Genomic DNA, 288,358 nt, shown 5'->3' with positions numbered 1-288,358 from the left:
CCAGCCCCAGCTCTGCCCACAGCCCAGGTGACCTTGGACAAGTTTCCAGCTTCTCTAAGACCCACCTATTTAAAACATGAGGATAATCCTTCCTGCCCTGCATTTTTCCTGGACTAGTTTCTGCGAAAACTGCCTAATGGCCACTATAAATGAAAGCACTCTGAATATCCCGTTGTACTCTCTGTCTGTGATGAGACAGTGTTGGGATCCAATGACTCTTATTTAGGCAATGGAGGTGGATTGCTTTTATTTACTTATCTTCTGTATCTAATAAAAAGGAGCAAGAAAGAAAGCCTCCTTTCTAAGAGAGAGAGACAGAGACAGAAAAAGAGAATAAGAGACAGAAAGGAGAAAGGGAACACAGAGAGGCAATGAGACAGGGAGGGAGAAACATAGCCTGAGACAGAATCACAGCCAAAGAGACAGAGGGCTGAAGATAGAGACAGAGAGAGGACTCAAAGCTAAGACAAAGTTTCATGTCTATTTCTTTAGACGCTACAAGCAAATTGCCTCCAAGATTGGGCACAAACCTAATTTTAATAACTTAAATTCTTTCTTTCCCCAACTGGTTAACATTGAATTTCCTCCTCTTTATTGTCCCTCTCCTGCACGTCAGTACTCAACCCACATCAACTAATCATGTAAGCATGTATCAGGTCGGAGTAGGGTCCTGTTTGGAAAAGCCATATTGCCAAGTGAAGAAGCATTTCAGTTGCCCCTGACTTGTGACTCGGCATTTTCCCACCCGGGCCTCTCGGAACATTCCCTGCTCAGCATCTTACTCTCACTGCTCTTACCAGCCTCTGGGCAAAAATGTGCTGGCCAGCTTGGGGTTCACTAAATGCGGCTGGACTGCACCAGGACTGCACCTGACCTCTGGCCAGGTCTTCACATGAAGACCTTGAAGACTATCAACCTGTCACAGTCTCAAGAATGATAAGCCTACTTCTCAAGGAGGACAGTAATGTTCCCTTATGCTTTAAAGGTAAAAGGTAGAAAAAATAATAATAAAGGTAAAAGGTAGGACCCACATTTGTGGTGGGAACATTAGTCCTTGAACCCAAGTCCTAAGAGCCTGATGACCGACTCTTCCAGAGATCTAGCTCCCGGTTATCGTACAGATAACCTCAAAGACTGCTCATTTAGGCACCCTCTCCACGTCCTTTACTGATACCCTTCTTGCTTCCTAGGTGGAAGTGAAGAGCTACATGCCTTATATTTGTCTCTTGCATCACAGTTTCTCTTTCACACACATCTGATCCTCTCAGCCTCCTGAAGTGACAACAAAGATAAGAAAGGTAAGTCTCAGAGTATGTAGTTTGCTAATTAATACTCATGGAGCATCTCCTATATGCCAGGTACTATCGGAGGCCATTACACAAGCTACCTCATGTAAACCTCCAATCCCAGCAGCAAGAAAGTCATTACTTGCCCCTGACTCAGATTCAAGAGGCTGAGTGGCTCAAGTATAGGCATGTTGCATTCAGAGGGCTGTGGCTGGGACAGACATCTTTGACTCCACATTTAGGCATTACAGCAGATTCCCTACATTTACCCCTTCAAGGTTTCAGAGGTAGATTTATTTTTGAAGGGGAAAAAAAATCTCACAGTGGGTAGATCAGGTTTGTCCTGGCCAATAACAGCTTGAAAAACAAAGTTCTGAAACCCACCATTTGTGTACCGTGAACAATTCTTCTGACTTGTCACTTCCCCTCCCTGTGCACTCAATAAAATGGAAGTGCTTGCTACTTAAAGAAGAGGTTTCTAAGAAATCCAAAACCTCACTTGTAGTGGTATCCTTACTACAAGTGTCTTGAACAATGAAAATTGCTTTCCTAAGTGAAACTAGACTCGAGTGGTTTGTTCTGCCCTGTTATAGTCGTCCAGTCAGTAGAAGTGTTTATGTGATTTTTTTCAAAGTTCTGAAAACAACCCGAGGAGATAATAAAATACTATCCTCTTTATTGAAGTCTGAGATTCCCTAAAGCTGAAGACTGCAAATTGTGGTGTTTGACTGCCCTAAATGAAAATGTTGGAAGATAAAGAATCCCCTTGGCTCTAACCTTCAAGGAGCAAACCACGCCCAGAGGCAAGGAAATACAGCCAGTCTAATACATGCTCCCTCTGCTAAATTCCATATTCTGCAAAAATTCGCTCTTCTACCTAACTACATTAGTGCAGAAGGCAGTCAATACAAAAATGCCAGGTTCATCCTAAGGGATCCCGATGGCTGAACAAAAACTCGAAGCAGTTTCAGTACCAAAATTTAAATGGCTGACCCCTTATTCTCTGTGTGGCACCCTTTGTGTGGCATGAGATACGCATTCTTGGTTTTCAAAGTGAAAGCTTTTCCTAATGAACCATGGATTATGTTGTTACAGTCTGATGTGAGACAAGGCCTTTGTAACCAATTGGAGGACCATCCAACCAGAAAGCCTTTGTTTTAGGAACCTTCGAGGAGGACTGGTTTTGTTCTATGGCACTCTCTAAATAAGACCATCACTTCTCTACAACAACTATATATACCAGTGACTCTAGATGTACTCTTCCTCCTATTAAGTGATTCACTGTTTATGTTTCAGGTTGATTATAAGAAAGTGCTCCATACTTTCTCAGAGCACATTGAAGGAAAGCCACTACCTAAAAATCGTAACAAATCGAATGCCTCATTACTCCCATTGCCCTTCCTGTCACTCCTACAGAACACCCTGAGAAAAATTGGCAAATGAGAAAAGACTGCTTGACACTTAATGTAGACACCAAATTTGAGGAATAAGTCATGGTGAGCAGGGAGGGTTTGACTGGGACTTTATTTAGAAAATGGAAGTATGAATTGAAAGAATATGTATATTATATTTATATTTAACAGAATATAGGTTCTAAACACCTTTAAACACTAAGTCTTAATGTGGAGGAGTTTTTTCATGTATGTTCCCCCAAAAAAGAACTGAATGACAACACAATTTAAGATCCATCACTTCCCCTTTGACTTTTACAGAATGATCATAGAGGGTTATTTTTATAAAAATATTCAAAGCTTTCTTCAGTTTTCTCAGGGGCCTCTATTTTCCTTTTATATTCATATCATTCTTTTGAGGCATTTTTCTAGTTATTATGGCTATGTAACAGATCACCCAAAAAAATTAGTGGCTTAAAATAACAACACCTACCTTGTTAATACATTCTCCCTCCGCTAAATTCCACATGCGGCAAAAATTCTCTCTTCTATCTAGAAGCAGCTCAGTACCAAAACTTAAATGGTTGACTTCTTAATAAGCAATCTGAGCAAAGCACAGTGGGGACAGCTTGTCACTGCTCCACTTGTCATCAGCTGGAGCAGTCAAAGACTGGGGGCTAGGATCAGCTGCCAGCCTGCCAGTCATATGTCTGGCACCTGGTCTGGGAAGACTCAGCTGAAAGCCAAAACAGCAAGGACTCCTCGGGCTTCTTCCTCTCTCTCACTGGTCTCACCACATGGTCTATCCGACATAATGGCTTCAGGAGGCTGGATTTTACACAAGGCACCTCAGGGCCCCTGAGAGAGAAGGCTGAAGCCCTATCAGTCTTTATGACCTAAGCTGGGAAGTCACACAGAATCACTGTTCTGTCATATTCTTCTATTCCTTAGAAGCAAACCTCTAAAGCCAGCCTATTTTCAAGAAGAGAGGAATTAAGGTCTGCCTTTCATGAAGGGGGTGTCAAAGAATTTGTGGACATGTCTTAAAATTACCCACAGTGTCTATCATGTCATTATCTTTGTTGATTTCCTCTTCTGGTTGTTGACTGATTCAACTCTGCCAGATCTATTTGTCATTGGCTCTGTGTAAATTTGGTGTCAGGTCCATGAGGACTAGAGTTTCAATCTCTTTTATTCAGGGCTAGGGTCCGATACCTAGTACCTGCTACATGGAAGGTGTCCAAAAAATATTTGTTGAATTAATGACTGACTCAACAGTTACCCAATATTAATTTAGTCACCTCATGAAATCCTGCATCCTTTGTTTGATGTGCAACTTTACTTTGCAACTAGTCTTCCTTGTCATTTTATTGTATTGTCTGAAGTTAAGAACTTGAGGCAATCAGCAAGAGACTGTTTCAAAAAATGTTGATGAGCAGAGATAAAAGCTAATACTACCCAAAGATACTGAAATGGGGATTAATATTGTAAGTGGTCACTTCAGTTTACAGGGGAACATAAGGAGCTCTGTTCCCCACATGAAAGCTCATAATTGCAAGAGCCCAGATAATGGAAGACTTAAATAATAAGGACTCTCAGAATACCTTTTAGCAAACCAAAATCTCTCATCTCTTCAGGCTTTGCAGTTGTAGAAGGGCAATACCTCCCAAGTTTTAGCTTCTTGATGATTTTAGAACGTAGAATTTTAGACCAGGGTCAAAGATATAGATGGGCAGATATTTATTATCTATAATAAATATTAATTTCTTAATATTTAATAATAATTTAATAATAATATATAAATATTAATTAAATAAACACTAGTCAGCATCAAGTTTCCTGATTTCAAACTACATTTCAATGTTACAGCAATCATAATAGGATGCTGTTAGCATAAAAACAGACACATAGCTCAATGGAACAGAAAAAAGAGCTCAGAAATTAACCCACACATATACGGCCAATTAATTTACAATAAAAAAGCCAAGAATATACAATGGGAAAGGACAGCCTCTTTACAAAATGGTATTGGGAAAATTGGAGAGACAAATGCAATAGGAAGCAACTAGACCAATATCTAAACCATAAATAAAAATCAACTCAAAATAGATGAAAGATTGGAATGTAAGACTTGAAACCATAAAACTTCTAGTAGAAAACATTGGTAGTAAGCTCTTTGACACTGGTCTTGGTGATGATTTTTTGGTTCTGACACCAAAAGTAATGGCAACAAACACAAAAATTTGTTGGACTACTTCAAACTAAAAAGCTTCTGCACAGCAAAGGAAACCATCCTCAAAGTGAAAAGGCAATCTACCAAATTAGAGAAAATATTCACAAATCATATATCTAATAAGGGGTGATTTTCCAAAATATAAAAAGAACTCATATAACTCAATAGCAAAAAAAAAAAAAAAAAAAAAAAAAGAACAAATAATCCAATTAAAAAATGGGCAGAGGATCTGAATAGACATTTTTCCCAAAGACATACAGATAAACCAGCAGGCACATGAAAATATGCTAAACATCACTAATCATAAGGGAAATGCAAATCAAAACCATAATAAGGTATCACTTCCTACCACTCAGAATGGTTACTATCAAAAAGACAAGAAATAGCAAGTGTTGGTCAGGATGTGGAGAAGAGGGAACCTTTGTGCTCTATAGGAACGTAAATTGATGCAGCCACTATGGAAAGCAGTATGGAGGTTCCTCAAAAAAATAAAAATAGAATTACCCCATTACCCAGCAATTCCACCTCTGGGATTTTACCCAAAGAAAATGAAAACACAAATTCAAAAAGATCCCCCACATACACTGCAGGGATCAAAAAGATCTCCCACATTCACAATAGCCCAGACATGGAAACAACCTACATGTCCATCTATGGATGAATGAACAAAGAAGATGTAGTGTGTGTGTATGTGTGTGGTACTATTCTTTTAAAAAGAATGAAATCTTGCCATTTGAGACAACATGGATGGACTTGGAAGGCAGTATGCTAAGTGAAATAAGTCAAGCAGAGAAACATAAGTACCATATGACCTCACTTACATGTGGAACCAAGTTCATGGATACAGAGAAGAGATTATGGTTACCTGGAGTAGGGTGAAGGGGAGAAATGGGGTGAAGAGGGTTAAAAGGTACACATTTCCAATTATAAAATGAGTAGCCATGGGGATGTAATGTATAGCACAGCGACTACAGTTAATAATACTAAACTGCATACTTGCAATATGGATCGAAAATGAAATATGGATAGCAGATCCTGAAAATCTTCATTATGAGAAAAAAAAATTTTAACTATGCATGGAAATGGATGTTAACTTGACTTACATTTTAGATGTAAAATGGATCATTTGCAATATATACAAATATCAAGTTATTACATTGTACACATAAAACTAATAAAGTGTTGTCAGTTATACCTCAACAAAAAAAAGGCTTAAAAATAATAAAAAATTCAGATGATGTTTAAAATAGCTCTCTAATTATCATTTACTATGCATCAGGAATTGTGCTTTCCATGTATTATCTCATGTAATCTTTATGGCAAACCTTTGAAATAGGTGTTATTATTTCCTTTCTTGCAATGCTTAAATTACACTTTCCTCTGGTAGTATGATGGAAACAGGACCAAACTCAAGACTAACAGCAGAGCCCATGCTGCTAACAGCCATACCTTCTCACCTCCCATTATTGCAGCGCAGAATGACTACATTAGGCCTGGCTATGAAACTAGTCCTACTGGGAAAGGAACCCTAGTAAGGACCTGTCTCAGGTCTCGGCAAAGGACATTAAAATACCAGAAGGACTAGAATGACCCAGTTATAACCCAGCTGCATAAATAGCCTTCTACAGATGCTGCCACATATCCTTCTCTCTGGTTTCTGGGCACTTTCTGAATAACTCTAATTCAAAACTCCCTCTTTTCAATTAAACAGAGCACATTTTTTTCCCTGATAACTAAGTCATTGCTTCCACCCTATCTTAAGATTACACGGAATAAGGGTCTGACCCATTTTTAAGTAGTATGTTCAGAAAACCATATTTTTAAAAGCAACCTAAAAATTAGAGATAGCAAGGACCTTTGTCCCTAAAGTTGATCTACAAAGACTCAAAATAGTTTACAGACACTATCAAATTCACGGCCACAACAAAGGTAGCCTTATCCTCTCCATTTTGCTTAATGGAGAAACTGAAGTAAGGAAATTATGTGACTTAGGCACTGTACAGAGATGATTCTGTTGACCCCGTTATAGGAGCTGGCTGGAAGGAGCCTGGGGGAGAGGGAGACTAGCGGTGGTGTAGACCAGTTTTCAAACGACTTCGTGAAACATGGCTCCATACCCTGGCGATAAAAGGGTAGCAGATGGTACCTGCTTTACTGATTAGGATTTTGTGAAAGATTTCCTTTTCACAAAGGTATTGACCTTTAAAAATGTGATAAAACCACTGACCTGGAGATATTTAGGGTATACCACCTTTCACAAATAAACATTTAGTATTATTCGATGGCTATTCTGCAAGTCCAAAAGCAATTGCTCACGACAAACCCTGAGCTTCTCTGAGCTATGCCCAACACATTACAGGTATTAACATTTCATCATTTTGCCGATGAAGACATTGAAGCTTAGAAAAGTAACTTGCCTATGATCATCAAGCCGGCAAGTGGCGGAGCCAGGATGAAGCCAAGCAGTTTAAGCTCCTTTACTTCAGGGGCTCCGAGCGCGGGCTCCTGTGGTGCCAATCTGATGTCTGCCAAGGTACGAGGCTGCAGCAAAACGCTCCGTTCCAGCACCCTAGGGGCACCCGGCCCTCCCGGCAGGGCGTGTGCAGCAGCTGGAGGTACGAAAGATGCCCCCGGAGCCTTTTCACCAAGTACAGTCTCCGGGCATTGTGCTCGCTCGCGCTCTCTCTCTCTTTCTCTCTCTCTCTCTCTGACTCAGTCCGAGTGCCAGCACTCTGCAGCGGGGCAGCTGGCCTCCTCACCCAAGCCCCTCAGCCAGGGAATGTTCTTTTGTGAACACCGTTGGTGATGCTCCCGGGCCTGGTCTGGTAGGTAGAATGAAAGGTTTCCCAGGAAGGGAAGCAGGACATGGCTGAGGCCTTTGGGGTGTTCACCTGGCTTAGGCTAGGTGCAGAGCCGAGAAGTAAGGCCAAGTGCAAACACTGGGGCGGGGAGAGGATGGGCTCGGACACGGTGACCGAGAGGGGCGTTAGGAAGGCCTGCAGAAAGCAGACCCCGGCGGGGCCACCTCCTACAGGTGGGCCGATCTCGCGAGATCTCGGGAGTTGTCCGGGGCTGCCGGGAGAATCCCAGGATGAGAGTCACACCAATTGCCAGAGGCTCGTTCCTTCCTTCCTTTAGACGGTCAGTGTGGATTGGGGGTCCTGCCGCTTTTCAGGTAAACCCCAGTCCTGACGGACACCTCCCCACTCAGCGCACCCCCACCCCAATCTCTGTCAGAGCCGCAGGGCTGCCCCGGCTCACCCCAGGGGCTCGTTTGGGTGTGTGGGTTGTGGTGTGGGTTGTGCTGCGGCCCAGGGGAGTTGCAGGGGCGGGACCGCCAGGGGTGTGGCGTGTCCGTGACCTGGGCTCCAGCGGCCGAGGCCAAGGGTGTCTGGAACGCGGGAGGCAGGGAAGCAGGGCCTAGGGGCGCGGGCTCCCAGGGCACCAAAGCAGCCTCTGCTACTGTCCAAGGACGCAGCAACTCCAAAAGGCCCGGGCTGCGTAGCAGTCTGCTACTCAGTCTGTAACCCAGTTAATGACCTCACCCACCCCTTAAGCTCCTGTCAGAGAAAGAACTAGAAGCTTATACTCCGAACGAAGACTACAGAACAAAAGCAAGGTGTTCTAGAGCAAAAAATCTGAATGGCCTTTGTCCTGAGTTTCTGGGAGGGAGCCTGAGTTCTGGGAATTTCGAGAGTGATAGAAGTGTCATTCGTGCCTGGGTAATGAAACCCCAGTAAAAACTCAACACAGGAATGAATCCCACCTGGTCATGGTGGATAATCTTTTTAATGTGCTGTTGGATCCTGTTTGCTAGGATCTTGTTGAGAATCTTAGCATCCGTATTCATCAGTGATATTGGTCTGAAATTCTCCTTTTTGGTAGGGTCTTTGCCTCGTTTGGGGATCAGGGTAATGCTGGCTTCATAGAAAGAGTCTGGAAGTTTTCCTTCTGCTTCAATTTTTTGAAACAGCTTCAGGAGAATAGGTGTTATTTCTTCTTTGAAAGTTTGGTAGAATTCCCCAGGGAATCCGTCAGGTCCTGGGCTCTTGTTTTTTGGGAGGTTTTTGTTCACTGCTTCAATCTCGTTACTAGATATCGGTCTATTTAGGTTGTCGATTTCTTCCTGGTTCAATTTTGGGAGTTTATAGTTTTCCAGGAATGCATCCATTTCATCTAGGTTGCTTAGCTTATTGGCATGTAACTGGTGATAATAACTTCTGATGATTGTTTCTGCTTCCTCGGTGTTAGCTGTGATCTCTTCCTTTTCATTCATAATTTTATGAATTTGGGCTTTCTCTCTTTTCTTTTGGATTAGTGTGGCCAATGGTTTATCGATCTTATTGATTCTTTCAAAAAACCAGCTTCTAGTTTCATTGATAGGTTCTACTGTATCTCTGGTTTCTACCTCATTGATCTCAGCTCTAATCTTGATTATTTCCCTTCTTATGTGTGGAGTTGGTTTCATTTGTTGTTGATTCTCCAGTTCTTTAAGGTGTAGAGATAGCTGCTGTGTTCTGGATTTTTCACTATGACCCTGCAATTGCACTACTGGGTATTTACTCCAAAGATACAGATGTAGTGAAAAGAAGGGCCATCTGTACCCCAATGTTTATAGCAGCAATGGCCACGGTCTCCAAACTGTGGAAAGAACCAAGATGCCCTTCAACGGACGAATGGATAAGGAAGATGTGGTCCATATACACTATGGAGTATTATGCCTCCATCAGAAAGGATGAATACCCAACTCTTGTAGCAACATGGACGGGACTGGAAGAAACTATGCTGAGTGAAATAAGTCAAGCAGAGAGAGTCAATTATCATATGGTTTCACTTATTTGTGGAGCATAACAAATAGCATGGAGGACTTGGGGAGTTAGGAGAAGGGAGTTGAGGGAAATTGGAAGGGGAGGTGAACCATGAGAGACTATGGACTCTGAAAAACAATCTGAAGGGTTTGAAGAGGTGGGGGGGTGGGAGGTTGGGGGAACCAGGTGGTGGGTATTAGAGAGGGCACGGATTGCATGGAGCACCGGGTGTGGTACAAAAACAATGACTACTGTTATGCTGAAAATAAATTTTAAAAAATGATTAAAAAAATTTTTTTCCCAACACCATTTATTGAAGAGGCTGTCTTTTTTCCATTGGACATTCTTTCCTGCTTTGTCGAAGATTAGTTGACCATAGAGTTGAGGGTCTATTTCTGGGCTCTCTATTCTGTTCCATTGATCTATGTGTCTGTTTTTGTGCCAGTACCATGCTGTCTTGATGATGACAGCTTTGTAATAGAGCTTGAAGTCCGGAATTGTGATGCCACCAACTTTGGCTTTCTTTTTCAATATTCCTTTGGCTATTCGAGGTCTTTTCTGGTTCCATATAAATTTTAGGATTATTTGTTCCATTTCTTTAGAAAAAATGGATGGTACTTTGATAGGAATTGCATTAAATGTGTAGATTGCTTTAGGTAGCATAGACATTTTCACAATATTTATTCTTCCAATCCAGGAGCATGGAACATTTTTCCATTTCTTTGTGTCTTCCTCAATTTCTTTCATGAGTACTTTATAGTTTTCTGTGTATAGATTCTTAGTCTCTTTGGTTAGGTTTATTCCTAGGTATCTTATAGTTTTGGGTGCAATTGTAAATGGGATGGACTCCTTAATTTCTCTTTCTTCTGTCTTGTTGTTGGTGTAGAGAAATGCAACTGATTTCTGTGCATTGATTTTATATCCTGACACTTTACTGAATTCCTGGACAAGTTCTAGCAGTTTTGGAGTGGAGTCTTTTGGGTTTTCCACATATAGTATCATATCATCTGCGAAGTGATAGTTTGACTTCTTCTTTGCCGATTTGGATGCCTTTAATTTCCTTTTGTTGTCTGATTGCTGAGGCTAGGACTTCTAGTACTATGTTGAATAGCAGTGGTGATAACGGACATCCCTGCCGTGTTCCTGACCTTAGCGGAAAAGCTTTCAGTTTTTCTCCATTGAGAATGATATTTGCGATGGGTTTTTCATAGATGGCTTTGATAATATTGAGGTATGTGCCCTCCATCCCTACACTTTGAAGAGTTTTGATCAGGAAGGGATGCTGTACTTTGTCAAATGCTTTTTCAGCATCTATGGAGAGTATCATATGGTTCTTGTTCTTTCTTTTATTAATGTGTTGTATCACATTGATTGATTTACGGATGTTGAACCAGCCTTGCAGCCCTGGAATAAATCCCACTTGGTCGTGGTGAATAATCCTTTTAATGTACTGTTGAATCCTATTGGCTAGTATTTTGGCGAGAATTTTTGCATCTGTGTTCATCAAGGATATTGGTCTGTAGTTCTCTTTTTTGATGGGATCCTTGTCTGGTTTTGGGATCAAGGTGATGCTGGCCTCATAAAATGAGTTTGGAAGTTTTCCTTCCATTTCTATTTTTTGGAACAATTTCAGGAGAATAGGAATTAGTTCTTCTTTAAATGTTTGGTAGAATTCCCCCGGGGAAGCCATCTGGCCCTGGGCTTTTGTTTGTTTGGAGATTTTTGATGACTGTTTCAATCTCCTTACTGCTTATGGGTCTGTTGAGGCTTTCTATTTCTTCCTGGTTCAGTTGTGGTAGTTTATATGTCTCTAGGAATGCATCCATAAAATGAAATTGGATCATTTCCTTACACCACACACAAAAATAGACTCAAAATGGATGAAGGATCTCAATGTGAGAAAGGAATCCATCAAAATCCTTGAGGAGAACACAGGCAACAACCTCTTCGACCTCAGCCGCAGCAACATCTTCCTAGGAACATCGCCAAAAGCAAGGGAAGCAAGGGCAAAAATGAACTATTGGGATTTTATCAAGATCAAAAGCTTTTGCACAGCAAAGGAAACAGTTAACAAAACCAAAAGACAACTGACAGAATGGGAGAAGATATTTGCAAATGACATAGCAGATAAAGGGCTAGTGTCCAAAATCTACAAAGAACTTAGCAAACTCAACACCCAAAGAACAAATAATCCAATCAAGAAATGGGCAGAGGACATGAACAGACATTTCTGCAAAGAAGACATCCAGATGGCCAACAGACACATGAAAAAGTGCTCCACATCACTCGGCATCAGGGAAATACAAATCAAAACCACAATGAGATATCACCTCACACCAGTCAGAATGGCTAAAATTAACAAGTCAGGAAATGACAGATGCTGGCGAGGATGCGGAGAAAGGGGAACCCTCCTACACTGTTGGTGGGAATGCAAGCTGGTGCAACCACTCTGGAAAACAGCATGGAGGTTCCTCAAAATGTTGAAAATAGAACTACCCTATGACCCAGCAATTGCACTGCTGGGTATTTACCCTAAAGATACAAACGTAGTGATCCGAAGGGGCACGTGCACCCGAATGTTTATAGCAGCAATGTCTACAATAGCCAAACTATGGAAAGAACCTAGATGTCCATCAACAGCTGAATGGATAAAGAAGATGTGGTATATATACACAATGGAATACTATGCAGCCATCAAAAGAAATGAAATCTTGCCATTTGCGACGACGTGGATGGAACTAGAGGGTATCATGCTTAGCGAAATAAGTCAATCGGAGAAAGACAACTATCATATGATCTCCCTGATATGAGGGAGAGGAGATGCAACATGGGGGGTTAAGGGGGTAGGAGAAGAGTAAATGAACAAGATGGAATTGGGAGGGAGACAAACCATAAGTGACTCTTAATCTCACAAAACAAACTGAGGGTTGATGGGGGGAGGGGGTTTGGGAGGGGGGTGGGATTATGGACACTGGGGAGGGTATGTGCTATGGTGAGTGCTGTGAAGTGTGTAAACCTGGCGATTCGCAGACCTGTACCCCTGGGGATAAAAATATATGTTTATAAAAAATAAAATTAATTTAAAAAAAATTTTTTAATAAATAAATAAAATATTTTTTAAAAACTCGACACAGACTAGATCTTGGGTGAGCTTTCCTGGCTGGCAGTACTCTGTGTGTATTGTTACACATCTAATTGCTGAGAGATTGATGCATCCTGACTTCACCAGGAAAGGACACCTCATGCTTTGAGTCTCTTCTTTTGTCTGGTTCTGATTGGGCTGACCTCTTTACTGTAATATAATGCTAATTGTAAGTATGCCACTTTCCTGTGTTCTGTGAGTCATTCTAGCAGATTATCCCAAATTAGAGGGAACCCCGAAATTTGTAGCCAATTGGGCATAGGTCAGCATGGCCTGGGACACCCACCCCTAGACTGGGTGGTGTGTACTGTCTGGTGGAGGACTGTGTCCTTAACCTGTGACGTTTGGCCTAAGTCTGGGTGGTTAGCATCAGGAGTCATTGCTCAAAGGTACGTGGAATATCCTGTATTCATGTTACTTGCCTAAAATTGATCTTCAGGGTTCAGAGCTGACCATCATGTGGTTGTCACGAGCAACGGTTCTCTAAAGGCTGTAGGTTCCATGCCCATCTTTCATTATCCCACTTAACTAGGTGATCTTAACTTTAACACACCAGATCCAGGGTTTATTCATGGCAATGATGAACCACAACGGCTGTAAGACTTTTACCAGAGGGGAATTTCTGCTCATTGGCTCTTACATTTTTACTCTTTTTGACCTTCGCAGTGTCAGAATCTAAGATTTTGTGGTGCCTGGGTAGATCAGTTGGTTAAGCCTCTGACTCAATTTCCATTCAGGTCATCATCTCAGGGTCAAGATCAAGTCCCACATGGGGCTCCATGGTAGGCATGAAGCCAACTTCAGATTCTCTCTCCTTCCATCTTCCCCTCCCCATCTCATGCACACGCACTCAAGTCTCTCTCTCTCTCTCTCTCAAAAAAAAAAAAAATCTAAGATTTTTTTCCTCATTAAAAGATAAAAGAAGAACAGTATCTGAGTGCACCTAAAATTCTTCTGCACTGTGCTTCAGACCTCCAACTAGCTATAAGTCTGGACACGGACTTTAAAAACACTAAATAAGTGGGGCGCCTGGGTGGCTTAGTCAGTTAGGCAGCTGCCTTTGGATCAGGTCATGATCTCAGGGTCCTGGGATGGAGCCCCACATTAGGCTCTCCTCTCAGTCAGTGGTGAGTCTGCTTCTCCCTCTGTGATCTCTATCTTTCTGTCTCTCAAAGAAATGGGAAAAATCTTTAAAAAAAAAAAAAAACACTAAATAAGTATATTTATAAGATTAGATATAAAGCAAATATAGTTTGATCAGCGATTTAATGTGGATTTGAATTAAGCAAAGGAAAGGGAATAGAATCTTAGAATCATAGGATTTATATTACTCTTACAAAGAACTAAGTAGCAAATTTGGGAGCTATAAAAAGTCTTTGAGATAATCTAGTGAAAAACCTTCATTTTGGGTGTTAAATAGACTTACTGTGGTGATCACTTCACAATATATACAAATATCAAATCATTATGTAGTACATCCAAAACTAATATAATGTTATATATCAAATATATCTCAATTTTTAAATTTTTTTTTTGTTGGTGAGGAAACTAAGGCCCAGAAAGGTTACAGTGAAATGTCTTTCCCTAAGTTACAAACTGTTATATCTGAAGACAGTATTTCCTTGGAATGTATTTTATTTTTAGAAATCATACTTGTTAAAATTCTCTTTTTAAAATTCTCTTTTCCAAAGCAGAAAATCTGAACCATCAATGTGGTATCTTATTCACAACACAGTTTGAAAATGTCACCATTACTAGTAGAATGACCTTACCTTTATGTCATGACTTAATGCAGGAATGTTCCAGGTTTTTGGAAAGAAAGGTCCCAGTTTTTCTTTTCATGGAAACTATCATCTTTCTAGGAGAGTAAGAAAATGAGAATCAGGTATCCTAGATCCTCTCTAGAGCTACACAAAGTTTCCATTGTTTTTCTTTTTTTCTGGATTATTCCCAACTCTTCAGTTATAAAATTGGAGGACATAAAATGTGGCTTGTTTTCAAAATAGATGTATTCCTGAAAGAGAGTCTGGGCCACAATCTTAATCCAATAAGGGACTATGGTATTTAAAGAAATCCTAATGTGAATCCTTTTGTAAAACCAAAAGGAAAATTATTTTCTAATGTGAATAAGCTCACCACAATTTTTCTGTTTTGTAAATTCAGATTTCTATACATAGACGTTTCCTTTAAATGAGATTCCCCTGTATTACATATTCTCCATTATTTATTCTGGGATATGTGAAAAAGGCAGATAAATGTGGCAGAGTGTTTGGATAGTCTCAGAAAGAGTCACCTGATTCAGGTAGAGCAGACAAAAATACAAAGACTTTATTTCCTTTATCCTGAACTAGCAAGGCTGTTTTTCAAGATCCAGTCAGTATGTAGTGCAGCAAATAGCTCACAAATGTTTAATACATGATCAAGTGCACCTCACAATTTCACCCAAACACCCAATGTATTATTCCAGTAGGCTGTGAGAGACAAGCATCAATCAACATTCAGGCTACCTCATCCTTTCTCAAGGTGAAAGAACTAAAACAACTGTATTATCTGTATGACAATCTCTCCTGTTTTATTTGGAGCTGCGTTCCACTCTGACCATCAGAGAAGCAATGACATAGTTTTAGTGCTGCTCTTATTAAATATTATTACTGTGGTGCAAGCTTGACGGTCGAGAGAGGAGAAAAAGGAGGCAGCTTCATTGCCCAGAGGAGATCCAGTAATCAGATGGTCTGCAGCCTGAAGAGGACATCAATCTTCTGAATCCAATTCTGACTATACACTTTAGCAGTGATTGTATAGTCTCAATATAAAATGTTGACGATATTAAGGCAATTGCTAACCTAAAAAGTGTATGTTTAGGAAAGAGAACAAAAGGGAGGGCTCTAGAGATTCAGAACACTGTTAAGAATACTAATTGATATTTTTAAAAAACAGTGCTGAGGCAATACACTACACTGGTCACTGGACTTTTTTTTCCATTGTAGTCCTTTGTCTTCTTTATCTTTTTTATGTTTTTTGTGGGATTTTTTTAAGATTTATTTATTTGAGAGAGAGGGAGAGAGAAAAAAGGAGCATGTGCACAAGAGTGGGGGAGGCACAGAGGGAGAGAGAATCTCAAGCACGCTTGACTCCCCACTGGGTGTAGAGCTTGATCCCACAACCCAGAGATCATGACCTGAGTTGAAACCAAGAGTCAGTCGCTTAACTGACTGAGCCACCTAGGTGCCCCCAGTAGGGTTTTTTTTAATGCCACTCTAACATCCAACTTGTCCCTTTCCTGGTTTTAAGGAATACCTATGTCCCTGAGCATGGTCTTAAAGGGTTCCCACAAGCTGCCACAGAGGAAGCTACAGAGACTGAATCCTTCCTTTCCCCAATCCCTAATAGGCAATGCTAGCGCATAATCAAGGCTCAGTCTGTCAGATGCTCTCACTCACCTGAATTTTGAGCAAGTGAAGCAAAGATAAAGGGATGGTTAAAGGTACTCACAGCAGCAGCATGACCACACAGAGGCATGACCAGATTCTCTTGTTTCTTGACTCTCTGATTCTTGTTCATTTTCCAAACATGATCTCCCAACCCCCAGTGTGCCCCTTTTTTGTGTTAGAGTCAGAATTGTTCTCAGTTACTTGGCAACCCAAAGCATCATAACTGATACAGATCATTATGAGACTTCCATAAATGTGAGACTGAGGCCCAGAATGGGGGACATCCTGTGGGGGGAAAAATATATATGTTTTCCAAAAAACTCATTATAATGTAATGTTCCTATCTTATGTCTCATATCTCTAATATGAGAAAGACATACAGAAAATGAATACTCCTTCTCTTGTATTTTTATTATTGCCACTGTATTTGTGAGACATTTTTCTTTTGTTACCTCTTCTTCTGGTTGGGTGAATCCCCAAGAGTAACTAGGGAAATGGAGTGATTGGTAACATGGCAGAGTTCTTTCAATAATCCCAGCTCTGTATATGAGCATAAGAGATACACCTTAGGACTGAAGTAGGAACATAGTAAGAAATACAGCAGGGGATGCAAAGTTTTGAAGACAGAAGAAAAGTAGGCTTGGCTTACACTGGCAGGAAGCTGAACTGGGGTGAAGAGCATCTCAGGATGGATCCTTCCACCATGGGAGCTCCAGAGCCTTAAGAGAAAGCAAGCCCAGCCACTGCTCTAGCTCAGTGAGTAAAGAAGTTAAGTGTCACTGCAAATGGAGAGTATGTAAACCAGGAGAAGTGAGATCAGAGCACCAGATAACCTGTATTCCAGGCAGGAATCGTGGAACTACTGAGAGAAAGCCTTGCACCTTCAAGCAAGACTTACTTGCCTGGGAAGCAGAGAGACTGTACAGATGAAGAAGAGCTTAGCCAGAGCCAGACAGAATGACCTTGAGGCTCATATGCATAATTAAAAGCTCAGAAGTAAGTCTGAGCAATGCCAACAAGGAACTGTCAGTCTGCCTTGCTTCAGATGATCTGTGCTCTGAAAAAAGCATCTCCATCTATGTTGTATATATTCTTTGGGTGCATGTGTATAGGTGTTTGGAGATTAGTACTGATAGTTTTTCCCATTGTTTTCTAAATTATTTCCCTCATCTTTGCTGAATCAAGAGCAAAAGATCCCTGGGAGAACTACCATACTCAATTTGACCTTCAAATAAAAGAATACTAAGAAGTCTCTAAAAAGAAGATGAGGGGGGCACCTGGGTGGCTCAGTCAGTTAGGCAACTGTCTTTGTCTCAGGTCATGATTCTGGAGTCCCAGGATCAAGTCCTGCATCGGGCTCCCTGCTCAATGGGGAGTCTGCTTCTGCTTCTGACCCTCCCCCATCTTGCACTCGCTTTCTCTCTCTCTCACACACTCTTTCAAATAAATAAAATCTTTTTAAAAATTAAAAAATTTAAAAAACAAAACAAAAAGGTAAGGTAAACTCTGATCATCAATAATTGCTGACTCTCCAAGCCAGAGAACACACACATGCACACACACATAAGTACACACACACGCATACGTGAACCAGGAAGTCTGGCTAGATCAGTCCTCACTGAAGCCAAATTATGCACATGAAAATTGAGCCCACAGAAAGCCTAAGTCATTGCCACCTGTCCATAGGAAGTATACAAAAACTGTAAGTGCCAATGGTCCTTTAAGAACTCATCTTCAGGGCGATTCATCTGCAAAGACCACTGAAGGGGTTCACCTCTGCAAGAGTATAGACTATTAAGTAAAGTCCCCTGCTGGGGGCATGGAGCATCCTGACTAGAAACATAGGACCTAGAGTCAGCCAGACCTGAGGATGCCACCCAGCTGGATAACCTCTGCAAGTCACTTAAACCTAGTATTGTCATCTGCAGGTAATAACAGCCACTTTGTAGGGCTATTGAAGATTACATGTTCCATGTGTTGTGGACTGCATGTTTGTGTCTCAAAAAAAAATCCATATGTTGAAATCCTAATTCCTAGTTTGATGACATAAAGACGTGGGCCTTTTAGAATGTAATGAGATTTACATGAGGTCATGACAGTGGAGCACCCATCACGAGATTACCTTATAAGGTCATCTTAAGAGGACACCTTATGAAAAGATAAAGAGACTAGGGCTCACTGTTTCTATGATGTGAGGATGCAATGAGGAGGCAACTGTCTGCAAACCAGAAAGAAGATCCTCACCAGACGTTGAGTCGGCTGACACTGATCTTAAACCTCCCAACTTCCAGTATGTGAAAAATAAACTTCAGTTTAAGCCACCCAGTATATGGTATCTCGTTACAGCAATCTGAATTGGCTAAGACAGTATATGGAGCTTTTTGCATACTCCTTAGTATACAGTTGATGTTCAGAAAAATATGTGAATAAGAATATAGATAAATAAAAATAAATAGGTGAAGCCACTGACTAGGCAAATCTGGATTTCAGTGAAGTTCAGAAAAGATCTAACTTACACCACTAACCTCTTTCCAACAGGAAAATAGCTGCGAAGATGAAGGAGGGTGGACATACTTTTTAAATATACTTATTTGCAGTTTTTATTTTGAAGAAGTGGAAGCAACAGCTGCCACCATCCCCATGACAAGCCAGGCAGTTGACAAGTATTGGTGGAACCTGCAGAAGGCTCTGTTAGGGGAACGGTGACTCTCCAGCCGGCTTCATGTGGGAAATCAGGAGGACAGATTTTCTTAGGCAATGTTCTCATTCATTCCAGTTTCTGGTTGGCTAGAAAGAGTACATAAGCTGTTTGTCTCAAATGAACGCTCCAGTAGATAAAATACCAAAAGGGGTTTTGGGAAACATAACAAAATAAGAATTGCCACACTGGTTTAGACCAACTGTCTGACAATAGTACCAGGAGACATTTTGTAGGAAAGAGTTGCAACTTCCTCCATATTCGTGGCTTTGCAAGCTTAGAAACCACTCCTAAAAGACCTTAAATTCCTACCAATGCGCTATCACCCACAACTTTATTTACACTCTCCTTGAGTTATTAGCATTGCCAACTAATACTGTGTATGTGGCAATGAGTTTGTTTATTTAACCAACTCTCATTCCTATGTTTTGCTCCCCTTGAATGCAGCCTTGATTCACTGCGCAACCTGAAACATGTCCCCAAGATGATTCTGTCTTAATATCTCCATCTATAAAATGGAAAAATAATAGTGGCTCCTTATTGAGGTCACAAATAAAAGGAAGAGATTCCTGGAGCTACATTTTTCTCTGCTGTGAGCTCTACAAAGGAAGAAAGGGACTTCAAACCAGACACTTGAGTTCCATTTTCTGAGCTAATTCCTATTAATCCCACAAGAATCAAACAGTACAATAATGGAAGAAAGAAATATTAGAAAGGAAACAGACAAAATCTTGGAATCAGGTTAAACTATAACCCACTGAACCAACAAAAATGTGTGTGCCCATCCACAATTCAGGTATCAGAATTATAATACTGGATTATAATACTACAGAATCTATATGGCTCTACAAAATGGTCACTTATAAATAAAAATGTTTGGTGACAGAATAGAAACAGCATTTTTTTTCCATTCAAGCCAGAGAAAACCCAAAGACTGAATTATCAAAGTAGGAAAAAATCAGTAACAGACTATGTATATACTTAAATCATGCAGGTCACATTGGAATTTGACAAGAAATTTTTATTGTCATACATCAGATTGGCTCCAGACATGAGTTACCTTAATCACATTTCATATCATATAGGAGTAATAATTAGAGTGAAGATTTGGAGAGACGATTTGATATTTTCTATTCAGGAGGAGGAACTGTGATAAAGTACAATTATGAAGAAGTTAACATGGCAGGCAGGACAGAGTGAGTGATTAAATGACACAGTGGTCTCTCCCTTTCTTCCTTATTAAAAGCAAAAGAAATTTTTAATAAAGTAATATAGTCAGTTAGAAAGCCCAAATGAGTCCAGTGTGAAACATTTGTATGTAACTAAGTCATCTTACTTTCTTTGGAATTGAATTTAGAATTTATTGAGAAAATAATAATTAAAAGTAAATACCCTCTAAATAATTTATTACAATCTTATGATATGCACATTTGTTAACTATGTAAAGAGGCAAAATTTTGCTGCTAGAACAACATATATTATAGCTAAGGTAGTTTTATTTGTTAAAATGCTGAAAAATGTTTTTAATTAAGTGATATTAATATAAGTGCAAATAGAATTCTTTGGGGCTGCTGCTTCTTATAAAGAGGTTTTAAATATTAAATGAAGGAAAATGCAAACTACCTTAGTTTGTCCATCTTAAAAATGAAAGTTGTATGACCTTGTATCAAGGGAATGCAGTGTAGATTAATTAGCTAATTAGATCTTTGTTATATCCAGTGTTATGAGAGGCAAAATGTGCCTGTGGCCCTGGTTCAAGCCAACCTTTTTATCTAAAACACCAAGTCATTTAAGTCAACAAGGGACTGTCACCAGATCAGAGCAAACAAACAAACCATAATTAAAGGTGTGGTTTAGTGCCTAGAGAATCAGGGCAATTTGCCCCTTTCTAGTTCCGTGGCCTTGTCAAGTTACTTGACCCCTCGGGACTCACTTTCCTAATCAGTAAAATAAATGGGGTTGACCTTTAAGGAGTTTTTCAGCGTTAAAATTCTCTGACACTCTATTTTTATATATAAGGGAAGCAAACAAATCACTCTCCACATCAGAGAAAGGGGCTGATTTGTTGTAGAGGATGGAACCACATCATGCGTCATTCCACACAAGTTGGAACCACATCATGCGTCATCCCACACAGGCCCAAGGACAGGTCAGGTATCCAGAAGTCCTCCCACCTCCCACTACTCAAGTGCCTTCCTCTTGCCCAGCCACTACTAATAGACCCAGGGAGCACAGGAAGATCCTTAGAGTGTGAAAACCTGGTGACAAATTCGCTCAATCTCTAGCAAAGCAAGTATCTACACATCCCTTCTCATCAGTTTCTTCTTGACCTCTGTAACTCCCTTGTGAGTCTGTTTTACCAATAACTGAGTTGCCCCTTTGGTTTAGACTATGCAAAATGCTTCCTCCTTTCTTCACTCACACAAAAAAACATTTTAGGTTATTCTCATTCTTCCCACTCGTCGTTTATTCATTTATTCACTGGTCTAGCATTTACTGAGCAACTACTATGGGCAGCAGTCTTCACTAAGCCTTGATCTCCTTGTATAGTAAAGCCAGTGTGTTGCTTTATGGTGGGTTTCCCCCCACCACATGGAGTCTAACTCCATGGAGTTAGACTGTCTGAGTTCAGATCTCAGCTCTCCCACTTTCTATGTTATCATGAACAAGTGTCTTAACTTCTCTGTGCCTCAGTGTTCTCATTTGGAAAGCATTGTTAATAATAGGAGCCACTTAATAAAGTTCAGTGAAGAAGTAAGTCAATCTGTGGTTAGTGCCTCAAAAAGGTCATGTTAAGACCTGACAAGCACTAGATAAATGTTAGTTTTTACTATTATCCTGGAACTATCTGAATTAGGCAGAAATCAGCAGCCCCATGACTGAGCTCCTGATGACATTTGACACAGTGCCTTCTATATAAAACATGATATTTCATGGCTGTGGAGTTGTTTGTCCACTTCAAAGGGCCACAGGGAATGGATTTGAGGAGGATTTGTCACTGACAAGGATTAGTGAAGCAAGCAGAGTTGCTACCTCAGAGAGCTCAGGGCAATGACAGCCACTTTGTCCAAGACTGAGCAGTAGCAAAAGGATGGCAGTAGCCCAAAGAAAAGATCCCAATAAGGAAGTATTGCCAGGCAAATGCAGGATGACCTGAAGATTTGCTCTAGCTACCCCTTTTTAAAGATACTTAAGTGCATGTTGCATATTTATTATAAAGGAAGCATTTGCCATGCCTGGACATTAATAGTAGTGGTAGTGATTGTAATTGTTGTTGTAATAGTGGTAGTAATAGCAATAATGGTAGTATTTGAAATAAGAGTGATGGTAGCAGAGGTAGTCAATAGTAATAGTAGTAAGAATAACTGTGATAATAGAAATAATCATAGCACGAGTAGAGTAGTAATCATAGCGGTGTCCACAACAATGATATGGTAGTAATCATGGCAGTGGTAATGGCAGTGATAGAGCACAGGGAAGAGCAGAGATGTACTCTGGATGGCAGCAGTGGTGGGTGTAAGAACAGAGCAGTAGTAGGAGCGATGGTGTAATAGTCATGGAAGCAGTGGTGACCATCGCAGCACTTGTAGCAGCAGGGGTAGTTGCAGGGGTGGGTGCAGCAAAGTCCCAGCTACACTGTTTTTATAGCACTGTTCAGAGCACTTTATACTTATCAACTCAATTCGCACAAACACCCTGTGAAGTAGGGCTCATTAGAAATGTTGGTTTTACAATAGTGCCTATAACATTTTGAATATTTCAGTTCCAACTGATACCAAACTTGGTTATGCTAGTTCCAGTGACATCTCACTAAGACTGTGGTCCTCCCATCTCCAATCCTCCAGATCCCACTCACTGAAGCCCCCCACTCCCACTGACGTAAGCTGAAGCCCCAGAGCCTCTGTGCATATGTTGTTGCTTCCAGTAGGAAAGACATCTGTGATGCTTGCTTGCTTTCAATAAAGGTGACACTCTTGGCTTAAAAAAAGTGGGAGGAAACTGTTGCCCTCTGATGGTGGGTATGTTATAAAGTGGTTGCCTAGAGTATTAGAAGGAAAAGAGGGAAAGGAGAAGTCCCTCACCTCCCTCTTGGTAGAGGCAGACTCATCACACCTCCTCAATGCCAGAAAGAGGCCTGTCCTTGGCTTTCTGTCACAACCTGCCTTCACGCAACTCATTCTTTCTCTTTGATGAATTAAAGTGTCTCTAAAATGGCCGTTTCAAGTAGTGATTAGGAGTCAGATGAACTGGTGTGCAAATGTCAGATCTCTCCCTAACTGTGTGGCTTTCTTAGACCCGGTTTCCTCCTCTGTAAAATGAGGATAATTATTACCTCCTAGAACTGTTAGAAGAAACAAAAGAGAAGACCCATCAAAAGCCTGATCCAGCACTTGGCACATGTTAAGCCTTCATGACTATTACCCACTACTATCACTGAGGTTATTGCCATTATTCTTCCTTCAAACCATAAAACCTATTATTGTTGTGAGTAAATATCCAAGTAATTCCTGCCCTCCCCCACCCCCGCAGATCTTCTTTCACTGTGTTACCCAAAATAACTCAGAAAATGAAATTTCAGGTCTGTAGTGTCAGAGAATCATCCAGACCTCCATTCTTCAAAGACCCTGTATTAGCCTCCCATTGCTGCTGTAACAAATGGTCACAAACTTAATGGCTTTAAAACAATACAAAGTTATTATATTCTTACAGTTCTGAAAGTTAGAAGTCTAAAGTGGGTTGTCAGGAAGATGTAGGGGAAAAAACACTTCTTGCTCTTTATAGCTTCCAGAAGTCTCCCACAGTCCTTGGTTCATGACCTCCCATCACTTCAGTCTCTGCTTCCATCATCACATCTCCTATGACTCTTCCATCTTCCTCTTTCCCTTACAGAGACCTTTGTGATTATATTGGGTCCATCCAGATAATAGGGGTAATGTTATCATCTCAAGATCCTTAATCATCTGCAAAGTCTCTTTTGCCAAATAAGGTAACTTACAGTTTCCAGAGGTTAGAACATGGATACTTAGGGTGACCATTATTCTGCCCAACACAGATGCCCTGAAGAACTAGCTATAGAAAACACAGATGTCTGAGTTGCCCATTCAGTGTTTAAATATTCATTTCTGATCTTCTGTCCTCCCCTGATCTTCAGCACACTATCCAACTTCTTTGAGGGTCAGTTTCCACATGGGTCAAACAAGAATGGCTGCATTGCATGTATCAAAGTATTTGGGGAATAACCAATGTACTTGGGTTGTAAAATGCTTAGCAAATTTTAGAACAAAATGCCACATAAAAATGAAGAAGTAATAATTTAACTATCTCGCAAGTCGATGAATAGATTCAAACTGCTTTGAGATCTTCGGTAAAAGACACTCTTCCAATGCCATGTATATGTTGGTTTTTTGCCTTTGTCCTCGCTGTCAGCCATATATCAAAAGCAAACTTTCATTTATTTTTCCTGTTTCAGATAAACAAATCTTCTGTGCCGGTGGTTTTGCTGAATGTCTCCTCCCCTCAAGCCTTGCAGGGGTAGAAATGTAGCTCGTTTTCTTCCCTGGGTGTACTGTGGGTGGGTGGACATGGACTCGTTAGGCTTTTTGTCTCCGTTTGTTCTCAAGCTACAGCTTTTGCTGCCTCTGACTTCATTTTTGCTGTGTAGTTATGAGTTTGCCACCTCTCTTTTGAGCCTCATCAAGAGCCGCTCTGGCCTGATATGTAAGTTTCTTTCTAGTTTTACTGTTTCCAAGGGAAATGGAGTCAATATGGCTGTTTACCTGCTGAGTTAGAAGTTTGCCCTCGTACACACCATGTTATTTTATTCTAGTTCCAGAGACCATGCCTCAATAGCACTTCCAAGGACTTTTACATGAAAATGAAGTAGCCACTGTGTGTCCTTCACACAATCCCTTATGCATTGCCTTTGCTTCCTGTAGGGCAGGGATATATACCAACTACACCCCGGAAGGAGGTACAGATGACTCTACTTTTTGAAGTTGACCTTCCCCAGAAGCTAGGACTTACAGAGAAGCAAACCTCTATTTGCTTTTAAAAAGAAGAAGAAGAGGGGCGCCTGGGTGGCTCAGTAGGTTAAAACCTCTGCCTTCGGCTCAGGTCATGATCCCAGGGTCTTGGGATCAAGCCCTGCATCGGGCTCTCTGCTCAGCGAGGAGCCTGCTTCCTCCTCTCTCTCTGCCTGCCTCTCTGCCTACTTGTGATCTGTCTGTCAAATAAATAAATAAATTTAAAAAAAAAAAAGGAAGAAGAAAGAAAGAAATCAAAACTTGCATCACATTTTTTAACATCTAAAAAGACAAGACTGTGTTTAGAAAATGTGATGCTCCTGTGTATCTCCTCAGGAAAAAATAGTTTATGGATGTATCAGCCCCATTCAGATATTTAAGAGAGAAGAAATTTAATATAGGGAAAGAGTGACAGAGGTGTTAAAAATGCTGGCTAAGGGAAAGGAGGCATTATCTAGAGGTCAGTAACTGCAGGAAGTTGCTGTTGCCCCTATAGCTAGAGGAACAAAGCGGTGAATATGGTGCTACCTGAAGTCTACCAGTACACACTGGCTGTCCCTGTTGGAAATGGTGGATCTGCCCTTGTATTAGTTATCTATTGCTATTATATAACAAATTACCTCAAAATGTAATGAAACAACAAACATTGACTACTTCCTACCCCAATTGCTCTTTCAGAACCCCTCCTGGGCCTCCTCATTGATTCAGCTGATGCCCCCATGGTGTCTGCTCTACATATAAAGCCCCACTCACCACTCCTCACTGGAACCTCCCATCTAGACTTGCTTTCTCAGACTGTATTCCAAGTTCCCATCTCTCCTGCCTTTTTGCCTTTTCCCTTCCTTCGAAGCTTAGCTATCCTATATTCCCTGACCTTGCCTCTTCAGAGCTCTTTTATTGCTGGTCAGCACTGGATGATAATGGGAAGTTTTGAGATTTATTCAATTCAACAAAATCTATTATGCAGATACTGTGTTTCAGGCATTATGCTAGGGCGAGGGATGCAAAGACGAAAAAGAAATAGTTCCTGCCCTTGAAGAGTATGCAGTTATGCCAGGGACACCGATGTCTATAAAACAAAGTGATAAGTGCTACAATACAGGTACATTCTGGCAGATTGATTGACAAACCATACAGATCTGTCCTCAGTTGACTTCAGGTTATCTGCATCCTTGATTCTTGCTGGGGAAAAAAATGCAACCTTGAATTCTCAGTCATATAATCCTTATCAAATAAACTTACAATAAATAATTTATGGAGGTTTGCCTAAAAGACAAACAGCCCATCTATTACTTTAGATATCCTAAATTTTACTGTTCATGTACACAGAAGCATAATTCAGTTTTTTTTAATCTATAAAAAAATAAAATAACATGATCCATGGCCTTGTTTTCCTACCTCAGGAGAACTGCTTTTACTCAGTTGTATGTTGATGTCTCCTCATCTGCCTAGATCAAGCAACATTTAAACACTGCTGAATGAAATTAAATATGTACCCAATGAGGATACATACTCCTCTCCATCCCTATTTTTTTTTAAGATTTTTTTTTTTAAGATTTGAGAGAGAAAGTGAGAGAGCATGACTTGGGGGTGGGGGGTCAGAGGGAGAAGCAGACCCCTGCCCAATGTGGGGCTCGATCCCAGGACTCTGGAATCATGACCTGAGCTGAAGGCAGATGCTTAACCAACTGAGCCACCAGGTGCCCCCGTTTCCATTTTCTAAGGACCCCACAGAGAAGTTTTTCTCAGATCTCAGATTCAGGAAGAGTGTCCTGAGAACACCTCATTTGTTTTTGTCTTATGGATATAGCAATATCTTACAAGTCACTGGGTCTCCATTCTTGCTGTAGCTGCTGGAAGCTAAGATCAAATTATAGTGCTCCTCTAACAACTGTATGAGAGTGGGTGATGGGCATTTGTTTTGCTGCGCTTATCTCCCCTTGACCCCAAATCCTCCTTTATCCTTTTTGTAGGGATGTCAGTAAGATAGCTCAGATTCTCTATAAAATGGAGAGGTTTATGTTGATTACAAAGAATCATGCAGGTGTGTATATATGGTGTTCTACTTGGGAGGAAGCATTAAGAAAATCATAGAAATTATATTTGATCTGAGTCTTGGAAAATTATGACCCTTCTCCAGTCTGAGAATATCTTCCCAAGTCAGGAGAATAGCAGAAGCAGAGACTTGTAAGCATAAAAATCCACATGGGCTTATGAGACCAGATCCAGAGGAAGGGAGGATCTAACACTGATATGTTTGTTTTCCTAATCCTACACTATCCCCCCCAGTTAAAAGAATAGTTAACCTATTAAAATGTAACTTTACATTGATGAGCCCTTAAGAAGTGACTCTAATAATAGCAGTTTCTTTTTTTTTTTTTAAGATTTTTATTTATTTATTTGACAGACAGAGATCACAAGTAGGCAGAGAAGCAGGCAGAGAAAGAGGAAGGGAAGCAGGCTTCCTGCTGAGCAGAGAGCCCGATACAGGGCTCCTGGGATCATGACCTGACCTGAAGGCAGAGGCTTTAACCCACTGAGCCACCCAGGTGCCCCATAATAGCAGTTTCTGTCAGGAGAAATAAGTAGTGTTTTATCAAGTAAGCATTTTTCTGTTTATCCGATTTACAAGGCCTTCCCACTCTGTCTGCGGGTTGGCTGAGCTAGATGCTAGGCCACCAAGAGCAATAGCTGTCACAGGCCTCTGCCAGTGTGGGTATGGCCAGGGTAAAACCGGAGTACTCATCCCTCAAAGCCCGGCTCATCGTCCTCTACTCCTGCAAAGCCATCTCCTGGCCTGGCTAAGCCTGCAGTAAGGGGGAAAAGGGCAATGTGTGGGTATGAGCAAACCTCACATATAAGGGGAGATGCTTATATGGTACCCACAAGAAATGAGCAATATACCTCCCCCTGGCTGGTCCTCATTTTCCTCTTCTGATTTGGACATCTGAAATCTGATCTTTTTACCTGATCTCATTATTCTAAAATCACACTGCCTATCTTGACAATCTGTGATATTCATTGATTTTTCCAATCTGCAAACCATCTATATACATCACCAAAGACTCCCAGTAGCTAGAGATAACTTTAAAAATGAGTCATTCACCAGGCTCTAGGCAGGAAATTAAGATTTGTAATGTTGAGATATGAATAATTTTAGGTACCTTTCATTACTTTGATTTCTTTTTTCTGGTAAATATTACAATTATTTAAGCAGCTGAAAACATCATGCTAAAATGTCAGTAAGTACAGTAACAAATCTAGCTCCTAAGTGAGTCCCTACCAAGGCATCATGCAAACAATAATTTGCTGGAATCACACATGAAAAACATAAGGCTATTTGAGGATTTGGGGTGATTTCTAGTCTGGAAATTGGCCTATTTGAAAAGAAAGAACCATCTCCAGGACGAAATTAACAGATCAATGGCTTTTGTTATTGGTTAAGTAAATTTCCAAGGTTTTTAAGTGTTGCTTTTTATAAATACCAAAGGAGAAAAATTGGGTAACCTTGATTGTAGTTTTACTATTTAGCTTTAATGAAGACCTTAGGCCAGCCTGGAGCCCAAAATGAGGGAAAGTCTCATGTGGGGGACCACACAGTGTAGTCAAATGCAAACCTGCCTCTTATGCCTAAAGAGTAGTATCAACCTGAACTAACATCCTTCTGAATGCAAGCACTCCGCTAGCCTGGAAAGGCATCAGTAGCAAAAGGGATATATAGGAAACTAAATGTCCTCGATGCACCAGCAAGAAACCGTGAAACGGGTCTCCTTGAATACAAATGAAAAGAAACCCTGCCATGAGAGTTCTAGCCCCCAGATGCCCACATACACATCACTCTTACTAATCCCACCTCAGACCTAGCCCTGACTTCCCCACCCACCACACATTTACCCAGCCATCACCTGTGTCATGACATGTGCTAAGCACTCAGTAAATTGTCTCCAGATGGCCTTTAGACTTTGTCTTCCTTTACACATTTGCATGTGCAAGTTAGATCTTTGTAGATTATCCCATGTGCCTGAGATCCATGCAGTTTTCACCAAATAGCTGTATATAGCCATTGTCTAGACTTGCCCCAGGTGCCTTAGGCTGAGACTATGAATACTAGAACATTTATTTTTATAAACTAACCCTCATGTGACAAAAGGCTAAATTACCTAACATATAAAGAACTTTTACAATTAAGGGCGCCTGGGTGGCTCAGTGGGTTAAGCCGCTGCCTTCGGCTCAGGTCATGATCCCAGGTCCTGGGTTCGAGCCCCACATCGGGCTTTCTGCTCGGCAGGGAGCCTGCTTCCTCCTCTCTCTCTGCCTGCCTCTCTGCTTACTTGTGATTTCTCTCTGTCAAATAAATAAATAAAATCTTAAAAAAAAAAAAAAGAACTTTTACAATTAAAATTAAAAGGGGCCAATAATCTTTAGGAAAGCAAAATATATGAAGAGACATTTCACTAAAAAAGAAATGCAACAGTCTTTATAACATGAAAGAAAAATGCAACTCTCTTTCAAACTCTCTTACAATGAAAGAAAAATTAGAGGAGTGAAACACTTTTTTCCATAACAGATTGAAAGAGATCAGAAATTTTAAAATATATAGTAAAGTATCAGGGAAACCAGGTTCATAAACTATTGATGGAAGTATAAATTATTATAATCTCATAGGGCAATTAGTTAATAAGTATCAAAATTTTAAATACATATATACTTTGACCATTTTCCTGTGCAAGAATTTATCCGTCAAAAATACAATATTGCACATAAATAAAAATGAGTTGTGAGGAGATTTATGGCAATATTAACATAATAAAAACAATAGACCAAAATGAAAACTGATATTTGGATACCTCCAAATGTCCAAGAGTCTACGCAGTTACTAAAATGAATGAGGTGGATCCAAAACCGTCTACATGACAAAGAGGTTTGACTGCCACACAACACATCACAAAGTAAGCAAGGTCACCCCCATAGCCCTGAGCTCTTTATACAAAGAAACCCACCTTGGGGCAGCATGCCAAGGCAGTAGAGGTAATATCTGGTTATTTGATAAGGATTAAAGGTAAAATAGAACTCTTCAGGCAAGTATCTGTCTCTGGGTGTTTTAAAATTTCCATCCCACTGTGCTGAAAATATACCAAAGAGTGATCTTGCCCAGAAAGAAGAGAATGCCTAAGATTGACAGGCCCTGGAACAAGGTCTTCTTGTCATAGTTCAAAAAAAAAAAAAAAAAAGAAAAAGTTAAGCTTCAATTCAATGAGAAAGAATATAAAGACCTTTCTTACTAATTTGTTAAAATATACAACAAAACACCAGTTGCCCAGAGTTTGCCAATACATTTAAGTAAATAAAAATTTAAGACGACCAACTCTCTTTCATAAAACTTCAATTTTCTTCTCTCATTGCTTCATGTAATCTCTCTCTTCCCCGTGCTTTAAGAAAAAGCCTTAACTTTCCTTCACTGAGGTTCAGGTATCAAATAGCTTGTCCACAGTTCCCAGAATGCTAGCTTAGGGCAGCAGCTATCAGATTTCATTGATTTGCTGCTAGCAAATTGGAAGATTTAATGGTGTGACTTCCATATGTTGCTGGTTGGTGATCAGGTCTCACTGGGGTCTCTCCAAATGGGAAAAGAATTGCTTCCTGCGAATCTCAGGCAGCCGCATTGCATCCACATCCATTTGCTCACTGATCTTAAACAGAATGAATACAGAGAAAGATTATGTTTCATTCTCCCACTGCGTCTACATAAAACCCAATTGCCATCCCTTTCTGATGAGCAAGATGTTACCTTGGCAACTACTTTGTAGAGCTCTTATTCCTCCCTCCCCTGAAGCTCGTCATTTATGTAAAAGTTATTTTGCATGGAGCCCTGGGTGTGGTGCAAAAACAAGGAATACTGTTATGCTGAAAATTTAAAAAAAAAAAAAAAGTTATTTTGCCTCCTGATGGCTAAGATAAGACATCAGCCAGCCTGACTGGTTCCCTGGCTCTTCCAGGCAAAGTTTTAAAACTGGTAGCCACGGGGCAAAATGGTGTGTTTGACCACATAAAGTTTTTCAGTTTTTGTGTTTTTGTGTTGAAAAACACTTGGGCCTGAAAACACTGGGTCCACATTCTCAACAATCAGTTGTGGCTTAGTACTGGTTGCTTCCCTACACTCAGAGCTCTTCCTTTGATTAGATTACCTGGTAGGCATTTAGGTTGGGACCCCTGTTTGAAGATATATACCCTTTTAAAAATGAAAATATTCAGAACAGAACAAAAGTTGTTCCTAAACAAATATGTTTCTCTTTCTCAAAATTCAAAGGAATCTCAAACTCACCCAATGTCTTCCCAAGTGCATCAAGTTTTCCAACACTATCCTTAACTTCTTGCCACCATTCCTAATTACAGCTAGCAATATAAGATACCTGAAGGGTTTCAACAAGAAAAAGCAAAGCTGAGGAGAGAAATAACTCATGTCCCCTGAGCAGTTAGAGTGACAGTGAGTTGGTAAAGAAGGCAGTAGTCTTCAAACTGAAACAGGCATCAGAATCACCTGAAGAGCTTCTTAAAACACAGACTTCTGGGGGCACTAAGTGTCTGATTCTTGATTTCAGCTCAGGTCATGAACTCAGGGTCTTGAGATAGAGCCCCGCATCAGGCTCTGTGCTCAGCATGGAATCTGCTTGAGATTCTCTCCCACACCCCCGTAAGTAAGTAAGTAAGTAAGTAAGTAAGTAAGTAAGTAAGTAAATAAATAAATAAATAAATAAATAAAATGAATCTTTTTAAAAAACTAACAGATTTCTGGATCCGAGTTTCTGATTCAGTAGGTCTAGGGACTTTGCATTCCTAACAAGCCCCAGTAATGGTCATGCTCCTTGTCTGGCAACCATACTTTGAGCATCACCAACTTCTGGCTATATCAAATATATCTCTAAGTGCATAGTGGCCAAACGCAATAGAAGTTTATTTCTCTTTCACAAAACAATCCATAGCAAGTTTTCATTCATTCATTGAATGAGGGACCCAAGCTGCTTTGAGCTTACACCTCTACTAACAATTAGAAGCATATACAGTTGGGAAGAGAGGAAAGATATCAGGAAATCAAACCACCTTTTTTTAAATTCAAGCATATTTAACATACCATGTTATATTACTTTCAGGCGTATAATATAATAATGATTATAATCATAATAATGATTCAATAATTCTATAAATTACTCAGTGCTCATCATAATAGATGTACTCTTAATCCCCTTCACCTATTTCACCCATCCCCCTACCCACTTCCCCTCTGGCAACCACCAGTTTGTTCTCTATATTTAAGAGTCTGGTTTTTTGGTTTGTCTCTTTTTCCCTTTGTTCATTTTTTCTTTTTTTTTTTGTTCATTTTTTTGTTATTCATTTTTTTCTTAAAATTCCATGTATGAGTGAAATCATGTGGTATTTATCTTTTCCTTACTGACTTATTTCATTTAGCATTATACAGTCTAGATCCATCCATGTTGTTGTAAATGGCAAAATTCCATTCATTTTTATGACTCAGTAATATTCCATTATATATATATATATATATATGTATATTCTTCTTTATCCATTTCTCTGTGGATGGACATTTAGGTTGCTTCCTTATCTTGGCTACTGTAAATAATGCTGCAGTGAACACAGGAATGCTTATATCTTTCCAAAGTCATATTTTCATTTTCTTTGGGTAAATACCCAGTAATGTGATTACTGGGTCATATGGTAATTCTATTTTTAATATTTTTAGGAATCTCTATACAGTTTTACACCAATTTGTATTCCCACCAACAGTGCACAAGGGTCCCTTTTTCTCCACAGACTCTCCAACACTTCTTATTTCTTCTGTCCTGTTTTTAGCCATTCTGAAATGGCTTTGTGGTTTTGATTTGCATTTCCCTGATGATTAGTGATGTTGAGCATCTTTTCATGTGTCTGCTGGCCATCTGTATGTCTTCTTTGGGAAAATATCTATTCATGTCTTCTATCCATTTTAATCAGATTATTTGTTTTTTGGTGTTAAGCTGTACAATTTCCTTATATATTTTGGATATTAACTCCTTATTGAATATATCATTTGCAAATATCTTCTCCCATTCAGTGTGTTGTCTTTTTGTTTTGTTGATGATTTCCTTTGCTGTGCAAAAGCTTTTTATTTTGGTGTAGTCCCAATAGTTCATCTTTCCTTTTGTTGCCCTGCCAAAGGAGATGTAGCTAGAAAAATGTTTGTGTAGCTGATCAGTGTACTTTTTAAAAGCCTTGTCACAGAAGTGTCACATATCACTTCCATTCAATGTTTTATTGGTAAAAACTAGCCACGATGATAATCTCTAGATGCAAAGAATGCTGGGAAACATAGTCCCTGACAGTGCATCCACTTCCCAATAAAAATTCTACAAAATGGGTGGGAGAACACCTATTTTTTGTGTGTATCTGCATCTCAGCAGCTATGAATGTGGCTCACTCTTCCTCTACTAACTTCCTTCCCCATTACCAGAAGGCTCATCTCCCTTTTTCTTGCTCATCCAAATCTCAACACCCTTCTGGCTATATTTAACCTTCACCAGAATTCCCAGTTAAAAAAAAAAAAAAAAATTCTAGTCTTTTATTTTGGTAAGTAGGTAAAGTGACTTCCCCCAAAGAGTTTGTTGCTTCTTTGGGGATATTTATTTTGATAATTATAACTTGAAAACAAGATTAATTCTTCTCCAGTTAATCAGAAGGAAAATATAAGCTGTTTGCTTTGTAAGTTTTAGATTAAAGACTTACTAGAGTCAAATACCACATCAAATTATGTTTCAAAAAAATAGACAATAGAAATAAGTAATGAAAAGTGCCTAAAGTAATTAATATTGTGACATTATAACCTAACTACTCTCCCTGTAGTGAATTAATACTTTCTAAAGTCATCTCTAGCTCCTGGGATCTAAAGTGAATTATAGAGGTGATCTGTGGGCTTCTAAAAATCAATTAAAACTAACAATGTGATAATAAAATGAAGTGTGGCTCATTCGCCATTGCAAGTGAAACAACCCAAACTAGCTTAAGCAAAAAGAGAATTTATTGTTTCACTTAAAATGAAAAGTCTAAAGGCATACTTAGCTTCATTCATGGCTGAATTCTGAATTCAACAAATGTCATCAGGACTGTTTTTCTCTGTCTCTCAGCTTCATGGTGGAACAGAATGGCAATGACGGTTCTAACCCCTGTATCCTCTTTAGGTCCCAGCAGGTAAGATCAAGACTACCTCAAAGAGGAAAACATCACTGTGGCTCACTGGAACTGATTAAGGGGTCATATACTCATCCTTAATCTAATCATTGTAGCCAGGGGAAACTAATTTTGGTGTCTTGTGTGGAATCAGTTTCACTTAATCCAAACTAAATTAAAGAAGGTAGTTCTTTAGAGGGGAAATGTAATTTTTGGGGTTTGTGGGGGATCAGTGCCCCCTTGGAACCAGTTGAAGGACCCAGGAGCCAGAAAGGCATCACAAGATTACCTTTATTACATGAGTTTAGGTCTGTTAACCCAGTGGGCTTGCTCATTCCTGAGCTAGATGAATCTTCCCATCAGAGACATGCAGTCTCCCACAGGGGCCTGTCCCTATCAGATTTATGAGAAGGAGAAGCACGGAATCTTCTCTGCATACTGAGAGGTGACATCAGAAAGGAAATAGGGCTCGGCCACTGCACCAAAACTCACCTCTCCAGTAAGTCACTCTTCCCTCACTTGGGGTAAAGAGAGAGGAACCAGGGGGTGAAAGAGCTAAGATTGTTACACTGAAAAATTTCATACACATAATATAGGAATAGAGAATAAATGTCTCCTGAAATTTAACAAGAGAATAAATGAATGCTGATAGCAACAACAGATGTCCACTACCAGTAAAAAGTAAGACTTAGTTTTAAATACATAGATTCATAGAGCAAAATATATGTATCCAAATGGTTAGATTCCTTAACTGTTTTAGTTATAAGAGGATATTGATTCCACCTGTTATGAAAACACCATAACACCTTTTAGATACTGTACTCCACAACGATTGTCTCTTATCTAATTTAGTATTTCTCTTTTTTTTAAAGATTTTATATATTTATTTGACAGAGAGAGGGAGATCACAAGTAGGCAGAGAGGCAGGCAGTGGGGGGGGGGGGGGCACTGGGGAAGCAGGCTCCCTGCTGAGCAGAGAGCCCAATGCAGCCTCTATCCCAGGACCCTGAGACCATGACCTGAGCCGAAAGCAGAAGCTTAACCCATTGGGCCACCCAGGCACCCTAATTTAGTGTTTTTCTACAGATGAAAGGTAACCAGGTATAAAAGTGGACTTTATGTTCATGTGCTGGTATGAAATGAGAATGAGTAGCCAGAAGAATCTGGTTGAAAGCTTAGGAAAAAGAATCAAGACAAAGAGGAGATTCATATTGATCTGGACCTGATTCTTAAATATAAGTTTTTTTTTTTTAAGATTTTATTTATTTGACAGACAGATCACAAGTAGGCAGAGAGGCAGGCAGAGAGAGAGAGGAGGAAGCAGGCTCCCCACTGAGCAGAGAGCCCGTTGCGGGGCTCGATCCCAGGATCCTGGGATCATGACCTGAGCTGAAGGCAGGGCCTTTAACCCACTGAACCACCCAGGTGCCCCTTGAATATAAGTTTTATGAGAGTAGGCTCCTTATCTTCCCTGCTCACCCTTGTATCTTTCCCCAGTGTCTAGAATGTGGCCTCTGGCATATAGTAGGTGCTCAATAAATATTTGTAGATTGGCTAGATTGGGTAGAGGGGGAGGGGAGAAATCAGAGGAAATTAAAATCTTGTTTGGAGTTACACTGGCCACAAAAAAGTAGTGTTGATTTGTATCTAATATTGTATTTCGACCCTAACTAAAAGGATCCAATTTCATGCCATCTAGGAAGTATTTTGCTGACCTGGAAGAGTTCAAGGTTTAGAGAACCAAAAATATTGGAAATGACAGGAGTCTTACAGGTAATTTAATATAATTCCCAATGTTTAAAACACTTGGGAAGCTCTTTAGAAAATGAGATACCCAGACCCCACTTCCAAAGATTCGGACCCAAGCAACCATAATTTGCTATAGTTCCCAAATGATTCTGACATGCAGCCTGGGCTGAGATCCACTGTTCTACTACAACCACTCATCCTTTAGAAGAGGCTGCGCTTAAAAAGATAAAAAGATGTAACTTGATTATCAATGAAAGAAATAGCCAGTTCTTAAAGTCAGCCCTAGTCAATTCCCAAAATGAATAGGCCTGAATCTCTCAAAATATTACCAGAACCAACTATTTTTATAGGCAGAAAAGGATGTGTATTCCACCCCAGTACTCTGTCTTGAAAGCCATGGGGAGCCATTGAAAATTTTTGCACAAGTGTCATGATGAACAGGTAGTTTCCAGAGATGGACCTGGCTATCGTGGAAGGATAGGTTTAAAGAAACAAGTAGAAAGACAGGGAGGCCATGCAATGGCTATCATCCTGAAATGAGCCCTTGATCATCCAACATAAGATGCGATGGTGAACATGAGCAGTATTGTGTAAAGCTATCGACAGGCCTTCTGGAATGTTGGCCTCTGAGCATTAGTGGTGAGCCAGTGCCCAAAATGACAATGTTCCCAATGACAATGACAAGTTCCCAACTATGTACTTAGTCCAGCTTTGCATTCTAAACAGCTACCTGGCCTGGAGCCACAGAAGCCCTTCTGAAGAAGGGGAAGGAAGGGTATAAAGGAAGAGAGTGTGAAGCATTGTCCTGGGGGCAGGGGCAATCAACCTAGGGTGCTTAACACACTGCTGTGTTTTGTGACTAGAACCAAGTAAAAAAAGAGAGCAGTGATGGTTTTGTCAGGAAAAGCCACTTCTTGGTCACTTAGATGATCTCCAAAGTCCTCCAGGACACTGGGGCCATCAGGGAGAAGAGGTAGAGGAGTCACACCTTCTCCTTGGTAGACACAGAGCTGTTTCATCATTATGATTTAAAGAGTAAGTGTGCTAGATGAGTAAACCTATCTGCCTCAAACAAGACTCCTTCAAAAATATTTTGCAAACCATCACCCAACCAGTGAAACTTTGTTTTCAAAATTTCTCCAGTTGGACCAAGCAGTCCCTCCCACACCCTGGGGGTGGTGGGTGCTGCACATATTTGCAGACAGGCCTGCCCAGCACCCTCCTTTCGCAGAGGCTAAAATCACTCCAAGGTGAAATGATCCTCTGAAAGAGCCCGTGTTAAGTGGCTCTTCCAACAGGACTGAAGGCGTGGAGGTCGGAGAATTCGCTTCAGGCCAGCCCTGGTAGGGTGCCAGCCCTGAGAAGGAGCAATGCCATTCCCAGCAGCCCCCTTCCCTCTGCCCGGGGGGTTACCAGGGCCCCCTCAAATGCCTCCAGCAATGGGTTTTTTGCAACTTCCCTTAAGAGAGGATGCCATGGGCTAACAGACATCACTGTCAGGAAGGTTTTCATGCTGCGCCGCTTACATTTTCTTTTCCGCAGTTTCAGCTCATTGCTCCTAATTACCTCCCCTTGGACCCCCCAGCGCACAGGATCAACAGTTTGGCCTGTCTCAGCACCTCTCTGCCAGAGGGTCTGCATTCAGAATGGCCCACTTAAAATGCAGCCCCATGCCGGCCGGCTCCGACTCAATGACAGGTCCCTGGAGTTGCCCACCTTCCTGCTACCCCGGCCTTGCTTGGGGCCTCCTACTGGCTAAGCCAGGGAGCCCCAGCTGGCCAACGTCTCCTTCCTCTCTGTCTGCCCACCTCGGCTTTCTCACAGGGTACGTGTTCCTCCAGGACTGGGGGCACCGCTGACGGAAGCTGAGCTCTGGGTACCAAGCCAAGGAGACGCAGCGTGAATCTCTCTCCTACAAGCATAGGTGTGAGAGCTGTGGCCTGCGATGAGCACGGACTTGGAGTACAGTCAGCACTCCGTCTGCAGGCTGAAAACCACAGAGGTTCATTCAATTCCCTCGCTCCTCCGGCGCCTTTTAACCAACTTTGAAATTCCTCTTGCTGCCGCAGGTGCCTCCGTGCTTTGTCCAAGGGCCAGAGCCCGTGGCAGATTTATTTGGTAAGCATCGCAGGAATTTCAAAAAATGAGAACCGGAGGAAGAAGCCAGTCCTGAAGTAATTAAGATGATTTGTTTCACATGGTTCAGGTAGACGCAAAGGGGAACCTGAACACAGAGAATAGAAGATCAAAGGGATAGCGAGGAGGAAGGGGAAGCTCAGCTCTGCCAAATGAAAACCGCGCTCCGTATGTTTAGCTTCTCCCAGAGATGAAACAGAGGGGAGATTTAAAAAAAAAATTTTTAACTTTTGCTTTCAGCAGTTGGCTTCCAGAATAAAATATTCAAATGCCTGGTGCCACATTTACAAGGTCATAAGAGCTCCCCCACCAGAATCATTTGTCAGTAGAAAACACTGTTGTACTTAAGCCCCAGGAACTGAGTAGCAAGAAGGAATATTCCTGAGGAAGTACTGGTGGCTCTTGAAAAATCCTCTCTGTGATGGGACCTCTCCTGTGCTTGGTACCCTGCCAGCCATGGGAGGTAAAGGCAGGGTCGAGCAGCAGCGGGGCAGCGCACGGGGGCACATGAGACAATCTGAGTGAGCCACCTTTCCAAGCCACAACATGGTATGTGTGATACACGCCATGGCACATGGTATTTGGCTGTGTGGCTCTCCTTCCCAACAATATTGCTCATCAGCAATCAACCGTCATTATTACTTCCCACAGTGTTGATTCTCAGCTCTTCTGCTACTTTGCCGCAATAAGTGTACACATCTCTCCCCTCCGTTAACTCTGGTTTCTACCTGATCTGCACCATCACACGCCTGCTCCTTGTTCACATTTTATCCAGAGTTCCTCAGAGGCTCTGGGACATTACACTTGTCCAGGACCACAGTGACAGACCTAGAGCTAGATTCCGTGCTCTCGCAAAATGAAAGGAGGCTTTTCTCTTTGTGGTCCTTTGTTCCTCATCCCCTTCCCATACAGTGACTTCGAGATTCCTTCTGCTCCTGAAATAGAATTTTTTTTAATTTTTTTAAAATTTAATTTACTTATTTGACAGAGAGAGATAACAAGTAGGCAGAGAGGCAGGCAGAGAGAGAGGAAGGGAAGCTGGCTCCCTGCTGAACAGAGAGCACAATGCCGGGCTTGATCCCAGGACCCTGAGATCATGACCTGAGCCGAAGGCAGAGGTTTAACCCACTGAGCCACCCAGGAGCCCCTAGAATTTTTTTTTTTTTTTTAGGATTTTATTTATTTGTCAGATTGAGAGAGTAAAAGAGCACAGGCAGGGGAAGAAGCAGGCTCCCCACTGAGCAGAGAGCCCAATGCAGGACTTGATCCCAGGACCCTGGGATTGTGACCTGAGCCAAAGCCAGATGATTGTGACCTGACCCGAAAGCAGATGCTTATCTGACTGAACCACCCAGGCCCTGAGATAGAATCCTTACCTCCTGTGAACAGCGTGAATACTCAGCTTAGTATTTACAACACACCCATAAGATCAGTACCACCCTGACAATCAATTTTAAAATCCAGAAACTAAGGTTGGGGAAGTGAAATCCCTTGCCTCCAGTCAGAGCTAGCAAGTGGAGGACATGAGGATCTGTACTACCTCCGTGGAAAAACACCTGAATTCCGTTAGCACCCAAGACTCCATGCACCAGTGGCCTCTGAGCAGCTGTGGAGACTAAACTAAGCGATCAAACATCCACGAGGTACTGTTTGCAGCGAACAGACTTTTGACAGAATTGATTGATCTAAGTAAGTGTTGCCTGGTGTGGGAGACTTCCCTGTACTTCACTAGAGCTTTGTCCTAGGAGGCTGCTGCCTCCATGGTGGTCTTGCTCCAGGCCCCCTGGATGCCTACACACCATTGGAAGGATAATGTTAGAGGTACCGACCATGATTATGGAAAGGAGCAAATTAATTTCTGTGGTGATCTCCAACCCATGACATGGTCTCGTTTATCCCTTTGTTCTGTCTGAGCAGAAGGTCCCAGTCATTCTGCCCAGAATCCAAAAAAACCCTGCAGAGGCCACGTTCACTCCTCAGCTCCAGTGGACCGGGATGTCAGGAGACTTTCTTCCCTGAGCCAGGCTTCAACGGAGTTGTTTCCTGTGGTGGAGATTGCTGTGTGGACAGAAGGATGGTGTGGATAAAAAGAGATGGCCTTTTTTGTGTGTACCAGTGCTTCTCAGGCTTGGGCATACACACGAATCACTGGGGAGCTTGTTAAAAATGCCAATTCTGAGGGCACCTGGGTGGCTCAGAGGGGTAAAGCCTCTGCCTTCGGCTCAGGTCATGATCCCAGGGTCCTGGGATCGAGCCCCACATTGGGCTCTTTCCTTGGTGGGGAGCCTGCTTCCTCCTCTCTCTCTCTCTGCCTGCCTCTCTGCCTACTTGTGATCTCTCTCTGTCCAATAAATAAATAAAATCTAAAAAAAAAAAAAAAATGCTGGGGCGCCTGGGTGGCTCAGTGGGTTGGGCCGCTGCCTTCGGCTCAGGTCATGATCCCAGGTCCTGGGTTCGAGCCCCACATCGGGCTTTCTGCTCAGCAGGGAGCCTGCTTCCTCCTCTCTCTCTCTGCCTGCCTCTCTGCTTACTTGTGATTTCTCTCTGTCAAATAAATAAAATCTTAAGAAAAAAAAAATAAAAAAAAAAATAAAATTAAAAAAAAAAATGCCAATTCTGTTTTAGCTGTTCAGGGGTCCTGAGATGCTACATTTCTAGTTTGCTCCGAGGTGATCCCCACACCGCTGCTTCTGACACTTGAGAGGGGCCAGGTTTCCTTCGCACACATCCCATTTTCGCAGCGAAGCCTTTGATGTGGCATTTTGCCTAAGAAGTCCTGTAAAGACTAGAGGCCATGGCTTGTATCATTGCTATGAGTAAAGGAGGGCTTTCCTCTGAAGCAGAGAACATTCCTCAAGTCAGTCACCTGGGAAAAAACCCTTCAGGCCATCCAGAAAGGAAACTCCTACATTTTGCTGGACGTGCACATCCAAAGCTGAGTCTTAAACAATTTTGAAGGGATCAGGGACAGGCCCACACACGAGGCCATCACTGAGACGAGTAAGTAAATTCTGCCATGTAGCCCTACCTGCATGCAGTTCCTTTGTTGGCCAGCCTGACTCAGCGGTGATTCATCTGGTGGGTTCGCCATAACCTGCGGTGGACTGATGTCATGTGTCTGCCAGAACCCACCAATTTGCATATACGCTGGCAGGTGCTCACCACTCACTGGGCAGAATACATACGGGGGCCCAAGGTTGGGCTGGCCTCACACGGGGCTTCCTCCCCTGGCATCCCTCGCACACCTACTCACACCTGGTCATGTGTTTAGAACCTAGCATCTGTGCCCCCCATCTGGGGCCTCAGGGCCATGCTCGATTATGTTTGTGTTGACTCAGAATCAGATGATTCCCATGGCTGTGAGCTGGGCTGGACCATGTTCTTCCCATCATACACATGCCTATGTACCTGTTCCTTAGAACCTGAAATAAAGTATAATTTTAGAAGAAATTTCCAGTACATGTAGATAGCATGAAGCTTAAAAATAAAAACAAATACAATTTAAGTCTCAGAGCCTTGGTTCCGCAATCCTGCTGGTAGTGGTGAGGTTCCCCATGCTGTGGCTAAAGATGAGAACACAGCTCAAGAGAGGGAGACTGGGGGCGCCTGGGTGGCTCAGTGGGTTAAAGCCTCTGTCTTCCACTCAGGACATGATCCCAGGGTCCTGGGATCGAGCCCCCCATGGGGTTCTCTGCTCAGCAGGGAGCCTGCTTCCTCCTCTCTCTCTCTGCCTGTCTCTCTGCCTACTTGTGATCTCTGTCTGTCAAATAAATAAAAAATCTTTAAAAAATTCCTATAAGAGAGGGAGACTGGGTGAAGCCAAGCAGCCTGACTTAGCGCCCCCTACTAGAGGAGGCGATAGCATTCATGGCCTTTGCTTCTGATGAGCTAAGGGTCTTGAGCATTGGGATTCCTTGAAAGGTCATTTCTCCAAGCAGAAATCAATCGAAGTTTTGATCTTCCCTAATAGCATAACTACTTGGTGTACACTTAGGCAACTATAAAATAATGCCGGTTCCAAAGGCAAAGAAGCTGGGGCCAGACCAGCCTTTAATGAGCAGCCCAGGGCCTGGCCAGGCTTGGAAGGAACAAGCATATTGAGGTATTAGTTGAACCTCAAAAACAATAGGTGCGTGCGCCCTCTAAGTAGCTCATGTGTTACAGATCTGACAAGTCTCATTGATTTAAATGGCTGGAGCATTGCTTGGATTTTAATCTCCTTCACCCTTACACCAAGGAGGTCGCTGTTTAAATGCCTTTACTTAATAATGTAAACACCTGTCACACGCCAGGGGCAAAGCCATTAAGGAGAAGGATTATTTAAAGCAATGTTCCTGAATACAACATTGCTATTATTGTCTTATCCTCAGTTGCCAAGGCTTCTTTCTTAGGACCAGAGCCAATGGCCAAGTCACCTAGTGCTCTGTCCCCCAGAGAGATCTGCAAAGGTTTATATTAACCCACTCCGAGAATGAGCATCTATTCACATGCAGTCGTCTGAAGGCCTCAGACTTCTGACCTGCAAAGAGTCTTGCAGTCAAAGCATGTGTCTACCAAAGTCCGTCATGAAAATGGAAAGCTATTTTCCTAAAGGAGATTGGGCCATTATCCTATAGCTACAAGGCACAGGGACTAGAGTCTTTACAAGTATCATCTCTTTTATACCGGCAACAACCCTGTGATTTAGTGCTATTGTTATCCCCATCATTTGAAGTACAGAATGGTTAAGTGACTTTGTCAAGGACACACAGTACTTAGCAGGAATAAGATTAGAATCTAGGGCTGTCTTCAAAGCACATACTTTCAAGGACTAAGCACTATGATATATTGTGTCTCTCACTCTCAAGGGTGCATGAGTTTACCAGATAACCTAGTGAGATGAAAGCCTACAGGAATGAGAGAGAGTAGAAAAGAATGAGCCAGAACCTGCAAGACACTGAGGAAGAAGAGCCTAAGGCTGGGCTCTAAGGCTTGGACTGGGAGCTTTAGAACAAAATAGTGGCATTAGGAGGCCCTAGGAGTTAGGACCAGAAAAGCAAAGGACCCTAAGACGTTTAAGAAGATACCAAGATGAAAGATATAAGAGCACTTCCTATAGCCCAGCTTAGAAGAGGGATGGCCCTGCTCCCTAGTCTCTGTTATTCTTCCCAAGCTGCTTCAATGGGGAGACACACCGGGGGCCAATGCACAAGGCCCTCCCTACCTTACCTGATCACATCTTCTGAATGCTCACCATAGTGCTGGTCTTAGCAAAACCCAGGTCAGCCTGAACCCTGCCAACAGGAACCAAGACCCTGATGTCATCTAACCAACTGTGGGTTAATGACATTGGCCCTAGAGAGAAGGGCAAGCTCATGTGACAGCACAGGTCCCAACAGATACTGGTCTTTATCCAAGTTACTGATCAGATACTGGTATGGTTTATCAAGACCATTCCACCACAGACTTATCTTAGTGATGAAAGCCAATCCCTTTGGCTTAGTCTCAGCACCTGAATTCAGCAACTCTTTGGTGAGCAAACATTTTATGATACAGAACAAGAAGAGAGAAAATGATTCATTCAACAAATATTTATCAAACATCTTTTATAAACCAGGCACTTCCCCTGATACCAGGGATAAAGCAGAGAACAGCGTCATCAATGTGCCCTCTGCATGTGGAGCTTTCAGTTGTGGAGGAGACAGAAAGCAAATTAGTAAAGGGGGGGGAATAATATTATGTTTTGAAAGAAAATGATCACAGCATTATTTCTCCAGGAATGGTGCTCAAAGCGCAGCATCAGCATCACCCGAGAACTTATTAAAACACGGGTCCTCATGCCTCTCCCCAGACCTGCTGAATTAAAAACTCTGGGCATGGACCCTAGCAATCTGTGTTTTTACAAGCCTATGAGGGGATTCTGATCTGTGCTAAAGTTCCACTGAGACAGAAAGTAAGGGTGGGGAGGGAAGCATCTTTAGATAAGATGATAAGGATAGACCTTTGTGGTATTCAGACTGAGACCTGAGCAATGAAAAAGAAACATGCCATGCAAAAGCCAAGAGAAAAAAAAATTCCAGGCACAGAGAACAGCAAGTGCAAAGTCCCTGTGGCAGGGAAGAATTTGTTATGGTCAAGTAACAGAAAGGAGAAAGGTACAACCAGAGCATAATTATTAAAGAGGAAGCTGATGAGAACAGAGGCTAGCTCCTGCAAAGAATTATAGAATTCAGTAAAAAGCATAAATTCTTTTTCAACATTTCCTTAACAATTCAGGGTCTCTTTTGATTCTATACAAATTTTAGGATTGTTTGCTCCAGCTCTTTGAAAAATGCCAGTGGAATTTTGATCGGAATGCCATCGAAAGTATAGATTGCTCTAGGCAGTATAGACATTTAACGAAGTTTATTCTTCTGATCCACGAGCATGGAATGGTCTTCCATCTTTTTGTGTCTTCTTCAATTTCTTTCATGAGTGTTCTGTAGTTCCTTGAGTACAGATCCTTTATCTCTTTGGTTAGGTTTATTCCCAGGTGTCTTATGGTTGGTGCTATAGTAAACAGAATCAATTCTCTAATTTCCCCTTCTGTATTTTCATTGTTAGTGTGTAAGAAAGCAACTGATTTCTGTACATTGATTTTGTATCCTGCCATGTTACTGAATTGCTGTATGAGTTCTAGTAGTTTGGTGGTAGAGTCATATGGATTTTCCATATAAAGTATCATGTCATCTGCGAAGAGAGTTTGACTTCTTTACTGCCAATTCGAATACCTTTTATTTCTCTTTATTGTCTGATTGCTGTTGCTAGGACTTCTAATATGATGTTGAACAAGAGTGGTGAGAGTGGGCACCCTTGTCATGTTCCTGATCTCATAGGGAAGGCTGTCAGCTTTTCCCCATTGAGGATGATATTCACTGTGGGTTTTTCATAGATAGATTTTATGAAGTTGAGGAATGTTCCCTCTCTCCCTATACTTTGAAACGCTTTAATCAGGAACGAATGCTGGGGAGCGGGAGTGGGAGGTTGGGTGAGCCTGGTGGTGGGTATTACGGAGGGCATGTATTGCATGGAGTACTGGGTGTGGTGCATAAACAATGAATTCTGGAACACTGAAAAGAAATTTTAAAAATAAATAAATATTTTTTAAAAATAAAATAAAATATCAGACCAAACAAAAAGCATAAACTCAAAACTGACGTAAATGTTCTAATGAAAGAATCATGTTCCTATGTTGTAAAGCATGAATCTAACCCAGATTGAGGGTCAGAGAGGGATTCCCAGAGATAATAATTTTTGAGATAATCAATGACAAATACAAGATTACTAAGGAAACATCATGTACAAAGGCCCTGAGACAGGAAAGATCATGACACTGTCAGGAGAAATTGTAAAAGACTTTAAAATAGGCAAAAGTAAGTACTGGATATTCTAATGCACCCTTCCTAGTTATCTGTGCCTTCATTAACTGGGACCTACTTATAGCTACTGCAAGTTATAGAAAACTGAGTAATACCCATGACTCTTGTCCAGAGAAATGCAAATTAACTTTGCCCGGTATGCAATTGATTATTGCCCTATGAATATGACTAGCTATGCCTCTATTAACTAATTCATTTCAGCATTTCCTGATTGTCTGTATACATGTGTGTGTCCGTGTGGATGCTGAGTTCTCTTATGAACCAATTATGACAGCTTACTGGTTCTCTCATTAATCAATGATTTTAAAAGAATCTTTGACAGGGGCATCTGGGTGGCTCCGTCAGTTAAGTGTCCAACTTTTTTTTTTTAAGATTTATTTATTTATTTATTTTTAAAGATTTTATTTATTTATTTGACAGAGATTACAAGTAGAGAGGCAGGCAGAGAGAGAGGAAGGGAAGCAGGCTCCCCACTGAGCAGAGAGCCCGATGCAGGGCTCGATCCCAGGAGCCTGGGATCATGACCTGAGCCGAAGGCAAAGGCTTTAACCCACTGAGCCACCCAGGCGCCCCTGATTTTATCTCTTTTAGAAACTATCTTTTAACAAGAGGCTAGTGTGGTAGTGGGTTGCCAAATGATGTGCAGGACACCCAGTTAAATCTGCATTCATATAAACTAGAATTTTCTTGCATAAATATGTCCCAAATATCACATGGGACATACACATGCTAAAAAAAGAAAAAGGTATTCATTGTTTATTGGACATGCACACTTGGATGGGTGCCTTGTGCTTTTATGTGCTAACCCTGAACACACAGTAGTAGGGTCCCTGCTGACAGTGCTCCCACAGCAGCCCCGTTTGCTCCCAGGGTTGGGAATAGAAACCCGTTTCATTCAGTCTTTGACTTCTGCTCAGAGGCCGCATCAATGCATCTTAGAACATACACAGTAAGATTTGATCCTGATCCTGTTTCAGATCTCATACACGCTCACCCCACCCAAAATTGCCTGTCTCTTCCCCAGTGAGGATTCACTGCTTTAGTCTGAAGCTCTTCCATATTCAAGCTACCTATTAAGATGCAAATATCCCCCCATGAGGCTCTCCTAACATGGGCTAACATTTTAACAGGAATCAGCTGACAGGACATGATACAAACCAAGCCCTTGACGGGAAACAGAACAGTAGCTCCGGAAAGGTGGAGGGGACAGGCAGGAAGGAGACCCCAAGAGAGGAGGAAGATCTGCGGTAGACCTGGGGTCATGCTTTAGTCCTCAGATCAACCTTGCAGGCAAAGTCTATAGTATAAGCTCTGGGAAAGGATCATTTCAAATTTGAGGCTAAGTGCTCTTGCTATTTTCCCCTGCTTTTCCCAAAATGTGCTATAAGACACCTCCAAAAGGCCTATCTTCACGGTAATATATTTTGGGCCCAGTGGGCATCTCCACAGGCTGGCAATAGGAAACACCTGTGAAATGGATAACCCCACACAGACGCATAAAAGGCAGTTCCAATCACCAGCAGGACTTCAATCACATTCTCCTGAGCCCCGTTAGGTCTCAGAGGAATTATCACTTTCTGCATGCGGAGGACAATGAATGGGCCCAGCTCTTCCCGGACTGGAGGAGTGGGAGCCTGGCAGACAGATTTTCTCCAGACTGAATAAATGCTGGGTGGTCTGGGGGAAGGATCACTCTCCCCAAGAAGCATCCATCCCTTTTAAAGCAATGGCTACACACACCAACTTCAGTTCCCAACTTCTGTAATATTTCTCTGTTATAAATCGGGCAGCACAGCATGTGGTCAAGGAGCCATTACAAACCCTCTCAAACGAGATTTTTTTTTCCCAGGGACTTAATTTCTTACAATGTTAGAGCAATTGTTCTCTTAGAAAGTAGGACAGGCTCTCTTTCAGCCTGCCAGACAAAAACAAAACTGCACCAAACATAAAAGCAAAGTCTCTGAAAGGATCATGCACGAGCAGGCTTCCTTCTGAGCACCTGGAGGCCCCTCCCTCCCCAGCTGAAGCTGCTAGATCACTCTAATGAGAACAGATGGCACCTGTCGGGAGATGGGCTCCACGTTCCATGCTTCCCATGTCCTCCTCCTGAAACCCGATTTTAGCAGATTTGGAGCCGGTTGTTGAAGTGGTAGCCTAGTTGTGTGCCAGGAAAGTAGGATGTTAATATGCACTAATACATTTGCTGCTGACTTTTTGAGAGCTCAAGGCACTTCATAACAGAAGGGGTGAAGACTTCAGGAGGCCCAGCTTCAAGGATGGAGGAAAAAGTGCCACAAACAGCCACAGGAGGTGACTCATCTCGTCATTGGCAGAGGAGAAATTACAGCCCGGAAGCCCCACTCCAGGATTGCAGCGACCTAATGCCACCATGTGACTGGAGCAGGACCGGTCCAGGTGCAGGATGTGGAGTGTGGGAGGGCAAAGATTCCACAGCTCGTTTTAGGTAGAAGAGGCTAGGCTGAACCTGAACCTGGTACCTCTGGTTGACCCCACCCCCACCCCCCGCAAGTGGAGAAGTCATCATTTCTTCACCTGTTCAGGTTCCCGAGGCAGGTCAGGAGTGACCTTAGAAGCACCCCCACAGGGGTATCCACGGAATGAAGGCAGAGAGAGAGTGAGGTTTCCAGAGCAGCAAACTCCTGCATTTTAAACTCTACTTTTCACAAAAGGTGTTTCATTGTCGTCATAATTGCCAAATTTAAATTACTTCTATTTTCAGGTCTCAGGAAGCCATAAAGAGAGAGAGGAGAGATTTTCGCGGTGAGAAATGAGAAATGATGAGGGGAAGAGGGCGGCCTGTGGAGCAGAGACTTAGGAAAAATGTTTCTGGAATCAGCTGCAGCGGAGGCATCTGGAGAGCAAAGAGAAGCGGCAGCGGGTGAGTGGACAGGGGAGGGGGCAAAGGAGAGAATCCAGACATCAGGCTCTGAGTCAGGTCAGAGGTAAGGCCCAAATGAAGTTGTAGGAAGGAATTTTTCAATCAGGATCATTGAAAATGAGTGTAGAAACTGAAATCAGGTCGCTTTGTGTGCTCGTGAGCAGTGGTCGCCAGGGATGGGGACGAACGCTCGGAGTTCTAGATTTCTTCTGTGTCTTTAAAAAAATACTAAAGCAAAAAACAGGAGTCACTGGAGAAATAACGATGATAATCAACCATTGGACCCTCACTATGCCCCAGAGTACAGGTGATATTGTGATTTATAATAAGAAATACTGATTTGGTCTTGCTTCTAAAACCCTAGGAATGTCTTAAGTGATAAGAGTGATCAAGGTTTCTTTTGTTGCATTAATGTGGTGGCTTCTGGAATGCCCCTAGGCCACCTAAGGATGGGACCCAATTGTCAGAAGAACCAACGTGGTGAGGAGAGGGTTGGAATCTTTAGTCCAACCCCCCTGACCTCAGGGTAGAAGAATGGTAGTGGAGCTTGGCTCAATCCCCAATGGCCAATGAGTTCAGCAGCCATGCCTGTGGAATGAAGCCTCCAGAAAACCCCAAAAGGATAGGGTTTGGAGAGCCTGCAGGCTGGTGAGCCTGTGGAGATTCAGGAAGAGGAAAGCTCCACACCTCTTCCCCATACCTTGCCCTGGGCATCTCTTCCATCCAGCAGTTCCTTTTATAATAAAATGGTCATCTAAGAAGTAAAATGTTTTTCTGAGTCCTGTGAGCCCCTCTACCAAATTAATCAAATGCAAAGAGGAGATCATGGGAATCTCTGATTTATAGCCAGGCAGCCAGAAGTACAGGTGACAACTGATACATGCATCTGTCATCTGACCATCCCCCCACACCCGGGGCGCGGAGGGCGGGGAGCCTGTCTTACAGGACTGACCCCTTAACCTGTGGAATCTGATGCTACCTCCAGGTAGATAGCGTCAAGATTAAGCTGAATTCTTGGACACCCTCTCCAACAGGGAGAGGTTCCCACCCCTTACACACACACACACACTCGAGCGCACGCACACACACACATGCACACACACACATCCAGGAACCTAAAACAGGACACCTGTTGTCAACAAAGGCTGAAATCCCTTCCCCTTTGATTGTTCTTATATCAGCTAAGTGTGTGCGTGTGCATTTCTCAATCATTTTTAAAGGCTTCGTGCAGGACTAGACTCCACTTTTCTTTTCTAAATAGATGATCCTTCTAATATTCAGAAACAAAAAGTGCTATTACCTATTGGTGACTAGGGCTGATACTGATGAAGTTTTAGAATATAAGTGAGGTCCAGAGCTGACAACCAAGAAAGAATTCTTAACACGTCTCTGATGCAAAAAGGTGATTTTATTAAAGCTAGGGGACAGGACCTGTGGGCAGAAAGAGCTCTGCCCTGGGGTCTTGAGGAGTGGCTGATTATATACTCAGGAGTTGGGGAGTCCTGAGTTGGGGAGTCCAGAAGGACTGTCATATGCTAATGAAGATTCTCAGGATACTGGAGGCCTGGTTACTGTCAAGCCAAGCTGGTTTTTTTTTCTCTACTGAGGTACCAACATGAAGACAGTTGGGAGTTTTCTGGTGGACTGTCACACCCCTCCTATCAGACACCTTGTCAGTAAGCTTTAGGTTTAGAAGAAATTCAACTTCATTTACATTTCCTTCGCCTCAGCCTCCCTCAATGTTATGGCAGGGAGGGAGATGTTAGGGCTTCAGGAACTGAGTCACGGGTCTCTGGAAGTTAGGCTATTGATAGGAAAGCCCTTGCTTGTAAATCACTAGGACAGTTGTAAACTGAGGCAGACTCCTGTCCTGCAGGACTGTGATCTCTATCACTTAACCATTTGTTCTCCCTGTAGACAGTCGGGAATGCCTGAGGAATGTCACACATGTCACAAGGTGGGGGGTTGGGGAGGAGTAGCTGCCAACTCTGCTTTGTCCTCAGCGAGCCTTTTACTCCCTCGTCAGTAACTCTGAGTACCTATTACATGTATACACATTATATAATGTAATGTTTACAAAAATCCTCTGGGTGTGCATTATTCTCCCAGCTTGCAAAGGAAGGAAGTGAGCCTCTGGGTGTTAAATAAATTGCCCAAGTTTACCAGTATGGATTAAATGTTTGTGTCCCCCCAAAATTCATGTGTGGAAGCCCCTAACCCCCAATGTAATAACAGTAGGAGGTGAGACCTTCAGAAGGGAATTCGGCGTGAGGGTGGAGCCTTCAGGAATGGGACTGATGCCCTCACAAGACTAGACAGGAGACCGCCGTGTGAGGGCTCAGCAAGAAGGCAGCCCCCCACAAAATAAGAAAAAAGCTCTCATGAGGAATGGATCTGCCTAAGACCTCGGATCTCCCAGCCTCTAGAACTATAAGAAACAAATGCCTATTGTTGAGGCCACCTAGTCTTTAATAACATCTCAAGCTGACTTACATAGTCACACACCTCGTAAGTATTGGAGCGAAGACTTGGCATGAAATCAGACTCTTTCCCCTACATGAGGCTGCATCTTTGCCTGACCCAGCTCAGCTGCGCATGACAACCACAGTCCTATACTTGTATTTGGGTGTCTCGTAGAGTTAACAAAGCCCTTTCGCATCTAGCGGTTAATTCAGAATGTGTTGGAAAAAGCAGGACCTGGAATCTTTAGACCTCAGATCCTAGCTCCTAATACCCAGTGCACAGACCCACCATTGCACGTTATTTCTAACAGAAACAAACCAGTGAAACAAACTTTAAACTAATAACAACACGTCGTGTTGCTGAGGATTCTCTTACCCCTGGCTGAACATGCCATGTGGCATGAACTTTCTGGACAAGAATTTAGTAATAAAAGTCTTTTAAAAAAACCACATTCTTTGATCAAGTAACTCTGCTTCTAGGACTGTCTTAAGAAAAGGCTGAGGCATGTGTACCAAGATTAAGAAAAAGGATATTCATCACAAGATAATAAATAAGAGTCCAAATTTGGAAATAGCCTGGGGTGCCTGGGTGGCTCAGTGGGTGAAAGCCTCTGCCTTCAGTTCAGGTCATGATCTCAGGGTCCTGCAATAGAGCCCCAAATCAGGCTCTCTGCTCAGGAGGGAGCTTCTCTGCCTGCCTTTCTGCCTACTTGTGATCTCTGTCAAATAAATCTTTTTTTAAAATTTTGGAAGCAGCCTGAAAGTCTATTATTATCTAAAGTCTAACGTCATTAATTGACTGGATAGATTATAGAGAGAATACCATACATCCACTACATATCAGGTCATCAGAGAATACATGAAGGTATGTGGAATGTTTCTAATACATTTTAGATGAAAAAGCAAGTCAGAAAACTGTACATAAAGTATATGGTTCCCAATTTTGCTTTTTAAAACACATACTTTATATTTTTCTAAATCAGCTATACTGAACATGTATCTTTTCTAATCAGAGAGAAAGAAAATAGAATGTAATTTTTTATTTATTAACATTTGTACAGTAAAGCCTCCCCACTAATCATTTCCTTTCCAAGAGGCTCCAAAGTCACTTTCACACCCACCCTTGGCCTCAGGTCTAGGTTGGAATTTGGGCCCATCTGCATTATTAACACCATCCTTCCCATTATTCCTGCCTTCCCGTAAGAGACTTGCTCCTAGGATTCCTCCAGCATATTTCCTTCTATTTCTATACAGAGGTATAGAAATGGTAATTTTCTTTCTTAAAAACTGAATTTTTGGTTGAGAATTTGGAAGCTCAGCAAATACCAGGTCACAGCCCCTGTGATAACCAGCCTCACAGGTGATGTTTTCCCCAACCTGACTTGGAGCAAGCAAAGAGGTCATCACTTCCTTTCTAAATAGCTTCCAACCAAGCAAACTAAAAAAGGTTGCTTAAGGTTTTATGGGCTTTTTTTTTTTTTTTTAATTGCTTTTACACACACACATGCCTGCCATGGCTTTTTTTTTTTTTTTAAGATTTTATTTATTTATTTGACAAACAGAGACATACAGCGAGAGAGGGAACACAAGCAGCGGGGGAGAGGGAGAGGGAAAAGCAGGCTTCTCACCGAGCAGGGAGCCCAATTCGGGGCTCAATCCCAGGACCCTGATCTGAGCCGAAGGCACACACTTAACGACTCAGCCACCCAGGCACCCCCTGCCATGTCTTTTGGGGAAAGGAGTGCAGGGGAAAATAACTAGGAGGCAATGTAATCAAGAATTTCATTTCTCCTGTCTCATTTCTGACCCTACCATCTCGTACTCTCTGACCAGCCCAATCTAAAATAAGATCCGGAGGCACCCAGGTGGCTCAGTTGCTTAAGGGTCTGACTCTCATTTTCACCTCAGGTCATGATCTCAGGGTCATGGGATCGAGCCCCACGTCAGGCAGCTCATTCAGCAGGGAGTCTTCTTAAGATTCTCATATTCTCTCTCTCTCTCTCATGTAAATAAATAACTCTTTAAAACAATAAAGATAAAATAAGTTTCCAACCTGACATGTTGTCCCCACCGTGGGACTTGCACACTTTACCGTTCCCTCAAATTGCCCTATTGACTCCTATACGCACATCCTCAGGGTCTCAGTTTCAACACCTGTGCTCCGACAAGCCTTCTCTGACCCTCCAAGACTGGGTCAAACAGCCTGTGTCCCTCCAGCTGCCCTTTATTAGAATTGCCTCTTTCACTCATCAGCATCTCCACCTGGACTCTAAGCCTCTCTAAGGCAGGGACTGTCTCTTATCCACCTGTGTTTCTCTGGCAGGTGACGTGGTGTCTGCCACAAAGTAGACCCTCAATACATACTGGCTGAATGAATAAAGGTCTGAAGCCCCCCCACCCCCACCCAAAGTCCCCAGCAGTTAGTTCTTGCTCCACACAGAGCAGCCATGGAAAGGACCACCCAGAGTCTCCCACTGTGTCCACAAATGATGTATTTTAGTTACTCCGGAAGGTCTGGCTCCAGACACGAAATCTTTGGAAACTGCTAGTCTTGCACAACTGGAGTGAATGATCCTATACCCACATCTGTCTGTGAGAATATTTAAAAAGGAATTCATCCCTTTAAAGCAAAGTTCATCCCACCTACTACTCCAGCAGGGTAGTGGCCCCATTAGAGAGCAACTCTGACACGTTGAACTAGCACTCTGTTGCCCTTGCTGGCTGCATTACCACTGAAGGCTGGTCGTTAGTTAGGCATTTTTAACAAGAACTGATTCAGTGGGTGTGAGTTTGCAAATGTGCTACTTTAATGGCCATTCATATTAACTCTGTGTAAAAAGGTCCCAGGTTATGTCTCCATCTAGTCTGCTGTTTATTTAGTGTTTGGTGTTAGAATGAGTAATAACCCCCTTAGCTTTGTGACAGATTGTTCTTTAAACACCAGACCCATCAGCACGCTGCCCTTGAGTTCCTGCTAAGCAGAGAAGATGCCTAGGGAGTAACTCCTCAGCCCCATGGGAGTTTGTGAATTGTGAAATTGGAGGTCGGTGACAGCATAAACAAATCTGAAAATAGCTCTCAAGAAAAATCTGCTGTGCAGTGGAGAACCCACTTCTGCTAGAGCCGGTTGAGACCGTCCATGGGCCTCAGAGCCCTCCCACTGAGACTAGTGCGGAGGTAGGAAGAAATGTGGATTTAGCCCTTGCAACTGACTTGGAAATACTAAGTTTGGATACAAGTCATTCTTTATAGGGTTTGTTTTGTTGTTTTTTTTTTAAATCCCAGGGTGTTTTTCTTTACCTCTGAGGAGACAGAAGTAGATAAGATACTCTTACCTTTATTTTTTTGGTTGCAAAAGCAAAGCATGGACAAATTGATGGTTTGACCCATGCGGAAGGTGTTACTTGATAAGTCAGTAACAGCACTTGGGATTCTGGAGCCTAGAACATGTCCTGACTACTTCTTCATGTTCCTGACACGGTGCCTGGCACATAACACATAGGCATACAATGAATGTTATTGGATGAATGAATGAATGAAATCAACTAAACCAATGTCTCTCAAACTTGAGTAACAGAAGGACTTCTTTAGGAGAAACAATAGTCTCTTGACCCCAGAGGTTATCTACCAAACCTCAATTTAAGCTTCATGCTTATCCTTTGAAATATCTATCAGCAGCAAATTATCATTGCAAAATATAATTTCAGTCCTTATAGTTGATAAGAATACTTTATTATTATTGAAAGAAAAACGCAATTTTTTTTAAGTTCTCATAGAATTCATAGACCTCAGTTAACACCAACCACTCTCATTTGGAGAGAAACGGTACTAGATTAGATTATAAGCCCTTGAAGGAGGGCAAGTCTGAATGTTGTCCTTTCTGATACCCTCAGCACCTTCACCTGGTAGTTTTTCTCCCACTATCTGAGAGTGATGGAGGTGACATGATCATGGCCAGCCTCCACCCTAAATAGTAAAGGACAGCTCCCACTGCTAGGCAGGGACTACCAAGCACAATAGGAGAGCTTTGGAATGCACTGCAGCTAAGCAGAGCTCAAGTCCAGCTGGGTGTTCAGAGATGGTGTCACAGGAAATGTGGAATGTGACCTGAGCCTGGGAACATTAAAAGGACTTGATGATGCAGAGAAGGAGGAGAAGGGCTTTAGCCATGAAGAAAGGGAGTCCTTTCCTTTCCCGCTGATGTGCTGTCTTCTGTTTAACTGGATATGCCAAGAAAGGCAGGCCGTAAGGACATCAGAAGTCCTGCCCAAACCTCAAAGGACTGCATGGGTTTTGAGTAATGCCCAATCAGACTGGACATAATAGAAAGATCATTAAAAATTTAGGGGCGCCTGGTGTCACAGCCAGTTAAGACTCTGACTCTTGGTTTTTGCTCAGGTCATGATATCAGGGTTCTAAGATCGAGCCCCATGACAGTTCCACACCCAGTGGGGAGTTTGCTTGCAATTCTCCCTCTCCCCACTGTCCTCACTCTTGCTCTCCAGCTCGCTCGCTCTGTCTTTCAAATAAGTAAATCTTTTAAAAAAATCTAAAGAGGGAGTACCTGGGTGGCTCAGTCAGTTAAGCATCTGCCTTCTGCTCAAGTCAGTATTCCAGGGACCTAGAATTGAGCCCTACTTCTGGCTCCCTGCTCAGCAAGGAGCCTACTTCTTCCTCTCCCACTGCTGCTCTCCCTGCTTGCACATTCTCCCCAACCCCCTTTCTCTGTGTGTGTGTCAAATAAATAAATAAATAAAATATTTTTAAAACATTTCAAGAAACTGTTAGTCCTCAGTGAAAAAATTCATCCAAGAGAGGTGGAAGAGAATTATTCTTTTCTGCCACTTTGTCTTCATTCTACCCACTTCTGAGTCTAAAAACGACTTTGGGCCACCCAGATCCTGTTCTTCTCCAAATCTGAAGTCTGTCTTCTAGGCTCTGAAACTTGCCTGTCTATGTTTTCCCATGTGTCTTAATGCACAGCCCCACACCTCTGCCCAGGGGGTCCTTGAAGTCTTTTTGGTGTGTATTTCCATGTCCTACTGCCACATCACACCCAGGCATTCCATAAATGTTTGCTAAAAGAATACTGTTTGGCCACATAAGTGCCCAGAGTTATCCTATTGCACTATCTCTTCTCCCACAGTAAAATGTACTCCTAGCAAAGGAGCTGATCACTTCAGCCACCTTAAGATCTAACTAACACCACTTTGTATGTTGCCCTGCCCAGGGGCATTTTAAATCCCATGTAAATCAAATTTTTTCCCAAACAGATTTGGAGATAGTAAATCAGAGTGTTCTTTGTTTCTAAGCAAATAGGTATAATCTTCTTAAGGCTGACTTTGAAGCCAGCTCTTATCCAAAAGATCAAGTAAAATTTTGGCATACTTACAGAGAGATGGTAAAGTTGGTCCTGTGGTAACAGATTTGAGCTGCAAAGAGCTGCCTTTAAAAAAAAAAAAAAAAAAGCTACAGTCTAGCCTAGCAACACTTATTAAGATGAGATTTAACCAAAGACTATAAAATCTTAAATGGTAGATAATAAGGTCAAGCCAAGTTACTATTTTCAGCTCAGAACAGATGACAAGACAGGAGGACATAAATGGAAATTAAAAGAAAAGGGATTCAGAACAGATCAGAAGGTCACCAAAAATAATCAATGGCTGAAATGACTTTCTGGACTCATTCACTTGTACAGAAAATATTGGGTCATTGAAAAAGTAATGAGATGATATTCTTGGGAAATGGAATAGTTAAAATGAATGAGTCCAGATAGGCCCAGAGACTTTAATCATTCTGAAAAGAAACACTTGCTGGGACACTCTCTCCTAAACCAAGTTGAAATTTCATTCTAGGGAGACAACTAGGTATACGATAGGAAGACTTCACTTTTCACATTTCATGAGTATTTGCAATTCCTTCAAAGTTATAATGGTAATAATATCAAGGGGCCTTAAGAGTGGTTTCTCCTACAGGATTGTAACAAGAAAAAATGAGCAAGACAACCACTAAAGACATGGAGCCTTGGAGTTCATTCTCAGCCAGGCTCCCATCCAAAGTGGAAAATCTCTGTGTACGCACGCACATCACACAGCTGCCAATGCATAATTCCAGGGCCAGGACAATGCTGAGGCAGCCTACTCTGCTACTGGGTAGCATTAATTGTTAGACAGCCAAAAGTGTTTCTTGCAGAATCTAGCCTTCCTAGAGTTTACCCGTTGGGCAGCTCCATTGGATCTCTACACATATGTGTGTAGAGATATCTACATATGTGGCTACTTCTGCTTCTAAATGGTAACTAGCAAATATTTAAAGGGAGCGCAACCTAAGCTTTCTTTTTCCAAGCTAAATATCCCCATTTCTTTTGTAGGACATGTGTTCCAGACTCTATGCCCTCCTGACCACCATCTGTGGAAATGTTCAGTGATGCACACTCACATGAACACATACAAACACAAACACACACACACACACACACACACACAACTTAGAATCTTAGAGGGGAATGCTCCAAATTGAACATGTGTTCCCAGATGCAACTATCTTCTTTGATCTAATAATGCCTACTTTGTTATCATAGCCAATTAATAGTAGTAGTAGCTACTATTCATTGCAGCCTACCATATACCAGATACAGGACTAGCCACTTTGCATATGTTAAGGAGAAGAAACCAGTGCATCAGACCAAGAAAATGAGCCCTAGTTAGGTCTGAAAGACCAACAGGTTCTAGATGTAAAGAACTACGTATATCTTTTTTCAAAGAGCACTGAGACTTCAAAGTTCACTTGGCAGAAAAAGGGATGGAGCGCAGCTCATATAGGACAAGGATGACCCACCTGCAATGCTTTTTGCTACAACTAATGCAGTGATTGCTGGGCTAATAGCATTAGAGGGATTAAAGATTTTATCAGGAAAAATAGACCAGTGTAGAACAATTTGTCTGAATAAACAACCAAACCCAAGAAAGAAGTTTCTTGTGCCTTTTGCACCAGACCCTCCTAACCCTAATGGCTACATTATGTGCCAGCAAGGCAGAGGTGACTACTCTCACATTACAGGAAAAGACAGTGAAAGAAAATTTTGCTATGGTAGCACCAGATGTCCAAATTGAAGATGGGAGAGGAACAATCCTCGTGTCTTCAGAAGAGGGAGAGACAGAAGCTAATAATCACAAAAGGCTGTCGGAATTTGGAATTGGAAATGGGAGCCCACTTCAAGCAGATGACTTCCTTCAGGACTAGGCTTCATTGATCAACATCCTTCAGAGTGAAGACCCAGGGAAGGATGTTGAGTTTGAGGCTGTTGGTGATGCCCCAGAAAACGTGGGGGACAAACAAGCCGAAGATGCTGCCAAAAGCATATGGCAGTGACGATGGGGTTCAGCCTTCCACATCCACTGCACAAGAGCAAGATGATGTGCTCACGCGCTCATCTTCTCGGATGAAGAGGGTCCTTCAGATAATGCTGACATCAGTGAAGAAGAGAGAAGTCATGAAGGCAGTTAGATGAGAAAGAGACTATCAGTGCAGAGAGGCCATGTATAGAACAGACAGAAGAGTCTGATGATGTTATAGCTTCAGATTGAACAGAAACACCTCTGAACAGAACCCTCTCACTACAGTAGACCATCTGGGCAGAACCAAGTTATTTGTCATGTCCTTTGTTCCAAAGGGAAGAAATTGACACCAGGGACTTGAAGATGAGTCTGCTCCCTTTGAAGAAGCATTCATTTTGCTACAACAATTAGAAACATCATGATAGGGGCGCCTGGGTGGCTCAGTGGGTTAAAGCCTCTGCCTTCAGCTCAGGTCATGATCTCAGGGTCCTGGGATCGAGCCCCGCATCAGGCTCTCTGCTCAGCAGGGAGCCTGCTTCCCCCTCTCTCTCTGCCTGCCTCTCTGCCTACTTGTGATCTTTCTCTCTGTCAAATAAATAAATAAAATCTTAAAAAAAAAAAAAGAAAAAGAAACATCATGATACACTGTATTGAAAGAAGGACTATAGTTTTAAAACCCTTTGAACAAAACATGTGCATAACCAGTCATGAGATGAAACAACGTTGCCTTTTTAATGTCAATACTCTTAGGTATCATTTAACAGTTTTAAAATATTGTCGTTTAGCAAAGGTGACACCCAGTTATAAATAGTAGACCTCTATTTTTGGTTAGAAGAATTCTTTTCAGCCTAGATCTAACCATTTTCACACTCTTAACTGACTAAAGCAGATTCAAAGAATTATCAAGTGCTATGCACTGAAACTTATTTTTTTTTTAAGATTTTATTTATTTATTTGACAGAGAGAAATCACAAGTAGGCAGAGAGGCAAGCAGAGAGAGAGGAGGAAGCAGGCTCCCCGCCGAGCGGAAAGCCCAATGTGGGGCTTGAACCCAGGACCTGGGATCATGACCTGAGCCGAAGGCAGCGGCTTAACCCACTGAGCCACCCAGGCGCCCCTCACTGAAACTTATTTTTAAATGGTAACTGGCACAATGTATATTCATGTAAAACAATGTTAATTTACTCAAGTTTTCAGCTTGTACTGCCTGGTGTGTCTGTGTAGGAAGCCATTTTTTGTTATGGTCTTATTGTTATGGTTTGGGGTTATTTATATTTGATGTTTCATAAAACTCAATTATGACTATAATGTACTTATGAAACAAATAAATGGCATCTGCATACTTGTTAAAAAAAAAAAAAAAGAAACGTCCGATCAACCCGACACATCTGCACTTTCATATATGTTAAAGATGTGCACCCAGCAGGGAGTAAGTTACTATACAAAGCAGTGGCATTCATCACAAGGCATGCTGGGAGAAAGGAACTGGGCCCAGGTTGGGAGGGACACAGGGTTGTGTGGGCAGAGCTGTGGCACCAGTATAGGCCATCACTTGTCCAAACCCTTATCCAATCAGACATGTAGCCAATGCAGCCCATCTCCAGGGATCTCACAGAGACTTGTGGGAAGACAAGAGCAGGGACGCAGCTTCCAACATATAAAATATGAACCATGAGAATGTCAAGCTAACCCAAGGTCCTACACAGAATTCTGCCTCCACCAAGGCCTCAGAGAACAGTATATAAAGTCATGAGGAGAACAAAACAGAACTTTGCCCCATGATCTAGAAAATCATGAAAAATCCTGAAAAATAGGAAAACTCTAAGTATCTTAGAGATTCAGACAAAAGGAACCTAGGCCCAAGCTTGTAAAGCTTGATCTCCCGTGCAGTAAAAGATTAACTGAGCAGGCTTGGGGTGCTCAAACTCTGCACACTTCAAAGAAAAGACTCCCTCTTCCTGGGGTGGAGCCCCACATCGAGCTCCTGCTCAGCGGGGAGTCTGCTTCTCCCTCTCTTTCCACCCCTCCCCCTACTCATGCTCACTCTCACTCTCTCTCAAATAAATAAAACCTTAAAATAAATAAATAAAGGAAAGAAAAGAAAGGATTCATCCTTAACCAGTTATGGAAAGATAACCTATATGCCCTTGGGATATCCTAAGAAGAGTATCTCTGCATACCTGGTGGGGAGGAAACATGACTGTCTATGTTAACAACGTGATGCATGGTAAATGCCTATTTTTGTTCACCTGGGATCCTGGACCGTACTCTGGGGAGGCTGGAGACTGAGTAGCTAAGGTTACTTACATGAGCACTCTATGCCTATGTGACAGATCCCTCAAACCCTAGACACCAAGGCTCAAGTTGGCAAAACTTCATGTGTGTTGTCATGTATCACTGTGGGGGATTGAGTGGTATCCATGAAACTCCACTGGATGAGAACAAGTGGAAACTCACACCTGGTTTCTCCTGAACTCTACCCTATATACCTTTTTTACTTTGCTGATGTCCTTTGCAGTATCCTTTCACTATAAGAAACTGGACCTCTGAGTATAAGAGCTTTTCTGAGTTCTGTGAGTCCTTCAAGCAAATCATCAAACCTGAGGGTAGTCTTGGGGGATCCCATACATACCTCTCAATGGCGGAATATGGAGAGGAGTGGTTGAAGGGCTTGGAACTCAGACGTAGAGCCCAACACAAAGGCTAATTCGAAAACTCCCTTTTTGTTGCCTATGCGGTTCTTATATAACAGACCCACTGACCTCTTGGTGGTAGTAGGGGAGAGCCAGGTCTGCATGCAGAAAATGGGGTTGTCATTTGGAATGGGTTGGATCTAGGGGTAAAAATTCACACAGATGTCCCCATCTGGTATCCATTCAAATGACTTTTTCTTTTTTAAATAAATGCATTGGCAGAATCTATGACTCTAATTGTGAAAGTAATACATATTCATTGTCAAAAATCTGGAAAACATAACAAAATATATTAAAAAGAAAACAGCCCATTGGAATCCCACCACCCAGAGGTAAGCATGGTTAAAACTGTGGTATAGCTCTTTCCAGTCAATTTCTTTTTCATGAATATGCAGCAGTGTCCCTGATGAGACAGAATTTAAAATTTTTCGTTAGCAAGAAAATCTGCAAGTTAAAAGTTGCCAGCCACTTCCATGTCTAACAAGTCATCTTGGGACACATTTTTGTTCTGGAAACAATCACATGGGCAGTTTCTTTTAGTTTTGCAAATGTAAGGCAGAGGCACCCATCGTAAGGCAACAATGTTCTTTGTCACAGAACATGTTTCTTGACAAAGGCTGCCCATTTCACCCTGCTGGCACTAAAGCCAAATGTTACTGGGAAGTAGGTGAGCCAATCTGAGAGGGAGCCTAGAAGCTTCTAGGAGAAAAGAAATCAAGACCTCACCTACATCTTTTTGGCTTTGCTAGCTTTCAAACATCTCTGATGAGTTAGTTAGTCTTATAGAGGAGCCCAGATTACAAAACAAGTGACGTTCTAGTTTAGACATAACACATGGCCCAGACAGGAACCCTCTACTGCTGTGGCCACCCGGGCACTATGGGTGTGAGAATACTGGGTATGAGGGCACACTAAGAAACTGAAACACTGGGAGCCGAGGCCACTACTGGTCCAGAACAGTGAGAAGAAATCTCTTTCTAGCACAGTGAGAACTATCCTCTGGCTGGCTATGATAGCACAGCCAGGGATGGCCCCAGGGAGTGGCAGCCAAGTCACTAGACACCAGTGTTAGGAGCAGCAAATGCAGCCTACAGGGGACTAATAAGATTCTCCAGGGCCCTCTCCACAAGGCACTTATTCTTTAGTCTGAATAAAGTGGGACAGAGGAGGGTTAAGTACATCACAAGAAGGGGATCACTGAGAAAGAGAAGAACATTTTCATGCTCAGTGAGACAGAGCCTTTATTCCATTCACTAGAGACAAGACCATATTTCATGCCCCAAGCTGACAAAGCAGAAGATACACACTTTACAAAAATATAAACCCACACGGTGTGTAACAAAAGGGGATTAAACTTCATAATGTAGATTTTGTTCCCACTTAACATTATATAGTTGACCCTTGAATAACACAGGTTTGAACTGCATAGGCCCACTTACATATGGATTTTTTTCAATAAATATAGTCCAACACCATAAATGTATTTTATCTTTCTTATAATTAATAATATTTTGCTTACTTTTTATTAGAATACAGGATATAATGCAGAATATGTGTTAGCTGATTATGTTAACATTTGGGCTTCTGGTCAACCATAGGCTCTACTAGTAGTTAGGTTTGGGGAGCCAAAAGTGATATGTGGATCTTCAGTTGCACGGGGAAGTCAGCATCCCTAACACCCATGTTGTGCAAGAGCCAACCATATACTGAGCATTTTCTGACATTACACATATTTGGAAACACAGTATTAATAGGTAATAATAACTAAGACTCATGTAGTACTAATGTAATACTTAAACTGTGTGAGGTAGTATCAGTAGCCTTATCTATAGATAAGGAAACTGAGGCACAAACAGGTTGTATAACTTGTTAACAACATGGCTAGTAAATGGAGAAGCTAGATTTGAACCCAATTTTGTATACATAGGATATATAATCATTTTCCTATAGTTAGAGAGTTCATTTTCTACCTATTTTTGCTATTACAGATATGCAGTAATAAATATCCTTATACATAAATCTTTGAAAGTCAATAAAAATTTTTACCTAAATGTAGAACTTCACATGCATTGAACTCTATCACTTTAAAAAAAAATGTTATTATTTGAGTACAGTTGACCCACAATGTTATATTCATTTCAGATGTGCAACATAGTGTCTCAACTTCTCTATGTGCTCTGGTCACCACAAGTTGTCTACCACCTGCCACCAAACTATTATAATATCATTGGCTATATTCCCTCTACTGTGCCTTTTATTCCCCCTTTCTTATACATTCCATAACTGCAAGTCTGTGTCTCCCATTCCCCTTCACTCATTTTGCCCATCCCTGAACCCCCTGGAAGCCATCAGTTTGTTCTCTGTACTTAAAGGTCTGATTCCGCTTTTTGTTTGTTTATTCATTTGTTTTGTTTTTTAGATTCCACATATGAGTGAAATCATATAGTATTTGTCTTTCTCAGCCTAACTTATTTCACTTGGCCCAATACCCTCTAGGTTTATTAATGTTGTCACAACTGGCAAAAATCTCATCCTTCTTTATGGCTATGTAATATTCCCACGTGTGTGTTATACACACCACATCTTCTTTATCTGTTCATCTATGAATGGACACTTAGAAGCAACCCAAGTAAATAATGCCTCAATAAACATAAGGGTACACAGATCTTTTCAAATTAGGGTTTTTGTTTGGGTTAATACCCAATAGTGGAATTATTGGATCATATAGTTTTTCAATTTTTTTTAGGAACCTCCATACTATTTTCCACAGTGACTATATCAATTTATAGTTCCACCAATAGTGCACGAGGGTTTCTTTTTATCCACATCCTTGCCAACACTTATTATTTCTTTAAATTCCAGCACTTTTAATTTAGACCTGTGATATTTCTTGTATCTTGATTCTGCAATTCAGATTTTCCACTTTCTCCCCAACTTTTGTGTCATTCTGAGTTACCTGACCTGTTCTCCTCAAACAAATACTTATTCCTTTTTTATTTATTTATTTATTTTTAGAAATCATTATTTTAGGTAGGCTCCGCTCCCAATATAGGGCTCGAAAAACCTTGCAATCAAGAGTTGCATGCTCTACCAACTAAGCCAGCCAGGCACTGACAAATACTTTAACTTAAGCTTGACCCAGATCAGACAAGTTCCTATGGCTTGGTCTCTGTCTCTCCCAGCAGTTCATCTCACACCTGGGCTCCCACTTTGTCAACCATACCATGCTCTCTTGGGCCACAGGGCCTTGCCACCTTCTGCTCCCTTTCCTGAAACCTCTCGCCTTCCCCTGGTGAACTCCCAACAGTCCACGCTTCAGCTCAAGCTGAGGCCGGGGTGTGTTCTTTGTTATGTACTCACAGAACCATGTTCTTTTCCTTCCAAGTGGGAAATTCTTGCGCTTGGTCATGAAATTATCTGATTAACAGTTGTCTTCCTTTTCACGGAAAGATTCCATGATAGCAAGGGCCACACCTGCTTTCTTATCATGGTACCCAGTGCTGCCCTTAGTCTGGAGTGATGTTCAATGCATGTTTGCTAAATGAATGAATGAATGAACGAATGAATGAATGAATGAATGAATACAGCATCCCATGGCACAGCAATGGAACCACTGACCTTCTGGAGTGATAAAAGCATGTTTGGATTCATCAGCTTTCTTTCAGGATGATACTCTAATCAGTTATAATTTACGACCTATGCACATTCTTAACCCCATGATATCACTAGAGGGTGTCAGACACAGCTGAGATCAAGCCATCCTGTGATCAACTCCCTCCAGACAACCTCTTTACAGCCTCCAGTTATCCTTCCTAAGGCAGCTCTGATTACACAACTCCCTGATTAAGAAACTTTAGGGTCCACAGTGCCCTCAGGATGAAGTCCAAGCTTCTAATCTTGACATTCAAGACCCATCACATTTTGGCCCTCACCTGTTTTTTTCCTCTTGTCTACTGGCCCTAGCATGGCCACTGTCCCACATAGTGCAACACCACCAGTCTTCCCATACACCATGTGTTTGTATATCTCTGAGCCTTTTCTGTCTGTCTCCAGAATGCAAACCCTTCACGTCTGACAAATTCCTACTCATCCTTCAAGGTCCAAGGTCCAAGATCCAAGAACTAATGATTTCTTCTCTCAAATTCTTGTAGCATTTTGTACATCATTCTACTTTAGTATTTTCACCCTGGGTTACATGTAGATTTTTGTGTTCTCTGAGGGATTCTGAGCTTCTTGAGGCCAGGGACCATACCATTCACCTCCATCTCCCCAGAAGCCACCTCTGCTCCTGACACAAAACAGGCATTCAATAAATGTCCATGCGGCTGTGCCTTTGGGTGTCACCCCATTCCACAAGCCTTGTGATACTTTTGAAAAACATAAGAATCTTAGAGCCATTGCTCACCAACCTGCCTAAGATCCAGGAGTAGGTAGGATGACGAGATTCTCAGCAACAGAACTGGTAAGTTCCCCGTGGGGGCCTTGAGTCTCCGCTTCCTCCACCATCACCACCAGCTGCCAGCCTCCCTAGCTTCCGGCAGTCCGGTGGGATGCCTGCTTCATCCTGCTAGTCCTCTCTGCTGCCTGTTCTGTTCTTTTTATGCTTTTCCACCCTCTACTTCTTCACCACTTAGCCACGGTTCTGGACAGCTCAAGGTGAAGCAACTATTGAAAGAATATAGGAAAACCTACATTCAGAAATCAAGCACAGAGAAGACTGCTGGTTTTCTTGAAAAACTGAAATGGAGACATTCTGGGGCTCTAACCCTCACCTCTTTCTTCCTCCTTCTACTCATCTCGCTGCCTGTTTGCCCATCTCCACATGCTCCCTCTTCTAATTTACATGACTTTTTGGCTCAGATCTCCATATTTAACTAGACCATTTCTTTCAGTATTCCAGTCCCCAAAATCTCAGAATAAGGTTCAGATCATCCCTCTGCCCCTCCCCCAGTTTTATAGCTTTAGATCAGGTGTCCTGTCCCAGGCCAACGAGACAGGGCTAAGATAGGGGTTCAGGTCATGTGGCTGGGTTTCCTGGACAGGAAGGGTGGAAGGAGAAGGCATGGTTAGATTTAGTGACTGCATCTTTAGTTAAGCACAAGGTGAGGACAGTTTTCAGTCTCAGACAAGCCTTGAAAGAGAAGCACCAGCTGTTTGGAGGTCAAGCATTGCCCACTATCCTCAATGGAATAGCCCGGAGACTGCTTTCTCCACATTGTGCCAAGCAGACCCTGTTAGTCTGGCCAAATGAAGACATGGGTCTGTAGCTCAAAAGAGAAATTTTGACTGGAGATAAAAATGTGGATATCATCAGGATTAATGGGCAATAAACGGTGGTGGTGGAGAGGAGGAGGTGGGCGTCCGCTCTATGCACATAAATGGCTTCTCAGGGAGGTTGAGGAAAGTGGGAAGGAGGCTTAAAGACAGAATGGGGGGACCAGGGACATGGAAAGAGTGGGCAAAGGAAGAAAATTCCTGAAGAATAGAAAGGAACGGCCAGAACAGTGGAAGTCTTAAAACCAAGATCTCGCCAAGGTGGGATACAGTTTGGAGGAAGGGCGAGCGTCAAAACTAAAGAGATCAACTATGACAAGGATGAGCTTCTGAGGAGTGGAGAGGGGGTAGTGGAAGGGGATTGAGGAAGTCAGCAAATCACGGGGGTGGGGGTACCCTGAGATAAAGGTGAACAGAGAGGAACTTGGAGTTACAGAGTTTTATTCCTTTGAGATAGTTTCCTTGAAGATGTTTAAAAGCTGATGGGAGAGGGCCGATCTCTTCAGAGCGGTTGAGAAACAATGGAGAAGGAGGAGTATAAGTGGAATGAGATTTCTGAGGGTGTGAGATCCGAAGCACGCTGTGAAGGATCCCACTTGGTTAGGGAGAGGGAGCGCCCCACCACAGGGCTTTGCGGGTCCCAAGGTCAAGTCTAGGACATGGACCGCACCGGACCCAGCCCCGCCGCCTTCCCAGCACTGCTCCAGCGCAGCGCGTGACGATGGTGCCCTCTAGTGGCTAGAGTCGGCATCGCAGGGCACACGGAGCCTGTGTTGGCCGAAGACCCTAAACGAGAGGCGCGACCCCGGCCAGTGAGTGGCGGCGGCGGGGGAGGCGGGAAACCGAGGGAGATGGAAGGGTGGTGAGGGCACGGTGATCCCTAAGCATAAAGTTCACAACACAAGAGGATAGAGGGAGGAAACCATTTAGATAAGGGACATTGATCAGCCTTCCCTACGTTTCTCCTAGAGAGGAGGGGGGAGAAAACGATCTGGGCCAATTAGCCAAGCAACGGTTACGCCCGGAGCCACAAAAACACCTAAGTCTGAGTAAGCCCCGTGCCGTGCATTCAGACCTGTTGTGACCTGCCAGGCGCAGACCATCTGTAAATAGTGCAGCACAGCAGCATCAGGGGAGTCGGGAGGTGCTGCTACCTGCGCCTCGAAGCCAAGCACCGGGTAGTGGGGGAGGGAAGCAGAGGGGCTCGAGCGCGTTAGAGGACGCATCGGCTGCATAATGCTGCCATCTACCGGACAGGTCCGGGAATGAGCGGCCCGCCGGGCGCTCCCAAGATTGCCTGGGCACTCTGATGCAGAGGGAAAGGGGTCCCGCTCTACAGTAGCATTGGGGGGCGGGGGGGGGGGGTGTTCAGGCTGGACAACACTGAGACTCACCTGACTCACATAGCGACTCAGGAAAATATGCAGGCGTTTTGTATTTTCCATCTTAAACTAACAAAGAAAAACCATACACCTGAAACAAATATAACAATGTTAACGAACTGGAACTACATTTTTGAAAAATAACAACAACAAAGAAGCTGCTAGAAACAGAACCACTCCCCAAATAAAAATCTCCAATGAAATGTATACATCAAAGAGTGGATCAGTCTCTGGAGTTTGGAATGGTGCGGGTGGCAGTCTTAGGGTCCAAGGGCATTCTCAGCCTTACAGATCTATGCAGTGCATGGAAAGAAGGTTTGGGTCTCGAGTCTGTGAGTTTCTCTGAGGTCAGTTTCTTCATTCTAACATGGCAGTAACGTTGGCCTCAAAGGAATGTTCTTGGGATCAGATATGCTGATCCTTGGAAAGAGTGTGGCAAGTATCCAGCTACATGTCATCACAAATGTGATCAAATGTGAACTCTGGTTCCCTATCAGAGGTGACTGAACGAAACGTCCCACAATCAGGAGTTGTTGGTGTTGAGGGGAGACTTTAAGATTCTCCATTCCGTTTTCCCAGATACTATTTTTAGTAAAACCTGTCTTTCCTAAATGGTTCTCCCACTCCAGCACTAGGGAGGTTTAAGGAAGAAATTAAATCACTTTAGTAAAAAGCATAGCTCTCCCTGAGGAGAGAAGGATGGGGGCATTTGCTTTTTGGAGTTGTATCTGTCAAGTCAAAATGTATGTCAGTCTTATTTTTGGCAGCTAGACCACATGCTAGAGATCTTTGCAGTAAGCATGATTTTCCCAATATTACTTAAGAGAATACTGAGGTTCATAGAGGTTAATTCTCCAAGGTCACCAAGCAAGGAAGCAGTAGGTATAAAACTCCCCATGGGGGAGATAAAGCCGGATAAACTTTGAGATAAAGTTTGAGATAAAGCTTGAGATAAAAAAGAGATAAACTTTGGATAAAGCCGGCCTTGAGCACAGGCAATATACCTAGGCTCGGTATCATATGAGCCCATACCGCCCATCCATAATGTCATTTCAGATGCAGTATGAGGGCTTCCCTGCCTGATAAAAAGCCCTTTCTCTGCCTGCTTATAAAGAATATGTTATCATTAGAGAATGATTCTTCAGGTTTAAGACATTTTTGTTCCCCCCTTTTGAAAAGCAAATTCTCCTGAGAATGCTAATAACTTTAAGCTTTTTTAATCATTTATACCTACCTAAGAAAAAGTTTATTGTAGTCTTCCCCGGAGAGAAGCTTTTGATGGAGAGATGGATGAAAAACGCGTGGACGGTCTGCATACTCACAGGAAATGAAAAGGAAAGGAATACAGAAAGGGAGGCAGGTTGCCCAAAATTGCTGATTTCATTATTTTACCTAGAATTTTGGCTTTGATGACAGGAGATGTTTTTGGTGCCGGAACATCACAGACTGAAAAAACAAAGTTTGTTGGAGGACTCACATTTCCTCATTTCAACACTTAGTGGAAAACTACAGTAATCAGGGACGCCCGGGTGGCTCAGTTGCTTAAGCAGCTGCCTTCGGCTCAGGTCATGATTCCAGCGTCCTGGGATCGAGTCCCGCATCGGGCTCCTTGCTCATCGGGGAGCCTGCTTCTCCCTCTGCCTCTGCCTGCCTCTCTGTCTGCCTGTGCTTGCTCTCTCTCCCTCTCTCTCTGACAAATAAATAAAATCTTAAAAAAAAAAAAAACTACAGTAATCATGGTGTAAGTGTGGTACTGGCACAAGGATTGACATAGAGAGAAATAGAATAAACTTAAGAGTTGAAAATAAACCTTAACATTTATGGCCAGTTGATGTTTGACCAGGATGCCAAGACAATTCATTGGGAGGGAAAATGGTCTTTTCAACAAACAGTGCTGGGAAAACTGGGTATCCACATGTAAAAGAATGAAGTTGGACCCTTTAGTCACACTATATGAAAAACTTAACCCCCTGTGGATTACAGACTTAAACATCACAGCCAAAACTATAAAACTCTTAGAAGAAAAGATAGGAGTCAATCTTCATGAACTCAAGTTAGGCAAAGACTTCTTAGCTATGACATAAAAGCACAAGGAACAAAAGTAAAAATAGATAAATTGGACTTAAATTTTTAAACTTTACTTCAGGGGCGCCTGGGTTAGGCATCCGACTCTTGATTTCAGCTTAGGTCATGATCTTGGGGTTGTGAGATTGAGCTCTGTGCTGGGCGTGCTGGGCTTGGAATCTGTTTAAGATTTTCTCTCCCTCTCTCTCTGCCCCTCCCCTAAGTTTGCATGTGCACGTGTGTGTGTGTGTGCGCGCGCGCTCTCTCTCTCTCTCTCTCAATAAATTTTTTAAAAATTACATAAATATTTGTTGAATGAACGAAGCATGACCCCAGGAGACTTTTTCATTAACATTAAGCTGCTAAGTCCCCTATGAGCACTCAGTTATGACCGTGCTTACCTGAGTATGAAATATCACCCATGCTGTGAACTACCTGTTAAATGTCAAGGTCCAGAGGCACCTGGCTGGCTCAGTCAGAAGAGCACGCAAATCTCGATTTCGGGGTTGTGCGTTTGAGACCCACATTGGATATAGAGGTGACTTACATAAATAAAACTTAAAAATAAATAAATAAATAAATGTCAAGGTCCAAAGCAGATAACCTGCCCCATCACCACCAGCAACAGTGATATCAAATAAAGAAGCAGAAGCTAAAAATAGAGTAAAGGCATTTAAAGATGCAGGTGAATATGGAGTGATCCAATAGAACTGTAATGTGAACCATGTGGGGATGTTGAATGTTCCAGTAGCAGCGATTTTAAAAATTAAGAAAGAGGGGCACACAACTGGGTGGCTCAGTCAGTTAAGCAGCTGCCTTCGGCTTGGGTCATGATCCCAGGTTCCTGGGATCGAGTCCTGCATTAACTCCCTACTCAGTGCGAAGTCTGCTTCTCCCTCCTCCTCTGCCTGCTACTCCCCCTGTTTGTGCTCTCTCTTTTTCTCTCTCTCTCTGTCAAATAAATAAATTGAAATCTTTTTTTAAAATGAAGAAACAGCAGGTCAATATAATTTTAATAAAATATTTTCTAAATTGTGATTTTTAAATATAATTATTTTACCCAACATATCAAAATATGTTATCCATATATATATATATCCATATAGAAACTGTGAGTGAGGTAATTTACCTTCTTTCATACTAAGCCTTTGAAATTCACACTCACCGCTCATCTGGGTGTGGACTAGCCACATTTCCAGTGCTCCGTAGCCACACGTGGCTTATGCCAGCGCCATCTAGAGGCAGCAGCATGATGTCCGACCACTTCCGAGTAAGGATGGTTGGCGTCTCAAAGCCTTGCTTATTCAGTGAGCCTGAACAAGTCTCCATGGGATTAAATGTCCCTGTGTCTTCTCTGATTTGAGAAAAATCAGAACCAGGGTCACTATGTACCCCAAGTAATGGAGCCAGATGGGGCCAAGACTCAGGACCTGCTATTCACAACTGGTAAGACTTGGGGCAAACCACTCAGTCTCTCAGGGGGCTGATATCCTCCCAAATGAAATGTAGATCCTGTGCAAGGACCTTCAGAACGCCAGCCTGAACTCCCAGAACATGGAACTAGTTTGGGGTCCTACTACTGGCTGCTTTGGCAGAATGGCTGAGGCTTAACTTTAAAAAAGAAGGAAATTGGGGCGCTGGGGTAGCTCATTCAGTTAAGTGACTGACTCTTGATTTCAGCTCAGGTCATGAGATGGAGCCCCGTGTTGGGCTTCACACTCAGTGAGGAATCTGCTGAGAGTCTCTCTTTCCCTCTCCTCCCACCCCTCCCTGCTCACTCACACATGTGTGTGCACACACTCTCTTGCTCTCTAAAAAGAAAAATAAATAAAATGGTTATTTAAAAAAAAAAAAGAAGGAAGAGGAAATTCTACAATATATGACAATATGGATGGCTCTTGAGGACATTATGCTAAGTGACATAAGCCAGACACAGAAAGACAATTACTGCACGAATCCACTTACATAAGGAATCTAAAACTGTCAGATTTCTAAAACGCCAAGACTGGAATGGTGGTTGCCAGGAGCTAGAGGAAGGGGGAAGTGGATCATTATTAATCAACAGGCATAAAATTTCAGCTAATGAGTAAGTTTAACTTTTTACCAAAATTAGATTTTTCTTTCAACGGCTGAGCTGAGGCTTGAAAGGGGAGCTCCCACTTTCCTGGGGCTTCATGAGACCCAGGAGGGAGGCCAGCCCAGGAGAGGCCACTATGCAGTGGATTTCAGGTGACAGTCCATGGAGGGAGCTGGTGCTCCTTTCCAGCCCAGACACAAGAGATTTCACAAAGAACCAATCAACCGCCAGAACACAGAATGGGGGGCATTCTCTACAATGTGGCCGAGCAACACACATGCTCGCACTCTCTCTGCCTTTTGTACCATCCCAGAGGCTCAGAGACATGTGGGCCGGACACTTACAGATGCCAGCATCTCCAGAGAATGATGCCAAGATCAGTCATAGGAGGAGGACAATCCCAAACTCAACAGGAGCCCTCATAGCTGCTTCCCATCCTCTGCCCATCGTCTGGTTTCCCATCGCGTGCACCCCTTCAAATTTCCATCAGAGCAGCTGCTGCATGTCATAGCCATAAAGAAAGCCAAATGTTCTCCTATTGTCTAATTTATGCATTGGGTTCCTAGAACACTTGACATTAACCTTCTCCCAAATATTACCAAATTCATATCCCCATTCATGATGTCAGCCTCTTTATCTCTTAGAAAGGTAACAGGGAAAATAAACAAGCTTGAATGGCCTTTCTTTTTTTTCTTTTTTTTTTTTTGGCTGTCCATAGCATTCTTGGAAATCTGTTAGCGAGGCAGCCAACGCCTTCTCCCCTATTGTTAGCACCAGCTGGCCGGCCATGGGCTGACGGCACACTTGCCAGTTTCTGTGTGGCTCTCTATTGCAGAATCCAACCTGGCGGCTTTCTGCTTTCTGCTCTCTGCTAAAGTAAAAGAGGGGTCATGGGTAACTGGGAAATTTAAAAAAAATGTTTAAGATAGTTCCTGTTTAAATGGAACCATACAGGAGGGCCGCTGAAGCAGGTACCCTTTCTAAGCCCCCCTCCTAGGCAGCTACACACCCTCCGGACAGCTGGGCAGGGTGGATTTGGAGGAAGCAGGTACAAGACAAGCAGACAGATGGAGGATGGAAAGAAGGTGGTGAAAAGGTGAAAAAGAGGATGGTTCTGATGCAGGGAGTTGTGTTTGTTAAATGCCTACGTGGGAGATGTGTAGGTGAGCCACTCAGCCTTCGAGAAGATGCTTGCTGCTTCCCTGCAGGAATGCAGCCAGCAGCCAGCCTCCAGATGCCATCGCAAGAGGGGGGGTGGTAGGGGGGTCCTGCCTCATACAGGAGGGACCCCTTCCCAGGGCAGGCACATCTGATGGCTAAGTGAGGCAGAGACCCACCACCATGGCCCTTTGTAGGATCACGCGTCTGGACGGCACTCACTGCAGGACTCCTGGGTCCCCTGAGGCTTTGCAGGGCTTGCACTGTGTCTCAGCCTCTCTTTCTTCCTCCTCCTGTCCCGCTTGGGAGCTGATCCCAGTAAATGCCTGGACCCCAAACTCCATTTCAGCCTCCGCTTCTGAAAACCCAAACTGCAGTGGCCTGGATTTGATCATACTAGATGTTTGACATATGTTGCCCCTCTTAATGTGCACTGTTGTGTATAAGATACTGTGTTGGTATATAGAAATACATAATATATAGTATACAGTATATGTAACATTGTGTATGGTATAATATTGTATAGTGCACGTATCTGTAATATATGGACACATATTATCAGTCCCCTTTTACAACTGAGGACACCAACGCTCTGAGAGGTTGAGTCACTTGCCCTTGGCTCACACGTTGGCAGGAGCAGGGTTTCAGAAGGCCAAGCCCTCCGAGGGAACTGCTGGTGACCTAAAGTGTACCAGAAAGGCAGGGAATGGGCGAGATGGGAGAGAAATTATAGACATCTTTCGGTGACCTTTGGAACATACCCTGCACCCAAAATACTTCTTTTACCTGGCCAACTGCTGACTACACTCCCTTTCTCTCCAAAATTGGTGAGAAAATTTAACATATAAATCCTGAGAAGAGAATTGCTTCCCCTTACTATAGTCACATGGTTGAGTCAGCCAGCCCCCAGCCCCCCTCCCCACCCTACTCCCCCCACCCCCCACCACTGTCATCCCCGCTTCGCCTCCCTGCTCCCTTGTTGCCCTAGATCCCCGCTATCATGAGAGAAGTGATCTGACAAACTACCTCCTTCAGAGTGACACGCAAATGACAACGTGTGTACACTCGGCGAGATAATTCAGGACGCAGCTAATGTTTAACCTGAGCTCTGGGGTTCCCGATTGGAAAGCTATTTAAGGCAGGAGGAGCATAACATTTGCTGTCACTTTGCAGATTTGTGTTTGGAAGTCCAATACTCCCAAAGCTGTTTATCTCTCTCTGGTTCTGTTGCCCATAATTGAGATAAGGTAGACAATGGTCCTTTAGAAATCGTCTAGTGGTAAAAGTAGCTATTCTTTACATGGATATGGTTAACATAGGTATTTTCTAAAAGCCAAAGCAGGGTTCTTCATTAAGCAACATCATGAAACCCTAGTCTCTAAATATAACAATTAAGGGAGGTCTTTTTAATACAAATAAATAAAATCACTTGAAATCCAATTTTACTAGTCCTTTCAGTAAGCACTTAATCAAAACAATGTGCCACTTTGGAACAGGGTTATTTTGAGTGGGAGTCGAGAGATGTAAAAAGTTCTCTGCCTTCCCCTTACCTGCCTAAAAACAGGGCGTAAATTCCCCTTTGTGTGTCTTTCCCTCCCCTCCAACTGTCACCCCCACCAGCCAGAGAATTCTGTTTTTTTATTGAACTATAGTTGACATAGAATTTTTGAGAAGAGCTGAGAAAAGCATTATCACGCTGAGATGAGTTTGCGTAAACAGATCTTACTAAAATAAGCTTGATGTTCCATTAGTTCCCCCATATATTTCCTAGTCACTCCCCCACCATTTGTCATGCTTTGAAGCCTGTTGGGGACGGTTATTGAAAAGATGTGACCGCCAAATGACCCATGAGCTGGACCCAAGCAGTTGGAGGCTCTGCCTCCCCTTCCCCGTCCTTAGAAGGTAGGTTCTGATTGCCTTCCCGGTTCCCAGAGGCCACTCCAAGGACACAGCCTTGAGATAGTGATGTAGTATTGTGGACACCTGCAGAGTAGGCGTGACTAAGCCCGGTAAGGCCTCTTTGTAACGTTAAAGATCTAGTGGGCAGGTGCGGGGAGCTATCCTTCCATTCTTTCATTCTTTTCGAGCACAAGATAAGCTTATTAAAACCTGCCACCTACCAACCTGGAGTGGCCTGCCTCTTTCTTCACTCTCTATGGGGCCCAGGGAAACGGGCTCTTTTCTCTTGTCAGTCTTTTATTACTTTATTTTTATAAGATTTATTTTTTTTCTTTTTCTAAGATTATATTTATTTGAGAGAGAGTGAGAGAACACAAGCAGAGGGGAATAGCGGGAAGAGGGAGAAGCAGATGTCCTGCGGAGCAGGGAGCCCAACACAGGGCCGAATCCCAGGATTCCAGTCTCAATCCCAGGACTCCAGGATCATGACCTGAGCTGAAGGCAGATGCTTAACCAACTGAGCCACCCAGGCACCCCATACAGGCATCTTTTTATTCAAGCCAGAGAGCCCTTTGGATTACTATTAAGTTTCCCTCTGCCTGGGCTCAAGATTTATTCTGCCTAACAACGCAGGCTCTTGTTCTCTACTTCAAAGAAAAACACTTTCTGAATCATCCGTCTACTGAAAGGGAAAAGCCATCATCTCCTGGGCTTTCTCTAGGAGTGGAAACCCTTGAGACACATGGACAAACTACCAGCCTGGAAGTAAAGAGGTTTGGGTCCTTTTCTAACTCTGTTCCTTGACTTTCGCAATAACCAGTCTGGAGCCCAGTATCCTTACAGAGGGAAGGGAACGGAAAGGAAGGGAAGCAGAAAAGTTGACTCCAACTCCAAATCCTTCTCACTCTCAGAGTCACTCCAGCCCCTTGGTCTCTAAGTTTCAATTTCCCCATCTATAAGCTGAGGGGAAGGGAAGTTGACTAGACCAGCACTTCCCAAGGTGTGGTCCTCCTCTCCCATCACCCACCCCAGCAGCAGCAGCAATGTTTGGGAATTTATTAGAAATGCAAAGGTATGGGCTTGCGGAGACCTAAGTACTAAATCAGAATCTCTGGGATGCAGCCCAGAAACCTGTTTTAGTAAACTCTTCAGGTGATTCTCACTCAAATTCAAGAACCACTGGAGAAAGGATTTCACAGGTCTCTTCCCCATTAGAAACCCTAAAACTCTTTTCCCCCAACTTTAAGATCTCACTCCCTCCCTCCCTCTTTCTTTCTCTTAAGAACAAAACAAAAAACCTGCTCCAAACTTCTCTCTCCACAGACTACTAACTTCAAGGGACTTAAAATAAAATTTGCATTCAGTCATTTCCATAGCAACCTTAACAAAACCACAGAGATGCTTTTGTTCTTTAATATACCTGCTACTTCTTTTAAAGGGACTGTGTTCCTTTTTCACTTATAAATCCAATCTTATGTAAGGATATCTCTTAAAAACATCTCAGTAGCAAATAATTTTACTCCCAACCAGCAGAACAAAGAATGTCATTTAAATCATACCGCTTAATTGATCCTATATTCCAGCTCTTCTAAAGGCCAACCCTCAAGATGGAACACAATCTAAGATCCTAAATCTGCAGGAAAGAATCTGTCTCCGTAACAGTCGTCCACACACCATTATTGATTTCACACTCTCTCCACTGACCGTACTTCCAGAAATTGCTTCCAGCTCTCACTGGTGAGCCGCCCTCCCGCACTCTCAGACCATGAATTTCTGGTGCAGCTGATTGTGCACCCAGCTCCAGGTTTGGCCCACAAAAACCTTCCTGGCCCTGGACACATGACCCATGTCATTCAGAGGTAGGAACATGACCTATAGAAAACAATGAGATATTGACGGAAACTTCTGGGATATACACATGTGACATTTCTTCCTGGACTAGAGTGTGAAATGATGACCCCTAGAACTCCATAGCCATTTTAATCCCATGGCGGGAGACTTGTCTGAGATGGAGCCACTGAACAGGTGGAACTGTGAGGCCAGGAGAGTGGAAGTGGGGCCAGATATCATTTCTGAGCCTGTCTCCGACAATGCCTGGAACCAGCTCCCCTCTCTGGACCTTTTGGTCAAAAGCCCATTAAATTTTCTTTACTCACTTTGGGTTGATTTTCCTATCACCTCTGACCAGAAACATTTTAATGGATACAGAGTATAAATTAATGCATCTTTGGGTAGGCAACTTGTCAGTGTCTCTAAAAAAATCTCTCTGTGCATAGCGCTTGTCCTAGAAATTCTACTTCCAGAAATGTACTCTTCAGAAATACACTCATAGTTTTGGGAATACACACACACACACACACACACACACACACACACACATATTCATGAAGTTCATTGAAGTATTGTTTTCACAGCAAAGAGTTGGAAGCAGCCTAGTGTCATTTGATAGTCGAATGGACCAATAAATCATGTTGCATCTGTACCACGGGACACTGTGGTGTCATTAAAATAAATGAGGTAGGGACACTTGGGTGGCTCAGTCGGTTAAGTGGCTGCCTTAGGCTTGGGTCATGATCCCAGGATCCTGGAATGAAGCCCCATATCAGGCTCCCTGCTCAGCAGGGGAGTCTGCTTCTCCCTCTCCCTCTGCCCCTCCCCCTGCTCATGCTCTCTCTCTCTCTCTGTGTCAAATAAATAAATAAAATATTTTTTAAATAAATAAAATGAAAGAGGTACATCAATATAGTGATGTAAAAAAAATTCAGATATCAGGGCGCCTGGGTGGCTCAGTGGGTTAAAGCCTCTGCCTTCAGCTCAGGTCATGATCCCAGAGTCCTGGGATGGAGCCCTACATTAGGCTCTCTGCGAAGCAGGGGGCCTGCTTCCCCACCTCTCTCTCTGCCTACTTGTGATCTCTGTCTGTCAAAAAATTAAAAATTCAGATATCTATTGATAAGTAACAATTAGCAGTTGCAAAGAATATTTTTGTACTCTATTGGAAGCAAGAAGTATGAATATACGAAATGAAAAGTTCTGGAAGGATCAAATGGTCAATTCCATGGAGTGAGATAAGGGGACATTTATTTTAAAGCATTTTCTATTGTTAAATTTTTATCTCTTATATAAACTACTTTGGTAAATAATAGAACAAAAAAAAGAAAGAAAAGAAAAACACTAAAAATACACTGAGTTGTACTTTCTTCAGCAAACACTTAATCAGTGCCTACTGTATGCCTGGCTCTAGGCCAGGCTCTGCATATCCAGAGGTGGGCCTCAGTGTGAAGATAACACTAAGTGGTCTATCTGTGCCATCAGGTAACTGTGCCTCACCTACTATTTTGAAGATTTGGCAATAATGAATCAGAGACTAACTCCATCTCATGAAAGTAAACATATGGGTTTTAGTATGTCTAGTAAAGTTATTACCACTAAGTTACCATTCAGTGCTATCAGGAAATTTCTTAGTTGCATTTTACAATTAACTAGTCTTTCAAGGACTCCCAAAAACCCCAGAGCTCCTGGTAATGGTTATGAGACTGGTGGGAAAGCCAATAGTTGGCATAGCCTTGAACTCTACTGGCCCCATAAACAACACTTGCGTTTACTCTGTGAAATAGGCAAATGAGTTTTTGATTAAAAGAACATCTCAAAAACCAAGATCAATGGGTTCCTATGTGCTGGGCTATGCACCTCCTGAAAACTGACCCAAGACCATCAATTCATGTCCCAGAGACCACCAAACACCCTCTGTGGAGGGTGAGTGTGCCGTGGTTTCTAGAAAGCACCGATTCCTTCTAGCAACAGGAAGATTTTAGCACACCTGTTTTATCCCCACCCCTGGGCAACCCAGTTTCCATGAAGCAATGAACTATTCACCACTCTCTTAACGATTAATCAGATCATTTATTTACTTATGCCCTTGCCACTGCACTGTTAACTCCATGGACCATGTCGGGGTACCTGGGTGGATCAGTCAGTTAAGCATCCGCCTTTGGCTCAGAGCTTGATCTCAGGATCCTGGGATTTAGCCCCTCATCGGGCTCCCTGCTTCTCTCTCTCCCTCTGCTGCTCCTTCTGCTTGTGTGCGCTCACGCTCTCGCTCTCTCTCTCTTTCTCTCTGTCAAATAAATAAGTAAAATAAATAAGTAAAATCTTTAATAAGGAGAGAGAGAGAAAGAGAAGGACCATGTCTATCCTTACATCCCCATCTCTAGTACAGGGTCTGACACCTAATAGGGGCTCAATGAACATTGTTGAATTAACAACCTATTCTGTAGTCAAACCATTTTTATAGATTTTTTAAGTGAAGTATAGCATTTTCACTTCCCTTCTCTGAGCTATGCTACAAGACTAAGAACTATAAATTAAGAAGAAGCAAATGAGATGGTGCATACGGAACCTTCTGTAAATTTCAGAGTCCTACACAAATCTTGGTGAGTAGTACTCAGGAAACTGGGTAATGTCTAAGGAATGGCTCCATCATTTTCCTAACTTAATAGCCGATTTCAAAAATGAAGATCGTGGAGCAGTAAACACTTCAATACATGGGTTAAAGTATGTTTTTGTTTATGTATTTTTTAGAAACCTGCCTCATTTGTGCATTCATGATGTTAACAAAGAGAAAACATCATGGGGAGGGAGGTGGTGATCAACCCCAATCCTAGAGTCAAAGACTTTTAGAGGTAGATAAGACATGGGTCAAGTATTGCACTTCTATCCCCCGAGAGATGCAAAATCTAAGTCTATAGCAGTAAAGTGACTTGGCTGGTGTCACCCAGCTAATTTTTCAAAGAACCAGGAGAAGATCCGTTATCTCCTGGCTGACATTCCTCCTCTAAATCGTGCCAAGTCTGAAATTCTGATTGTGCTAGTTATTGTCAGACAATGGCTGGCATCTGGCTTTTCACTCTAAAATCAATACCTTAACGCAAAAGTTAAATCAACATTACACTGAGTGTCAGTGATAACAAATTAAGCTGCTTTAAGCTCATCAAAAATAGCTTTTCCTTTGCATACAACTTTTTCTTTCCCTCTCTCCTCCTTCTCTTCCATGCACCAAACTCGCACCTATCCTGGACACACCAGTGCAACTGGCAATTCAGAAAGATTCAGCAGTGAAATGCCAGTCAGAGCAAAGCCCTGTTCTCAGCCACAGGAAGAAAGCAGTTGAAAATGCTGGGCATTCAAGTCACAAAAGATATGATTTCTGCCTGGGATTGTCCGATAACAGAAATGAATGATGGTTCTTTGCCTGAAAATACATATTGATTGTTGGCTGTGGGTTTCAACCATGTTTAATGCGGAAGTCACCATCCTTCAAATGTGTGTGAATTGAAGTTGCTGTTGCCTCTTCCTTACAGGATGATTTGTAGCAAGAGACAAGACAAAGCAGGAGAAATGTCTACATCTGGGTCAGGCTGGACGTTCTCCAGCCAATTTTCCCTCCTGGATTATTTGATCTTCACTTCTACGGTGCCAGTTGATTGCACACAAAGGGCAGATGGATTGCCTGCATTTCACTAAAATGGAGGGGCCCTGGTATTCTTTAAAAGCTTTGGCAGAACTGAACTCCGTAAAGATCACCCCATATTCCCAGGCCAAGCCACCATTTAACAACTTAAATCTCTAGCGGCCTGACCTCGCCTGCTTTCTGCTCTGCTGGCCTGTGAATGGGACCAAATAGAAACCAGCACAGAAGCCGGGGGTCATCACCTCTCCCCGAGCCAGACCAAACTTCATCCTAGCTGCTAGAATGCAGCCGTAGTTCCTTGCCTCGATTTCTATGTTTAAAAAGCATTAGGCTTTGCGGACTAATGTGGCTACCAAAATTCTTGCGGAAGATAGTTGACTGGTCATTCTTGGTCAACTGAGGAAGAGATCTGTCTTCCCAAGCATCAGTTTCATGCCACTCACAACTTGAAGACCTCAGAGTCCAGTGAGCTCAGAGATTCTAAGTAGGAAGTTTCTTATAGTATAGAATTCAAGGGCTCCTAAAAGTTTCCCCTAACCCAAAATCCTTCCCCAACAGCCTATTATGATATCAAAAATCTCACCATTATAAGTCTGTTTCATCAGAGTTCTATCAAATTAGGGCCTCTAAGTGGCCTTTGTAAAAATTCTAGAACCACTAAGAACACTAAATATTATCTCCACCTTAGCAGAAATGTCTTCTAAGTTGACAGGCACTGAGCAAAAGGCTTTGTGAGGGTACGAAACATCCAGATTGGGGAGACATCTGGGGGACAGTAAGAGAGTCACAGACTGGAAATGCAGAATGGCGCCAGAGATTTCCAGTTTAGCCCAGGATCAGCTCAAGGAACACACCAATCTGGTTTATAAGAGAAATCAGTCCCAGTGAACTGTTCTGAAGATAGCAGTAGTAAAATTCCAGAGGACATTCCCGGGAAGAGGTTTTTCATGTCTTTCCAGCCCTGTAACTCACTTCATTGCTTTCTCCTAGGTGCCTAATGAGGGAAATAGGACTAGTGCCTAGACACATGGAGGATTTGAAGAGGAGAAACATACTTTTCAGTATAACTGAGTGTCATTAAAAAGGTTTTTAATGCCTTATATAGTCAGCAAGACAAATTAGTTGACTTCACCTTGTTTTTTTAAAAGTATAAGATATTGCCATTAGAGCAGCACCAAAAAGAGTCCCGTTAGATATACCAATGCTTTATCATTGTTGTCAGTTCTTGTGTTGTCTAACTAATGACTTAATCATCTTTCTCCTTCCCCAAGTTAGAACGGAGTTGGTTACCCCCTACTCAGTTGAGACTTAGGCTATGCATGTGGTCATGGCCTCCTTATCATCTCTTCCCAGGAAAGTCTCTACTGACTGAAATTCTTCTAGTCTTTATGGATCCTGTATTGCCAGAGATGGCACATTCACTAACTTTCTTTTATGGCTTGTTTTATGTGACCTTTACAGAGGGTCATACTGTATAAGGCCACACAGTATAGAGGTCATACTAAACATATACATGTGCCCACCTACTTCATGTGTATCTATTTTACTCTGATTTCTAATACTAACTGAAACAATTTACTTCTTGCCTTTTAGGACCACCAAATTCATCTGAGATTATCCAATGTAACTATCTCAGTACTCACTGGTCTCTGAGGAGACCTGCCTAGGAATAAATCCTCCCAACTCTCTCCTCTCAAGCTTTGGATGTGCTTACCTCATTATCCATCATCTTCCTTCAGATCATCTCCGGATAAATGCTATACCACTTCCCTTTTGAGAAAACCACCTCAACTTTCTCTTGGTTTTGTCCATTTTGCCTCTCACTATATCTTGAAATATTAACTTTCTACCCCACCCTCATTGTAACACTCCCTTTCCTCCACCTACTTTTATACTCTAAATGTGCACCTGGCTCCCCCAAATTAAAAGAACATCTCAATTCTCTCTCCATGTAGAAAGAGAAAGACTAACTTAATGACTAAACTTTATGTCCCTTAAACCATCTTACGAAAGTGCTGGTCACATGGTGGACACTCACATGAGATCATTCTTTCCACCAGCTACTCCTCAGCGTTCCAGCCGAGCTGGATGGTGCAGCATAGTGGGAAGGGCAAAGGCAGACCTTCAGAGTCAGGCAGATCTTGGTGTGCCTCTCAGCTCTCCCACTTACCATGGGATCTAAATAATGGTGTGGGGCGTTGACAATGTGGTGGGATTGTGCATAAAGAATCAATGTGGGGTTTTTCCCTCTCCCACCATCAGGGGTAGGGACCATGATCTCAATGATCATTGCATCTATCTCCAGTCCCAAGAGACACACCTGGCATATAGAAGCCACTTACTACGTATTTGTTGCGTGAACATGCAACAGAGAACAAACATGACGATATCAGACCCCATGGACATATTGGGGGGCAGAAAAGGGTAAGGCAGAGAGTATCATGATCACTACAGAAAAAATGATAAGAAACTAAAGATTGCCAGAACAAAGGACTCTGACACTTGATTCCCTAGTCCTTTTTTATTTTAAAGTTTTTAAATATTTTATCTATTTATTTGACGGAGTGAGAGAGCACAAGCAAGGGGAGCAGCAGAGGGAGAAGCACTCTCTCCACTGAGCAGAGAACGGAATGCAGGATGTGATCCCAGGACCCTGGGATCATGACCCAAACTGAAAGCAGACTCTTAACCAACTGAGCCATCCAGGAGCCCCCCCACCCCACCCCAGTCCTTTTTTAAGGAGATTCCTATTAAAAACTTTTTTAAATGAAAAAAAAAAAACTTTTTAAATGACTCTACAATTTTGATATGGGCATTTTTTTTAATTTTATTATTTTTTTTATGATATGGGCATTTTTAGTAATAAAATGTTTTTCGGTTTTGTGTTGTTTTTTTTTTTTTAGTCTTAAAGTCCTTCCTTTTGCCAGAAATGAGCAAGAATTTTAAACTTACTTGGTTGGGTAGAGAGAGAAGAGATGGAAGAAACTAAAGGAGGATAAATTATCTGAAAGAATACTGAAGAAACATATTCAAGCATGGAATTCCAGAAACTAAAAGGCATCTCATCTTCTGTCCAGATTGAAGATGGATGTAAGTTCCCCTAGGGAAGGTTCCTTCTAACCCTTCTGAAAAAGTGTTCTTGAGTGAGTCTCTGCCCCTTTGCCTTGGATGTTTTGAAATTATGTAGCATTTTATACTCCCTAATTTTAGCATTTATTTGTTTTGGTGAAAGAGTGTATAGAGAGTTCAGAAGAGAGTCCATATATTATTAGAAACTAGAAGCTCCACATGATTATTAAGCAAAAGATGGCTGACCAACACTCTCCCTGTGGAAGAGAATTTGCTGTCACAGAAAGAAGGAACACTTTAGTAACCCAGAGCCTCTGAGGTTGCACCTAAGGCATCCGTCCCAAGTTCCAACAGCCAGAAGGAAGGCCTTGATCAGAAAGAATCATCATCACAGAGACAAAGCTAATGATGACACCGAGGGCCATTACCAGGAGAAGCCAGGGGCTAGCAAGTTTCCACCTGCGTGAAAGAACATGACATTTTCTGAAGTGCTTGCTTGCTCTCCTTGGAGGAGCAAAAGAGAGTAAATCTGAAATACTATCAGTTACCATTTTTTAAAAACAACACAATCTGCCGGGAGCGGCGGGGGGGGGGGGGGGGATAAAACAACATTCTGAAGAAAAGAATATGAATTTTTAAAATCCTCTTCTTGGCTTTTTCTCTTTGTGATCCAAATAAAATGGAGTATTTTGTGGTCAGTCGCAATACAGCTTTGCATGCAAAAGAATCCAAAAGAAAATATTGAGAAGCAATTTAAATCTTTCTAGAAGTCTCCTGAAGAGAAAATAAAGGGTGTTAGGTGGCAGGACGCTAGGAAAAGCTCCTTTAAGTCTTTTTTTTTTTTTTTTCCATATTTCTCCTCAGCAGCTCCACACAAAAACTCAGTCTTTCTTCCTCTCCCTCCCATCCGGACCACTGGCTCAGAGATCTGTTCTGTTCTTCCCATAACTCCGGGCTCTTTCCGCTGCAGGTCAGACCTGTCTCTCTTCCTTTCCACTCTTTGGGCCTCACATTTCCACAATTAGCACAACAAACACTAGTTCAAGCCTCCTTAGAAAAGGAGAGCAGGGAAAGCTGTGGTTATTTATACATTAATACTTTTCAATGTCACCGACTCTATCATACCTGTACTTTCTAAAAATTTTTAATGAACATGTGTAACTTTGCAATCAGAAAAAAAGGCCATGTTTCCTTTTTCAGTAAACATAGAGTATCCTTAAAATAGAATATCTTAGGGGCACCTGGGTGGCTCAGTCAGTTAAGTATCTACCTTGGGCTCAGGTCATGATCCCAGGGTCCTGGGATGGAGCCCCACGTCATCGCATGGGGCTCCCTGCTGGGGGGTGGAGGCTGCTTCTCCCTCTCCCTCTGCTTCTCCCCCTGCTCATGCACGCTCTCTCTCTCTCTCAAATAAATAAGTAAAATCTTTAAAAATAAATTAGAGTATTCTAGGGGCGCCTGGGTGGCTCAGTGGGTTAAGCCGCTGCCTTCGGCTCAGGTCATGATCTCAGGGTCCTGGGATCGAGTCCCGCATCGGGCTCTCTGCTCGGCGGGAGGCCTGCTTCCCTCTCTCTCTCTCTCTCTGCCTTCCTCTCCGTCTACTTGTGATCTCTCTCTGTCAAATAAATAAATAAAATCTTTAAAAAAAATAAAATAAAATAAATTAGAGTATTCTAAAAGAGTGATGCCCAGATTTTAGAATTTTATAATCAAGTGCAATTTTAATAAAAAATTCTGGGGATTAACACAGGGCTAATAATTTTATATTTTGCTCCCCAAAAGGATTATTTTTTAAATCTGCTATCCTCATCATTTCATAAAAGAGAGAGTATTTTAACAACCTAAACAGCAGAGTAGGCACGGATTCTCCCAGCTGGCTCATGGCTTGGACCAGTTCTTTAAGTACTGGCTGAGAGTATTTAGAGAAAATAGAAAGAAATTGACTTTGGTTGATAAAAATTGGATACCCTTTTATGTTCAGAACAAGAGACAATTACATACACTTATCATTAACATAATATTTGAACTTATTTGCCATTGTTTTTCATTGCACTCATTTCCCAGTATCCCTAACTACAAAGCACTACACATTCACACTAAGCCCCTCGGACTCACTGGATAGAAAGAAGCAGCTTACGTAGCTTTTTCAAAGGGCTTTTATACTGTTTTTGCTTTGTCTTTCTTGTTAACAAAACATTCCCTTTCCTGAAACGTGTGTTCTTATTGAGGATGTAAATCTGGATGTTTCCAAACCAGATACATTTTAGGAGACATTACAGGTCTAAGCTGTATGCGATAAAATAAATCACTTGTTCTCAGTAAGCGGGACTAAGGAATGCATTGTTGGGTTTCAGAATTTTAGCTGATCGCAGCTGCCAACTTCAGACCGCTGCCGGCTGGCTGACTGGGGCTGGTTGGGGCTGACTGTGCGTCACACACGCTGGAATCAGAAACACGCGGACAAAACTAGCCCCGGCCACCACGGGGTGCTTTCTGTTGCTTTTGTTCTTTATGCTTCCACCGGAGGGCCTCTTTAGTTCATTAGATTAGGAACAATATACTTTTTTTTTTAAGATTTTATTTATTTATCTGACAGAGAGAGATCACAAGTAGGCAGAGAGGCAGGCAGAGAGAGAGGAGGAAGCAGGCTCCCTGCTGAGCAGAGAGCCCGATGCGGGGCTCGATCCCAGGATCCTGAGATCATGACCTGAGCCGAAGGCAGCGGCTTAACCCACTGAGCCACCCAGGTGCCCCAGGAACAATATACTTTTTAATGCTTTTCAAAATTATGGCAGGTGAAAACCCGAGTTAAAAAGAAGTATATTGCTGGGGTGCCTGGGTGGCTCAGTAGGTTGAGCCTCTGCCTTCTGCTCAGGTCATGATCCCCGGGGTCCTGGGATCCAGCCCTATATCGGACTCTCTGCTTAGCAAGGAGCCTGCTTCCCCGTCTCTCTCTCTCTCTCTGCCTGCCTCTCTGCTTACTTGTCATCTCTGTCAAATAAGTAAATAAAATCTTAAAGAAAAAAAAAAAGAGTGTCTCTCTCTCCCTCTGCCCCTCCGGAGTCCCTCTCCACCCCCAAATGTGTGCTCCCGCACACTCTCCCTCTCAAAAGCAAAACAAACAAACAGAGACGTATTTCTGATTTACACCAGCATCCCTTCTAGTTGCCTCCCCAGGAAGTAACTCAGCTGACTTGCTTCTTAATCCGGCCCCACAAAATGCACTTGAATCATGGGTTTGACTTTTAAGTACAGTTTAAAAACCACAAAAGAACAAGCACACACATCAGGGTACCCCAGAGAGTTACAATATGTGGTTGTAAAATGAAGAGTATTTTGAAAGTCTCACACGGTTATTGACCTGTTTCCCTGACGCGCATCTCCTCCAAGCCCAGACTGATAACAATGACTTTACCTTTGAAGTAATTAGCTATGACTGCTACCAGATGTGGGAAGAAAAGGGGAAATGAAGAGAAGAACACCCCAGGTGATGGCTGACAGGGTATCCTCTCTTTCCCAGGCAGGTGAAGAGAGGTGAGTCTGTTCCGAATATGTCCATCTTTCCCCCCCTCCGACTGGCCAGCGTCCCCTGCGGAAAATCAGCTCAACGGCAGAAGTCTCTTCCCCTTCCCCTTGCAAATCTGCACCCACTGTTTTGTGCTGATGTAGACAATTCATCTGATGTGCAGAGAGGACCCCACCCAGAGTGAGAGACTCAAGCCCGGATTCCTCTCCAACATCCTGGGGAGCTCCAACACCCCACCGGTGAGCATGCCCACATGGATGGGAAATCGGGGGCTGTAGGACTTGGCACTTGCCGGGGCTGCCCTCTGAAGCTCATCCAATAATCCCCCCCTGGATGCAGGAGGTATGGAGATAATGACTATTTCCCGAATATCATGCTGTTTAAACAGCCCTGCTGTGGTGTTTGGAGAGATTCCGGATGTTTTTGTATCCCAGGTGCTGCTGGAGCTGCCGAGCTCAGCTAAACACAATGCACAGGCTTTGAGAACAGGTGGTGGCCCACCAGATTGCTGGCAGTCGCGGTGGTGGCGGGTGTTTTTCTTGTTCCAGAAGTTGGCAGAGGAATGCATGCTTCAGTACAATCAGTAGCTTTCCATCCTCGAAAAAGGAATGTTTTCCCTGACACCAGAGTGTGAAGACACACTCTACACTGCTCAAAAGCCCTTTCTGAGACAGAACAAAGTCCAAAACTGCAGACTGCTATGCAGAATCACCCTCATTTTATCCCCTATTTGAGCTGAAGCATTTTGGCTTGTAAATGAGCGACCCACTCAAGCTAGCTCAAGAGGGTATGTGTATGTGTAGAGGTGGTATTGGAGGAACGCCAGGGAAGAAAGAGTTCTGGGGCTCAAAGGAGCTAGGAATCCAGCAGGAATCAAATCTCTCAGACACCAGGTAGACCCTCCCATCTCTAGTTCCCTCACAACTGTCAACTATTTTCCCGTTGGCCATAGCCACCGAGCCCCCTAGTCTCTGTCACCCTCCTGGAAAGGCCTTCTCTGACCCCCTATTTGCTGCTGTCTCTCCCAATTCTCCATCGGATATCCCAGTTTTATCATTTCATTGCCTTTACCACTGCAGTGGGTTGAATGTCATTGTTCTCCAAATTCACAGGTTGACATCTGATCCCCAATGTGGTATTATTTGGAGGTGAGGCTTTTGGGAGGTATTTAGGTCATGACCAAGTCATAATTGCATGGAACCTTTGTGAATGGCATTAGTGCCCTCTAGAAGAGGCCAAAGAGCTACCCTACCTAGCCCTCTTTCTGTCATGTGAGAATCTATAACAAAAAGCTGGCCGTCTGCAAACCAGGAAGCAGGACCTCACCAGGATGCGACCGTGCTGGTGCTCTGATCTTGGACTTCTGGCCTCTAGAACTGTGAGAAATACATTTCTGTGGTGTATTTACTGAGCACCCGGTTTATGGCATTTTGTTATACAAGCCAGAACTAAGACAATTACCACCTGAATTTTTTTTTATTTATCTGCTATTCATTTCCCCACTTTAACATGTGCATGGTGACAGCAGGACTTTGTTCCGGACATCACCGTAGCCCTAGACCCTCAAATAGCACAAGGCAGGTGGCCCTCAGGAAATGCATGACCTTTCACACCCAGCGCCCTCTGCTATGGAATTTCTGTGATAACAGGTTTAAATTCCCAAGAGAGGACATCTGATGGGTTCCCTGACCAGCAAAGGGACTTGTGCCATTTGTCCAATGAGCCAGGGCCAGGGGGAGGGGTCAGAGTCACCCTTTCCAAGGGATGGAAAGATGTGAGGTCTCTAAGGGGTCTAGGAGTGAAGAAGAGACTGAAACTTGTCTCAGAGGGACTGGCCACCTTTGCAGAGTTACCTCCCACTACCCATGAACATACACAAGCATGTGGGCAACCCACTTCCTTTCCCCATGCACGTGGGTCACCCTCCAAGAAGATGCCTAGCTCAGACTAGACCCTCAGACTTGATGTTAGGCCACCCTGTATTTCCTGCTCCCAGATCTTGCCTCAAGCTAATCTGTCTTTGCCAGAAAGGCTCACCCCAGCTGGTCCAAGCTCCATCAGTCTACAGATGTTATAACCTTATTTCAGAAATCAACTTGGATTCCATCCCTCGCCCAGATTCTGCCATTTGGAAGTAGCCACTCCTTTCCCCAAACTCAGGAACCACCTTGTTGCAACCTCTATTAGGGACTTATTCCAGGCTGCTTTCCAAGAGAAAGGTAAGAATCAGCTAATAAAATGCCACACAAAGACCCCTAGGAGTGATAACCCAAAGACTTACTCACAGTAAGACAGGAGTAAAGCATGATATCCATGCCAGGTACAAGAGGCCACGATGAGTGTGCCCACACAGAGGACACCCGTCCTTGAGGAAGGCCATTGGGAAGAGGCTTCAAGGGTGATGAGGTTACATTTTGCCTACTTAACCATAAAGACAAGCCCAGTCTTGTCTTTGCCCCGATGCAGGTTATCTCTAGATTTTTACCCCTGAGACCAATGGTCATCAACTTTGGATGCATATTAAGGTCATCTGGGATCCTTTTGAAAACTATCCCTGTCCAGACCCTACTCTAGAGACTGTGACTTAATTGCTTTGAGGCAGGGCGTGGTCACTGAGAATGACTTAAACTATATCAAACCACATGTCAGAAGAGAAAGAAAAGGGCTCTGAGTCCCGAGTGGACTGAGCATGAACCCCAGCTCTACCCTTTACCGGCTTCATCATCTTCGGCAAGTCACCGACAACATCTGAGCCTCCCTTTTCATACACACAAATAAAGTGATGCTAGTAGTGTTTATCTCAAATGGTTATTGTAAGGATTAGAGAAAACAGGTTTAAAATTCCTAGAACATAATAGATGCCTCGATGAAATGCTGGGTATATGTATTATTATTTTTTTTAAGATTTTATTTATTTATTTGACAAAGAGAAAGGGATCACAAGTAGGCAGAGCAGGGGTGCCTGGGTGGCTCAGTGGGTTAAGCCTCTGCCTTCGGCTCAGGTCGTGATCTCAGGGTCCTGGGATCGAGCCCCCCATCGGGCTCTCTGTTCAGGGGGGAGCTTGCTTCCTCCTCTCTCTCTCTGCCTGCCTCTCTGCCTACTTGTGATTTCTGTCAAATAAATAAACAACAACAACAAAAACCAAGTAGGCAGAGCAGCAGGCAGCGAGGGAGGGGAAAGCAGGCCCCCTGCTGAACAGAGAGCCCGATGGGGGGCTCAATCCCAGGACCCTGAGATCATGACCTGAGCCGAAGGCAGAGGCTTAACCCACTGAGCCACCCAGGCACCCCAGGTATGCATATTATTAAAGCCTCTCCCAACAACCTGCTGTAGAATGGTATTGAACACTCTATGGTTTAAACATGTAAGGTAGTGTTGTCTCCACAAGAAAATATTAGTGCTTTAAGGAAGAGGGTTGCTTTGTCTTTAGATAGGCCACCTCAGCCCAGTTATGGAGGAAAGCTGACTGTCAGGCCAGATGTACTCTACTCCAAAAAGTAACATGGTCCAGACTGACTTTTCAGGGAGTCAATATGCCCTCCATGAGTGACATTTGTGTCAGCAACTCCAGCCCAGGAAGCAGCTATCTCGCCATAAAGCAACTGGACAGAAGTCAGTAACTGCCCTTGAATAAGAATGCTGTGCCTACAGAAAGCAATGGGTAGCAAAGTTCCTATGGGAACACCACATGAATGTGGGCCGACATCTGTTATATTTTTCAGGCACGTTTGTATATGGGGGGAAAAAATGTCACTGTGTACAAAAGACAAGGAGAAATACATTTCCTGTTTTTATCAGCAAAATAATAGTATCCAGTATCCCAAATTCCATGAGAGAAATACTTCCTGGCTTTTTTGCTGTACTTGACCCTCTTCCCACCCAAAACTGGAACTCAGTCTGTAATGCAATGGTATGAAGCTGAGAGCTTGCAAAGTCTGGCTTAACTTAAATGAAGTTTGTGGGTAAGATACGTGTGTTGTCATTACAGTCTGGACTGCTAGAGAAGAGAAAATGGCACATTGTAATCAGGATAATTATTTGCTGACTTAATTTAGACTGTGGAAATGTTGATGAGCCTAGGTCACTCCTTTAAAACATAAGATGTGGGAGGAAATTCCAGCGTGGGAATGTACAGGTTAAATTAAGCCAGACAAGGAAGCAGGCTCCCCGCTGAGCAGAGAGCCCGATTCGGGGCTCGATCCCAGGATCCTGGGATCGTGACCTGAGCCGAAGGCAGAGGCTTAACCCACTGAGCCACCCAGGCACCCCTAGCCTGAAAATTTTAAAATACTTCCTATGTGACCCCTTACTGGGAAAGTCTGCCAAGCCCTGCTCTGTTAAAACACGGCAAACGATCATCTCCCCACCAAAGATACTTAGGCTAACCATGATAGCTTCAGTAAAAACATATTTAAATATATATGCTTGAAGATTTACTTTTTGTATGGAATACACAGAATAGCAATAATGTGTTTATTATTTGTTACATACCATTTGGGAAAAATTACTAAGTAAAATTGTCTTATACCACTAAATATCTATTTTTATATAGATGAGAGTTATACTAGCAGTAAAGATTTCATTTCAGTCTTTATTCGTAATTACTAGATGGTTAGTTATTTTCACCTATCAGGGCAACTTGGAAAAGAAATACGATTCATATTATTTCTGTCTTAGTTTTTCCATGGATTAAATGTAAAAGGAAATGGAGCTGGTGTGTTTAATTCAACTCAGCACTTTCTAACAAGGATGAAATAGTGTCAATTATATGCACTGCAGTTGTTTTAAAGCAAACTGAAACATAAAATATACTCAATTTAATTAAAGCGTAAAAATAAAATGAGGTATCAATAGTAAAGGAGTGAGAACAGCAGTATTGGTATGGTAATCTTATTTATGCATCTAGATTTACGGCATCCAAAATTGTGTGGGTTTTAAACAGTCATTAATGGGAATCTGGTTAAAATAGAGCAACAAAGGATGAAAAAAACAATTTAAATAAGTAACATTTTTCTTTTTTGCATTTAGCCATCATCTAAAGAAAGGGCTATTAAAATTTTAAATCAGTTTTTAATCAAAGTTTAGTAGTATAATATTTAATTGAAAACACCACCAGATGTTCTTTATCAAGACATCTTTTATAATGGCTAAATCAAGGTCTAAGAAGTTATTTAATGAGATAATTGTTGGTCTGTGAATACAGCTGCAATTTCTTATTTACTTATAACACTAAAACACACAGGTTTGGAGGCAAGCCGAGGTTCTGTTAACTGCTGTCTGTTTCTCGTCTCTCTCCCTGTGTGGTCCAAGCAAAGATGGGTGCTTTGCAACACCGAAACTCAAAGTCCAAGCCAACAGATGAGCCCCGAGTATCAGTGCCCTGGGAGATGGACACCCTCTTTGAACCCCAGGAAAAATTCCATTGATAAGATATAGGGCACAGGTAACACACTCCAGGGTTCACAGGCACACAAAGCAAGGAAGGGAAATCACAGAGCTTGGCTTGGGGGAAGAGTTCATTTCAGAAAACAGTATTTAACAATTTTGGTAGGCAGAATTCTCAACTGACCACCCAAGATTTCCCACTCTAATCTCCAGGACCATAAATATGATGATATAGAATGCCCACAATTATGTTACTTACATGGCAGAAGAGATGTTGCTGATAGAATGAAATTATGACTGATCAGTTGACTTGTAGCTAGTCAGAAGGGAGATTATCCAGGTGACCCTAGTCTAATCACACGAACCTTCTAGAGACCGAGAGCCGTCACAGCTGGTGGCAAAAGAGGAAGTCCGAGGCATCTGAAGCTCTAGAAAGATTCAACAATGCTGTGACTGCTCTGAAGACAGAGGGGGCTGCATGCCAGGATCCGAAAGCTGTCCAGCAGACAGCCAGCAAGCAAACAAGGACCTCCATCCTACAACCCCTGGAACTAAGCTTTGCCAACAATCAAAATGGTCTTGGAAGTGAAGTCTTCCCCCAGAGCCTCCAGATAAGAACCCAATCCTGCCCACACTCTCCTTTCAGCCTCAGTAAAGAACCCAGTCAACCTGCCAGCTGCCCAGCTTGTGTTAATTTGTTAAGCAGTGATAGAAAATGAACACCACCATCCCCTCCATTATGAAGACCAGAAGGAACCCGTGTTTCCAAAGCATCTATTGGCTTTTCTTACTCAGACTCTGCTTGATCAAATACCTGAGATCCCCTTGACACTCACCGTGACATTAATAAAACTCCCTCTCTCTGGAAGAAAAGATGAAACTGAGAATCTACAAATGTTAAGCAAGTTATACCAAGATCTGCAAGCACCTTTCCCCAAGACAAACACTTTACCAGATGGAGCCTGGTAACCTCCCTGAGATTCCTGGGCGACACCTATCTTTCTCCAGAAAAGTTGTGCCGGGTTGGCCATTCAATGTTGCTACTATCCGGCAGAGACAGACTTAGCTATGAACTTGCTTCAAACGCGGTGACTGAATTCAGGTTAGACATTAACATCTCTGCTACATGGGAGGTAATAAAAAGGGTCCTTCCCCAAGCCCTCCGAATCAGCCCCTGTTTGTGAGCAGAACCCTCTGTGTCCACTTTGCCCTTAAAAAAGAAGGACTAGGGCACCTGGGTGGCTCAGTGGGTTAAAGCCTCTGCCTGCGGCTCAGGTCATCATCCCCGGGTCCTGGGATCGAGCCCCACATCGGGCTTCCTGCTCCACGGGGAGCCTGCTTCCCTTCCTCTCTCTCTCTCTGCCTGCCTCTCTGCCTACTTGTGATCTCTGTGTCAAATAAATAAATAAATAAATAAATAAATAGAGAAGAACTAGAACAGCTTAGCCTTTTGAAAAAATGTGTCTCACCAACAGAGGCTGCAACTAGCATGGGGAATATTCAAATGTCATTTACTATTCTTTGAGACAGAGAATTAAAGAGCGACAGGAAACCCCTCTGATGCCTTGGAACCCCTGCCTTATTGCTTATTTTAAAAGAATGAGAGTCCCCAAACCGCCATAGGTCCTAAAGCAGTCACTGGAAACTGAAGAACTCTACGGGTTTGGAGGACGCTGTGTTTGTCAAGACTAAGGACTGTTCTCCTAGAGACCTTCTCATCAGCAGATGGCTCAGAGAGCCAGCTTGAAAATCGTGCCGGTTTGGCTAGAAAGACCAGCGCTACATAAACTGGTTTCCATCTTGTCCCACTCACCATTTTAACTTCATCAGTATTCACACAAGGTTGCTTAAAAGGCGGGGTTGGGGGGCTGGGGGAGGCGGCTTGTAAAACTACTGAAAGATTTTCAAACTTAAGACAAACATTAGGCGTCTCTAACATTCTAAGTGTGGTCTGCAAAGTCGTTTTAGCCCTAAGTTATACCAACAGAGCTACCCACCCAACCCCCTCACACCCCAGTCCCTCCCCCCCACAAAAATTATGAGAGGAATCAAGTGGGGGGTAAAGAAAAAGAAAAATAAAGCTGTGTTTACATAATTCCTCCAACTCAGTGAGAAGGGAAGTTCAAACAGTGGTCTATTTTAGTCTATTCATGAATTTTGACAAACTCATTGGCTTAGTAATCCTATGAAAACACTGAGGAATGTGTAGGAAATAATTGAATAATTGAATATTTATAATTGAAAATTTATTGAGGGTTAGTTATGCCCAAAGCTCTGTTCCAAGTGGTCTATGAGTATTAGTTCATTTAATGTCCCTACAACTTTGTGAGGTAGGTACAATTCTCATCCTCCTGTTACAGATGAGAAAACTGCGGCACAGAGAAGTTAAATTACTTACTCAAGCTCATAAACCTAGAAAGTGCTGGAAACTGGAATAAGAGAAGAAAGGGAGCCCCCAAAATTTTATATATTTATATTTAAATAGATATATACACATAATGTATGGTGCTGTGTTGTCTTAGATAACAGAAAGCTAACCAGTGGAAGATGTACAGAGAAATTCATTCATTCAGTCAGTCATTCATTCTTTCAATCACGTATTGGCCTGAGTGCTAGAGATGCAGAAATAGTAAATCAGTTTTAAAGGCACCCATTATCCTTGCAATTGTACAGTCTGGTGGTTGGATTCAGGGCAGTAAAGCAAAGACCGAAAATGTGCCCAGGAGGGACCCCTGGGTTAGAGAAGGCTCTTCCCACAGACAGCGATGTATGAGCAAGGATGCTCTGGGAGTCAGAGCAGATCGCCTCAGCCCTTTGAGAAGGGTTTTCCCCCACCCCAACCCTTCCAGCGCTAAATGTTTTAAAAATAGACCCCCACAAAGAGAGGAAGAGACTGTGGCAGCCAAATTCCAAAAGAGCCCAGTCATGTCCCCCTACCCTGAAACCCCTGGGGAGAGAGAAAGGGCTTGGCAAAGGAGAGCAGGACAGGGTGGATGGACGGGGCAAGGCTGGAGGCTGGAATGCAATGTCCTTACAGAAGGGAAGGACGCTCTCAAGGTCAAATCCATCCACAGATGCTGTGGGGAGCACGCCTGCGGTGTGGACATGAGCGTGAAGAACACACGGAAGAGTGAGAGTAGTCGCCGCGAGCAGCCTACCCAAGAAGACAGCCCGGGGGGGAAAAAGGAACTGAGACTCAGGCGGCTCAGGACCCCCGAGGGCCGCGGAGGTCTACACCCGCAGGCGAGCATCAGACAGATCCGGCAACAGCCGGCCCGAGTCAGGGCTTGGCTGGGGTTCGGAAGCACGATCCTCAGAAGAGAATAGGGGCAAAGGAGGCAGGCAGGGTTCCGTCTCAGAGAGAGAGAGAGAATAGGATTTGGGAATGAGATAAATGTTAGCTTCTCTAGGGAATTTGAGAAGAATGTGCACGCGAGGATGGCACGTTCAGGGAACTGGAAGTCATTTGGTTTGGCAGGTCAGCGAGGTCAGAGGGGAAGGGTCCAGTGATGCTGCTGGAGGACACGTTTTAAAATAATTTATTAAGGGGCGCCTGGGTGGCTCAGTGGGTTAAGGCTCTGCCTTTGTCTCAGGTCATGATGTCAGGGTCCTGGGATTGAGCCCCGCATCAGGCCCTCTGCTCTGCAGGAAGCCTGCTTCCCCCCCCCCCCCCCCCCCCCCCCGGCCTGCCTCTCTGCCTACTTGAGATCTCTCTCTCTCTCTTTCTCTGTCAAATAAATACATAAAGCCTTAAAATAAAATAAAATAAAATAAATAAAATAAAATAAAATAAATTTATTAAAAATTTTCTATGAAGCCTGCCATTTTTCTTATCAACAGGGGGTGGTTAATCAACAGTACTTATTTAGGTCTAAACCTTCAATTGACCAGAGCTGCCTCAAGAGGCCCAGATTAAAAATTTTATATGTTCTAATTGGTTTGAGGCAGTTATACCAGAGAATAGCTTTAATTGGGTCCCCAGTGAACCTCTTCTTGCAAATGCCTGTGGTATAGAATTACATTAAGAATGTAACCAAAAAAGATTCATCGGGCTGTCTTCTGAGAGGTACATGAAGCTGGAAAGTATTGCTTTCCCACAGTAAGCCAGTTTCCTGAACTTGGAAATGTCCATCACCACACGGACATGTCATGGCTGAAAAGGTGCAAGGTTTCCCTCACAGGAACCTTTGCCACATTGTCAAAGCCCCTCCTAATGCTCCCACTGTGTACTGACCGGACACCTCAGTTGGGTCTGCTTCCCACCCTGGGGGCTGCTCACGCCTCCGGGAACCCCACCCCCACCAGCTGTCAGTTATCCTGTCCCACAAAGGCCTGAGACATGGGATCACACACAGGACATGAGGGATTTCACCAAAAGCTAAAGAGACACGAGTTCCCTTCTTTTAAAGTTCTATCCTCTCTCCCCTCTCTTGACTATCTCATCCCCAAATCACATTTTCTTCAGTAAGAATATCCCTGGGGCACCTCCCCTGCTCCTGAAGGCCTTGACTATGAAGCCAACCACCAGTACACCTCATGGGCTTCCAGAACCCGAGGATAAAAAGGCCACCTCTGAAGCTTGAAAAAAAACTAAACATGTTACTTCTCAATTAGGCATAGGAATAGACTCAAATGACCCAAGAGAATTCCACTCAACAAGAATCAAAAGAAGAGGGATTTTTTCCAGCATTCCCTCTGTTCTGGCACATCAATATTTCTCTTAAAAAGCAACCATTGCGGCGCCTGGGTGGCTCAATGGGTTAAAGCCTCTGCCTTTGGCTCGGGTCATGATCCTGGGGTCCTGGGATCGAGACCCACATCGGGCTCTCTGCTCGACAGGGAGCCTGCTTCTCCATCTCTCTCTGCCTGCCTCTGCCTACTTGTGATCTCTCTCTCTGTCAAATAAATAAATAAAATCTTAAAAAAAAAAAGCAACCATTTTTATAAAGCATTAATGCGAGGAGAAGGCAGTAATGAGGGAGGTGCCTTGGTGTTAGGGATTTGGATCTGACACTTGATGGCTATGGTTGGTGACAATCCCGGAATTAGCTTGTTACTCACCCAGGAGGCTGACACACCAGCCAGGTAGCTACAGTGTAGTCACCAATAAAGTAACAATCCTGTCTTTTGGTTATCAGCTTTTAAAAAAGTGAATCTTTAGCATCGGTGAAAGGAATGTTGTTATTCTACTCCCTTAACAAGCTTTGAAAAAAAAAGGAAAAAAGCAGTTATCAGTGAAAGAAAATTTGTTACTCAACATCTTTACGCCCTCGCTGACGATCTGTTCTGAAGGGAAGGGATCAAAGCTCTCAGGATAAATATCCTTACAGACTTTCTGACACCCATATAACGCCCCCATAAGCACAAAGTTTTCCTCACAGTTGAGTCTGTGCCTGAACCACTTATTCCCTGAAAATATTTTATTCATCCGGCTTGATATTCTCCCAGGCCTCTAGCAACAATGAGGAGACATTCTTTATTTTTTATTTTTCTACTTTGCTACGGTGAGTTATGGAATCGGGCAACTAGAAGATTAATATGGGGGCACTGCCTCATTTACCACCAAATGATCATATCATTTCCCCCATAACAAAAAAGGATGGGGCCTAATTATGGAATAACCCAAGGAGATTTCTCTCTACTTGTTGTCACAAGAAGCAATGCTGCTCTCATTTATTTTATAGAAGGATGCAAATGTAGAATTCTATGTTAATTCAAAGTTAAAGTGAAAAATAATGAATTTTTAGCCAGGAAATGAAGCTCCCAGAGATTTAACAACCTCGTGTGGTATGTCTGGTACAGTGAGGATTAGAGCGTAAAACCTAAATTTTCTTTGCAATTGTGTATGTTTGGAAGTCAGCTTGTGATTCAGTGACCTTCTGAAATCTTGAAAGGTTGTCAAATAATAGAGCAGAGAGAGAGAGAGACTGTCTGCCTTGATGATCTCTAAAAGTCCTTCAGGGATCTCTGTGCCCCTGATGACTTACGACTGGGGCTAATGGCACGCTCTGGCATCACCTCGCTTTCCGTGACTTCTAGAGAGTCCTTCAAGTTCTGTGTCTCTAATATTGAATTTTATAGGCTTTTAATGCCTTCTCAATTATATCATTAGCTATTTCCCTGCATAGCTATAGCTCTTTTAAGAGATCAGATGTAGAATGCTGATAAGAAATCGGTTTCTGTCCTTTATTAAACAATGAGATTTTATCATTGAGGGACTTCACATAGAGAGAACCAACATCAAGGGCTCTGACTCTAAGTCAAATTTCCTGCAATGTCTCTATGACAATGTGGTATGATCACTAGGGAGCCTCCCCTTACCTTTCTAAAACTGTCCGAAAAGGATAGACCTGGTTTTGTAAAGAATCAGCACGGCCAAAATCAAACTCATCCTCTCCTCCCAATACAAAACTGCCTCAGCAGCAGCTTTACCAAGTCTCCCAGGCCAGAAATTTTGAGGTTTTCTCTTGACTTCTCTCACAGTTACCTACAAAGACCTGTATGTTCTACATCTTAAAAAAAAAAAAACTCTCATCCATCCCTTTCCCTCCATTTAGGGTGACTGCATGTCCCTGTTGTCCAGGGCAATCTTGATTTATGCCTGTTGTCCCGACAGAAATATGAGCAGTACTTCCGGCTGCTCACGGAAGTCTCTGGGATGGGCAACAGATGATGTGGTCCATTCCATGACTTCCCATCGCCACAGCTCACGTCAAGCCCTCCTTGATTCTTGCCTGGATGGGAGTTGTAGTGGACAGTGGTAGTTGCCCAGCTGTCTTGTCTCTCGTCTACTGACTTTTAAAAAATTTTAACTCAGGGGGCGTCTGGGTGGCTCAGTAGGTTAAGCCTCTGCCTTCCGCTCAGGTCATGATCTCCGGGTCCTGGGATTGAGCCCTGCATCAGGCTCTCTGCTCAGCAGGGAGCCTGCTTCCCTCTCTCTCTCTCTCTCTGAGTGCTGCTCTGCCTACTTGCCTCTCTCTGTGTCAAATAAATAAATAAATAAAATCTTTTATATAAAAAAAATTTAACTCTGTGCCCATTCTGTAACAGACCCAAGGTTGGCACCGGGTTGGGCTTCCCTGTAAGGCTGTGCACTGTGCACACAGGAAGTGAGTGAAGCTGAAATTCAGCCCTCCCTTCACTTGCCACGCCGCGTATTTTGGTGTGGGCTTAGTTCTCCTCCCAGGAGGAAGAGGCGGATTCTTCTTGGCACAAAGACACCATCTACTTGCCAAGTCTTGTACCCCCTGTGCTGTATCTGCCCAGGAATGGGGGGAGGGCTTTCTTCTGGTTTATATAAAGACACTCCAAAGGCTAAAGGTAGCCCCTACTTTGTAGAAATGACACTCCTTCAAGTCTGTCCCTATTCGAATTCATTCATCTCTTCTGTACTGACCTTCCTATGCTGTAAACCTGATGCTGCCTCTCCCCTGCATCCTTCAACAGCTCACTGACATCTATGAGCTCAGGTCCAGAGTCGTGGGCATGGTGTGCAAAAACCTTTGATCATCTCGTATCTGCCTTCTCTCCAGTCATTTCTCCCCAAGTCTCCCCATGCACACCTCGCTTCAGCTGTGCTGGAGTTTTTCCCGTTGTTGGGATGTGCCAAAATCCTTCCCACTGGCTTCATCCTCTTCGTGTGCTGTTTGTCTAGGCTGGGGACATCATTCACACGCCATCCCACCACCTGACAATCTACTTACTGGTGATGATGAAGGAGGGGGAGAGAGAGGAGGAGAAAATGAAATGATGATAAAAATGATGAGTATCTATCGTAACAGACTGTTAGATAGAACAACTTTTCCTGTGCCTGGAAATGGAACTAGGATCCACAACCCATAACTACAGATGCTTTGTGTCCCCACATTCTTCAAAAGAGCCACCAGAAAGCTCCCCAGTGCTAAATGGCCTATAACAATCACCCCCAGCAGACACACTCACCCCTGCTCTATATAGCAGGTTGGCAGCAGGGGGGGGCAGTGAGAGCCTCGTGGAGGACACAGAAGGGTTTTCCTCCCCTTCCATGCCTGCCCCTTCCCACCCAAAGAAGCCAAGTGTGTGTAGGGGGGGAGCCAATATACTTATGGTGTTTGCAAAAATGGGAGAAAAGTAGTCCATTTTCCAGGTAGATGTCTACTGGGAAGGCAGGGCACAGAGGGACACAGCAGAGCAGGCCACATGGCCCCCTCAGCCTCTCACAGGTGCCATAGAAGTTTGCTGGACTGGGAAGTCTTGGAGATGCCCCCCACCCCAGAAATGTGCTTGCTAGGTACATGGCCCATTGGCAAAGGGTTTGGGAGTGTGCTATGGGTTGGGGTGGAGGAATGTTGAGCTGAAATAGAAGAGAAAATAAGGAGCTGGGAAACAAATCTCTCATGTGCCATTGACCTTCATCCAAAGGTCACCAGGAACACACCTGTAGTCGAATACATTGGCTTTCTTACTCAACGTAGCAAGAGCGAATGGGCTGCAGAGTTCCCACAGTTAAGAATGTTAGAAAGAACCGATTATAGGATTTGGACTTCAGCTGAATAATTTTAGGGATGGTCTAAGGAGGCAGGAGTTCACTCTGGATGGAACAATTCTATGATTATCTCAATCATTCTTATCCATAGGGAAGGCAAACTTGAGTAATAGAAATAATTGGTAAAGCAGCAGTCTTTTTTTTTCTTTCAAGTTTTTTATTTAGGTCAAGTAGTAGTCTTGCTTAGTGAGGGAGGGGCTGCTTAGTACTTTGTGGCCGGCACCTTGTCTGGAGTAGGGAGAAGAGCTTGCCCTTATAGCCCTCGAGGAAACCAACCCTCCCAGCACCTTGATCTGGGGCTTCGAGACTCTGGAGCTGTAAGAAAATAAATTTCTGGGGGCGCCTGGGTGGCTCAGTGGGTTAAAACCTCTGCCTTCGGCTCAGGTCATGATCCCAGGGTCCTGGGATCGAGCCCCACATCAGGCTCTCTTCTCAGCAGGGAGCCTGCTTCCCCCCCCTCTCTCTGCCTCTTTCTCTGGCTACTTGTGATCTGTCAAATAAATAAATAAAATCTAAAAAAAAAAAAAGGGCGCCTGGGTGGCTCAGTGGGTTAAGGCCTCTGCCTTCGGCTCAGGTCATGGTCCCAGAGTCCTGGGATTGAGCCCCGCATGGGGCTCTCTGCTCAGCGGGGAGCCTGCTTCCTCCTCTCTCTCTGACTGCCTCTCTGCCTACTTGTGATCTATCTCTCTGTCAAATAAATAAATAAAATCTTTAAAAAAAATTTCTGTTGTTTATACCACCTTATCTCTAGTATTTGATTATGGCAGCCCCGCAAACTAATACACATGTATAACAAGTAAAGAGATTGAGTTAGTAACAATATATGGTCCATGAAGAAAAGCCGGGACCCAGATGACTTCACTGGTGAAGTCTGCTAAACATCTGAGGAAAAATTAATACCAGCTCTTCAGAAACTCTTCAAAAACAAACAAACAAAAACAGAAGATGAGAGAATGCTTCCTAACTCACTCTGAGGCCACTGTCACCCTGGCACCAAAACCAAAAACAAAGCAAGCTGTGGTCCAATATTGCCAATGAATGCAGATGCCAAAACTCCGCAACAGCATATTAGCAGACCAAACCCAGAAACGCATAAAAAAGGGCGATAACCATGACTAACTGGGATTTTATCCCAAGCAGGCAAGTTTGATTTAACAGTCAAAAATCAATTAATTTGCCATGCCATATCAATGGAATGAAACCCATCTTTAGTTGATCCTCTCAATAGATCCAAAAAAGGCATTTGGCAATTTGAAAGTTAAAATTCCAACTCTTGGTGATAAAAGCACTCAACAAAATGGGGGACAGAAAAGAATTTCCTCAGGGCGCCTGGGTGGTTCCGTGGGTTAAGCCTCTGCCTTCCACTCAGGTCATGATCTCAGGGTCATGATCGAGCCTCACATAGGGCTCTCTGCTCAGCGGGGAGCCTGCTTCCCCCCACCCCCTACCTGCCTCTCTGCCTCCTTGCGATCTCTCTCTGTCAAATAAATAAATAAAATCTTAAAAAAAAAAAGAAAAGAAAAGAATTTCCTCAACCTAATATGACCATCTATGAAACACTCACAGGCAACATTATCCTTAGTTGTGAAAGAAAGCATTCCTTCTAAGGTTAAGGTCAGGACCAAGACAAGGATGCCCACTCTTACCAATTCTTATCACATTATACTGGAGGTTCTACCCAGGACAGTTAGACAAGGGGGGAAAAGAAAAGGCATCAAGATTAAACAGGAAGAAGTATAAAGTTCCCTCTATTTGCAAATGACATAATCCTTTCTCCACACCCAGGCCTTTCAACGGACTAGAACGAAAGTTGAATTGGTGACATCTTCTTTCTTGCAGGCAAGGAGTTGTCGTATTGCTTTGTCCTCAGGCTCCATTTTCCTGCCATTTCTCCTTCTGAATAACCACATCTGTGCCTATTTTCAGGTCTCCTCATTGGCGCTATCACACAGCCCAGGCGCCCCCTTCAGTGACAAGAACGCCACTGCTCTTCTGCTTCCTGGGCAGGGAGAACCCACAAAGGAATTCGACTGTCCCACACGCTTGCATTCTTACTGCTGGCTTTGATGCAGGGTTTCAGGACACCATACAACTGCTGTCAGTGTCCCTATGCCCCCCCCCCCCAACACGCACACAACGTGTAGAGCCTCAGGGCTTCATTCAGCTGCACACCCACCTGGGAGCTAACTTGATAAGCACCTCTGCTGCCTGTCTTCCCTTTCTGTCCATGTCCATCCGCCTCCCCAAACCCCACTGCAACTGGTGTGTCCTTATGTGGCCTCTCAAGTAAACTACTTGACCTGGACTCCTTATTCTCTGGTCAGGTTGCAGGGAAGGTAAAACAGGATAGTCACAGTGGGTCGTCATCAACTTAGCGGAACTTGACCAAAGAGCTCACAACGTTGGAACAGAACAGGAAATACCAGAGTGCCCTCTGGATTTGTTTCAATTTGGGACCGTATACTGGGTCATGTAAACTGTATCTCACAGTGGGACGAAGGCAAGAATATTTAGGAAAACTCTGCTCCAAAGACTTCTCATCGTTCCTAAACAATGGCCATGTCAACATATGACCTTGTAAAGAAAAGTGTCACTTTCCCAGAATATCTAGGGAGACGCCAAAAAGGAGTGCTAGGTTTTCTAGAGAGAAGGATGCTTCGTTTTTTATTACCTGAATAAATTTTGTGATTGTATAATTTTCAAAAAAGTTTACAAAGGAATCCTAGGAAAGCCTATGAGAGTGACATCACATATTGCCGGTGGCATCGTGAACCGCACACTTGGAGTTAGCAATCCCATAAATCCTCAGATTTATACTAAGAAAAAAGAACTCTAAAGAACTAAAAGACATGTAGAATGACACACGTTGCAGTGTTGTATGTTCAATAAAAAGGGACAGAATTTAAAGGTCTGGATAGGAGGGATTTATAAGCGCATACTCTCAGAAAAAGAGCCTTCAAGGGTAAGTCTGCAGAGCACTTTACAGGGAGATGGAGGAGGAAATGTCAGTCGTTTGTATCAAACACCTCATGGGATTACAGGCGAAATTGCTTCAGGTGCCTCAGCGGCACACCCAGCCGGTGCCCTGCTCTCTGGAGAGGTGTGATGGAGATCCACCACAATTTAGAATGAACCCAAGGCGATGAAGCAGCTCACTCATGAATTCCAGAACTCACACTTGAACTTGACTCGGCATAAGTGAGCACAGGGGGAAGGGTCAATTATGAAGTTCCAAAAAAGAGGAGTGGTTGGCAATGGTTTGTCCTCAGCCCGGCACCCGAGACCACACCCGGTCTGTGGCCGACGGGGACACAAATCCCCCCGTGGCGTCTTAAACACGATTTGTTCGTAAAAGAGTCATCAGTAGTCAGGTGTCCCAGGCCCAAGGAGAATTTAATCGATTAAAAACACAGGGTCGTCACGAAGTCGTTGTTGTCGTCAAGAAGTACACACATCGGGGCTGGGACAGGCGCCGTCCCCGCGGGCGACCCCGAGGGTCTGGGGAGCAGGGCGCGGGCCTGAGCGCGGGTGCGGCGCGCTGGGAGGCAGAAGGCGAGCGAAGCGGACGCGAGGTCGAGCGCCCCGGGCCCGCGCGCAAGCCCGTCCCGCCGGCAGGGGCGCGCTGGAGCCGGGCGGTCCCGGGAGGCGCGGCGCGGGCGGGGCGGCCGAGCTCTCACCGCCCCGGGGTGTGGTTCCCAAGGCCGGGCCGGGCGGGGCGCCGGATTTAAAGCGCGGGGCTGCGGGACCAGACTTACTCGCGCTCCTGCCGCCTCCGCACCTAACCATGGAGCGGCCGCCGCTGAGCGTCCTACTCGTCGGCGCCGCCGGCCTGCTGCTCCTGCTCCTGCCCCTCTCCTCTTCCTCCTCTTCGGACGCCTGCGGCCCCTGCGAGCCGGCCGCCTGCCCGCCCCTGCCCCCGCGGGGCTGTCCGCTGGGCGAGACCCGAGACGCGTGCGGCTGCTGCCCGGTGTGCGCCCGCGGCGAGGGCGAGCCGTGCGGGGGCGGCGGCGCCGGCAGGGGGCACTGCGCGCCGGGCATGGAGTGCGTGAAGAGCCGCAAGAGGCGGAAGGGTAAAGCCGGGGCAGCAGCCGGCGGCCCGGAGGTGAGCGGCGTGTGCGTGTGCAAGAGCCGCTACCCGGTGTGCGGCAGCGACGGCGTCACCTACCCCAGCGGGTGCCAGCTGCGCGCCGCCAGCCTGAGGGCCGAGAGCCGAGGGGAGAAGGCCGTCACCCAGGTCAGCAAGGGCACCTGCGAGCAAGGTGGGCACGAGCGCTTTCCCTTCCGACCCCGCCCCGGCGGCCGCGCGCCCCCTGGCGGATCAGACCCGACAGGGCGTCCGCCGTCGCGGTGCCCCGCGACGACTCCAGTGGGCATCCCGGGGGGAGACGGAGGCGAGGGGAGGAGTTGGCGCCTCCGGGAAGCAAGGGCGACGCCCCCTCTTCTCTCTCTCTCTCTCTCTCTCTCTCTCTCTCTCTCTCTCTCGTTTTATTTGATAGCTTGTTGCGTGCGCCCAGAAGTGAGGACTGGCGAGTGTATATACATTCAGATGGCAAGTGGATTCGCAAAAGCTGCCCCTACTCTTTCGGAAAGCCAGGGATGTCCTCTTTCTCGTCCTTTCTTGGCTTGGGTGGATAGGTAGAAGTGAAGTCAGAGAGGGGGAAAGAGTTTGACGATGAAGTGCAAAGTAAGGACTTTCAAAGAAGTTATTTATCCTGCGTTTAATTGGCTAGGCTGTAAGAATTTTGAAAATTGGATTTTATGGTTCTTAATATTAGAGTAATTCACTTACTGGAAATTAAAGATTCTCAAACAGTAATCTAGCTAACTATTTGTGGGCAAGAAGTACAAACTCTTGGAAGAATGTTTTTATGTAGTTTATATTATGAACCTTATGACCCTATTGTTTTCTTTCTTGTCCCATTTTTGTGTAACTCGTCCCCAGGATGCCCTGTTCAGCAGGAATGCCTTTGAGGTTATGTTAGATCGTTTATTTTAATTCCAGACAGGTCCAAACTTGCCATAAATGAAAGAGGAAAATAAATAAGTGTCTGGACTTGTAAGGGGAAAGAAACCTCAGAGATTTTAACTCTGTCTGAAATAACATTTTCCGTAGGCAGTAATTTCAAGGGAAAGCTAGAGATCCAACCTTGGCAGTCCCTCTCCTGGCCCCAGCCAATGTAGAAAAAGGGAAGGAGACAGTTCTCTTAAAATGACAGAAGCAGTTGCTTCCTTAAGCACAGCCCAGACTTTTCCCCACACTTTCCAAATAATTCTTTTTTTAGAGCTTTTCCCAGAAGTCCATACTCTGATAGGTCGTATGTCACTAATTTCAGAGTTCACTACTGAAAGCCTTAAGTGGTGTTAACTTACTGTTGACTCCTTAGATTACTGTCACCTTAAGCTTAGAAAATCACAACCCAAAATAATTCACAGACTTTTCCAACAGAAACACAGTCATTTTTTCTTTTGGATCTAATTTATCAGTCATTTCCTGAAAAGAGAAATGTGTGCAGTTTAAAAATTCATTCCAAATACTGCGATTTTTCTTATAAACCTTCCAAGGGGAATTTTTCCCCATAGTCTTTCCAAATGATTTGTACTTGCTTATCAGAGCGGAAGGTTTGCTGGGTGATTGTTTAAGCATTGTTGCCGATTCTGGCTGGTTTTATCCCTTTTTCTCTCCTACTATGTGCATCTCTAAACACACAGTGGGATTATAAAATCTTGAGACTGAATAGTCGCATAGAAGAGTCCTATCACCTGATTGCCGGGTATACCCAGTTTCTCAGCATCTTTTCAGACTGCAAACCCCATGAAGATATGGACCTGGTTTTTCTTTTTTTCTGGGAAAATGTTAAGGGAAATAGCATCGAAAACTGGCAACTTTGACATAAATTAGCCTTTTCTTCCCAAACTAAATTTAGAGATATGGGTCTAGTGCCTGGGACCATTTATTATTACGCCAGAGAAAGCAGAAAAGACTGTGAGGTCTACCAGTATACTTTTCTACAACAGAGATGAATGGGGCCAAAATCAGATCTCCTGATAATATTTATCCTGATGTGGAGATGTGTTGACAGTGACAGGCAAACCTGACAGTGCTGTTTCTTTCTGTGCCATTTAGTACTAAGGCTCTGCAAAGACTAGGAAATGCATTTTCTAGGTTCCTCCAGCCATTTCTACCCCGAGAAGAAACTTGAGTTAGGCTTCCTCGAGTACTGAGAGGAAGGGGGCGTTGCTGTTCATCTCGTTTACCAGCATTTATTGAGCATCTAGTACATGTCAGCAATGTGCTGACACAAGTGTTCTCCAGCCACGGATGCACAAACAGATCTGGTCTTGATGAGTAAGAAACTATCCCTACAAGTTGCAGTCTCACTTCCTTGAGTGCTTTCCTTGGAGCCCTGGAGACCCTCCCAATTGTCCCCTTCTTTTCTGAGATCACCACGTACCTACAGTCTGGGGAAAGATCTTGGTCTGCTTGTTTTCTTTGCCTGTGATGAGAGGCAAAGCCGTCATCTCGAAATATGTCCAAATGGTAATGAGCTAATCATCTCAAACCTTGGAACTGCCATCATGAATTTAGAACCACTAGATCTGATTGAGGTCCCTGATGTCATGAGCAAGTGGAAGAGGGGATTTGACAATTCAGTTTGATAAAAAGTTCTGGAGGTGCTGAGGTCTACAACGAAATCACTCCGTTGGAAGAGAACAGGGCGATCCTTTATTCCGATTCTTGGTTGACGCCTTTTGTTCGTGGTGTGTTCGTGGTGCTTTAAATCCGAGCATCTTGATGATTGCGTTGCAGCCACTTCGGGTCTCTGTTTAGTACTTTTGGGACCCAAGTTCAAACTACCTAGCAGGGCATACAAGGCTCTTGACCATAATGGTATTATTTTGGCCTCTTCTCCCCAAGCCCCTTATGGTCCAGGCACAGAATGTTGCAGCTTGCTGTTTGCAATCACACCCTCACTATTTCCCACCCTTTGAATTCCAGGCCTTCGAGGATCAGCCCCTGTCCCTTTCTCCATGAAGCAACTTACCCTCCCCTCCCCACCCTTACCCCGCACCCCCATGATGATGTCCTTGTCCTCCTTCGGTTCTCTGGAAGCATCCAGCCATTTTCCAACCATATTTATTGCACAGATACTCTGTATATATAAGCAAGAGGCGTTCTACCAGAATAGTAAGACACTGAGCTCTAGAGCCGGACTCCCGGGTGCGCATCTTAACCCTGTCACTTACCCTGGGGCAAATCACTTGACCTCTTGGGACTGGGTTTCCTCAACTGTAATAAAAGAATTATCATCATACCTGTCTCAGAGTCACCAATGACATTCAGGGTTGTGGCGATTATCCTCAGAAAGTGCTCAATAGATATGCGTTGTCACTATGGAACTAGAAAGTAAGCTCCGTGAGGAAAGGGAATTTTCGCTTCCTGATCTGTGCCTACATCCGTGCCTGGCACTAGTAGGTGCTTTAAACATACGCTGAATGAATTTTGAGTGTGCCAGGTGTTCTAGTCTCCGGGCGAGCAGCCTTGAATAAAATAAACAAGATCCCTCTCTCATGGTTTTTACTGAAAGCTTTAGACAGAAACAGCACATTTAACAGTGTGTGCCCTGAGAATGTACAACAGAGAAATGGGATGGAGGCTGGGGATGGAGCCCTGTGAAGTGAGGCTGGGCCAAGCCACGCAGAGGATCCGTGGGACGATTTCGGCCAAAGGACCAGAATTCCTGAGGGAAAAACCAACTCTGCGGGTTCCCAGAGCACTCCCCGCTGTCTCCACAGGGCTCTGGGAATGTCTGTCCTCCCCACTAGACCAGGAGCATCCTGAAAGAGGGACTCCATCTTATAATTATTTATAAACACAGTGGCTGGCGATTAGTTGGACACTTGATAATTACGTATTGGTTAAACAAAGGAATCCATGTAAGAAAGAGCCTTCCCATTTGGAAATGCAGGCTATGGACCCTGCTGCCTGTCTCTTTTCTCCTTGTATGCTCTGCCTTCCTGAAGTCTAGGCCAAGGAATACATCTGACCCTTGACTTGTCTTCCCTTTTGATGCTGTCCTGAACTCTAACATTAGGTGGTCAGTTTCCCCCCGAAATCCCAACATTTCTCCGTCCCTTTTATGCTAAGAATTAGGTTCAGAGCTGCAGAAACTGTTGTGTAAATGGAAAAAGCTTCAGCAAAAAGATTTTTGTTTTCAGAAACTCATTTCATTTGATGGATTTTAAACATTGGCTCTTTGAGAAGCTCATTTAGTTAGCAACCTAAAAATGAACCTATCATTTAGCTGTCCCTGTTGTATTACTATCCACCAATGAGGTATGAACTTGTGATATTGTGATTTATAATAAATACATACGTGATCTTACTCCTCCGTTTCTACCCTGAAGCTCCCAAAGCATTTGGAATTTCCTAAGTGTGGAGGGTGGTCAAGTATCTTTTGCTGTGTTAATGAGTGCCTTTGGGGCTGAGGAGGGGCAGGCTGCCTGCTTGTGGAACCAACCACTTGATGATTCCATGGGAACTTTCAAGCCCACTCCCCTACCTCCCGGGAGGGGAGACGGCTGATGATTGTCATCGAATCCTTAAATCATGCTTATGTAGAGAAGACTCCACAAATACCCAGAAGGACTGGTTCAGAGAGCTTCTGGGTTAGTCAACGTTGGAGATGTTGGGAGAGTGGTGCTCCCAGACAGGGCATGGAGGCTCCAGCCATACCCCTTTCCCCATACCTTGCCCTACACAGTTCTTCTGTCTGGCTCTTCCTGAGTTGTATCCTTTTATAATAAATTGGTAATTTTGTGAGTAAAATGTTTCTCTGAGTTCTGTGAGCCACTCCCTCTAGCAAATTAATTGAACCAGAGGGAGTGGTTGGAACCTCCCATCTGTGGCCAGTCAGAAACACAGGTGACAAACGACTTGTGAACTTGTGATGGGCATCTGAAAGGTGTGGGTGTAGTCTGGTGGGACTGAACGGTGCGAGCTAACACTGTCTCTGGGCAGACAGTGTCAGAAAAGGATTGTAGGACACCCAACGAGTGTCAAAGACTTGCTTGGTGGCATGGAAAAAACACGTCACGACTGGCGTCAGAACTGTAGAACTCTATGGAAAGTTGAAACGGGGATTCAAAAATTAAATTATTAAGTGTCTGGTTTATCTCCAGGGATGGGGAGAATGGAAGTCCGTGCAATACTTTGTTAAGCTAACACAGTTACATCATAAGACGGCTCACAGGACCCAGAGGTAGAAGGAGCCTTCATCTGGATTTGTAGGAAAAGAGCCGGGAATGACTTCCTTGTAGATAGAATAAGGCCCTGAGACAGGGATGTGAAGGAATTGGCTAGTGCAGAGCTGGCCTGGGAGTTGGAATGGACTTAAAAGGGAGATGTGATGGGTATTATTAGCTGCGGAAGGACTGGCACGTGGTTCCATGGGGCTTCCTTGCAGAACGAGAGAGCAGAGGTGGCTACACACTTGACAGAGCCCAGTGATAGAGGGAAACGTTTAGATGCATCGAGGTTTAGGGGTGATCACAAGAGCGGTGGGACCTAGTGAGTGATACGATTGATGTACGCTTTTTAAAAATCTGTGTTGGCCACCCTTAGAATGGATTGGAAAGGGGCAAAATGGGGTCAGAGACTCCCATTAAGAAGCAGTTACAATAATCCCAGCGAGAGATGCCTAGACTTGTTCACACCTTAAGCTTCCCAGATCTTAGCAGCATTGTCAAATCTGGGTCCCTAACCTACCTACCGGGGCAAGCTCTGTGTTACTTGGGAGAGATGAGCCCATGGTGCTGCACTTTTTTCTTATAAATGACCCCTCACATGGCTTGCTGGTTAGCCAGCCCTGCTCCCGAATTACAGACACTTTCTCATTTCAGGAGACTCTTCCTTTCTCTCCCACAATCCCCATTCCTCTATCCACGTTCAGATCAGACACAGAAGAAGTCAGACCCCCAAAAAGTCTACCCCAGCTTTTAAAATTTTTCTCGCCTCATTTGCCCTTCTTGAGCTCTCAGGACCTTGGCTCATTCTTATTTTACCCAGTTTTAATCCCCGCATTTCAGGGGAGATTTGAAAGCCAGAAGAAACTTTCGACAAGATAATCATCAGCTTTGGAAAAGGATCCTAAAGGACTTCAGATTCTTTTCAAAGAAAGTCATCCAAGAAACAAGTTAATGTTTCTTCATGGTTAGGAATGAGTTATTAAGTGGAAGGTGCCTGACCTTCTGTTCTAAAATTCCTCAGGAGATGGAATTAAAGGGCCTGGAATTCATAGCCATGATGCACATTTAGATTACACAGTAGGAAGAACTTGCTGGTTTAAAAAACAACAACAACAACAAAAAAAAAAAAAAAAAAAAAAAAAAAAAACGTGGAATACCATCCCATGCTCCTGTAGGAGTCCAGAGAATTCTGTCTGAAAGTTTCTCTTCCGGAGAGCTGAGAGAGAACCTAAGTGAGGAGGGGAAGCATACGGAAGAAGCTGTTAAAAGTTTCAAAATCTTTGTTGCTCTAGACCTATGCGATGGAATGATTGAGCTAAGCCAGCATCTGCTCACACCGCTAAATAGGATTTCCATCCTTCCCTTAGAGCCTGCCCTCCGGGTTTACTGCAGATTTGCCTTCTACGAGAAGCTGCCTTATAAGGCCCTCTTTGGGTAGTTGAGTGACAACACTGTCTTGGATGGAGCCCAAGGGCAGCCAGCCTTCCTGCATTCTAAATTCCTCCCCACGAGGGGATAAGATTATGGTGCTTCCTTCACCTCAATTTACCCCACAAATGATCTCACCTCATCTGTGTTTTTAATTGTAAGGCTCTTGTTTTTAGCAACGATTAAGAAGGAACCCTGAATTGTCAAAAGGACTTTTAAACCAGGGAGCATATGAGTGTAACCTTTTTTTTTTTTGTAATTTAGATCCAGGAGTGGCATTGTTAGAAAGATTTGAGGTGGGAGAAGACTTATGAGTGTGTAAAGGAATGTCAGCTTCTTTTAGGCAGTTCTAAAGATTTCCCCGTGAGATCTTTACTGTTGAGGAAGGTGGGTGAGAGGGACTAGAAATGTCTAAGGAGAGCTTTCCCAAGACTGCGCTGGGTGGGTGTTTCAGGTCAATAAGACCCACCAGCCCACCACCCCCACAAAGCCTACAAAGGAAAGTGAAGAGGTGAGGAGAAGAAAGCCTCGGTTGATTGGGGGGAGGGAGGAATTTGTTTTGTTTTACTTCAGATTGATGCGTTAAATTGCTCAACCCTTTTATCTCAATTGGGTTAATGGCAAAATGATCTGGGGTCTTTGAAAAAGCTGATGTGTTCAACTGACTTTACTATTCTACAAAGGAGGGCGGGCTTGCGGCTGATTAGGACCCGAGGGGCAAGAACGAGCCCCACCTCCCACTTCCGATGGTGCCTCCGTGGGTGGGTTCCCCAGGAGAGGAGCAGAGGAGCCAGCTGTAGCCTGGGCTGGTCCCCAAAGCAGGCTGAGGTTGTGGAGAAGTTCTGGGTCCGCAAAGTAAAACTGAGCCACGTTCATAAGGTAGGAAGTTACTTACAGTGAGAGAGCCAAGAACAAGCCCACATATTCGGAGTAGGGTTGACTATGAAAAAGCAACACCCTCAGAACTTCAGGATTAATGAGTGAAGGAACAGTTACCTGCTTCACAGGATGTATGCCATCCCCGTACCGTGTGTAGCACCAAATCAGTGTAGAGTCACTCTTGACTCTAACTGGGGAAGAACTGTACATGGTAGCCTGTAGGTAATGAGAATAACTGATGTTTTTGCGTCATTTATGGTTAACGGTGGATGTTTGCCACTTTGCTCCTCATGGAAGCCTTGGAAGGTAAGGGGAGTTACTTATCCCAGTTTCCAAACAGGAAAACTGCTCGTCAGCCATCCACAGAGCCAGAAGACAGCATTTCTGGTGTGTAAATCTAGGTATTCTCCAGGCTTGCTGTTCAAAGTGTGGCTCCTTGACCCGCAGCCTCGACCCTCAGCAGTCTTTCTCCTCCGTTAACCTAAAATTATTTCAAAATAAACAGTTTAAAACAAGAGTCAGGGGGCGCTGACTGGCTCAGCTGGTGGAATGTGCAACTCTTGATCTCTAGATTGTAAATTCGAGCCCCATGTTGGGTGTAGAGATTACTTAAAAATAAAATTAAAAAAAAAAACCTCTTCAGTGTGGAAAAAGTTTTAAGAATACTCTAGTGGATATATCTTGCTTATATTTTCTCTTTGATGGATTGACGGGGGTTAGATGATACATTCCTGTGTAAATAGTTCTAAAAGAGCTTTATGAGCATAAAATAGAAATTCATTTTGATAACAAAGGTAATGTCTTAGTTTACTTGGCTTTTGGGGTAATGGGATGCACCTTATAGTAAGTGTCATATTACATTCAGTGAAGGATGGTATTTCTTAAATGAATGTATCTTACCCGCCCCCATACCTGAGCTCCGTCTAGTGTCAGTCCCTCCAGGGCCAGATGGGGACGTCTCCTCAGTTGCAACCAAGGGCTTTTGAAGGGACAATGTGCTGGGAGCAGCTGGCCTGAATATTTTCCCAAGGAGGACCTTTTGGGGCATAACGTTTGCATGTGGTGTTTGATCATTTGCTAGGCTTTCTGGTAGCTCCAAGTAGGGTGAAGAAGGAGAAAAATTACTAAGAAAACTGTCAGCACACTCCAGTGTTGTCTTTCACCTGAAATTTTAGCTCTGAGCACTGACTGATCCCTGTCCCCTCCACCCCACCTCCCACCCCCGCACGCTCTGGCGTCAGTTTTCCCAGCTGGGATAATAATATTTACTCCAGGGGTGCCTGGGTGGCTCAGTGGGTTAAACCCTCTGCCTTCGGCTTGCCAGGGTCCTGGGATCGAGCCCCACATCAGGCTCTCTGCCTGGCGGGGAGCCTGCTTCCTCCTCTCTCTCTGCCTGCCTCTCTGCCTACTTGTGATCTCTGTCAAATAAATAAAATCTTTTAAAAAAATAGTATTTACTCCATATCTAAGCTGTGATTCATTGTAGGGCTACTCTCTTTCAGGATTGAAGCATATTTTTTGTCAGGTGATGACTTGCAAAAGAAGGAAAATCCTTGTCGGGGTTTGAAAACTCAAGCATAATCCATTTTGACTTTCTGAGAGGAAAAGAGAGAGCACTTTAATATTCTAACAGGCAGAAATGCAGCTGACTTCAATCACCCTGTCCCTTCATGTTGTTTTTCTTGAAGAAGGGACGGCTCTAGCTTTTTGGGAGGCTTGTCTTTTCCCCGAGTGAGAGGGGCTCAAAGACATTTCCTTTACATCACGGCGGATTAGCAGGCCAGCGGTCAAGTGGTTGAATGGGGAAAGCTTTAGATCTAACATCTGTTCTGCTCTCTTCTGGCCTGACCCCAAGCGAGGGAGAAAATTTTATCAAGAAACAGATCTCCTGGAACATTGAGAAGGTTCTGAAAGAGACCACACAGAAGCGAGGCTTTAGGAGTTTGTCTGGGTAGCCCGCGCCTGCAGGATGCGAAGCCGGCTCCTTCTCCACGGGAGCTCTCAGAAGTCTGTGCTCCGGGAACAGAAACCTGATCGTGAATTTCGGTAGCAGCAGCAGCAGTTACCCTGCAGGCCTGGCTTCTGAAGGACCCCCCCCCCCACCCCCGCATCGGAAAGCTGTGCAGCATGTGACCGAGAATGAAATGCTTAGGCGGCAGCGGCTCTCCGTTAGAGGCGGCGAGGGGAAGGGATTCGTGCGGAGAGGCTGCTTGTTAGAGCTGCGCAGCCCAGCTGGAGAGGGCCGGCTGCGGTGGAGAGCGAGAGGCTGCCCGGGTTTTGACCGGCCAGAGCCTCAGAACCAGAGGCCCCTCTCTGCTCGGGCAGGTCTCAGATCAGAGCTGCTGACGCAGCCTGGCTCCTTCTGCACCACCAAGCCTTTGGATCGCTGGAAGATAACTGTCAGGGCCCGGGCAGGCCTGTTGGGACCGAGTTGAGATGTGGGAACATGAGCAGCCCCTCCCTCATTGCTGCCTCCGTGGAGGCCTCTTTCTTTTCACTCACTCTGCCTGGCCTGTCCTTGCATGCTGCCCTTTTCTCCTGCCCGAGCAAAAAGAAATCTGGTTTTCTCTCTGCAACCCCAACCCTTTGTTAGTCACAGAGCTTGGCCAGCAACTTTATAAATGGTGAACTCTGCTCAGTCTGCACCACCCGCCCCCCATTGCATCCCTAGACTCCTGAGCCACATCTGGCACTCCGCCACAGAGCACGAATAAGCAAGAAGTTGGCTTGCCACCTCTGAAACGTCCCTGTCATCCAGGAGATGGTCGTCCTTTTCTTGAGGCTTCTTTGAGATGAAGCTTTTTTTTAGATGCTTTAGGACCCTGGTTTATTCCGTGCATCAGCCCAAACCCAGTGGCCCCTCCCAGGTCCAGTCCAGGAGGTAGGGGAGACAGCCATAGCCTCCTGGTGACCATGGGCTCGATAGGTCTCCAAGGCAGACCCCAGGCCTGACCCTACCAATCGTCTTCAGTTCTTAGGACTTCTGGGTCACCCAGCAGCCGAAATCTGACCGATACAAGTGAGGAAATACAGCAAAGATTGGCTAAGGGTATGAACTTTGGAGTCAGACCACATGAATCAGATCCCCCTTTACCACTTAACTACTGGGGTGACCTTAACCTCCTTGATTCAGTTTTCTTGCTTGCAAAGCAGGTATAATAGTAAAGTCTGCCATTTAGGATCGTTGGGATGTTAAGTGAGCTAATACATGAAAACCCTGGTACCTGCCACATAGGAAAGTTTCAGTAAATGCTGTTTCATTTCAGTTTTTACTGTTCTTAGGATTATAAACCCTGATGCAAGTTAGTTTATAAGTACCTTGACTGTGACATGTTGATGTCTTTGCCAGGGAGGTTGGGGGAGGCGGGGAAGAGAAAGAATCTTGAGCAGGCCTCCCATCCAGTGCAGGTCCGAACCTGGGTTCCATCTCACAACCCCAAGTTCATGACCTGAGCCCAAATCAAGAGTCAGATGCTCAACCGACTGAGCCACCAGCCGCCCCCACTTGATGTTTTACTTGGACCAATCCGGATGTAATTCTGCCCTGTGTATCTTCAGGCTAGATCTGAAACCTGTGTTTAAATCTGTGCCAACAAAACGGCAGGGTGATGTTCTTACAAACAAATCCCTGAAAACTTTCCATCTCATTCTTGTTCTTCAAGGATTTCAGGACAGGGAGTCCTCCATCTCTGAGAGATCCCACGGCCAGATGCAAAGAGTTGCATGGGAAAGCCCCAGGATTCTGTCCAGAGGGATCACTTTGCTTTATAGCATGGAATATTTCTGTCTTCCCTGTCCCACACTTTCTTCTCTAACAGCACCTTTCAGGTATAGGGGACATTTTAGATTCAAAGGATACTCAAATTATTTTTTTAAGTTTTCATTTATTATTTATTTATTTATTTATTTGAGAGAGAGCATGAGCCGAAAGAGGGAGAATCAGGTTTCCACTGAGCAGGGAGCCTGATGTGGGGCTCCATCCCAGGACTCTGAGATCATGACCTCAGCCGAAGGCAGATGCTTAACTGAGCCACATAGGCACCCAAAGGACACTCAAATTAAGTAATTATTGGTCTGTTTCTTCCCTGCATATAATAGGAAATGTTTTGGGGGTTCGTTGGTTGGTTCATTTAAAAACAAAAATAAAGATATTGCTCCAAAGAAGAATATGAACCCAAATCAGAGATTGGCAAAGACTATGATTAGTATTTATTAGGTACATATTGGGTATTATCCTTGACTCCTAGAGACTTATTGGTGTAAATAATAAAGCCCTTTGCATGCAATTCATGAATCTCCTCTTTGGCTTTCATATGAGCCTCAGCTTAGCAGGAACTCATTTAAAAATCAATACATTTAACTATAAACAGCCCTATTAGACTCAGGAAGGTACCCACTTAGGTTGGTTCTTTGCATCTACTTGAAAAGTGGTGCCATCAACATCCCAGCATAGGGTGGAGAGCAGAAGAAAGGAGGGAATGGTAGCTTCTCAGCTCCACCAGCTTCTGAGGGTTTAAGTAAAATTGACAGGACACTGGAACCACCAACTCTCCCTGCACGCAGTGTGCTCTGTCCCATTCCAAGGCAGTGGTTCTTGACCTTGGCTGGACATCGGAATCCCCTGGGGAGTTTTATAAAATTCTGATGCCCGAATTGTCCCGCAGGATTCTGATGTAATTGGTTTTCTCGTAACCTAGGCAGCAGGACTTTAAAAAGCTCCTGGATGATTTAACGTGCAGGCCAGGTTCAGAACCATCGTCCCAGAAAGCCTTCAACGGACTTGGGGGTACATCGTTTCCTTAGGATAATAATGATGGGCCCGTTTTTGCTCTGTTTATCCAGCGGGTAATGTCTTGCAGCAGGACGACTTCTCAGGATATCTGGTTCACTGTGGGAAAGAGGGAGCCCTAGAAAACTAAGCACCCCGTCCCAGTGCAAGCAGCCGGGTGGTTTGGCTGCTGCTTATCTCCTTGGCAGTTTTGGTGCTGTTATCGGAGTCAGACAGAATGGAACTGTTTTCTACATCAGCATTTGTTGGTATTCAGGGAAGCTGGAACACCACAATACTTGAGGAAAAGCACTGCCCTAAAGCCACACAACTCGGTCTTTCAGTCCTGTCACTAGACCCTAAGTTCCACAAGCCCACTGCTTTGTGTCGGTTTTGTTCACTGTTGAATCCCCGGTGTCTCTACTTGGGATAGGATAGTAGGGATCCATTACATTGAGCAAATGAATGAATAATTAAGAGTAGATTATGGTGTGCCCTGTGGGGCAGGGGAGCCTTCATACTGGTGGATGCCCACCCTCTTCGTGTCACCCGCACCCTCGGCTCTCCAACAGGGAGAGGTGTCTGTCAAGCTTATAGGTCCCCCAACCTAGAGGAGGATCTTTCATCACTCAGCCTAGATTGTCCTAATTGTCATCTTCTCAGATTGCCCCTTAAACTCTCATTCTACCATCACAACAACTGAGACTGCTGTCTGTCTCAGTTCTGTTCAGTTTTTTTTTAAGATTTTATTTATTCATGATAGAGACAGCAAGAGAGGAAACAGAAGCACAGAAGAGCTAGAGAGGGAGAAGCAGGCTCCCTGCTGAGCAGGGAGCCCGATGTGGGGCTCCATCCCAGGACCCTGGGATCATGACCTGAGCCAAAGGCAGATGCCCAGTGACTGAGCCACCCAGGTACCTCTGTTCTCAATTTTATCATTTCCCCCAGTCATCTACTGGGCAGTAGTAGGGCACAGTATTCTACCACTGGCTGTGTGACCTTGGGAAATATACATAACCTCTCTGAGCATCCATTTTCTCATCCATAAAATGAAGCTGCTCTCTCCCTCACAGGCTGGTTGTGAGAGTTACATGATGAATGCATTTTAAATGTTTAGCACTATGTTTGGCCCACATTTGGCCCTTAATAAAGATGACTTCTGGTGATCTTTCTCCTTCAGTTAAACTGCAATAGAGGAAGGCACAGATTCGCTTCATTCTCCTTATTTGTGGTACTGCAAGCCCTGAGTTAGCACTGAGCCATTGCTCTGAGGGGCAACGCAGTTGAGTTCCTGATCACGTGTTTGTTAACCGACTAGTTAGTACATAACTGTGTTTCATGTGTGTTTTTGCTTAAAGACAACTTACTTAATTTATATTGTTGATTTGTTCCCATTGAACTCCTAACCAACAGCCTGAAAGTCCCGCTTGGATGAAGCTGATCAAACACACCCTGTCCCCGTGTGTGTGTTTGCACTTCAGCACTACACTTGGGGACCATTTTAAACAGTGAAATCACCAGCAGGAAAAGAAAAATATAGTAAAAAAAAAAAAAAAAGTGTCAATAAGTGAAGGGGATTCTTGTTTACAGTAGGAGAGCTGAAACAAGGCAGGTTGGCTGTGTTTGACCTGGGCTGGGAGACCTCAATTGATTTTATTTAAAAAAAATTTTTTTTTTTTTTTTTTTTTTGCCATTCTCCCTGTACAAGAACATTTGATTTGGGGGGTTACAAATTTTAGTAAGTGAATGACTCCACAAATACAGAATCCATGAATAACGGGAGTCAACTGTTGGACACAGGTCATGACCAGCATTAGGGAACTAATTAGGGTTGATGAGGGCAGAGCCCACTGTGGCCTGTGTTTCCTTGGTATGCCCCCAAGCTGGAAGTTAAGGGCACAGAGCAGGTACTTAGTAGATAATTATTGGACTCCTTTTTTTTTAAATTATTTTCATTAACATATAATGCATTATTTGCCCCAGGGGTACAGGTCTGTGGTACCTGTACATTTTTTTTAATTTTTTTTATTTTTTTATAAACATATAATGTATTATTAGCCCCACAGTTACAGGTCTGTGAATTGCCACGTTTACACACTTCACAGCACTCACCATAGCACATACCCTCCCCAATGTCCATAACACAACCACCTTCTCCCTACATCCCTCCCCCCAACCCCTCAGTTTGTTTTGTGACATTAAGAGTCTCTTTTGATTTGTCTCCCTCCTGATCCCAATTATTGGACTCTTAATCCAATTTAATAAACACGTGTCCTGTCCCTATGTCACCTGTCCCTTTAACAAGCTTCTGTTTTTCCCCTGCACTCATCTGCAAGCAGCATTCCCATTCCCCAGGTGTTAGAAGGATAGATTTTACTGAATTTCTATAGACACAGGAGGAGGGTCCCTCCCTTTTCTCTCTCCAGACTTCCCACCAGCTAGAGTCTCCTGTGCGGGTCCTCCCCTACGCAGAGCCCGGCTAGCAGGCACCGCTCCTGACCTTGCCCAAAACCAGCCCTCTCCTCTCTCTCTTCAGCAATCAGGGTCTGTCTGGGCTCCTCCAGATTCACCCATCACTTCTCTCAGGAGACAAGGTTACCTGGGTCATCACTGTCATTAGAAGCAGAAAATCGTAATGATTCCCTAGGAATCATGTCAAGCACCTTCTTTTTTCTTTTTTTTTTTAAGATTTTATTTATTTGACAGAGATCACAAGTAGGCAGAGAGGAAGGCAGAGAGAGAGGAGGAAGCAGGCTCCCCGCTGAGCAGAGAGCCCGATGCGGGACTCGATCCCAGGACACTGGGATCATGACCTGAGCTGAAGGCAGAGGCTTTAACCCGCTGAGCCACCCAGGCGCCCCAAGCACCTTCTTGTAAATGCTGTGCTAGGTGCCGTAATAAGGAAATTTGCAGGGATGAGAAGGATCGTGCCCCTTCTCTGAGGAGCCTGCAAACCTGAGGTCTGATGGTTTGCAAAGTATAGGAAGGCAGAGAAGAGGCAGTTAGACTAACATGAAGGAGGCCCTTGTGAGTCAGGTCAATAAAAATGTGTAGCAGCAAAGAACATACATACAGCCCACCCCTCACCTCTTTATTTTTAATAATTAGAAGCCTATATTTTCAATGCAATTTCTACTAAAAGGAAAAAAAGGGAACAAAAGTATGTTCACATTTGTAGGCTATGACTACATTATAATTTAATTACAGACTTCATGAGCTTATAAATAATGTAACTGTGGCTCGATGTGTAGTATACAAATGACCAGTTATTACTTTGCCCCAAGTGACATTCTGGAGTGGAGACAAATGCATTTTATTTCTGTTTGCCCAGAATTGAGCTAAGGATAGATTGTTAATCCAAAAGAACCTCAAAGATTGTGTTTATCTGGGGGCGCCTGGGTAGCTCAGTGGGTTAAAGCCTCTGCCTTCAGCTCAGGTCATGATCCCGGGGCCCTGGGATCCAGCCCTGCATCGGGCTCTCTGCTCAGCAGGGCGCCTACTTCCTCCTCTCTCTCTATGCCTGCCTCTCTGCCTGCTTGTGATCTCCGTCTGTCAAATAAATAAATAAAATCTTAAAAAAAAAAAAGAATTTCTTAAATATTAAAAAAAAAAAAAGATTGTGTTTACCTTGGTAAACACTAAGGGAAAAATGTAGTAAATTCACTTTGTTCTACCCATTTCCCTGAGAAATGTATAAAAGCAAGATATTGAATAGGCGCAAATGACTTCTCGAGATCACGAGGATACTATTTTGACGTTAGTGATCCATTGTCAGATGTTTAACTTTTGGGACAAACTACAGTGGGTTTTAAAGTCTAGACTTTACTTATCCTTGTTAATTCATTTCAGCTGGTGTGCAGTTTATGTGTGTTCTGGGAATGTGAACTCATTTAATTTTGTTTTCAATTAAGATCTTTTTCATTACTGAAGAAAAACAAATGTTACGGAAACTTGTAGAATTCATTGAATTAAGTGTTCATCATTGTTAATTTTTTTATTGTACCCATTCCATATTTTATTGTATTTCATGCTAGTGTTTTTCTAGGCATTTATTATAGAATTATTTAAATAGTGTTATTTGCATTTTTTATATCTTTTTCATTAATAACTATTCTCCAGGTGTTTCATTCTTATAAATTTCATAATGCTACATAATCATTTGAGTGAATCCTAATTTACTCCAGTTTTCTTCTGTCATAAATAACCTTAAAATTCACATCTTTGGACAAAAAGTTCTTCTTTATGGTTTTTAGAATAGACCTTTGCATTGGAGTTACTGATTCAAAGGTATGGACATTTCAAAAACACTTTTAATATATATTGATATTGGTGATTCCATTCTTTATTTTTTTAAAGATTTTATTTGTCATAGAGGGAGAGTGAGAGAGAGCACAAGTAGGGGAAACAGCAGGCAGAGGGAGAGGCAGTCTCCCCGCTGAGCAGGGAGCCTGATGTGAGACTCAATCCCAAGATACTGGGATCATGACCTGAGCTGAAAGCAGACGCTTAACTGACTGAGCCACCCAGGCGTCCCTGGTGATTCCATTTTAAAAATATTTACCCTAAAGATACAAACGTAGTGGTCCGAAGGGGCACGTGCACCCGAATGTTTATAGCAGCAATGTCTACAATAGCCAAACTATGGAAAGAACCTAGATGTCCATCAACAGACGAATGGATAAAGAAGATGTGGTATATATACACAATGGAATACTATGCAGCCATCAAAAGAAATGAAATCTTGCCATTTGCGATGACGTGGATGGAACTAGAGGGTATCATGCTTAGCGAAATAAGTCAATCGGAGAAAGACAACTATCATATGATCTCCCTGATATGAGGGAGAGGAGTTGCAACATGGGGGGTTAAGGGGGTATGAGAAGAGTAAATGAAACAAGATGGGATTGGGAGGGAGACAAACCATAAGTGACTCTTAATCTCACAAAACAAACTGAGGGTTGATGGGGGGAGGGGGGTTGGGAGGGGGGGGTTATGGACACTGGGGAGGGTATGTGCTATGGTGAGTGCTATGAAGTGTGTAAACCGGGCGTTTCACAGACCTGTACCCCTGGGGATAAAAATATATGTTTATAAAAAAAAAAAAGAAAAAAAATTAGCTTCTTCGGGCACCTGGGTGGCTCAATAGGTTAAAGCCTCTGCCTTCGGCTTGGGTCATGATCCCAGGGTCCTGGGATTGAGTCCCGCATCAGGCTCTCTGCTCCGCGGGAAGCCTGCTTCCTTCTCTCTCTCTGCCTACTTGTGATCTCTGTCTGTCAAATAAATAAATAAAATCTTTTAAAAAAATAAATAAAATAAAAATTAGCTTCTTCTTGGGGTGCCAAGTGGCTAAACAGGTTAAGCGTCTGCCTTCACTCAGGTCATGATCCCAGGGCCCTGGGAGTGAGACCCGCATCAGGTTCCCTGCTCAGTGAGGATCTGGCTTCTCCCTCTCCCTCTGCGGGCAGCTCATGCTTGCTCGCTTGCTCTCAAATAAACAGAACCTTAAAAAAAAAAAAAAGGCAGTCTAGTCTCAATTAGACATATTTTCTCCAAAAAAACAAAAGGCCAAAAGCAAAGCATTCCAATGTGTAGTCGAAATTACTTTCGAATTATCTTCAGACTTGGATTATACTGATTGTCCCCTCCAGTGTCTACAGACCGCTGAGAGTGACTCAGCCCCTCTGATAACATGTGCAGTGACTGGCCAGCACCCAGGAGCTCTGCCCATCATCCAGTTTGCTCCCAGGCTTGCCAGGCACTGGGAAGAGATAGATAGTTCGGGCTCAGCTGGAACTCCTCCATCAGGAGTCTGCTGCAGTGCCTTGCATTTGTTAAAGTCCGGTTTGGTCAGTCATACATTTCAAAATAATAGGGAGCTGGAGAGAATATGCCTTTTTGTACATCACTGAATTAGGATTCATTGAAAGCCTATGCCTCTCTGCTAGAGTAGCTTGAAAACGTCTGTTGTAATGGCAGCCACCTCCATGCGATCTGAATGGTCAACACTTTGCGAACTTTGGAAGGCTTTGTCTTTAACGTTTTTTCACAGAAGAAAAATAAGACCCCTTCTAACTGTTTGACCGCAGTCAAACACATTATTGATTCTCAGCATCTCGTTCAACTATCGATTCTCGACATCTCATTAAATATGAGTTTGGTGCATAGTAGTGAGCTTGGCCACCTCTTTCATCCGCTTTTGTGAGGTGGACTGTTATACTCCAGCTCTCAAGGACAGCCTGTGGCCTGTTCCTCTTACTACAGCTGGAAAAGAATCTGCTTACAACATTCTACTGCACAGGTCCTTGCGGCTCTCCTCGCACCCTTAGAGACTGGCCAAGCCTTGCTTCCTTTTCCTCAAACCCTTCATCTCCAGCAGTTAAGGGACAGTCGTCCTCTCCATACAGCGGTTGTTCCTTTGAGTACAGCAGTAACTACAGAGAGCTGAGGATAGATTTATAAAACAGAAAAGCTGCACGTGATATTTCCAGCAGAGTTTTTCCCGTATTTGACCAGGAGTTAGGAATAGGGACGATAGCCTCCATCAACAGGGAATAGCACAGTTTATAAGCATTTTTACACATACACAGATGTATGTCACCTTCTTAATCTTCCTAGGACCGCTGTGGGATATTATCCTTAGGTTATAAATGAGGCAGCCGACGCTCAGTGTGTTTGTGCCCAAGCAGAGCCCTGACTAACGGGAATCGCTTGACGCGGGAGCAAGGATTCTGTGTAGGCAGGTGTGTACATGGGCGTACATGTGTACCCCCATTGAAAGCCCCGGAAGCTAAAATGGAGCCCCAGGACCAGTTACACACAAGAGATGCTTCATTCTGGCTCCTGTTCTGTGGATCTTGGTTTCCATTCCTCAGATGCAGTTCCCTGTTTTAATGCCACGTGTCCATACCCTCCGGTGACTCTGATTATCACCTGTGTGCGGAAGGACGTGTGCTTGTGCTGTGCTTTGTTTGGTTAAACCATGCATGTCTTTTGGAAGGAAAATATCCAGAAAAAATCTAACACTGTTCTTTGAGTAAGCTAAAATAACTCAAAGTCAAGGTTTTGGCAGTGGCATTGCCGAGTACAGCAGGATAAAACGATTCCCCACGTGCCATGATTAACTTGGTTAATTACAAGTGGTCCAACTCCCAGTTGTGCACACTGCCTGCCTGGTCGGTTTTGCTCAGTAACTGGTGTGTCCTTCAAATTTCTGAGGAAAATGCAAAATAAGTTTGAAGAGGTAATCACAAATCACTGCTTTCACATGTACTTTCTAAAAATTGTCACTAAAAAGCAGAAGAACTTGGGGCGCCTGGGCGGCTCAGTTGGTTGAACGTCTGACTCTCGATTGCAGCTCAGGTCATGATCCTCAGGGTCCTGAGATCAAACCCTGCCTTGGGCTCTGTAGTAGGAAGTCTGCTTCTCTCCCTCTCCCTCTGTCCCTCCTCCCGCCCCTCCGTGGGCTCACATGCGCTTGCTTTCTCAAATAATCACAAGTTTTTTAATTTTTAAAAAATCAGAAGAATTTTGTGAAGAACAAATTAAGTTTTCAGTCAATATGAATAAAACTGAGTCCTGGGAAGTTTATCGTGTGCGTGTGTGCCTGTGTGTGTGATCTCTAAGGAATGGGAATGTGACCCACTCAGAAGTCCTTGAAACCAGCAGGGTGTATAATAACAACAGAAAGGCCTGACTTTGAACACTGCCAAAGAAAGCAGGAAATAGGTTTCTCATGAGGTATGACATTTATCTCAAGACTCAAGAAGTTTTTAGGCAAGGAGGTGAAGGAACATTTCTCAGCAGTTTTCTGAATCAGTCATGTAATTTAGATTATAGTTTGTATTACTTTTTAGTTTGTAAGTACTTTTCTATAAGTCTGTGCCTGATGAGAAGGTGCTAGTCTGTACCAGTTCCTTCAACACATAAGGGGATGGTTGGATTTGGGGAAGGGGAAGAGACCAGAATGATTACCGAAAGAGAGCAGCAGCTAGCGTCTCAGTAAGGAGTGTGTTCAGCTGCAAATGACAGAAAATCTGGCTACAGTGTCTCATCCAACACGCAGTTCGTTTGCTTGCACAACAAGGAGTCCAGGTGTAGACGACTGCCAGTGTGGGTTTAACTGCGTAGCAGTTCCTCCCAAGGACCCAGGTTCTTTCTGTTCTGTCATCCTTTGCCTTCTGTTGGCTTTCATCTTCACGTTTAATAGCTCCAAGAAGGCTGCTGTGCCTCCAGCCATTAACTCTTAATTCAGGGTGGTAAGCAGGAACAGGAGAAAGAGCAATGCTGGTTGTGTGTCGTTTTATGAGGGAGGCAAAAGTTTCCCAGAAGCTCTCCTCTCAGCGAGTGTCTGCCTAATCTTATTGGCCAAAAATGGGTCAGTTGGCTACCCTAGCAGCAGGAATGACTGAGAATAAGGAGGGTGGTGGTTGGGGCAGAGACAGCCCTTCCATGTCTGTCAGAGCCGGACAGCAGTTTCTCTGCAGAAACAGGTGTTAAGGCGAATGCAAAGGATGACTGGAAGTTTGGTGTTTTGTTGAAATCCACAGACCACCCCCCATCAGACTTCACTCAGCAGTAACCACTTTCGAAAAACAGATGACAAAATAGATCATGTCTGGAAAAAAAACGAGACAAGCTTATTTATAGCAAAATATGTCATTCCCAAAATTCAGTGGGAAGAGAGTCTATAGAAAAGGTGCCATACATCTTCACAGAGACCTTTATGAAAGAAAGGACATTTCACTCCTTAATGGTTTCCGTTCCAGAAGGGGTGGCTAGCAGATTTGAGGACTCCTGCCGAGCTTGCTTTTATTATGTAGAGAGGGACACTTTGAAGGTAAATAGGAAGAAAGTCTTTATTGTTTGTATGCAGGTACATGCTATGAAGATGCTTAGAAAACAAGCATATTTTATGCAGTTTATGAAAATCAAACTTCAAATCATCCACAGGTTTAGGTATGATGAATTGTTATGTTTTCATGCTTATTTAAGTTCCACATAGGGGCACCTGGGTGGCTCAGTCAGTTAAATGTCTGCCTTTGACTCAGGTCATGATCCCAGGATCCTGGGATTGAGTCCCACATCAGGCTCCCTGCTCAGTGGGGACCCTGCTTCCCCTCTGCCTGCTGCTCCCCCTGCTTGTGCTCTCTTTCTCTGACAAATAAAATCTTCAAAAATAAATTCCAGGGACGCCTGGGTGGCTCAGTTGGTTAAGCAGCTGCCTTCGGCTCAGGTCATGATCCCAGCGTCCTGGGATCGAGTCCCACATCGGGCTCCTTGCTTGGCGGGGAGCCTGCTTCTCCCTCTGCCTCTGCCTGCCATTCTGTCTGCCTGTGCTCGCTCTCTCTCCCTCTCTCTCTGACAAAAAAAAAATAAATAAAATAAAATAAAATAAAATAAAATAAAATAAATTCCACATACTACAGAGGTGTTTGTTTAAAGAGCATGGAGTTCAAATCCCTGCTCCTCTAGTTACTAAATACATGATTTGGGCAACTTACTTGACACAACTGAGGTTCAGAGAAGTTCTCTGTAAGGTGGGGACCGAACAGCCTACCCCGCCGGGCTGGTGAGAGGAGGTGCCTGGCGCACAGTAGGGACGAGCCGTCTGGTCGCTGTCCTCGTCATTAGTGCTAGTGCTGATGCTTCTGGAACACATCCAAAATACCATACCTTCTTCCCTCTTTTTCTTTTTCTAGAGATGTGTTGATTGAAGATGGAGGCAGAGACGGAGTGGTAGGAGTGGTTTTAGGGATCGCGGGGAGAAAATTAGGGTTATTCTTGCAGAAACTAGTCCAGATCCTCTTTGTTTTTATGTATGTGTAATTAATACCCTGCCTTCTTCCGACATGGGATGTGAGCAGTGCGTGTCCCCACACTCTTCAGGTGTAATGATAGTGTTGTAAGAAAACCCTGAGCTTGGACGAGAGTCCAGATTGTACATTGACTAAGTGTGTTGGATGGGCACGCTACTTAGTCTCTCAGGCCCCTCCATTCCCTTACCTGTAAAGTGGAGCTAGCAAGGTCTGTATTAAAAGGGTAGGGTTGGGGCGCCTGGGTGGCGTGGTCAGTTAAGCAGCCACTCTTGGTTCCAGCTCAGGTTGTGATGTCAGCGTTGTGAGATCGAGCCCCCCTCAGGCTCCATGCTGAGCATGGAGTCTGCTTGAGGGTCTCACTCCCTCTTTCTCTGCCCCCCCATTCATGCTCTCTCTCAAATAAATAAATCTTGAAAAAAAATAAAAATAAAGGGGTAGGTTTGTGGGAAATAAGTGAGTAATGGATTTGAAAGCCCTTTGTAATGGTAAAGCTTGACACGAATGTAAGATTTTATTCCTTTTTTTTTTTTTTAAAGATTTTATTTATTTTTTTGACAGAGAGAAATCACAAGTAGGCAGAGAGGCAGGCAGAGAGAGAGGAGGAAGCAGGCTCCCCGCTGAGCAGAAAGCCCGATGTGGGGCTCGAACCCAGGACCTGGGATCATGACCTGAGCCGAAGGCAGCGGCCCAACCCACTGAGCCACCCAGGCGCCCCGGTTTTTTTTTTTTTTTTAAAGATTTTATTTATTTATTTGACAGAGAGAGATCACAAGCAGGCAGAGAGGCAGGCAGAGAGAGAGGAGGAAGCAGGCTCCCTGCTGAGCAGAAAGCCCAATGCGGGGCTCGATCCCAGGACCCTGAGATCATGACCTGAGCCGAAGGCAGCGGCCCAACCCACCGAGCCACCCAGGCGCCCCATGAGATTTTATTCCTTTTGGTTTTACCAATTCTTACCGCAGCAGCTCTCCAGTATGCCCACTTAGTGAACTGTCTTGTGTACCTCTGTGTCAGGTGTTTCCTTTTTACTAGAATGTCCCATGTATGCCTGTACCACCTCCTTCCCTTCAAATCAACACCAGCAAGTAGTGCCCAGGGACCACTGCTGTTACAGTGTTAGCCTGAACCAAGCGTAATTAGTAAGGAAATCCACCACCACAAATTCATACATGAGAAAATAAAAAGTACTTTGAAATCAGCATGGAATTGAGATAGTCTGTTCCTCTCCTGCCCTTCATTAGTTGGGTAATCAAGAGTTGGCAGTGTTCTTTCCAGAGGCTCATGTTTCATATTGATCTGGAAAGGTATTAGTCCAGGTAACGATGGCAACTTTTATGTGAACCATCAGTCACTTTAATGAGTACAAGAATGCATCCTATCACGCTGCCAAAAGATGCGGGAATTAAGAGTGACTTGTTCACTGGTTAAATATGTGTTTTCTCTGTGTTGGGTGCTATGTTGGTCCTGTGGGCATGAAACAGACTCCGGTCTCCAGGAGGATCTAGTTCAGTAATGGGCCTGTGGCAGCAGACTTTGTTGGTCCCCTGAATTTAATCTCCTCATAAAAACAGAGCCATACAAGGGTGGTTAGCAGAGGTTGGGGAAGGGAGGAATGGGAATTGTTAAATGGGTAGTGAGTTTTAGTTTTGAAAGATGGAGGAAGTTCTGGAGATTGGACTGCAACGTGAATGTACCCCCACGCTATTGAACTCCACTTAAAAATAGTTAAGATGGGGGGCATCTAGGTGGCTCAGTCGTTAAGCATCTGCCTTTGCTCAAGTAATAATCCCAGGGTCCTGGGATCGAGCCCCATGTTGGGCTCTCTGCTCAGCAGGAAGCCTGCTTCTCCCTCACCCACTCCCCCTGCTTGTGTTCCCTCTCTCGCTGTGTTGTGTCTCTCTCTGTCAAATAAAAAATAAAATCTAAAAAAAAAAATAGTTAAGATGGTAAATTTTAGTTTTTTAATATTAAAATAAAGCCACTAGACACCAAAACCAAAACCTCATGGACAATATTTACCACACAGAGGTGACAAGCTATCCCCTAAAAAGAATCCCAAAATACAAGTGTGTTAAACTACTTATGCCACAAGGTCTGCATGATGTCGATGGCTTTGGGTGAGGAAGCAGAGGAAAGTCATGAGGTGATGGACCCTATTATGGGTCAATCCCAACACAACCGGGGTCACTCAGTGGAAAAGTATGGTGCACCGAGTCCATTCATGGTTGAGGCCAAGGGACCTACAGAAGGGTCCAAAGAGCTGGGGCAGTGTGGACCCCATGAGCTCTCGGAACTGACCAGCCCAGACTCTCTTCCAAGACAGGGTCCCTCACTAAGGAGAAACTGCTAGGAGTAGGATCAGAATTGGGCAGCAAAGAGACAACACAAATGAAGGAAAGAGGAAGCCAGGTAAAAGTGCAGAGGGAGTTAGCTCCTTGTGATTGCAGGACCGCTCAGCAACAAACAGCCAGAGACAAAGAAAGGGTCGTGTCTTCTCCTGCATTCCACATCATTCTTATGAGAGAAAACTTTTTTTCTAAGAAGTGCTCCAGTGGATTTATGTGTAGGTCTCATCAGCCAGAATTGGGTCACACGGCCAGGCCTGAACCATTGACTGTCAAGGGGAATGAGACACCGTGATGGGCTCATGCCCAGTCATCATCCGCCCCTGAACCTTGAACCTTCCCTTAGCTCATGAGAGCCTGAAGACCCAAACGCAGTCTGGTTTGCCATTAAGGAAGAAGGGGCCTGCCCTTTGGGTATATGATCAACAATATTTGGAACACTTTGCTCTCATGCCCAGTTATGTGATGGCTTCAGATACTGTGCTCACAGTCTATGGGAATCCTCCTGTTAATTGCATTCGGTAGACCTGTTATCACATATCCAAGATGAGTTCTCAGGGGTGACCTATGCACTTGTGTGTGAGCCTCTTTTCAAAATATCCTTAATTCTCTTGGATAAAATAGGGAAATGTTCTGCTGCCCTTGTATTAATTTAAATAAGTATTATTGACTACCTAATAGATCAGAGCCATCTGTGAATTATGGTGGGATAGAAATGAATAAGGTACGATTTCTGTCTTTAAGGTTCTTATACTGTAATTAGTATAAAGATCATTTAAGCCTACAGCATAATTTTATTGTCGAAGTAGAATAAGTCTTAAGAAGCACCTGGATCTCTTGTCAAGCAATTCACCTATGAAGTAACTCAGCACCAATTACATAAAAATACAGTTCTTCCAGTTAAAAAAAGCCAAAAATTGGTGGGGAGGGAAACGGCAAGGAAATCACACAAAGCCTGTCATCATATTTTTAATACTAAGTGAAAATAGCTCAAAATGGAGTTCTTGAGAGGTTAGTAAAAGGTGCCTTGGAATACCTCCTTCTAAAAGTTCAGGAAAACCAACAATTTTGCATGAAAAAAACCTCAGAAGAGGATTAAGGTTGCGGCCATACTAAAAAGAAATCTTCTATTAGGGCAAAAGAGAGAATAGCATCCCTGAAGCTAATGAAACCATCCCCAAAGGCATGTGCTCCGAACAGATAAAACTGTAACCGGCTATTCAAAATGAGCTCAGACACCTCTTTCAAAGAAATAAAAGGTAAGAAATAACAAAATCAGGCTTAGAAGAACTCAAAAATGAGGTGAATAGTTCTAATTACAAATAAACAATTACTTCAGAATTAGTGGCAAAACCAAAAGAAACCCAATAGCAAATAAACACAACAAATAATTCCTTGAAAGAAGTAGAAAGGTCAAAAGAAGGAATTTTTTTGAGGGGGAGAGGGAGAGGCCAAGGCAGAAAATCTTAAGCAGGCTTCACTGACGTGGGATTCTGATCTCACGACCCTGAGATCACGACCTGATCCGAAGTCAGCAATCTGATGCTTAACGGACTGAGCCACCCAAGTGCCCCCAAAGAAGGAATTTAAAAACAGAAAAAGAAATGAAGAGATAAAAGTAACTACTGAGGGGCGCCTGGGTGGCTCAGTGGGTTAAGCCGCTGCCTTCGGCTCAGGTCATGATCTCAGGGTCCTGGGATCGAGCCCCGCATCGGGCTCTCTGCTCAGCAGGGAGCTTGCTTCCTCCTCTCTCTCTGCCTGCCTCTCTGCCTGCTTGTGATCTCTGTCTGTCAAATAAATAAATAAGTAAAATCTTTAAAAAAAAAAAAAAGTAACTACTGAAAATATGTAAAACAGATCTAGCATACTGATAATAGAGGTCGTTGAAGAAGGAAACTGATGCAGAATAATAAATACTTAAGGCTATATTCTAGGAGACTGAAATACAAAAACTGAAATACAAAAAAAAATTAAAACCACATTTTGGAAGAGCAGACAGCCTACCTGAGAATATTGTTGTAGAATGGTAGACAACAAATCATTCTAGAAATGTTACTAGACTTTAAAAGAAAGAAATCCTTGAGAGATCTCAATAAAAAGGGAAATGACTTATAAGGGGAAAAAAAAATTTGTCAGACCTTTGACAGCAGCTCTTTATAACCCCAGGAAAATAGTGTGACCACTGAGCAAGGGAGGCAAGTTAGGTTTACTGAGATCTGTTTTGTGAGCAGTGCCCTAGGAGTGGTATAAACAAGAATCACTAGAGGAGTCCAGGGAAAAAAGCTATCACTTTCAACTAGGAAGGCTTCATGGAAGAGGCAGAAGTGTTTGTACCTTAAAGAAATCTTGGAAAATTTTTAAACTAACATATTTCAGAATTACATTATACATAAATGTGATTTCTCCTCAATGTTCAACTATGTATAATATTGGATTCATTGCATTCCCCCGTGTCCATATTTTCCTTAATCGTTTTTACAAAAAATACATAATTTCTGGCTAAAAGAGTTTTTCTTAATTTGAAAATTTGGAATTTGAGTAATTTAGTCTGTGAGTCCAGAATAAGCAACTATTTTAAAAATTATGTACAATTCAGTGATTTTTTTTAAGAGTAGATGTGATAAACAGCATATTAAATTATTTTTTAAGTGGAAACCTTGGTCATCCAGCTTTTGAATTTGTTGATAATTAAGACAAAAGTAGTTATATATAAATGAACAGAATTCTGAGCAAAATTAACTGTCAAAGTATTCTCCATCATTACTTTTTTATTAATAGCATGTAAAATGGATGGCAGGGTATATTTATATTTTAATGTATAGAATACCTAAAAATCTAAAGGGAATTTTCATTTTTTAAAAAAGTATTTTTAAGTAATTTCTACACCAAACGTGGGGCTCAAACTCATAACCCCATGATCAAGAGTTGCAAGCTCTACCAACTGAGCCAGCCAGGTGCCTGGAATTTTCATTTTTATGTAATACTTTTTATACAAAGTAGTGGCCAATGTTAAGACTCCATTTAGCCTGCTTCATACCACATTAAAAATAAATTCAAGAGGGATTAACTGCAAAAAAAAAAAGTTAAGACTAATAGAGCTATTCTAATGGCCCAGAAACCATAAAGGAGAATATTGACTGACTTGGCTGCGTAAAAATTCTAGGCTTTTATAGTTACTCATTCATTATTTTTATTGAGAACATGCTATTTACCAGGCACTGTTCTTGGTGCTAAAGATACGGCGGTGTCCTAAACAGCCAGTGTCACTGCTCACAAAGACCTTCTATTGCGTGCTGCATGGCAACTGATACCATAAATGGCTGGGGGTGGGTTGGGGGGAGACCATGACCTGAAGAGATATTTGCAAAATACATGATAAATATTATAATACACAAGATATCATATAAAATAATAAACAAGTAACCTAATAGACAAATACACAAAAGTTAAAGGTAATGAACTAAAAGAAGCAGCTGGAAATGGTCAACAAATATGGGAAGACTTGCTCTGCCTGCAAGTAGTTCTGAAAATGCAGTGAGAACAACCACGGCAGTGTTTCTCCCTTCAGCTTGGCCTAATTTCTGAAAATTCCTAACTCCCACTGCTGGGAAATGTGTGCGGAAATGAGCACAAGTCCAAGAATTTCTAGCCTTTTTGAAAGTAATCTAGGAGTGTCTATTAAAATGAAATATTCTCATACCCTTTGACCGGGAAAGCATATTTCCTGGGACCTATCCTATAGATACAAAAGCACTAAGACATGAGGACATGTATAAGTATTTACTGTATCATAGTTTGTTTTGTATATAGAAAAAAATGGAAACATCCCGAATATTCTCAAAGAAGTTTACCCATGTTATGGAACATTTTGCAGCTGTTGAAAAGCATGAATTTGATTTATGTATATTGTATTGACCTGACAAGAACATGTATGATATATTGATTGTTCAGTGACAAAAAGCAATTTGTTGGGTAATAGATATGAAATTTTTAATTAAAAAATGAAAAATATATGGATGCTAAAGAGGTTATTAGAGGCTTAGCATTGCTGTGAGATTAGAGAGTTTACTGCCTCTTTATGCATTGTACTTGATAATGTTTGAATTCTTACAATGATCTTATACTTTTTTTGTTTTTTAACATCATGTGGGAAAACCTTTTAACTTACTCCATGATGTTTTGGAGGGTGGAACTGTAATCAATGGTGGAAGTTTCAGGAAGGCTGATTTTAGCTCATCTAAGGAAGAACTTTGCCACAACAGTAATTCAACAGTGGATTCAAGAACCTTGGGTGAGGGTCTCTGAAAATATTCAGGCAGAGAGCCATAAGCTGTTGGAGAGAGACATTTGTATCTGGTTTTGAGGGTTGGACTAGATGTCTCTAAGATTCCTTCCAACCCTGATAGTTTTTATAATAGGTTTTTTTTTATTTATTTATTTTCAGCATAACAGAATTCATTGTTTTTGCACCACACCCAGTGCTCCATGCAATACGTGCCCTCCTTAATACCCATCAGCTGGCTCCCCCAACCACCCACGCCCCCCACCCCTTTAAAATCCTCAGATTGTTTTTCAGAGTCCATAGTCTCTCATGGTTCACCTCCCCTTCCAATTTCCCTCAACTCCCTTCTCCTCTCCATCTCCCCTTGTCCTCCATGTTATTTGTTATGCTCCACAAATAAGTGAAACCATATGATAATTGACTCTCTCTGCTTGACTTATTTCACTCAGCATCATCTCTTCCAGTCCCGTCCATGTTGCTACAAAAGTTGGGGATTCATCCTTTCTGATGGAGGCGTCATACTCCATAGTGTATATGGACCACATCTTCCTTATCCATTCGTCCGTTGAAGGGCATCTTGGTTCTTTCCACAGTTTGGCGACCGTGGCCATTGCTGCTATAAACGTTGGAGTACAGATGGCCCTTCTTTTCACTCCATCTGTATCTTTGGGGTAAATACCCAGTCGTGCAATTGCAGGGTCATAGGGAAGCTCTATTTTTAATTTCTTGAGGAATCTCCACACTGTTCTCCAAAGTGGCTGCACCAACTTGCATTCCCACCAACAGTGGAAGAGGGTTCCCCTTTCTCCACATCCTCTCCAACACATGTTGTTTCCTGTCTTGCTAATTTTGGCCATTCTAAGTGGTGTAAGGTGGTATCTCAATGTGGTTTTAATTTGAATCTCCCTAATGGCTAGTGATGATAGTTTTTATAATAGTTTAATTATATTACGTAGTGAAACTTTTTTTCTTGTTACTCTTTCTTGTTGTTTAATTGAGACATAATTGACATTATGATGTATTAGTTTCAGGTGTGCAAAATGATTTTTTTATATATATATTGTGAAACAGACTGCAGTAAGTCTACTTAACATCCATCACCGTACATAGTTACAGTGTTTTTTCTCATGATGAGAACTTTTAATGATCTACCCTCAACTATTTTCAGATACACAGTGTGGTGTTATTAACTGTAGTTGTAGTGCTGTACGTTACATCACTCTTACTTATTTTCTAACCGGAAATTTATACTTTTTGACCTTCTTCACCCATTTCACCCACCACCTACCCCCACCTCTGGCAACCACCAATCTGTTCTCTCTTGCATTTTTTGTTGTAGATTCACAAATAAATGAGATATTTGCCTTTCTTTGTCTGACTTATTTCACTTTGCAGAATGCCCCCAAGGTCCATCTATGTTGTAGCAAATGGCAAGATTTCCTCCTTTTCTATGGCTGAGTAATATTCCATTGTTCTGTGCCACACCTTTATCCATCCATCCATCAAGCGCACACTAAGGTTGCTTCCATGCCGTGACTAGTGTATATAATGCTGTAGTGAACCTGGAGGCGCATATATCTTTTTGAGTTAGTGTTTTAGTTTCCTTCACATAACTACCCAGAAGTGGAATTGCTGGATCCTAGGACATTTCTGTTTTTAATTTTTTGAGGAAACTCCATACTGTTTTCCATAGTGGCTGCAACAATTTAAATTCCCACCAGGAGTGCAGAAGAGTTCCCTTTTCTCCATGTCTTCACCAGCTCTTAAATGTCTTGCCTTTTGTTTTTTCATTTGCTTTTGTTTTGTTTTAAGGAGGTGGAGAGGGGCAGAGGGGGAGAGAGAGTATCCCAAGTAGGCTCCCCACTGAGCAAAGAGTCTGACATGGAGTTTGATCTCACAACCCTGAGATTATGACCTGAGCCAAAATCAGGAGTTGGATTTGTTCAGCCAAGTGAGCCACCCAAGGTACCCCTTGTCTTTTAGGTAATAACCTTTCTGACTTGTCAGATGTGATACCTCGTTATAATTTTGATTTGCATTTCCCTGTTGATTAATGATGTTGAGCATCTTTTCATGTACCTGTTGGCCATCTGTGTGTCATTTTTGCGAAAATGTCTCTACAGATCCTCTGACCATTTTTTAATTAGATCGGTTTTTTGCTATTGAGTTGCAAGAGTTCTTTATATATTTTGAATATTAACCTGTTATCAGATATGATTTGCAAATATTTTCTACCATTTGGGAGGTTTCCTTTTCATTTTGTTGATGATTTCCTTTGCTGGGCAGAGGCTTCTTAGTTTGATAGAGTCCCATTTGTTTATTTTTGCTTTTACTTCCTTCACTTTGGGTATCCAAAAAATCATCGCCAAGACCAGTGTCAAGGAGCTTATCATCTGTGTTTTATTCTAGGAGTTTTATGGTTTCAGGATCTTACATTTGAGTCTTTAATCCATTTTAAGTTGAGTTTTCTGGGTGTTATAAGATAGTGGTCCAGTTTTCCCAGATCCATTTACTGAAGAGACTATCCTTTTTCCATTGTGTATTCTTGGTACCTTTGTTATAAACATTTGTATGGGTTTATTTCTGGGCTCAGTATTTTGTTCTGCTGATCTATGTGCCTGACATTTTTATGCCAGTACCATACTGTTTTGTAATATAGTTTGAAATCAGGGAGGATGTTGCCTCCAGCTTTGTTCTTTCTTTCAAGATTGTTTTGACCATTTGGGTCTTTTATGTTTCCATACACATTTTTAGGTTTTTGTTTTCTGTGAAAAATGCCATTGCAGTAGGGATTGCATTGAATCTGTAGATTGCTTTGGGTAGTTACAGACATTTTAACAATATTAATTCTTCCAATCCATGAGCATGGACTGTCTTTCCATTTGTGTGTGTGTGTGTGTGTGTGTGTGTGTCTTCCTCAGTGTCTTTCATCAATATCTTACAGTTTTCCTTGCACAGGTTTTCCACCTCCTTGATTAAGTTTATTCGTAGGTATTTTATTCTTTTTGATGCGATTATAAATGGGATTGTTTTCTCAATTTCTCTTTCTGATCGTTTGTTATTAGTACATAGAAACATAACATTTTTATGTACTGGTCTTGTGTCCTACAGATTTACCGAATTTGTTGATTAGCTCTAACAGTTTTTGACTGAGTTGTTACAGTTTTCAATATATAATTTCAAGTCATCTGCACATAATGGCAGTTTTACTTCTTCTTTTTCAATTTGGATGCCTTTTATTTCTTTTTCTTTCTTAACTGCTCTACTAGGACTTCCAATATTATGTTGAATAAAAGTGGCAAGACTGGGTATTCTTGTCTTGTTCCTGTCTTAGAGGAAAAACTTACAGCTTTTCACAGTTGAACACAATCTTAGCTGTGGGTTTATTGTGTGTGGCCCTTATTATGTTGAAGTACCTTCTCTGTATACCCACTTTGTTGAGAGTTTTTATCATGTATGGGTGTTGATGATTATGTACTTGTGTGTTTTTCTAAACACCAACTAAATTTTTTTTTAAGATTTTATTTATTTGTCGGAGAGAGAGCCACAGACGGCAAAGTGGCAGACAGAGGCAAAGAGAGAAGCAGGCTCCCCGCTGAGCAAGGAGCCCGATGTGGGACTTGATCCTAGGACCCTGGGATCATGACCTGAGCCGAAGGCAGCGGCTTAACGGACTGAGCCACCCAGGCATCCCACAAAATATTCTTTTAAAACACTGTATCATGGGGCACCTGGGTGGCTCAGTGGGTTAAGCCTCTGCCTTCGGCTCAGGTCATGATCCTAGGGTCCTGGGATCGAGCCCCGCATCGGGCTGTCTGCTCAGCAGGGAGCCTGCTTACCCCTATCTCTCTGTCTGCCTCTCTGCCTACTTGTGATCTCTCTCTGTCAAATAAATAAATAAAATATTTTTAAAAAACTGTATCATTACAACATTGGTATTCTCCATGTAACATAATAAAAGTCACTAAAATTGTATTTTCCCTCCCTTCTTTTAGTTACACACACACACACACACAAAATAGTTTTAAAGTGGAGACTCAAAGATCTAGAGTGATTATCAAGTAACATTTCAGTTCACCATTAACCATCCCCTGCCCTCTTCCCCATATCATCCCGGTCTAGATTTCAAACATAACCACTTCAAAGACACCGGTAATAGGAGAGTTCTCTCAGTTTGCTATCTATCCACACTGGTCTAGAATGGAACATTTCACAGTATCCTTTGCAAACTCAGGTTCTCTCTCTGGAAGATCTTTCTTATTGTGAGTACTATCTTTTGGACTGAAGCTTATGCCTGTTTTCTCCACCTCAGTGATTAGAAACAGAGAATCAGAAATAACTCTGGGCTTCTATGGGACCTCCTGGAGGATTGCTTCAACCTTCCCATCTCAGAGGTAAAAAAAAAAATCTGAGGACCAAGTAGCACATGGAACCTCCCTGTGGTAAGAACTGGTACCAAAACCCACACACCCTCCCTGCCTGCCCAGTGTACCTTCTGTTGCTCTCGTCCTGCCTTTCTCTCACACACCAGCATCACCTGCTTGGTTCTACGCTCCGTGCCTTTCGCCCACTGATACAAGGTCGCTTAGGTTCACACTACTTACAGAACTTGTGAAGTAGAAACTGATCTCTCAGTGTTGGGATTTGCCATCCCACACCAAAGTAGGAGTGTTTCAGAGCAAGAATGAAACTCGGAAACACACTCATTTTGGGCTGAGGACCTAGAACCTCCGTTTTTCCCTCTCTGGTGCAGGCCCCATGCTGAGGTTTTATTTTAAAGTCAAAGCCTCACAGGATAAGGAACCAAGAGGATTTTTTTTTTTTCTATCTTTTCAAAACTGAAGCCTTACTGCCATTAGGAAGCTGGGGTTCTTTCCTTAGCATCTGCTTGTGTTCGGGCTAAGTGAAAACCCCTGGGGGGTAGTGGAGGCCTCCAGCACCAAATGGTCTCCGCACAAGGTCCAAGCATTCCTGCTGGCCTAACAGGACGGTCACACCAAGGAGGATATGACTAAGAAAGAATGTGACTTCAGAGACTCTGCAAGTCCAGACAACTTCTGATAAACATTAAACAGAGGTTAAGAATGTTTTCTGTTCTGAAGGGAAACTATGTGGTCTATGGTGTGAGTGGGTGGGGGTCGAGGGGAATACATCTAAACATCACCTTCCTCTTTTCATAATTCTTAAGCATTTTAGCGGCAGCCATTTTTAATGCCCTGACAGGCTTTCATGCTTAGAATCCATAGCTGGGTGTTGGCCAAGAGAAAAGGGGGATGGGATCTAGGAAGACCAGCCAATTCCAAAGTGATTAGCAAGCAAGTTTAAAAATAAGCTGGACATGGAGGCCGGTTTCTCTGCTTCCCACCCTGAGTCTGGGAATGCTCCAAGAGGTGTCCACTCAAGGCGCACTCGAGGTTCCCTGGTTGGGATCCTCACTTCCTCTGCTGACAAAAGGGGGAAGCTCTGTGGAGGAAAAGGGTGTTGACTTCAGGGAAAGGTGAGGTGGACCAGATGGCACCTCTCAGCATCCTCAGCCCACCCCGGGAACTCGGGGGGCACCGGTCCAGGCCAGGGAGGAGAGAGCCAACACAGTTATCTGGCTGTCCAGGGAAAGGAAAACAGCCTAGTTCTGGTGACGCAAAGCACTTTTGTCGGTGGTACTGAGCCAACTAATGTCTTCGAGCACTTTCTCCTCATGGGCTCTTTGCTTTATCCCCTCACATTTCCTGCATGGTGTGTGCTGGGGAAGGGAGTGTGGATAAGAATGACACTTTCTCTGCTTGATTCTAAATAAAAAGTAAGAAAAATAATGTCATTCAGCAGACTCCCTCTAAATGGCGGGGGGAGTTCAAGACAGGAAGAACAGGCTTTGATGTGGACATTAGTAAAACCCTGCCCGTATCTGAAGTTAATATTCTGATGAATCTCTCCACCTCCGTGATTTTAGCCATTATCCCCACAGCCAGGAGCGCTCAGGACCCACGGAGGTAGCGCGCAAGGCTGTCACTTCCTCTCCTTTGAATTTTAAGTGTGTGAAGAAACTGTTTCATTTGGAAATCCCAAGTATTCCCATACTCAATTTCAGACCGTTCTTGCTTTTCTGAGAATACTTTTTTAGAAAGTACATTCACTTGTTTGTTGGTTTATTCATTTATGTAGTCATTAATTCATTCAGTCATTCGTTTGTTCGTTCATTCATTCACACGTCCTCCAAAACCAACAATGGGCTCTATCAGGTTGGAAGCAGCCATCAGGCTAGTAGGCCATGACTCAGAAGACAGGGAGTCATGATTAGGATGAAACTTGTGGAGTTAAACCTACCCTGAAATCTTGACCCTGCTACTGATAAGCTCTATGACCTGGTGCAGGTCACTTAATCTCTCAGAGCCTCTGATTTCTCATCTGTAAAAGGGGCTAAAGAGCATAAGCCCCTCAATGGCTTCTTAGGAGAATTACCCGAAGCAAGAGGAAGAGGCTGCACGTTACCTGGCCTGTAAGCTCAGCAAATGGTGGCAGGGACAGGATTCATGGTAGCCTTCAGGCTGGTGGCAGTTATCATCATCATCATCATCATTATTATTATTAATGAGATCAACAGCACAAGAGTAACAGGGTAAAGCATTGTCAGATGTCAAGGTTGGGGAGAGATTGCTGGGCAGGCATGCCTGCAAAGATTCCCTGTAGAACTTGACTTGCTAACTTGCTTTCCCTTGAGCTCTCTCATTTTTTTTTCACTCATATCTTCATGGAGAAATTGGGAAATTCCTTTCCCTTTGCATTTCACTTTCTCTTACATTCCCGAAGACTGAGGCTTTATTACCGTATTCAGCTGAAGGCCACATCCCAGCATTTGCATTGACCTTGGAGTGCCAGGGTAATTATTTTGTCAATTATTTGACTTTTTAGAGTGTGCTTACCTTGAAGAACCTCTGCAAAGGAGGGTCGTGTTAATGTGTAACACAGAGATAAGCGAGGCGCTGCTCTCTCTCGCGCGCGCTCTCTCTCTCTCTCTCTCTCTCTCTCTCGCTTTTCATGGCTGTTCAACTGGAAAACTGAAATGGTTCTATTTGCATCTCGTCAAGCAGCGTTGAAAGGTGGGGGAGAAAAAGGGCTTTTACTAATGTACTACACCGGGACGTAAATTTTAGCAACACAGGATGCAGTGAGTCATCTGCACTTTGTTTTCTGTTTTAAGAAAAAAAGACATTACAAGACAGTGTAACACCTTGCTTGAAGAAGTGGTGGTGTTTGGCGGAAAGAGAGCAAATGGGATACTCTGAGTCGAGCCCGGAGGCTATGCGCCCCCTGGTAGGTGGGTTGAATGAGTGAGTCTCACTTGCGTGGACAGCAAGGTCATTTTTCTTACCCTAAATAGAAGATATTGATCCTCAGGACTGGAGAACAACATGAGGGACAAGAAGAAATGACCCAACTGCAGCAGGAGGCACGGAGGCCCGCAGGGAGGTGGGCGACCCTGCGGCTGGGAGTCAGAGCTGCCCAGGTGGCACCCCTCAGGCCGGCGGGGGCGGGTGTTGGAGCTGGTGCGCTTGAGCCTGAACAGTTCTGTTGGGAACTTTCCATTATCAGAGAAACCTCCCAGTCATCATCCAAGTGCATTTCTGAAATGCCTGACTGTTCTCGGGGCTTGGTAAGCTCAGGATTAGCCAGCCTTCCACGCACCCAGTCCCTATTACAAGCAGAGATCAAGGGGAGGTGGCCAAGCCAAAAAAATTTTTTTAAACCCCAAACCTGAAGGTAAATGGGCAGCACGTATTTATTTCACTGACCCATCAAGGGTAAGGGTGTGTTGTGGAAAGAGAGGGAAAGAAATTGATTATCACGAATGAAGCTCTGGAATTTAGAGCTAGAGGAATTGTTGAAGACTGAGAAAAGGAGATTGAAAGAAAACCCTGGACTTCTAACCACTTTTCCATCCACCGCAAAAAGTCGTTTGCTTGTTGTCTGTTCATTGATTAGTTGAGGCCGACTTTTAGGTCACCTGTAAGATAATATGGGATAGTGGCTGGGAGCCTGGGTTCTCGAACCAAATTCCTTCATTTTGCATCCCAGCACATCTACTTATGAGCCTTGTGACTTTGGGCAAACTATTCAACCTTTCTTTGCCTCAGTTTTCCCTTCTATAAAATGGGAGACAGCCCCAACCTCAGGGTTGTTCAGAGGGTTAAATTAGTTACATTTCTGTCCATAGTGAGCAGTCAGTGAACAGGGCTTGTTGTTGTTTTGTTATGACGGTTGGTGGGGAGGTGGGGGCAGGAGTGAGTGGAAGGGCAGGGAAAGTCATGTGGAATTAGGGTAACAGGGTACGGGGGATGCAAGGAACTATAAAAGTCATATAGTCCAGCCTCCTCCTTAACCAGGAAAACAAATCTGATTACATTTTTTTTTAAGACTTTATTTATTTATTTATTTATTTGAGAGAGTGTGAACAGGGGGAAGGAGATGGAGGGGTAAAGAATCTAGAGCAGACTCTGGGCAGAGCATGGAGCCCACGCTGGGCTTGATCCTATCACCCTGAGATCATGACCTAAGTCAAAACACATGCATACTCTCTGCGTCTCTGTCTTACTGTCTCTCTCTCTCAAATAAATCTTATAAATAAATAAAATGATAAGTAATTAAAAGGTTTCCTTTGGAATCAGTCTATCATTTGACTGGATTTGGTTGAAACTATGAATAACACAAAGGCTCCATCCCTCAAACTCTCAGGCTTCGCTTGTATCGCTAGGACTGCATTTTATGCAAGTCTGTTTCTTGTTGGACATCTTTAACTGCTGGCGCTTCATTACCTTGACATTAAACCTGTGATGTGACTTTGATCTTAGTGTTTCCTTCTGGGGTCACTAAAATCAAGACTTCTATTTCCTGACATGGCGTTCCTTCAGATGGTAGAAGATAAGTAACAGGAGCTTCCTCACCCCAGGCTTCTCTTCTTTTAAACAGCCACATCACCTTCTGTGTTGGCTTTCAGACCCCACACCATTCTTGGACAGGTCTGGCCCCGGGCTGCAGGACTGCAAGGATTAGTGCAGAACACACGAGAACCCTAGGCTCCCACGGATGCAGACCAAGGAGGCCTGTAGCCCCGTAGCCTCATCGATGTCATGGTGGGCTCCATGGTTAAATAAGGCAGAGCCGCAAGTGGGAACCGAGCAAGGCGCTTTCCCAGATTCTTCTGGGGTAAGCCACAGCAGTCTTGGTATCATTGCTGTTGTTTGTATTTTAGATGAGAATTCCTCATTACTTTGCTCCTAACAAAGAGATCTTTGGCATTCAAGATGTTTTCTTAACACTGATTTATTTTAGAGAGCACACAAGCAGGGGGAGGGGCAGAGGAAGAGGGAAAAGAGAGAGAAGCAGACTCCCCGCTGAGCGCAGTCTCAGGACCCTGAGATCATGACCTGAGCCAAAACCACTAGCCAGATGCTCGAGGCACTGAGCCACCAGGCACTCCAGCATATTCACCATTTTTATAAACTATGACTAAATTCTCAGGCACAAGTTCCAACAACTTTTTCATTGTTGAATTTTTTCGCGTGATGCTAGAGGACATCTCTAGCTGTGTTTATCAGAGATCTGTATTACAAATGGGCCAGGCTGCAGGAGAGATTGAAAGGTCTGGATATGGAGATTCCCTCGTGGCTCCTTTAGGGTCTGACGATGACACTTGATGGCTTTATGCCCCCCCTTTCAGTTTGAAAATTATTGGACTTTATTTTTCCGGAAATATGTCAATTCTCTGTAGCTTTTCAGTTGCTGCTTTGGACTCTTTCTCTTAAAGCATTTGTTGTTAGGTTGGTTGGGGTTTTTTGTTTTTGTTTTTGTTTTTTAATGTTTTTGCTTCACTGAAATTTAGTGTGCTTTTTATGGTTTTAGAGTTCCCTTGCAGAAATCTGATTAGAAAGGCACTTTAATATATTACTTGGCAACCAGACATCTGACAGTGTTGTAGTTCATTAGTTAGGAAACCTTCCCAAGCTTGTAGGAATGGACATTCCTCTGTGAACAGGGAAGCTTTGATCACTCCTGCAGGGAACAGGGTTTATCTTAATGCGTTTTGGGGAGCGAGGGGAAGAGGTGCTCTAAATTTGGCAAAAGGAAAATACCCGAGATTAAGAAAAACAATGAAACATTATTGAAGAAGAAATGTACTTAAGTTAATATTATTCCGCGGTAGCTCCGGAGCCTACGGAAGACAGAGTTTGTTTCGGGAAAATGGTTCTCCTGTCTCGAGCAAGAAGCTAGTTAAGCAGCCTCACACCAGATTACAGATTACACTGAACTGATCCTAATGAGGATAGACTTTTCAAAGCTATATTCATTCTACCATGAATAAATGGATTCAAAGTCTTATTCGTGGGTTTTTAATTTTCAGCTTTGAATTTGCAAACTATCAAATTCCTTCAAGGCTATGGTGTGCGGAGATGGCTCTGAGTAATAGGGTTGCTTATTCTTAAAGTCAGATGCCCCTTAGCAAAGCATTAGGCTTTGAAATGTGATCAGTCAAGGGTCCAGTAGGCACGGATTGCCCCACATGAGGCTGCTTCTTGTTGGGCTCTAGCCAGATTTAATATCTCTCACAAAAAACACAACTCTACCCTGAGGGCTCCTAGGGCATTCAAAGTAGGTAACGCTCTATTGTTTTAACACAGATGATACCAAGTGAAGTACAATTTAAATTTCTGAAGCATAACAGTACTTGGGCGCTAGTAACTTTTTTTATTTGGGAGTTCTTTTTTTTTTTTTTTTTAATTTTATTTTATCTCTTTTCAGTGTTCCAAAATTCCTTGTTTCTGCACCACACCCAGTGCTCCATGCAATACATGTCCTCCTTAATACCCACCACCAGGCTCACCCAACCCCTACCCCCCTTCCCCTCCAAAACTGTCAGTTTGTTTCTCAGAGTCCACAGTCTCTCATGGTTTGTCTCCCCCTCCGATTTCTCCCAACTCACTTTTCTCCATCTCCCCATGTCCTCCGTGTTATTCCTTATGCTCCAGAAGTAAGTGAAACCGATAATTGACTCTCTCTGCTTGACTTATTTTACTCAGCATAATCTCCTCCAGTCCCATCCATGTTGATACAAAAGTTGGGTATTCATCCTTTCTGATGGAGGCATCATACTCCATAGTGTATATGGACCACATCTTCCTTATCCATTCATCCGTTGAAGGGCATCTTGGTTCTTTCCACAGGTTGGCGACTGTGGCCATTGTTGCTATGAACATTGGGGTACAGATGGCCCTTTTTTACACTATATCTATATCTTTGGGGTAAATACCCAGTAATTCAATTGCAGGGCCATGGGGAAGCTCTATTTTTAATTTCTTGAGTAATCTCCACACTGTTCTCCCAAGTGGCTGCACCAACTTGCATTCCCACCAACAGTGGAAGAGGGTTCCCCTTTCTCCACATCCTCTCCAACACACGTTGTTTCCTGTCTTGTTAATTTTGGCCATTCTAACTGGTGTAAGGTGGTACCTCAACATGGTTTTGATTTTAATTGGGAGCTCTATCTTTTTTTCTTTTAACTGAAAGCCTTGAAAGAAGCAAGATGTCTATCAAGGTGTTTTTTAAAAAAGAGGACTCGGTTATTAGAATGATCAGTATCGGGCAGAAAGCAAATGGGGTATTATGAAAGAAATTCAAGAGATAAAAGAGAAAGAAGGGAGAGTTCTGGCAAGAATGACGTAGGCCCCTGAAGTAAGGCTGGAGAGTAAACTCGAGGGTCCCATGTGGTGCGAGAAAGAAACGAGTGAAGCCTGTGGTACTTTTCGTACTTGCTGAGGGAGAAGCAGATCCCAGATGCCACTTCCTGCTCATGTTCACCTTGGAACCCATTCAGAGGTGGGTCGGAGGAAGCATGCGGGAGTCAAACCATAAAAGGGTATTGTTCTGGGTCAGAGATGTGGTTTCCTAAAAGGAGAGCAGTTTGGAGCTGGCAGGGGAGCAGTCGTGGGAGCTCTGGCCTCAGGAGTGTTACTCACCTCTGTACCGGTCCTCACTGCAGTTCCCAGTCAACACCGCAGGACTGCGCTGAAGGTCAGCTAAGATAATGGACACTTGGAAGGTTCTCCACAGATGGGCAGTGATGGTGGGCGAAGTTGGAGGTGTGGTGGTGATGACTGGTGTTGGATCTGGCTGGCTTACAGCCTGGCCAAGGACTGCGTACTCATGGGAGTTGACGGGACTACCCCTCTCCCCCAAAAAAGCCCATGCCCGTCCTACCCTGATCCTCATGCTCTAGAGACCCTAGTCATCTTGGGGGGGTCCTAGGACATTCTTAAAACCACCTCCCTCCAGCCAGTGTTGGCAATCCACCTACAACAGCCGTTCAAGGCAAGACCTCCTAAGCAAACCCAAAGTTTTGGCAGGCCTTATGGACCTGCCTTCCTGGTGACCCAGATATCCACCCTGCCACATAGGCCACCATGCTGGCATGGCTCCCTTGGGGCTGACCTGTTAGGATACTAGCCCCCTCTGCTGGGCTGGGCACTGGGTCTGTGGGCTGGGGCCCCATGTGGGCCCTGTGTGGACTCCCACCCCCTCAGTGACCAACGAGGGAAAAGAAAGGGTGGCTTTCCTGCCCTGTGTGTTGGGGAGCTGGGGTTGCTGCATCTGAGCCTGAGTGATCAGTGCCAGACCTTTAAGTGTACAGAAGCGAATGTTTGTCAGCAGATGGAGGAAGGAGATGCTAGATGCGAGAGTCCCAGGTAGGCTTCCTACTGACAACTCTCCTCTCCCCACCGTGCACAACTCTCCTGGTGTGATGAGACACATGTGCGCTCTGTGAGCAGTGTGGCATGTACCGTGTGACTAGGGGAGGCTTTCCAAAGGCCAGAATAGGAGGAGCGTTCTTTGTACATTCTAGCTGGTGTTTCCACTCCAGATGTACCAAAAATATGCGCCTTCCATAGGACTTGGCGTTGCGCCCTGTTGGGCATCACTTGTGGCCATTGTCTACTCAAGCTGCAGCCTGAACAGATACACGTACTTCCTTCAGCCTGACTTGGCCACCGCCATAGGCACACGGGCCACCAAGGGACTTGGTTAACCTGGTGAGCCAGCATGTGCAGAGCAGAAGAAACAGGAGCTACTGTAAAATGAACACGTGCAAGCTGGCCTTTGTAATTAGCAGTCTGATTTCAGTAGATTACTTAATAAATTGAAATGTGTGTGTTGTACCACTCGACATTGATCCACAAGATTGATCACGTTCATTTTTCAGGATTTATCCATCTTAATCAAATAGGAAAATGCCCCAAGGCTCCCCCCACTCCAGGGTTCATGGCTTATTAACCCTCCCCACAAACTGTCAGCTGCGTTGAGATGTCTCCAGCATCTGTAAGAGAAAATAAAGGTGTTCTTATTTAAGCTTTTGGTTTTATATCCACACATTTTGCTTTGAGAACAGTGATAGTCTCAGAGGTTTTGGCCTGCGGGAAGAGACTGAGAACTTTCCATCATTATAAATGTGTCCTGGGGCACCCACCTCCTTTAACTAGAGCATAATGCAGAGGAGTGATTTGGGACTGACTTCTTCCCACAAATTAATCTTTTTAAATGGCTTGCACTTTTTTTCTGTCCCCAAAGGGATTTGTTAAATGTGATTGTCCGCAGGAAATGTGCTTTTTTGGTGTTAGCCATAATGGAACTGTGTAGATAAACAGAATCTCGGCTAATATCATAAGACAATCAGACATTTTTGGGTGGGGGGTTGGAGAGGAGGGCAGGATAGAGGAAACGAAGATAGGAAAACTTCTGTCAAATGCAAAAGGAGTATTTCTGGAAGAAAGAGAGACTCACCTAAGATTCCTGTAGGAAATCTAAGGAGAACTCTGGGGCTGAGGTCTCCTGATGGAGGAACTCCCATTTGTGTTTTGTTGGAGGGGCCATGGGCAACCTCGAGGGACAGAAATCTCAGCATTTGGAAGTTCCCACAGTAGCCCAACCTATGGTTCCTGTCCAACTTCTCTCTGCTTGTTTGCTTTCTATATTTTTCTCTTGGGCTCTCTCCAGCCTGAAATAGCCCAAGAGACAAAAAAGTCATTTGGGTTTCCACACCAGTTTGAGTTTCCTCCCCAGGCAAGCCACTGTGTCTTGATGGCAAAGTTCTGTCTTGAAGCAGCGCAATAGGAGGGTGTCATGGTGTCCTTCGTCCTGAGTCATGGAAGCACACCAGGAGGAAGGCCTCTCGGGGGATCCAGCCCATCATCCAGGCACCCACCCCGAAGCCCCCCCTAATGTCTGGCCAAGGGGCTCAGAACATTTCTCTAGTCTTGGCCAAAGAGTCTTTCTTCCATGGCTTTTTTTTTTTTTCCTCTAGTGTGCTTAAGAAGGGTTCTACACCCAAAAGTAACAATTGATAAGCTTCAGGGAATTCGCTTTTCATGTAAAAAGAAGTAACATGGGGCGCCTGGGTGGCTCAGTGGGTTAAAGCCTCTGCCTTCATGATCCCAGGGTCCTGGGATCGAGGCCCGCATCGGGCTGTCTGCTCAGCAGAAAGCCTGCTTCCCCCCTCTCTCTGCCTGTCTCTCTGTCTATTTGTGATCTCTCTCTCTGTCAAATAAATAATAAAATAAATAAAATCTTAAAAAAAAAAAAAAGAAGTAACATGTTGAGAAATGACCGAAGAGAGAGCATACAGCGCTGTCAACTTTAAGAGCATTACCGGATGTTCTCAATGTAGACATACTTGCCCCTTTCACCTTGTCCTTGGAATACATGAAGTTTCCCTTCACTTCCCTCCATGCCTTCCGCTAATCCCATTCCTGGTTTACGGCAGTGGTAATTTTGAGTTTGAACTGTGAGAATTCAACCCTTAATATGCTATTTCCACCCTTTTAATATTTTCTTTCCTTCTTCCTGGGGAAGATGTGGTAAAAGAATCTACGTGTTCGGGGCGCCTGGGTGGCTCCGTGGGTTAAGCCGCTGCCTTCGGCTCAGGTCATGATCCCAGGGTCCTGGGATCGAGCCCCGCATCGGGCTCTCTGCTCAGCAGGGAGCCTGCTTCCTCCTCTCTCTCTCTGCCTGCCTCTCTGCCTGCTTGTGATCTCTGTCTGTCAAATAAATAAATAAAATCTTTAAAAAAAAAAAAAAGAATCTACGTGTTCTTCTTTTCTTACCCCAGTCGTGTGAATGAACAGGAAGCATTTCTGTCTTTATTTTCTTTATTTTTCTCTGCCATTACTGCTGTATTCCCAGGCTCCTCTTATTATGCCTTTGCTTGTTGCTTATCCCGTCTTACTAGCTTCTGTTTTTCCCTGTTCTCTTGGGTATCGTGTCTATAGGCCTTTGATGTAGGGAGAATGAGATCATGCACTGGTGACATCAGGCCTTTGACTGGAGTTTAGCTTTTCAAATGCTCAGGTGTTTTTTTAGGCCCACTTAATTTGAAACCTCAACACATCTCCAGAGCAGTATTTCCCAAACTTGTTGAAATTGCAACGTCCTTTCCTTATATTTGGTTTATAGGACATCGTTCCTCCTTCGCCACCCTGCCAATCCTCCGAGAAGAGAGTAACATTTGTGTCTGTTAATGTGAAAACAAGTAAAACTTTTGTTTAATTTTAAGGGGTTCTTAAGACAGTATGACACATACTGGAAAAATTCTGGAGTGTTGCAAAAAAAGAATCACTGCCGTAAATCTTGGAATAAGGTCATTTTAATCTCATGATTCCTTTTTTTTTAAATTTTTATTTTGGTAGAAAATACATAAGGTGAAATCTACCCTCTTAACAGTGTTTTAAGTGTACGGTATGATGTAGTTAACTATGTGCACATTGTTGTACAGCAACTCTTTAGAAATTTCATGTTGCATGACTGAAATTCTGTACTCCCTAATTCCCCTTTCCTACAGCCCCTTGGCAAGCGCCATTCTACTTTCTGCCTCTGTGAGTCTGGCTCCTCATGTACATAAAATCATGCCGTATATGTCCTGTGACTGACTTATTTCACTTAGCATAGTGTCCTCGAGGCCCATCGATGCTGTTGTATATGGCAGATTAATTTCCCTCACTAATAAAGTGTAAATACAAGACTCTTGAGGGGGGAAAACGTCCCTTATATCTCCTATGGGCTGTTTAAGTTTACAAATGCTCACAGTTAGAGCTTCTATTTTAAAGATCCTGGGGTGATAGAAACTCTGATTCTTTGTTATATAATGAGGAGGTAACATAAAAGATTCTAAGGTAGAAGTTACAAAGAGCATGTTGGGGGGCACCTGGGTGGCTCAGTGGGTTAAGCCTCTGCCTTCGGCTCAGGTCATGATCTCAGGGTCCTGGGATCGAGCCCCGAATCGGGTTCTCTGCTCAGCGGGGAGCCTGCTTCTGCCTCTCTCTCTGCGCCTACCTGTGATCTCTGTCTGTCAAATAAATAAATAAAATCTTGAGGGGAAAAAAAAGAATCGTCGTTGGGGGCGCCTGGGTGGCTCAGGCATTAAGAGTCTGCCTTTGGCTCAGGTCATGATCCCAGGGTCCTGAGATCGAGTCCCACATCGGGCTCCTGCTCAACAGGAAGCCTGCTTCTCCCTCTCCCACTCCCCATGCTTGTGCTCCCTCCCTCTCCCTCTTTCTCTGTTTCTCTCTCTCTCTCTCTGTTTCTCTCTCTCTCTCTCTCTCTCTCTCTCTGTCAAATAAATAAATAAATAATCTTCTAAAAAAAAAAGAATAGTCGTCGGAAATACATATTATCATCACTGTAGTCATCTTCTTGGGATTGAGCAATCATGGCCCCAAATCAGTAAATATCTGTCCATGAGGACTCTGTATATGTGGACATGTTTTACCCTAACCCTTGGGGAAAGGACTTTATGACAAAAACAAAACAAACAACTCATTCTCCAAAAAGTACTATGATTTTCTTTTTAAGATTTTTATTTATTTATTTGGCAGAGAGAGAGCACAAGCAAGGGGAGCAGCAGAGGGAAAGGGAGAAACAGGCTCTCTGTTGAGCAGGGAGCCTAACATGCTGGGATCATGACCTGAGCCGAAGGCAGGCACTTGTCAGGTGCCCAAGGATTAATTAATTCAAGAACAACTCTAGTGAATGGTAGAGAAGTTTCAAAGATGTTGTATTGGTTGTTTATTGCTATGTAATAAATCAGTCCAAAACTTAGCAGCCTAAAACAACAATGAATATTTATTAACTTAACTCACACATTTTCTGGGGGTCAGAAATTTGGGACCAGCTTCTCCAGGAGTTCTGGCTTGGGACCTCTCAGGAGGTTCCAGTCAAGATGTCAGTGGGCACTGCAGTCATCTGAAGGTTTGACTGGGGTTGTAGGGTGTGTTTCCCTACTGGCTCCCTCACATGACTGTAGTCAGGAGGGTGTAGTTCCTCTTCACCTGGACTTCTCCACGCACTGCTCGTGCATCCTGACAACATGGTGGCTGGCTTCTCCCAGAGCAAGTAACCCAAGATAAAGCACGACAGAAGCTGCTATGCCTTTAATGATCTAGTCTCAGAAGTCCTATTTTGTCACTTGTACTGCACTGTATTTGTTAGAAGCCCACCCCACAGTCAAGGGAAGGAAAATTAGGCCCTGCCTAGAAAGGGAGGATTTGGAAAGGGGATGGGGAGACTCATGCAGCGGGAGATACACATCGGACCTGGACTGACTATTCTAGTGATGATGCAAGACAGGCAGAATTGGACACCAGTTCACATCTGTGGTTGACAATCGGCTGGCATGGGGCAGAGAGATCCAGGGGAACGACTGGCTAGCCAGACCAGAGCAGTGAACAAGGTTGGGGCAGTGGCTTTGACCAGGGAACAAAGATAGATGCCCTGGGTCAGCCCAGGAGCTTGGTGCTCTGGGAGGGAAGAAGCAGTTTTCCCAATCAGACTCTTGTTTGCTGTTGCCGAAATTGAACAGTGCACTAAAGATCCTTCCTCGGCTCAGCAAGAAGCTGGCTCAGAACCCAGACCCCATGGTTCTGTGAAGAAGGAGGAGGGCTGACATCTTGATGCCATTTGCCTCTGGACTTGCCCCTTTGTACATGTCCGTCTGTTGGCATTTTCGAAGCTTAGAGTGAGCCCTTCTCTGTTTTCTCTGTAAAGTTAAGATTCTGGGGTGGCCTCAGTCTTTTCTCCAAAGTCCCTTTCCAAAACTTAACTTTTGTTTACTGAGAAGAAAGTTGCCTACATTGCCTCTGTAGACTGAGTTCACTTGTCTTGAGGGACGAATCAGAGTTTCGAACTCATCTCTTTGGCTCCAGCTGTCTTGGCAGAGGACAGGGGAAGATAGTTTTTGCTTATGTGTGTGCTTGGGGAGGATTTCTTTCTTTGTTATTCTGGCTCAGCCATAGCTGGTGGGTGAGCCAGCACCTGGGACCTTGACAAGCCTCCATGCGTGGGCTGAAGTCACATGGGGAGTTCTGCCCAGTAGTAGTACGTCTGTGATGTTCCCGAATTCCAGAGTCAGCTGTGGTTTTCAAAATTCAAGACTCTGTGGACTTGGGGGAATTACTTTCCTGGAGCCATCCTTATCTTGTTTGTTCATGTTCTACTCATGCAAATTAGAAGTCTTCCCACAACAAAACTCTGTGCTGCCCATTTGCTTAAGAAATGGAGCTGTGGATGCTGAATGGCTTTGCTCAACAGCTTTCTAATCTCTCAGCTTCATACTGTTTGATGGTGGCTGGTGGATTGAGAACAGACATACTGTTTTTCCCAGTTAATAGTAAAGCGCAAGGAGATAAATTTGGTTCTAGTTTTCATGGCTGCCAGCATCCAGTAATGAGTTAAGGCAAATGGCTAACACCCCACCCCCCAGCCTCACCTGTAAAATATCTTAGGGTCTAAAGACTAAAGTCTAAAGTTAGTGCCTATATGATAGTTTAAGAGTATGAAAGCATTAACAGAAAAGGATTTTCTTTTGTACTAGAAGAGGCAAATCTCAGTACTGCTTCCCGTCCCACTAAAACGGTCCCATCCCTCCACTGGAAGTTTCCTCTCCATGTGGAATCCACAATTCTTCTTTCATGTTTGGGAACAGATTTTTAAGTTGATCTTTTCACTTAAAATCTAGTATAAATGTTTTTATTTTTTTTAAGATTTTATTTATTTATTTGACAGAGAGAAATCACAAATAGGCAGAGAGAGAGCGGCGGAAGCAGGTTCTCCCCACCCCCAAGCAGAGACCCCGATGCGGGGCTCCATCCCAGGACCCTGAGACCATGACCTGAGCCGAAGGCAGAGGCGTAACCCAATAAGCCACCCAGGCACCCCTGTTATAAATTTTTTAACATCTTTGGGTAACCGTGGCTTATGCTTTGCTGTTTTATTTTTTTTTTAATCCATCATTTCTAATATAATAATATTGCTGGTCAGTGTGGACTTGCTTTTGCACTTGGGAGTGTTTGCCCAACCTCCACTCTGGTCTCTCCCACCCAAAGTCTGACCAGCGACCCTGGATTTTTAAATCTTCTAAATTGACTAATAAGCCAGCGTTTTGCTATATAGCCAGTCTTTATCTCTTGTCTCCTGGGGTTTTATATAAGTTTTTAAATGAGATTGCTACTTTTTATAGATTTTTAAACATATGATCTATGTTAGTATAAGGGAAAAATACAGAATCAGCCCTTTTTTCTGGCCCTTTGATTGCTCTCCTGAGTAGCTGAGTCAGGAACATAAGAATGGCGCCCCTAAGCGTTGACCTGTCTATACTTATGGATGGTTGAGGACCGACGTTTCAAGGCCATGGTTAACAGAATCGTCACTTTAACCCTTCCCAAGTGCTAAAACGTGCCTTGTACAAACTCTGGAATAGGAGCAGTTATATACAGCTGCCTGCCCCCCCCCAAAGCGTTTTTAATAACAAAGTAAACCACCTTCTTGGAATGGTTCCTAAACTCATGCTATTTAAACCTTCGCGTAAAAAGACTAAAAATATGCAACCTGGTGTGTTATTTGATAGAGGCATTGCTTCGCTCAACTACTCAGTTGTGTACTGAGTCCGTGCTGGGCGGTGGGACAAAGGAAAGGACTAGAGGAAATTGACAGGTCCTTACCAGGCACTGAGCTCACCATCTGATGGGCTATGCAGACACAATCAGAATGCCTTGTGAAAATACTAGGATAAGGTAAATATAGAGAGCCCTGGAGAAATCAGAAAGGAGGCCCCCATTCTAAATTGGGTGGGGGGAGGTGTGTGATAAGGAGTGGAGGGAGATGAGGAAGGAAGATCTGTTAAAAAGACAGCTGAGGATGCCTGGGTGGCTCAGTGGGTTAAAGCCTCTGCCTTTGGCTCAGGTCATGATCCCAGCATCCTGGGATTGAGCTCCACATCGGGCTCTCTGCTCAGCGGGGAACCTGCTTCCCCCCGCCTCTCTCTGCCTGCCTCTCTGCCTACTTGTGATCTCTGTCTGTCAAATAAATAAAATCTTAAAAAAAAAAAAAAAGATAGCTGAGACCAAAGGATATCTAGTAGGAGTTAACCAAGTAAAAGTGGGGAGGAGTGAGAAATTAAGGGGGTGGGAATGGGGGATTGTTCCAGAAAAAGGAATGATATGTGTAAAGCTTAGGGGAGAACAGGACATTCAAGGAAAACAAAAAGCTCTTTATGGGTGGCGTTTAGAGTTCAGGTGGGATGTGGCAAAAAAAAAAAAAAAATAGGCTGGGATGATACTCAGGGCCTGATATTATTTATTCTGGATTTTATGGTTTAGTAAATGTTTTCACGTAGGGCACTTATCCTCTTTCTAGCAACTAAAAAGTTTTTCTCAAGATGAAGATGTAAATCTAAAACATAATCTATCCCATTTTCACTATGATAAGGATTGCTTGGCTCTACCCAGGAATGTTTACTAAGTGTTAACGTTGAACTTTAAAGTTCTCATAGGATTCCTGCACATACAAGGTACTTTCCAAGAATATGGCATCTTCTTAATGATTTGTTGCCAGGAATGGCCAGCAATCCCTGTACCCAGAGATGAACGGTTACTGTAAACTTTGCTGTGAGAGGAGAAGGATGGGGGTCAACACCGAGACACAAGACTTTCTGCTCTTTTTTGCTCCCACTTTTATTGGTCCTTTAGGATAATCGTAAGTCCTTGTCACTGTTTCTCAAGCATGTAATGTGTGACAGGGGGTCTTACTGAAACTAGGAGGATCTGTTTATAGGAAAGATATGACATGCTAATCTGCGTGTTCTATGAGTTCTGCGAAACATAGCCTAGGGACAATGCAGACATGTCTTAGATCACAGGGCGGCTGTTCAGGTTAAGAAAGCTTCAGGGAACGCAGCTCCATAGGGCCTTCCTACGGCAGAGTGGTCACGCAGGCCTCACCATTCCAAAAGCCTATGCCCTTCTCTGAAACCTTCCCTGGCCCCCAGCGGCCTCCGTGTAACCTTTTAGCAAGCCAGGTGTTATGGTTGATTTCATGCTCTACATTAACCCCAACAATTTGTAAGACAAAACATGAAGTGTATTTTCTAATACTGATTGTCACATTAAACATTTATTGAAACCATTAAAATCCAATAAAAATGGGCTGCAGTTTCCAGATTGTTTTACTCCAAGAACTGGGTAGGACTCTAACCATATGGTTGCAGTGGGGTGAGTGTCCGCCCAGCACACAGTATAAGGGGGATAATTTTCACTTATCTGGAGCTGTAGGTCTAAACTACCCAGAACCACTCAGATAATCACCTCTGAAGCATTTCAGGCCAGAGTGTGAATGGTGAGCCATGATCTCTCGTTAGGATTCTGTGTGACTCTTCTCCAAAATAGATTAATGTTTTTGTTCTCTGTTGCCTTTTCCTCGGTATAACTTGTAGACATCGCTTATCTCACTGGTTGGCGTTGAAAACCTCTGCAGTCTAGTTTAACCTCCAGTTCTCAAGATTTCTTTTCCTTTTCTTGCAACAAAACAAAGCAAGACGGAACATTTCGGCCATCGTGGATCATGTCGAGAGGCGACATGGAGGCTTAGGGTTTGCACTCAGAAAAACTAGATTCCCGTCCTAGCTACACTACTCTCGTTTGGGTGACCTTGCACAAGCCACTGAACCTCAACTTTTGTATCTGTAGAATGACTAGCTTATCTCACAAGATTATTGGGAAATCAAAATAAAGTAAGAGATAGAAAAGCTCTTTGTGGGGTAGAAAGCCCAATACCAGTCTAACTTAGTTTTCCTGCAAGTGACACCTCCTTTCTTTGCACACTAGTCCCTTTGCCTGCAGTCTCCTCACCTGCCCCATCCACCACCTTGAACTTCTGCAAGCCCCTTTCTCTTCTATGAATTCAGTTCCTTATATCGTGGGACCAGTCACATTCCATCCATATCATTATTGCTCATCTACCTGTGTACTCGGCCACACTCTCTGTATTGGGAGCCCGTATTAGGCCAGAGTCCAACCCAGCCATCCTTCTGTCCCTTGTGTCCACAATACCCAGTTCGAGGAGGGCCTGAGTGAATTAATCCACGCCCTGTTTTTACCTGCTTTGTGCCAATGCGATGCCGAAATTCGGTTTAGTTAACATTCACTGTGGACCGTTCTTGCCTTTTGTGCCATTTTTCATAGGGATTTTCCCTTACAGAATCAATTCAACTGGGCAACAGTAGAACTTAGTGTTCTAATTACAGGGATGGATATTAAAGTTAATGATGATTAGATGACATTTTTTCTTTTGATATCACCTGATTATTAGGAATGAAATCTCTGGCCAGCCCACTTTTACATCTGGTGATCAGCGTATTCTAGTAAGATCTGTTCTTTAAACATCTTCTGAGTGTTATTGACACGACATTGGGAAAGCTATGTAGTGCTGAGCTACAGAATATTTGTGGAATTGTTATTCCTCAGTATTACTGTGTAGGTTAAGAGACTGCTTGCTCATTTAAAAAAGAAAAATTAGAACTGTCTGAATGGGATTAATCTCCGCTCCCGAGATCATGACCCTCACAGGCCAAGTTTGCATGGATGTGTGGGTGGAAATATGGAGAGAGGTTCGTGATTAGCCAACATACTTGTTCTTACTTACTTGAGTCTCCTTTGAGTTTTCTTCTCTTCAAACGTCTGACGGGTTCAAAACCATAATCTTGGGGTGCCTGGGTGGCTCAGTGGGTTAAAGCCTCTGCCTTTGGCTCTGGTCATGGTACCAGGGTCCTGGGATCGAGCCCCGCATCGGGCTCTCTGCTCAGCAGGGAGCCTGCTTCTTCCTCTCTCTCTCTCTGCCTGCCTCCCTGCCTGTTTGTGATCTTTGTCTGTCAAATAAATAAATAAAATCTAAAAGAAAAAAAAAAAAACATAATCTTTCCCCTGGACTAGAAGAGCCTTGGGTTACTTTTCCGTCTCCTCCCCATTGTTCACAAGCAGAACAAGCACGAACCCCCTTTGTGAACAGGCCTCGTCTTTGAAGATTCCAGCTTCCTAAAGAGGTCACACGTTTTGCTGGAGGTTTTTCCCAAGAATGTATTCAAAAGACAAGGACTAAGGGAGCGCAAACTGCAGGTTTTACGTCAATTTCAGGAAGATTGAGGACATTTTCTTCCCCAGGTTTATAAAGAATGAGTTTTCTTACTTTTATGTGTGGTCGCTCTGAAGAGGTGCCAAATCTGAGGGCTCAGCTGCTCGATGAGGAAATTATTTTTCTTCACGCAAACAAAAGAGTAAGCTCTCGAAGCCCGGGCCGGACGGTGGCTCTAGCAGGAATGCCTGTGGTGGAGGAAAAGGCTGGTTCCGTCCGGGCGAGGCTTTCCCTGCCGTGTCACCTCACCTGTAGGATTCTTGGCATGCCCTTGTTCCCACTCCTCACAAGACACACTGTCCTCTCGTTTAAAACCTAATCTGCTCTTGAAACCGTGAGAACTTACCGTTTTTTTTCCTGCACTGTAAATAGAATTAACAACTTAAGGAAAAGAAAATAAGAAAAACCAACAAAACAAACAAACAACATATAGCACTGCTGCCTGCAAATAATCAACGTGCCAAAGCAGAGAGTCTGGTCCTAGAACTACTGGTAAGGGCAGCAAAGGGCATTCCCATGTCCCCACGTCCCTTCTAGTAATGACTCCCCTGTGCACTGGCAGAGCTTTGCTTTCCCTGCCTCCCCCATGTCACGGCTCACACCCACCCAGATGGGCTCCACCCGGTAAGAGCCAGCAGGATTTGCCTCCCTAATGAAATCTGTGAAATCCTTATTCAGAGTTCTCCAGCTCCTACCAGAAAGTTCCTCCTGAGCTGAGATCAGCCAGACATAACCCATTTCTCTGAATCTTCAGAGCAGTGTTGTTTGGCACTTGTGAGCCCCATCGAACAGTCTGGCTAATCCAAGTCCAGACGGTCCACTGCATTCACATCTAGCACCTTCCATGACGTGAATCTCCTCCCAGCACTCAGGAAGAACGGCTTGCGCTCGTGCCAGAACACAGAGCACGTTTAGAAAGCAAATACCCGGTGGCGCCCGTAACAAGGGCCCAAGACACACAGACGAGAATTAGCCCAGAAGGTAGGAGAGGTGTCCTTCTCTGGCTTGAGCCTCAGGGACAGCCCTGGAAATGCAAAACATGGGAGAAGAAACTGGAAATTCTGTCAGGAAGCTGGGAGGCAATCTGAGAACACTCAGCAGAGCAGCTGCAGACAAAGGCTGAGTCTTGGGGCAAATAGCTGAGAGCTTTCGAGACTGCAGACACAGCGGAGAACAGAAGATAACCAGAGGGCACAGTGCAAGGCAGGAGCACTGAGAAAGAACAGGGGAGCTGTTGTGGGCTGCTGATTAATGTCCGGGGCTGTCTGCCAAGGAGGCAACTGTAACCGTGAGCTCTAAGACAGAACGAGACTGGGGCCTGAAGGGGAAAACCTCACCAAGTAAAAATGCCAGGCGCCCGGGGCTCCGTTCCTCTGCAGCCCTCCCCCCACACCCCAGCCCCGAGGGGACTGTTTCCTCACACAGAGGGTCCTGGGACCCTGCTCCTGGCCCTCTTCGACCAAGACCAATATGTCTTAACGGAGGCGAGCAAAGGGCAAGGGCCTTGCTCTCATGGGATTTTCAGTAGGACCCGCCGCTAAGGGTGCTGCCTGCCAGGAAGGGGGGCAGTTAGGAGGCAGCAGAGGGGTAGGGGCAGGGCTGAGAACCAGCTGCTTTATTTCAGGAAAATGACCCAGAAAGAGAACTGCTAGGAGCCAGGGCAGCTGGGAGCTTCTGACAAAGCTTCAGACACAGCCTGACTGTGGCTAGAGCAGGAGGAAGCCAGCCGGATCATGTCGCTACTCTCTGGTGTCCGTGCCCGTCACCAGAGCCGGCTCCCGGAGTCTTCTCTCTCCTCCCCCAACATTTGCACCTCCCAGGGGCCCTCGGCCTCTCCCTGCAGACACTTGGAAGCGTTCTGTCTTCCAGCCTGGGCTCCTGGCCTCTTGGCTCCCCGCCGGCCTTCTGTCTGTCTGTCTTCCTCATCATCTGCGTGTCCCCGGCTCAGAAGCGGTGGTGTGACCAAGTGCTTCTGCCTGGGGAGTCCACAAGCCCCAGTGCCAGACTGACCCCACGGCCAGACCAGTGAGCCACTCTGGGCGCGCGGCCTGAGTGTGGGCACTGACTGCCCGGGGGTCCAGGTGGATCGGCAGCCTCCAGGGAAGGTGCCACCGCTGGAAGGCCAGGTCCCAGCGCCGGCGCATACCCTGTGTCGGCCCCGTGTGTCTGGCTGCTGCTGGACGCTCCTATGAGATGACCTGTGCAGATGGAACATGTCTCCTCTTTCTGATTAACTCCTGCTCTGAAAGAATGACTCTCTACTGGCCTGTCCGCTCCCGAAGACTTCCAGAATGGCCGGACCACCTGAAGCGATTTTCTGGGACCCCTACAGGGTCAGCCTCTTCTGGACAGAGTGGAGCTAGCGGCAGAGTTCGAGAACATCTGTTTCTTTGGGGCGGACCAAAGGGTAGCCCTTGTTAAGGGTACAGGACCTGTGGGCAAAGACGAAGCTTTGAGGGTGGGTCACCTCCAAGCTCCGGAAGCCTTTTTCTTACACCGTGGGCCAGGAAACATTTCCTGATGCCTGACCGTGCCGGGTGCTGGGTGTGTGTGGAGGGGAGAAAGGGAATGGGCAGGGACTCATCCTGGGGGAGCTCACGGTCTAGGTTTTTAGGAATCCCAGAATCAGGTGGCAGAAAAGAGCCCCGCTGTGGAAACTTGCCCACCCGTTTCTGTGTTCACGGAATAGAAACGAGCAACCAACATTTTGCATTTAAGGTGAGTCATAGTCCAGACAGGACAGGCCCATGAACTGTAGAGAAAAGGAATTTCCAAGACCATGTTAACAAGTTACGCCCACATAACTAGGGAGTTGCCCTTCAGAGTAGTACTGCATATAAAGTCAGTTCTTCCGTAGGCTCCAACCAAGTAAAACTCTAGCCCTCTGATTTAACTTGTATGGACGTCAGTCCGTCTGGTAGGTGATGGTAGGAGGTATTCCAGCTTCTGTGCGAGCTCTGCCAAATCAGTGACCTCACCCCCTGGCATTGTTGCTGACGCAGCCTGGGTCCGCTCACCCACCACGTGGCTACCACAGTGGTCACCCCACCTTACACATCTGAACCCTCCGTGCAGGGTCCCTCCAAGGGTCACCCCATCCCGTGTGTTCCAGAATCACCTGTGGGTGGTGGTCACCCCCTGGGGTCACACCCTTGGTCAGTACCCAACTCCTTCTTGTGAGAGACCCAAGTTAGGGGAAAGAATAAGAAAACGTCAAAATAAGATTTGTTTGTAAGCAGCAGATTGTTAAGAAGGAATTTTCTGTTCATATTCCATGGTCAGACTTAGAGTAAAAATTTTGAGACACTGCAAGGTTCACAATCCTCATAGAATGACTTGTGAATACTAGGATATCTGCGACAGTAAAAAAAAAGGGGGGGGCCTAATACAATTTAGAAAGATTTTCAATATGGAAGGTTCGAGCCATAATGGGGTGTCTTGTTAAAACCCAGCGGTAAGTAGGAGTCAGGAAGTGTGATTCACAACGTCACCAGGGTTCCATGTGCCGTCACCAGGGTTCTGTCACTGGACGGTCTGCTTTCAGAGCAGCTGGCTCACGGCTAAGCTATGCCTTAGCTGTCTCCTTCTCTGCCGTGGATGGGATGGGGTGGTCACGTGGTCAGCAGCCCACTAATTCTCGCAGACAAGCTGCCCATGGGGGTGTGGGGGGGAGCGCCAAAGCTGCCTGCCTTCTTCAGGAAGGAACCTACTATCTTGCCTTCCCAGGGCCAAAATGTCAACTAGACGGTATTGACCTTGGTACTGCTGGTCCCCACAGACTGTAGCCTTTCTTCTCTTTCCAAAGGGTCTCACACCAGTGCCCAGATGGTACTTCAGCTTCAGCAGATTTAACCCCAGATCTGTCCTTTCCCCTTTCTCCCATGCGGTGCCTTCCCCAGACTGGCATCCCACTCCCGCTCGTGGGTAGGAGCCTTTTCTTAGCCCGGCCCACAGCTTTGGACTCAGTCCCCACTTCCCCCCATCCAGTCAGTTACTGGATGGATGGCATTTGTTCCTCCTGAGTACTCCCTCCAGGCTGCTGCTCTCCTGTCTGTTTCCATGGCTACAACCTTGACTTTGCTCCCTAACCCCCACCCTGTCCTACTCCTCCTGCAAAGGCCTTCAAAAGCATCTCCTGAAATGCCGCAGGAATCCTGCCTCTCCGACACTGAGGCATGCGACACTGTAAAGCCCATGGCCTCCATCTTCCATGGTGCCCCACACCGGATCTTCGCGGCTGTCCTGTTTCGCAGTGTGCTCTCCCAGAGCCAGACCGCTGTGCTCACTCTTGCCGTTTCCCTGCCACCACACCTCTGCTCAGGCTGGTCCCTCAAGGTGGGAGCTGCAACTTCAGGGTTTACTCAGTTGCTATTTCCTTTCCCCAGCCATTCCATGTCCAAGTGATGTTCTGTCTTCATTCTGAATAGAGGATTTTTACTGGCTCCAGTCAGTAAGGAATCTATGTTGAAACAGAAGCAAGAACTAGTACTTACTGTTTTTTTTTCTCTGCCCAGGTACCAGGTCCATTGCTGTATCTTTGATCTTTCCACTAATCTAATGATTTCGATCTTTTACCCCATTTCAAGATGAACAATCTGAGAGCTTAAATAACTTGACAGTGTCACATTATTTGAAATGCTAGAACAGGATCCTTGATTCCAAGGTCCGTGCTCCAAACTCACTATATAGTCTGTTACCTCCCCAGCATTTTGTTCTTAATCTAAACTGTTCAGCATCCCCCATCTATCCCAGTAGATTATATTTGGAGGAGAGGAAGCAATTCTTACATACTTTTGCCCCCAGCAGTGTTTGACAGGGCCCCATCATGACAAACTACTGGGTCTTTGTTCACACTAAAGTGTAAATGACTAACAGTAACTACCATAAGCAGATGACTTTGCCTTAAACTAAAGCCCTGATATGAAACCTGGCCTATGCTGCTTAGGATTTAGTACTTCTTCCTCCTGCCCTTGCTGTCCTCCACTGACACCCGTGAGACTGTGTGCTGGATTCCCATAGCCAGGCTCGGCTGCTCTGTCACCCCACCTCTGGAAGTTTCCAGAATGACTTGCCTTGGCAGATGGCTCTGCTCTTTAATTAGCCATCGAGCTACTGCTTCCCCTTATTTAATATCAGGAAGTTTTTGCGTGTTTCATCCCCTTCCCCCTCTTGGCCATCGTGCCTTCCTACTATTCTTTTCCTAGTTTGTACTTTTGTACTTTTGTTTAGTGTTTTTCCCTTCGATGTGTTATCAGAACTCAATCTGGGGATTTTTGCCAAGGTGTCTGAATTCTTCATCTCCATATGTGGTATCACCGTTCTTTCTCAAACCCTCCTTTTTTGGTATGAATGCACATACTGTGTATGAACTGTTCCAAGATTCAGCATCTTTCAAGAGTTTAGATAAGTATGGCTGGAGAATCCACTATAATGTAGAGAAGTCTTTATACTCAGCTGTCTTAGCCATGTGGATAAGTACTCAGAGCTATAGTGCCCATCACATAACCCAACATGATGCAGAAACCCTTTTTTTCATGAGAGGATGATTGATGATCCTCCCCCCCCCCCCACTCCCGGCAGACCTACCCTCCTTGGGGGGGACTCCATGACTAATATACACAAATTAATTTGCATCCCCTGGTCATAGATAGGTTAGTGAGTGGGCAGTAGCCAAGAAACATCGCTTATGGCAAGAGAAAGTCAAGTGGAGGGTTGAAGAAAATGATGATAAATAACCTGCCAGCTGGTTAAGAAGTGGTTCTAGCATCACTTTGGTTAGGTGTCTCGGAAGCACGTACATGGGTGCGTTTTCAAGACAGTGGCTATCTACTCTGTTCCAAATGGCTAATCATGTTTGTGGCGAATTTACTGCTGCCCTTGACCCACTGCATATAATCTGGGCTGTCCCTCCTTCTAGTGAACATGAGGAACATCTGATTCCAGAGTTTTCCGGCTCAGTTCTGACTCCAGGAGGGCACTGGCGTCTTTGGTTAGCCCTGCTGGGGCAAGCGTGGGAGAACAATGATTTGTTAAGCTGTATGGCACTAACTGTGAATGCAATAGGATTTCAGAGAAGAAGGAAGTAGGAATCTTAGCTATATAGAAATGCCAAAGGAGGGTGTCGCTTCAGCTGTAGAGCTTCAAATAAAGGATAGGGCATAGATAATAGATGAGAGGAAGGACATCCCAAGTGGGCCATGCATTATCATAAGTGAAACTTCAAAGTAGTAATGAGCCATGTAATGGTGGGTGAGCATGGGAGTGAGTTTGGGTAGAAGTTAGAAAAGCAGATTTGTAGCGAAAATGGAAGAGAAGATGAGGGAAATGGAAGCGATGAAGAAAAAAAAATACATGATTGAATGTAGTATCAATAAAATGGGACAAAAATAGACAATTGGGGAAAATTTGACTTTTGACTATTTTCCAGTGGAATATATTCAGCTTCAGAATGTGACCTCTCCTAATACCGTCTACGCAACTCTTTCAGATTAAAAAATTTGGCTCACTAGGTAACAGTTGAAACCTTTATAAGCTCTATTTTATTCATTCCTGGGAGAATGAACTTTGTCATGAGTCATGTACATTTGCTGGGAATGGCCAGCAATCCCTGTAAGGAGGGATGAACAATTACTCCAGACTTTACCGTGAAAGAGAGGAGAAGGCAAGGGGTCAACCTTAGAGACAAAGAGCCTTTGCTCTTCTTTGCTCCCACTTTTATTGGTCCTTCAGGATAATGATAAGGTCCTTCAGGTCCTTATCACTATTTCTCAAGCTCCTGATGTGTGACAAGGGGTCCTACCAAAACTAGGAGGATCTGTTTATGGGAAAGATACGATATGATAATCTGCTTGATCTACTAAACATAGACTAAGGGACAATGCAGACATGTCTTAGAGCACAGGGTGGCTGTTTGGGTTAAGAAAGCTTCAGGGAAGGGCACCTGGGTGGCTCAGTGGGTTAATCCTCTGCCTTCGGCTCAGGTCATGATCTCGGGGTCCTGGGATCGAGCCCCGCTTCGGGCTCTCTGCTGGGCAGGGAGCCTGCTTCCGCCTGTCTCTCTGCCTGCCTCTCTGCCTACTTGTAATCTCTCTCTCTGTGTCAAATAAGTAAAATCTTAAAAAAAAAAAAAAAAGAAAGAAAGAAAGAAAGAAAGCTTCAGGGAAGGCAGGTCCCGGCGGCCTTCCTACAGCAGAGTGGTCACGCAGGCCTTGGCATTCCGAAGGCCAGTGCCCTTCTCGGAAACTTCTCTGGCCCCCAGCAGCCTGTATGTAAGCCAGCTGTTATGGCTGGTTTCACGCTCTACATTAACCCCAACACAGACTGCATTTACATAGGAGGTCACTGGGCTGAGTTGTGGGCCACCAGAGCTCCAGAGCCAGGCCCTGGAACTGCAGAACCTCACGGATGTCGAAGATTCCATAGGAGTGAGCTCTAGGACACACTCCTGGTAAGTTTGTTCATTTCTAAGCCCAAAGAGAAGATTCTCAGGCTCGTCCTGGTTTCTTCTGTTAACAGTGGGTAAGTGGCTTGTCCGGGGTCTCTTGGCTTTCAGCAGTAGACATGGATCGAGAGCCAAGTGTCCTGTCTCCCAGAGGGCTTTGTTTTTTGTTGTGTGTTTTTTTAATGATGACATGGTGAGGACCTCTCAGATCAAGTCGAGGAGTGTTTTATGCTCTATAAGAGACTAGGAAATTGTTCCCATATTTAAATACATTATCATCATGCTTTTTATAGGATAACAAATTTTAACTATGTTCTACTACAAGTTCATGTAAATCAGCTTGAGCAAAATGTAGGTCAAATTAAAGATTCCACTTCAGGATCTTCTCCTATGTCATTTGTGTGTGGTTTTGTTTTGTTTATTTGTTCGTTTGTTCATTTATGTTTTTTTTAAAGATTTTATTCATTTATTTGACAGACAGAGATCACAAGTAGGCAGAGAGGCAGGCAGAGAGAGGAGGAAGCAGGCTCCATGCTGAGCAAAGAGCCCGATGCGGGGCTTGATCCCAAGACCCTGGGATCATGACCTGAGCAGAAGGCAGAGGCTTTAACCCACTGAGCCACCCAGGTGCCCCTCATTTGTGTGTTTTGTGAGAACTACTCTTCTTAGCCTCTTCAGAATCAAATTGAAATATTCCAGATTCAAATCCATCCATCCACAATTTTTCCTTTTCTACATTTTTCATGGTTTCTCAGGACATAGCACTTTCTAGGTTATAATTGAATATTCCTAAAATAATCTGGTAATCTGTGGGTCATTTGTCTAGAACTTAATTCAAAGGAGCTGAGGAGAAGGGATGTACCTCTAGGCAGAAATTCCATGGGAGACTTCTAACCCCTCCGAGGTAATTTTAAGGTGACACTAACACATTAAATTGAATTTTAGTTTTCTTCCAAACTTAGGACTTCTTGCTATAATTTCATTTAGGATCTGGCTGTCTTCTGCTCCTCTGCCTCCTCCCTCCCTTCTTCTTCCTCCTTCCCCTTCAGAAAACCATTAAAGAGAAGAGGCCATGTAAGGTCACCAGGTAAGAGTTATTAAAAGGGTGGGGGCAGGCAAGAAAATGAACTTAAAGAGCTAAGATGAAGAGAGATTGGATAAGAATGGGGTTGTGAAAAGTAGGAAAGGAAAATGGAGTAGGCTTATTTGGGTCCAGTCATCTGAGAAAGATAAGTGTGTCTGAGGTGGGGAAGCATTGGGGTAGATGCCTCATGCCGGCCACCGGGCAGTGCCATGGGCAGCTTGGTTGCCCAGGGTGGGAAAGGGGAGGAGACAGGTGGTGGGCAAGTCAGATATTCTCTGTACAGGATGTTTGCTAGACAGATGTCTGAGCAGCCTGAAGTGCTTACTGGAACAAAGACAAGGATAAATAAATAACCAAACCTATCTGGTGTTTGTCCCCATACATTTAAATAGTCTGCAACTTGTTTCAAATGGGATCCAAACACGGAGTATGATCTAGACAATATCATTGGTACCCTTGGCCCGGCCTCAAGAACTGATTTTCAGCTTTTTGCCTGAAAACAAGCTCAAAGGGAACCAAAACTTCCTTTACCCTTAAAAACAAACAAATTCTGGATCTGTTTAGGACTTCTTGGGAAAAAGGCAGAGTAGAAAGAGAAGCTATTTGGTCAGGAGTTGTTTTGCCAAGCTCTCTCCTGAGGGTAGGACAGAACCTTCGGGAACTGGACTGCGTGACAGACATGCAATTCAAGATGACCGTTGGCAGTGAAATTGCTTATCAGTGGAGTATATGAGATGATGGTGCTTTAGATTGGGGGGAGGGGAGTACAGTGTTGCTGGGTCTGCCACCATATTGCCCCCAAATATTTTCACCATCCCTTTGCTTCCGTACAAAACCTGTCCACTTGGTGTCCCTGTGGGTCCCATGAAGTCCCTCTCTTACTCTGTGTCACAGTGGATGCTCACTCATCTTTCTATACAACTGCTATCTTGTGCCTTCATCACAAGCTTGTCCGTTCCCTCTTCACACTCTGAGGAAATTTCCAGACCAGTGAGTGGCAAAGAACCAGGCAGAGTTTAGTAAGTAGGTGACCCAGTGGGTATCAGCACTGAGCAGCGTAAACAGGATGAGTCTGAAACCATGGATCCTTCCAACACAGGAAATCCGATCGAAGCCATCCTGCCTCCACTGGTTCTGGGAGGTTGGTTGGTGTCTTGAATATTAGTCTAATCATTCACTGATCTGACTCGGCTTTGCAAGAGACTACATAGCAAAACCTAAAGGGCATTCTGTAGGTCAGCACTTTCTAGTGTAGATACTGTTTACTCAAGTTTTCTTTATGTTCTTGAATCTGACATTTGTTCAAGGACATACGCAATAGCCAAGGGATTTTGTGAATGTTGTGCAGCAGACGGGTCCTCATAGCCCCTCTGCCCCTCTACCCCCATCAACTCAACGGATTCAGTGAGTAATGCACAATTTATGGTATGGAATCTTGTAGAATTCTTGGGATGGGCTGGTAAGCAGAATTGATGAGAATTATGTCCTTAGAGTGTCTAAATATTGACTGAGCCCATTCACCTCAAGTTTAATATGTATTCCAAGGGTTGGGACAGAGAAAGAGGAACCCACAGACTGATTTGTCCTGATCTTGAACCTCCTGGTGATGGCTCTCATTCAGAAAACTTCTGGCTTCAGAAAGAGTTTTGAAAGAACTCTTGTGCTTCCTGAAATGTAATGCTTCTTGGAATAAGGAGAGGGTTGGAGAGGGGTGGATGTAATGGATCTGCTCTCTCTTCAGTGCTATGCTCTGAATACATTTCTAAATTATACCACAGTCATTATTGGTGCAAGGACAGACACACAGAGCAACGGAACACAAGAAAGAATCCAGAAGTAGACTCACTCATATATGCTCAATGGTTTTACCGTCATGATTCGGCAAGAAAAGGGTGGCCTTTTCACCAGATGATGCCAAAGTGGTTGAAGTCCTTTGCGGGAGGTGGAGGGATGAACTTTGACCTCTACTTCCCAGGATACACAAAAATCATTTCAAGATGGGCCACAAACCTAAATGTGAAAGGTAAAACTATAGAGTTTATAGAAGAAAACAGGAGGTCTTTATGATCTCAGGCTAGGCAAAGGTTTCTTTAAACAGTCCTTTTTAAAGGACTAATCATAAAAGAAAAATATGTGATAAATTGGACCATATGTGTGCCAGAATGTGCCCCCTGACTAAGACCGAGGGCTCCGCGACTGGTTCTGACGACGTTAGGGAGACAGATGCAAGTTAAAATAAGTGGTTTGTTATAAGGCTCAGGCATCAGGACCTCATGGGAAAAGAAAAGTCTTGTGTGGTTTTAATACATGAGAGAGAGCTTTGTTCCCGAGCCCCTCCACAAGGGAACACTAGAATATTCTCTGAACAATCTCTTGAGGTCCCCTGAGCTTTGAGGTCATCCTAGAGAGTCTGTGTGTGGGAGGGAGGACAGAGCCACAGGGACGCCCACAGGGAGGTGAGGGAAAGTAGTTCAGATTCCAGCCAGATCTGGTTCTCCTATAGGCCCACCCTGGGGTCCTGGGACCCTGGGGGAAGCCAGGGATGCAGTCAGGCCTGGTCCAGACCTTTGCGGGGTCCTGTGTGGGTTCGGTCAGACTAGGAAGCACTGGAGACCGAGCCAGAAACACACACAAATGCAGCACGACCACGCTCACCCCATCCACATTTGTGACTGAAAAGCCAAGACCCCTGGCCAAGATAGAGGCTTCCTCTTCAGACCTACGGTTTAGAGGAAAGGAAGCACGAAATCTATTTAGAGCTTTCAGAACTTTGATTGTTTTGCACATTCTTACAAAGGGGAAAAAAATAAAAATACCCCGAGGGATTAGAAAAAAAAAAATCAACATCTAATACTTCAGATGAGTGGGAAAAAATCTTAAATGCTGGAGTCATTTCCTTTCTATTTCAAAAAATTATTAGTGTGCTGGAAATAGCCTGTTGAAAAAGGGGAGATTTTGTGTCCTTTGAATCCTAATTGTGCCAGAAAAATTTTCCAGGCCTAAAGGGGAAGTTGTCCCTTTCCCAGGACACTGATGCAAGATGACCCCACAGTCGGACCTTTTATTTGGCAGCGGAGAGCCAGGATTCGGAGGGAATGATTAACTCATTCATTCAAGAACTGGCACTGAGCATTGAGGACAGGCCAGGTTTGGTTTGGGAGTAGGGTGCTGTGTAGCTACAGCATGGGGGTGGGGGCAGGGAGGCCCAGCACAGAAGGTCAGGCTCCCAGCCCTGCCCCCACCTCTTCTGTGGACTGTCCCTCATGCCCTAAAGGCCCCTGTGCTTGAAACCGGGCATTCAGAATGAGCAGAAGTGAAATCCTAAACACAAGACACTAAGAAGACAGTGTGTGCGCCTCCCTACAGCAGATGCTGGGGAGCTCCTCTCCCAAACCCCCCAGGAGCACTGAGCAAGCACTGTTCTCTGTGTCTGTTGGCTTCAAAAATGCTGCATTTCAGGAGCGCCTGAGTGGCTCTGGCACTAATCGTCTGCCTTCGGCTCAGGTCATGATCCCAGGGTCCTGGGATGGAGCCCCACATCAGGCTCCCTGCTCTGCCTGCCGCTCTGCCTACTTGTGACCCCTTTCTCTTTCTCTCTCTTCCCTCTGTGTCAAATAGATAAATGCAATCTTTAAAAAAATAAAATTTTTAAAAAGTGCTACATTTCAGAGCTGGGTTACTTGCTTGAGCTCCAGGTAACGTGTGAAGGATTGAATGGGTTTCCGTGCCATTGTATTTAGCCATTGGCTGGCTGCTGAGAGCAGGCTTACAGCACTTCCTCCATAAAGGTCTCCACTGTAAATGCTGTAAATGTTTTAGGCCATTCGGCTTCAGTCACAGTGGCCAGACTCGAGGCATGACTGTGTTCCAATAAAACTTAATTTATGGACACTGAAACGTGACTCTCCCATAATTTTCACATCATGAAATATCCATTCCCCGCTCCCCAACCATTTAAAAACACAAAAGACCTCTTAGGCACCAGGCAAAAACGAGTGGCAGGCCCGATTTGGTGCATGGGCCATAGTTTTGGCCGACCCAGGGACCTCTTTAGTAACAAAAAAGATGCGTCCCATTGATGATGACTTTTCTTTTCCTATGAGGTCCCGGTGCCTGAGCCTTACAACAAACCACTTATTTTAACTCGTGTCTGTCTCCCTATCATTGTCAGAACCAGTCTCGGAGCCCTCGGTCTTAGGGGGCACATTCTGGAGAGCACCTGTGTAAGGACCGTCTTACCAGACAGGATAGATCAGACCAAGAAGGCCTGGAGAGGTGTTCCAGAATTGGGAGGATGGGCAGGTACCACTCTGGGCTCTCGCTGGGTGGTCTCATGCCCGCCAAAGCTTTGTGGGCAGTGTCTTGACACGTTCCCCCACTTGCCGGAGCTCCCTGCCAGGGACCTAGACACTTAGAGCCCAGGAAAGAGCTGTGTCCTTGGGCATCCTGGTCACACCTGGTGCACCTATCACTGTTGCTGTTTTACCCAGTGCCTCCCCCAGCTGAGAAGAAAGCCCTTTCCCCTTCCTCCGGGAGACCTAGGCCACTTCTCAAAGGTCTCTCTCTCCTTGCTGTCTCCCAGGTCACACGGCCAAGTCACCATTACTTCCTGATCACCTTGACTTGTCGATCTTCAATCCTAAACCTTCTTAAAACAGGGACTGCCATCTTTCTAAGTGCACAGCACATTTTCAAATATCTTTAGATTTTTTTTCTTTCACTACCTAAGTCAGTTATTCCCTCCCTGCCAAAAGTAGAAATTCTGGTAAATGGGCACCTGGGTGGTTCAGTCAGTTAAGTGACCAACTCTTGATCTCAGCTCAGGTCTTGATCTCAGGGTCATGAGTTCAAACCCTGTGGGGGGCTCCACACTGGGTGTGGAGCCTACTTTAAAAGAAATTCTAGTGGGCGCCTGGGTGGCTCAGTGGGTTAAGCCGCTGCCTTCAGCTCAGGTCATGATCCCAGAGTCCTGGGATCGAGTCCCGCATCGGGCTCGCTGCTCAGCAGGAAGCCTGCTTCCCTTCCTCTCTCTCTGCCTGCCTCTCTGCCTACTTGTGATCTCTCTCTGTCAAATAAATAAATAAAAATCTTTATAAAAAAAAAAAAAAGAAATTCTAGTAAGCAAAAAGGAAAAACAAACATTTTGGAACTAAATCTCATTATATTAATTGGAATAGCCCAGATAATGCAAAACAGCTGGTAAATTTAAACCATTAAATGTGATTTAAGGGAGCAGAAAATTTTGTGAACAACACATTTTTCTTCCTACTGCTTTTTGTTTGTTTGTTTAGATGTATGCATTTCCAAAGCAGAGCTTAAAAGTCACGCTGGTGACGGGGATGCCAGTGTGGCCTTCGCAGTTTGCTTTAGATCATGCACAGAAGGGACAGCCTCCTAAACAGAATCAAGTATTGACTTCCTAGTACGCTGACTGATGTTACAGACTGTTTAAAAAGACGTGTTTGGCTTTGTGTTCTCTCCTGTAGGGCCTTCCATCGTGACACCCCCCAAGGACATCCGGAATGTCACTGGTGCCCAGGTGTACTTGAGCTGTGAGGTCATTGGAATCCCAACCCCAGTGCTCATCTGGAACAAGGTCAGTGGCACAGCCTCTAGGAAGGTCTCCTAGGCTGATGATCTCTCTCAGGCACAGGGACGACCACGATCTAAAACACTCTGGCCTCTTCTATTCCCTGCTGCTTCTCAAAGGTGAGGCCTGTGGCCATCTTCCAGACACCGCCCCTGAGCCTGACCTCCAGAACGGTCTCCGCTCTGCTTTCCGTATCGCTGCCTGAGCATGGAGGTGTAGGAACTCGGAAACTGTAATGCGAACGCCTGAACCCACCCAGAGAGTGTGTGCACGTGTGAGTGTGAGCACGTGTGTGCAGGAGTGTGTGCCCGTCGGAGACGGTACAGCATGGTGGTTAACGATGTGAGTTCCTTAACCAGGTTGCTAGAGTTCCAAGCCCGGGGTTTCTGACCCTGAGCACTACGAACGTTTGGAACTGGATAATGCTTTGTTGTGGGCGCTGCCCTGTGCCTTGCAAGAGCTTCAGCAGTGGCCCTGGTCCCTGGCCTCTCGTGGCTGGCTCTACGCCAATGCACCACCCCGACTCGTGTCAAAAATGTGTCAAGGCACTGCCAGGTGTCTCCAAGGGGGAAAATCGCCTAGAATGAGAACGAATGCTCCCAACCTCAGTGTCTTTCTCTGTATGATGAAGGCAGCATGTAATTTTTGTAAAGATTGCATAAAGCGATGTAGGTAAAATCCCTTGGCCTGTTCTCAGACCCACAGTTAATATTCCATTGATGTTAGCTGCTTTTCCCGGAAATACTTGCCTTCAAGTATTTGAAGAGATTGTCTTGTGTTAACTGTCTTCACGTTTGAAGGGTAACCTATCCCCAGCGTGTCTGTAGAAGGGAAAAGAAAACACTTATTTGCCAGATCGAATAATACGTCACCGTTATACTGTGCATTATTTTCCATGATTTCCCTCTTCGCGCATTTTGACTCAGTTAAGCCTCACAGCAATGTGAGCGAGTAAATGTCATCAAACTGGTGCTGTCAAAAAGGAAATAGAGTTTAAGTGAGAAGGCATCACCAGATACCCCTTTTTAGCTGGTTCTCCGCTCCAGCAAGCTCTCAGGTGCTCTCTCTTGATTATTTCCTTTGCTGGTATCTGACCAGAGGATCAGCTTCTGGAATTCCACAGGGTATCTTGGCTCCCATGGTCAGAATCTTTATGTTGCAAGTTGTAGAAACTCCCTTCAGGCTACCTTGAGCAAGAGAAAGGGAGGGTGAGAAGTGATTCCAGCCTCCAGGGCTCCCACATCCAGGAACCCACTATGGTCAGGACTCTGTTCTTGACTCTCGACTCTCCATGTGTTGTTGGTCTCATTTTTGTCCTTCTACCTCCAGACGCTGCTTCCACACTGTAGGCGGCGTTGTCATTGGCCGCCCCAGGCTCCCATTATTACCGCCCCGTTGAAGACTCCAGGGGAAAGAAAGGGCTTCCCCTCTCCCTGCTGCACTGTGAATCCCAGAGGACTGGGACTCAGGTGGGATCACCTGCTGCACTCTGGCTCCCCCATGTGGCCAGAGGGTGCATCACCGTGTGCGGCCCGCTGGTGGCAGTGAAATCAGGGTGATTCCAGAAAATGCCTGGCTGTGGGGATGGGCAGAGACACCACCAGCTATATTACAGCTGACATTTACAGCCGTAATTCCTGTTAATGAGGACAGGGAAGGGGCGCCTGGGTGGCCCAGTCGGTTAAGCTTCTGCCTACAGCTCAATCATGATCCCTGGGTCCTGGGATCGAGCCCCTCATGGGGCTCCCTGCTCAGTGGGGAGCCTGCTTCTCCCTCTGCCACTCCCCCTGCCTGTGCTCTCTCACTCTCTCTGTCAGATAAATAAATGAAATCTTTAAAAAAAAAAAAAAAAAGAGAGAGAGAGAGAGAAAGGGGACGCCTGGGTGGCTCAGTTGGTTGGACGACTGCCTTCGGCTCAGGTCATGATCCTGGAGTCCAAGGATCGAGTCCCGCATCGGGCTCCCAGCTCCATGGGGAGTCTGCTTCTCTCTCTGACCTTCTCCTCGCTCATGCTCTCTCTCACTGTCTCTCTCTCAAATAAATAAATAAAATCTTTAAAAAAAAATAAAAATAAAATAAAATAATTTAAAAAAGGAGAAAAAAGGACAGTGAAATTTCACCTCGATTTGTTTTTGAAAGGGGAGAGAAGAGCAGCCCTCCAGGCCCAGATGTGCGCCTTCTGGCATAGGCTGCTGCCGCTCCCCAATGCTTATGTGGAGGCTCCCAGTTTGTTCAGAGGGTGGAGACGCGGAGGAACAACTTTTCCAGAGAATTCCACAGAAAGCCCTGTTGCAGTTCTCTAGGGAGGACGCGGTGGGGGGCCAGGGTGACCCCAAGTGTGTGGAGCATGTGACCTTATTGCCCAATCTTGGCAGAGAGTAATTTCCTCTGTCCTGGCTCTGCCGCACCCCAGCTAACCTACATACATCCCAGGACAGTAAATCCGCCTCGGGAATCTTTCCCTTGGAAGCTTCCCAGAGGATCTGTGGCCGGAGGGAGGGGTATGGGGAGGACTTGCCAGAACCTAGCAAAACCTCGCTGCCGGGCTCTGCTGAATTTCGTCTGCCTTTGTAGTAATTTGCCGCACACGTAACCTAAAGTGGTGGGGTTTTTTTAGGCAGACTGTGACCCACCAGCATGTCCTCAATTCAGTGTAGAGATCGCAACCAGCACTCTCTTTACAAAGTAGAACAGAAACTATCCTGAGGCATGGATCACATTTAGTAAGGGTATCGTTTCCCACAACTCTCCTTTCCCATGTACCAGATCCCAGTGTAAAACGCATTTCTTGCTGTGGGCCATGTCCACAATTGAATAGGCCGTTTGTTTCTCACCACTCTCCCTGGAACCAAACTGTTGAGAATTCAAAGGAAAAAAACGTCACATTCAGATTCAGTTTAAGCACAGCATTGTTTTTTATTATGAATGGATATTAGGATCTCAATTGTTAAGCCAGAGTTCCAAGAAGGTCGCAGGTCTTTCTTACTCAAGGATTCTTAGCCACGGCAGAGCGAGCTTACAGAGCGATGCTGGTCTCGGAGACACGGAAGGCTGCAGTAGCGCCCCCTTGTGGCCGCCACAGCTGGTGCGTGATCTGCACTTGACCTGTAGTTAACTAAGTGATGTTAAGTCCCATACTTTCCCCGCAAGCCTCTAGCCTTAAAGGAAAGCAGCAATATTTTCAGATGGGGAAATGAACTGAAATAGCCGTATTTTAGGCTGAAATAGCCCTAAATCAGGCAAGTCAGAAATGCTCACGGAGAAGATAAAACACCTAGAATACCTTCCAAACACTTGGAGTTTCTGAGACTGAGACTCTCTCTTCAGTTCTTTACCTGCCTGAACATTTCCGCAGATTTGAGCTTTCATGACTTCTAAGAATTTTTTTTAATTAAAAACAGTAAGTGATAATGGTAATATTAGGAGAAACTCTCCAAAGATATAAAAGAGTTCAGAATCTCCCACCTTCTTCCACTCCCTGAAATTACTAGCGAGGACTGTCCTGGTTTTCATCTTTCTGAACCCTTACTTGTGCCCGTAAACCAGCACATATCCCCAGTGTGTGGGGTGAGGTGGGAATAGACTGAGAACATTACTGTGAAATTTGCTTTTCTCGATAAATACTTCAGGGCAGCCCTCCAGGTCTGCTTCTCAGTAACTACATGATAGTCCGAGTATGGGTTTACCATAATTATTGAGCCATTCCTGTATTGTTTGTTTTTCCCAGGTTTTGACCACCTTAAATAACATGCAAGTATATGTGTATCCTATATCCAAGTGCTCTTATTCCCCGCCCTCCCTGTAGAGGATAGTTTCCCCCAGAAGATACATGACTAGGCAGAAGATTTGTTTCATGCTAGTTTTAATAGACATTCTCAGATTCCGTTCTAAACAGATTGTAGCAGTTCACACTCTCCCCAGTAGTGTGTGGGAACCATTTTCCCGCATCCTCACCAGCACTGAATATTGCCCAACTTTTTAATTTTTGTTAATGATAGGTAAAAATACCCTTTACTTCTTAATTTCCTTGACTACACTGAGAATTTTTTTTTCACATTGTAGTATTCCCATTTCTTTGTAGTTTGGTAATCTTTTTAAAATTTTAATTGTTTTAAGGATTTCACTTATTTGAGAGCAGCGGGGTGGGCAGGAGGGTGCAGAGGGAGAAGGAGCAGACTCTCCGCCAAGCAGGGAGCCCAAACTGGGCTCCATCCCAGGACCCTGAAGTCATGACCTGAGCCTGAGCCAAAGGCAGAGGCTTAACCTACTGAATCACCCAGGTGCCTCTAATTTTTTAATTTTATTTTAGTTCCAGTATAGTTAACATACAGTGTAATTAGTTTCAGGTGTGCAGTAGTGTGATTCATCAGTCCCACACATCACACGGTGTTCCTCACACGTACATTCCTTAATCCCTATCACCTGGTCACCTGGTCTACCCACTCCCCCAGCCCAGCCTTCCCACCGGTAACCATCAATTTGTTCTTTGTAGTTAAGGGTCTGTAAGGGTGCCTTGGTGGTGCGGTCAGTTAAGTGTCCGACACTTGATAGCAGCTTAGTCCTTGATGTCAGGGTTGTGAGTTCAAGCCCTGTGTTGGGCTCCATGCTGGGCATGGGACCTACTTTAAAAAAAATCATCTGTTTCAGTTTGTCTTTTTTCCCCTTTGTTCCTTTGGTTTCTAAATTCCATGTACAAGTGAAATCATGTGGTATTTGTCTTTCTCTGACTTATTTTGCTTAACGTGATACCCTCTAGCTCCATCCATCTTACAGATGGCAAGATTTCATTCTTTTTATGGCTGAATAATATTTCATTTGTGCGCGTGTGCGTATATACACACACCACATGTTTATCCATCTTTCAACACTTGGGCTGCCTCTGTAATTTGGCTGTTAAAGATAATGCTGCTATAAAGATGGGGGCGTGCATCCCCTTAAACTAGTGTTTCTGTATTTGGGGGGTAAATATCCTGTAGTGCAATAACTGAACCGTAGGGTGGTTCTATTTTTCACTTTTTGAGGAGCCTCCACTGGCTGCACTGCCCGCAGTGCATGAGGGACCCATTTCCTCCACATCCTCCCCAGTGCTGGTTTGTTACGGGTTTGACTTCAGCCATTCTGACATGTCAGCTGGCATCTCGCTGTGGTTCTGATTTGTATTTCCCTGATGATGAGTGACGCTGAGCACCCTTCGTGTGTCTCTTGGCCGTCCATATGTCTGTTTTACAGAAACATTTGTTCACGTCTTTTGCTCATTTTTAATTGGATTACTTTTTTGGGTGTTGAGCTGTAGAAGTTCTTGATGTATTTTGAAGAGAATATTTTCCTATTCATGTGTTATAGGAATTGCCTCTCCAGATATCATTTACCTATTTTTCTCTTGGATTGTCTCTAATTATTAGTCTGTGGCTTTTTGTATATGAGAGATCTTGACCCTTTCCCGCGTATTACAAATATTTTTTTCTTTGACAATCATTTTGTCTTTAATGGGTTACAGTGGCTGGGCATCTGAAAACTTCAACAGATAGGTATTTATTTAATCATAAACCTCTTCTGAAACTTCACCAGAAAGGCCCAGCAAATATGTCCAACACTGCATAAATGTCCTTTAATGGTTTCCTGAAACTCAGTGAACACCTTGAAATGCATTAACCTGTAAGAGTCAGACTGTTTAATCCTGCTTCTGTAACCACTGGCACTTTTCATTATTAATTGCTTATCTGCAGTAGCAGGCTTCAGGAAGACACTGTTGTAGCTAAAATACAAGCAGAGAGAGCTGAAATGACTTCCTGGGGCTCCCTCTGATCCTCCCCGTCGTTGACCCTTCACGGCAAGCGGTGACTGCTAGCCAGTTTTTTCTGCCTAGATTTCTAAGGTTCAAACTCAGGAGCACTTCCAGCCCATTGCACATCTGTCAGATTGTCTTAGAAGCCACTTTTCTCAGCCTGCATCCTTTTTTTTTTCCCCCTCAAACCATAAAGCACATTTATCAACAAACTCCCCCTCCGAAAAGGGAGCAAGGGAATGTGCCATATAAAAATTTACCATGTAGGGGCGCCTGGGTGGCTCAGTGGGTTAAGCCGCTGCCTTCGGCTCAGGTCATGATCCCAGGTCCTGGGTTCGAGCCCCGCATCGGGCTTTCTGCTCAGCAGGGAGCCTGCTTCCTCCTCTCTCTCTGCCTGCCTCTCTGCTTACTTGTGATTTCTCTCTGTCAAATAAATAAATAAAATCTTTTAAAAAAAAAAATTTACCATGTAGCAATACTTGACATTTCTGCGTGTTTTCTACGTGGTGTGTAGCTTTTTACAATATATTAAAATAGGAGCTCTGTTAAATGTAAGTATTCACTTTCCAAACAAATGCTTGACGAGTACAGTTTCTCCGTACACAGTGGATCAGGCTAACGGGCACAGAATGCCCCTTACCAAGAGCGACACAATCGGGGGACCAGCAGCTCCGTTGCTGAGGTGCCGTATTTCATGCAGGAGTGTTTTTCTGCTCTGGTCACACTCAAAGGTCTTAGAGAATTCTGAAATGCACTGAAGACCAGAGATACATTACTTTGGCCATTGAATCAATCCTTACACCATTGTTGAAACCATTTTCAACTATTTTCAAAATCTGCACTAGCATGAACTGGTTTTGCCAGCTACTGGGGAGACAGAAGGAAAAAAATGCCTCCCAAATTTATGTTTTGTCTTGATAGCACTCCTGTGTGAAAAATATTAAGATACTTGGTTTTCTCTAATAATTGCAATAGGGAAAAATCCCAGGGGAAAAGAGCAAGGAAGCAAAATCCAGGCATCCCAAATCAGTAATAATGCAAGGATTTTTTTTTTTAAAGAGTTTATTTATTTATTTGACAGACAGAGATCACAAGTAGGCAGAGAAGCAGGCAGAGAGAGACGAGGAAGCAGGCTCCCTGCTGAGCAGAGAGCCCGATGCGGGGCTTGATCCCAGGACCCTGGGATCATGACCTGAGCCGAAAGCAGAGGCTTTAACCCACTGAGCCACCCAGGTGCCCCAATGCAAGGATTTTTTAATTTAATAATGCAAGGAGTAAGAGTCGGCCTAGTTGGCTCAGTGGGTTAAGCCTCTGCCTTCGGCTCGGGTCATGGTCCCAGGGTCCTGGCATCGAGCCCTACATTGGGCTCTCTGCTCAGCAGGGAGCCTGCTTCCCCCTCTCTCTCTGCCTGCCTCTCTGCCTACTTGTGATCTCTGTCAAATAAATAAAATCTTTGAAAAAAAGAAAAGAAAAAAAGTGTTGGCCTAGGTCACCTCATGGTTTTCAGAGCCCCAGCCCTGGTGTCATGCCGCAGGGAAAACAGAGTAGGTTTGAAGTTGAGACAAGAAGCTTAAGAGCCTGCGGTAGGAGTAGGATCAGGAAGGGAGAAGCAACATACATGGAGAGCATCCGCACTGGCAGCTGGGCTCCTGGGTCTCAGAATTTGCTTAGTTAAGAAAATGAGAACTGGGGCGCCTGGGTGGCTCAGTGGGTTAAGCCGCTGCCTTCGGCTCAGGTCATGATCCCAGGTCCTGGGTTCGAGCCCCACGTCGGGCTTTCTGCTCAGCGGGGAGACTGCTTCCTCCTCTCTCTCTGCCTGCCTCTCTGCTTACTTGTGATTTCTCTCTGTCAAATAAATAAATAAAATCTTTAAAAAAAAAAGAAAAGAAAATGAGAACTACCTGTGAGATTGCAAATCCTTTTTTTTAATTACAAGTAGCATCAGTAAACATCAACCTAGCTCTTTTTTTTTTAAACATTTTATTTATTTGAGAGAAGAGAGAGACAGTGAGAGAGAGCATGAGCGAGGAGAAGGTCAGAGGGAGAGGCAGACTCCCCGTGGAGCTGGGAGCCCGATGCGGGACTCGATCCCGGGACTCCAGGATCATGACCTGAGCTGAAGGCAGTCGCTTAACCAACTGAGCCACCCAGGCGCCCTCAACGTAGCTCTTAAAGGTGGCCCGGGATGGAATGAACACTGCTTTGTGTATCCCTTTGGTCTTTTTTAAACCCATCCTCATTACAAGCCTTAAAATATTTATTTGTACTCTGTGACTCAGCAGTTCCACTTCTAGAAATTTATGCTAAATGTGCATGTACAAAAAGGCTGCAAGTAAATTTTATTTTTCCATGTATTTTTCTGTATTTTCCAGAGTTTATTTTATGAACACAGTTCACAGGAGGAAAATTAGGAAAGTGTTCACTATTATCCTGAAACCAAGGAGACTGAATGTCTTCCTAACCCATCCCTGTTCTCATCATGATGCACAGGGGTGGGCAGCAAGCAGCTTTTGTCGTAAGAGAACGGTGACAGCATGTACATGACAGGCATTTTTGCTCTCAGGTCTTTCATAAGTCATTAGAATGAACGCTTAGCCCTCAGAACAAAAGGAACAATATTGGTTTTGGACTCAACCTCCTGTTTTCTGTCATAGAGGTGGTTGCAGGACTTGGGCTTCCCACACGAGGTCCCAAGAATCAAACCTAACACTTGGTGACAGTTTGTCAAACACCGTGTGGCAAGCAAGAAAAGCTCAGCAAAGAGAAGCAGTATTTACAAGGGCACGAGTGAATAATAGTGGCAGCAAAGTGTGACGGTGTGTATTCCCCAAGCATACGGAAATATACATTAGTTTAAAATACATAGATTTCAGAGGGAAACTGACAGGAAGAAATAAAAGATCTATAAGTATTCAGGAAAGAATAATGTGGAAATTGCTGGGTTCAATCCAGTTAGGAAGTCTGACCTATGCCCTGTACAGTTCCAAGAACGTGGCTACTTCCAAGTTGATAATTCAGTGCAGAAAACTCAAGACTGTTTCCTTTTTTGTAGGTAAAAAGGGGTAACCACGGAGTTCAAAGGACAGAACTCTTGCCTGGTGACCGGGATAACCTGGCCATACAGACTCGGGGTGGCCCAGAAAAGCATGAAGTCACTGGCTGGGTGCTGGTGAGTACTGAGAATTGGCAAGGATTTCATTCTTAGGATTAGACACAGCAAACCTGGCAAAGGTGCGGGACGTCCTGCCAGGCTGAAAGGATGTGCCTTGCTAGCCACACCTCTTTGGGACAGGCCTCCCAGAAAACTTGCTGCTCTTTTCGGGGTTAACTTAACAAAGAGCTAAGATTGGTTGAATGTTTTAGAACCAACAAATACATGGGAACTAATTTTTTAAGAATTCAAAGCAGGTGAGGGGGGAGAGAGAGGATGGTGGGGTTATGGACATTGGGGAGGGTATGTGTTATGGTGAGTGCTGTGAAGTGTGTAAACCTGGCGATTTACAGACCTGTACCCCAAGGCTAATAATACATTATATGTTTATAAAAAAATTTAAAATTTTTTTTAAAAATTCAAAGCAGGGGGCACCTGTGTGGCTCAGCGGGCTAAGCGTCTGCCTTTGGCTCAGGTCATGATCCCGGAGTCCTAGAATTGAGCCCCACATCCAGCTCCTTGCTCAGCAGGGAGCCTGCTTCTTCTTCTCCCTCTGGCTCCCCCTGCTTGTGCTCTGTCAAAATTTTAAATAAGTTTTTTAAAAATTCAAGCAGAGGCGCATGGCTGACCCAGTCAGTAGCGCGTGTGACTCTTAATCTCAAGAGTTGTGAGTCCAAGCGCCATGTTGGGCCTAGAATTTACTTTAAAAAAAAAAGAATTCAAAGCAAAATACACGGAACTAAATGGCCTGAGCATTAATTATTTTTATTTGGCCTTTGATACTCCCAAATTGTACTAACAACCCTATCAACGTCTTCCTCGAACTGGTATGTGCACCTGTTCACAGTTCTTGAGCCTCGCGGCGTGACGAGGAGCTGTCCGTGCGGTGTCCTCAGTGTGAATCCTCCCGCAGAGCACACGGGGCAGCGGTCTGTCCTGCAGCCCGGTGCTCGCGCTATTTCTGTATCTCGCTGTGAATCCCCTATTCATCCTAAGAAATAATGACCTCACTGAAGCCACGGGGAAAAGAGAGGTGCCCCAGAGGAGCTGAAGATCCTTTTTTCCCCCGCAGGTATCTCCTCTCAGTAAGGATGATGCTGGAGAGTACGAATGCCACGCATCCAACTCGCAAGGAGAGGCTTCCGCATCGGCAAAAATTACAGTGTTGGATGCCATATATTAAATACCAGTGATAAAAGGTAGGTAATAAATCTCACATTTAAGGACTAGTGCTTTTGTTTAAGAATGAACAGAGCCAGGGATGAAAGCATCCGACATCGCTCTTAACTGACGTTGTTATCAAAATGAAGAGCGCGGGGCTCTACAAGCACATCCGGGTGGTTAATGGAAAGCTACTGTAAGGACGCCACTGCTTTCACCCTGTCTCACGTCTCAAACTGGAACGGAACGGCTTATATTTCCCGTAAATTTTCTATCCACATGGCAGTCTTCCCTGGTGTTGCAACTATTATATTAAATTTCCATTTTAAAGTAAGTGATTGTGAGCAATTCAGGTCCTTCACTTTGAGCTTTTATAAGAAAAAGCCAGAAGGGAGAGTATCCTGGCAGGAACCCAAACTCTCTTCTGTTGTACCATCAAAAGCTTCCTCTCAAGCACCTACCCCAGGAGCATCAGAGTAATGCTACTTTACGTTTCTGTACTTCGCTTAGACTCATGTTTGAACTGGCTTCTTGTGAATCAAAAATAAGAAAATTTACTATCAGCATCTGCGGACCCATCCCCCTGTGCAGATCTCAGGCCTGCAGTAGGGCAGGAGGAAGTCCCAAGTAAACAGGCTTGGTCAGGCTCTCCTCGGCCGGGCTGTGCAAAGCCAGGTGACGAGACGGCAGAGCTCAGCCTGACGTCATGTTTGCATCTCAGCTCTGCCCCTAATTATCCTCCGCTTGGAATGCTGAGTGAAAGCTTCATGACCGAGAAAGTTCTTCAGCCTCTCTGCATCTCAACTAGCTCGTCTGTGAAACGAGCTCTTCTACTTCTGTAACGAGGTCCATGTCTTACGCATAAAAACCCAGAGCTCACATTCCAAAGAGCATTTTGTACAGCTCTTTTGTATCGCTCATTCACATCCCCTTCACATCTTTATTTGGAAACAGTAAAAAGTACCTGGAAATTAGAAAGTCAGCCACATCCGTATCTGTAACTAATTTTCATCTTTTTCTAACTAGGTGAAGGTGCTGACCTGTAAACCTGCAGAAATGTATCCGTCTGCCTCACTAGTAGTAGTCCTGGATCGCTGCAGCCCTGTTCTTGCCTAGTAACAGTTTCTTTTCCTCCGATCCACTAATGCTTAGTTACATTCACTGGTTTTGCACAGAGGAAATCCACAATAAAGATAACATCAAGACTCCTACAAAAATTTATTGTCTATTTACAGAAGAAGAGCATGCATGTCATTGAAATCAGTAAAATGCTTTCTCTCACAATGCAGTACACTGGTTTTTTTTAAATTGAAGAAACAAATATTTACAGGTATCTTGAGACTCTCTTGGAAGAGCTAAACACTCATCATTCGAGGGGCAATACTCATAGACATGAGTTCCTGAAAGAGCAGTTTGCACGCGTAAGGCATTCGCACCAAAGAAATCTGTGGGGGAGAGAAAAAGGTAATTAGCAAAACCGTATTTGAAGTGATCCTACTTCCCTCGCCCAGAGAACGGTATAAGGTCTTGGTACTGAGCTGGTAGCGCTCGTCCTGCTACTGGGGCTTGTGGTGGTTCTTTGTCCCGAGAGGCTTTGGGATTTCAGCCTTCCTGCCAGACATAATTTATGTTCACCCTTCTCAAAAGATTTCTTTTAAACTCCCTAAAGTGTTTAAAATTTCTTGTACACACCCTTATTTTCAAAGGATGACCAGGAAAAAAAAAAAAGCTTAGAGAAATTACCCCACTAAAACTGGTTTTCACAAAAATCTAATTTTTCATCATTTAAAACTAACCAAACTCGAAAATGCCTGTCTGTCCCACCACACTGAACCTGCCTGGATGATTAGACCAACATGGTTATAACCTAAACAAGTATCAACTGCCAGCAGGTCTACACACCTGGGTTTTATTGCGGCAACCGCGGCATTCATACGTATGGGTCCTCGTGTTAGCAATCGCCATTATTCCGCAAAGATTGCAAACATGAACCTGATACGGATCTGATGCCTCAAACAATCTTTCCCTTAAAAACTGGGCTGCTCCATGGGCAATCTGACAATCTCGTTCCATTTCTCCAAAACGCAGGCCACCATCACTGTTAAGGAACAAAGAACAGATTATTTTGTACTTATAAAGCAGCTTCGGGGAGCCTAGGTGGCTCAGTGGGTTAAGCCTTTGCCTTCGGCTCAGGTCATGATCTCAGGGTCCTGGGATCGAGCCCCGCATCCGGCTCTCTGCTCAGCGGGGAGCCTGTTTCCTCCTCTCTCTCTGCCTACTTGTGATCTCTGTCAAATAAATAAATAAAATCTTTAAAAAAATAATAATAAAAAAAAGCAGCTTCTCCACGAATGAGTCTCCCAGGCAGTCAAGCCTGAAATGATAAATGTTCACTGGCAAAAGTAATTGAAAGAACATGTGAATGGGAACAGGTTTCCCCAGTATGGAAGTGAAAAGAAATGCACTGTTTAAATGGCCAAAAAGTGGATGGCAATGGCTTCCTTAACGGTCTCACATACAAATACATAAAACCAATGATTTCACCAAAAAAAGAGAAATCATCGGTCAACTCTGGAGGATCCCAGACAACTAACTGATTCTTTTTCTTTACCGGTTTTCAAAACAAACATTTATCCTGCCTACATGAACTATGTCACGAGGTAACCAGTTGAGGAAACAAAGTTTCTCACTACAGAAGTCTTCCAGCTATTAAGAGAAGTAATAAAATTAGAATCTCATCAATTTGCAGTCCCTATTTAATTAAGGGTTTCAAATAATGATCACACATAGCTACTAAAATTGTAAGACACAACCAGATACTGGAAATAGACAACACTGTAAGCATTCCTGCAAAAGAATGCAATCTTTCCATTTCATCAAAGCTCAAGATCTAATTAGCTGTTTATAAGAAAAATAGGAATGTACAGCCCAGGAATGCAAACCGCAAGATCCAGAGTGTGAGAAACCCTCCAGGGCAAACAATCCAGTTTCTTCAACAAATAAACTACAAGGAAATCAGGTCGAAGTGCAAGCTATAGTTAAAAAAGGTAAGAAACAAAACCCTTCAACTGCAAAACAGATGTATTTGTATCCTGACTGAAATCAACCAACCTATTTAAAAATTATCCAATCAGGATGTGCTATGGTGAGTGCTGCGAAGTGTGTAAACCTGACGATTCACAGACCTGTACCCCTGGGGCTAATAATACACTATATGTTCATTTAAAATAAATACATAATCCAATCAGGAAATTTTAACATCAGATAATAATATCAAGGTTACAGGTGACCCCTGAAAAATGTGTAAGGAGTGCTGATAAATAAAAATGATTCACTGAGGGCGCCTGGGTGGCTCAGTGGGTCAAGCCTCTGCCTTCAGCTCAGGTCATGATCTCAAGGTCCTGGGATCGAGCCCCACATCGGGCTCTCTGCTCAGCAGGGAGCCTGCTTCCTCCTCTCTCTCTGCCTGCCTCTCTGCCTGCTTGTGATCTCTCTCTGTCAACTAAATAAATAAAATCTTTAAAAAAAAAAAAATGATTCACTGAGATTGTTTCAGATTCTACATCACAGCTAATCTTTAAGAAACTACAACTGGTTTTGGCACAGCATCAAAAAATAATATCCACAGTCACCTAAAAAGGTTACTAAAATATTCCTCCCTTTTCCAACCACATATCTATGTGAGGTAGGATTTTTCCTCATATACTTAAATATAAAAAATACTGCAATGGAATGAATGCAGAAGCAGATAAAAGAATCCTGTCGTCCTCTAGTAAACCAGCTCACTAAAGGATTTGCAGGGGCACCTGGATGGTTCAGTTGGTTAAGCGTCTGCCTTTGGCCCAGGTCATGACCTCAGTGTCCCGGGATCCAGCCCCAGTCAGGCACCCTGCTCAGTGGGCAGTCTGCCTTTTAAGGGCATAAGGATATGATCAGCACTGACTTACGTGCAACTGATGAATTACTGAACTCTATATCCGAAATCAATGATGTACTGTGTATTGGATAACTGAATTTAAATTAAAATATTTTTTAAAGATTTGCAAAAAGGTAAACGAATGTCACTCATCACTAAATTTGGTAAATATATTTTCCATTAAAAATGTTATTTATGGTGGGGCGCCTGGGTGGCTCAGTGGGTTGGGCCGCTGCCCTCGGCTCGGGTCATGATCTCAGGGTCCTGGGATCGGGTCCCGCATCGGGCTCTCTGCTCAGCAAGAAGCCTGCTTCCCTCTCTCTCTCTCTCTGCCTGCCTCTCCGTCTACTTGTGATCTCTGTCAAATAAATAAATAAAATCTTTAAAAAAAAAAAAATGTTATTTATGGGGGCGCCTGGGTGGCTCAATGGGTTGGGCCTCTGCCTTCAGCTCGGGTCATGATCCCAGGGTCCTGGGATCGAGCCCCACATCAGGCTCTCTGCTTGGTGGGGAGCCTGCTTCCTCCTCTCTCTCTGCCTGTCTCTCTGCCTACTTGTGATTTGTCTGTCAAATAAATAAATAAAGTCTTTAAAAAAAAAGTTATGTTAATGTGTAATGGGTTTGTTTTTTAAGATTTGTTTGAGGGAGAGAGGGAGAGCACACACACAAAATGGGCAGCGCAGAGGGAGAGAGAATCCTCAAGCAGACTCTCTGAGCTCAGAGCCTAATGGGGGGCTCGATCCCAGGACCCTCAGATCATGACCTGAACTAAAAATCAAGAGTCAGATGCTCAACCAAGCCACGCAGGTGCCCCCTTATTATTTTTTAATAAATTAATAAGAATAAATTAAGTCTTAATTTTAATTAGTTACTATTTTAAGTCTCTAGCATGATTAACATCAATAGATACAATTCTAACAAAAGCTCTGAGGGGTCCTGGAACCAAGAAATTTGAGAACCACTTTCATAAATAAATGCTGAAATATATTTATAAAAGAAACTGATGTCTACGTTTTGCTTAAAAATAATCAGGAGTTGGGGTGCCTGGGTGGCTCAGCTGGCTGTGCCTTTGGCTCGGGTCATGATCCTGGAGTCCCAGGATTGAGTCCCGCATCAGGCTCCCTGCTCGGCAGGGGGTCTGCTTCTCCCACTGACCAACCTCTCTCATTCTCTCTCTAATAAATAAATTTTTTTTTAAGATTTTATTTATTTATTTGACAGATAGAGATCACAAGTAGGCAGAGAGGCAGGCAGACAGGGAGAGAGAGGAGGAAGCAGGCTCCCCATGGAGCAGAGAGCCAAATGTGGGGCTCGATCCCAGAACCCTGGGATCATGACCTGAGCTGAAGGCAGAGGCTTTAACCCACTAAGCCACCCAGGCGCCCCATCTAATAAATAAAATCTTTAAAAAAAAAAAAAAAAATCAGGAGTTGGTAGGAGTGGGGAGATAAATGTAGTAAGACTGGCCACTAATAATTACTGATGGGGAGGGACAGGCCCAGGGGGCTTTCATTATACCATTATCTCTATTTTTGTACGTTTAACATTTTTCACTTAAAAAGGCTAATTAATAATAACAATGATGTGACGCAGCTCTCTTACCGAGATCTACCCTCCATGGGCTGTCTATTAAGGATCTGAATAGGTCCCCTGGCACGAGAATGAATCTTATCATCCACCATATGCTTCAAACGCTGATAATATGTGGGACCAATAAAAATCTGTGATGTGATTTTTCGACCAGTGAACCCATTGTACAGGACCTGAAACAGATTTTAAAGTACAGACTTAAAAATATTAAATATACATGCGTAGATTATATTATTTCATTTGTATGAAAACAAAGCAGACAGAATATAAAATCAAGAGACTGTTTACCTTGGTGTTGGGGTGGGAGTAATAAATGGAAGGAGACATGAGGGGGCATCTAGGCCCAAAAGTGTTCTGGCAATTTTTGAGATCTGGGTGCCAGTCACACACGTGTGTTCACTTTGTGTGAAATAAATTCATCAAGCCGTACATATATGATTTGTGCACATATTTAAAGCATGCATATTTCAAAATGAGAATTGACTTTTTTAAAATTGAAACTACATACATACAGAAACAGAGCTACTAATTTAAGAGCAAACATACCTCATTTCCTCTAAGATGGTAGCCATAATCAGATAATAGATTAGAAATCTTCTGCACATTAACAGCATCATTAAATGGAGTGGCATCACCAATTTCGCCCTTGTTGGCTGATACCTTTTTTAAAAAAAGTAGTCTTTAAAAGCTGAATTCTTCTGTCGCCCCTTATAAGTCTTTATCAATAAAAATACATTCAATTTTAAAAAGCCCTTCTATATAGGGAAGATTTTGAACTTCAAAATCTGTTACAGAAAGATGTAATATTTAAATTTTATTTTATTAGTATCTTAAATATTTATAACAAACTAATATGAAAAAATTAAAACTCAATTACAAACCTTTAAAAAGGAAGCTATCCATGAGAACAGATACAAAAAGAGTGAAACTCCCTACTATTTCCCATGGCTCAAAGAAAATAACATTTTAATGCCATAAAACCAAGTCACCCATGTGTTAGGCTATAGCCATTCTATATGTTCATTCTCTATGTACATTCTCTATGAACAAGATAACTTAAAAACAGCAAACCCCCACTGAACGATACATGAATATAGCTAATAATATAGCTATACAACTATTAAGTTCACAGTGAACTAACCACCAATGAATTAACTCCTCATCTACAGGAAAGAACCAGTCAAAAGGATAACCATATATGTATGCAGAGACCGGATGTAGTAATAAATTTTACAAAATTTCTGACTTAGCCAAAACTTCACAGATTTTTGCTGGGGTAAAAAAAAACCCACAATTAAAACCAACTTAAAAGCAGGAAAATAAGTATACTAGCTTTTTTCCAACAAAGAACTCAAATATGAGAAGTCACCCCATCATCATTTTGGAAGAAACATCGGTTTGGAATATTTTATTTATATATATAAATTTGGAACATATATTTTTAAAGAAAATATCTTACCTTCCCTTGAAGACATTCAATCAAGTGACCAATAGTCATTCGAGAGGGAATGGCATGGGGATTTATGATGATATCAGGGGTGATACCCTCACAGGTGAAAGGCATATCCTAGAAGGAAAGTTTTTTTAATTTATTTATTAAAGATTTTATTTCATTTATTTATTTAAAAGATCACAAGTAGACAGAGAGGCAGGCAGAGAGAGAGGGAAGCAGGCTCCCCGCTGAGCAGAGAGCCCGATATGGGGCTTGACCCCAGGACCCTGTGATCATGACCAGAGCCAAGCAGAGTCAGAGGCTTAATCCACTAAGCCACCCAGGCGCCCCAAAGGAAATTTTTAAAAGGAGACAACTCTCAACTACAAAACTGGAACTGATTCCCCCCACCCTGAAGTTTTCTATGTCCACAGTTCTGTTCAACATGCTCCATTCATATTCTTACTCAACACTAAAAAGTCAAGCCTCTATCATCACCTTTGCAGTTTTAAGATAAAGCAGATTTTGATTCAATAAAATGTTAAGCAGAATTTTGGGTTCAGGTCAGGGAATTACAAGATACCTACCTCTTGTCTGTACTGAATACCACAAGTACCCTTTTGACCATGTCGACTAGCAAATTTGTCTCCAATCTGTGGAATTCTAACAGAGCGGACCTGAATTCATATAAAAATAGATTAACTTAAGCCAAACTGGTTAATTTTTATAAACAGCAATATGAAAAAGCTATACTCACCCTTATCTTACAAAATTTATATCCTTCCTGGTTGAGAGTTACCATAACTTGATCCACAATGCCTGTCTCACTGGTTCTCAGGAATGTGCTACAATCTCTCTTGGTGTAGCGTCTATTAGTGCCCTCCAATTCATCTTCATTTTCAGGCAAGGTGACTGTTTTGCCTATAATAACATCATCTCCTGATACACGGACTCCAGGAGCTATCAAACCATCATCATCCAGCTTGTCATAAATGGCATGCCTCATACCTTGGAGGAAACAGACATGGAATTTTCCAAAATGGTACTACTCTATAAAGTATTTAAAATGTCACATAATCTGGGCCATCTGGATGGTTCAGTCGGTTAAGCACTGGCCTTCAGCCGGAGTCAGATCGAGCCCTGCATCAGGTTCCCTGCTCAGTGGGGAGTCTGCCTCTTCCATGCCCTCCACCTCCCACACCCACTTGTGTGTACACATGCTCTCAAATAAAAGTCACATAATCCCTCCAAAAGATTAAAACCAAATACATATCAGTTCCAAGTCAGAGAGAAATTCATAGGAATCTTTAACACCATGAACCATGTGTAGTAATAATACAATGCTCTCAATTCTAAATACTACAAACTATTCTGAATTCTTTAAAAAAAAAAAAAAACAAAAAACACTGGACTGAGCACTGGAAAATCAGATTATTTATATGCTGGCTGATTTTGGATACGGGTGTTGCCATCTTCTGATCTTTTACGTGAAAAAGAATATGCCCTCGGAGGGCCAGGGTGGCACAGTTAGTTAAGCATCTGACTCCTGGTTTCACCTCAGCTGTGATCTCAGGGTCATGAGATGAAGCCCTGAGTCCTGCTCTGTGGGAGTCTGCTTGGGTTTCTTTCTCCCTCTTCTATCCCTCCCTCCTGCGCTCACTCCCTCTCAGTGAAATAAATAAATAAATCTTAAAAAGAAAAAGAAAAACAGTATGCCCTCTACACATATCCTCTCACAGAAATTTTGAATTTCATCATATGTAAACTTAACTGCACTGGACATCAATTCACTACTACACAGAACCACTCACAGAAAATGGAATAATAGAAAGATGACTTAAAAACAAAACACATTTTACTTCACACAATACCATCAGTAGTCCAAACTGTAGCAGATACAGTTTCCCTGGGACGTCCCATCCATCCCACTACATACGGTTTTTAAGTGTCTGTGAAAATCGTAACTAGATAGTAAGTTTGAGTTTTCTAGAAGAAACGAAAGTGCCAGGTATGACCTCTGTTTACCTGTTAAGTGTATACGAATATTGTATCTAGACAAATATGGTCACAGTACAATGTGGAGAGGGAGGGAATTCCCATGCAAACACATAAACTGAGGCAGAGTTCAGAGTACACGTAGTAAAAAGGGCTGCAGTGTAACCCACGAAATTACAAGACTTCTGTGACCTCCTCTTCAATGCAGGATCTACCAGGGTGGACCTTAACAAGCCAACTCCTATCTGCGAAGACATTATCTTATATATGAACTCTGCATAACATGAAACACACTCCCATGTGATGGGGGCAGGGAGAGGTATTAATTAGGAAAACCATGCTATGTTGACTTTAAATTCCATAATTTAAATGTATCACTTACCCTGGCATGTTTCACGAGTTGGCTTCTCAAAAACTTCTTCTTGATCAAATCCTTTTTTAGATTCCTGTTCTTTGTACGATCGATAGAAGACAGACCTAAAAACACATGGTTGTAAAGGTAACTTATATTTTACTTTCATGAAAGAGCTTAGAACATACTGACAATTTTCATTTTATTGGTATTTGGGAGACAATTTAAACCATGAATCTAGGACAAGAGTTTACTGTATTAAGAGTCAAAGTTAAGTCTTAAATGCTGTTACATGGGCCACACATATAAGCATTTGACCTGTAATCTTAACACTGCTAGATTATATGAGAACGGCAAAGACCTGAGGTCACTAACCTCCTACCTAAAATAAGAACCCCTTCCATAATACTGCTCAGAGATGGTCACTCAGGATCTGCTCCAATATTTCTAGTGAAAAGTTTATGGTATTAAGCTATCATGCCCACCCTCTGGTCCTAGTGCTATCCTAACACTATACAAAAAAAACCCATCTTCTAATTTCCTTTTTTTCCTTTTAATTTCCAGTTTTTAACCAATCTTCACATGCTATGCATTTGAGATTGTCAATAAAACTGAGCATAATTTAAAAAGTTTGGAAAAAAAAAGCTACTGTAATTGTAATAGTTATTTATGGGTCCTAAGATTAATAGGTTTATTTTTAGACATTTCCATATTATCTAAATGCAAACATGTATCTGCTTAGCAAAAAAGAGTGGGGGGTGAGGACCTCAAAATAGTAGCATCTGAAAATCCTGAGACACAAGACCTGTGTCTTCAGTCATTCATGACCATCAACCGGGCCTCCTGTTTTCTGGAGTAAGGCATTGATTTCACCACACTAAACTCTACACAGATATCTACAGAACAGTATGTGCCTGTCAGATATCCATAAAGCGTCATGAATGGAGGCAAAAGAGTAAATATCTTAACAGAAAAATTTCTCTGTTGTCAGATCAAAACTTCCTCCAGCCTGACCTTCAAAACCACCAAAAAAGTTTGGATACATACAAGCCAAATCTATTTTTTTTTTTTTTTTTTTTTTTTTTTTTTTTTTAAAGATTTTATTTATTTATTTGACTGACAGAGATCACAAGTAGGCAGAGAGGCAGGCAGAGAGAGAGAGAGAGAGAGAGAGAGGAGGAAGCAGGCTCCCTGTGGAGCAGAGAGCCCGAAGTGGGGCTCGATCCCAGGACCCTGGGATCATGACCTGAGCTGAAGGCAGAGGCTTTAACCCACTGAGCCACCGAGGTGCCCCGAGCCAAATCTATTTTTAAAGAACTTTTTTTTCTTTTTCTTTTTTTTTAAAGAACTTTTTTCATTATTACTGCTTGCACTGTATCTGTGTTTCAACAACTACTGTAAACAGCTCACCTGAAAAAGCCTCTGTCTACAGCTGAACGATTCATGATAACAGAGTCTTCTTGGTTATATCCCGTGTACGATGCAATGGCCACAATGGAGTTGATACCTGTAGTGCACGTAAGAGCATATATTAAAGCCTCATCTGGGAAAAAATAAAATTGTTCCTTTCTTTTGTTTATTTATTTCTGAAAACTTAAAGATTCCTTAAGTTTTTTATTCCTGGTACCACTTCCACCATTTACAGAGCAATGTACCTGATATAACGAAAAGAAAAAGGCAAAGCTACAAGACATAAGACCCCAGGAATGTACATCTAGGGGCACCTGGGTGGCTCAATCAGTAGAGCAAGCGACTTGATTTCAGGGTCATGAGTCCGAGCCCCGTGTTGGGTGTAGAGATTACTTAAAATCTTAAAAAAAAAAAAAAAAAAGAGGAACGTACATCTAATTTACACTACCTTACTTTAAGCAATAGCTGCACGTTTTGCAAACTGTGGCTGTGACGGTCCTGAACAAGAAAGGTTTCCTATCTAAGCTGCAGTAACTTTTCTGACCATGGATCATCATTCCTTCTGCGACAGATTTTTACAATTCCTTTAATGCATTTGGGATGACTCGCAAAGTAACCTGCAGTTTTTCCGACAACTCGCTCTCTCCCCTGCTAAGCACTGTAGCCCTGTTCTTCTGAGTTATTTCAGAACCTTCTGCTACCATATCCACCACTTCCACCACCAGATCCATAACCACTACCGAGGGGCTACCAGAGCTTCTTCCAACAAAAATGCCCCCCTTCATGGGTCCACAATTTGACTGCTGCTGTCCAATGTAAATTCCAAAATCATCATAGTTCCTACCACCACCATAGTTAACTCTTCCAAATTCCCCCCTTCGGGGCACCTGGCTGGCTCAGTCAGTTAAGCATCTGCCTTTGGCTCAGGTCATGATCTCAGGGTCCTGCGATCAAGTTCTGCATCGGGTTCCCTGCTCAGTGGAGAGTCTGCTTCTCCCTCTCCATCTGCTTCACGCTCTTTCTCTCTGATAAATAAAATCTTTAAAAAAAAAAAAATTTTCCACCTTCACCGTAACCACCATTTCCTCCTCCACCACCACATCCACGTCCCTGGTGTCCATATCCTGGGTCCACCACAACCTCCTCTACTGCTATAACCACGACCGCCACCATCGTCATCACCACCCTCTATAACCATCTCTGCTGGCACACCACAGCCTCCTCTCCCACTGAAGTTTCCTCCATCACCCATGAAGTAGCCACATCCACCTCTACGACCTCTTTGTGATCCAGCACACTACATTTCTTGCTTAGAAAATGCCTTTTCCACTTCAAAATCATGCATGTTAATAGTGTGGCATTTCTAAACAACAATTATGTCAACTGTATCATGATCATCAAAAGTTACAAAAGTCCTCTCCTTTTCCACCTCTTCCTGTCTTCCATAACTTCCATGGTTTCAATCTTGCCACTCCTTTTTTTTGTTTGTTTAAATATTTAAGTAATATCTCCACCCAACAGGGGACTCAAACTCACAACCCTGGGATCAAGAGTTGCATTTTCCTCCAACTGAGCCAACCAGGTGCCCCCAGAGTTTTGTTATTAACTTGAATTCATTTCTTACACTTTAAAAATAAATTTACAAAGCTTAGAATTCAAACTTTTCTTGAAAAATCAGATCTGGCATCACTGGGCTCACTTACACACATCACAACCACAGCTGAAGCTGAATAGAGCTAACCCCAGTGGAAAGGCAAACCTCTTTCTAACCTGCCTAATGCTACAGGAGTCTAAGGCTGCAAGCCCTAATTAAGAGATAACACTAAATACTTTGTGCTAAATATAACCTTGACTGCTCTCTACAAAAGAAGAATCATACTAACAAGAGGGCATTTGTTCTTCTGAGGACCTTGATGGGTTTGTGTATTTAAAGTTGGAGCTAAAGTGCTCTGCTTGGAGTGTGAAATTCTACAAGGATTAAAACCCTAGTAGCAAGGAAGGCCTTCAGAGAATCAGAAAAGTCTAATAAATAGTCACTCTTCGGGTGTGCAACAAAAACTCCTCCTGAAATCTAAATTATTTCCTCCATGAAATCTTAGTAGCACCCACACTGGTCACCATCATTTCGTGTGGATTCTTTGAGAGAACTACAAGAATTTTAAGTTTCACAAATGATCAAGCAGCATAATACAAGGAAAATACATAAAGATGCAGGTTCCTGAAGGCAGGGGAGGCTCTGAAAGGTGGAGAATTTGCAGAAATCTTGGGGTCCTGGGTGATGTGATATGCTCCTACTAAGGAAACCAGGAGTAGGGCATATATCACATCTGTGATACACGGAACAGGCAAGACCTCCCCAGCATGTCCTCACATTTTGGTGGAGCACCACCTATGCCCCGCACCTCTATCCAGGTGATGCAGCCTATAGGTGCTCAACTGTCTTGGCCTTGTGAGGCTTTCCTGTCTCTTGTGTGACAATTCCTGGATCACCCACATCTGTATGCTACATCAACTACAGCCCAGGAGGCAGCCCCTTCCTTCCCAGAACCTTTACCCAAGGTATCTGGGCAAGTCTGAGATCAGCCAAATTTATCAAAAAACAGGAACTTCTTAATTATGCTTCTTATATTTTTTTCTTAAAAGCCCCAAATCAAGATGCAATGTAACGAAGAGGAAAAGGAACAAGAAAGAGAGAGAGGAGGAAAAGGTCAACATGTGGTCAAAAAGGAAAAACATAGGCCAGAGTCTTGAATTCCAGACTTATATTTCTTAAGTTGTATAACTTTGGGCAATAACTTTTCGGCTCCTGTCTCCACAGCTGTAAATCAGAGATGATACCACCACCAATATTTATAATCAGTTAACATTTATTCCTCCCATACTATCTGCCAGGCACTAAGCCATGAGTTTTAAATAGATTTAGTCATTTAGTCATCACAAAAACTTTATGAGGTAGGTACTATTATCATTCTCATTTTGCAGGTGAAAAAATATCAAAATGTTTTTATGATGCTTAAAAGTAACATGTGTAAAGCACCTTGGATGGTGTTTCACATAAACTCAATGCCCAATAGATATAAGTAACTTCAATAAAAGTATCTGTGGGGCGCCTGGGTGGCTCAGTGGGTTAGGCCGCTGCCTTCGGCTCAGGTCATGATCTCGGAGTCCTGGGATCGAGTCCCGCATCGGGCTCTCTGCTCAGCAAGGAGCCTGCTTCCTCCTGTCTCTCTGCCTGCCTCTCTGCCTGCTTGTGATCTCTCTCTGTCAAATAAATAAATAAAATCTTTAAAAAAAAAAATAAATAAATAAAAGTATCTGTGAGCTCTGGAGCGCCTGGGTAGCTCGGTTGGCTGAGCAGCCGACTCCCGATTTCAGCTCAGGTCATGATCTCAGAGTCCTGGGATGGACCCTCAAATCTGGCTCCAAACTCAGCAGGGAGTCTGCTTCAGGATTCTCTCTCCCTCTGTCCCCCCAACTCACTCTCTAAAATAAATAAATAAATCTTTAAAAGAAAGAAAAGAAAAAAGAAAGTATCTGTAAGCTAAAGGACTATAAAAATCTGAAATCTAGGACTACAACCCACCTGTTAGCCAGGTTCACACCCTTCCTGCCACTTTGCTCTCACGCACATCAAACCGCAGCTCAGCACTGAGGACGCGCTAAGTCCCTAGACACACTTTAAGATGAAATTCTGTCACAAGGATTTTTGCTCCCAGAAGATGTCAAATCACGGTAATAGTACACTACAGAAACAGGAATGATACTCATCAAAAAAGTCATTCCTTAACGTAACATGATTAGCTCCAACCCCTCAGTCAGGGCTCAGAATGTGGCCGCTGAAGATGGCATGTAAGACAAGGCCAGGGGCAATAATTCAGCCAGGAGGTCGGGAGATTGGTTACATCGACAGAGTGAACCAATAAGTAAAAAAAAATGAGGTCAGTGGGAGCCAGATTTCTCATCAGAAAATGGAGTTCTAAAATAAACACTCCAGTGTTGGACTGCAATGGGCGATACTAGTGTGAACTCACGTTTCCTTTGACATATAGTCACAAAAATAGGCAAAATGGCGGGGGGACAGTATGCGCATACATATTTTCCTAGGTCATCCGCTGAGAGGACCTAGACATGATGATATCCTAATAGAAAGAAGCACACTTAGCACCCACACTTTGGTTTCCACATACTATCCTTCGCTGAAAGGAGCAATGGCTGAGTCCACGCTTAAGGAAAGCACAAAATAAAAGTATGTAAAGAAAGACGATGGACCTATCAGGAGTCATCTTGAAGGTGATCCCACTGGAAAATCTGGGGCAATTTTAGCATCAAAATGGAATGAATGATGGAATTAGAAAATTGCCATTTGGCAAAAATCATCCTGCTAAACTAATGGCTGAAAGTTTGTCAAGGAACAGAATATTCACATCGTCTCAAAGTATCTCTTCACAAAAGATTTACTATGACTTAGTACGAAATACTTATAATTAACAAAAAAATGGAGAAATCTGATAAGATACCATCTTAATCACATGATAAAAGTTAAAAGTCACCACTAATGGGACATATAGACAGCATGTGCCTCCTGACAGGATGCCAAGAGAATACAGCATTACTTCTACGCTCGTCCTGCCAAAAATTCATACCCTGAATACAATCACGGGGAAACAGTCAAAGCCAAACTGAGAGACAAGGTCCAAAGTATAACTTGCCTGAATGCTTCAAAATGAGAGACAAGGAAAAACAAAAGAACTACTCCACCCTGAGAAGACTAAAGAGACATACAACTAAATGCATTGCACAATCCTAGATTAGATCCTAGACCCATGAAGGACATTATCAGGACAACTGGCAATATTTAAACTAGGGATTGTTCACTAGATGGAGATCAATGCCAAGCTCCTGATTTTGACTTAGGTATTGCAGAGAATGGCCTTGTTTTTAGGAAAAATTCACTGAAGAATTAAAAAGTGATGTGGCTTCATGTCTACAACTTACTCTCTACTAGTTCAGGAAGAGAAAGGGAAAGAATAAGGCAAATGTGGTAAAACGTGAACTGGGAAATCTGGATGAAGAGTATACAGAAGTTCTTTGTACAAGTCTCACAACTTTTCTATCAGTTTGAAATTACCTCAAAATACAGTTTTTAGAATAGATACTGTGATTAAGGCATGAAGCCATAACAGAACCAAAAGGCATGTGTAGTCTCTACCAGCCATGACTTCACCACTTCATACCAGTATCAAAAGATTTTACCTCAAATCTAATCCTTTACCTTATTTCTTTTTTTCTCTAGCCATAAAGAAATCATTATCTAAATGTTGAAGAAAACACAGCAGTGCAAGCATCCCCCAAAGATAGGAGCATATTGTAGGCAATCTAACAGACTCTGTTTTCCTAGACAAGAGTAACCCCTTGTGGAGGACTCTGAAAATAAGTCATTCTAACCTATGAGAATTTGCTATCAAAATGTTAGATCCCTTAGTATAATTAATAATTTAAGGCCACTATTTACTAAGCAAGTTCTAAATAAATAACATTACCCACAGTTAAAGCCAAAATCCTATTAATAATAAGGTAAGAAAACAGTTATACCAAAGAACTATGCTGCCTCCTTTAACATTCAGCGCTTCTCTACCCTTTAGACTTTTTTACCTGTTGTCCGATCTCCTTAACAATCTCCTCCTGAAAATTCCTGATTCTCCTCATCAGCTACATCTCTAATCTCTTCTCATTTCTTTTCCTGGTGGCTAAAATTCTGTCTCTGGCTCTATGCTCACTTTGAATTTCCTCAGCCATTTCACGGTATCCTATACTTACCACTAATAAACTTCACAGCTCTAGATTTGACCTTCTTCCAAACCACATTTATAACTATTAGAAAATCTTTTCTGGGGGCACCTGGGTGGCTCAGTAGGTTAAGCATCTACCTTTGGCTCAGGTCATGATTCCAGGATCCTGGGATCAAGTCCTGCATTAGGTTCCCTGCTCAGTGGGGAGTCTGCTTCTCTCTCTCTCTCCCTCTGCTCCTCTCCCAGCTCATTCCTCTGACAATAAAATCTTTAAAAAACAAAAACAAAAAAAAAACCTAAAAACTAAACATACTTAAAAAAAAAAGAAAGAAAATCTTTTCTGGGGCACCAGGGTGAGTCAGTCGGTTGTGTCTGCCTTCAGCTCAGGTCATGATTTCGGGGTCCTGGGATCCAGCAACCCCCCACCACGCCCCGCAGGGAATCTGCTTCTTCCTCTCCCTCTGCTTCTGCCCCTCCCTCCTGCTCATGAGTGCATGCTCTCACTCTCTCCCAAATAAATAATCTTTTAAAAAAAATCTTAGCTATGGCAACAATTCAAAATCAACACGCTGAAAACTGAATTTTGGGGGCACCTGGGTGGCTCAGTTCTTAAGCAACTGCCTTCAGCTCAGTCATGATCCCAGAGTCCCGGGATCAAGTCCCTCATTAGGCTCCCAGCTCCACAGGGAGTCTGCTTCTCCCTCTGGACTTCTCCCCTCTCATGCTCTCTCACTCTTTTTCTCTCAAATAAATAAAATCTTAAAAAAAAAAAATCATTTTTTTTGTATCTTACGTCTAAAACATTTTCCTTCTAATGTGCTCCCAATCTTATGAAGAGTACGCCCTCTCTTCTTGATCACCCAAGCCACAAATACTAACAATATTTCCAATTCCTATCTTCCCTCCCTTCATCACTCCACATCCAATTAATCAAGGGTATTCCAACAGGCATGTATCCCCTACTCTTCATTTCTTTTTTTTTTTAAAGATTTTTATTTATTTATTTGACAGAGAAAAATCACAAGTAGGCAGAGAGGCAGGCAGAGAGAGGGGAGGAAGCAGGCTCCCCGCTGAGCAGAAAGCCCGACACGGGGCTCGAACCCAGGACCTAGGATCATGACCTGAGCCGAAGGCAGTGGCTTAACCCACTGAGCCACCCAGGCGCCCCCCTTACTCTTCATTTCTTAAGGACCTTACCAATTCCTAACTTAGACCATTGCAAAAACCTCTAAATTATCTCCTTCCAATACCATACCTGACTATAATCTGTATCAACTGCCAGAATGACAGTCCTTAAATAAATTTCTAATTGCACTACTTCTTGGCTACAAAAGGCTGAATGCGTCTTCATTCTCAAAATTCAACCTAGTCTCTCCACACTATGAGAGACTCCTGCACTTACACTCCAGTCACACTAAAGCGCCAGGACTACTACTATTCCCATATCTCATACACGCATGCATCTAAGCCCTTCCTCCACCTATCTCTCAAATTCAAATACCCTTTCATCAACTTTACACTAGTCTAACATGCCACCTCCCCTGTGAAACTGGCGCTAGTTTTCCATTAGGAGTCAGTCATTTCCTGTACCTCATCATAACACTTTCCGCATATCTGCCTCTTTATTATTTGTGTTGTTTCCCACATTATAAATTCTGAGAGAAGAAATGCTGTGTCATATGTATTTTATTAACCCTCCCAAGCACCCAGAAAAGTGCCAAGCATGTCACGATCTTAAAAACTAAAGAGCAAAACTGAACATACCTGCTGGCAGCTCCCGAAATCGTAGATATTCCATAGACCGTGTAGTCACAAGTGGTTTTTGAGGATAATACAGAACATGGGCCAGTGTATCCATACGAACATGGAAGTTGGTGATATAAACTCCCATAGCCTGCTTACCCATAGCAGACTGATATGTGTTTCTAGGGGACTAAATGTAGAAATGAAAAGCATAATCAATGAAAATGTAACTACTTCTAAAGGAACAAACTTCACAGGGTACTACATATATCAGGAATATGGTTGGAAAAGGATGTGCTTTTTTCTGAAAGGTAAATGATAAACATTTGGAAAAATCAACTCCGGCTCCTAACAGTGAAACAATAAGTATATTATACGCAGATTTTGTAGGAATTCACAGTCCTTTTCATCACCACCCTTTTAAGAAAACTACAGATTAATCTAATTTTTTCTACTTCTCCCAATTCCTCACGAACCAGAAGTTAAAAACTGCTACCAACCTGGTTATGATCAGGAAAGGGAATAATAGATGCACAGACACCAAGAATCATTGATGGGTGGATCTCGCAGTGTGTATATGTGGAACAATAAGCTACTTCTTTCTCCTGTAAATCATCTGGAGTCATTGCAAGCATCACTGTTTCTTCTTCCAGGGTGTCAATATATTCTACTACCCCACTGGCCACGAGATCCTGCCAACTAAAAAAAAATTCACCTTATTTCCTTATTTACTGAAGTATTTTAACTAAACTTACTACTTAACAAAGAGTATTCCTGTATCTACATGTACAAATACAGAAAGAGTTCCAAAGTAAGTATATTGTTAATAGTGGGGGAAAAAAAAAAAAGTTACTAAACGATACCCATGAAGTGTGCTCCTATAATTACTACTGGTTTGTCTTGTTTTGTTCTTGCCTCAAACTATCTGGGAGCACCTGGCTGGCCCTGTCAGTGGAGCATGCAACTCTCGATACTGGGATTGTGAATCCAAGCTCCACACTGGTATACAGCTTAATTAAAATCTTTTTAAATAAATAAAGGAAATTATTTGTGGATAAATGGGTATGAGTTACTTTTTAAGAGGAAAATATGAGGGCGCCTGGGTGGCTCAGTGGGTTAATCCGCTGCCTTCGGCTCAGGTCATGATCTCAGGGTCCTGGGATCGAGTCCCACATCGGGCTCTCTGCTCAGCAAGAAGCCTGCTTCCCTCTCTCTCTGCCTGCCTCTCCGTCTGCTTGTGATCTCTCTCTGTCAAATAAATTAAAAAAAAAAAAAAAAAAAAAAGAGGCCAGAGGGTCTTTTAAAAAAAAAAAAAAAGAGGAAAATATGAATTGGGGGCTTTTATGTGTTTTGTATTACATATGTTGTTTGAAATTTTTTTTAATAAAAAATATACATTCAAGTATTAAAAAGAAGCTTTAAAACAGGTTCATCTTTTTATTAAACTTATTTACTATTATCCATATTACATGCTACATATACATAACTTATATGTTACTTATTATTATTAGATTTTAACAGGTCACAAAGATTTTTATCCTTAAAACCCTACAAGTCCCTTACATGATGACAAAATTAAGAAAAACAAATGTGGGGGTGGCTCAGTGGGTTAAGCCGCTGCCTTCGGCTCAGGTCATGATCTCAGGGTCCTGGGATCGAGTCCCGCATCGGGCTCTCTGCTCAGCAGGGAGCCTGCTTCCCTCTCTCTGTCTCTCTGCCTGCCTCTCTGTCTACTTGTGATCTCTCTCTGTCAAATAAATAAATAAAATCTTTAAAAAAAAAAAAAAGAAAAACAAATATGATTGCTAGGAGTGTTTTTTTGGGGGCAATGAAAATGTTCAGGAATTAGGTAGTAGTGATTGATGCACAATCTTATGAATATACTGAAAACCAATGAACTCTAACACTTTCAAATGGTTAAATTTATGGTGTGTGAATTGTACTCAATTTTTTCTCACTGCATGTTCTTACCTGTAGTTGTTATATTCTCTCTCTTTCAATTGATCAATATGTCTCTTCTTCAAAAGTAGTTTTTGTTTTTCCACAATCAGAAGTGGCCGGCAAATACGGCCTGCATCTGTATAGATCCGAATCTCCCTCTCTCGAATATCTCTAATCATAGAAACCTGTAAGTAAAAAGACAAAACAGTCTCATGAACGTTTATTTTCTCTGTATCATTAAGACTTAGCTAAAAATACAGTAAAATTCCTAATAAATTTCTTGAGGAAATAACTATCAAATAAAATGGACAAATTTTAGTTTATCATTGTTGAATATACTAAAAACCTAGCTATAATTTAAAATTTTGTAAAGAGGGGAGCCTGGGTAGCTTGGTTGTTAAGCGTGTGCCTTCAGATTGGTCACGATCCTGGGATCGAGCCCCACATCGGGCTCCCTGCTCAGGGGGAAGCCTGTTTCTCTCTCTTCCACTCCCCTGCTTATGTTCCCTATCTCTCACTGTGTCTCTCTCCGTCAAATACATAAATAAAATCTTTAAAAACAATAATAATAAAATAAAAAGTAAAATTTTATAAAGAACAAATATTTAAACTTGATAATTATAAAGCTGAATAATATCTGGCAATAATATCATGCAAGATAAAGTAAAATGAAGAAATATATTTTTGGCATCACAAACACTAGTATATAACACCTTATTCTGCCTCTTTGATAACTACATAGACTTCACTTTGCAACCTTTCAGTAACCAACCCTGTACCACTGCATTGATATTTTCTCAGTAATAAGCCCAACTTATGACACTTACCTATCAAACAAATGACATAGTCTACCTGTCCAACACAGCAGTCACTAGCCACATGTCAATATTAAGCACCTGAAATGTGGCCATTCATTCTGAACTGATATAGGCTGCAGTGTACAACATGTACAAACTACAAAATAGACTTCAAAGGTAGTACCACATAAACATGAACAAAGCAGAAACAGACCCAAAAATAAAGAGAACAAACTGGTGGTTGTCAGAGGGGAGGGAGCTGGAGGGATGGGCAGATAGGGTAGAGGGAAGTAGGAGGTCCAGGCTTCCAGTTATGGAATGAATAAGTCACGGGGATAAATGGTACAGTGCAGGGAATATAGTCAATGGTATTGTAACAGCATGTATGGTGACAGATGGTAACTATCTTTGTGGTGAGCATAATGTAGAGAGTTGTGAAATCACTGTTGTATACATGAAACTAATGTAATACGTGTCAATTATAATAATAAAAAAGTACCACACAAAAATAAGGAATGTAAAATTTCCCATAAATAATCCTTTATACTGATTAGATGTTGAAACTGTAGTATTTTGGATATATCAGGTCAAATAAAATATATCATTAAAATTAATGTTTCTTGTTTTTTTTTAACATGGCTTCTAGAAAAATTTAAATTACGTATGTAGCTCAGGTGCTATTTCTACTGGCAGAACTAGAAAATACATTCCCAGAAAACATAAAAAAGTAATTTGGGCAGGGGCACCTGGCTGGCTCAGTCAGAAGAGCATGCAGCTCTTGATCTTGGAATCATGACCATGGGGGGCATAGAGCTTAAGTTTAAAAAAAGAAAAAAACAGGGGGAGGGGAATTTACAACTAAAAAAAAAATTACTAAAAGCACTGCAGAATTTGAAGTACCAATTTACAAAGAAATAAGTCAAAAAGGAAACAAATAAGAATTTCCAATGAATTATCTCGACCTAATATATAATCTTGGATATCAACTACAAAAATGAATTGACAGTGAGTTGGGAAATGGAAAAACAGACTGGTATTTCTCCAAGAAAAGTACTTAAAGAAAAGTAAAATCACATCTTGATACTTCTATTGAAGATTAAAGATTGGGTTTATTTAAGAAAGGAAAAGATTTGGATTACTGGCTTTAAAAACAAGAGTAGGGGCGCCTGGGTGGCTCAGTGGGTTAAGGCCTCTGCCTTCGGCTCAGGTCGTGATCCCAGGGTCCTGGGATCGAGCCCCGCATCGGGTCTCTGCTCAGCAGGGAGCCTGCTTCCTCCTCTCTGCTTGTCTCTCTGCCTACTTGTGATCTCTCTGTCAAAAAAATAAAATCTTTAAAAAAAAAAAAAAAACAAAAAACAAGAGTAAATCATAAAAGCTTGATCAAAAACATCAAGGTCTAGGGCACCTGGGTAGCTCAGTGGGTTAAGCCTCTGCCTTCGGCTCAGGTCATGATCCCAGTGTCCTGGGAGCAAGCCCCACATCAGGCTCTCTGCTCAGCAGGGAGTCTCCTTCCTCCTCTCTCTCTGCCTGCCTCTCTGCCTACTTGTGTTCTCTGTCAAATAAATAAATAAAATCTTAAAAAAAAAAAAAAAAAAAATCAAGGTCTCCAAAACTAAGAAGTCGAAAGTCATTATAAAGGGAAAATATTCTACACCCTTAGCCCACATCCTGTTCTTCAAAAACAATCTGAGGAGAAACACTATGTCTTTGAACAGAAACACCATCAGTGGCACTGTCAATTCCTAGGAAAGATGTTGCTTTCAAATGCACTGCCTTGGGGCGTCTGGGTGACTCAGTGGGTTAAGCCTCTGCCTTCGGCTCAGGTCATGATCTCAGGGTCTTGGGATCAAGACCCACATCGGGCTCTCAGCAGTGAGCCTGCTTCCTCCTCTCTCTGCCTGCCTCTCTGTCTGCCTACTTGTGATCTCTCTCTCTGTCAAATAAATAAATAAAATCTTAAAAAAAAAAAATGCACTGCCTTGAATCCTTCGAAAATTCGTAATAAAATACAGTTTTATTGTCTTAACAGGACAACATAAACTGTGAGCTATATCTCCTCAAAGCCCCAAAAGAAAAAGGTGTATTTCAGTAGGTCCAGAGAGGACTACTGACAGAACAGCCTAACAGGTCCAACAGAAGGCAGAAATTGGTTAAATAAGGACCTCTGGTAGTTAGAAAACATGAAGGAAAAGAAAAAGTGCCAGACTCCTTCAGGAAAATATACACAATTCTCCCACTTACTTAGAGTCTCCCAAAATCACTCTCTAACAGGGGATTAAAGTGGTTAGTCCAAGGACACAGGGTTACCTTGTATGTTCAATAAACAATGTCTACTATTTGTCAGGTTCCATGCTCACAGCTGAAAATACAAAGTCATATTAATACATGTTCCCTGCCCCTGGAGAGTTAATGATGTGGTGAGTGAGGCAGGCAAGTAAGTCAGAAGGTACTATCTGGGACAAGAACTCTGTCAAAAACATTTTAAGTTAAACACACTAGATACGGTCATAGAGATCTAATAAATCAGGGGGTCATGGAAGAGCCCACAGGCCAAATCTACTCTCACTTGCCATCTATTTTTATAAATAAATTGTTTTATTGCCTTATCTACTGCCTATGGCTACTTTTCACTACAACAGCAGAGGTGAATACACAACAGACGATATATGGTAAAAAAAAAGCCTAATTTAGTATCCGGCCCTTTCCAGAAAACCTTTGCCAAGCTGTGATTTAATCAAACTTTGGGGAGGCGGGGTGTTAAGGTAAGTATCTTGAAGGAGATGAGAATTAATATAAGTTTTACAGAGTAAGTGAGATTTACCTGAAAAAAAAGTAGTAAGAACCTTTTCCCCTATTGCTCATTTTTTAGAAGAAATGGGGGACAGGGAACACAAATATTCCAGGTTAAGGGAATGGGCCATGGAAAGGTAAAGAGGCCTAAAACAGCATGAAGAATTTAATCTTACCCTAGAAAACACAGAAAAGCTAAAGGCGGCTCTTAGCAGAAAAGCATGGTATTACCAAAGTTCTCAACCATAAAAAAATAAAGCCAATTTTGGTTCTTAGGCTTTCTCTTAGTTCTACCTGCTCTCAAGTGAAGCATGCTGTTCCTGCCTTCAAGCTATGAGTACTTGCGGTTCAAAACCCAGGATCTGCCTGCTAAAGGAAAGCCTAGAACAATCAAACTCTGTTCCCTGCTCAGCTACATAGAAAAGAGATCAGCTACTGGCTTAAGTGTGTTACAGTTTCTCTCCAAACCCACTTTCACCTAGAAAGAACCCACAGGGTAGATGAGGGGAAATCAAAAGACCAAGCCATATCCCTTAATACAGTACACTAAAATCAAAAGTCCTAATTGGGGTAGTAATAAAGCCCATACAATATATATTAATGTTTAAAAAAAAAAAACTATCCTAATCCCAAAGTACTTCCATATCCACCTAAATACAGAAATCTTTAGAGATGTATCACATTTTAAGAATAAATCTCTGGGTGCCTGGTAGCTCAGTCAGCTGAGCATCCAACTCATGATCCCAGGGTCTTAGGATTGAGCCCCGCAACAAGCTCCCTGCTCAGTGGGGAGCCTGCTTCTCCCTCTCCCTGCCACTCTGCCTACTTATGCTCTGTCAAATAAATAATAAATAAAATCTTAAAAAAAAAAGAAATCATGCACTCTTAATTAAAGACTCACTTCAGACACAATGATGTCCATCTGACGCCGCAATTTCCTTAGGGTGTTCATAAGTTGTTCAGGATCTTTATGTATTCCAACCCAGCAGCCATTAACAAAAATCTTGGTTGCACTAAAATGTGAAACCAAAGGCATTCTGCAGTTAGTAACTCTATACTAAGCAACAACCAAAGATTAACAATAGTTCCAAAAAAGAAATCACATCTGGGTGCCTGGCTGGCTCAGTTGGTTAAGCATACACCTTTGGCTCAAGTCATAATCCCAGGGTCCTGAGATTGAGCCCATCGGAAAAGCAGGGAGCCTGCTTCTCCATCTCCCTCTATTGCTTCCCCCTGCTCATGCTCGCTCCCTCTCTCTATTAAATAAATAAATAAAATCTTCAAAGAAAAGAAGGAAGGAAATCACATCTATACATACTCGGCAATAGCTGCAGGAGAAATTTCTTCTAAATTTTCCATACTCCATTCTTCTAAAAATTCCAAAATTGGAGAAGGCTGAGATCCAACTGAAATATAAGCCATCAGAGCTAAATTCTTCACAAGTCCTACAGCATGGCCCTACAAATAAACAAAAAAATCAATCATTCTGATTTAACATGCCTATCAAAATTCTTCTCCATAAACATTTTCCCTTCAATTTGATTTCAGGATTTACTCACACCTTCTAAAAACAAAATCATAAGTAAACATTAGTTCCAAAAGCACACACTTTAATTAAATACTTACTTCTACAAGTAATTATGTAATTACTGGTAGAGTTTTTGTCCTAAATGTAAATTCTAATGATTACCTCTGGGGTTTCCGCAGGACACACCATTCCCCACAACGTATTATGCAACTGTCTTGGTTTGGCTAGCTTGCCGTCTCTACCGATAGGTGAATTTAAACGACGTAGGTGAGAAAGAGTTGATGCAAAGGTCAGGCGGTTTAATACCTGGAAAACAACAGCAAATCGTTTAAGTTTGGACATTCCTGCTACTCAAACGATCACATTTTTGGCAAATACTGGAATGAGGCAAAGTCACATTTTTACCTATAATCAACTGTCAAACTCTCCTAAACCCTCCTTTCTGCATCTTGCCCCTGAATAATATCATGCACCCCATAACTTAAGCGCCCCTTATAGCAGGGATGGCAAATATGTGATGTACAGCTCTAACATACCACATAAATACTTTATGCTCGCCTCCAATCACCGTTAAGAGCTGGCGCCCCTAACCGCCAAACTGTTCACGGGTCAACACTGTACTGTACTTTGCATCAAAGGAAAGGAATACTGATTTATTCTCTAGGTGAGTGTCTAACATGGAGCTCCAGAAACATAAAATTTCATTCTCATAATTCAAAATCCACCAATGCTACTATACCCGAGGGGGAAAAAGGCAAAGTAATTTATATTCAGTAAATGAAAGGATCTATTAGTTGCACAACATTTTTCTATCAAACCTGTAGTCACAGGCAATGTCCCACCTGAGATACTCCAGCTCTGGCTTGATGAGCTTTCTTTTGGTCACCCCAGTTTCCCGTAGCTAAAGAGTATTTTAGGCCATCAGAGATAATCCTTGTTTTAATTGCCAACTCCAAATTAAAATCCTTTCCTCGATCAATAAACTTCTGTGCATAGATCCGTACTTCTTTAAGCAAATTCTTAAACATACTGCCAAATAAAATGGTATCATTATAAATATGTAAAGGTCAACAACATGCATTCTCAATATGGACAATATCGCCCACGATGCGAAGGAAAATAGTTGGGGTAGAGGAAGGGAAGTGTTTTTGTTTTGTTTTGCTTTAAGAATTTTTATTTATTCGGGGCGCCTGGATGGCTCAGTTGGTTAAGCAACTGCCTTCAGCTCAGGTCACAATCCTGGAGTCCCAGGATCCAGTCCTGCATCGGGCTCCCAGCTCTATGGGGAGCCTGCTTCTCTCTCTGACCTTCTCGCCTCTCATGCTCTCTCTCAAATAAATAAATAAAATCTTAAAAAAAAAAAAAGAATTTTTATTTATTCATTTAACAGACAGAGATCACAAGCAGGCAGAGAGGCAAGAAGAGAGAGGGGGAGGGAAGCAAGCTCCCCGCTAAGCAGAGAGCCTGACGTGGGGCTCAATCCCATCCTGGGATCATGACCTGAGCCAAAGGCAGAGGCTTTAACCCACTGAGCCACCCAAGCTCCCCGGAAAGGAAGTGTTATTACTCTTTTTATGTAAAAAGCACTGATGTACTTACAATACATAAAAATACATGAGGGGAGCAACTAGGGGGAAAATGTCAAAAGAGGTTCCTTAGTGGGGTGAAAACAAAAGGCTGAAAAACAAGAAATCTACGACACATTAAAAAACAGAATGCATAGGGGTGCCTGGGTGGCTCAGTTGGTTAAGTGTATGCCTTCAACCCAGGTCATCTCAGGGTCCTGGCATCAAGCCCCACATCTGTTTCTCCCTATCCCTCTGACCCTTCTCCCCGCAGCCCCCTGCTCATGCATGTGCACACACTCTCTCTCTCAAAAAAATGTTTTAGAAAACAGAACAAAACAAAAAAACAGTATGTAGCAACTTTTTTAAAAATTAAATTGTCTATTTTTTGTTTTTAAAAATAACTTCTTCTAATTACAAAAGTGTTATATGTTCATTATAGGAAATATGAAAAACAAAGACCTATGAAGGAAAAAACTCACATTACACCAATATTGCTAATATTTTTATTTCCCTCCAGCTTTTGTGTTTTTATAAAATGCAAAAGCACAACTAAAAATTCCAATATCATCAGTACTCAGAAAATCAAGACAAATGCCTTCTAAAGCTACAAGAGGAATAAAGAGAAATAAATAATAAACTGTTTTCATAAACTTGAAATTCTCAGACATAAAGCAGAATAAAACGTGGACAAGTGGTAGAGAATGTAGCTAGCTTTAATGCCACGACAGTTTAGTACGTCCATTAGTGCAATGATCAATCTAAAGCGAAATCTCTCTACTTTAACCATATCATTCTAGCATTCCTTACCCTCGAAATAAGAACGCAAGCAGTGGCCCAGCAAGATCCAATCTTTTGTTTCCATAGTGATCCCTGTCATCCAATTCTCTTCTACCCAAGGCTGCTAGAAGCAACCTATGAACCATGTACCTTTAAAATAAAATAAAAAAGAAAGAAAAAGAAGTGAAAAACAAAACATACAGCTTTTGGCTTTTTAAAAAACTCGTTTGTTAAAAACACATTTCTGACATTTTCAACTTTAAGAAAAATTGTATCTCAACACTATCTTGGCAAAAATCTTAGAACAGTATTTAACTTACCCCAAAAAATAAGCTTTTTTGGTCTCACAAAAGTCGCTGACACCAACATGAGGAAGCATTTCTTTTTGTAAGACTTCTTTTGCATATTTAATTCTTTTCTCTTTAGTGACACCAGGCTTTGCCCCTCTTGAACCAATGAAATTTAGTGCAACATTCTGTTCCTGGATGACAAAAGCTTCATCGAGAGAAGGTTTCACCTATCAGATAATTCAAATGAAAGTTATTTTCAAATTCATATTTTCACCTTAAAATAAGTCAACTGTAACTTAAACTTATAACATGTTAAGTATCCCTATGTAACTAATAGGATATACAAAAATTTTTTTTTAAAAAACAAGGACTCATAGAATCGTAGTACTTGAATACACTTTAAGATCTAGAGATCTCGGGGCGCCTGGGTGGCTCAGTGGTTAAAGCCTCTGCCTTCGGCTCAGGTCATGATCCTAGGGTCCTGTGATCGAGCCTCACATCTGGCTCTCTGCTCAGCAGGGAGCCTGCCTCCTCCTCCTCTCTGTCTCTGCCTGCCTCTCTGCCTACTTGTGATCTGTCTGCCCCCCCCCCAAAAAAAAAAAAAAGATCTAGAGATCTCTGACAAAATCCACTCATCAACACAGGCAATTATACTTCCTAAAAAAAAAAAAAAAAAAGTAATTCCATCATAAAAAAAAAAGTAGTAGTTTTTGGTTTTTACAATTTAATGAACAATGGCAAAACAAAAATCCCTTCTAAATATCTCAGACCGGGTCGCCTGGGTGGCTCAGTGGGTTAAGCCGCTGCCTTCGGCTCAGGTCATGATCTCAGGGTCCTGGGATCGAGTCCCGCATCAGGCTCTCTGCTCAGCAGGGAGCCTGCTTCCCTCTCTCTCTCTCTCTCTCTGCCTGCCTCTCTGTCTACTTGGGATCTCTGTCAAATAAATAAATAAAATCTTAAAAAAAAAAAATCTCAGACCAATTAGAAAAGTTTAATAGTCAAATTAAAATTTACTAAACTACAAATGAATAAATGTGCCAGATTGGTTTTAGCCTTGGTTTAAGAGGTTTTTAACCTATAAATAAAAGCACTCTGTGTTTTGTAAAAGAGAGTATTTCAAAGGCACATTGTTATAGGGACCTACATCCCATCCCTGCTGCTAAACAGCCATGGCCCCGAGCAGTCATGTAATCTGTTTCCTTGTCTACAAAGTAATCAGTTATGACAATCTCTAAGTTTCACCATTCTAAAATTACAATTTTACACAATGAGCATATGGAATGAGAGGTACCACTGAGTAACTTTGGCGCCTGTAAATACACTTTAATCCTATCACATATACTGAAATGCCTTTCTGGCCTTTGACTTCTTAGGTCTCTTTATCACTGATTCTCAAGTTTAAACATCCAAATTCCAATCGTGGAACCAAAGATCAGAAAAAGGTAACATAAACCATTCAAAGTGAGGCCACATAATGGTAAATGAACGTGGTCTTTTTAAATTGTCAATGTTGTCGTGAAACTTCTGTTAAGGTTAATATGGATTCAGAAAAAGGGATAATGATAATATTTGCAGAAGAAAAAATTAAAGCACTTTTGCAAAGTGAATGCTTGACTCACAGACTCTAAAAATTGGCCCAAGCTTTGTAAGAACTAAAGGAATAAGTAATAACTTTCAAAAATAAATAAATAACATACAGAAAATGAATCATCTCTTTCATGTTACTAAGAAAATTCTAGTTTGAATATGGTCCAAATCCAGTATGAATCATTTGGGATGCCTTTGGATAAAAGATAATATATATTTTCTTTTAAATACTTAAGTAGTTAACATATTTAAGCATTTAAAGAAAACAAAAACAAAACAAAAAAATATATGAACACTGTTAAAAGCTTAAAGTAAAATCTAACCAGAATTCAATTTTCTCATGGAACTGTGTCAGTGCTCTAATAACATATATTCACTCCAATAATTCACTTTGTGACCAATGTTTAGCCTCCATTTAACCTTATTTCTCAGTAGTCTTAAAAGACTGGACAATTCAGGGGCGCCTGGGTGGCTCAGCGGGTTAAAACCTCTGCCTTCGGCTCAGGTCATGATCCCAGGGTCCTGGGATCAAGCCTCGCATCCGGCTCTCTGCTCAGCAGGGAGCCTGCTTCCTTCTCTCTCTCTGCCTGCCTCTCTGCCTACTTGTGATCTCTCTCTGTCAAATAAATAAATAAAAATCTTTAAAAAAAAAAAAAAAGACTGGACAATTCAGGACAACTTTAAAACTATCAACTACTGAGACAAGGATCATTAATAAAAAGCACTGACAAAGAAATGGATATTTACCTAGACTCAAAGAACCTTCCCACAGAAACAGTAACTTTATTGTAGAGGAACCTAAGAGGCTACTGTAGAGTTAATATTACAAATAATGGAACAAAATTCCATCACGTGACTCCTGATACAATGTCCTGGGAAGCACACAATATTGCTTCTATATTTTTCCTGGCAAAAAAGGGATAAACTGAATCTAATCATGAAGAAATACCAGAGAAGTCCAAATTGAGGCAAATTCTACAAAAGTAACTGGTTTATTCTCTCCAAAAACTTCAATGTTATTAAACGCTGAGGGAAAAGACAACAAAACATTTTTTAAAGAGTCTGAACAGATGTAAAAATGACATCCAATACACCATCCTCGATTGGATTCTGAACCAGGAAAAAAAAAAAAAACATTAAGGACATTATCTAGACAACTGGCAAAAATCTAAATAAGATCTATGGCTTAACAGTACTGAAGCCAAGTGAAAGGTTCTGATTTTACTAACTGTATTATGAATATGTAATTAATGTCTTGGTTCTTAGGAAATACACTCTGAGGTATTTAGGAGTAAAAGGCACAATGCCTGAAAATCACTCTCAAATGATCTAGAAAAAAATAATGTGTGTATATAAAGAGAATGCTAAATCATATGTAGCACAGCTAACAACTAGTGAATCTGGGTGAAGAGTATACAAGAGTTCTTTGCGACTTTTCTGTAAGTCTGACATTATCTCAAAAGAAAAAAGAAGGCATCAACTATTCATTTTCCATTTTTACTAAGTCACACCAGCACTGTATGTTTTCATGATTTTCCTTACCAGGGTTTCTTCTTGATACGGTCCATGAACTCTGGCTGCCTCTAGTTTTTATGTCTATTTTACATAAAATTGTCAAGAAAGAAGCTGAAGCAAGGCTGCAGGCTTTCACTACAGTAAATGGCATGGGATTTGTGAAAACTAAATTACTCTTCAGAGATCTTTCTACTATGTTTTAAGATTAGCAACAGTAACTTTAAACCTCTTATAAAACACTGCAAATACATTTTGCTTTCACATTACCATTTCCATCATCTCTGGATCTTCAAAATCGTAAATAATATGCTCTAAAATATCTCTGTCAGACACAAAACCTAATGCTCTGAACACGATAATGATGGGAACTTCCTGCTTGATATATGGTAGGGTTGCCACAATGCGCTGACCAATAGCACTCTTTTTCGCACCCTAGAAAAATAAAACATCATTCGAATATCAATACAAAGTGATCACAGCCATGTACAAACATCATGAGAATCATTTCATATACAGGTTCATTGTATGTATTTCAAAGGAAGTATACCTTCATACTTAGGGTATACTTAGGAACATACTATGGCTCCTTTTGAAAACCAATGGAACAGGTTTACTAATTTTATAAATAGGCTGATCATGTAGGCATGAGAGAACTTCCATCCTCTACTATCTGCCTGCCAAGACTCTCTTAGAATTACCCAATACTGCACTTGAAATTGACATTTGTAGCCAACTGACTAGCTACAAAAGAAGATGATCACTGATCCTGCACCCCGTCACCTGGCAAAAAAAAAAAAAAAAAAAAAAAAAAAAAGACACACACACACAAAACAAAATGGACCACACAAAACTCTGGAAGAAATACATGAGGGGTAAAAATACATACACACATATGGACAAATATGGGAAAAAAGCTAAGCAACAAATGAAAAACAAGTATTAACTCAGAGCTGGCCTGTAAAGTATCTCTCATTTGAATATTTCAAAATTAACAAAAAGCCTCTTTCCAAAAATTTATCTTTTCCAGTTTCTCTTTAACTGCACACACATACAAAAATAAAATGAGGGGCGCCTGGGTGGCTCAGAGGGTTAAAGCCTCTGCCTTCAGCCCAGGTCATGATCCCAGGGTTCTGGGATCGAGCCCCCCATCGGGCTCTCTGCTCAGAAGGGAGCCTGCTTCCTCCTCTCTCTCTGCCTGCTTCTCTGCCTACTTGTGATCTCTGTCTGTCCAATAAATAAATAAAATCTTTAAAAAATAAAATAAAATAAAATAAAATAAAATGAAAGTTACTAACCTACACTTTCATACAAATAACTGGTTTCTCCCTTTTAATTATATTTCTTTCTTTAATATTAAGCTCTATCCTCTCTTGGCTTCATACCCCTACATTATCATGGTCCCTCTAATAACAATTTCTGTCATCTCTCTCCTCCTATTCAGGCCTTGGTTCTGAGACACCTTATCCCATCTTATGGGTCTTCAGTTAACCACTCTTCATGAACAATTTCCAAACCTTCATCTTGTTCTTTTTCCTGTACCCTCAGTCCTCATATCTCCAAATGCCGTTTGGTTGTTTCTACTTCCATGTCAGTTATTCCATTCAATCTATTATTTGTTTCATCACAGATCTTTCTCAGAACAAGAACACAAGAAAAATAATGCACACATCACGTACCCTCACAAAATCTTTTGTCTAAAAAATGAAGTCATTACGTTCTAAAAATCAATTCTTAGGGCGCCTGGGTGGCTCAGTGGGTTAAAGCCTCTGCCTTCAGCTCAGGTCATGATCTCAGGATCCTGGGATTGAGCCCCGCATTGGGCTCTCTGCTCAGCAGGGAGCCTGCTTCCACCTCTCTCTCTCTGCCTGCCTCTCTGCCTACTTGTGATCTCTGCCTGTCAAATAAATAAATAAATCTTTAAAAAAAAAATCAATTCTCGAAAGTTTTCTTTTTATCCAGAACTTAGGGATAGAAACATCAGAATCTTAATTGATTCATACTATAACAAACATATCAAACTTATCACTAAATCCAGATGATTATTTTAAGATTTGATTTTTAAATAATCTTCATACCCAATGTGGGACTCAAAACTACAACCCTGAGATCAAGAGCTGTATGCTCTACTGACTGAACTAGTCAGGTGCACCAGATGATTTTCCTTTCTCTGCCTCTAATTCATTCATTTTGCCCATAGCTGCCACAATAACCTAATATGCTGTTTTCATTTCTTTGCTCTCCATGATCTAGGCCAATCCTTCTCAACAAAGAATGCATATCTGCAACACCTGAGATCTTTTCCAAATACTTTTCCCAAATACTTGGAAATACTTTTCCAAATACTTTTCAAATACTTCCAAGTACTTGTGCTTGGGCCCCGTTCTACCTATATTTACAAGAAAAACCATTTTTTTTAAAGATTTTATTTATTTATTTGACAGAGAGAGAGAGATCACAAGTAGCCAGACAGGCAGGCAGAGAGAAAGGGGGAAGCAGGCTCCCTGCTGAGCAGAGAGCCCAATGCGGGGCTCGATCCCAGGATCCTGAGATCATGACCTGAGCTGAAGGCAGGAGCTTAACCCACTGAACTACCCAGGCGCCCCCCATTTTAATTCTTTAAAACACCTATTCTACATATGTGTTTAACTTCAGGTAGTTAAAATTCTCTATCTCCAAGTTCTTTACCTTTTAACTTAAAAAGGTGGCATTAGGCTCTGCAGAACTGTTGGCCAGCCACAAGAATAGAGACCTAAATGTCCATCAAAAGGGAAAAGGTTAAATAAATTATGCTACATCTACATATGGAATATAACGGCTACAAAATAATGATCAAGTGCTCAACCATGTTTTTAAAGCATACCAGCAAAGTCTAGTGTGTATCACATGCTCCCATTCATATTTTTTGCATTAAGACTATTTCTGAACTGATTCATGAGAAATTTTCAAAAGCAGCTGCCTCTGGGGAAAGGAATGGTCCAAGGAAGACTACTATTTATAGTGTACTCTTTTGGGGCACCTGGGTGGCTCAGTCAGTTAAGTTTGTCTGCCTTCAGCTCGATCCTGGGATCCAGTCCCACATCAGGCTCCCCGCTCCACCAGAAGCCTGCTTGTCCCTCTGCCTCTCTCTCTCTCTCTCTCTGTCTCTCATCAATAAATTTTGAAAACTCTTTAAAAATTATAGTATACTTTTTCAACTTTTGAACTATTTTAATGTGCATGTATGACTTAATCAAAACAAAATACAAAACTGTTATCTGAAATTAAACAGAGGCAATTACAACTACTTTCAAAGATAGTTTTAAAGATAAAAATCAAGGGGTGCCTGGGTGGCTCAGTGGTTAAGCCGCTGCCTTCGGCTCAGGTCATGATCTCGGAGTCCTGGGATCGAGTCCCGCATCGGGCTCTCTGCTCAGCAGGGAGCCTGCTTCCTCCTGTCTCTCTGCCTGCCTCTCTGCCTGCTTGTGATCTCTCTCTCTCTCTGTCAAATAAATAAATAAAATCTTTAAAAAAAAAAAGATAAAAATCAAGAAATCTGAGTTACCTAACCAGCACATGACAAATATTCAAGAAAGCCTACCCATTTTTTTAATAAAGATTTTATTTATTGGGGCGCCTCAGTTGGTGAAGCATCTCCCTTCAGCTCAGGTCATGATCCCAATGTTCCTGGGATCAAGCCCTGCATCGGGCTCTCTGCTCAGCAGGGAGCCTGCTTCCCTCCCCCTCTCTCTGCCTGCCTCTCAGTCAACTTATGAACTCTGTTGTTAAATAAATAAATAAAATCTTAAAAAAAAAAAAAAAAATGACTGCAGCCTTATGAGAGATGCTCAGCCAGGGGACCCAGTAAAGCCGCACCCAGGTTCTAGATTCACAGAAACTGTGAGATGATAAATGTTGGTACTGGAGTAATTTGCTACTAGCAATAAGTAAATAATACAACACCTACCTTAATACTGACGAAAGCTTTTTTGACTAAGAATGCAGTCTGATAAATTCTAAGACTAGACAAAAAGAAATAAAGCCAAACAATATCATATTCCAGTCCATACCTGTCCTCCTCTTGCCAGCATGCTAACCCAAATAGTACTGGTGGGCCGGGATGAATTCTCCAAACATGATCTACACTCTCCTGTGTAGGCATATTTAGAATCCTTTTTGGCAAACACATAGACCGTGTTTGTTGCCATTTTCTCTTGAGCAATCAGAACCTATATGGACAACAAAAAAGTTATGCCATAAATCCCACAAGTCTTTGAAGTAGAAAGAAGAGCAAAATCTGCATCTTAACCTGATCCATGGGCTCACTGAAATATCAATTCTTGAACTTTACAAACTCCATTTTACATAAATGCTTCACAGAAACATATAAGCTCAAACACCACCAAATTTCTAGTGTTTATAAAATATAGCTAAATAAAGTTCTGGTTTATGTAAGTTGTCACCCCCTAAATAATTCCACTACCACCTCCAGGTTATTCTGTACATAAATTTACTTTTTAATTTGAACTTTCACAACTTAAATCTTAATTATATACTGTAATTTTCTTTAAAAAATGCTTATTATGGGACGCCTGGGTGGCTCAGTCAGTTAAGTCGCTGCCTTCGGCTCAGGTCATGATCCCAGGGTCTTAGGATCGAGTCCCGAATCAGGCTCCTTGCTCAGCAGGGAGCCTGCTTCTCCCTCTGCCTCTGCCTGCTTGTGTGTGTTCTCTCTCTCTGAAAAACAAATAAATAAAATCTTAAAAAATAATAATAAAAATAAAAAATACTTATTATACCTTTTCTGATCCATTAATAATGAAATATCCACCAGGATCCAAGGGGCATTCATTTAACTCACAAAGATCACGATCTGTTAAGCCATTCAAGAGGCAGTAAGTTGAACGCAACATAATTGGAATTTTTCCTATAAAAGTTTTCTGATGCTGAGTTTGAAGTTGTTCTTCACCTTCCTTAATGACTGTTTTTGTTATATCAACATAAAGTGGAGCAGAATACCTTTAGAAACAAAGATCACAATTATGTAATAGTAAGATATTTGCTAAACTCTCAATTGAACTGGTTAAAATTACATTTTCTGAATTGTATTTCAATACCAACTGTTGGAAAAAGTCTTACGTGAGATTTCTTAATCTGGCCTCATTTGGCATCATTGGTGAAGGAGCACCATCTCTTTCCCAATGGGTAGGTTTGGAGAGGTAAATTTGTTCAAACTTCAGCAAGTATCTTGGCTAAAAGGAAACCAAAAACATGAAAAGGATAACTTTTTTCCATAAGATTCCATTTTCGTCAACATTAGCATTTTTCACTAGACGCAACTCTAGAAACTGAAATTAACTCACTTTACTACTACAGAGACTCTCCAAAGCCAATATCCATATTCCATAGATGTCAAGTTGAATACTTAATGGCTTTCTTAAGGCAAAAGACAAACAGTCTTAAAATATCCCAAGTAAATAAAGACTATGCACATAGCTCATATGCTCTGTGTTTATACCAAATAGTTAAAGGATTTGTATAAATAATCTATATAACTTTATGTGCCCTCTCCTTGGTTAAGGTCAGAAGAACAAAGTTACCAGAAAAGAAAAGATAAATTCAGATAATCAGGACAACTAAACACCAAAAAAAATTAACCTACCTCTTCAACATTCAAAAAAATCCTAATTACTCTATAAAGGACTAAGAACTTCCAACTTCCAACCCTGACTATAGCTCACCCACCCCACAAGGGAAAAAAAGTTTTCAATTAGTATCTATTTGTTCCCCAATAAAACAAGATCCATGAGAACTTTCCAGAGATAAATGGATGTGGGTTTCTCTCTAAACCAAATCTTAGACAAAGAGACAATGGGGGCGCCTGAGTAGCTCAGCTGGTTGAGTGACTGCCTTTGGCTCAGGTCATGATCCCGGACTTCCAGGATCGAGTCCCGCATCAGGCTCCCAGCTCCTTGGGGAGTCTGTTTCTCCCTCTGACCTTCTCCTCTCTCATGCTCTCTCTCACTCATTCTCTCTCAAATAAATGAATAAAATCTTAAAAAAAAAAAAAAGAGAGAGAGACAATGGGACTAAACAGACCACAAATGGTATTTAACACCCAAGTTCCCCAAAGTGGAGTAAAAGGCAATGAGAACTGGTGGTAATAATGAACCAAAGGGAAGTCATCCCTCTACTCCTTATTTCTACCATCACCCCAGTCTAGAACACTATTATCTTAAGCCTAGGCTAGTCAAAGGTCTCTGTATGTCTCCAGCCTCTTCCCACTCCCAACTAAAATTTACTTCCAAAGTAACCTTTCTAAAGTAATGCTTTATGCACATTCCTTGACAGTCTTTCAACAATTCCTAATGACATCCAAAGACTGTGACAATCTCTTTCCATCTTAATATCCACGAACACCTATCAAAGACAGATCAATGGGCACCTGGGTGGCTCAGTGGGTAAAGCCTCTGCCTTCAGCTCAGGTCATGATCTCGGGGTCCTGGGATCAAGCCCTGCATCGGGCCCTCTGCTCAGCAAGGAGCCTGCTTCCCACCTCCCCCCCCCCGCCCACCTCCCCCTCTGCCTACTTGTGACCTCTGCCAAATAAATAAATAAATAATCTTTTAAAAAAAAGAGAGAGAGAGAAAAGAAAAGAAAAGGACAGATCAAGACAAAAATCGTATACTGACTGTTGTGGTAATTCCATTCCCAAATCAAATAACACCAAGTATTTTCTTGCTGAACCCCTTAAGTATCTTTTCTCTACTAAGACAGTCCTACCCTGCCCTTCATGGTCAGCTTAAGTCTCCCCCCATTTTTTCCACCAAGTTCTGATACTCCAATTTCAGACCTCTTCCTCGATTATATTTAATAGTACTGGCACTTTGAGTCTGTTACATTGTTTTCTCTTTTGTTTTGCAAATACCAGGAAGAAAAAAGGCTTAACCATTAAAAAAAAAAATTTTTTTTAAATGCCCATTTTCCAGCACAATGCCAGAAAGGCCAATTATTTTTGTTCTTAACAGCAAAAGTCTATGTAGCATCTCCAACCAGAATGAGAAGAACAGATCACCCCTCAGGAGATTAGCTACAAAAAAGGACTGAACTGGGGCTCTCCCTGACTCCCCTGACTCACTTTGTTTTTCAGTTTCGCCATCTCTCTTCTCCTCAAAAACTAGGGATAGACTTGGGCTATATATTTCTTTACAATTATTCATTTAAATTATAAAATTATAAATTATATTATAAAATTATACCCTTGCTATGATTTTAATAATGCTAATAACAAAGACTATGAGGAACTTAGAAAACCGAGAATAGCTGGTACGTTTGGGTGATTTTCTCTTATTATCTCTTAATTTTGTTATAATAATGTATTTCTTATAAAATAAGAGGGAAAATCCTTCAAATACATTTTCTTTTATGATTCCTTACTGTGAAAGAAAAAAGGGGGTCTTTCTGAAGCAATATGATTATTTATGTCTTGCCTCTCCTAGTAGATCATATTTCTTAAGTTCCCTCTCCCCAACTATTAAATCCCTACTATCTGAATAAGGATTAGGGTTCAGATTACTTGCAAAAATGTATCTCTTCATTAGTAAGAATAAATTAGGAACTGATCAAAGATGCTGTAAATACCCTGCTAAAAACATCAACTTTCTTTTCTTTTACCTTTAGACCAGGTAAGAGGAGGACTGAAATTTCAAAACAAAACTCTCCTTTCACATACGTTACTTTAATAGAATAATCGTCTTACCGGTTCTTCAACTTCTCCACTAGCATGCTGAGCTTCAGCTTGTAGGTCTATAGGTGGAGCATCTTCCACAATTCTTTGAACAGACATCTGAATAAACTCATCAAAAGAATCCAGCTGTTGTCTGACCAAGCCCTTCTCATCAAAATAGGAACTGGGAAAATATTAAGAGTTTATAACCAGTTATAAGTCAGTGATTTCTCTAGCATATTTCCTCCTTCTAATTAAATTCAACAAATAATCAATCATTAAATACCAGCCCATCATTACACAGATATGATGAGTTATCCAAAATCAGGGTGAGACCAGGAATACTTCTTTGTAGAACTTGTTAGGCTTCGGGTAAACACGATTTATACTTATGGGTAAAATAATTAAAGCACAACAAAAGAACTATAAGGAAGTGCTAATATAAATGTCCTTTATAGATAAGTTTTACCCAACCTCTTTATTTATTTATTCATTCATTCATTCATTTATTTGATTTCTACGGCCCACGTGGGGCTCAAACTCATGACCCCAAGATCAAAAGCTATACACTCCTCTGACTGAGAGAGCCAGACGCCCTTCATCCAACCCATTTGAAACATTTTTTTCAAACTAAAGAAAATGTGGATACTTGAGTGGCACAGTTAGTTAAGCATCTGACTCTTCATTTCAACTTGGGTTGTGATCTCAAGGTGATGGGATCAAGCCCCATGTGGGCCTCTGCGCTCAGTGAGAAGTCTGCTTACAATTCTCTCTCCCTTTGCCCCTCCCCATGTGTTCACTTGATCTCTCTAAAGGAAGTAAGTCTTTTTTTTTTTATTTTTTATTTTTTAAAGATTTTATTTATTCATTTGTTAGAGAGAGAGAGAGGGAGCGAGCATGAGCACAGGCAGACAGAGTGGTAGGCAGAGGCAGAGGGAGAAGCAGGCTCCCCGCTGAGCAAGGAGCCCGATGTGGGACTCGATCCCAGGACGCTGGGATCATGACCTGAGCCGAAGGCAGCCGCTTAACCAACTGAGCCACCCAGGCGTCCCAGTAAAGGAAGTAAGTCTTAAACTAAAGAAAATGTGTAGTCAAAGATAAAAGAACCCTAATTTGAATAAGTGGGAAGATGATACCCATGACCAAAATATGGAAGATAGAAAAACTTCAATTTTAGGTTTAATATTAGCTCTAATTTGTATATGTTAAAGGTGAGAGGAGAGTAAGTCATTCAAGTGAAAATACTCAGCAAATGACTGATGATAAAAATTAAGTATGGCTGGGGCGACTGGGTGGCTCAGTGGGTTAAGCCTCTGCTTTCAGCTCAGGTCATGATCTCAGGCTCCTGGGATCAAGCCCCAAGTCGGGCTCTCTGCTCAGTGGGGAGCCTGCTTTCCCCTCTCTGCCTGCCTCTCTGCCTGCTTGTGAGCTGTGTCAAATAAATAAATAAAATCTGGAAAAAAAAAATGAAGTATGGGTAACAGATGAGAGTTACCAGTAGATACAGAAATCACAATGAAGCCCTAAAGAAGAATGAAGAATCTAAAAGAGAGATACATGATTTACAAGGAAGAGACACTTATTCACATGAGGGAAAGAAGAATATATATAATAAATGTAAAAGAAGATGTGAGTACAAGAGCAATCTCACTCCTCACCACCAACCAGGAACAGCTGTATACCTGGGCTTCAGCAAAACTAAGGCTCTGAGATCCACCACAACCCTAAGGACTGGATTATCTCTCTGGCCCTCTGGAGATTATCTCTCTGGCCCTCTGGCACACCCCTGTGTCTCAATTCCTTCACCCTGTAACCCTTGCCATCTTGTACCTGTGGCACTTTCTTAGCTCCTGCTCCCCTTTCCCTGGCCACTACCCTTATGCTCAAATCAATTTTCTAAGGCAATATGCACAGCCCAACTAATCACCAGTCTTCCATTCTGGCATCACCAGGTCACTTCACGGGTCACTAGCAGGCCATTAACTGGCTGACTTTTGAGTCAAGATCTCACCCTGATTCAATCAATCATAGACATCAATATTAGAAGTTAGGTCCTATGGCAAAGAACAGCACACAATCATCCTTACATAAGGTACAGCCTAAAGAATGGATAGGGCACTTTCCTTCAATATAGACTTTGAGCTAAAAGGAAAGAAATTTCTCACAACCAATTAGGTCCACCACTGATATGTAAGAAACACATGGAAAAAGGCACTGTCTGTAATTAAAGTTACAATAGTTTTTATAGACAATTAACAATGAAAAAACCTTCACAAAACTATGGATAAGATTCATTCCCCCAGGAAGACTTCCCAAGATCATTATAATACTGCTTCATTAGACTGTTATCCCTGGGAGCCTGGTGGCTCAGTCAGTTAAGCACCCAACTCCTGATTTCAGCTCTGGTCATGATCTCAATGTATTGGGATCGAGATCCATGTGGGGCTCCATGCTCAGTAAGGAGTCTGCTTCTCTCCTTCTCCCTCTGCCCTTCCCCCTGCTCACAAGTGCGGGCACACACGCACACTCTCTTGAATAAATAAATCTTAAAAAAAAAAAAAAAAGTTGCCCTTTACATACCTAAACTAAAATATCTCATTTTATAACTATCTGGATTATTTTACCAGAAGTCATCTTACTGAAGTCCCTGGTAATACTAAGTAACATCATAATCACACTGCTTGGGAAAAAATCATTTGATATTAAAAAGTGAAAAAAAACAAAGCATCAGCTCACAATAAACAAAGCACCTATAGTCATTTAAAATATAAAAATCAAGTATTTTGTAACAAATGCTAAATGGGGTAACTATTCACAATAGTTTACCTTGAACAACCAATCACATATGCTGAAAACAATTCTTTTTTAAGATCAAAATATTCTTTCTCCCTGGATATTGTAGTATATAGGCATACCCACAGAATATCTACCTAGTTATTTTTTCCTAGTCAGATGCCTCTTGGTGTCTAATACTCAAAGATCATAGAAGATACAAATGTCTTAATACAAAGTTTTTAGGGCACCTGGTTGGCTCAGTCGGTTAAGAGGCTGCCTTCGGCTCAGGTCATGATCCCAGGGTCCTGGGATTGAGGCCCACATCGGGCTCCCTGCTCCACGGAGAGCCTGATTGTCCCTCTCCTACTGCCTGCCACTCTGCCTACTTGTGCTCTCTATCTCTGTCAAATAAATAAATAAAATCTAAAAAAAAAAAAAAAGCAAAGTTTTTATAGCCCATGTTTAGTAGTAAAAATATACACTTACATTCCAAAATCTCAATACATTTTTAATAAAACAAGGTTCAAAAAGGTTCAGTTTTACTCCAAATACAACTGGTACAATGTTGGAAGCATATATTCTTTGAAAAGGAAGAAACTGTCAACAAAGAGGATGTGCATCTTGGAGATGAAGGGGCTCAAAGAGGTATCATCTTGTTACTATATACACAGCAACTGTGGTAGCATTTTATATCCTAATACAGCAGGATGTTACTTCAATACTTAAAAGTTGTTTTTCTTACCTACACGTAAGGATTCTGAGTTTTGTTACATTTTAATTACACATAGAACTGGATGGGAATTTGGGCTGAAATACAACCTAATGTAACTTTATCCATTTAAAATAATAAGAAAACCAAAAAATCAAATTAACACCAGTAATGGAAAAAAACAGCATCACGTGCCTCCTGACAGACTGCAGAGAGAACATCAACTGCTGCCAAAAGCAATCATTTGAATCTAATTATGAGGAAACATCAGAAAAACCCAAACTGAGGGGCATTCTAAAAAGCAACTGGCCTGGATTCTTCAAAAATTCCTAGGTCAAAAAAAAAAAAAAAAAAAAAAAAATTCCTAGGTCAAAACAAAAAAAAAAAAAAAGGAAGACTGAGGGATTGTTCTAAATTACAGCCGATAAAAAGTAGGTCATGAAAACTAAGTGCAGTATATAATTCTAGGTTAGATCTAGGATGAGAAAAAAAACGTATCTTGCTATGAACAACATTAGTGGGACAACTGGCAAAATCTGGGTAAGATCTGCAGATTAAATTATTGTACTAATATCAATTTTCTGATTTTGATGACTTATGATTATGTAAAAGAATATTCTTAGTCTGTAACTTACTCTCAAATATCTCAGAAAAAAAATATGCAGAGAAAGGGAAAGGCAAGGAAAATATGTAAAGTTTAACTAACATCTAGGGAACCTGAGTGAAATGTATATATGAATTCTTTGTGTAACTTTATTTAAGTCTGAAATACTTTACAAGTTCAAGTTAAATATATAAATAGAGAAACCAGCTCCCATGTAGCATATTCATATAAACATCTAATTTTTAAGAACAGAATAAGCAGGAAATCCCTTTATAGGTTATTGTGCTTTAAGGCTTATTAAGTTTGGTCTCAAAAGTTACCTGATTACAATCCAGCATGCTTCTTGCCACAAGTCTGGGGTGATTTCATCATCATCTTCATCATATTGCATATCTGCAAAAACCAAAAATATTATACCCGTGTGCAATAAAATGCTAGTCGTTAACATCTCACTCCTATGATTTGAAGTAGCAGAAACATATTTACTGTTAAATAAAAAGCAATTCTTTCACCCCACTTTTCTGAACTTTCAGTTAATTATTACTAATATATTACAAGAGACATAGGTACACATCCAAGTATACAAAGGTCTACATCACATAGGCATTTTCCCAGTATACATTACAAAGGTTCAGTGTAAGTTGTATGAGTTCGTTAATATCCCTTCTTCTCCGGAAAGTCCATGTAATTCTCCTTAATAGCTAACTATAATGATAACTAGGAGCAAGCATACAGTCCTCTGATCAATAAGCTCCTCAGAGACTGGAGTGAAAGATTAGGGTAAGGGTGTAAAGCCAGAGAAGAGTTCCAATAGTTGGGCAATACCTTAAGGTACAGTGGTTTATTACAGCAAGATTTCATAAAGGTAAAGGTAAGACAGACATATTTCCCAAAGATGGCCACAACTGTATCTGCCATTTCACATGCTCTTTCATAATGTCACTTGATATGCCTACCATCAAGATATAGGGATTTAGGGGTGCCTGGGTGGCCGGTTATTAAGCGTTTGCCTTCGGCTCAGGTCATGATCCCAGGGTCCTGAGATCAAACCCCACACTGGCCTCCCTGCTCCACAGGGAGCCTGCTTCTCCCTCTCCCACTTCCCCTTCTTGTGTTCCCTCTCTTGCGGTGTCTCTGTCAAAAATAAATAAATAAAATCTTTGGGGAAAAAAAAAAGATATAGGGGGGTCTATGTTTCCTCCTGGTAAACCTGGGTGGGTTTTTGGCACTGCCGTAACTAAAAGAAAGCAGCTGAAGCCACACGACATGACTTAAAAAGCTAGGTAAGAAAAGGCAATGCAATTTCACCTTGTTTACCGAAACACGTGCTTCTGGAGCTCTGAGTGGCCATTAGTTAAGTCCTACTACTCTAAGGCTTGTATAGCACAAGGAAGCCCAAACCATACAGAAAGGACACACAGATGCTCCTATGAATCCTGGTCCTTGAGTCCTGCGAAGCCAGGTGCCAGACACGTGAGTAATAAACACTCTAGATCATAGAGGCCCTAGTCGTCAAAACCCAACCTTTGAGTCTTTGCACTGAACCACTGACATCATGGAGCAAACAAGTCATTCCTACTACACTCTATCCAAATTCCTGACCCACTGAATTCATGAACACATTAATTTTTAAGCAGCCAAATTTCAGGATAGTTATGCAGCAACAGTAATCTGAACAACAGGGGATTTAAAAAATCAAGAGTGCACTGGTCCTCTGCTATTAGTCTCAACATCTTATCTAAAAGACAAGTGTGTTGTATTTTTGTTTTTATATTCTAACTTATATAGCCTGTAAAACTTAAGGGCTTCCAATTCGAAATTTAATACATGTTCAAAGCAAATTATTTAATAAATGCTTCTTAAACAGATTGGAATTACTGATCCTGACATGTGGCTGGGAGTGAGTAAGAAAGACAAAGCTACCCAAAATAGCTCTGGGATATCTAGCTTTGATGACAGATTAGAGATTACTATCACAGCCACAAAGAGAAGCAAGAAGGTGAGAAGGTGAGAGAAATGAGGGGGTAGCTTTAGGTAAACTTGTGAATCATTTATCCCTTTAAATGCCTGCAGTAAACAACTGGATGTAAATATAAAGCTCAAAGAAGGGATCTAAATTCCAAACGGCTGAGAAACATTAGCAAGTTGTTGGTAGAACACGGAGAGCTTCCACAGAGAAGGAAGACTGAAGGCAGGATATTAACAGTCATGTGGAAAAAAATGAATCCACGAAGGAGACTCATTCACTCAGCCATGCCCATTCAGCAAATATTTGTTGAATGTACTTATTATATCCCAGACACTGGAGACACAACCTTCAACAAGATAAGAGATGGCTGTATCCTCAGAGAGATTATCAACTATTAGAGGGATGCAAACAAGATGAAATCAATTAAAAGGAAGAACAAAGTGAATGGACAGTTCTAACCAAGACCTGAGAGGTTAGGGTAGACTTCCCCAATGCAGAGCTGGGCAGAGACCTCAAGGATAAATAAATAGGAGTAAACCAGGCAAAAGGAAAGGGTGAAGAAGTGAGGGGCAGAGAAAGTAGTCTTTCAAAAAGAAAAAACAATTTGCACAAAAGACTTCAAAATGAAAGCTACTCAAGGAATGAAAGAAGGCTAATGCAGCTGAAGCATGGAGTGTGAGGGGTAAAAGAGACTGGTCTTTACCAATAGAGCTTTGAGGAATCATTCTAAGATTTTAACAAGGGTTTGGCTAGATCAGATTTTCATTTCTGAAAGATCACTGTGGCCACAGTATGGATGGTGAATGGAAACGCCAAGAAACCTGGAGCACACAAACCAGTTGAGAATCTGGAGAAGAATCTAGATAAGAGACGGTGGTGGCCCCAACTAGAAATTATGGCAGAGGGGACAGACAACTGACCAGATCTGACATATTTAAAAGACAGAACCCTCAGAATTTCATGGCTCATTAGATAATGGGGGCAGAAGAGAGGAATCAAGAATGATGCCCAGGCTTCTGGCTTCAACAACACAAGAGGGGGATAGCACTCACTGAGACAGAGAACACAGGACAAAACAGGTTAGGAAGGCTGATGAGTAATGGAAAATAGCTCAGTCTGGGCAGTGCCAACTTTGAGTAATTTAGAGCACATCTATGTGAGTTGTGCAGTGGCAGTTAGATATGTAAGACACCTGAACTGGATATATAAATTCGAAGTCATCCACATTTAAATGGTACCTAAAGCCATGGAGATGGAATCCTCCAGAAATAATACAAATAGAAGAGAACAAGAGGGAATGTCAGGTAAGAAGAATTACATGAGAGTTATGTGGCAGAAGGAAGGAATGAGTTTCCAAGAGGAAGCCATCAACAATGCTGAATACCATGGGGTCTGGATAAGCTTTGAAATAAGGGAATCTAACTGAGCACTAATTTATCAATTGAGAAGTCACTGACATCCTTATTAAGAGCTGTTTTAATGTACTGGCTGGAGCACAATTAGATTGGAATAGGTTGAGGAGAAACTGGAAAATAGGAATTGTAAACAACAAAGAGCCTATTTCTTTTAAGAAGCGTGGCTGTGAATGAATGGAGAAAGGCTAAATATTGGAAGAAAAAGTAAACAAAGAGTTTAACAACAACGAAGAGTTTAACTTGTGTGTGTGGTTTTGTTTTTTTTTTTTTTTTTTAAGTACAAGAGATCTAATATTTCACATAGAAAAAGAAGCCAGGTGAAAAGAAGTGTCTGAAAAACTGATAAGGGTATATCCAATAAAGCTATCAAAATGGGGCACCTGGGTGGCTCAGTCAGTTTAAGCATCTGCCTTCAGCTCAGGTCATGATCTTGGGGTCCTGGGATGGAGCCCATGTTTCGCTTCCTGCTCAGCAGGGATTCCGCTTCTCCCTCTCCCTCCCAACTCATGCTTGTGCTCTCTCAAATAAATAAATAAAACCTTAAAAAAAAAAAAAAAAAAAGAGGGGCACCTGGATGGCTCAGCTGGTTAAGCACCAACATTCAACTGAGGTCACAATTCCAGGGTCCTGGAATCAACCCCCAAGTCAGGCTCCCCGCGAAAGTCTGCTTTTTCCTCTCCTCCCCACTTATGCGGTCTCTCAAATAAATAAATAAATAAATACCTTAAAAAAAAAAAAAAAAAGGTATCAAAGGACAAAGGCAGGAATGGACTGTAGACTCAATGCTGGAACAGACCTGATAAATAAAATAACTTTAACTCTCTTCCCATAGGATTATTATACATTGCTAATGAGAACATATTGGGGCACCTGGGTGGTTCATTCGGTGTCTGCCTGCCTTTACCTCAGGTCATGATGAGGAGTCCTGGGATGGAGCCTCATGTCAGGCTTCCTCCTCCAGGGGAGCCTGCTTCTCCCTCTCCTCCCCACTTGTGTTCTATGTCTCTAATAAATAAATAAAATCTTCAAAAAAAAAAAGAATATAGGGGCGCCTGGGTGGCTCAGTGGGTTAAGCCGCTGCCTTCGGCTCAGGTCATGATCTCAGGGTCCTGGGATCGAGTCCTGCATCGGGCTCTCTGCTCCACAGGGAGCCTGCTTCTCTCTCTCTGCCTGCCTGCCTCTCTGTCTACTTGTGATTTCTCTCTGTCAAATAAATAATAAATAAAATCTTTAAAAAAAAAAAAGAATATAAACTAGTATAATCTCTATAAAGGTCACTTGGTACCATCTGCAAAATGTTAAACATGTATATTGTTTGAGCTGACAATTCTCTATCGAGGAATTTCTCCTACAGACATACTTGCATTGGACAAAATTACATGTACAAGATAATTCATAACAGCACTATTTGAACCAGAAAAAGATCAGATATAACCCAAATACCCATCAACAAAACACTACTTAAGGAACATTCGTACAAACTAGGTAGGTGTGAAATAAAATGAGGTGCTCAGGAAAATCTCCTAAAAATAATACACACACACACACACACACACACACATCCAGAAAAGGGTGTTACTTTTTTTTTTTTTTTTAAGGGTGGAATACAGAATCCCATTTATATTTGCCTGAATATGCATAAAGCATTCTGGAAAGAGAACCTACTGTGGAGGGGGCTCACGCTACACAGATGGTGGACAAGAATAAAACCTTACACTTTAACCTTTTTATATTTACTACCTCGAGAGCCATAAGACTATGCTACCCACTCAAAAAGTTAAGCTAAAAAAAACTTTAAACTTTTTTTCTGAGATAGGAGTTAAGAAATCTAGTGATGCTAATAGGTTTTCAGACTCAAGACAAGAGAAAGAGAAGTTTAAACAGCAGAGTTTACACTTTTGCTTCTTTTTCTCCATGCAGTGGCCTGGGAATAAGGAGAAACGGGAGAGGTGGCCACAAGACTGGGAGTCGGAAAAAAAAAAGCGGTTTGAAATAGTAGCTGCGGAGTATGGAAGACCGAGCACTAAAAATACATAATGAAAATAGACTCCACTAAGAATTCTACATGTGAAAAGAAAAAATAAAGATATACTGGCCCTATTCAATAGGATACAGAACACCTGAAAACTCTTCCATCTGTGGGAAGACGAAATTTAAAGGTCATCTATTAAGACAATTTACTTAGACATATGACAGCATGAAGGAACGCCCCGACATAGACACTATATTCTTTCCAAAGCCTAGCATGATGCTCGGCACAGGCTGACACTCAACAATTCAACTATTCGAAATAAATTCACTCTGGCTTTGGGGGAAATCAAGAAAAGAGCCCTTTGCTTCAAAGTCAAAATGATGCAAACTGTCTTACTGCTCCGCACGCCATTTCAATCCGGGAAGGCGATATCCGACTTAGCCAGGAGCAGAACGAGGAGAGAACAAGAATTACCCCGCAGGAGCGTTAATGCGGTTCCCCGCACCCTCCATCTCTCACAATCCCAGCTTCGTTCCCCTGGAAACACTTGAGCCGCGAGTAAGGGGGAGGCCGCGAACCCTCAATTGGTTCAGCTCCCCCTCTTTTCCCTCCTTAGGTCGTCGCAGAGTGTTCTGAGGAGTTACCTACCCTCGTCCGCGTCATACATATTGGCAAACGATTCCCAAGTTCCTAACTCCTGGAATCAGAGAAAATAGCGCAGCCAACAGCACCCGCAGCGTGAGGAGAGTAATTTCCGTCTCCGGCGTTCCCAGAAAGCTCTGCTTCTCAGGCCAAAGGCCGCCCACAGAGCCGCCAACGTAAGATCTGCGCCTGCGCAAGTGGGAGGGTACGGTTTGGTGAGGGTTAGAATTGCGCACGCGCAAATCGTAAACCACCGCCTCCAGTGGCTGATTGGGAGGACGGTTCCTACCGTGACGGTCGGATCCCGCCAATTAAATTTTTTGTTTTTCAGTACTGTTGCACAAATAGTGACACCTGAAAAAAAATATTTATTAATAAGGGGTTTTAATTGAGGCCGTGAGTATGAGGCATTTGATTTTTTTTTTTTTTGCACTTCCACAGACCAAAAACATGAAGCTTTCAAATAATGTGATTCACTAAAAGCACGTTGCTGGCGGTGGCGCGCTGAAGAAGCCTGAAAGGACACAAACCCTCACTACCCTCTCCAGCCCACACAGCTCAGCCTAATCGCGGACACTTTTGACGTAGCTTTGAACGGGTTCTCTGGCCTCAGATCCTTCATCGCGAGAACTCACAGGATGAGACGCGAAAGGAGACGTCGAAGGGCGCTTTCCGACAAATGACAGCCCACCCGTAGTCCCGGGCTTAAGTCAGGTTTTAACGCGCATCTCGAACCCCAGTGCGCCTGCGCGCACGTGGCTCCGCCCCTCTACCCGGGGTCGCGTTCCCCATGCTGCCTGCACGCCTCACCCGTCGGGTGTTGTGGCCTTTACTTCGGGAATCGGCTACCACCCTAGCGCACCATGTCCCTCGGGAGCCCCTTCTCCAGAGATGTGCGGCCGCCTCCTCCTCCCAGCACCCATCGGGCCTGGGACATAGGCTTTCCAGTGGCTCAACGGCGACTGGGGGTTACGAAGGGAGGACTGACACGGAGGAGCATTTTCTGTTCCCCGAGTACGTCCCAGAGCCCGAGCCCGCGCCGAACCTCGAAGAGCAACTGCGAGAGCTGCAGCAGCGGCAGGAGGAGGAGGAGCGACAGAAGCAGCAGCGGCGGGACGAGCGGCAGCAGCAAAAGGTACGGGCCGGCAGCCGGGTACACCCGGTCGTGGGACACCCGGACCCGACGGTGCGGCCTAGCGGCCTGAACTGCTCGGGCTGCGGAGCGGAGCTGCACTGCCAGGACCCCTGCGTGCCCGGCTACCTGCCCAGCGAGAAGTTCCTCAGCGCGGCGGCGCAGACCGACGGTGGGCTGGCGCGAACTGTGTGTCAGCGCTGCTGGCTGCTGGTGCACCACCGGCGCGCCCTGCGCGTGCAGATGAGCCGCGAGCAGTATCTGGAGCTGGTGAGCGCGGCGCTGCGACGCCCGGGGCCCGCCCTGGTGCTCTACATGGTGGACCTGCTCGATCTGCCCGACGGCCTGCTGCCCGACCTGCCCGCGCTGGTGGGCCCCAAGCAGCTAATCGTGCTGGGGAACAAGGTGGATCTGCTGCCCCAGGACGCGCCGGGCTACCTGCAGCGGCTGCGGGAGCGACTGTGGGAGGACTGTACCCGCGCGGGGCTCCCGCGGTCCTGTGGCCATCGAGGGCCCCAGCACTCCGGCAAGGGCGGGCAGCCAGACTGGACCAGGAATTCGAATTCTTCCGCCAGGCCCCGCACGGTGCTCAGGGATGTGCGGCTCATTAGCGCCAAGACTGGCTATGGCGTGGAAGAACTGATCACAGTGCTTCAGCGCTCCTGGCGTTACCGCGGCGACGTGTACTTGGTTGGCGCCACCAACGCTGGCAAGTCCACTCTGTTCAACACGCTCCTAGAATCCGATTACTGCATCGCCAAGGGCGCTGAAGCTATCGACAGAGCCACCATCTCGCCTTGGCCTGGTGAGTCTTAGGAGGCCCGCCCCCTTTTCTGAGATGCTGAAAGTCTAGTTGCAGCCCAGGTACCTAGTATATCCTTTCTTAATGTCCACCGGGGGCTATCTGGAGCCTTCCATTTAAAAACTCTTCCTGGGGCGCCTGGGCGGCTCAGTCCTTAAGCCTCTGCCTTCCTCTCAAAGCATGATCCCAGGGTCGTGGGATGGAGCCCCGAATCAGGCTTCCTGCTCAGCCGGTAAACCTGCTTCTCCCTCTCAAGCTTTCCCTGCTTGTGTTCCCTCTCTCGCTTTCTCTCTCTCTCTCTGTCAAATAAATAAATAAAATCTTTTAAAAAAATTCTCTCTCTACTTTGGTCACACCTCTCTTTTGTGTCAGTCTACTTGCTTGGAAATTTAGTATATGTTAGTCATTTTCTCAAGGGAATATTTATGGAGCACTTCTATGTTCCAGTCACTGTTCTGTAGGCACTGTAGATGAACCAGGGAACAGAGCAAGAATTCCTGCGCTCTTTGGAGGTTTTCCTGATAGCTTTACTTCTTTGTTTCTCTGGAAAGTCCATCTTTTTACTTTTTTTCCTTCTTTTACTTCCTAAACTTCCACCCACTCAGTCTTACTCTTCATATCTTAAGTTAATTCATGAGATCAGTATGCTATACACACTTAATACTTGAATAATTCACTAATGCTATATGATTTGTGGCTTTGAGAAAAAAAATGTCAACTTTGTGAGTTTTGGTTTTTTTCAAGATCTTATTTATTTATTTGGGAGAGAGACAGCACATGAGAGGGGAGAAGGTCAGAGAGAGAAGCAGATTCCCAGTGAAGCTGGGAGCCCAATGTGGGTCTCTATCCCGGGACTCCGGGATCATGACTTGAGCCGAAGGCAGATGCCCAACCAAGTGAGCCACCCAAGCTCACTTTTTTGGTCTTTTTTTAAGATTTTATTTATTTATTTGTGAGAGAGCACAAACAGGGGAGCTGCAGGTAGAGGAAGAAGCAGGCTCCCTGCTGAACAAGGAACCCGATGCAGGGCTCCATCCCAGGACGCTGGGATCATGACTGGAGCTGAAGGCAGATGCTTAACTGACTGAGCCACCCAGGCTTCCCTCAACTTTGTGGTTTTTAAGAAACTTATATAATTGCAAAATGGGTCCCTCTGTGACCCTATTGGTATTTAACAGTTGGCAAAACTGCCTCATTTGTTCCTTTGAAACCAGTGTTTAACTTTAATAAGCTGCTCTTCTCTGTCCAGGATTTTGGCTAAATTACACACAGAAGTGCTTTTATCCTGGATAGTAATGCAGTGAAAATGGAAAGAAAGCAGGTCTTCAGATTGGGCATTCAAACCCAGGTTGAGCCCTTGGGCCTGTCTCTGAGCCCATTTCCTCATCTGTAAAATAAGAATGATCTTGTAGACGGTTGTCATGAAGGTTAAGTGAAGTAAATTGCAGTACACAGGTCAGTGTAGCTCCTCAAAAATGTTAGTTTTCCTCCCCTTATTCCCTCTTCTTGGACAGTGTTTATAAGAACATATTTATCCTTTGGCATTTCAGGTACCACATTAAACCTTCTGAAGTTTCCTATTTGCAACCCAACACCTTACAGGATGTTTGAAAGACAAAAAAGGCTTGAAAAAACTGCAGCTGAGGCTGAAGAAGATCTTAGTCAGCAAGAACAACATCAACTTAATCACCTGAAAAAGCATGGTTATGTAGTAGGTAAGCATCTTCTATAGGAGAACTCTTGTTGGGGCTATGCTAAAATTTTTTGTTGAACAACCTGAAATACAGCTGCCTAGGGCTAGCCAGTTTTTGTGGGGAGAGACTACTCTCCTTGTTCTGGAACAAAGAGGCAAGGCTGCTGTTTGGAAACACAGAGTTCTTTGTGCTAAGAAAACTGAAACAGTAGGTACTTGGAGAAATCCAGGAGGGGAAACCTGCAACAACTGCCCACCCAGCCGTTGTCAGCAGTGGAAGCATTTTCCCTGGGAAACAGCACCCTCTCCTTGCAGACCAGCACAGGTTGTGGACTCCATGTTGCAGCTTTAAATCAGATTATTGTCCCTCTTCCCTTGGTATCTTTTTTCAATCTTCTTTCACTGAAAACAGTTTGATTACCAGCACTTCCCCTCACCAACACCCCCCCCCCCCCGCCCCTGCCCAGTGTACACAGCTAGCAACATATTTGCCATTGCAAGAATCTGACCTCCACTGCCTTTGAAAATGAAGAGCAAAGGTATCTTTGTAGTCTTGCTTCCCTACACCATAGTTAGTCTTACTTAGACTTATTTTTGATGCAGGTGAGGAGAATAAGAATTACCTGTCTGGAATCAAAAGCTTCAAAGGAGTGACTAATAGCTTAAAATATAACTTGTTCTAGGAAGAGTTAGAAGAACATTCTTGTATTCAGAAGAACGGAAAGAGGAAGCTGCCTTTGAGTTTGATGCTGATGCACTTGCCTTTGACATGGAAAATGAACCTGTTGTGGTTCCAGAGAAATCCACCAAACGAGTAGAATTGACCCCGCAAGATGTGAAAGATGCCCACTGGTTTCACGACACCCCTGGAATTATAAAAGAAAATTGTGTATGTATTTGATGTCTTTTGGAACTATGAACTTTCAGTTGCACGAGTGCCGTCTTCATTGGCAGAACCCAGGAAAGGCATATCCTTTCACTTTAGACTCAGTTCTGGTTTCATTCATAGAAGCAGTTTAGGGTGATCTATGTGCCGTCAAGATCTGTATTCCATTTGGTAGGCTCCACTGCTCACAACCTCTTTGTGTTATTGTGGTTGTTACTTCGTTAGGGAGACATTTATAAAATCCTAGATTTTAGGTTGGAAGAAACATAACTATTGCTGCAGTTCAGCCCACCTGTTCAGTGCTTGAATTCCCTCTAAACATATCCATCCAGCTTAAACTGAAATAAGGAGGGACTCAACCATCCCCTGAAGCAGTGTTCCCTTGTCTCCCACGGTATCCCATTTGGCCTTTGACCTGCTTTTAGTGTGGAGCTGAACAGTCTCCGGGTAACTTGTACCCTTTGTTCCTCCAAATGGTCCCATATGGAATGAACATAATGCCTGTTTCCTCTGCTAGACTGAACTACTTTAAAGTGCCATGTCCTGTCTCTTCCTCACTCTATTCTGTTCGCCCAACAAATACTGAACATTTCTGTGCTTACATAATCCAGATGATTTCTCTGTTGCTTACAACTGTTCTGAGAGATAGGCTTTTCATTAACTCAGGCCTCTTTTCAGACTATCTTCTAATTTGTTTCTGTCTTTAAAATATGACTAAAAGGGGGCGCCTGGGTGGCTCAGTGAGTTACGCCGCTGCCTTTGGCTCGGGTCATGATCTCAGGGTCCTGGGATCGAGTCCCGCATCGGGCTCTCTGCTCGGCAGGGAGCCTGCTTCCCTCCCTCTCTCTGCCTGCCTCTGTCTACTTGTGATCTCTCTCTGTCAAATAAATAAATAAAATCTTAAAAAAATATATATATATGACTAAAGGGTGCCTGGGTGGCTCAGTAGGTTAAGCATCTGCCTTCGGCTCTGGTCATTATCCCAGGACCCTGGGACGGAGCCCCAAATCAGGTTCCCTGCTCAGTGGGGAGTCTGCTTCTTTCTCTCCCTTTGTACCTCCCCCCTGCTTGTGCACGTGCTCTCTCTCTCTCTCTCTCACTCTCTCCTTCTCTTTCTCCCCCTCTCTCTCTCCCTCCCAAATACATAAAATCTTTTAAGAAATATATGACACTGGGGCACCTGGGTGGCTCAGTCATTAAGCAGCTGCCTTAGGCTCAGGTCATGATCCCAGGGTTCTAGGATCGAGTCCTGCATCTGGCTCCCTGCTCAGAGAGAAGTCTGCTTCTCCCTCACCCACTCCCACTGCTGTTTCCTTTCTCGCTGTGTCTCTGTCAAATAAATAAATAAAATCTTTTAAAAAATATATACATGTGACACTAAGAACTAAAGTTACTAAAGAACTAAAGTATAAAGTACCCTCAGATGAGCACAACTTAGAATAAGATTAACTCCACCTGTCTTGCCCTTAACACGTCTTTTTACTCCAGTTACAATCTCCTGGGCAACTTTCTTTTATCTCATTAAATTAAGCCCATATCCTACACACTCATCACACTCATTAAATCTCACAACTTTTTATTCATTTGCAATTTTGATTATCATCCAAGTCATGGGTTGACTGAAGAATGCATCCGGGATACAGCCTTACAACAGATCCATTAATCAGTTTCCTTTGAATCTGGTTACTGACACTAGTTCCTATTCTACCTAATTATGTCTGTATATGCCTATGAAACCACAGTGGTGTCTTAGCTTCTTTTCATTCTCTGCCCTGTCTGGATCACTTAGTTTCATTCTCAGAATTATGCTCTATTTAGTCCCCCATGTCATAGAATCATGTAGATCTTTTAACTTTTTTACGCTCCTGGAATAATTGCTTGTGTCCTGTCTCTTCCTTAGAAGTCTATAGCTTCAGGGCGCCTGGGTGGCTCAGTGGGTTGGGCCTCTGTCTTCAGCTCAGGTTGTGATCTCCGGGTCCTGAGATTGAGCCCCACATTGGGCTCTCTGCTCAGCGGGGATCCTGCTTCCCCCTCTCTCTCTGCCTCTCTCCCTGCTTGTGAGCTCTCTGTCAAATAAATAAAATCTTAAAAAAAAAAAACAAATCAAGTTCATAAAAGTTTTTTATCCACTTTTTTACCTTTTCTAATATTTCTCTTTTTAAAAAAATGTTTTGTTTTTTTTTAATTTTTTTTTTTTTTTTTTAAATTTGAGAGAGGGAAAGAGAGCATACACAGGGGGAGCTGCAGAGGGAGAGGAGGAAGCAGACTCCCCACTGAGCAGGGATTCCAATGCAGGACTCCATCCCAGGACCCCAGGATCATGACCTTAGCCAAAGGCAGATGATCAACTGATTGAGTGACCCAGGTGCCCTAAAAAAATACTTTAAAAAAAAAAATACTTTAAGTAAAAATACTTTAAGTAACCTCTACACCCAGTGTGCGGCTCAAACTGAGAACCATGAGATCAAGAGTCACATGCTCTACCAACCGAGCCCCCAAAGCCCCCATTATATTTTTCTTTTTTAATCAGATTTTTATTCCTTAAAACCTACCAGAATCTTGTGCTTGCTGGCTTTCCTTTTCTGTTTTCTCTAGTCTTTAGGAACTCTTCATCCTTAGAAGCCAGAGGATTCATAACTTTGTCATTTTTTGCTAAGCATTTGAGGGAAATAAGAAAACTGAAGACCAGACTTAAGAAAAGGCTTCTTCAGGGGCGCCTGGGTGGCTCAGTGGGTTAAGCCGCTGCCTTCGGCTCAGGTCATGATCCCAGGTCCTGGGTTCGAGCCCCACGTCGGGCTTTCTGCTCGGCAGGGAGCCTGCTTCCTCCTCTCTCTCTGCCTGCCTCTCTGCCTACTTGTGATCTCTCTCTGTCAAATAAATAAATAAAATATTTAAAAAAAAAAAAAACTTATAGTAAAAAAAAAAAAAGGCTTCTTCAAAGCTCTATAACTGCTCCTAGAATGAGGGGACCATTTTGCATTTAATGCATGCATACTTGCCTGGGACAGAAGGTGGCATATTGCCTTACCTTTAACTGAGAGCTACTGGTCCCTAGAAGCCTTGATGGAGAGAGAGAACAGATGTGCTGTTTTGGGATTAACACATCAATGTTTTCAGTTCACGTCAATTTTTACATTTCAGGGATGCTACTGTCATATAAAGTCTCATACTCGCATATAAGTTCTTTTGCTCAGTATTAAGTTGTGAAGCAAGAGTAGAGCCATCCTTGGGGAGCCTTGGTGGCTCAGAGAGTTAAGCCTCTGCCCTCAGCTCGGGTCATGGTCTCGGGGTCCTGGGATAGAGCCCCACATCAAGCTCTTTGCTCGGCGGGGAGCCTGCTTCCCCCTCTCTCTGCCTGTCTCTCTGCCTACTTGTGATCTCTTTCTTTGTCAAATAAATAAAATCTTAAAAAAAGAGTAGAGCCATCCATATCTCCAATAAAAGTAAGTCTCAAAAAAAAAAAGGTAATTCTCTAAAAAATCTGCCCTCTGCTTTACAGATTTTAAACCTTCTAACAGAAAAAGAAGTAAATACTGTTTTGCCGACACATTCCATTGTTCCAAGAACTTTTGTGCTTAAACCAGGAATGGTTCTATTTTTGGGTGCCATAGGCCGCATAGATTTTCTGCAGGTAAGGAAAGTCTGTACTGTTAAAAAATGACCTACGTTTACTTTAAGGATGCAGATGTATGAACAGAATTGGCAAACTGTTGATAACTAGCTCATGACTGAAAAGAATGTTGATACTTTTTTGTTTGCTTGTTTGAAAATACCCATAATAAAAATTTGGGAAAAAGAAATGGGGAGGAAAAACAAGTAGTAGGTCTCTAAAGCTAGATCTTCATTAGGATATTGAATGCTCCATACAGCTTGGTATGAGGAAAAGATACTGTCCCTATCCTGTGGTGTTGTTTCACATGGAAGTCATAGGTTTAAAAAAAAAATATGTACAGGGTTAGTGTGCGTTAAATAAATCCCACACTTTTTTAAGTTTTTATTTTGAAGTAATCTCTGCACCCAGTGTGGAGCTTGAACTCACAACTCCTGATCAAGTCACGCGTTCCACTACCTGAGCCACACTTCTTTATATCCCAAGATATGTGTGCAATTATGTATGTGCTTTTTTGTTTGATATTCTTTTATATAGCATCATTCCAAGATCTTAGAGTATTTATAGGAATTGCTCCCTGTTTTCCCAAAGTGAGAAGAAAAAGGGAATGAAACATGGATGTATCCAGCAACAGTATATATAACTCGTAGGCCATTGCTATAGCATATTTCTTAGGTTTTGTGTTTTTTCATAATTTGTTGGTAGTTTAGCCTTGCACACTTAAAACCCTTATAATCTTCATTAAAGCCCACAGAATGTTAAACCTAACTTTACACTGGCATAATTAAAGCATTTCCTTTTAACTTATATTTCCATGTATATACTTTTTTTTCTTTTCTTTTCTTTTCTTTTTTTTTTCTTTTTTTTTTTCTTTTTTTTTTTTTCTTTTTTTTTTTAAGTAGGCTTCACACCCTGTGTGGAGCCCAGCATGGGACTTGAACTCACGACCCTGAGATCAAGAATCAGCCACTTTAACTGAGCCACCCAGGCGCCCCTCCTTATGTATTTCCTTTATTTATATTTGTTTACATCTCCATTTAACTTATAAAGGGAGCTTGATTTGGGGGGGGGCGGTAATTAATTGTAATTTGTAATGTGTTGGTTTTGCAAGTTTTTCATTCTGTAAAATAACTTATTTTCTTCCTTTCTTAAGGGAAATCAGTCGGCTTGGTTTACAGTTGTGGCTTCCAACCTCCTCCCTGTGCATATTACTTCCTTGGACAGGGCAGATACGGTGTATCAGAAGCATGCTGGTCATACATTACTCAAGGTGAGGCAACACACTTTGAAGATTACACAGTTAGGCTAACCTACACTGTGAAGTCCCACAGTCCTGCTAAGAAAGCCTTTGTTGGACATACCATTTTTGTTACAGGATCAGCTAGCTCTCTCCTCACCTGTTCTGCTTGAGGATTTTGGCTACAAAGTCAGATGGGCCCTATAAGACAAGGGATGTTGTTTGGACTGATCTTAGAATAGCTACAGGCTTGTGTTCTCTCTAAACGACACTGGCCAATACCATAACCATGAGTGGCTATTTCAGTTTAAATAAAATTTTTAAAACAAATAAATAATAAAAAATAAATAAATAAATAAAATTTAATATTTAGTTCTTCAGTTGCACTAGCTGCTTTCCAACTGCCCAGCTGTCACATCATTGCAGAAAGTTGTGTTGGTTTAATGCCAAGTGAAGAGAAGTTATACATTTCTCACAAGTGGGGGCATTCCTGGCATCCAGTGGATGGAACCAGGGATAATGGTGAACGTCCCTGCAGTGCACAAGACAGACTCTCACAACAAAGAATTATCTGGTCCAAAATATCCATAGGCCACGGTTGAGAAGTCCTGGGCCTAGTGGAAAAGCTCTCCTCCGAGGTTCTTAATCCCAGACACTTACAGATTATCCTGGCTTTTTACTCCTGCTCTGCTAGTTCTTTCTTCCCCTTGTAAGTATGTTACAGTTTCTCTCATCTTTAAAAAAACAAAACAAAACTCAGTGCCCTACTTATCCCTTCTTTTACAGCCATTATCACACGTGCACCTCATGTCCCATCCTCTGCAGTCCCATCTGGCCCTTACTGTATCACTGAAATTGTTCTTACTGAGTTCACCAAATACTTCGTGAAAACTGTTTTCACCTTAGTAAGGCATTACATACACGCAGTTAATGTGCAGTGTCTGTTGTACAATGTTGAAGATCACTGGAGCCAGACTGGGTTCAAATGCCCTGTTCCACCACCCCACAAAGCTAGGTGACTCTGTGTCGGACCTATGCCACAAGGTTGTGGCGAGGACTGAGTTGCAGGGCACTGCTGTAAGCGCTCTAAGTGTCTGTGATGATGGAACACATCTACAGAAATACCAGGTGCGTCCAGCAGAGGTGATTTAGAATTAATTAATGCTTATGCAGCCGAATATAAGCCAAAACCCAGAATACACACCTGCCCTTCAAAGAGGCTAAAGATAAACCTCACATGAGAAGTAAATGCTTCTTTCTCTCTGTATTTCCTAAGAAAGCCGGACTGAAATGAAAACTCCCATTGTTTTCTCCCCCAAAATGAATATTCCAGAGACTTGTTGGATTCACAGGGTGGGTGAGCTCAGAAAGGCCATCAGCAATACAGGACCTGTTGGTTTTTCTGCACTTAAAAGCCTTTGTTGTCCTATTAAATTTGCTCACTTTTTTGTTTTTAGACAAAACAATAATATACGAGTTGAAATACAGCTGGAGAACTTACAGGAAAGAAAACTACCTTAGTTTGTGTAATATGGCTCTCATAAAAATGAACTCTGTGGTTCTCTACCCCCATGCATCTGTGTAGTTTTCAGAGTGGACATCAGATACTTTCCAAAGCAGCAATCCCAGCTTTCTCTCCCACTGTAACGGAAATCTGTTTTGGGGGCTTCTCTGAGACTCATTCCTGCCTCCTGGCTTTCTTAGCTCCCAAACCAAAGTCAGCCCTGCCTCCTAATTGTCACTGAATCCAGCCTCCCAATCCAAGCTGTAATCTGATTTCATGAGACGGTTTTTGAGATCCAGAAGTATTTTCTTAGCTTCCAGCTTTTATTGCCCTCCCACCTCCAACCCAAATACACCTCCACAGCCACTAAAGCAGTGGTTTCAACCAAGGTTGATGTCTGCCCCCAGGGGACCTCTGACAATGACTGGAGACATGTTTGTTTTTCACAACTTGGTGGATATTGAGTAGATGCCAGGGATGCTGCTAAAAATCGTACAATGCACAGGACAGCCTCCCCACTGCCCAACCAAGAAGTACTCAGCCTGGGGTGCCTGGGTGGCTCAGTGGGTTAAAACCTACCTTCGGCTCAGGTCATGATCCCAAGGTCCTGGGATCGAGCCCCGCGTCGGGCTCTGCTCAGCGGGGAGCCTGCTTACCTTCCTCTCTCTCTCTGCCTGCCTCTCTGCCTACTTGTGATCTCTCTCTGTCAAATAAATAAATAAATCTTTAAAAAAAAAAAAAGAGGTACTCAGCCTAAGATGTTGATAGTGCCAACGTTAAGACACCCTGCACTACAGAGATCTTTCAAAAATGCAGAGCAGGCCACGGTACTTTTTTATTCCTATCTCTATTTTTCTTGCTTATAATTCCTTGGTAGTTCCACATCACTGAGAAATCTAAACGGATAGCCTCACACTCATCCACAGACAACGTCCCCTGCACAGTTCAACTACAGTTCCTGAACTCCCCATCCTTTTTCCTATTCCTGTGTCTATACGTGATGCGAACCCAGAATACCATTCCAGTAACTCCAACCTATGTCTCCAAATACTTCCCAGATACTGCTTGTTCATTAATGTTTTCCTCAACCAAAAGGTGTTCATTACTTCTTCCACCACAACCATCGTGCTTAATAGACGCTTCCCGTCACATTCCTTACCTCGTAAGTTGTTTGCATGTTATCTCCACCTTCTAACTCCCTTTGGTAACATCTTGTGTCTTGTGTCCCCAGTGTTAAACACAGAGAGATCTGTTAGTAAGTAATCATCCAGTTACTTCCCATGCATGGACACATCTGTAAGCAGAAGCTGAACCTTACTCATTATACCATGCCCTTCACTTGTAATGAGGCGGGGATTAATCTTTGAGGCCAGCCAGACCTATGAGAACTAAGGTATTTTGAAGGATGTTACCTTAATTGCCAAACACTAGTCTGTAAAGCTTTCTGGAGGGCTGTACAAATAGTGTAAACTAAGAAAACAAGATGCCGCTGTCAGGAGGTTATCACTGGACACTCACCTGAGGCTCTTGGCACTTGTATATACAGGCTTCATCTCCTCACAGAGCTCCCATGCTTTCCATTTGAACAGGAAGTGATTTGGGGTTTTCAGTAGCTGAGAATATTTATTTCAATGGCAGGTTCCAATGGGTGGAGAAGAACGAATGGCAGGATTTCCTCCTCTTGTTGGTGAAGACATTATATTAAAAGAAGGACTTGGGGAATCTAAAGCAGTGGCAGACATCAAGTTTTCTTCTGCAGGTAATTTTACACCAGGCACTTTTAAAAAGTGAACAAAGTCGGGGCACCTGAGTGGCTCAGTGGGTTAAAGCCTCTGCCTTCGGCTCAGGTCATGATCCTGGGGTCCTGGGATCGAGCCCCGCATCGGGCTTTCTGCTCAGCCGGGAGCCTGCTTCCCTTCCTCTCTCTCTCTGCCTGCCTCTGCCTACTTGTGATCTCTGTCAAATAAATAAATAAAATCTTTAAAAAAAAAAATAGGTAAACAAAGTCCCCTTACTGACTTCCGATGTATTTTTATAGAAATGTGCATTTAACGGACGCAGACTAAGGATTTTAGGAAATACATATTAGTTTATTCATTAAATGCAACCTACTATAAAAATAAATCTGTACCTTTTCACAAATGCATGCTTTCTTATAAAATAGAGCAAAAGAGGGGCACCTGGGTGGCTCTCAATCATTAAGCGTCTGCCTTCGGCTCAGGTCATGAGTCTCAGGATCCTGGGATCGAGCCCCGCATCAGGCTCCCTGCTCAGTGGAAAGTCTGCTTCTCCCCTTAACCTGTGCTCACTCTCTCTCTCTCTGTCAAATAAATCTTTTTTAAAAAAACATGCGAAAGAGAGTAGTAGCCTTCTTCAGTGCTCCATTTTGAGCTTGAGCTTGGTGTTTTGAATAAGATGGTTGCTGACTCCATTGTGTCACTTACCCACATAGGCTGGGTTGCAGTAACAGCTCAACTGAAGGACAGACTGCATCTCCGAGGCTACACACCTCAAGGAACGGTTCTGACAGTCCGGCCCCCTCTCTTGCCGCATATCGTTAACATCAAAGGAGAGCGCCTCAGGAGAAGCGTGGCCTATAAAACCAAGAAGCCTCCTTCCCTTGTGTACAATCTGCAGAAGAAGAAAAAATAGATAAATAGTTGATGTTGATCTTGTTCACACTGAATTTTAACTATACTAGACATAACTACATACGTTGAATTGTATTAAATATAATTATAATAAAGCTCTCTTTGCTCCCACCCTTTTTAAACCACCCAGGACTGTGCCTGTTTGTAATGTACTGGAATTATAAAAATAAGTTATTTTTTTGTAAGGTATGTATATGTATGTATTTGAGACCCCAAAATACCTAAAAAGAAGTTCAGCTATGTTCAGTTTTTTCACACTGTTTATTTATTAAGACCAGTTGTTGGGGCGCCTGGCTGGCTCAGAAAAGCATACAACTCTTGACCTCTGGGTCATGAGTTTGAGCCCCACGTTGGGGATAGAGATTACAAAAAAAAAATAAACTTAAAAAAAAAAAGGAAAAAAACACCAGATGTCATTTCTTGCAGCCTAGCTGAGAGAGCGACACAATAGTTGGCGTATGAAAAAATGGCAAAGAATGAATTTCTCCAAAATATATTGGCTTAAGGAAGATGAAAGTGAGTAGGTGCCTCTGCGCCATACAGTCATCCAAGTCTCCAGCTGCTGGAACACTCCATGACTTCGTCTCTAGGTCTAAGGTGGTTGCTCAGGTTGTCTTCCCTTCCCAGCAAGTGGCAAGACAGAAAGGGAGTAAAGAACACATAGTTTGCTTATTTCAAAGAAGGGGGAAATCGCACACATTTCATATCGTCCATTGGTCAAGTCATGGTCACACCCACCCACAAGAGAGCTGAGAGATCCTGGGGAAATGGAGACCATGTGAGGGTTTTATTACTTAAGGGAGAATGAACACTGGGGAATCAAATAGATAACTCACCTTACATAATCCTACCTGAGAATCTTTTTTTTTTAAAGATTTTATTTATTGGGGCGCCTGGGTGGCTCAGTGGGTTAAAGCCTCTGCCTTCGGCTCAGGTCATGATCCCAGGGTCCTGGGATCGAGCCCCGCATCGGGCTCTCTCCTCGGCGGGAAGCCTGCTTCTCCCTCTCTCTCTCTGCCTGCCTCTCTGCCTACTTGTGATTTCTGTCTGTCAAATAAATAAATAAAATCTTTAAAAAAAAAAAAGATTTTATTTATTTATTTGACAGAAACCACAAGTAGGCAGAGAGGCAGGCAGAAGGGGGTGGGGGGAAGCAGGCTCCCTGCTGAGCAGAGAGCCCAATGCGGGGCTCCATCCCAGTACTCTGGGATCATGACCTGAGCCAAAGACAGAGGCTTAACCCACTGAGCCACCCAGGTGCCCCCTACCTGAGAATCTTAAGACTCAGGTTATATCTTTTTGGCATCCAGTCTATTCTGCAATTATCAGAGCACTTGTAACCCTTTTATCAGCAGCTGCCTGTATATACTGTTCAACGTTACATCAGTCAGAAGTCTACCTTTCATTCCAAGCTGAGTAAGTAGCGCTGTAGCTGTATACAGTGACCAACTGGCAAGTCAAGTCCCAGATCCCAATGCTGAGATAAACGCTGGTGGGATTAGCTGGCCTGAAATGCAGTCAGGTCCATGCACTTCCTGTAGACTAAGGTTTGCCATAAAATTAGTAGACATACCTGTGTTCTCAGTCAACAGTATCCCCCAGCCCACATCTCACTAACACAGCTTAGAATAAACAGCATTTTTTTTAAGATTTTATTTATTTATTTGACAGAGATTACAAGTGGGCAGAGATGCAGGCAGAGAGAGAGGAGGAAGCAGGCTCCCTGCTGACCAGAGAGCCCGATGTGGGGCTCGATCCCAGGACTCTGAGATCATGACCTGAGCCGAAGGCAGAGGCTTTAACCCACTGAGCCACCCAGGTGCCCAACAGCATTTTAAGATGCAACTTGCAAAAACCAGATCTCGCTTTCATCACGTTTCAAAGTAAATACTATTGGCATCTTGGGGAAGGGAGTTCTTTATGTGTGAAACTGCATTTCAATATGCCAGCATCCCTCATCCCCAGATAGTCAATGCCCATAGCAGATCCCCCTGCCCCATTAGTCATTGTGACAAACAAAAACTACCTCTCAGGCACCTGGGTGGCTCAGTGGATTAGAGAGACCTTTGGCTCAGGTCATGATCCCAGGGTCCTGGGATCCAGCCCCACATCAGGCTCCCTGCTCAGCAGAGAGCCTGCTTCTCCCTCTCCCTCTAACTGCAGCTCTGCTTACTTGTGCTCTCTCTCTCTCTCTCTGTCAAACAAATAAAATCTTTTTTAAAAAATAAAATAATAATTTAAATTAAATAAATAAATAAATAAAAATCTTTAAAAAAAAAACAAAAGGTACCTCTCCCATTTCCAAGCCTACCCTCTAGAGGGCGGTAGCCTCCCAAACTGAGAAAATCAATTTCTAGTTGTTTTTATTTTGGAAAAAATGAAATACCACTAATTTTACAAGTTAAAAATCTGGCATTTGTGCAGAAATATAGAACTTAAGAACTGACGCTGCTGGGACGCCTGGGTGGTTCAGTTGGTTAAGCCGCTGCCTTCAGCTCAGGTCATGATCCCAGGGTCCTGCAATTGCTGGGTAGGGAGCCTGCTTCTCTTGCTGCCTCTGCCTGCCTCTCTGCCTGCTTGTGTGTACTCTCTCTCTCTATCTGGCAAACAAATAAAATCTTAAAAAACAACAAGAACTGATGCTGCTGTCATTACACCAATAATTTCTGAATATTTTAGAAAGCAAAACATTCCTCCTTATCGTCTCTAGGCTTATAGGCCTCTTGACTAACGATGATCTGGTTTTTCAATGTTCTTTACTCAGACTCTCAGATCTCTTTGAGCTCTATAATTCAACAGTTTTATTTTGTAAAGCTTGACTGAAGCAGACGTTCTAGGGTACCTTGCTAGAAGTTTCAAACAGTACAGTTTATTAGGCAAGTTTGGTTTCCCTGTTTGTATTAGTTAATGTCTTCTGGTCTTCATTTTCTCACCAATAAAAGGAGGGAAAGACATTATATTTTCTCAGTCCTTGTATAATTCTCAGCAAAAATAGGCAGGAAAGCCAGGAAAGAGTGGTTCCAATACCACAGACAAAAAAGATGCCCTATGCCCAGACAGTCGAGGACTTCTGCTAGGATCTGCGTTAATTGACTCCCCATTTTGCCAACCTAACGCAGCCCGGGATCACTGCTGGTAGATTCAATGGCTCCACAGTGGATTTAACTTTAAGAAAGTTCTTACTGTGCTGGTTTCCAAGCTTTAGTCAGCGTATTGATACTTCTGAATCCAGTAGCCTAAGTATGAAGAGCTCCCTTGAATCAGTAAGCATTTCCATGATGGCAGCACACAGGAATCATAGGAGAAATTAATGGCAGAGTGTCAAGACAGCCCACTCACTTTTTCACAGAGCAGAGATGGTTTCAAGTGGCTAGAAAACAATTAAGCAAGTTTATACTAGATCATTTACAAGTTCTGCAGCTTTGTGGCATTCAGCATATCACCTCTTTTGCATTCAGGACACCTAAAGGAAGTAAAATGCGTGCCATCGAAGGTTTTTTACTTCTGTGTAACATTAAACTCAAAGTTGTTTTTTATTTTAAGTTATACCTTATCTCTTCTTTTCCCCTCCTTGAAACAGCAGCATCTTCTTCCAAGTTCCTGAAACAAAGTTTAACACATTTTGTATTTTTAATCACCATAAATGGCCATCAGAACTTTACTGTGTTGTTCCCCAGAGTCTGAATTTGTTTATGTTACTCCCGATGCTCACTTCCCATGACAACCAAGGAGAAGTCGAGCACAGAGGCAATCCTGTGTGCTTGTGCTTCAGACACTTCTTACAAAATGGAGATCAAGGCCAGTTTCCTGCTGGTGACTAACTGGGAGCTCCCGCTGTGCCAGCGCGCGCTGCGGGGAGGAGGGGGGTAGGGGAGGTGGGGGGAGCGGGCAGAGCTGCTATTGCTTCACTGAGTAGGCACCCAGCACTCAAGCCGGGGCGAGCTGTTTCGTAGACAGCCTCTGATCATTTATCCTGGCTTCCCTCCCACTTGGCTCTGTCTTGTGGAGCAATAGAATCATTTCCATTCTTTCTCAGACTGTTCCATTTTCTCTTGGCTGCTTTCCTCCTCCCAGGGGGATTGTTTTCTCAACTGTCAAAGAATAATGCTCAAACATTAAAAACAAGACCTCACACTCATGTGAATTGAGTAGAGAGCACCTCTGCCTGCTCCAAATGTTCTCTGCGTCATGTTGTCTGCCCCATTAATGTCCTATAGTGATAGGGGAGCAGTTCAAGATTCATATTTTAACACCATGCAGGGACGATGCCTCATTTTCCCCTTCATGTCAAAGAGCATTGCTATTCTCTCATTTTGTACAAGAGGTTCTTGATCTGAATATTCCCAAGTCTGTCTAAAGCATCCTTAAAATATCCATGGCTTGGACCCCCAGATTCCTGTTTTTCAAAAGCTTCTTTTCTCTCCCAGATAATTCTCTATCTACCTTGTAGGTAATCAACCTTCTGGAAGAATTTCTTTGGTCTTAATATTCTCTCAGGTAGATGCAACAGATATGATGCTTGGTCGTAGATATTATCAGTACTTCTAGCCAGTAGCTGTGGTAAATCTGAAAAGCCAGACTACACACACACACAAAGTAGACATGCATTGGAGAACACATCATCAGGAGATCTGGGAAGTCAAAGACTGCCAAGATCCTTTCTATCTTTTCCCTGGAAAATAGCAGGTATTCAATGCATAATTGAGTGAATTAGGAGAATGAGGCGATTTTCTCATTTGATTGCTTGGGTTTTGCCTTCCCTGGAAAATAGAAACAGAGCAGACTTAAATTTGCTTAGTAGAGGGACACCTGGGTAGCTCTCAGTTGGTTCAGCATCTGACTCCTGATTTTGGCTCAGGTCATGATCTCAGGGTTGTGAGATCGAGCACCACATTGGGCTTGGCGCTGGGTGGGTGTGGAGACTGCTTAAGGTTCTCACTCTCTCTCTGCCCCTACCCTAACAGGGCACACATGCATGCACACATGTGCACTTTCTTTTTTTAAGAAAATTAATTTTTTGCTTAGTAACATTTGCATTCTTCCAGGGTTTCTTCCTTTCCCACATAAGGGCATCACCTCGTGGTAGTTGTATTTTAGACTATTCATGGTTGCTATGCTCACACGCTAGCCCACATATCTTTTTATTCCTTTACATTATAATAATAGCGGCTATATTTTACATAGTACATACAAATGATCCAGGCATTGTTTTTAAGTGATTTACATATATTAGCTGAATCCCTACAGCAAACTCCATGCAGGAGATACTGTTATTACCTGCATTTACAGATGGGGAAACTAAGGCCCATTAGTTTGTATGTTGTGCCCATTAGTTTGTTGTGTGCCCAGGGTCACACAACTAATGAACAATGGAGCTGTGATTCAAACAAACCCAAGCCGTCTAGGTTCAGCACCCCTGTGGCTTTGATTATACAGGGAAACTGACATTTTTCTCTTTCATTGTACAGTTCTATGTATTTTGATATAGGTATGTTTGTGTAACAACCACCGTAATCAGGTTACAGAACGGTCCCATCTGATAGCACCCAGGTTTCTAACCACTACAAAATACTTCCTCTGCATATGGGAACACATCACAAGTCTAAAGGAGAGAACTTTTCAACCTCAGGGCAGAAACATGTTATCTCAGAAAGGTCACTTTGAAGACCTCCAAAGGCAATTTCACAATCTCCACGGAAACTCTGTAATTGCCACGTAATTTTTTCTGGCTCCCTTTGAATCCTACTATGCACAATTGTAGTGTGAGAAGAGTATTTCTCAGGGCTAGGGCAGAGTGTGTGTGTGATGTGCTGTCTTACTTCAGCAATGCTGAACAAACATCAAGTGTCCCAGTGTGATTTCCTTGCTGTCTTACCATCTCAGAGAGCTTTAAATCAACTGCACTTTCCTGGCTGGTTGGGAATCTTTTCACAGTGCTAGTGAGCTTTGCCAAGTACCACGGACAGATCACAGCATGCGTGGAGATCCTGACCCACAGTTCTGATTAAGAAAATAGTAAATTACACAGGAAATCTGGAATGCAAACATCCAAAGAATTATACCACTAAACTACTAAAGAAAAGAAATGGACTTTTAGTCCTGACTCTACTAGTGACATAGAATTAGAACTGTATTAGAACAGAAGAACTCTATTCACAAATCAAATGGCTTCAAATACCAATTTGATTTGGTCCTGAACTTAAATGGACTCGCGTTTTCTACTTGGATAGCGCTCATTCTATTCCTCATTTTTACATCTTACTTCCACTAAAAGGGAATCCTGATTGCCCAACTAAAGACTTTCTATTATCTCCAGTTTTTCTCAGCATTTAACATCAGGCTTAAAAAAAAGTTGTTTAAAAAAAAAAAAAGTTGTTTTTGTTTTTTTTCCCTGTCTTTGACTTTAAACTCCATGATAACTCAACAGGAGGAAAAAATAGAGAAAGGGGATGACTTTTCTCTAAAAGCCAAATGAAAGATGTATTTTGCTGAAACACTAGATAAAGAAAACGTCTTTTTCACTGAACAAATAAAGCTATTATGTAAAGCCAATTCTAATTAGCGAAAGCTTATTCTGAGAAATGTGAAAATTTTCAGCATGGGAACTTGGCTGATACTCTTCAACAAGGGAAAACTATGCCTAATAGTCCCATTTACCCATTAACTCCCCCAATAGGCATGGGTTAAGTCACTTCTAGGTAGTTGCTCATTTAATTGGAATTTTTTTTTTTGCTTTTTTTTTATTTTTTTAAGATTATTTATTTATTTATTTGTCAGAGAGAGAGAGCAAGAGTGAGCACAGGCAGATAGAGTGGCAGGCGGAGGCAGAGGGAGAAGCAGGCTCCCCGCCGAGCAAGGAGCCCGATGTGGGACTCGATCCCAGGACGCTGGGATCATGACCTGAGCCGAAGGCAGCCGCTCAACCAACTGAGCCACCCAGGCATCCCTTTTTTTTTGCTTTAAAAAAAAAAAATTATTTATCTGAGAGAGTGAGAGAGTGATCAGGAGCAGGCGGGAAGGGCAAAGGGAGAAACAGACTCCCCACTGAGCAGGGGGGCTCCATCCCAGGACCCTGGGATCATGACCAGAGCTGAAGGCAGAGGCTTAGCCGACTGAGCCACCCAGGTGCCCTGGAAATGCTTTTTTATTAACTGGACTGAGGGCATTACTAGATTTGTATCCTTATCTATCGCTGGATAACAAACTAAATGACAAACCAAAACTAAGCGACCTTACACAAGCATTTATTTGCTCCCATTCCTTAGTTCGACAGTTTAATCTAGGCTCAGCTCAGTGACTCTCTTGCTCTGTACGGACATGCACTTGCACAGCTCACTCTCCATCAGGAGCTCCAGCTGGGATGCTTGTCATAGCTAGGAAACCTGGGCCTTTTTCCAGCAGTCACTGTTTCTGCTGGGTCTCACCCTCAAGCTTGTTTACAAGGTGACAATGTTCAGAAAGAGCATGAGATAAGCGACAAGTTCTCCAGGGGCGGAAGCTCCGAAGCCACATGTCACTCTCCTGCAGTCTATTGGTGAAAGCAAGTCACAATGGCAGCCCAGATGCAAGCTGATTGGAAGGCTACAAAGAATCTGTGCACCAGATTTTATCCACAAGTATCTGGCATGTTGAACACCTGGAGGAAAATGCAGTGTAACATTCTATCTACTCTAACGACCTTATGAAGAGAATCCACTGTAAATCTACAAAATAAGAAATTTGGGGCTAGTTTAAACTTACCTGCTGTTATGTACCTATATGTCAGCTACCTATAGCAGCTATGTGACCGAGGAAAGGAGGGAGGAAACGGCTATGGAATACTGATGCCATCATAAACCTTTTAGGACTATTGGGTTTTTTTAAGTTTGTTTTTTTTGTGTTTTTTTTTTAAGATTTTATTTATTTATTTGACAGAGAGAAAGATCACAAATAGGCAGAGAGGCAGGCAGAGAAAGAGGGGGAAGCAGGCTCCCTGCTGAGCAGAGAGCCCGACTCGAGGCTCGATCCCAGGACCCTGAGATCATGACCTGAGCCGAAGGCAGCGGCTTAACCCACTGAGCCACCCAGGCGCCCCATTGTTTTTTTTTTTTTTTAATTTTTTTTTAAAGATTTTATTTATTTATTTGTCAGAGAGAGAGAGGGAGAGAGAGCGAGCACAGGCAGACAGGATGGCAGGCAGAGGCAGAGGGAGAAGCAGGCTCCCCGACGAGCAAGGAGCCCGATGTGGGACTCGATCCCAGGACGCTGGGATCATGACCTGAGCCGAAGGCAGCTGCTTAACCAACTGAGCCACCCAGGTGTCCCTTTGTTTTTTTTTTTTTAAAGATTTTACTTGTCAGAGGACAAGCGGGGCAGGGGGGGCGGGTAGAGGGAAAAGCAGGCTCCCAGATGAGCAAGAAGCCCATTGCCGGACTCCATTCCAGTACTCCTGGATCATGACCTGAGCAGAAGGCAGATGCTTAACCAACTGAGCCACCCAGGCATCCCCCCCCCCTTTTTTTAAGATTTGAGAGAGAGAGAGAGAGTGAAAGAGCACAACGGCAGAGGGAGAGGGAGAAGTAGGCTTCCCCACTAAGCAGGGAGCCCGACACAGGACTCGATCCTAGGACCCCACCATCACAACTCAAGCTGAAGGCAGATGCCCAATCTACTGAGCCACTCAGGTGCTCCAGGAATATTGTTTTTAACTGTGCCTGTATTACTTTTGTAAACTTTTTTTTTTTTAAGATTTCATTTATTTATTTGACAGATATTGCAAGTAGGCAGAGAGGCAGGCAGGGTGGGGGTGGGGGGAGGCAGGCTCCCTGCTGAGCAGAGAGCCGGATGCGGGCTCCATCCCAGGACCCCGGGATCATGACCTGAGCGGAAGGCCGAGGCTTTAACCCACTGAGCCACCCAGACACCCTACTTTTGTAAACTTTAAGTGAAAAAAAATCAATTCAGATTCAAATCTTGACTATCTCCACCCCCACGGAGCACCTAGAGTTGCAGAAAACTATCTCACTAAGTCAGCTATTCACAGTCTCTATGGTGGGGAAGGTAATGAAAGACCTTTATATCTCAAAACAGTGTCTTATTGCTCTCCAAGAAGGAAAAAACGAGAGGCAGAATCCAAGCTGACGTTCTGAGGCCCCAGAAACTCTTCTTTCCCTGACTCCACGACCGGGGTGAGGGGTGGAGTGACATGAGGTTGGAACCCCTCTTTGACTTCCGGCCACCTACCAACACTTCTTGATCTCGGTCTCTCCCCACTCTTTACAGTCCTGTGGGAGGACACTGGGTCCTGGCTTAGACTGGAGCTGGAGAGGGGTGGGGAGGGATGGGAAGCAGAAGTAACCACACAGGCAGTCCCACTTGCTCCTAAAGCCAGTCTTCAATGTTTTACTAGAACTGTACACTGGGATATCTAGAAATTTGACAAAGTATTAGTTTAAGTTCTATCCCACTAGAGACGCCCTGCCCCCCCAACCCCCTGGGGGCCTGTGAGGTAGTGTTACTGCCAGGGACAAGATGAAGAGAGAAATGTGTATTACTATCACTGCTGTCAGTGTCAAGTAACTGCTCCCTGGTCAACAATAAATGAAACACAGAAGGATGGCACTAATAGCTGCTTACATTGTTTTAAAAAGAAGTTTAAAAAAAACACTTGGGGGGGGCGCCTGGGTGGCTCAGTGGGTTAAAGCCTCTGCCTTCAGCTCAGGTCATGATCCCAGGGTCCTGGGATAGAGCCCCGCACCGGGCTCTCTGCTCAGCAGGGAGCCTGCTTCCCTTACCCCCTCTCTGCCTGCCTCTCTGCCTACTTGTGATCTCTGTCAAATAAACAAATATAAAAAAATAAAAATAAAAAATAAGGAACACCTGGGTGTCCAGCAGGCACCAAGTGTATGGGGAGAAACCCATGTCAGGCACATCGGTTGCTCCCCTTCCTTCCCTCTGCGTAGAGTGGAGAGCCTGTTACTGTAGGTCTCCACCACTGCCAGTCAGTTCTGGGAGACCGGAAGACATGCACGCACTGCCAAGTATCTGCAACTTGTGATATTCTAATCCGTGGACCTGACGGGACAAACACCAAGGCCTGTAATACAGCAGGCTCCCAGGGCCCAAGAACCAAGGGCATTTTCAAATAAATCCAGCTCTCCACTTTAAACTATGACATATTCTTGTGCTTTCAAACAGCTACCCAACAGAGGCACCTGGGTGGCTCAGTGGGTTTCGGCTCAGGTCATGATCTCGGGGTCATGGCACCAAACCCACAATGGGCTCTACGCTCAGCTTGGGAATCTGCTTGATATTCTTTTCCCTTCCCTCTCCCTCCCCCTCTGCTCCTTCCCTAGCTCACGCTCATTCTCTAAAATAGATCTTTAAAATATACATATGGCAACCCACATGATATAGTGGTTTATCTAAAAATGCCAGCTTAAAAAAAATATGCCAGTTTACGCCATCTTAGAACTAGGCTTAAGGATTAGGGCACAAAATGCTTTTATCCTAGTTTACTTTTGTTTCAAAGAGGTCAATTAATCTACTGATGGTAAGCTTCTCATACGGTGTTTGGTAGATACAAACTGATTATTAGTTATGGTAGAAGGAAGCCTATTTAAAGAGTGCCCTTTTATCATGTTAATAGGGCACTGTAAATTGAGAACATTCCAATTAGGCGGATATCCTTTTGATCACTCCTCATTCTTTTTCCTTTTATTTTTATATTTTTTCCTTTTTATAACATCCATTTCCCCACATATTCTTCACTTAATCAAAAAGACAGTGTGACACAGACCTGCCACTTCCTACCGTGAGATCAAGCAATGTGCTTGTCTGTAGGATGCAACGTGGGAGTAACAACCTACTTCTTAGTGATGCTGGAGGGTGGGGGTTCAGTGAATGTGATGTGTTTAGAACTGTTCTTGGTACTTTTAAAAGTACTTATACTCCTAGAGGCTAATACAGGATCTCCAAGCACTGCAGTTTCCCAATGACTAACGAGTTGTCTCACATGGGTTATGATTAAGTCCTACCTACTCTTACATGAAATCAGCCATTTTCTCCCTCTCCAATGCTTCCTTTAATGGAATTTCATACTTCTGTGCACAGGGAACAGAACATCTCATCAGAAAAATCGTTCTTTTATGCCAATAAGATTCCCATGGGGCTCCTCACATGGGTCAAATAGATGTGGCCCAGCTAGTTATATCTTTTGCTCAAATTACAATTCCTTAATATCCCATTATATGGATAATATATTCACACCAGTAATAACAGCTGAGTGTGAGGTGCTACTACCTACCTCCATCTATGCTGAACATTAAATGTTGGGAATATTATTCATCATTCTGTTATTTTAAGCAACACTAAATTAAACATTCCAAATATATACATCTTCTGTGTAAAAAAAAAAAAAAAACTTTAACATAAAAAGTGCAAGACTTGATTACCTAGAAAACCTGAAAGTTCTATCTTAAGAACACAAGCATAAACTAACACAATTTGTAAGACTGGAAGTAATAATGGGTCTTCTAAACCTTACTTCATACGGTTTCCACTCTCAGAATACTTGCAGGTTGTCAACAAATTTTGGCAATAAGGATGTCAGAAAAATAGGCATTGAAGATATTAAACCATGACACATTCACCCTTTGGAACATTATGCAATAGTTACAAAGAATGAGGAAGTTCCTAACTACTGACAAAGATCCCCAAATTCTGCAAACATCAATAATCCCCTTTGTCAAAAGCACAGAAACCAAACATTTTAATATGTATACAGATAGGGAGGTAAAGAGTTAACAGTAAACCATTAAAAATAGTTAAGTCTAGGGGCGCCTGGGTGGCTCAGTGGGTTAAGCTGCTGCCTTCCGCTCAGGTCATGATCTGAGAGTCCTGGGATCGAGCCCCTTATCGGGCTTTCTGCTCAGCAGGGAGCCTGCTTCCTCCTCTCTCTCTGCCTCTCTGCCTGCTTGTGATCTCTGTCAAATAAATAAATAAAATCTTAAAAAAAAAATAGTTAAGTCTAGAGAACAAATGAGAGTAAGAGGGTTAACAGGCAGAGTGCTAGTCAAGATGGATTTTAACGTATGAGAATTCAGTTTCATATGCATTATGTGCTTTTTAAGTAGCAGTTAGGGCACACATAGAAAAAATTAATGTGTGGTATTTCAAAATTAATATAAGAATTAGGATACTATTCTTTAAAATTGCCCCTTCCAGTGGCAGAATCTTGACCACTCATAAATTTACACCTGCAGTTCATCCCTTAAGACACTCCAGAAAGTTTCCGTAATTTTTAATACTGTTATAACTTAACAAGAGAGAAATTTGATATACCTGAGTTTCAAAGTATTTGGTCATATGTAAGAATCTTCAGTGTATTAAGACTGGTTAAGTCTCATGAAGGGACCAGAAAGGGCACTCCCCTTCCCTCCTGCCCCACTGGCTGAATTGGAGTTAAGTGAATGATTGCCAGGTAACACAGAAAACAAGAACTCGAGTCTACCAGAAGGAAAAGCTCTTTGGGACAGAACACCAGCGAACAAAAAAGGAAATCATTGATTTGGGCAAAAATAATTACATGCTAAAATCACTGGGTTTATTGATAGTTTCGATATATTCTCCCACAGAATATTATGAAGGGAAAAAATGTAATAGTGAAATCTGGTGGACAACACCTTAACCAAGTTAAGAGTTAACACCAGTAATGGGACAAAATGACATGATGTATGCCCTCTGGTGTACTGCACCAATATTTAGTATTCCTGCCAAAATGCATAACCTGAATTGAGGTATGAGAAAACAGTATTAGAATAATCTAAGTTAAGGAACATTCCTTAAACAGCTGGCATGAACTCTTCAAACTCTTTCCTTGTGAAGCAGCAGCTAGGGAACTGTTGTCTGTGAGAGGAAACTTGAGACACGAGACAACTAAAGGCAATGGGTAACAGGAACAAGGAGATTGTTAAAGGTTAGTGTTAAGACATTTGGCACAATTTGAACAGACTAATATACTGTATCAATCTGAAGTCCTAAATTTGATTAACTGGGGTGTAGTTGTGCAAGAGAATGCCCTTATCCTTAGGAGACACAAACGGAAATATTCAGAGATAAAGGGGTATGCCACTTCATTTCTGGTGGTTCTGCAAATCATACACAACATAGAGAAGGCAAATATGAGTGAATCCAAATGAGGGTACACAAAACTTCAAGGTACCATGCTGCGATTTCTAAGTTTGAACCATTCTCAAAATAAAACTTCTTAAGTCTCTTTCTCAAGATTTACTATTTCCTGCTACTTGGGTTGACTCTCCTTGCATCCAGAAAAATAGCCTCCTCTAGGAATAAGAGATTTCTGCATTATCAAAATTTAAAACATCAGCAAACCTACCATTGTAATTAATTAGCTAAAATCAAGGAGAAACAGAAATACACGCCACACACACAACTCTCAGCCCAGGCGACTATTTCCTCCACCAAGGACCACATACTATTTCAGCTGCTAATTAAGCATTGAACATAAAAGCATTCGGACTCCTTAGGTATTACAATATCGTCTGACACAAAAGCCCACATACTACTTTAATATTAAAAGCTATTTTGCAAGGGGCGCCTGGGTGGCTCAGTGGGTTAAAGCCTCTCTCTGCCTTCGGCTCAGATCATGATCTCAGGGTCCTGGGATCGAGCCCTGAATCAGGCTCCCTGCTTAGCAGGGAGCCTGCTTCCTCCTCTCTGCCTGTCTCTTCCTCTCTGCCTGCCTCTCTACTTGTGATCTGTCAAATAAATAAGTAAAATGTTAAAAAAAAAAAAAAAAAAAAAAAGCTCTTTTGCAAGACAAACAAGTGAATTACACAATTTACTCATGCCCAAATAAAGGAAGGACTTCACGTATTTAAGGATAGTTACTTGGTCTGTCATGTAATGAAAGAGGTCCCAGTGTAATTATATACAAAGCACCAGGCTAAATCCTTAATAAGCACTTAACACTCAACGTCACTCAATGGATAGAAATTCCATGTACCTTTTATAGATGAAAAAATAGGTTCAGTAAAGTTAAGATGGTTTGCCCATTTTATAGGGTTAAGGAAGAGAGACCCATTGTGAACCCAGCTCTAACTCAAAGGCCCTGGAGTACTTGAAACCATACTCTGAAAAGGCGATTTCTTTGATTTTTAAAGATTTTATTTGCCAGAGAGAGAGTGAGAATGAGCACAAGCAGGGGGAACGGCAGGAAGAGGGAGAAGCAGGCTCCCCGCTGAGCAGGGAGCCTGATGTGGGACTTGATGCCAGGACTCTAGGATGACCTGAGCTGAAGGCAGACACTTAGCCCAGAGCCACCCACACGTCCCTGAAAAGGCAATTTCTTAACACTGAAACTTCCCCTTATTACCAAACACTAGCACACTGTTCTCAGCACCTTCACCAATCTGCCTTTATGGAGCTGAGGAGTGCTGGAGTACCCAGGTGGAAGCTCACACGACTATACTGCACTCTACCTACAAGAGTCAAGTCCTCATTGAGACCTGGGGAGAAAAAAAGATGTTCAGCAGGTCAAGTGTAACTGCATGGCATATATAAACATCCTAACCAAGGGTAAGCCCCTGGGAAAGAAAGGGACTGAAGAAAGACACTTGTAGCCACTCCCTCTTTGATTAAAGGTAACATACCAAGTCAGACATCAATAGTATTTATATATTCAAGATAAAGGACCCACCACACAGCCCTGGTTGGGCAAACTTTCATGCTCCTTGTCATTGATTCTACCATCCCAATAAAATAAGTGCTTAGAAATGTATTTTGCTTTTTGCTGGTAAGGAGTCTTACAAAAGAGGCCAGAGGGTGAATCACTCTCATCAGTATGAAGTATCCATTCTTTAGGACTCAGAATCTTCCAGGTCACTTGCTGTATCAGGACAAAGCAATCCAGTTGTTTTGATGCTTTGCATAGCCAGAGGTTTCTCCGACACCCTCTTCCCTCCCCTTTTTTTTTCAACTCAACAAAAACACATTAAAAACACATTTCTCCATTAACAACAAAAAAGCAAGACTCTTATTAAGAAGATGATTTACCACTTTCCTTTGAGTTTCATTTTCTTCTCAGAAAGAATGCTTAAAACAGTACCTTGGCAGTCAACACTCGGTGTAACTCAACTTATTTTCCCTTCAATGCATCTTTTTCCAATTCGGAGTCAAAATGTACCAACACCAGGCCTGCTACTGAGAAAGGATTATTTATGTTAAAGCTGTATGGGAAGGGAATATATAAGTACATACAGTAAAGCTGGATGTAAGGGAACCTATGATTGGGAAAAAATTACTATGTAAAGCATGCCATGGTCTTCGGGTTGTTTCTCCCTGACCTCCATCTCCCAGAAAATTGCAGTACAGGAAGATATGCTCTGGACTACTACCCACTGGACTGTTATTCCAAACAACAGATTGCCATGACCCTTCTACCTACCATGGGTTATCAGATGTAAGAATTTTGGAATTAATACACTTCCAATTCTAGCAAAATCAATTTGGTTTCTTTGATCCCTGACATATACCAATAATAAACAAAGGCATGAAAGGCTTTTTAAAACTTTATTTCAACATAACTATGCTTACAGAAATACACTCATACTGGTTAATAGAATGCCATTTAAGCTTAACTTATCCTACACAATTTGGACCAAAGACTTGGTACATGGTTTAAGCTTTAAAAAAAAAAAAAATTATTTGCAATCTGGTTTATTTTTCATCTATTACAAATGTATATAAAAGATCCTCCCATCAAATGCTGCTAAAGCAGGCAGCAAGAACCTTGAGATATTAACCTTTGGTTTGTCTCGGAAAAACAACACGTATTGCACTGTAAGTTTATAAAACTGGTGCAACGAAACATTGTTGTAATGTTTCAATGCCAGTTTACAAAGATCAATTAACTAATGGATGCTGAAAAGGGTGGGGAGCCTATGTACACAAGTGAAAATGTAAAAGCTATCTTAGTAAAAATTGCATGTAGATTGCAAGTCTACAGAAACCAAGATTCAGATAATTTATCGAATCTGAATTAACACTATCAGCTCAGTTCATCTGCTGAGGTCAGCAAGGAAACTGCACAGATTAGCTGTTTCTTCTGGTTTATGCAAAAAAAGTTTCTTCCCCAGCTTTTCAGTCCAGAACTGATATTATACTACAGGCAAGGTATTCCTTCCATTGTCAACATTCATGGGGTGACATGTGATGAGGTCTACCTGGGCTTAAATTTATTTGCATTAGCACTTAAATGCAAAACAGTCCCCAGAGTTAAAGACCACATGACTTTAGAAGTGACTCTAAAAAATAAAATGGCCCTTCTTGGAAGACTAGAACAAAACATCCAGCCAATTATAAGAAGCCTTATCAGAAATGTAGCCCCTTACAAATAACACCTCAATTAAAAAAAAAAAAAAAAAAAAAAAACGTAGCCCCAAAGCAGCTCTGAAAAGAGGAAAAAATATAACTTAATATATCTTGAAGATCAATGTGAATATAGGTTCAGAAGACAGAAGAGAGACTTTCATAAGACTACCTAGGATTAGGCTTATAATGTATTCTAGTATTTCAAGTTTATCTCTAGTTACTAAACATCAATTTACAAATAACATATTCACTTTTTATTCCTTTAACAAAAGGGAAAATTCTAGTTTCAATTCTATCCAGTGGAGGGGAAACTGAGAAAACAAAGATTCAAACAGTTCCATGCAAATATCACATTTTTCAAATGGAAGAACTCCCAACTAAACCAGAAGTTATTACTAACATATTTTTCATTGAAACAATTTTAACAAGTACAAATACATGGCATTAAGGTTCAGAACCTAATATAGGCCTGACAATCAAGTCCTTGTTTTCTGGAAGAAAGGCCTCAAGTCCCACTCAATTTCCAGTAACAATGTTTTCACAGATCAATTTAATAACAAGGGATTCTAATTTCCTTCATATTTTGTTTTTAGCACTCTAGTCTTAAAAACTAGGCAAGAAAATTAGTCCAATTCCCCAGAAGTCTAATTTTTTTTCTTTTGTAGCATTGAACAATCCACAAAACCTCTTCCCCAAACTGATTCCCAATCTCCAATCTGTACTTAACATGAGTCTTTTCATACAGAATGTAAAAGTAACTTACATAAAATGTACCCATGAACATTAAAACTAGTTGTTAGAAAGATTTAACTAGCTTTATAATTTAAGATTTAAAACATAAATATTTGCAGCTTGATCTTCTGTTGACAATGATTGTCGGAGCCATGAATTCATCTAGAATTCAACATCATTTATAAATTCCCATTCATGCACACAAAACACACACCATTAACACACAACTTACTCATTTCTTGAGAGAATCTTCTCTTTAAATCTTTGGCCTCCCAGTCAATTCCAAGTTCAAATGTCTTTTAACTGAAACTTCACTCTCAGATTTTTAACAAGTTTTCTACCCACACTTCATCAATGCTTTCCCTAATCTTTCATGTTGCATTGCCAAAATCTGAAACCTGCCTCAAAGAGATCGCCAGATAAAAGAAAATGAATGATATATAAAGTGGTTATTTCAGAACAGAACATGGGAGGATCAGAATTGTTCAAGATTCCCTACTGGGATCATACTTTTGACTGAAATGAATTAACTGCTATCAGGAAGAAAAATCCTGTTGGATTCTTTCGTACTCTTTGGCAACTGGCCAAAGAACCTACCAAGAAAGTTTAGAACACTCTTTCTTAATACTAAGTGCCCCCACAGGAACACCAGGATAGCTGCAATTCATTTGAGGCCTCACCTGTAGAAAGCGGCTGTCACAGGGACAGCCAGGACACCCACTAGTTTGTGGAGATCCCTGAGAAAGTGTGATTTTTTTAAAATCTGGACTGTACTTAGGTTTCACCTGCCTTTTTCACTGTATTCATAGGAAGTAAGTAGCAGCTGGTCTACCAGCACTCATACTACCTCTCTCAACCTAGGTTTGCTGTATCATTGCTATGGCTTTGGAATCTCACAACTGATATTCAGTATACCTTGAAGGAGTAATTATGTCTCCTAATTCCAGGTCTGCAGTTTCCAAACATCTCTTACAGTTCTTTATTCAGCTGAGGAGCCATATGGACACCAACCATCTATGTAAAAAGGTCTTCCTCAAATATATGACTTAACACTGTACATCTAGGAAGTAGTTGTATTAAAACAAGCCAAAAATTTTTACTTATGGTTGGTATCTGAGATTAAAATCCATTTAATAAAGAGCCTAGTGGTTTTGTTTATTGTAAAGGTCAATATGAGAGCTGTGAACTCACTACATCCATTTAAAATAAATAACTTATGTGAAATACAGATTCCGACATAGATATAAGATGTGAAATTCAAAATCAATGGATTGAACCTGCATGTTTCATTTGCTCACAAATTTGCACACACTAATATTCTGCAAAAAAGACAACTGCAGCAAAGGAAAAAGAAAACTGCCCTTTTGCAAACAAGACTAAAAGCATCCCTCCAAAGAGGTAAAAATAAACATGCATATATATGTATAAAGTGTTACTGTTCAACAAATACTATTTCTAGAAAAAAATTGAACTGCATAGGTTAAAAAAAAACAAAACAATGTGCAACATCTTAAGCCATTAAAGCACCAAAAAAAAAAAAAAAAAAAAAAAAAAAACCACGAATAAAAAACCCAAAACCAACAACAACAACAACAACAAAAAAACACACCAAAATCAATTGTTTTTATGATGATTAACATATACAAGTAAGAAATATTGATCAAAACTCAGGAAGTAAATACCTGGACTGATACAATGTCCACTGTTGGGAAAATTTTTCTTCAATTTAAATGTCTCTCCTCATCTCTAAAAAAATTTTAAAGTGCTAACTTTATATAAAGCAGGCAAATTCTTCAAGTAATTTGCTATTTAAGTATGCCAATTTTTATAGAACTAAACAAAGAACTAAGAAAAAAAACTAAAGTGAAACAAGAAGACAGACATGGCAAGAAAAGTGACAAGTTATAGTCAGACAAAGCAACAGAATGCTACAGTACCACCTTGGCCTTCTCATTTCAATTAAATGTATAAACTAACAGATTTAGGTGTCTGCTGGTTTAGTACACTACCTTCCTTGGATTTGCTAAAATTTATCCATCAATAGGTATATAGAGTCCTAAGGAAAAGAGTGCCACTTAAAAATCAACATCGGACACTAATTAAAGCAATTTAAAAAAATAAAAGGTTGTCTACAACTACAAATGAATATTAAATGTAATAGATCTTATAAACTAAGAAGTGAAGCCTTATCCTAAATTACTCCTGCCCTTTAGCTGCTTTTTCAAGGAAGTAGACATTAACCAAATGGCGATTGAGGTGCTTGCTGTAATCTTTTTCCTTTCTAAAAGAGCGATCACAGAAGATACAAACAAAATCTCCCTCAGCCACTTTGACTGCCAAGGCTTCCTTTGCATTTTTCCTGCTGGTTTCTTGTGGCACTGGCCGGGCCCCATTTAATCCAGAGTCATCGCTACCCTCTGACATGTTGTCACTTAGATCACTTCCATCATGACTATGGATGCCTTCGTCTTCATCCATTTCCTGAGACTCATTTACTGCCATGGTGACAGAAGGTGATGTCACAGCAGTTTTGGACACTGCTTCGTGATTTTCTATTGGCAGGGGAAGCAGCACTGGTGAAACAGGTTCTTCAACTGCTGGCTCTTTGCCAGGGGGGTTCTCTGTTTTGTTCTCATCAGTGTCTATTTCCATTTCACGAAGCTCAGTGTCATCCAGACACTTAGCATCTAACATTTCACCCTCCGCCATAGTCCAGTTTTGCTGAGAGGATGAAATATTGGCAGATTCCTTGTTAATAGCAGCAAGACCAGCTAGACTCTTCCCTGCCTCTTCTACCTTTTGAAGAGGGGCTTCTTTACTTCCTTCACCTTCAGTGAATGATTTTTGGTCTTTTGACTCCTCTTCTTTTAAGTTTTCCTTTGGCGGCGGTGGTGATGGTGCAGAGAGATCCCGCGTACCTGCACTCTCCTTCGGAAGCTGGCTGTCTTTGACAGGAACTAAGCCAACTTCAATGAGGACTTGCTCCTTCCGTACCACTTCACTCTGCGTGTTGGGCTTTTCCTTTTTATTATCTTTCCGAGGAGACTTTTTGGGACTTGGTTCCATGTGAAGAGGTGGCTCTGTGGGAGGAGGAGGCTCCCTCTGAACCTCCATCTGAGTGGGCCCCCCAGGGGGAGGTGGTGGCTCCATCTGAGCAGGTCCTATGTGAGCAGGCGCCATTGGAGGCGGCGGCTCCACCTGACCAACCTCCATCTGAGCAGACTCCATGGCAGGGGGCAGCTCTAGCTGAGCATGGCCCCCGGGAGGAGAAGGCACCATCTGAAAAGACCCCTTGGAAGGAGAAGGCACCATCTGAGAAGACCCCTTGGAAGGAGAAGGCGCCATCTGAGAAGACCCCTTGGAAGGAGGAGGCGCTATCTGAGAAGACCCCTTGGAAGGAGGAGGCGCCATCTGAGAAGAGCCCTTGGAAGGAGGAGGCGCCACCTGAGAAGACCCCTTGGAAGGAGGAGGCGTCATCTGAGAAGACCCCTTGGAAGGAGGCGTCATCTGAGAAGACCCCTTGGAAGGAGGAGGCGCCATCTGAGAAGACCCCTTGGAAGGAGAAGGCGCCATCTGAGAAGCCCTTTTGGAAGGGGAAGGGGCCATCTGAGCAGGCCCCCCGGGAGGAGAAGGCTCCATCTGAGCAGGCCCCCCAGGGGGAGAAGGCTCCATCTCAATGGGACCCCCAGATGGAGAAGGCTCCATCTGAGACGGCCCCTTGGAAGAAGAAGGGGCCATCTGAGCAGGCCCCTCGGGAGGAGAGGGCACCATCCGAGCAGGCCCCTTCTGAGCAGCCTCCTTCTGAGCAGGCTTGCTGCTTTTTTTACCTGACTTGTTCTTCAGACTTTTCTTCTTTGTACTTTTTTTCATGCAAGTATTTTGTTTTTTAGTCTCCTCTACTTTGCTATCACCTTTTGGCACTTCCTGACTACTTTTGGATTTGCCTTCTGCCTTCTTTTTCTTTTTTGTCACAGGTTCCTCATCATTAATAGTATCTTTTAAGGAATGGGCTTCAGTTTCCATCCTTCTTTTGCTTTTCTTGGTTTTACAGGTTGTTTCTGAATTATTTCCTGTATGCACATCCATTTCTTTAGTTTCCATCGCTGATTTGCGTGTTCTGGTAGTCACTTGAGTTGAAGCATTACTAAAAGACTTTTTCTCTTTCGAAACATTATCTTTTTTCTCCATTTTTACAGGCTTCTCATTCTTCTTTCCAGCCACATCCCCCTTTATTTTTGTCTGTTCTGTTTCTTTCTTTTCATTGGTAATATTGTTATCAGGCAGGTCAGCCTCTCGTTTTTTGGTTTTCTTTAGTTTCACTTTTGAGACATCCATGGTTTTATTAGGACAAGTAGGATGCTTGGATTTGAAGTGATACTGAAGATTACACTTCTTGGAAGCCGCATAGTCGCACGCAGGGCAATTGAACTGCCGTGGATTAACGTGTAGCTCTACATGTTTTTTGAAGTTACTTCTATCTGCTGTTTTGTAGTCACAATGTGGACAGTTAAGAGGTTTAGGCCCATTATGAACCTGTCTTGCATGGCGGGTTACTTCATGCTGATTAGAGGCCACATAACTGCACTGATCACATTTAAATGGCTTCTCACCTAAGATAAACAAGAGATGTTAGAGAGAACATAGATTAAGACATGAATTCAAGCCATTTATTAAAATATAAGGAACTGGATATGTTAAAACACACACACACAAACTATTTCATTGAAAAGACTCGATCATGCACTTTACCTTTACCATATTTATTTGTAGATCTTTTCTCTATCCCTTGACAATGACTCTCATACCAAATGGAAGAACAACGATTTCATTTAACCGTCATCTTCTAAAACGTTCATCAAGCTAGCGCTCTTAAACACTATAAAGAACAACGATTCACCAAGAAGTACACAACAATTATTGGCAAAGTTGGTTGGGCTATGGATGTGAATTTTGGGGCAAGGGCATTCAAAGAGAAAAAATAAATTTTTTTTAAAGATCATTTTAATTGTTTGTTTCATTAAAACAAATGTACAATGGAGTAGAATATATAATTCCCACACTTTTAATTTGCAAGTTATTTATTATTATTATTATTTTTATTTTTATAAACATATAATGTATTATTAGCCCCAGGGGTACAGGTCTGTGAATCTCCAGGTTTATACACTTCACAGCACTCACCATAGCACATACCCTTCCCATAATTCCCATACATTTTTAAGATAAATGTTGAGACTTCTAAAGAAGTATCTTACACTTCAAGCTACCCTCTCAGACCTTAGATGTAGAAGTTGTAAAAGTTTTGGGCTTAGGGAACAAGAGGTCTTTTCTTTAAATTTAACCCTTTTGCCTATCTCAGCAGGAGCAGAGTCAAACTTCACTCAGCAAAGTCATCCAATGCCAGAATTGCTATTTTAAAGCAAAAATACAGCCAAGCCAGAAACCTTCTGATTTTTCTCTACCTTCTTTTAACAAATGGATAAAGAAAAAACATAGGTGAGAAAGGGCATACAAATAGATATGGTATATAAAATAATCAAACAAAGTCATGATCATTAGAGATCATAGGTACATACAATACCAAAACCACCCCCACCCCCAAATTAAAGATATAAGATTAACACATTCTACCTGAATACATACCCATCTAGATCACACTCTAGTAAATATTACCAAATGGTATCCATACCCCACTGGTCCAATGGAATGCATAGTAGAAAAATGGAAATTGACATTTATGAAAATTCATCTCTCAAACATTCTCAAATTCATATCAAATCTAATTTTTTCATAAAGCAAATTTCTCAGACATTAAGCTTTACATGATGAGAAAATGTCTGATGATAAAACCAAAACTTACCCAGGTACATCAGATTGGTTAGATTGGTTATGTAGCTAGCTGGACAACTCTTTTCCATGTTAGACTACTAACAGAGTCACAAATAGAGGTTTCTACAACATGCTTCATTACTCTGCCTTGTCCCCTCCAACGAATTACCTCAGTGGACACAAACATTTGCTTAACATATATAGACACAGAATGAGGAAAAAAATTAGTGGCATAGCGGTTAAGAACTTTTTTTTAGAATGAGATTATGTGGGAGATCAAATATGGGCTCTTCTCCAATTCACTTTTGAGATCCTGAGCAAGGTACTGAAAACTCTCTAAGGCCCAATTTCTGCATCTGTAAAAATACTTTTAAGTGTTATGACCTATAAATAATTGAATCCATATAAAGCACTTAGCATGGCACAGACTTGGCTTGGCACAGCCAAGCAGTCCATATGCACTCCCTATAAATCATCACTTTTGAAACTGGTACTTTTAGTATGGGTAAACAAAAGGCAAGATTCATGTGTTTATCCTGCCTTTCCATTTAAACCCTACCTCTGAGTAAACAAGTAGCTGATGAATGAAGTTTATCTCTTTAAGAAAATATTTGTGCTAATAAGAGAATTGTAATGGAAATATTGCCACTGTATAACCCCTAACAAATGAGGGTATTTACACAGCAAGCATCAAAGTGGAAGCCTCCACCTATGAAATGGTCAGAGAATGGGAGTTCATAAAAACCTATTTAAATTTTGATGGCAAAATTTACTTGCTCCATTCATTCCTTTTCAATTTTATTTTCTTGCCTTTAAGTCGTGCTTGTATTAGATCTAGTCATAAAACTGCATAGGTTTTTAGCACCTAATATATTTTTTTTGCCTTTTATCAATGATTTTAATTCTTTTCCAATTCTAGTATTTATCTACATTTTTCATCTTTATAAACATGTCAGATGTCCACTTTATTCTTCCCAAATTAACTTAATATATAGAAAATTCAAAAGAGGAAAGATTTTTATATACTTTACCTATTCTTATCAAGAAGAATCCAGAAAGAATAACAAAAGGGACTTACTTTGAAGAGTAATGGGGCATACAATTGATTATTACTTAGCAAAAAAACCCACAAAGTTCTGATAAAGTAGCATGGGATGATTGTCAAAAACATCTCGTAGAAGAATGTCTTAATATTCTTTTTGACAGAAGTCAGACTATCAGTTGGGGGTAGACCATGGGAGTACTGACCAGAAAGGGTAAGGAGGGAACATTTCTGAGGGTGTATAAATGTTTCAGGTCTTCCTCTAGGGGGCAGTCAAACAGGAGAAACCATGCGAAGTCACTGACCTGTCTGCTTCAGACACATGTCTGCATTTTCATGTGTGTAAACTGAACCTCAACAGAGTAATATTTAAAAATTTACTCTATACACCTGAAACTAATGTAACATTGTGTATCAATTATACCTCAATAAAAAATGTTTACTGACCGAAAAAGCCCAAACCGCATAGTAAGTTGAATTTGACATGACATACTAAAATGAAAAAAAAACACAAAGACACTGGGAAAAAAACATTCTAGAATTCATTATACCCTCAAACCATAATGTCTTTCAAATAAGCCCAGCCTATTAAAATAGTGCCTCCACAATAATTATCAAATACTTGGTGAAAGAAAAATAAACTTATGGTTGAAAAAAGTATTTTCCATGTTAAGAAGAGTAATAAATGTAGGTGGAAGTTGGCATGTTGTTGATCTTCTTTAACAACAGCATCCATTACACTCATTGTGGGAAAATATTAAAAATCAATTCCTATGCTAGCAGAATGTGGAACTAGTCAGTGTGATATATAAAAAAATTATTATTAACAGCAAATACAAACTGTGTATTTCATCTGGAATAAGATATTTCATCCAGGATGAAATGACAGCATCTCCACTGAGAATAAGAAAGGGAGAACTGTGGATAATGTCCGCCTATCTCAGACTAGCCCGGTGGTGAAGGGTATTTTAATACCATTAGGGAGAAACACCAGTAAAATGGAGAACAACCCCAGATAAGGTTAGATTAGTGTGTCAATTTTTCACCTCATCAACATTCTGATCCCTTCCTAATCTAGCCTAAAGAAACTGAACCCTATGGTTGGAAATGCTCTAAGTAAATAACCATTGTGGTTTTGCTTTATATCTGTCAGCTAAGCTAAAATGTATCAACTCCACAGAGCCGAATTTCTTCCAAAAATAAGAGAATGAGCACATACTTTTCCTCTCTGAAATACACTCACATGAACAAGGGAAAAAACAAGGCCTAGGGGACCTTAAAAATTAGACTCCAGACCACAGAGAAGGCCTGCAAGATATTCACTCCATGCAACCCATTCAAAAAAAAAGACTACCTATCCAATCCGACCTAATTTAGCCTCAGTGTACTTATGAGGCTACCAGCAACTTCAATTAAAAGTATTGAAACGTAAGGATCTCCTGGAAATAATTGCACACTCATACACAAAACAAACTAACCATGTTTGTTTCCTGTTTGCAACTCAAACTATTGGCACCCAGTAAAAGATAGATCTCTGCTCTCTCCATACGCTTTGGTTCCAATTCCGTTATGCTATAGCTTCTAGAGCCATTTTCTGAGCCATAATTTCCTTTTAACGATGTTGATACCTGAAAATGGGAGGGGTGAGGAGTTTAAGGCTAAATCCTAACTCTTCTGATTTAAAGGAATGACAATTAACCACAGATAAAGCATTTATCCTCTCTATATCTGTGTCCTAATCCATAAGCTAGGATTAAATATTTAAGGGGTACTAAGATCAGAGATAACAAATCCCAATTTCTCAGTATCTGGCATGCATGCAACAAATAGTAGCTATTATTGGGGCACCTGGCTGGTTCAGTCGATAGGGCATGTGACTCTTGATCTCCAGGTTGTGAGTTTGAGACCCACACTGGGTATAGAGATAACTTAGAAAAATAAAATCTTTAAAAAGAAAATAGTAGCTACTACTCTTTAAGAGACTTTTAAAATACTTGCTGTACTGTAACAGTAACTACTGAATATCATCTTTTTAATACAGCTAAGAAATTCCAAAGACAACAGTTAGCAGACACAAAATTATTCCAGCAGAAGTTACTGACTAGTCTAAAACACCACAGACACTTAAAGGGTGACAAAAGTATTATCCATTCAATGAGAAAGATACAAGTATGTTATCATTCTAATCCAGTAAACCAGCAACACTAATAGTGGGTCAACCAGATAGGACTTCAAATGAGACACAGAAGTAAAATTCAAGCATTCAGATTTGATTTCCAGTGTACAAATAATACAGGGCACAAAGACAGAAGAAAAACCAAGTGACACCATGAAAAAGCAAGTAAGACAAATCCAGAAAGGGGGACATTCTATAGGAAAAATGGCCACATTTCTTCAATCCCTTAGTTTAAGTTTCCCCATTGGTAAAATGGGGACAGCAATTGAACTTATGTTATTGGATAGTTATAAAGGACAAAAATTAGTTAACCCACATAAAACTCTTTTTTTTTTTTAAAGATTTTATTTATTTATTTGACAGAGAGAGATCACAAGTAGACGGAGAGGCAGGCAGAGAGAGAGAGAGAGAGAGGGAAGCAGGCTTCCTTCTGAGCAGAGAGCCCGATGTGGGACTCGATCCCAGGACCCTGAGATCATGACCTGAGTCGAAGGCAGCAGCTTAACCCACTGAGCCACCCAGGCACCCCCACATAAAACTCTTAAATGTTTTATTTAAGGGCTAGAGCAGAACTATCAATAGAACATGATGCCTACCCTCAAGGAAGCCTGAAAGAGCCTCCCAACGACCCTCAGAAAATGAAACCAGGAAGCACCCCTAAGCAATAAACTCAGGTATCTGGTTAAGTGACTCAACTCGATAGCTTAGGAGATTTAGAAAGAACATTCCAAGTATGTTAATTAACATGACAAGCACTGAGGGTAAAGAAAAGCTAGCCCACATATTATGTGACTTCTTCATAGCTGCTCAAATCAGAATCTGTACTATAATCAAATGTTACTCAATTACTGACTTAAAACAGCAATATCCAATAGAAATAAAATGCAAGCAATATATGTAATTTTAACTTTTCTGACAGTCACATTTACAAAGGTAAAGAAAAGGTAAAACTAAATTTTACTACTTATTTAACCCTATATAACTAATGTCGTGTGAACATGTAATCAAAACTTAAAAAAGTTTTTTTAAAGTTATATTTAAGTCATCTCTACACCCAATGTGGGGCTCGAACTCATGAGCCTGAGATCCAGTCACATGCTCCTCCAACTGAACCAGCCAGCCACCCCAAAATAGGTATTTTAGGTGTCTTTATTTATATTGTTTGAATTCTACTATGTATTTTATACATTTCAGTTCAAACTAACTATATTTCACAAGCTAATAACCACATGTGGCTAGTGGCTACACAATCAGACTGCACAAATTTCAGGCAATTAATTAACCTAACGGACATGAGTCTACATAGACTTCTGTTAACACCAAGATTTTGACATAGCTTCCCTACATACCTGAAAATGGGAGGGGTGTATATTCTAAATTTGGTATATATTCTAAATTTGGAAGTAGAAAACTCTGATCAGTTGTGGTGGTTCACCAAGTGTCAAGGGTGAATTGTAGCCAAAATGAATGCCACCTATGCTACTACTTACTTTTTAACTTTGCCATCTATCTACTTTGATAATGGGGACCAATTCTGGTTAGTGATCACAATTATTCCAGTCACTGGAGTGGACAAATCTCCCACTGCATTTATAGTCCTGCATTTTATCTAATATAGGTTAATAAATTGAGATCCCGGATTATCTATTTCTCTTTCAAGTTTGGCTTCTGTAAATCCGTTCACGCAAGCCCTATCAGCTCTCAAAAAAGGACAAACCCACATTTTAGGACCTGAGAAATGAAGAAGGAATACCTGTAACCTAGAAACCACACACTATGAAATATGATGTCATATTGTGTTGGGAGTGGGGGAGAGGGTGAGAAAGTAGGGGTTGCTCAAAATGTACGAACCAGTGTTGGTCTATAACAGCATTTCAAGTTCTATTAGTCAGAGAACTTGAAGATCTGGTGGAAATTATGGACCGTCCACCCAAGAACAGTGCATGTGTCTTTTATACTCAGTTTCAGAGTTTCACCTATAGATTCCTTCTTAAGAACCTAAATTTAGATATAGTGTGTCACATAAGTACAACACTGATTTTTAACTCTGATTTCTAAATTAAAAATAAATCATAAATTGATTTTTAAAATAAACAAATAAATCATAAATAATGACCCAGTTCCAGGTCTGGAAGGATTTTGTTATAATGATGTATGGTGTACTAAAAATCATAGAACGGCTCCCATTTCTTACCAACCTGAATGAGTACGCATGTGTCTAGTTAGATGAGTCTTCTGAGAACTTGAGTAAGGACAGAGTTCACATTTATACGGGCGTTCCCCTGCAAGAATAGAAGGGTTAGGGTTTAAATATGATAAAATAAGGTAAATAAAATTCTCACTAGCAATATTCAGTACTGAGCATTTTTTTATAAGGATTCTTTTTCCTATTCCTGGCAAAATAGTCCTTTTTTTATTATAGATTAGATAAGTAAACGATTTAATTCAGAATTCACATAACTGCATTTCAGCTTTGCTGACAAAAAAGATCACTGGCTTTCTGAATTCTCATAGCCCTTTTATTTTTCATAGTAATGCTACAAACTCCCACATTAAATATTAAGAACTGAATAATTACACTGATGAGGTATCAAGGAGCATCCTTTAAAAAAAAATCAGAATTACCCTTAGGGAAAAAAATCTACCCAAATCTTCTCATGCTATCACTCGGAAATTTATTTATTTATTTATTTTTTTGATTTTTGTGAAGGGTAAATCTATCATTTGAAATTGCTGCTTAAAGCCAAGAACATGTGAGTGGGGATGCTTAAGCTAAAAATTTCAAGTAGTAGACAGACATTTCACAAAACAGATCAGTGTTAAGGTAAATCATGTTCATAAACCCATAAGGACTGACAGTAACTGAAGATGAGAGGATAATGATTTCAGTACTGAAGAATTTAAGACTTCAACGGCAGGAAATATGTTTTTTGGACATGGTTTGTCAAACACAAAACAGGTTTTTATTTTTATTTTTATTTTTTTAAAGATTTTTTATTTATTTATTTGACAGAGAGAGATCACAAGTAGACGGAGAGGAAGGCAGAGAGAGAGAGAGAGAGAGGGAAGCAGGCTTCCTGCTGAGCAGAGAGCCCGACGCGGGACTCGATCCCAGGACCCTGAGATCATGACCTGAGCCGAAGGCAGCGGCTTAACCCACTGAGCCACCCAGGCGCCCCAAAACAGGTTTTTAAAAAAGCTTCACACACACACACACACACACACACACACACACGCCTAACAATTTGTATTCTTTTCATCTGGTTTTGGCCACAAGATAATAATTACAGGGACGCCTGGGTGGCTCGGTTGGGCAGCTGCCTTTGGCTCGGGTCATGATCCCAGGGTCCTGGGATCGAGTCCCGCATCGGGCTCCTTGCTTGGCGGGGAGCCTGCTTCTCCCTCTGCCTCTGCCTGACACTCTGTCTGCCTCTGCTCCCACGTGCTCTCTCTCTAACAAATAAATAAAATCTTAAAAAAAAATAGATAAATCTTAAAAAAAAAAAAAAAAAAAAAGATAATAATTACAACCCTGGGCAAGTTTCCTCATTAGAAGTAAAAGCACCTTCACTTACTGGAATTGTGAGAATTTAAATTTAAGATAATACACACAGAACATCTGATATTGTGCCTGGCACATAGTAAAGCCCTCAGTAATACCAGTTATTATTCTGTCTATACAGTAAGTTACAGTAACAGATATGTCTAGTAAAATGGACAAGGGAAAGAAAAAACAAGTGAAAAAAGAGGAATACTGTAATGAGTAGGAGACATGTTCCTAGTAGCCATACAGCTGTTATTAGTTGGTAGCTATAGGTCAGCTATAAATAGTCATATCAGTAGAATTCCTACTTCAACCTGGAAGAATTTTAGCTTAAAATATGTTGAAGTATTTCTATGAACATATATAAATGACAGATAAGCACATGCAAGGATCCTCAATATCTTTACCCATGAGAGAAATGCAAATCAAAACCACAATGAGATGAAGACTTTGCAGCCATGAGGATGGCTATAATCAAAGGACAGATATTAAAAGAGTATTGGTTTGGGTATGGAAAAAATCGGAACACTCATACAATGTGAAACTGTAAAATAGTGCAGCCACTTTGGAAAATAGCTTAGCAGTTCCTCAAATGACTAAACATAGTTACCATATGGCTCAGCAATTCCACTCCTAGGTATGAACAGTTGACCCTTGAATAACATGTGTTTGAACTGTTCGGGTCCATTTATATGTGCTTCCCCCCCCCCACAACAAATACAGCACAGTTCTGTAAATTTATTTTCTCTTCTTCCGGATTTTTTCTTTTTTAAACATACATATATTTATTCATCCGTTCACTTATTTATTTGAGAGAAAGAGGTATCGAGCAAGGGCAAGGCAGAGGGAGAGAATGCCATGCAGACTCCCCACAGAGTGCCGCCCAGAGACCAGAGAACCTCTGTCAAAATCAAGTCAGATGCTTAACCCACTGAGCCACCCAGGCTCTCCCTCATGGATTTTCTTACTAAGATTTTCTTTTTTCAAGCTTACTTTACTGTAAGAATACAGTATATAATACATACAACACACAAAATGTGTTAATTAACTATGTTACTGGTAAGGCTTCTGGTCAACAGTAGGTGCTTAGTGGTTAAGTTTTGGGGGAGTCAAAAGTTATGTGCAGATTTTCGACTGCCCCTAAATTCTGCACTGTTCAAGGGTCAACTGTACATATCCAAGAGAAATAAAAATGTGTCCACACAAATGTGTGTATGAATGTTCATAGAAGAATTAATTATTCACAATAGCCAAAAAACGGAAAACAATCCAAATATTCTGATGAATGGATATACAAAACGTGGTATCCCTACAAGAGATTATCTGGCAGCAAAAGGAAAACAAGTACTGTGCACAGGACATGAATGAACCTTGAAAACATTATGCTAAGTGAAAGAAGGCAGTCACAAAGGACCATATATTATTGTATAATTCTCGGAAATGTCTAGAATGGGCAAATCCACATTGTATGGTATGTAAAATGCATCGCAATTAAGCTGTCACGGAAAGAAAAGTTAATGGAAGAAATATCAAATACCATTACAGATAAACAAAGGGATCAATTAAGGATAATTTAAATTCTTTATAAAAGATTGCTTCTATCTGTGCAACTCTACAAAACAGGCATAAATACTCTAGAAAACTTAGTGATTTTTCAGTCACACAGAGGCAAAAATGTCATCTTTTAGAATTTGTGAACTGTTGTGCATGTTTTGTTTTGTTTTTTAAGATTGCGTTTAATTTATTTGAGAGAGAGAGAGAGCAAATACTGGAGAGAGATAGAAAGGTAAGGGAGATGGTGGCTCTCTGTGAAGCAGAGAACCCAATGAGGGACTCGATGTGGGATTATGACCAGGGCCAAAGGCTGATCCTCAACCAACTGAGCCATCCAGGCACCCAGAATTTGTGAACTGATTAAAATTATCAAACCCACAAAATTAAAAATCTTTTAATTAAAGACTCAAATGAAAATCCTCAGCCCATCACATATTACTCACAAAAAAGAAAACTGAATTTTGATTCTTAGTCTTAGTTGTATAGTATGACCTTGGACACATCACTTCAAGGTTTCCTCTCAGTAAACACAGGCTATTATAATTTAGTTCCTCAATAGATTGTTCTGCAGATTAGCAGAGAAGTACCCAACACTGGCCACTCAAAGAACAGAAGAAATCCACTAAGTCAATCTAAAAACTAAGGTACTTAAATGAGAAGTGAGTCTATTATTTATCTCTACTTTTCAGCATTAAATGAATTTATTTTCCTTTATAAACACAGTTTTCAGAACCATGCATTTAACACCAGAGATACTCAGAATTTACATAATTGAAATATTATCCTCCCAATGCATACACTACCAAATTGTTTTAAAATGCTTACCAAAAATTAAAAAAAAAAAAAAATTCACAAAGATAACATTAGGAAGAAAAAAAAATCTTCACTAAAGTTCAACACTAAAATTTGGGGGGGAAGGGGAAGACACTAAAATGTGAAATGAGATACATACAACCAATGTTACTTTACTGAGAAAATATCAACTTTAAATTAATGGGGAGAAAAATTTATTGGTGGTACAGTTAAGCATATAAAATACACCCATTAAAAATTAGTCACCTAAACTGTGGTTAAAATAAACCACTATACAAAAAACATTATGAATGGCCAAGAGTTCTTGGTTTTCTTCCCCCCTGCTATTGTATTTTTTTTTTTTAAGACTTAATTATTTTAGAGAGAATAAGAGCATGTGCACCTGCAAGCAGCGGTAGGGGTAGAAGGAAAGGGAGAGAGGCAGACTCCCCCTTGGAGCACAAAGGATCCATGCAGGGCTCCATCCCAGGACCCTGAGATATGACCTGAGCCAAAATTTAAGAGTTAAGTCAGAGGTTTAAGCAACTGAGCCACCCAGGCACCCCAGGATTCTTGTTTTAAAAAACAAACAAAAAATGCTTTACATTAAAAAATTGGAATACCAAAAAAACCCCCCACAAAACTGGAAATACACACAAGATACTAAAAGACACCTTTTCGGGCGCCTGGGTGGCTCAGTGGGTTAAGCCGCTGCCTTCGGCTCAGGTCATGATCTTGGGGTCCTGGGATCGAGTCCCGCATCGGGCTCTCTGCTCAGCAGGGAGCCTGCTTCCCTCTCTCTCTCTCTCTCTCTGCCTGCCTCTCCGTCTACTTGTGATCTCTCTCTGTCAAATAAATAAATAAAATCTTTAAAAAAATAAAAAAAATAAAAGACACCTTTTCCAGTTCTCTCCGTTTTCTTTTTGGTTCTAGAAATATTCTTAAATTGACAAATTTAGATTTACAGTTGAAAACATTTTTAGCTTTTATGGGAAACATGAATTATCAAAATACAACTGACAAAATCAAAATGTATTAAGACAAAAGCACTGCGGTGCTGATCATATTCTCTATGTTGACTTGCATGGTGGGTAGGAGTACATGTATTTGTTAAAAGTCATCAATTATACTTCAATCAAAACAATTCATCAAAGTGTACAGATAAAAGTCAGGCCATGGCTACTACCTGAAAGCTCGACAGATCACAGCCAATCCAAATTAAGCTCCAAGGTTTTAAAAAAACTGTTAAATGAATATGAAGTAATTATGGCTGAAGTATATAGAGTAACTAAGACTTATTTTAAGATATTGTACATGAGGTTTTGTCTGTTTAAATCAAACTATTAAGTGATTAATGGGGTAGGATTTCCAAGTAACTCTGACTTCCTATGCCATGTAATTTTGTAATGTTTGAACTTCTAGACTTTGGAAACTAAAATGGTTTTAAAGCATGGAGAAAGTCACAGGTTATAACAAATTCCAAATTCCAAAGGATCTCCAAACATTTTTACTTGCTTAGGTTTTAAAGCCATACACGTAATACTGGACCATTCTCCTGGAGCTTAGAATCTTGCCATTCCCCCCCCCCCCACTTTTTCTTTAAGTTTATTTGCGAGGAAGAATGCATCTGTGTAGGGGAAACAAGCCAACTCCACCGAAACAGAGCTTGATCCCACCACGAGAGATTATGACCTGAGCTAAAAATCAAGAGTCAGGCGCTCAACTCACTGAGCCACCCAAGTGCCCTCACATCTTTCTTGTGACTGAATTTCATCTGCCAAGTTTTACTGTTTAAGTCTACCACAATTCAGTAAAGCACTACTGACTCCCCTCCCCACTGTGCCCTACTTTACCGGTGGGGTTCAGTCTACCCAGTGGTAACTCTTGAAAAACGGTTCTGATGCAAACAGCATCATCCTAAAACCCCTTTTTACTTGTGATCCAGACCACTATACTAGATTACCCTATCCGATTTTGTTCAGACCGCTAATCAGTCCTCAAAGGTACCAATTTTTAGCAGAAAAATGTAATGTGAGAAAACTACCAGTAAGTTGCAAACATTTCCTTAAAAAATGAGACTCTTTGGGGCGCCTGGCTGGCTCAGTCAGTGTCACATGCATCTCTGCCATGATGGTGTTTCAGGGTGCTGAGGAGAAATGGGGGAGTAACCACGAACAGACAGGGTTTCGTTTTGGTTGATGATGTCCTAAAAACGGACCGTGGTGATAGTTACACACCTCTGTAAATATACTAAAACCAGTATTAACTTTTAACTTTTTAACAGTATTAAATTTTAACTTTAAATGGATGAATTCTGCAGTAGTGAACTGTATCTCAATAGAACTGGTATTTACAAAAAAAACTGCCAAATGTGGTAAAATATCACTAATGAATACAGGTAATGGATAGTACATGTTGGTATTTTCTTTGAGCTGTTTGAAATTTTTCTTTTTTAATGTTGTTCCTTTTTTTTTTTTGATAGAGTAACTTACAAACTAGAAAGGTTCTCTTACCTATATGAGTTTAAACATGCTGAAAGACATTGTTTTTTATCTGAAAAATAGCTTCATTTTTCACGTGTGTTTGCTTTCTCAGGAAAACGATTTCAAGTGTGGTGATCCCACCAATTATTTAAAAACTAACTTTTCACATTTCTAGGTTTTGCAGACAAAGTTAAGTTGTTCCACTTAGGAACTCAATACCAAGATAATTTATCTTAAAAGTTTATGGCTTCTGTGAAATGGATCTATGCAAGGGTTAATCACTGAGTTTTCCTTTTTGTCTAAGTCCTCAATTGCTTTAAGAAACTATGCTGCATTTTAGATGTATTCACTACTAACTAAACACATCTTCTAAAAAAAAAAAAGGTAGTCCAATTTAATTAAATGATCTACTTCAAGTTGTCAGAATAAAAATTTTAACAAGAACATGGACAATATCTGTCTTGGTCATTCTGTGAAGTAAGTGCTCTTCACTTATCCTCAATCCCAAAGTTATTACCCCCATAGAGAGAGAAACTAAAGCACAAAGAGATTAAGTTGACTTATTCAAGGTCACAAAGACAGCAAATAATGGGACCAGAACTTGACCCCAGAATCCCTTCTTCAGTGCTACTTTAACAGCCTACTGAATTAACTATCAAAAGTGAATTGAACTTATGGACTACAAGGTAGTCTTACCTGTATGAGTTCGAACATGTTGAACGTAATTATTTTTTCTATCTGAAAAATAGTTGCATTTTCCACATGTGTATACTTTCCTTGGAAAATGGTTTCTTAAGTGTTTCCTCCAGTGATATTCGCTTACTGTGGTATACGTGCAAATGATGCACTTGTAGACTCGCTCATTATCCCCAGCTCTGGTGTGGTGTTTCAGATGAGCAGTATAGTGATCATACCGATTGGTATTATAGCCACAGCGGTCACAGCGAATGGGGCCCTTGGAGAAATCTCCCTCCTCTGCAGTGGAAGACCCAGATTCTCTGGCTTTTGCTTGCTTCTCTGCACTTTCTTCCACGAAAAATTTCTTGGCACTATGAACTCTGATATGATGCACAAACTGCTCTTCAGATTCGGCTTCATACTGGCATGGCTTACAGCGAAAAGGTTTGCTCTTCAAGTTCTTGCATTTGTCCTCCGCTCCAGGTGTTTCAGGGGGAAGATCTTTATTTGAGCTGTAAATTTCTGGGGCAGCTGATACCTCAAACACAGGCTGTGGTTCTACAACACTGAGTTCCAAACTTTCCAGTTCCATATTTTCCAATCCACTGGGTTCACCTTTGATTTCAGGAGACTCATCAAGTCCTTCTCCATCACTATCTGAAAAATTGTTATCTCCGACAGGCATCAATTCTGCCATCTGTCTTTCTTCACCAACCAGGTAATCACAGCAGCTGCCATTTACTTCCCCAGTTAAGGCCACATTTGCCAACATGATAAGCTGAGGCGCAGCCAATTCAGCTTTGGAGAGGTCATGCAAGTCATACATGTCGTTAGGCAAGGCCATGCCAATGTTACCACTGCCCGTGAACAGCCCTCCTCCTCCAGAAGACTGGCCCATTACCTGGGTGGCCATGACTGTATTCTGAATTCAAAATAAGACAAAAAGTACAAAACCAGTTTAAACACAACATCCAAAACATTGCTCCAATACTTCATTAACTTAAAAGTTTTTTTTTTTCAAATATAATCTTTCAATACAATGAGCTTTGTTAATCACTAAAATTAAGGCTTTGAAGTATTTTTGCACTACCAAATTTTCCTTATCGCAATCACCAAAAAAATCTCTATTATCCCTAGGAAAATGTCTATCAATTGTCTTACTTAACTCATCCATCAACTAGGCCTAGCACTGACATGTCTTCCCTCAAGCACTTTCAATTTTTCTGGTGAAAAAATAAGTAACTTCATTTTTATGTTAATTTAAATTATTTTTCAATTCAATACATGAATAGTAAACTGCTGTCCTCTCAATTCCCCCTTTCCACAGTTTACTGGTCAGAAAAGGGAGAACCCCAAATACCATACTGTTCATTTGTTAAGTACAAACGTATCTGGACAGTAGAAGCCTGTAGTAACTGGTCAACTGAACTGAATTTCATATAAACTCAACTAACTCCAGAAAAATAAACCACTGTGAAAAAGCCCCTTTTTAAAAGAAAAAGAAAAAGCAGAACTTTTTTCCTTGTTTAAAAAGAAAAAAAAAAAAAAAGGAAGCTCCGTGTATTCAAAACTTCACAAATTAAACTTTCAAACCCTCTAAATAACCGTACAACTCAACCCGACAATCAGCAACTTTCTTGCCTTGTGCTTGACTTGGCCTACTTGCTTAGGGGAAGCCATTACAAGGATCACCTTCTTGAAAACATGTTGGGCTTTTAAAGTCGCCTTAACCACGTCACTTTCCAATCTAGAAGGTGCTATTCTCCAACTGAGTGCTGTCTTGCAAATTAGAAAAAGCAAAATAAGTGGCAAGCACTCAAAAAATAGAATCAAACTCCAAACCCCAAAAGCAGTCCGTTTCACCCAGGTGCATTTAAACACAAACCGACTGAGTTATAATGTACCAAAACTTGGAATCAAATGCCATCACAGAAAACAAACTGAGGGCCATAGCAGTCCCAGGGCTTAACAACCCAGGCTACTCGGCAATTTACCCAAACATCGACTTTCCTAATACTCCCCCAACCCTAACTACCGTCCCTAAAGGAATTTTCACGTTTGTCAGGAAGGCCGTCTAAGCACAGCCCGAAAACCCAACGTGTTGCACGAATTCCTATGTGCGGCTGCCACCAGCGCCTGCCTCGGCGGCGGCATTCCTGACTGAAATAGGCATTCGGCCATTTTCTCAAAATACCAAACACAAAGCAGCTCTTTGCAAACTCGGGCGCTCTCGCTTCCTCTCGGCTGGGCCCGCTCACTGCACACATTTACACACCAACTCGCGGGAGTTGCCCCAACACTCGTCCCGAAGCTTCTCCTGAGTTCCCCAACACTAAGAAAAGCAAGGTGGGCAAACTCGGGGCGCCGTTGGGCCAGACCAAGTCTTCCCCATTCAGGGCTTGCCCCCTCCCCGGCCCGCGGGCCCGAGTCCGGGAAGAGGAAGGAAAGTTACCGCGTTGCCGGCGTCCTAGCTCCTCTCACCGCCCCTGGGCTCACCCTCCGCAGAGGGCCCGGGAGGCTCCGCGGGCGCCCTCCCGAGGCGTCGGGCCCCTAGCGCCGGAGGGGGCCCCCACGCGCGCTGGCCGCCTCCCCCGCGCCCCGGAAGTTTGCGAACTCACTCCCCCACCGCGTCCCGTGGGACGCGCGCCCCGGCCCCGCCAGCTCGGGCGTCGAGGTGGTCGGGTGCGGAGGGCCGAGGCGGCGGGGCGGCCCGAGAGCAGAAATCGCTGTCCAGCCCCATTGGCGGAACCGCCCGGGCCGCGGGGCTGACTCAACCCGCCCGGCCGCACTCAACGGCGCCTTCCGGCGAAAGGGAGAGGCCGGAGAGGGAGGGGGACGCGAGGGCCGCGGGCCGACGAGGGGCTGCGGCGGGACCTGGGAGCAGGAGAACGGGGAAAAAGTTTCAGGACCAGCGCCACAAGCAGCTCCGTTCCTCAGGACTGACTCGAAGGACGCCCGGGCCCGTGCGGAGGCGACGGCCCGGCCTCGACTGGGGAGGGGGTCCTGGCTCCACACCGCTCCCCAAGGACGCCCCCGGCCCAGCCCCCGGGCCGCGCCGGTGTAACCCGATCCCGCTCGGCCGCCCGCCCCCGCCCGGCGCTGCGGCCGCCGCCGGAGCCACAGTATCTGCAAATCAGCCCTGGACAGCGCCTCGCTCCGCGTCCTTCCGCGCCCTCCCCCTGCCACTGCCGCCGCCGCCGCCGCCCGGCCGGCCCTCCCCCACCCCGACCGAACCCCCAGCCCTGAGCCGCGCTTACCGGCCTTCCTAGGCGAGGAGGGGCGGGAGACCCGGCGCCGCCGCTCCTTCTCCGACTACTTTTCTTTGTTGCTGGAGTTTCGGGGGGAGGGGTGGGGGGAGGATGGAAAAGTTGGGCGCTGGGGACGTCGAGGCCCGCAAAGGCCCAGGAGTGGGACTGCAGAGAATGCTTAGGCCGCCGGCTCTCGCTCTGCCGTCCCGGCCACCGCCGTCGCCGCCGCCGCCGGGGTCCGTGGCCCGGGGCCTCGGCGGCGCTTGCTCTGCTGCTGCGCCGCGAGCTCGCGGGAGCCGCACATTCCAGCACAGGAGGTTGCGCCGCGCACCCAGCCCGCGCCGCCGCCGCCGCCGCCGCCGCCGCCCGCGGGACACGCCCCCTCCACCGCCCGCGCGCGCCCGCGGGACACGCCCACCCCGCCGCCCGCGCGCGTGGCCGCCCGGCGCGCCCCGCCCCTTGGCGAAGGGGTTTGCTCTGGGCCCTGGCCGGGCTGTGGGCGCGCCTACCGGGAGCCTCACCTAATCCTCCCGGCCCCTCACTCGTGCTCTTACGTCAAAAAAGAGGCGAGCCCCGGTCCCTTTCTCGATTTCTTTCAGAAACAAACGACAGAAAAGTTGCCCCTAGCCCTGGCGTGCAAGGATGAGAATAGAGCTGTTAAAAGAAAAATCTGCAGGCTTTGACCGTTCTCTTTAGAACCACCGTCTAAAGCGTTTCGAGTGTAAAGCGCTCGAAAATACGCTTTAGAATCTCTTGAAATCTCCACCCATAGCCACCCTTAACTAATTAAACGTTAAGCTCACGCGGTAAAAACGCATCCCAAATTTTAAACAATAAGCGAAGAAAATGCAGCCAGTTTCTGAGTTGTGAGAAGAAAATGTCTCGGTCAGATCACGGACTCCGAACTGAGGGGACAAGTCCATAGACCTGGCCCGTAGCAGGTCATTCCTGAGCCTTCAAAACACGATTTCAGTGGAGCAATTATCCTCAGATTACAGGACAGTAAAGCAGAGGGTGAGGACATGGAGGCTGCTTGGTCACCACGTGTGGGAGAGGAACCTGGCTTCCCTGTTTATAGAGTGGCGCAACCATGCAGAATGGTTAAAAGCATAGTAATACGCTTTTAAAAGAGAAGGAGCTAGTCTCATGTACCCCTTACATTCTGTCTACAACAAATGCCTTCTTAGTCTGCCTTTGAACCCTAAATCATCATGCCCATCCTCAAAAATTTATTAGCTTCCTTCCTTCCAAAACCCCTTAGTTTGGCATTCAAGGCCCTGACCAACCTGATCTAGATAAATTGGACTATCACTAGGATTAAAATAGAGGTAGCAGCAAGTGTTGTGGGGGTTCAGAGTAGGGAGATGATCTCTAGCTACCAGAATCTAGATGTTTCTCACACTACAGCATGACCCAATCGTCCCTTACAGAATTAGGTGGAAAGTAGCAGAAGGAACATTTTACACAGTGAAAACAGCACGCTCAAAAAACCATCAGCTGAGACTTGCCTAACACCTCCTCCAACTCCCCCAGTTCCTTCTCTTTAAAGTTCCTTCACTCATTTCTCTTACAACACAGCTTCCACACTCTTCAGTTTCCTAGTCTACACCCCAGTAGGCTGTAGACTATATATTAGAACAGTATCTTATTAATTAATGCAGCTTGTCCCCCTATATTAGAACAGTATATTATTGATTAATGCAGCTTCAGATGCAAGATGGAATAAAGGCCCTAAGGGCTTAATCACCAAGAGTCCAGTTACTTAATATTGAATGCAAGCACTCCCCTGTGAATCAAACTTGAGAGGTATATTCATTTTCATTGAACCAAAGAGAAAGAAATGAAGAAATGGAAGGAGGGAGGGAGAAAGAAAGAGAGAGGAGAGGAAGAGAGCGAGGGAAAGTAAGAAGGGAGGGAAGAAGGAAGGAAGGGAGGGAAGGAGGGAAGGAAAGAAAGAGGGAAAGGAATGAGAGAAAAGAGAAGGAAGAAAGAGAAAGAGGAAAGAAAGGACAAGAAAGAACCGTTTTAGCCTGCTACAAATTTGTCTACATTTATTCTTTTTTAATTTCTTTTTCTTTTTTTCTTTTTAACTAAAATCTAATGTGAGTTGCATGGCTTTTTTAGATGCTGTAGCTCAGGGAACAATTCTGGCCTCTGTCAAAGCCCTCAAAGGCATAAATTATTTTCTTTCTCTTTTTTTAATCCAGAAAGGCAAAAATGAGATATCTCTTCTTAAACTTACTAGATACATGTCCTTCATTTCCTCAGTCTGACTGCTTGCTGGAAATGTTTTATTAATTGCGAATTTATTCCCACATATTGTGATGCAAAAAGAAGAATGGCAAATTGGCAGCTGCATTCATTTAAAATTAGCAGAGGCCCTTGTTCAAGAGATGACATATTCAGAGTGACCTAAATTATCATGACATGAAGGGCACAGGTCAAATTCAAGGCCAAGTTACAAATCAATAGAAAATTTCCTTGGGGGGAAGCTAGTGCTATGAACTTGAATTCTTAATTGTTTTTCAAGAGACAGTATAATTTGCTGCATCCAAAATTTAAGATCTTCTGCAAGATAAAGACTTTGACATGTGAATGAGTTCTAGTTTTCTTATTTTGAGAATATGGATTCTTTCCTATATATTTAATTCATCAATTTTTCAATTTTAATTATCATATGTTCTTAATAACATTTTCTCTGGAGATTTACTTCAAAAGTTTGATATAATGTTTTTGTGCTTTCATATGCTTTTTATTCCTATCCATGTTTCATTTTTTTTTTTTCCTCTAGAACACCTTAGTTTGGCTGAACCCACATGAATGTTATACTGAAGTTCAATCATCTGCTTTACCTGTTACATAAACTCAAGGTTTGTGACTGAAATTGGGGTACAACTTCTCCAATATGATGTTAAAAGATTTTGCTTCTACTCTTTTGCTGTCACCAGCCAAAGGGAAGACACTGTGGTGTCAAGGACTAACATTTTGGGTGTTTCTCCCACTGTCTGCATTTTCAGTAGTACCTGTCACTATTCACACTTCTGGGAATCTCTTCCCCACGTAATTGATCCTACAGGGACTGAACCCTGGCTCTGAAGTTTGTGCTCTGTGAGTTAGCTCAATTTCTATTTTGCATTTGGTTCAAGTGAACTTGAAAGACAACATTGCTCTAGTTTCTCTATAATTTTATTCTGAAACTTTTTTTAAAAAAATATTTTATTTATTTATTTATCTGTCAGAGAAAGAGAGAGAGAGAGCAAGCGCACAAGCAAGCAGAGTGGCAGGCAGAGGCAGAGAGAGAAGCAGGCTCCCTGCCGAGCAAGGAGCCCCATGCAGGACTTAATCCCAGGACCCTGGGATCATGACTTGAGCCGAAGGCAGTGGCTCAACTGACTGAGCCACCGAGGCGTCCCTATTCTGAAACTTTTAGTGAGAGTTAAAAAAAAGGCGGGCGGGGGGTTTGTGACAGAAAAAACACTGGATACTCTGGTTTCTCTTCAGATCATATAAATGTTTTGCCTTTTACTAAAGATTTCTGTGGAAAGGAATGACTTTGAGTCTTTTTTTTTTTTAAGATTTTATTTATTTATTCAACAGAGAGAGAGATCACAAGCAGGCAGAGAGGCAGGCAGAGAGAGAGAGGAGGAAGCAGGCTCCCTGCTGAGCAGAGAGCCCGATGCGGGGCTCGATCCCAGGACTCTGAGATCATGACCTGAGCTGAAGGCAGCGGCTTAATCCACTGAGCCACCCAGGCGCCCCTGACTTTGAGTCTTAAACCAATTTTTTGGGTCCTTGTTTCATCAAGTTTATAAAAAAAAAAAAGAGAGAGAGAGAGAGAGAGATTGAGGAAGGCAGGAAGGCAAAAGAGAAAAGAAAAGAAAGAAGTGAGTGAGCACAGGGGTGCCTCGGTGGCTCAGTGAGTTAAGCCTCTGCCTTCAGCTCAGGTCATGATCCCAGGGTCCTGGGATTGAGCCCCACATCGGGCTCTCTGCTCAGCAGGGAGCCGGCCTCCCCGCCCCCCCCCCCCCCCCCCCGCCGCAACCCCTGCCTGCCTCTCTGCCTGATCTGTCTCTCAAATAAATAAATAAAATCTTTAAAAAAAAAAAAAAAAAGAAGTGAGTGAGCACAGGTTAGGTAGGCTAGAGAACTATTTTTCCTTCTCTCTACCTCTTTAATAAATCACTTCTCTTGAGTTTTCCCTGTAAAATGAAAAGGTTGAACTGTGATGTCTAAAATTCTCAGCATCAGGGCACCTGGGTGGCTCAGTGGGTTAAAGCCTCTGCCTTTGGCTCAGGTCATGATCCCAGGGTCCTGGGATTGAGCCCCACATCGGGCTCTCTACTCAGCAGGGAGCCTGCTTCCCCCTCTCTCTCTGCCTGTCTCTGTCTCTCTGTCTACTTGTGATCTCTGTCTGTCAAATAAATAAATAATCTTTAAAAAATTAAAAAAAAAAATTCTCAGAAGCCTAGGGTGCTTTTTATTCTGTTTGAAATTTCAAATCATGTGCAGTTTTTCCTAGTACAATTATATACATTTTAAGTTCAATGTACAGGTGTCTCTGGTTTCTTCTCTATGGTTCTCTTTTGCCCTCTGTGGAAACCCACCAGTAGCCTTGAGCCATACTGGCTTAAAGACTGGTGTTGTCTGAAGCCAGGGACCTGAGGCCTGGTCTAGCTCTATCCAATGCAGGATCATCTATCTATCCTAGCTTCCAGCAGAACCCTGACCTTGTGTTCTGGTTCTGACAGCTGGAACGCAATGTCTTACCCACTACAGTATCTGCAGCTTGAGGCACAGAGATGCCCCCTAAATGCTGAGAGAAGGAAGGGAAATGAACAAGGGAACTCCAGAATGAGCTGGGCTCCCTCCTGCCCGCTCCCAGAGCCCAGAACATAGTTTGAACTACTCTCCCCTTGTTCCTCTTCCCTTCAGCACCACTGGCCTCCTTGAAGCCCAGTTGTGGTTCCTTGTTCTGCTTGCCATTCCTCTTTGGAAACACTGTCCAATACCCTCTATCCATACTGCTCATTCCTGCCCCTCCTGATTCAGATGTCATCTTCTGATTTACCAAGTTTTCAGAATTACAGTTTCCTCCCCTTTGCATACAATCCTGCTGTCCTTCCTGCTGTTTTTCTTATTAGCATTTATCACTAACTAGCATGCTATGCATTTTATTTGCCTTATTTATTTTCTTTCCTTACTAGAACTTAAGCTGCAGATGAGAAATTGTTCTTTATCTCCAGTGCCTATAATACGGTCCTTGTTCAATAAGAGTTTGTGAAATGAATGGCTGGGGGATCTCAGCTTGGTTTTGGCAGTCTTTCAAAGTGGGGACACACACCCCTTACGTATATCAGTACCCCCAACTCAGTACCCATCACAGACTTCCCTCATGCTAAATGCTAGCCTGCCTCTCTGAATCTCCCCTAAAATATTCCCTTCTCAATAATTAATTATTTGTTGAAGGAATAAAGATATGCTCCGAGACTCCTGGTCCCTGTGGTCTGCCTTTTTGTTGCAAATCTCCCTCTCACCTCCTCTGCGTGTTGTGTTCTAGCCCACTGCTGGTTTCACATACCAGTCTCTAGTTGGATTTTCTTTGGTGCCCCTATCTGTTGCCCTTCCCTGCATTCTATCTCTTTACTCCAGCCTTTGTCATTGTTCTTCCTCCCAGAATTCTCCAAAAATCTCACAACTGGAAGAGATCTTAGGGGTCCAAGCTCTTATTTTATAGACGAAAGAAGACAGGCCTGCAAGTATTTGGCTGGTGCAGGTCTGCACTCAAGTTAGGGAACAGCTGAAATGAGGGTCCAGAGGCTCAGATTTCCAGCCAGTCTGGTGCTCTTTCCACATCTCTTAAAATCTCCAGTCTTCCCAAAATATAACCAGAAAATATATATCCAGAATATATAAGATTCTTCATATTAAAATAGGCTTAAAAGGGAAGGCTAAGGAAGCCCTTATGGTATTCTATTGCATTTAAAAAACTCCAGCCCCCGGGCAGCTGAGTGGTGCAGTTGGTTAAGCCGTTTGACTCTTGGTTTCAGCTCGGGTTCTGATCTCAGGGTCTTGAGATCAAGCCCCACGGCAGGCTTCAAGCTCAGTGTGGAGTCCACTTAACACACTCTCTTCTTCTCCATCTATACCTCCCACCACCTAATCACCTAACATACGAGAATGGCTAAAAGTAAAAAGAGCTGGCAATGTTAAGTATTGAGAAGAAGGATAAGCAAATGGAATTCTCATATATTACTGGTGGAAATGCACATTGCAATCGGTCTCTGTAGTTTCCTATAAAGACATTTAGCATATAAACCAGGTATCCTATTGTTAAAAAGAAAACCACATGGGACGCCTGGGTGGCTCAGTTGGTTAAGCAGCTGCCTTCGGC

The 288,358-nt window shown here is 42.7% G+C and overlaps 4 protein-coding genes, 1 long non-coding RNA gene, 1 other non-coding gene and 1 pseudogene across 8 annotated transcripts; 5 read left to right on the top strand and 2 right to left on the bottom strand.

Moving 5' to 3' along the window:
* Positions 1-48,351: 48,351 nt before the first annotated feature.
* Positions 48,352-58,457, top strand: LOC125094177 (SUMO-activating enzyme subunit 2-like; annotated as a pseudogene).
* Positions 58,458-104,455: 45,998 nt separating this feature from the next.
* Positions 104,456-181,227, top strand: IGFBP7 (insulin like growth factor binding protein 7). Its single transcript, XM_047719397.1, has 4 exons — positions 104,456-104,989; positions 170,995-171,104; positions 179,936-180,052; positions 181,107-181,227. Exons 1-4 carry the CDS (start codon positions 104,515-104,517, stop codon positions 181,215-181,217), a joined length of 813 nt encoding a protein of 270 aa, XP_047575353.1. The 5' UTR covers positions 104,456-104,514; the 3' UTR covers positions 181,218-181,227.
* A 1,162-nt stretch (positions 181,228-182,389) lies between these two features.
* POLR2B (RNA polymerase II subunit B) lies at positions 182,390-230,366 on the bottom strand. The gene is made up of 26 exons (XM_047719395.1): positions 230,293-230,366; positions 230,010-230,192; positions 224,326-224,398; positions 219,951-220,101; positions 217,331-217,443; positions 216,991-217,210; positions 216,262-216,420; positions 212,483-212,647; positions 209,144-209,340; positions 208,854-208,973; positions 207,321-207,507; positions 206,641-206,784; positions 206,269-206,408; positions 205,852-205,963; positions 201,394-201,548; positions 199,923-200,121; positions 199,444-199,612; positions 191,891-191,987; positions 190,511-190,605; positions 188,891-189,141; positions 188,721-188,810; positions 188,161-188,268; positions 187,248-187,361; positions 186,714-186,874; positions 183,098-183,293; positions 182,390-182,640 (listed from the first exon to the last, which is right to left on the bottom strand). Exons 2-26 carry the CDS (start codon positions 230,026-230,028, stop codon positions 182,551-182,553), a joined length of 3,525 nt encoding a protein of 1,174 aa, XP_047575351.1. The 5' UTR covers positions 230,029-230,192; positions 230,293-230,366; the 3' UTR covers positions 182,390-182,550.
* Positions 189,033-191,544, top strand: LOC125093761 (uncharacterized). The gene is made up of 2 exons (XR_007125333.1): positions 189,033-190,627; positions 191,472-191,544. It is a non-coding gene; the product is annotated as an uncharacterized LOC125093761 (long non-coding RNA).
* A 137-nt stretch (positions 230,367-230,503) lies between the features above and the next one.
* On the top strand, positions 230,504-243,643 carry NOA1 (nitric oxide associated 1). The gene is made up of 7 exons (XM_047719396.1): positions 230,504-231,940; positions 233,488-233,652; positions 234,314-234,519; positions 238,016-238,147; positions 239,280-239,396; positions 242,506-242,626; positions 243,320-243,643. The coding sequence occupies exons 1-7, from the start codon at positions 230,794-230,796 to the stop codon at positions 243,517-243,519; spliced, it is 2,088 nt and encodes a 695-aa protein (XP_047575352.1). The 5' UTR covers positions 230,504-230,793; the 3' UTR covers positions 243,520-243,643.
* Positions 243,644-259,074: 15,431 nt separating this feature from the next.
* REST (RE1 silencing transcription factor) lies at positions 259,075-282,336 on the bottom strand. 3 transcript variants are annotated; one of them, XM_047719392.1, is made up of 5 exons: positions 281,172-281,571; positions 278,738-279,641; positions 271,867-271,950; positions 264,256-265,231; positions 259,075-264,189 (listed from the first exon to the last, which is right to left on the bottom strand). In XM_047719392.1, the coding sequence occupies exons 2-5, from the start codon at positions 279,630-279,632 to the stop codon at positions 262,818-262,820; spliced, it is 3,327 nt and encodes a 1,108-aa protein (XP_047575348.1). In that variant the 5' UTR covers positions 279,633-279,641; positions 281,172-281,571; the 3' UTR covers positions 259,075-262,817. The 3 variants fall into 3 exon arrangements, with proteins under 3 accessions (XP_047575348.1, XP_047575350.1, XP_047575347.1); XM_047719394.1 differs by lacking the exon at positions 281,172-281,571 and adding an exon at positions 281,977-282,336 and having other exon boundaries at positions 259,075-265,231; XM_047719391.1 differs by having other exon boundaries at positions 259,075-265,231.
* A 3,112-nt stretch (positions 282,337-285,448) lies between these two features.
* On the top strand, positions 285,449-285,562 carry LOC125094493 (U5 spliceosomal RNA). The gene has a single exon (XR_007125521.1). It is a non-coding gene; the product is annotated as a U5 spliceosomal RNA (small nuclear RNA).
* Positions 285,563-288,358: the final 2,796 nt, after the last annotated feature.

Source organism: Lutra lutra, chromosome 2 (assembly GCF_902655055.1).
Source record: "Lutra lutra chromosome 2, mLutLut1.2, whole genome shotgun sequence".
NCBI classification, from domain to species: Eukaryota; Metazoa; Chordata; class Mammalia; order Carnivora; family Mustelidae; genus Lutra; species Lutra lutra.
Note: the sequence above shows the minus strand (reverse complement) of the source record. Positions and strands in the feature narration are given on the sequence as shown.

Excerpts from the sequence above, each read along its gene's own strand:
- IGFBP7 (XM_047719397.1), top strand. The coding sequence starts at position 104,515 with ATGGAGCGGCCGCCGCTGAGCGTCCTACTCGTCGGCGCCGCCGGCCTG. Across the intron at positions 171,105-179,935 it reads CAGTGCTCATCTGGAACAAG|GTAAAAAGGGGTAACCACGG; the intron begins GTCAGTGGCACA and ends CCTTTTTTGTAG. Across the intron at positions 180,053-181,106 it reads AAGTCACTGGCTGGGTGCTG|GTATCTCCTCTCAGTAAGGA; the intron begins GTGAGTACTGAG and ends TTTCCCCCGCAG.
- POLR2B (XM_047719395.1), bottom strand. Across the intron at positions 216,421-216,990 it reads TTATTAATGGATCAGAAAAG|GTTCTGATTGCTCAAGAGAA; the intron begins GTATAATAAGTA and ends TTGTCCATATAG. Across the intron at positions 208,974-209,143 it reads AAAAAAGCTTATTTTTTGGG|GTACATGGTTCATAGGTTGC; the intron begins GTAAGTTAAATA and ends TTTATTTTAAAG.
- NOA1 (XM_047719396.1), top strand. The coding sequence starts at position 230,794 with ATGCTGCCTGCACGCCTCACCCGTCGGGTGTTGTGGCCTTTACTTCGG. Across the intron at positions 231,941-233,487 it reads CACCATCTCGCCTTGGCCTG|GTACCACATTAAACCTTCTG; the intron begins GTGAGTCTTAGG and ends TTGGCATTTCAG. Across the intron at positions 239,397-242,505 it reads CTGGTCATACATTACTCAAG|GTTCCAATGGGTGGAGAAGA; the intron begins GTGAGGCAACAC and ends TTTCAATGGCAG.
- REST (XM_047719394.1), bottom strand. The coding sequence starts at position 279,632 with ATGGCCACCCAGGTAATGGGCCAGTCTTCTGGAGGAGGAGGGCTGTTC. Across the intron at positions 271,951-278,737 it reads ACATGTTCGAACTCATACAG|GGGAACGCCCGTATAAATGT; the intron begins GTAAGACTACCT and ends CTATTCTTGCAG. Across the intron at positions 265,232-271,866 it reads ACACATGCGTACTCATTCAG|GTGAGAAGCCATTTAAATGT; the intron begins GTTGGTAAGAAA and ends TGTTTATCTTAG.